General features: G+C 38.9%; 9 protein-coding genes across 28 annotated transcripts; 5 read left to right on the forward strand and 4 right to left on the reverse strand.

Annotated features, from left to right (window-relative positions):
* The first annotated feature begins 19,694 nt into the window (after positions 1–19,694).
* LOC137036031 (tripartite motif-containing protein 16-like) lies at positions 19,695–27,276 on the forward strand. The gene is made up of 6 exons (XM_067409951.1): positions 19,695–20,394; positions 23,060–23,155; positions 23,254–23,487; positions 24,979–25,135; positions 25,244–25,291; positions 25,431–27,276. Exons 1-6 carry the CDS (start codon positions 19,822–19,824, stop codon positions 25,949–25,951), a joined length of 1,629 nt encoding a protein of 542 aa, XP_067266052.1. The 5' UTR covers positions 19,695–19,821; the 3' UTR covers positions 25,952–27,276.
* Positions 27,277–28,880: 1,604 nt separating this feature from the next.
* wu:fc50b12 (uncharacterized protein LOC103911624 homolog) lies at positions 28,881–29,820 on the reverse strand. The gene is made up of 4 exons (XM_067408641.1): positions 29,794–29,820; positions 29,617–29,690; positions 29,363–29,526; positions 28,881–29,274 (listed from the first exon to the last, which is right to left on the reverse strand). Exons 2-4 carry the CDS (start codon positions 29,635–29,637, stop codon positions 29,040–29,042), a joined length of 420 nt encoding a protein of 139 aa, XP_067264742.1. The 5' UTR covers positions 29,638–29,690; positions 29,794–29,820; the 3' UTR covers positions 28,881–29,039.
* Positions 29,821–34,866: 5,046 nt separating this feature from the next.
* slain1a (SLAIN motif family, member 1a) lies at positions 34,867–47,712 on the reverse strand. Its single transcript, XM_067410316.1, has 4 exons — positions 47,652–47,712; positions 43,203–43,382; positions 42,830–43,106; positions 34,867–34,981 (listed from the first exon to the last, which is right to left on the reverse strand). The coding sequence occupies exons 1-4, from the start codon at positions 47,710–47,712 to the stop codon at positions 34,906–34,908; spliced, it is 594 nt and encodes a 197-aa protein (XP_067266417.1). The 3' UTR covers positions 34,867–34,905.
* Positions 47,713–58,332: 10,620 nt separating this feature from the next.
* Positions 58,333–73,488, reverse strand: scel (sciellin). Its single transcript, XM_067409956.1, has 38 exons — positions 73,352–73,488; positions 71,910–71,957; positions 71,287–71,401; positions 71,040–71,102; positions 70,858–70,944; positions 69,559–69,594; positions 69,312–69,359; positions 69,163–69,225; positions 68,931–69,011; positions 68,626–68,679; positions 68,493–68,522; positions 68,338–68,409; positions 68,185–68,256; positions 67,940–67,993; positions 66,677–66,706; positions 66,502–66,564; positions 66,318–66,371; positions 65,604–65,633; positions 65,430–65,492; positions 65,241–65,294; positions 64,528–64,557; positions 64,354–64,416; positions 64,165–64,218; positions 63,451–63,480; positions 63,277–63,339; positions 63,094–63,147; positions 60,909–60,938; positions 60,748–60,810; positions 60,568–60,621; positions 60,186–60,215; positions 60,025–60,096; positions 59,862–59,933; positions 59,578–59,634; positions 59,428–59,487; positions 59,275–59,343; positions 59,086–59,194; positions 58,696–58,798; positions 58,333–58,603 (listed from the first exon to the last, which is right to left on the reverse strand). The coding sequence occupies exons 2-38, from the start codon at positions 71,947–71,949 to the stop codon at positions 58,587–58,589; spliced, it is 2,139 nt and encodes a 712-aa protein (XP_067266057.1). The 5' UTR covers positions 71,950–71,957; positions 73,352–73,488; the 3' UTR covers positions 58,333–58,586.
* Positions 73,489–89,159: 15,671 nt separating this feature from the next.
* Positions 89,160–204,860, forward strand: mycbp2 (MYC binding protein 2). 19 transcript variants are annotated; one of them, XM_067408849.1, is made up of 86 exons: positions 89,160–89,952; positions 96,412–96,487; positions 105,553–105,768; positions 108,830–108,983; positions 109,074–109,270; positions 112,956–113,198; positions 114,316–114,387; positions 114,572–114,668; positions 114,911–114,984; positions 120,085–120,223; positions 120,346–120,422; positions 125,931–126,135; positions 126,229–126,393; positions 128,065–128,223; positions 128,899–129,103; positions 129,959–130,104; positions 131,409–131,519; positions 133,282–133,386; positions 135,024–135,143; positions 135,306–135,387; positions 135,832–135,949; positions 136,068–136,272; positions 136,364–136,517; positions 136,716–136,888; positions 138,131–138,256; positions 138,531–138,658; positions 138,747–138,838; positions 139,516–139,650; positions 139,742–139,825; positions 139,924–140,020; positions 141,589–141,781; positions 143,042–143,316; positions 145,284–145,505; positions 145,608–145,799; positions 147,424–147,630; positions 150,613–150,750; positions 150,831–151,009; positions 151,094–151,236; positions 152,178–152,278; positions 152,408–152,626; positions 154,807–155,029; positions 155,415–155,533; positions 158,463–158,550; positions 159,321–159,370; positions 159,464–159,636; positions 159,749–159,893; positions 159,966–160,172; positions 161,399–161,454; positions 161,552–161,667; positions 162,064–162,161; positions 164,794–164,910; positions 166,767–166,907; positions 169,667–169,741; positions 171,208–171,429; positions 174,220–174,352; positions 175,115–175,240; positions 178,224–178,388; positions 183,823–183,921; positions 184,440–186,059; positions 186,180–186,349; positions 186,460–186,704; positions 186,811–186,978; positions 187,121–187,278; positions 188,189–188,388; positions 188,730–188,879; positions 188,983–189,143; positions 189,288–189,444; positions 189,559–189,783; positions 190,272–190,337; positions 192,366–192,605; positions 192,797–192,886; positions 193,031–193,111; positions 194,604–194,870; positions 194,956–195,239; positions 195,525–195,621; positions 195,758–195,877; positions 196,338–196,439; positions 196,564–196,692; positions 197,016–197,148; positions 197,951–198,054; positions 198,154–198,342; positions 198,432–198,539; positions 200,363–200,572; positions 200,948–201,055; positions 203,282–203,447; positions 203,628–204,860. In XM_067408849.1, the coding sequence occupies exons 1-86, from the start codon at positions 89,678–89,680 to the stop codon at positions 203,741–203,743; spliced, it is 14,316 nt and encodes a 4,771-aa protein (XP_067264950.1). In that variant the 5' UTR covers positions 89,160–89,677; the 3' UTR covers positions 203,744–204,860. The 19 variants fall into 19 exon arrangements, with proteins under 19 accessions (XP_067264950.1, XP_067264955.1, XP_067264951.1 ...); XM_067408854.1 differs by having other exon boundaries at positions 171,208–171,321; XM_067408850.1 differs by having other exon boundaries at positions 131,433–131,519.
* Positions 204,861–207,380: 2,520 nt separating this feature from the next.
* Positions 207,381–215,278, forward strand: fbxl3a (F-box and leucine-rich repeat protein 3a). Its single transcript, XM_067410000.1, has 5 exons — positions 207,381–207,678; positions 208,144–208,522; positions 209,171–209,293; positions 209,384–209,555; positions 211,701–215,278. The coding sequence occupies exons 1-5, from the start codon at positions 207,659–207,661 to the stop codon at positions 212,339–212,341; spliced, it is 1,335 nt and encodes a 444-aa protein (XP_067266101.1). The 5' UTR covers positions 207,381–207,658; the 3' UTR covers positions 212,342–215,278.
* Positions 215,279–215,315: 37 nt separating this feature from the next.
* Positions 215,316–218,828, reverse strand: cln5 (CLN5 intracellular trafficking protein). The gene is made up of 4 exons (XM_067410001.1): positions 218,621–218,828; positions 217,735–217,909; positions 217,428–217,653; positions 215,316–215,948 (listed from the first exon to the last, which is right to left on the reverse strand). The coding sequence occupies exons 1-4, from the start codon at positions 218,722–218,724 to the stop codon at positions 215,464–215,466; spliced, it is 990 nt and encodes a 329-aa protein (XP_067266102.1). The 5' UTR covers positions 218,725–218,828; the 3' UTR covers positions 215,316–215,463.
* Positions 218,829–219,215: 387 nt separating this feature from the next.
* On the forward strand, positions 219,216–229,145 carry rsph1 (radial spoke head component 1). Of its 2 annotated transcripts, none has more exons than XM_067410408.1 (8): positions 219,216–219,345; positions 219,425–219,538; positions 219,620–219,725; positions 220,585–220,675; positions 220,856–220,991; positions 221,189–221,260; positions 222,993–223,110; positions 228,536–229,145. In XM_067410408.1, the coding sequence occupies exons 1-8, from the start codon at positions 219,295–219,297 to the stop codon at positions 228,556–228,558; spliced, it is 711 nt and encodes a 236-aa protein (XP_067266509.1). In that variant the 5' UTR covers positions 219,216–219,294; the 3' UTR covers positions 228,559–229,145. The 2 variants fall into 2 exon arrangements, with proteins under 2 accessions (XP_067266509.1, XP_067266510.1); XM_067410409.1 differs by having other exon boundaries at positions 222,996–223,110.
* Positions 229,146–234,051: 4,906 nt separating this feature from the next.
* On the forward strand, positions 234,052–235,106 carry stx19 (syntaxin 19). Its single transcript, XM_067410551.1, has one exon. It carries the CDS (start codon positions 234,091–234,093, stop codon positions 234,973–234,975), a length of 885 nt encoding a protein of 294 aa, XP_067266652.1. The 5' UTR covers positions 234,052–234,090; the 3' UTR covers positions 234,976–235,106.
* Positions 235,107–288,358: the final 53,252 nt, after the last annotated feature.

Genomic DNA, 288,358 nt, shown 5'->3' on the forward strand with positions numbered 1-288,358 from the left:
GCGGACTCGCCTGGACTCGCCGGTGGAAGAAAGCGCCGGCGCCCTCGCGGACTGCAGCTTCTAGCGCCGTCGCCGAGCCGCCGCCTCCCGCTTCCCGCTTCCGGCCGCTTCCTGTGCGTCCCCTGCCGCCATCCGGCGCGCCGCCTGAGAGCTTCATCCGCGGCTTAAACGCCGCTCTAAAAGAGCGATTTCCAGCGGTTTTCACCGCTTTAAGAGCTTCCGCGGCCCTCGCCGCTCTAAAAGAGCCACCCAATTGCCGTTTTCACGGCAGCGGCGTCTCACGATGCCCCGCCACTCATGTGGTACTTGCAGGGCCCCCTGCACGACGACGATGGACACAGCGAGTGTGTCGCTTGCCTGGGCAAGCCCCACGCAGACGGCGCGCTCGCTGGAGACTCATGCCCGCACTGCGAGTGTATGAGTCTCGCTTCCCTGCGCTCGCGGGTCGCCTTCTTCACTGAGGGCGATCTCGCCGCTCGCGCCCTCCCGTCTCCTTCCTCCCGCGGTCCGGCGAGGAAAAGACAGCGGGGTAGAGCGACTCAGCGCCAGGAGTTGAGCGAGCTCACGCCGGCCCAGCCCCCGCGTGCCTCGCCCTCTCCTCCCAGGGAACTCTCTCCAGTTCTGTTCTCTCGCCCTGAGCAGCGTCCCTCCGCAGAAGCGAGTGACCTCGTCTCATTCGGGGGAACAGACGACGAACAAGACGACTCCATGTCTCTTGCGGCTTCCGAAGCGGAAGGATGGGCTGGCGAGCCGGAAGACCCCGCTCCACCGCCTCCCTTGGAACCCATCGAGCATGGCCAGGGCATGGATGCCGAGCTCTTCCGCATCCTGTCTAGAGCCGTTGAAGAGCTGGACCTCGAGTGGGCCCCTCCAGAGGAGCCGTCTCGCAGCCGCCTGGACGAATGGTTTCTGCCAGGCCGCCGCCAAGCACCTCGCCAGCGTTCAGCGCCCTTCTTTCCTGAGGTCCACGAAGAGCTGACGAAGTCGTGGCGCGCTCCTTACTCTGCCCGCCTCCACACTACGCACCGCTCCGCCCTCACCGCCGTCGACGGCGCCGAGGAGAAGGGATACGAGCGCTTGCCACCCCTAGATGAAGCGGTGGCTGCTCACCTCTGTCCTCCCGCGGCTGTGGGTTGGAAGACGAAGAGGGCCCTTCCTTCCAAGCCCTGTCGGACCACCTCTACTCTGGCTGGACGGGCTTACACCTCGGCGGGCCAAGCTGCCTCTGCGCTCCACACCATGGCCATATTTCAAGCATTCCAGGCCAAACTCCTCCGCTCTCTGGATGAGTCTGGAATCGACGCGCCAGCCTTCAAAGATCTCCGCAGCGCCACGGATCTTGCCCTGCGAGCTACGAAGGCTACGGCCCAGGCCATCGGTCGTTCCATGGCCAGCCTGGTCGTGTTGGAGCGCCACCTGTGGCTCAACCTAACGGAGATCAAAGACCTAGACAAGACGGCCTTCTTAGACGCCCCGGTCTCGCCTTCTGGTCTCTTCGGGCCTGCAGTGGATGGCTTCACTGAGCGCTTTACTGCCGCGCAGAAATCGTCTCAGGCTATGAGGCATTTCTTGCCTAAGCGCTCCAGCTCCGCTTCTGCGTCTAGCCGCCCCAGGACTGCGCCGGCTCAGCAGAACAAACCAGCCCCACCTGCAACACAGGCAGCGCCGCCCCAGGAGCATCGCCAGCGCTCGCGCCCTGCGAAGCGCCCTCCCTTCCCGAGGCGCCAGGGACCCCGGCCCAGGATTGTGCTGGACCCGGTGCCTCCGAAGTCGTCCTGATTCGTCGGACAGGAAGAGGATGGGGGACCGTCCCGTTACGACCGGACCACCCCAAAAGCTCCCACGGGTAATTTCCCCTCCGCCTCGTTTATTTCCGGGCGTGGGAAACATGCTCCAAGTGACAGCTGGGCCCACACCTGTTGCGCCCACTCCAAACGCCGTTTTCACGGCGGACAAATTTTTACCTCATCACAAAAAGAGCAAATTTCCTCTTCCACCCCTCGCGGTGTACGACCCTCTCAACGGCGGTCTGTCACCCAACATTATTCAACCCCTAGCCACTCGGGCCGAGGCCTGGCAGGCCATCCCCGATGTGTCAGAATGGGTCATGGGGATCGTAAACCAGGGCTACTCGCTCCAGTTTGCACGACGGCCCCCCGCTTCGCCGGGGTGCTTCAAACATCGGTCAATCCGGACGACGCTCATGTCCTCCGGGCCGAAGTCATGTCGTTGCTGGAAAAAGGAGCTGTGGAAATGGTTCCTCCGTCAGAGAGCGAGACAGGCTTTTACAGCCGCTACTTTCTGGTCCCCAAAAAGGATGGCGGTCTCAGACCCATCCTAGACCTCAGGCTTTTGAATCACTCCCTCATGAGACGGAAGTTCAAAATGCTGACGCTGAAGCAGATCCTCGCGCACATTTGCCCCGAGGACTGGTTCTGCTCGCTGGACCTGAAGGATGCGTATTTTCACATCCAGATAGCCCCCCGTCACAGACGATTCTTGAGATTCGCATACGAAGGGGTGGCATACCAATATACGGTCCTGCCCTTCGGGCTGTCTCTGGCTCCCCGCACTTTCACCAAGTGCATGGACGCGGCGCTTTCCCCTCTGAGACAGATGGGAATCCGGGTTCTGAATTATCTCGACGACTGGCTCATCTTAGCCCGTTCGCGAGACGAGCTGGAACGCCACAGATCCGTGCTCCTCAGCCATCTACAATGCCTGGGTCTCAGGGTCAACTTAGCCAAGAGCTCGCTATGCCCCACTCAACGAATCTCGTTTCTGGGAGCAGTTTTCGACTCGGTCCGTATGACGGCAGTAGTCTCGCCAGAGCGCGCCCTGGCAATTCAGCAGCTCACGGCATCTGTCACGAACAAAGCCTATCTCCCTCTGAAGTTTTTCCAGAGGCTGCTAGGGCTGATGGCTTCCGCCTCCCCGGTGCTGCAGCTAGGCCTTCTTCGGATGCGGCCTCTTCAGTACTGGTTGAAGTTCCGGGTTCCTCCCAGCGCATGGCGGCACGGCCGCCTATGTCTCAAGGTCAATCGGGCCTGTCTTCTAGCCCTGAAACCTTGGATGGATCCAGTATGGTTCCAACGCGGAGTCCCTTTACAGGCGGTCTCACGGAGGACGGTGCTCTCAACAGACGCCTCCAACTTGGGCTGGGGCGCTGTGTGCGAGGGCAGACCGGCCTTCGGCTCGTGGAGCCACGAGGAAAGCCATCTACACATCAACTGTCTAGAGATGCTAGCAGTGATGAAAGCCCTTCAGTTCTTTCAGGCTTACTTGACGGGACGTCATGTTCTAGTTCGGTCAGACAGTATGACGGTGGTGTCATACCTGAACCACCAAGGCGGTCTTTCGTCCAGCCGCTTATGCGCTCTGGCGAAACGTCTGCTGGAATGGGCTCTTCCGAGGCTTCAGTCGCTCAGAGCGACTCATGTTCCTGGCAGGAACAATCTGGGTGCGGACATGTTGTCACGGAGCAACATCCCCTCCGACGAGTGGATGCTCCACCCCCAAGTGGTCCTCACGATCTGGGAGTTCTTCGGGAAGGCAGAGGTAGACCTCTTCGCCTCAGAAGACAACTCTCATTGCCCAACATTTTTCTCGAAGGAAGTAGATGCTCTGGCCCACACATGGCCCAGCACGCTCCTTTATGCTTTCCCTCCGATCGCACTGATCCCCCAGGTCATCAGGCGTATCAGAGAAGACCAGCACAGAGTCCTTCTGGTGGCCCCGCTCTGGAGGAACCAGGTTTGGTCCTCAGAGCTATTCAGGCTCTCTCTAAGAGCCCCGTGGCCGATTCCCCTGAGACGGGACCTCCTCTCTCAGGCAAACAGAACAATCTGGCACCCACAGCCGCAGCTCTGGGCTCTGCACCTCTGGTCCCTCGATGGGAGCCGACTAGCCTCCCCGAGGACGTCCTAAATACCATTTCTCAGGCTAGAGCCCCATCTACGAGGCGCCTCTACGACCAGAAGTGGTCAGTCTTTGTTGATTGGTGTTCAACACGCAACATAGACCCTGTGGAGAGTGACGTATCTTCCATACTGTCTTTCCTCCAAGAACGCTTGGAAATGGGGCGCTCCCCTTCCACGCTTAAGGTTTACGTAGCAGCCATTGCAGCGTTCCACGCTCCTATTGCTGGCCAATCGGTGGGACGAAACGGGCTCGTGATCCGTTTTTTGAGAGGTGCTAGGCGTTTGAATCCTCCTCGCCCTCTCACTATTCCCTCCTGGGACCTCTCGTTGGTCCTCAGGGCCTTGAAAGGAGCCCCATTTGAACCAATGGGTTCAGCCGACCTCAGGCCCCTAACGCTAAAAACCGCTCTGCTACTAGCACTAGCATCGGTAAAGCGTGTTGGCGATTTGCAGGCCCTCTCCGTGAACCCTGCGTGCCTCGAATTCGGGCCTGGTGACTCTAAGGTCGTTCTGAAACCTAGGCATGGCTACGTCCCTAAAGTGCTCTCAACTCCGTTTAGAGCTCAGGTCATCTCGCTCTCTGCTCTTCCTCCCTCGGCGGACGAACCAGAGCTGCAGCTACTCTGCCCAGTCAGGGCATTGAGGACCTACATAGACCGGTCACAGTCTTTCAGACAGTCAGATCAGCTCTTTGTTTGTTTTGGCGGCCGCACCAAAGGGTCTCCGGTCTCGAAACAACGCATTTCCCGTTGGATAGTGGATGCTATTAACCTGTGCTACTCCTCACTGGGCACTAATTGCCCCATAGGAGTCAGGGCCCACTCCACTAGAGGAATGGCTTCCTCGTGGGCTTGGTCCAACGGAGTTTCCATCCAAGACATCTGTGAGGCGGCCGGCTGGTCTTCGCCGTCCACCTTTGTCAGGTTCTATCACCTCGATGTCCCGACCTTACAAGCTCGGGTCCTGTCGGTGTGATTAGCGGCTTCCAACAGGTCCCGCTTCACGCCACCATAGGAAGTATCTTCCTTCAGTGTAACCATGGGTTCGGTTAGGCTTTGCCTCCGCCTGTCCTTTTTGCCCCCCTCTGGGTGGCCAAATGCAAGCTATATCGTTCCCAGCCGTGGCACGGCGTGGTTGAATTCGTTCCCCATACGCAGTACGAGTGAAGTATCGAAAGGGAACGTACTCGGTTACTAACGTAACCTCGGTTCCCTGAGATACGGAACGAGTACTGCGTCACTTGCCGTGCCACGAGGCTGCGGCTCAGGGTCGTCGCTTCAGTCGATTGACACTGAAATCCTATGGCGAAACACCTGCTTATATAGCCCTATACCCCGCCCATTTCGGCGGGAATATTCGCGCGCTTTGTCGCCATAGGCCGCGCAGCTATGCCGCGCCGCCATTGGTTCAACAACTTGTCTATGAGTGAACCAATGACGGTGCAGTTACACTGCGTTATTGAAAAAGGCTTCAGCAGCGGGGAAAAAGGGAGACCTTTCCCCATACGCAGTACTCGTTCCGTATCTCAGGGAACCGAGGTTACGTTAGTAACCGAGTACGTTTAGGCTATTCATCTTTTCACTTCCGACCAGCTGTCACCAGCGCCTGCATGAGACTCAGTCGACTTCACGTTCATCGAAGCACATTGAAGCTTTCATGTGAAACTCGCGCGAGAACTGCCGTCTCTGTTATTCTGTCTTGTTTGTTTCTCATTCTCACTATCTGTTATGCTGTGTATTTTGTTGTGAGCATTACTAAAATAATAATAATAATAATAAAAAAAACTGACCGCATCCAACATCTGCGTGAGTTTCTCGGCACGCCTACGTCACGCTTCAAGTTACGTCAAGCATGAACTCTCAACCCTCGCATGCACGCGCAGAAGACAGCTGGTCGAAAGTTTTAAAAATATTCAAATATTTGGTATTTTTCTTACAAATACGTATCGTTTCACTTCAGAAGACATCGATTCATCCATTAGGATCGTATGGATTACTGTAGTTATTACTGTTTGTGCTGTTTGATGCTTCGACTTTTAGGAACACGTGAGCTTGCATTATAAAGCGTTCCCAGATGATTTATTTTTTTCCTAAAATCCTTTTTGTGTTCATCTTAAGAAGGAAAGTCGTATACATCTCAGATGGCATGAGGGTAAAAGATGAGTAAACGGTGAGCACATTTCCGGGTGTTCTGTATTTTTTAAATACAGAATAGCAAATGGGATTCCCTCTTAAGTTTCATCAGTGGAAAGAAATAAAAAGAGGAACAAGAGGAGGAGGAGGAAGCCAAGCAAGAGAAAGAAATAAGAAGTGTTGTAACTTTAAATCTGTTTTGAAATAAGTTGTTTTTCAAATGAAGTTTTCCAAGTGATATGACTGTTTGCGTTTTTATTTATTTATTTTTATTAATTACTTACCCTGTAACTATGAAACAAGAGTGTAACAAGCTCCACTTTAATTTACGGCCCGTAATGTCATATTTACCCCTTAGTTATGTCATACGTACCCCTTAGTTATAAAATATTAAAAGTATAAATAATTTGTTATTTTTCCTGGTCGTTACCCCTTTATTCCCAATACTTCACATATTGTTCACCTATACTTACACATACTTACTGTATAGTTACACTATAATTATTGAAAGTTATGCTGTAAATGTTGTAATTACGCAGTACTTTCCGGGCTGTAATCTAAAGTGTTACCAAAATTCCTTTATATTACTATTATACATTGAGCCATATTTTTTCATAATTTTTAAGAGAGTAGAATAGATTCTTGAGCAGGGGTCTCCAGTTCTGCTTCTGGAGAGCTACTGTCCTGCAGAGTTCAGCTCCAGCCCCAAATAAACACAGCTGAATAAGCTAATCATTGGCTGCATCCGAAATTGCATACTTCCCTATTATATAGTAGGGAAAAGCAGTATGTGACAAAAGTAGTCCGACTTCACATAAAGAGTAGGCAAAAAGTGCTGACCTACTACTTCTGGTCATATTCTTAAAGGTCCCCTAGAACATGTTTTTAAAAGAGGTAATATAAGTCTAATGCCGAGTTCAGACTGCACGATTTTGAAAGTAGTCGGGTCACTGTTATTTTCACACTGCATGACTATCTTGGCCAGAATTCAGTCGCTGCTGTGTTCAAACTGCACGATGGATCGGCGACAGAAGGTTTCACACTGCTTGACTTTACAATAGGAAGAATCGCCGACAACTCTGTCTGGCACACAAACTACATTTCACAACCAAACACACACGAGACATGACAAGGAAACAACGCGATATCACGCGTGCAGGACCGGAGTTCTCACGTGAGACTGGCCCAGCGTCTCAATCAGCTCCCTAGGTCGTGAATCAGTATGTAATGAAAGTGAATGTGGCTGATACCCTGATCAGTGCCCTGACTACTGAACTAGGGAGCTGAATGAGACACACGGTGGGATTATTATTAAAACTAGTAGCCCGCAAGAAGCTTGAAATATGAATTGCCTGTGCGCTGATTTGCAGCGAAAACAACATAAAAGAAGAATATGGAGGAGGAAATGTTTGGGGAGAAGCGAATAACAAGAATTGTGTGTTCTGCAACGACAGTTGGAGCTAAATACATTACTTTTCAATGTGCTGCTGTTGCGGATGGTCAAGCAAATGTTTGTGCTTTGTTTCTGTGTGATATAATTGTAATGTTTATCTGAAACGAAGCCATGCTTGCTGATATTGTGGTCTATAACTCCTCCCCAAACTCCACACTGCTCTGTATCTTGCTCTCTCATTGGCTGTCGGTCATCGCCAATGTAATTTTCAGTCAGAACACTTTTCACACAGCAGGATTTTAAATCACCGACAGGTCCAGATATTTAGCATGCCAAATATCTCAAGGGCCTGGCAACTCGTCTGCGATTCTCTCAGATCGCGTCTTTGCTCATTCACATTGCGTGATTGTCATTCGCGTGAACGAGCACCGCTTTGCCTGTGATTTCAGGCATTTGTCGGCGATTTCTCAAAACCTTTCGGCGAGCCAAAATCGGGGCTAAAATCGTGCAGTCTGAACTCGGCTTAAGGTGTCTGTGAAGTTTGAGCTCAAAATACCCCTTAGATTTTTCAAAAAAAAATTTAACTGCCTATTTTGGGGCATCATTATAAACGCATTGATTTATGCTGCTGCCCCTTTAAATGCTGACGCTCTCCGCCCACAGAGCTTGCGCTTGCCTTAAACAGTGCCTGAACAAAGTTTACGCAGCTAATATAACCCTCAAATTAATCTTTACAAAGTGTTCGTCATGCATGCGGCATGCATGCGTCGGATTATTGTATACTTTTGTATTGTTTACATTTGATTTTGAATGAGTTTGAGGCTATGCTCCATGGCTAACGGCTAATGCTACATTGTTGGAGAGATTTATAAAGAATGAAGTTGTGTTTATGCATTATACAGACTGCAAGTCTTTAAAAACAAAAATAGCGATGACTCTTGTCTTCGTGAATACAGTAAGAAACGATGGTAACTTTAACCACATTTAACAGTACATTAGCAAAATGCTAACGAAACATTTAGAAAGACAGTTTACAAATATCACTAAAAATATCATGATATCATGGATCATGTCAGTTATTATCGCTCCATCTGCCATTTTTCGCTATTGTCCTTGCTTGCTTACCTAATCTGATGATTCGGCTGTGCAGCTCCAGACGTTACTGCCCGAGTGCCCGCCCTTGTCTAATGCCTTTAATAATGTTGGGAACAAGTGCTGGCATATGCAAATATTGGGGGCGTACACCCCGACTGTTACGTAACAGTCAGTGTTATGTTGAGATTTGCCTGTTCTTCTGAGGTCTTTTAAACAAATGAGATTTATATAAGAAAGAGGAAACAATGGAGTTTGAGACTCACTGTATGTAATTTCCATGTACTGAACTCTTGTTAGTACATGGAAGAGAGCCCCACTAAAGCCAGTGGTTTGTCTTCGGCTCGTAGCTGAGCATCCTCCTCTTGTTTACCACATAAAGCCGCTCGTTTACCGTCACAACCCACACACAAAGCTCTCTCACATTGGCAGTGAGCTGGACAAAGTTCTTCGCAATAAATGCTTGAGCTTTGCTCTTCAACTCCAGATTGTCAAAGGTGTCGGCAAACTTCAAAATCCCTGCACAGTTAGAAAGGTCCAGCCTTCTTGTCATGAAGTTAGCACAAGCTTGCCGAATATACTCCAGCTGCAGCATGTTTGCAGCTGCATAAAGCCTCTGCACGTTACCCTCAGTGATTGTCACTTTGCCAGTGTAACAATAGTCAATAATGACAGTCATTGAATCAGCGTCCACTTCGTGTATAGTGACATTTCTTTGAGTGCTCTCATACAGCCCTCCTGTAAACATGCTCTTAAAATAAGGGCTTGCAATGATCTCGAAATGATTTTCAGGACAAACGGTGATGTCGGCCCCGTTTAATTTTCATTTTGTTCGGCTTTTGATCTTGAAACATTGACGTTGCATGTCTCACTCAATCATGCTACCGCTGAGCTGTAACACAAAGCGCTGATTGGTCACATCGGCTGTGTTTCAAAGTATATCGAGCTGCCTACATAGACAGCGTGCGCCAGTGTTCTCAGTGTGATGCCAAAAATGTTGCCCAAGGCTATGAAACCCAACAATGCCTTCTCACTGGCAGCTCACTAGGATTTGAGACGAAGCCATTCTCAGTGGTCTGTATTAAGTTTGGCTGACCTGCTAAAGCTTTTTTCAAAATTATAGCCTCAACACTATCATATAAAAAATATGGATTTAGTTTCAAATATTAGATATGAAGAGTTTCGTTGCAAAACGAGATAAATCCATTTTTTTAATTTTTCAAAAATCTTGTTTTTTGGTTGTGCATTCCAATTAATATCAATTCAACTGCAGTTGGTTTGTTTTGATTTAAACCTTCATAACTTAAAAATACAGCTAAGTAGCACCATAAAACAAAATAATAACATGATAACATAATAATAAACATGTTTTGACAAAAATGTTAAAAACGGATTTATCTCGTTTTGCAACGAAACTCTTCATATGTGTTTTAAAAGATTAAAGTATAATTTATGACAATTGTTGAATAAAATTTTCAAATGTTTAGGCTATATATACAGTGGGTACGGAAAGTATTCAGACCCCCTTACATTTTTCACTCTTTGTTATATTGCAGCCATTTGCTAAAATCATTTGTTCATTTTTTTCCTCATTAATGTACACACAGCACCCCATATTGACAGAAAAACACAGAATTGTTGACATTTTTGCAGATTTATTAAAAATGAAAAACTGAAATATCACATGGTCCTAAGTATTCAGACCCTTTGCTCAGTATTTAGTAGAAGCACCCTTTTGATCTAATACAGCCATGAGTCTTTTTGGGAAAGATGTAACAAGTTTTTCACACCTGGATTTGGGGATCCTCTGCCATTCCTCCTTGCAGATCCTCTCCAGTTCTGTCAGGTTGGATGGTAAACGTTGGTGGACAGCCATTTTTAGGTCTCTCCAGAGATGCTTAATTGGGTTTAAGTCAGGGCTCTGGCTGGGCCATTCAAGAACAGTCACGGAGTTGTTGTGAAGCCACTCCTTCGTTATTTTAGCTGTGTGCTTAGGGTCATTGTCTTGTTGGAAGGTAAACCTTCGGCCCAGTCTGCGGTCCTGAGCACTCTGGAGAAGGTTTTCGTCCAGGATATCTCTGTACTTGGCCGCATTCATCTTTCCCTCGATTGCAACCAGTTGTCCTGTCCCTGCAGCTGAAAAACACCCCCACAGCATGATGCTGCCACCACCATGCTTCACTGTTGGGACTGTATTGGACAGGTGATGAGCAGTGCCTGGTTTTCTCCACACATACCACTTAGAATTAAGGGCAAAAAGTTCTATCTTGGTCTCATCAGACCAGAGAATCTTACTTCTCACCATCTTGGAGTACTTCAGGTGTTTTTTAGCAAACTCCATGCAGGCTTTCATGTGTCTTGCACTGAGGAGAGGCTTCCGTTGGGCCACTCTGCCATAAAGCCCCGACTGCTGGAGGGCTGCAGTGATGGTTGAGTTTCTACAACTTTCTCCCATCTCCCGACTGCATTTCTGGAGCTCAGTCACAGTGATCTTTGGGTTCTTCTTTACCTCTCTCACCAAGGCTCTTCTCCCCCGATAGCTCAGTTTGGCCAGACAGCCAGCTCTAGGAAGGGCCAGATCTGTGCCTTGCCACAATTCTGTCTCTGAGCTCTTCAGGTAGTTCCTTTTGACCTCATGATTCTCATTTGCTCTGACATGCACTGTGAGCTGTAAGGTCTTATATAGACAGGTGTGTGGCTTTCCTAATCAAGTCCAATCAGTATAATCAAACACAGCTGGACTCAAATGAAGGTGCAGAACCATCTCAAGGATGATCAGAAAAAATGGACAGCACCAGAGTTAAATATATGAGTGTCACAGCAAAGGGTCTGAATACTTAGGACCTTGTGATATTTCAGTTTTTCTTTTTTAATAAATCTGCAAAAATGTCAACAATTCTGTGTTTTTCTGTCAATATGGGGTGCTGTGTGTACATTAATGAGGAAAAAAATGAACTTAAATGATTTTAGCAAATGGCTGCAATATAACAAAGAGTGAAAAATGCAAGGGGGTTTGAATACTTTCCGTACCCACTGTATGTGTATGTATTTGTGTGTATATGTATGTATATATATATATATATATATATATATATATATATATATATATATATATATAAAATAAACACACACACATATACATATATATATATATATATATATATATATATATATATATATATATATATATATATATATACATATATATTGGGTAACATGTTACACTAACAGTACATGAATAATCATGAACTTATAACCGAATTAATGGTTACCTCAACATGAACTCATGATTAGATAAGATATGAACTAATCATGAACTAATGAAGAGTGATCCTTAAAGCAGAACTCAGTAAGATTTGCGAAGCTCCCCCTACAGGTTCCTTCAGTGAATCATACTGTCGTAAATACTCCAAGCGCAGCTCTGGACTACAACGATCACCAGCACAGTAGTTTTGCAAATACAGTACAATAAAAAAGGAGGTGGGTAATTTGCAAATACAGTACACTCGATGGAGGTGGGTAATTTTCGAAATTGTCTTATAAAGTCATAATATATACATTGTTTTTGAATTACCGTGAAGCATTTTGTCAATTCGCGTAAACGTGAACATGAGGCGAGATTGTGTCGGGTCGGTGCAGCTCAACTTGCAAGTGCTGTATTTTGGCGTAGACGTGCCAGAGGGTGTTAGTGCAAGACTCAAACACACCACTACAAGTCAATTAACCATCGTAAGGACTTAGAAAACTATTTATGAAGGTAAAAAAAAGGTACTTCTGCTTTAACTTCGACAGGAGTCATAAGGATTCATACATGAAAACAGAAGCCTTATGCGTTAATATGTTTGATAATTAATGCATTAATTAGCATTTAGGGGTAAACTAAATAAATCATGCTCCATAAGAGTAAACAAGAAGTACTCTGAATTTGAATTAAACGTGATTTAATACTGTCATAATTTACATTGTAATATCATAATCTGCCATCTGCAGCTTTGTGACAAATAATTGGAATGGCACATGATTATTTAGCCATTAATTACATAGATCTGTCTAATCAAATGTGGAAAATAGATTAACTACCACTAATAAATTTAATTAGATCTAAACCGTTTTCTGATTTTTACAGTTCATTTATATTTAGTCATAGCTAAATAGTCATAGTTTATTCCCGAAACTAAAGTAGGGTTTGTTTCTGGTGGGACACTCATTAGTGGCGCACGCTAGGTGTTCTCTTGGCTCGTTTGTTGTGTTGCTGGCATTTTAAACTAATAAATGTTGACTGCTTTGGTAAACCGAATTAATAATTAATAAAGACATATTTACATGTATATTTTTAATTGGGATTTTCAGGAGGTTATGTGCAGTTATTAACTGTATTTGTATTTTTGTCATTTAAATGTATATGCTTTGATTAGCATTAGCTTGTGGACGCGCCCGATATTACATGTAAATGTGCCATATGTGTGTCTTTACAGGTATGTTTATGGCTTGCTTTCAAGTCCATATATGTTTAATTATATAAATAAAAATAAAATACAAATACTTTTTATTTTTGTACCGGGGTGTAAAGGAATAAGAATAACACTCTTAGTGTTTATTCATATATTGGTTCATGATTTGTAAGTGCATTGTGTCATGACTTTACTTGAGGGGGCACAATCATAATTAACTCATTATTAACTAACCATATACTAACATCAACTAATGGCATGCATACTTATGTCATGACTTTACTTGAGGGGGCACATCATACTTAATTCATTATTAACTAAGCATATACTAACATCAACTAATAGCTTGTTAATGCATAATTATGTCATGACTTTACTTGAGGGGGCACATCATAATTAATTCACTGTTAACCAAATTCAGCTCATGATTTATCATTAACTTACTATCAAACACACATGTACTAACACAACTATATAAGTATTCAGCCCCGTTAAGTGATGTTGTGTGACTTTTCAAAAAGTCAGAGAATAGAGGTACAGTATGATCACGGCTGCGTCTGGATGGAGAGTGAACTTCTGAATCTGATCCCAGCAAACGCTCCCTGACCTTAGTTCATGTTTCCTGTTTGGTTATTTTTTTGGGAACCGATTCCTCAGGAACTGTTGTAAGTCACAGTAGTTTAGTTTGTTAGGAAAGAATGTCACAATACATATTAAGACCTTTTAAGATAAATTATTAGTGTATTTAGTATTTTATATGTTTGATAAGGAGGATCAGTGAAAATGACAAACTAATCCTGTGCCTTTCAGTAATGTTTATAATGAGGCTGCTGATGTCAGTAGTTTAAATTCTGACAATAATAAATTGTTTAAATTTATTTCAAAGTCCAAATATTTATTATTCCTTCTTATAGAGACTGTTTGATTTATACCCTAAATGTTAATTAATGCATTAATTATCAAACATATATTAACACTTAAGGCTTCTGTTTTCATGCATGAATCCTTATGACTCCTGTCGTAGTTAAGGATCACTCTTCATTAGTTCATGATTAGTTCATATCTTAACTAATCTTGAGTTCATGTTGAAGTAACTATTAATTCAGGTATTAGTTCATGGTTATTCATGTAGTCTTATTGTAAAGTGTTACCGCTTTCTGTCCCTCCATAGACAGCTACAGTATATGCAACTTCCACTTTGACGCTTCAAAAAGATCATAAAGAGATCGTAAAACTAATCCATATTAATTGAGCAGTTTAGTCCAAATTTTCTGAAGAGACACGATCACTTTATATGATAAACAGACTGAATTTAGGCTTTTATTCACGTATAAACATTCATCAACTCACACATCAGTTATGGTAAATGGAAGCTCAAGCATGCTTGCTTGATGTGCGAGAACTAATGAAGTTCATTCTCTTGTGTTACACAGCACGTTTGTGCTTCCACAAGAGGTTTGTTTTCTTGCATGTTTCTGTTTATGTTCGCTGATCAATGTTTATATGTGAATAAAAGCCTAAATCTGTGCATCATAGGAACTGACCGTGGAAAATTTAGATTAAACCACTCAATTCATATGAATTAGTTTTATGATCTCTTTATGAACTTTTTGAAGCGTCATAGTGATAGGTGCATAGCTGTCCATGGAGGGACAGAAAGCTCTCAGATTTCGTCAAAAAGATAATTTGTGTTCCAAAGATGAACGAAAGTCTTACGGGTTTGGAACAACATGAGGGTGAGTAAATGATGACAGAATTTTAATTGTTTTGTGAACTAACCCTTTAAACATTCTAAATGTAATTAAAGCTGCAAGCAGCGATGAAAGGGCCCTCGCACCCGGGCTCACCGCCACCCGTTGGCCTTAGGAAAACAGCGAACAGTGGGCGACATGCATGTGAGCAAGTAAATACAGGAGAATTATGGCAAAATCATGTAAAAGTGCCACATTTCCTGCTGCCAACTGGTGGCGCTATAGCTAACTGAATATAGTCATATAGATGTCTTTAGGCCAGGACTCTTATCACTCATGTGAAGTTTGGAGCAGATCAGACATAGTATGCCTGAGTTACAACAGCTTCCTCTTTCATGGCGAAACATCAGACTTTGTCAGTCCGCCACGGACACGTCCTTCAGCAAAAACTCAAGATCTTTGATATTTAACATCTCAAAGGCCTTAAGATAAGACTGGCCATATATTATGTGCTTCTGGTTTAATCTCTATGAGGAGTTGATCACAGTGTAAAACATGTAATTTCCTGTTGCCTCCAGGTGGCGCTATGACTGTAACTGAATATTGGGTAATGCTTTATTTTACAGTGCCGTAGTTACAAGTTACTACATGTTCTTACTATAGTAATAAAAGTAAATTATGCATAATTACAAGTAACTAACCCTAAACCAAACCCTAACCCTAACTGTAACTCTATAGTAAGTACATGTAGTTAATTAATATTACTCAGTACTTATTTGAGTAATTACAATGTAACTATGGCACTGTAAAATAAAGTGTAACCGAATATTGTCATATAAATGTCTTCAGGTCAGGACTCTTATAAAACATGGGAAGTTTGGGGCAGATCAGACATTGTATGCCCGAGTTACAACATCTTCCTGTTTCATGGCGAAACATCGAACTTTGCCAGGCCGCCATGGACACGCCCTTCAGCGAAAACTCTAGATCTTCGCAATTTAACGTCTCAAAGGCCTTTAGATTAGACTGACCAAATATGATGTTGATCTGATTAAAGCTCTAGGAGGAGTTCGTTAAAGTACAACGTCTGGAAATGGCAAAAACTGCACAAATTTTGCAAAGAAAATTCAAAATATCTCACTTCCTGTTGGTTTTCAGATTTCACTCCAAGAGACTTTTTTGTAGGTATTGGGCTGTTAAATGTGTGTACCAAATTTCATACCTGTACGTGAAACGTAGTGTCAGGGGCACTTCGTTGAAATTTTTTAGGTGGCGCTATCGAGCCATTTTGCCACACTTAATTCTGAAACCCATATCAGACATACATTTTCACCACTTCTGACGCATCTGCAAAGTTTCATGAATTTTCGAGTATGTTTCGGCCCTCAAAAAAGTGATTCACCTTACATGGCGAAACATCAGACTTTGTCGGTCACCACGGACACGCCCTTCAACGAAAACTCAAGATCTTTGCAATTTAACGTCTCAAAGGCCTTAAGATTAGACTGGCCATATATGATGTTGATCTGGTTTAATTTCTATGAGGAGTTGATCACAGTGTAAAACATGTCATTTCCTGTTGCCCCCAGGTGGCGCTATGACTGTAACTGAATATTGTCATATAGATGTCTTCAGGTCAGGACTCTAATAAAACATGGGAAGTTTGGGGCAGATCAGACATTGTATGCCCGAGTTACAACAACTTCCGGTTTCATGGCGAAACATCGAACTTTGCCAGGCCGCCACGGACACGCCCTTCAGCGAAAACTCTAGATCTTCGCAATTTAACGTCTCAAAGGCCTTTAGATTAGACTGACTAAATATGATGTTGATCTGATTAAAGCTCTAGGAGGAGTTCGTTAAAGTACAACATGTGGAAATGGCAAAAACTGCCAAATTTTTGCAGAGAAAATTCAAAATATCTCACTTCCTGTTGGGTTTACAAACTTTGCACCCAGGGGCTTTTTTGTAGGTATTTGGCTGTTACATCTGTCTACCGAATTTCATAACTGTAAGTGAAACGTAGCACGAAGGGCGCTTAATTTAAATTTTGTAGGTGGCGCTATCGAGCCATTTTGCCATTTTGCGATTCATTTTGGAGAAGAAGAATAATTGGCTGAGCAATTCCAATAGGGTCCTCACACCATCGGTGCTCGGGCCCTAAATATATAAATCATGCAGCGCTTTGGGTCTCTGAGCAGAGCAAACACTGCAAACGCTTCTCATTCTTCTGGTCCTAAATGCAAGGCTTGCTTGTGCTAGATTCATATCTAGAATAATGGGCTTTTGATGTCCCATTTTCATCACCTAAAGGAGCTTCAGTAGCCTTTCACCTCCTCATTCTTTGATATCTAACACAGTAATGCACACAACTTTGTTATAAGGGAAGAATGGACCATAAGAATAGAACAGGCTACTCTATCATTCAATGGCCAGTTGCAGCAACAGCAAAAATTAGGTGAACAGGATCTATTCGCTGCAGTTACTTTATTAAAGGAAAACTCAAAGAAACAAAACACTCAGAATACTCAGACAGGCAAAATGCAAACAGAACAACCGGTTTAATCATGCAAGATCAGACAAAGTATAGAACAAACTCAGGGCTATACACAAAAGCAAACTAATCAACGACACAAGGCACAGGTACATTGAAATTACTCAGAACCGAATTACCATGGAAATGAACTCAAAACACAGGAAACAGAACCAAGACATGTGCAAAAACCAACTCAAAACAAACACCGGCACAGATCACTCCTGACAAAACAAACATAAACACAGATAACTCATGACACTACGTGCCTGCTACATTACATTTTTATCAAGGTTTTTTTTGGTTTCTTTCACACCTTCTGCTTAAACAAAATGTCCACAAAGTATAAGGATAGAGGGGTCTCTGGAGGGCCACTAGCCTCAATACGCGTTCTTGTCTGTACTTGTGTTCTTGTGGACTTGTGAAACGTCATAATTCGCTGCCCAAGTACTGTTCCAATTCAAAGTTCGCATCTAGCCAAGTACAGTTCAAATCCCCGGATGTGTTCTTGATCCACCCCTTTTATCAAGGATGCATCGAGACTTGTGCGGACTTGAGACAGCCAGGTATCCCAGAATGCATCTCGCATTAACCAGCAAGCGTCAATGGTAAAGAGGAAAACCAGCGTAACTTAAACATATTACTGCTTTATGTCATGATATATTCTTTTAAGAGTTTTCAGACAAGAATGTACTGGTTTAACGCTTAAATCTGTGGTTTATTGATAAAGGTAACGTATTTGAAAATTTGATCTGACGTTGTCGGAGTTGTGAAATCCAGGCGATTACCGGCAACTCGGCGCTCATGTACCCAGCCAAGAACAGCCTTACCTCGGCTAGTTCTTCTGATGTTTGCCGCTGGCTCAGATGTCTCTGTAGTGGTTAAACATGACATAAGTCGTCTTTTGTATATCTAACGGGCGTTCTTTGGTCTCATGAATCTATAATTTGTTACGTGGCAAATTTTGGCTGAGGGCAAAGTGATGTTTCATAACTTTATTTAGGCTAAAGCGCTCATTTTGTACGCTTGACTGAATTGTTTGCTTTATTTCTTATAGTATATTCTTATACCTTTTATATGAATATTGATCATTAAAACATTTTAATAACATTTAACAAAAAGAGACAGGGTTGTGTTTTGTTCATTTTATTACAGTGAAGATAATCAGAGTAGGCTATGCACATATATTAATGTTTAATATTTTTGAAATGTAAATGAAAAGGGTTGTTTAATATTTCGTTTTGTTATAAATACTATATATGCAGACATTGAAGATAATCAATGAATGCATTGCCTGAACCACATTTGTGAGGCTATTAATATGTTTTTTTTTTTTTTTTTTTTAAAACGAAAAGAGGCAGAGTTGGTGTGTTTCGTTTTATTGTTGCCTAAAATATACATAGAGATAACCGGAGAAGCCAGAGCAAGCTGAGTGTAGTTATCAAGTATGCTGCTGTACCATTTGCAGAATCACTGGACTAGCGTCCTCTCATCCTCGGGAGTTTGTTCTCCTGAGTTGAACTTGCCAAGCCCTAACTAGTTGAAAATTAAACACACCTGAACCAGCTAATCAAGGTCTAAAGGCATACTAGAAACTTCCAGGCAGGTGTGTTGAGGAAAGTTGGAGCTTAACTCTGTGGGATAGTGACCCTCCAGGTCCGAGTTTGGAGACACCTGATATAGACGATGAAATGAAAATAGTCATGGGGCCTACAAATACAGTTAGTACAATGAAATTATGAATTAACAGTCCATGCCTATGAAATGTTCACTGCAAAGCCTTGAGATGCATATTAGTGAAGTTCCTAAATGTAATTTCGGGAGGAGTTGAACCTATCTAATCTTTCAATAAACATACAAGCAGTCCCTCACCTTGCTCCGGCATCAGCTGTTTTGGCATCCCTCCACCTCCCTAAATCCACCAACATAATTTAGGCACTTTGCTACCATACTCATCTTCCAATTATTGGTAGTCTCACTGGGGGGTATATCTTCTCGAGTTAAAGCTGCTTCCTCGAGCCCCTCCACTGCAGACAGCAAGCCACATACTTTTAACCTTAATAGCTTAAAGATTTTATGGGCAAACAAACTTGTGAAACTCTTTAATCCTGTCAGTTTTCTCAAACTTAGTCTTAATGGGCAGAATCTGATAAAGTGAAGCCCTCTGTTTTTGTCATTACTATTTTGACCACTATAGCACTGCACTGAAAATACAGACAATACCATTGAGCTCATGCTTCATTTGCTGCTAATTTCACGTGTGATCTTTGAGTTTCTTTCTGAGGCTGACATCTGTTATTATCTTTGACTTTACTGGCTTGCACACAAACTTGTTTTACACATGTCACTCACAGAAAACCAGAACCAGAAAACAATTTCAAGTCCTCTGTTGTGTTCATGCATGAATTATATTTTGACTACTATTTTGAAGTGTTGTGTGATGACGTAATGTATGTGAGAACGAAAGTGAAACAGTAAAGAAGATGGATGAATTTCGCTACTCCTGTCTTGTGTGTTTCTCTGCTGTATAATTCCTGACAGACCACAACCTAGTTTCAAGGAAGTATAGTTGAGCTGCTGTGTGTTTGTGTTTCAATTCATTCAGTAAAATGGCAGAAGCCAGAATTTTTCAGGAGGAGTTCCTCTGTCCAGTGTGTTTGGATTTACTGAAAGATCCAGTGACCATCCCCTGTGGACACAGTTACTGTAAGAGCTGTATTACAGGCTGCTGGAATCAGGAGGATCAGAAGAGAGTCTACAGCTGCCCTCAGTGCAGACAAACCTTCAGTCCAAGACCTGCTTTAGGTAAAAACACCATTCTGGCTGAAATGGTTGCGAAACTGAAGAAGACTAAACTTCCTGCTGCCTGTCAAGCTGAAGCTGGTGATGTGCAGTGTGACATCTGTACTGGAAGAAAATACAAAGCCGTCAAGTCTTGTGTGGTGTGTCTGAATTCTTACTGTCAAATTCATCTTGAACAACATGAGAATTTCTTTAAAGGAAATAAACACAACTTGATGGATGCCACTGGACGACTTCAGGAGATGATCTGCCATAAACATAATAAGCTTCTCGAGGTTTTCTGTCATACTGATAAAAAGTATATTTGTGTGCTATGTACTATGGATGAGCATAAAAACCATGACATTATATCGGCAGCAGCTTTGAGGACAGAGAAACAGGTATAAATATATGTCATTAATGAAATAATGCTGACACTTATGCTTCATGTTCATCTTATTTCAGGAAAACTATAAATCTGTGGTATGAACCTATAAATGTGCTATACTAGATCTCTAACCACTATAGACTCACCACCCCATTGAAATTGGATTTATATGAAAGTGAATATCACACTTGCAATGTTATGGCCGTATACCAGCACAGCTAATTAAAGCCATGCTCATATATGGCCATAACACACACTTGCTCATGAGATATTGTTTTTATGTGAAGTTCCTAAACGTAATTTAGGGAGGAGCGAGCCCATCTAATCTTCCAATCAACAGCCAGAGTATATAAGCAGCTGCTTACCTCTCTTCAGTCTCAGCTGTTTCAGCATCCCTCCACCTCCCCAAACTCCACCTTCATCTCAGGTACCTTGCCCTATGTAATCACATCCTATATTTATTCACTGGGGGGTGTATCAGAGCTCGAGTTGAAGATGCTTCATCGAGCCCCTCCTCAGTGGACAGCAAGCCAAATTAGCTAACCTAATACCCTAAAGATTATATGGGCAAACGAACTCGTTAAACAACAGTTCAACAGAACAAACCTGTCAATTGCACATCAGGAAGATCACAAAACTCGCATATATGCACTCTCCTTCCACCTGTCATTCTAAATTTGTTTAGCTTTTAGTATGAATATGTTAGCCTTAAGGTTCTAAAACAATGACAAAATTCGCATATAGTAGATATAAGCATTCAAAACTTACAGACTCTTCCGCTAAAATGGATCACAGATTTTCATGACATTACCATGGACTTCAGATTCTCATCAAATCTTCTGTCCAATCAAATGCTCTCTAGAATCTGAATTCCCGCCCCCTACACAATAAACAGACACTGAAGCTGCGCTTAAATCGGTTATTTGTTCACACATTTACTAGTTTCTATATTGTGAATGGCACATAGTGCTCTATATAGAGAACAGGGAACAATTCACACTGTGTAAATATGCTTTCCATTGAAATGAACGAAGTCCGTTTTCATGTTACCCCTGCAGTGTGAGCACTATGCTCTGGTCCAGGGACACGAGAGCAGATCATATACATGAGTCAGCACAGACCACAAAATGGTTGGATACATTTGAATTCTGCACAGAATGCTATATTTTAAAGCGATATAAAGGAGATTAGGGGGAGAAACGGTTAGAGATTTGAAGAAAAATAAAGCTTTACCGAGCTCAACGGTTCTGGCCGAGCTGTGATATAAGACTTCCTGTTTCAGTTGAACTTACGTCAACACAGTGAATAATGGTGAGCATTCCAAGACACTTCAATGGGCCTTTAAAGGTGCAGTGAGTAAATTTTAGTGGCATCTAGAGGTGAGGTTGCAAATTGCAGTCCACCGTTCACCCCTCCCAACATCCAAAGATGTTGTCGTCTGAAACAGTCAATCAAGCAATGAGGTTTCTTCTTACTTCTTAGAAAAAAGAAAACAAACGCACTACCGTCTGAGGTGCCAGTCAAAAGAGATGAATTCAAATGTGTATAAAAAAGGATATATGACTGCACACTCAACTTGCGAATAATTTATTAGCCAACGTTTCGGCAGAAGCCTTTGTCAAGGTATATTATTCTTCTTACTTCTCACAAAGAACGGTCGCTACTTCTAATAAACCAGATGACGACGCATGGCGATGCAAGCTGCTTCTAAAAACACCAACAAAGAAAAATAAGAACAACAACATAGTGACGAAACACGCTCAGAGCAGTTTGTCCATTTAGGGCTACTGTAGAAACTGCAGAGGATGTAGGGGAACTGCAGTGTATGTAGATACAAATGGCTCATTTTAAGGTAATAAAAAAATGCGGTTTATTATATAAGGTCTTTATACACCACTGAAAACATAGTTATGTATATCTCTGTCAATAGATCCTCCTAAATATTACACACTGGACCTTTAATAGGGGAAAAGCGATATATCTAAAATCACTGGCAGACCAACCCCATATCAAGCACCCCCCATTTTGGCAGGGGGTGCATAAATGACATACCCAAAATAAAACTACATATATAACAAAGTATCTTTAGAAAGTCCACCCACATTCTTTTCATCCCCAATATATTACCCCAAAAGTCTTTCTAGAAAACAAATCAAAACATTTTCTTATGACCTTACATGAATTCTTTTGACTAAATTCATCACAAAATATACAGTATGACACCTGGTAACAGCATTATTGCTATAATTTGCATCAAGCTACACATGGTAATTTATGAGATTAACACTATATTTTTTGTTCAAAACTCACTTTAAAACACCAGCGAGTGTTTGTAATAAATTCCAACTGTGATCTGATGTGGATTTTTATTGTATAATGAAGTAAAAATAGATTCTTTGCAATTTTCTACATTAAGGTAAATGCAACAACTTAGCATTTTCTCATTTCATTTATTAATAAAATATTTATTTATATTTTTTTTTTAAAAAAGACCCTGAATCGCGTGAAAAACACAAACCATATATTGTTGTAATCGTATATTTTTTGGTCATCTGTAGAAATTTTCTGTCTGTTGGATATGTATAATCAGAAGGCATAAGTTGATATGGGAAATTCTTTTTTGAAAGAATCGGATGAGTTTATGACATATAGTTTTACTGTTGATTCTGTTTCATCAGAGTCACTTGAAGGAAATGCAAAGAAAGTTCCAGCAGAGAATCCAGCAGAGAGAAAAATATCTCCAGAAGCTGAGAGATGCTGTGAAGTCTGTGAAGGTGACATAGTTTGGCTCTCCTGCAGTGCTGGAGCTCACTGTGGCTCACAGATGGTGTGAGGCCATTGCAAGAGCTGATTGTGATGTGTGTTTTAACAGTGCTCTGCAAACGCAGCAGTGAACAACAGTGAGAAGATCTTTACCGAGCTTATTCGCTCCATTGAGAGAAGTCGTGCTGAGGTCACACAACTGATCAGAGATCAGAAAAAGGCTGCATTGAGTCGAGCTGAAGGACTCTTGAAGCGACTGGAGCAGGAGATTGCTGATCTGTGGAGGAGAGACACTGAGCTGGAGCAGCTTTCATACACACCAGTTCACATTCACTTCCTCCAGGTAACAGAGATCTAGAAAAACAGGATAGTGGCCTTATGAACAAGATCCTGCTATGACATGAGAGCAGAAAGAGTAGCTGACTCAAACGATGTTGTCTGGAATACTGTCAGGTGATGCGAAGTGTTGTTATTATATATACATAAGTCAGACTCTCAACTGGACATCTTTATTCTAGAGAGACTGCAGTTATATTTATATTATAGTTATATATATATTTACTAGAAAAAAGTAACAACAAAATTCATGATTATAACTTTTGAACCATTTGGCCCAAAAAAATAATTCTTCAAATGTATCTTTTTTCTCCTGATTTCTTATGCTATGTAGTAACAAAGACTATAAAATAACAAAAAGGAAAGGGACTTTGGTAGTAATCAATGAAATTGGTACTATAACACTTTATTTCTTTAAGTAACTTTGAAACTACATGTCAGAAGATTTTTAAATAAATCTATTCATTTCCTTTTTGAGTAATGTTAACCAAATTTGGGTCAAATTTACTGTCATAACTGTTTGCCTGCAACTATATTTACTTTAATTACTGTACATGCAGAGGTTTTATTATCAGAAATAAAGAGTAAAGTGGCAAATTCAAGAATTTTCAGCTATAATGTAGCCGATACTGAGGTGAGTTATGCTGCCTTTCACGTGCTATCAGAAATGTCCTACTTCCCACTTCTGAAGTTGTGATTATGAGCTTGTCGCATTCAAATGCTTTGTTGTTGGAAAAAAAAGGAATATTGGAGGACACCAGGTTTATTCTTGCATATTTATTGGGAAAATCTTATTAATACCAAAATGATATTTAGAGTCCTATTCATTGACAACCATTTCTCTTATAAAGACTTCAGATGCACCTGTGAAGAGACGATGACATCTGGATCAACATGCACCATTCCAAGTTTGCAATTTTTTGCAAAAACTACGTGCTTTAGAAAAACACGTACTCTGCTTCCTTTACACCAGTGATCTCAAACTCAAATCCTGGAGGGCCACAGCTCTTCACAGTTTTGCTCCAACCCTAATCAAACACACCTGATCCAGCTAATCAAAGTCTTCAGGATTACTAGAAACTTCCAAGCAGGTGTGAGTTGGAGCTAAACTCTGCAGAGCTGTGGCCCTCCAGGAATTGAGTTTGAGACCACTGCTTTACACACATCACTTAATCCTAAAATAGGTTTTAGGCTGTCATAGAAAAAAATAATAAATAATACCAGTCACAGCAGCAATCATTCTTCTCTCTGACATGTTTAAAGTTTATGGCTCACCCATCTCGGGAACTCTGGTATCAAAATGATCTCCAAGCTTCCCAGTGGTAAATATGACTTTAGAGGACATTCCTGTCCAATTTTTAAGTAGGAAACTTGTATTTACAGTAATTCTGATAGCATGTGAAGGCAGTATTAAAGATAAGTCAAGTCAACAAGAGCTGCACAGATCTGAATGAATTTATTAGATGAAGTGATGAGTTTTTATTTATTTTTTCTGTAGAGTTTCCAGTCTCTCTCAGCACCTCCTGAACCTACAGCTGTACCCAGTATTCCCTTCAGCTTTCCAACTTTTGATGGTATAAGAGAATCTATTTGTCAGCTGAGAGACAAACTTGAGAATTTCTGCAAACAGGAGATCAAAAAGATATCTGACAGAGGTAAAATCCTGAAGCTTTATATGCTTTCAGAAACGAGTTCTCCATCATTTAATATCATCATGTCTCTTTACATAGAATTACACTCATAATGTCTATTGACTCCCACAGTCACATTCACCAACATTCTTACCAGGCCCAGAAACGACTTCCTACAATGTAAGTCACTAAAAGCAAAAACAATTTTATAGTTATTGCAAATGATGATTTGCATAGGACATCTGGTAAGCTGTACTGAAATGACTGCTTAACAAAGGCCATGACAAAGTCTGATTCTGATGCGTTTTATCTCCTTCAGATTCCCATCAGCTCACTCTGGATCTAAACACATTGAATAAATACCTTCGTCTGTCTGAGAACAGACTGATTACTTACATTGACACAGTCCAACCATATCCTGATCATCCAGACAGATTTGATGAATGTAATTATCAGGTGTTGTGTAGAGAGAGAGTGTGTGGACGCTGTTACTGGGAGGTTGAGTGGAGTGGGGGTTATGGTGTGTATATATCAGTGTCATATAAGAGCATCAGCAGGAAAGGAGGGGATAAAAAGTGTTTGTTTGGACATAATGATCAGTCCTGGAGTTTGTACTGCATTGACTCCAGATGTTCATTCATACACAATAACAAACAGACCCATCTCCCAGTGGTGTGCAGATCTTCTAGAATAGGAGTGTATGTGGATCTCACTGCAGGAACTCTGTCCTTCTACAATGTCTCTGACAAAATGAGCCTCATCCACACAGTCCAGACCACATTCACTCAGCCTCTCTATCCTGGGTTTTATGTTTGTTATGGCTCATCAGTGAAACTGTGAAAAGTTTCTGCCAGGACATTTTCTGTTAAGTTTATGACATTTCGCCACCTTGGAATTATAAGGTTCTATCTGCATTCTGAGCAGTTTTGAGAAATTGAGCTTCAAAATTTTTGCATTTCATACTAAGATGGAACTTTATAATTTCAAAGTGATGATTTCCTTTAACCCTAAAACGTAACACAATCCAATGCGTAGTTTAAAACAAAGGTCAGGATGGTGTTGGGTTTTGTTTTGATACCGAATATCTGATATTCAAACAAAACAGACAAAACAAATTAACAAAAATTAAGTCAAGTCTTCTTCATTTATATAAAGCTTTTCGCAATATTGTTTCAAAGCAGCCTCACAGTGACAATAGGAAAATTATTATCGAGCTAAAGTTGGTGTTTGATTGAATCACTTCCGTTGTAAAAATTGTTAATTAATACTTTAGGGGCTGCTTAAATGACACCTTTCCTACTGAAAACCGAATACCCTTTAATGCATTCTTGCTGTTCATTTACGTGTTTAGTCTATAGGTTTGCGTGTTTGAGTGTGTATGTGCACAAAAGCTTGGTCTTTTAAAAAAAAAAAAAAAAAAATTTGCCTCCTGGAATATCTTCTTTAAATAAATGCTGCAATTAGATCCATATATCTACTCCTTGTCTGCAAACTGAGACAGATACACTTTGTATATCAGGGGTGTACAATCCTGTTCCTGGAGGGCCACTGTCTTGCAAAGTTAACTCCAACCCCAATTAAACACACCTGAACCAGCTAATCAAGGTCTTAGGGGCTGTTTACAAGACATTGTTTTAAACTAAACTTCTTATGCATTTTGGCCATTCATTTACATGTCAACAGCGTTTTGGGGACCTGCTAAATTTTAAAGCTGAAGCTTTTAAAAACGATAGTGTTATCATCTCCATGTAACCTAAAAAACAAAAATTTGTGAAATCTGTAACCTCATGCGCATACGTATTACATGTTGATTCTATAGACGTGTAGTTTTTGGGGGGGGGTTTACAAAGTGACATCGCCAACTACTGGTCTGGCAGCATAACACAGCATTTTTAGTATTTTTTTGTGGATCTGTGTGAACGGGGATTGTTTTAACAATGTTGTTGTCAGTACATGAAAAGGACAAAGTTTTCTGTTTTTAGTACTACTTTGTCGTGTAAACATATACTGCATACTAGAAATTTGCAGGCAGGTGTGTTGAGGCAAGTTGCAGCTAAATTCTGCAGGACAGTGGCCCTTCAGGACAGAGTTTGGACACCCCTGGTGTATATGTATATAATGTATGTGTATGTCTAATGTGTACTGTATATGTATGTTTGTGTGTGTGTGTGTGTGTGTGTGTGTATATATATTTATATATATATATATATATATATATATATATATATATACACACACACACAATTGACCTTGCTGTAATGTTTTGTTCAAATCTTTATGTAGTGTATAGATTAAAAATTTATATTTGTTAAATGATTCAAATGAAAAATACTTATAAAATACAATAAAATTGTCTTCTGTGCTCAGACAGGATTTATTATCATTTTAAAATTGATATTAGGTTGAAGCATTGAAGCATACTGGAAAGTTGTGAATCATTTAACTGAAGTAGATTTAACTGCTTTTCAAGCAGATTAGGGTCAATAAAGCAGCACTGCAGTTTTTCCCTGAACGCATTAAGGGCTAGTGCTTACAACTATGACTGAGAAAGACAGTTATGACCTTTTTATTATCAAAACAACAACACGTGAGTAAAGGCAGTGTGCTTTTACCGTAAATGTAAATTTATTGTATGAGGGTTTAATTAAATGACAGAAGAGTGAATTGAATCGGTCTGATTCATGTAATTGGTAACAGGAAGAATAGTTTCATGAGGTATGTATTTAAAAAAAGCTCTAAATCATTAAAATTATATTGAATACCAGTGAATATGTAGAGTGGGGTCCAAAAGTCTGAGGCCACATTGAAAATTTGGAGCATTCTCAAATCGTGCTGGATAAAATGAGCTTAAAGGATTAGTCCACTTTTAAATAAACTTTCCCTGATAATTTACTCACCCCCATGTCATCCAAGTTGTCCATGTCTTTTTTTTTCAGTCGAAAAGAAATTACAGTTTTTGATGAAAACATTCCAGGAATTTTTTCCGTATAGTGGACTTCAATGGGCACCAAACAGTTGAAGGTCAAAATTAGTTTCACTGCAGCTTCAAATTGTTCTACACGATCCCAGACGAGAAATAAGGGTCTTATCTAGAAAAACAATTACTAATTTTCTAAAAAAAAAAAAAAAAAAAAAAGAATTTATACATTTTAACTAGAAATGTTCATCTTGAACTAGCTCTCTTCTTCTTCTCTATTTGAATTCCAGCAGTGTAGATACTGCTAAGTGTATTACTGCCCTCCACAGGTCAAAGTTTGAACTAATTTTTATATTCAATATGCTAGTTCAATAGTATATAACAATTAGTTCAAACTTTGACCTGAGGAGGGCAGTAATACACTTAGCAGCGTCTACACTGCTGGAATTCAAATAGAGAAGAAGAAGAGAGCTAGTTCAAGATGAGCATTTCTGGTTAAAATGTATAAAATTTAAATTTTTTTTTTTAGAAAATGAGTGATTGTTTCTCTAGATAAGACCCTTAATTCTCGTCTGGGATTATGTAGAATGCTTTGAAGCTGCAATGAAACTAATTTTGACCTTCAACTGTTTGGTGCCCATTGAAGTCCACTATATGGAGAAAAATCCTGGAATATTTTCATCAAAAACTTTAATTTCTTTTCGACTGAAGTAAGAAAGACATGGACATCTTGGATGACATGGGGGTGAGTAAATTATCAGGAAAAGTTTATTTAAAAGTGGACTAATTCTTTAAGGTGTTAAAGTTCATGCAGCTAGCTAGAGTGTGGCTGAGATCGAAGCAAAAGATAGACAAGCCAAATGACATTCTTTTTTAAAATAGTTGTCTGATAATAGCATTTACGATGAAAAACATTTAGTTAAATTAGAAAACAAAGTAGATCAAATTTTGAAGGGCATTTTCACTAGTAGTTTCAGACTTTTAGCTCACCTTCATTTCTTTTTTGCCATTTTAGTTATAACTGCGATTAAGCACATTTATCCTGCTCAAGGCGTCTTTGTTGTCTATGGTCTTGTGGACGGTAATGATGAAGGGGAAGGCAGAGGGCAGCTCGACTCTGCGGCTGAGCTTTTGGTGACCCCAGTGCAGGCAGCGCAGCCTCTCGGCCAGGTCACGACGGCCCGCCCGCTCAAGACCGTCTTGCAGCAGCCTGGTTTTGTTTGGTTTGTCCCAGGAACGCTCATACCTATCAAACATTAGAGGTACCACCACTTAATAGCACCACAACTTTAAGAATAAGAGCTCATTTAACAGTGTGTTGGATTAATACACACCATGATTCCAGCATTCTCTGAGCCTGAACCCTCTTTTCTTTGGATGTTGCATGAAACTGTCTGACTTCATTTCTGGTGAATCCAAGTTCAAATGCTAGAACGGTCCATTCAAACCCCAACTGCTTAGCAATCTCCTGCACGGATTTCATATTGATCACAGCATCCTAAAAGACAAAATACAGTATGCATGGACATGAGACATAATGGCGTAATAAAAAAATACTAATTTATAACAATATTGTAAGATGACTCACCTCTTGTGCTTTGTTTGGCATTTTTTTCCACTTACACAAAGATTCCAGTTGGTTCCGGAGGCAAGAAACAAGTGCTACAAAATGTGTCAGAACAGTACCATCTAATGTCTACTTTTTACTCAAATTAGTTATTAGTGAAATTCAAATACAAATTCAATTCACAATCCACATACTTACAAATGTGTGCTGTTGTTGCATATAGACGTCGATGCGATTGCAGTGGTCAGTGGTTGTCATAGGGAGTTTCCAACACAAATCTGCCTGGTTAAAAATTAAAACATCACATAGTCCTCTCAAGGTTTTACATGAAGAATTCATTTAGTGGAGTGAATGTAAAGTGAGTGTAAATTTGAAAAATATTTAAGAATTTCTTCTCAGTTTAGCATTTAAAGGATTAGTTCATTTTCAAATGAAAATTACCCCAAGCTTTACTCACCCTCAAGTCATCCTAGGTGTATATGACTTTCTTCTTTCTGATGAACACAATCAGAGTTATATTAATAAACATCCTGATGCATCCAAGCTTTATAATGGCAGTGAGCGGGATCAACGAGTATGAGCTGAAGAAACGGCATCCATCCACATCCATCTTAAACATACTCCACACGGCTCCAGGGGGTTAATAAAATCCTTCTGAAGTGAAGTGATGTGTTTGTGTAAAAAATTATATACATATTTAACAAGTTGTGAAGTAAAATATCTAGCTTCCGCCAGGCCGCCTTCCGTATTCAACTTACAAAGAAGTGAAAAGTATCTGTTCAAATATTAATGTATCTTTACAGCAAAGTCCATGTTTGATGAAACAGGTTATAGCAATACATGCTGGGGTCAAAAGGGACAACTGACTTCCATAGGAAATCACTCCTTCTTTCTGTTAGACTGAAAGAAAAGTAAAAAAAAATGTAAATTGTAGAAAACTGTAAAAATGTTATTGTTATATACCATAATGTTTTTATAACTGCTGTCATAAGAAAACTTCAAATGAATGTGTATCATCAGTCCAAAAGTATTGATCTTAAAGTAATATTTCCAGGTTGCAAATGAGCAAACCTGGTTGGGTAAAGAGTAGCTGCAATCCAGACCTCGTCCATTGTCCTGTCTGCACAGTCAAAAAGAACAACAACAAAGATGTACTTGGACAGTTGTGCATAAATATTTGGACAAGACTTTGAACAAGACTGATGTCAATATTGTTGAACAGTGCATGTTATTTAGGTTTTGGAATAAAAAGTTGGATTACCGTGTCAATTTAATGCTGTCACATGACCACTCTGGCCACGTTTCCCGTTGCGGTGCGCTCAAACAGCGCCATGTAGATGAAGAGAGTCAGAAACACAGAAGATCAGTATCAGAGATACATTTTTTGATGCATTCAAATAAAAAAAACACATTCTGATTTTACTCTATTAAAATTCGGGTAACTGAACTTACGGTGTTAATTTAATGTTGTCACATGACCCGCATGTAGCATTGTGGCGGCTCAAACAGAGGCATGTAGAGAGTCAAGCAGAGAAGACCAGTATTAGTGTGATATTTCAGAATCTATATTTCTATCTATCTTCAGATGTATAAATGACCTGTACTATATTAATGCCTTTCAGCACTCTAATGAAGTGTTTACATCTTGTGTTCAAGCAAACAGTCATAAACAGAGAAGACTAATATCAGAGATATTATTATATTTTTATTAGGATTTATTATTATTTTTCAGGGGGGGGGGGGGTCATGATGCACTTTAACACTTGAATACAATTTTCTGATTTTGTTATTAAAAAATTGGGTTACTGAACTTACCATGTTAAAGGGATAGTTCACCAAATGAATCCAAATGAAACCCTGCAGCTCGTGACTACACATTGATGTCCTAAGATACGAAACGATTGGTTTGTGCGAGAAACCGAACAGTATTTATATAATTTTTTACCTCTAATACACTACTATGTCCAACTGCTTTCAGGGTTCGTTTAGTGAGGTCTGATCGCGCTCTGACAGCGGAAGTGATGTCTCGCTCTCATTGAAGTATATGCGCGAGACATCACTGCCGTTGTCAGAGCGCGATCAGACCTCACTAAACGAACCCTGAACGCAGTTGGACATAGTGGTGTTTTAGAGGTAAAAAATTATATAAATACTGTTCAGTTTTTCGCACAAACCGATCGTTACAAGAAACAAAGTTACGAAGAAACAAAGTCACCTACATCTTGGATGCGCTGGGGGTAAGCAGATAAACATCAAATTTTCTTTTTTGGGTGAACTATCCCTTTAATTTAATGTTGTCACATGACCCACATGTACTATTGTGGTGGCTCGAACAGTGGCAGAGAGTCATGCAGAGACCAGTATTAGAGCAATATTTCAGAAATAAATGTTTATATGATATTCATTTCAACTTTTTGATTTATGTATATTTCTATAGATATGTGCCTAAAGAGATACATATCTACATCTAAAACAAGTCTATGTAGCCTGTGTATCTATCTACAGATGACCTGCACAATGCCAATTAAATGCCCTTAAAAGTTTAGTAGCAATTACCTTTTCTTTGTTTGCTCTCACATGACTCTTCTTCCACATTTACCATTGTGACGACTCAAACAGTGGCATGTAGATGGAGAGAGTCAAGAATAGTATAACTAGTATCAGTGATAATGTTTTTGTTTTTCAGATAAAAGATTCATGTTGCACTTTAACATGTTAATACTATTTTATTATGTTTTATTATGTAACATTCAAAACTTACCATGTTCATATATTGCTGTTCAGTGACCTTTTTTCTCACATTTGCCACTGCAGTGACTCAAACAGTAGCATGTAACGTTAGATGGAAAGAGTCATGAACAACAAATAATAGAGATCATCATTAGAGATGTTTCAGAAATATGTTTTTCTGATATAAACTGCAACATAAGTTGGTGATTACTTTATGTATTTGAAGTAAATTTTATTTGAATAAAATTTTATTTAAATTACTTTATGTATCAGATATTTACCTTCATGTTAAGACCTTGTTCTTCTTATTAGTCGTAAACAAGAACTAAAGACTAGAGCAGCAAAAGTTCCAGTTCCGTCATAATAACAGTAATAGAATGTTTAGGTACAAATATATAAACATAACTCCAGCTCGACGTGTCTATGATGGCGTCATTAGAACTGCTGTAAGAAAAAAAAAAAAAAAAAAAAAAAAAAAAAAAAATAGGAACTTTAAAAAGACATATAATTCTCTAATAATATTTTTTTTAAATGCCATTTGATTACTTTAACACACGATAAACAGGAGAAAAAAAAATCAAAAGGTTTTCTTATTTTCTTTGATAACACCAGTTAAAACAGTATCGGCTGTTTCTATCTTCTTTTTTTCACGTCAGCTTATTTCTTTTCTAAGCTAACAGCCTTCCTCTGTCATTCACATTGATATAAATGGCTGATCATTTTGAAATTCCTTCAATATTTTTTTCAGATTGTCCTGTATTTCACGTGTACAATGTATTGGGTATTGACTGGCATGAAGTTGGTTTGACGCTGGATGCTTAATATTCGCAAATTTAGGGACCGTCTCTAAAGATACATCCGACATTGATATGCACGTTTCTAACTTCAATAACATTTGAAGGGAATAATTTACAGCCATAAAATCAACTGTAAAGTGTTCATCTAGGTTTCAGCTATGATGCACACCTTTTATATTTTTGATATTTATTAAAATAAACTGTCAAATCGTATAAACTGTCAAAACGTGTATCGCTATTTTTCACTACTGTATATGGGCTCATACATAAATATGCCATTTAAAGCTCAATAACATATGAAGGGAATCATTTACAGCCATAAAACCAGCTGTAAAGTGTTCATCTAGGTGTCAGCTACACCTTTTACATTTTTGATATTTATTAAAATAAACTGAAATCACAGTAAAAAATTACTATTTTTCACTACTGTACTTACGCTATATATGATATGCAAATATCAGTCATAAAACCAACTGTAAACTGTTCATCTAGGTGTCAGCTATGATGCACACCTTTTACATCATTGATATTTACTGAAATATACTGTCAAATGATGTGTAAAAATAGTAATTTTTACATATAATTTCAGTTTATTTTAATAAATACCAAAAAATTTAAAGGTGTGCATCATAGCTGACACCTAGATGATCACTTTACAGTTGATTTTATGGCTGTAAATTATTCCCTTCAAATGTTATTGAAGTTAGAAATGTGCATATCAATGTCAGATGTAACTTTAGTGATGGTCCCTAAATATCAAACGTTCAACATTAAACCAACATTATGCCAGTAGTGTACTGTAATGTTTGAACATTGTTTACATGAAATAGGTTAATTTGCCATTATGGGCCAAACCCCAAAATACATCGGCACATATCTCCTAAATGATTAAATTAATGTTGAAAACTTTTTTTCAGATGTCTTTAAAAAATAAATAAATAAAAATAAAAAACTCAAAGATTCTCTTGAATATCATATTTCAGTTCCCTATCTCTGACATCCTCTGTTCCAGGTACAGTACAAACATTATATTTCAGTTTAAAAGCCTTTTATTCAACATTGGAAAAACAAACCATCCATTCCCTTCCATCATAAACCTATACTTTAAAAAAGAGAAACAAATATTACCGTTTGATGTGCAAATGTCTTATCCACAGTGCTCTGTTTCATGAGCATCATGTAAACATACAATCTGGAATGGCTGCCCTGTACTCTAGGCTGCATTTGTATTTCAACATTGCAGTATACAGTTTTTGACAGTACATTTAGTCTGCTTTTAGTCTGCATCAGATCACTTTAATACTTCTCTTGCCATATGTTGCAAAACAATTGACAACATTATAAAAAGGAATGCAACTTGCACAACAGAAAGCAATCTGGTACTACTCTGGCACTACTGGTTATCTAATGTAACAATGCAAGTTAACAGTAAAAGTGCTATTTGAGAGAGCAAATGACTTATGCTTATTAAATTATAACATCTACCAAAACCAATGTTGTCCTAAAGTTCATAATTAATGAATAATATCATTTGACAATTGGTTTCAGTGGTTAAAAAATTGTGCTGCAATTAGGCAAATTATTTGCACGTAAACACTTGTATGCATTATGCTCTGGGTTTCAGCCATCAGGCATATTGCAGTGGTGCTGTATTGCGTTTATTAACAGTATTTTTCAACTCTGAATCACTTGACGTTATTTTACTTCCACTTAAGGTCTAAAAGCAACAGTTGTGCCCAGCCAGCTGGGCCTGAAACATTTAAGGTCAGTGTGCAGAGCAGTTTTAATAGCAGCCGTCCCTCCAACTCCCGTCACGCAGGGCGCTCAGAGCAGATACACTCTTCGGCGGGGTCAGTAAACTGTAACGACAGTGACTAGAGTTAATGACAGCAATACTTCTGAGTATACATTATAGTGCATTTAACATTTTCTAATAAGGATCAGTCTGTTACCATCACAAACTAACAATGAACAACAATTTTTACAGCATGTACTATTTTTGGTTAATGTAATGTCATTTCTACACATTCTAATACATTTTAGCAATTTCAAGAATGACATGAATCTAAAAATATATATATATTCAGTTTTTAAAAGTCTCTTACACTCAGCAAGGCTGAATTTATTTTATCAAAAAATAGCACAGTAATATTATCATTTAAAATAACTGTTTTCTATTTAAGTACATTTTAAAATGTTATTTATTATTGTTATTTATGTTATTTATAATGGCAAAATTTTCAGCATCAGTTTCACATGATCCTTCAGAAATCATTCTATGCTGATTTTTGGCTCAAGAAACATTTCTTTTATGTTGAAAACGTCTCGGGTTACGAGTGTAACCCTTGTTCCCTGAGTAAGGGAACGAGACGCTACGTCGGATGACGTGATGGGAACCCTCTGTATTTTTGTGTTCGTGAAGCACCTCTGTATCCAACCAATGAAAAGACGCGACGTCAGAGGCGGGTGACGTCACGGATCAGGAAGCTATAAAGCACACCTGAACACAAAGCACGCCAGCTTCTGTAGGTTGTCTGAAGCAAGCGCACCAGGTATGCAGGAGATACGGCCACGTGACGTAGCGTCTCGTTCCCTTACTCAGGGAACAAGGGTTACACTCGTAACCCGAGACGTTCCCTTTCGTGGGAACTATCGACGCTACGTCGGATGACGTGATGGGAACGCAATCCCAACTACGCCGTCTCTCCAAGTGCCTGGCTGCTATCTTGTAGCACCCTGGCCCCCGGAGTGATATTAAGGTGAAGATTGTAAAATCTGATAAAGGTGTGCTGGGATGACCATCCAGCCGCACCACAAATGTCGTCCATAGAGACACCAGATAGAAGAGCTCTGGACGCGGCCATACCTCTCGTGGAGTGAGCCCGCACCATCAAAGGACACGGGCGCCCCACCGTCTCATATGCAAGTGAGATGGCCTCGACCACCCACTTGCTCATCCGCTGTTTAGATGCTGGGCCCCCCTTCTTAGGGGACCCATAACACACAAACAATTGTTCTGTTTTTCTCCACAGGGCAGCTCTGTGGACATACGCATCTAATGCTCTTACAGGGCAAAGCAGATTCTTCCTTTCCTGATCCAAGTTTGCAAAAGGAGGCGGGCAGAAAGCCTCAAGTACAATGGGGCCTGGGACCCTCGTCGGAACCTTTGGAACATAGCCCGGCCTGGTATGCAAAAAGGCTTTCACCATACCAGGCGCAAACTCAAGACAAGATGGAGCTATTGACAGCGCTTGTAAATCACCAATTCTCTTCAAAGAAGAGACGGCCAAGAGAAAGATAGTTTTGAGTGTCAGGAATTTGTCTGACACCTCCTCTATTGGCTCGAAGGGAGCCTCAGCCAGCCCTTGGAGCACAATAGTGAGGTCCCAGGTCGGGGTCTTTGTGCGCACCACAGGCCTCAACCTGAGTGCACCACGGAGGAAGCGTACTACTAGAGGGTCTCGACCCAGCGAGGAGCCCCCTACAGGAATATGATGAGCCGAAATAGCGGCCACATATACTTTCAGCGTGGAAGGGGTTAAACCTTCCGAGAACTTTTCCTGAAGGAACCGAAGCACGTCTGAGACTGAAGAATGGACCGGGTCCAAATTATGTTGTTCACACCACACAGAGAACAATTTCCATTTGTATAAGTACAACTTCCTCGTGGAGGGAGCTCTGGAATGAAGGATGGTCTCCACAACCTCAGTTGGGAGACCAGATCCTATGAGCCTTGCCCCCTCAGGGGCCAGGCCCACAGTTTCCACATTTCTGGGCGGGGATGGAGAATCGTGCCGCCCACTTGAGACAGGAGATCCTGCCTGAGGGGAAGCTCTAAGGGAGAGCCGTGCAGAAGAGACATTATGTCCGAAAACCATATTCTGGTCGGCCAGTAAGGGGCCACCAATATTAGGTCGACCTTCTCCTGGCGAACCTTTTCCAGAACTCCCGGGAGCATTGAGACTGGGGGAAATGCATACAGACGTAGCCTCGGCCACGTCTGTAGCATGGCATCCAGCCCTAGAGGTGCTGGGTGCTGAAGTGAGTACCACAGAGGACACTGAGCTGACTCCTCTGTGGCAAAAGATCGACTTGAGCTCGACCGAAAGTTTTCCATATTAACTCCACCACCTTGGTGTGGAGTTTCCATTCCCCGATCTCGCGCCCTGCCTCGACAGGGCGTCCGCTCCCACATTCAACCGCCCGGGGATGTAGGCTGCTCTCAGCGAGAGGAGCTTTCCCTGGGACCAGAGGAGGATGCGACTGGCCAACTTTGATAATGGGCGAGACCGCAAACCCCCCTGATGGTTGATATACGAGACCACTGTAGTGTTGTCCGTTCGGACCAGCACATGATGGTCTCTCAGGTCGGGGAGGAAGTGTTTCAGTGCAAGAAGCACCGCCATCATCTCCAGCCGATTTATGTGCCAGGAGAGCTGATGGTCCTCCCAAAGACCCTGAGCCGAGCGACCACTCATGATCGCCCCCCAGCCCGTGAGGGAAGCATCTGTCGTAAGCATTACACGACGACCAGAAGTCCCCAGCACGGGTCCCTGGGTTAGGAACCAAGGCTTCTTCCACATGAACAGAGCACGAAGGCATCGCCGCGTGACTTTGATCATGCGAAAAGGATTTCCCCTCGGGGAAAACCCCTTGGTCCTGAGCCACCACTGTAAGGGTCTCATGTGCAGGAGGCCAAAAGTAATGACGTTGGACGCAGCTGCCATCAGACCCAACAGTCTCTGACACTGTTTTACAGTGAGTGACTGGCCTAATTTCACCCCTTTCACGGCCCCGAGAATGGAACTCACACGAGCAGGGGACAACTGCGCCTGCATCGTGGTGGAATCCCAGATTACACCTAAATAGTTTGCAACCTGACTTGGGACCAGCACACTCTTTTTGGCGTTGAGCCTCAGCCCAAGCCTTTTCATGTGCGACAGAACAACATCTCGATGTTGAACTGCCAATTGTTCTGTTTGAGCTAGTATCAACCAATCGTCGATATAGTTCAGCACGCGGATGCCCTGGAGTCTCAGCGGAGCCAGCGCTGCATCCACGCACTTCGTGAACGTGCGGGGTGAGAGGGATAGGCCGAACGGAAGAACCCTGTATTGGTAAGCTTCGCCCCCGAAAGCAAACCTGAGGAACTTCCTGTGTGAAGGATGGATGGATACATGAAAGTATGCGTCTTTCAGATCTATCGCTACAAACCAGTCCTCGGACCTGATCTGAGGGATGATCTGTCTGAGTGTAAGCATTTTGAACTTCAACTTCCTTACTGATCGATTTAACACACGTAAATCTATGATCGGACGCAACCCTCCATCCTTCTTCGGAACAATGAAGTAGCGGCTGTAAAAGCCCGACATTTTGCTGGGAGGGGAAACCCTTTCTATAGCCCCTTTTTGCAAAAGCGTCGTTACTTCTTGCTCCATCACCAGAGACTGCTCTGGGGTTACCACCGTAGGAAGCACCCCATTGAACTTGGGCGGTTGTGAACCGAACTGAATTCTGTAGCCCTGTTCTACCATGAGCAGCACCCACTTCGAAACATTCGGGAGATTTTTCCACTCTTCCAAATATTCTACTAAGGGAACCAGTCTCTCGAGACTGGTCTCTGGTGTTTTTTGAGCACTTGGCTCGTCCATCTGACGCGGCGCACCGGCAGACAGGCGAATCACGTGCTGGCCAACCCTCCTCGGAGGATCGGCGGAGACCGCTGTGCCCTGACGCACGCTGGGTGGCAGGGTTGACAGGACGGTCCCCTGAGGGACCCGATATCCGAATCCCCCCGGAGGGGGCTGCCCTCGAGAGATCCTGCACTATAAAGGTCAGGACCTCTTCTTTGAAGCCTTCCGGGAGATAATGACGGTCCTCAGATCCGTCCTACCTCCGGAAGGCTTCGCCTGTGCCACCCGCCCCGGCCCCCCAAATCTTTGTGGGGGAGCGCGGGAGGCGACACTGGCTCTTTGTTGCACCCTGTGTGCTGAGGAGCTGGCTGTCGGCCGAGGCTGCTCCCGCCCAGCAGCCTCGGGGGGATGAGAGCGGCGGGGAATAATTTTAGAAAATGCCGCTGTCTGCTTTCGTGTCTCCTGAAACCTGTCGACGACAGTTGACACTGCGTCGCCGAACAGGCCATCAGGAGACAGCGGCGCGTCCATGATGTAGCAAATTAGCTCAAAATAAATATGAATAATTAATCATAACTAGTTATAATTAATTATTAATATTTTAATCAGTCAATAAAATTAACTTAATGTAATAAAATTAATATTACAATCAATTAACCTGTTGTTCAATGAACACACAGTGTTAATTGTTTATTAACTAAGAAATGTTCATTTCCAGGTTATAGGAAATAACAATCTTATTCTACTAAAAGCCTGTAGTCAGGACCGACATGAATAGGGACTCCCGTACATGAGCGCAAAACACGGACAACCTTACGTGTGACATGAACAAGACTTTATTAACTAGACTAAACACTTAAACTACTCTAACATTCACACACATACATGCATACAGTTTACCAAGAGAGAGAGAGAAAGCAGAGTACAGGAAGCAAGAAGTTACAGCATTGTTGGACATTCAGCAGATCAACAGCCTTGAGCAAACCATCAGTTTAGTTTTAACAGGCCCTTCTTTAAAAGGGGTAAGGATACTCAATGTATCCGATAATGAGACTAAGTTTGATACTTGCATGTCTCTCCAAGTTGAATTAAAACTGTCCTGATGCAATTTGTGGAGGCTCCTGTTGAATCTTTGCTGATATTTTCTTGACGAAAGAGAACCGGCTGGATTCAGAGGATCTTTGGTGAATGGAAGGTCTAGGCCGAGGCCTGGCACAAGCTTGGGGTTCCTTAGAAGCTTCTAGCTTCTTAAAGCATCATCTTGACGTCAGCATTCATCAGTAAAAGAGAAGAAGAGGAGGAAGAGCAGGAAGAGAAGCTTGATCTTGTGTTCAGTGAATATAAGAGGTGAAGATGTCACACCCTCTTAAGGTGTCTGAGCCAATAAGGAGTTTCCCCTCGGAGGGAAGTTTTACGAGTCTTTGTTCTATAGCAAGATATTAGCATAAGACACTGGATTGGATGAATGAGAAAAGAACCCTCTAAATTCTTATAATACTAATGTGTCACAGAGTTAGTAACATGTAACATAAATTACCAAATAGGAAATTAAAGTTGGAGTCCGTAGATACCAAACATGCTGCCAATGTGATCTCAGTCAACTATACATTTGCAACTATGGAACATTAATACCAAAATAGTTCAAAAGAGAGAATTAATACATAGAATAAAGCCTATAAAAGGAAAGTCGTGATATGGGAAAATTGGATACATGTTTATACATTTCCCAAGTGGTTATATAGAGAATACATAGGATTAAGAGAGTTTATTTGTCCCTCTCAGAAAGAATGAGTCACTGGTCTCTGCAAAATTGTTACTGATCGTAAAAGGTCCAAGTATCTGTAACAGGACACCTAGTTCTTCCTGTAGTTTAGCTAGTTTGGGATGCTAGTTGCAGTTTTAGGGGGATGGGTTCACAGAGCTTTGATAAAGTGAGTTCATAGGTAATTCATTAACTATATTGAATAATTTTGTGTGCCTGATTAGTCCAGACGCTACAATGAGAACATTTTTATCTCTCTCCTTGATGTCTGAGAGGTTGAGCCAGAGATGCCTCTCCGTGGCCACCAGGGCTGCCATAGAGCGGCCGATGGATTTGGCCGTCTCCTTGGTGGCCCGGAGAGCTAAATCTGTTGCCTTTCTGAGCTCATGAATAGCCTCAAAGGACGCTTCCCCAGTGTCATCAATTTCCCCCAGCAGGTCGGCTTGGTATGCCTGTAAGATAGACATGGTATGAAGGCATGCCGCCGCCTGACCTGCCGCCGAATAAGCCTTGCCCACCAAGCTGGAAGTTGTCTTTAGGGGCTTGGTGGGCAGCGTCGGGGTCTTAAGGGACGATGTGGGCTCGGGTGAGAGATGGCTCGCGAGCGTCTCCTCGACCCGAGGCATCGCCCCATAGCCGTGACGTTTCAGCCCAACTATATTGCTATATAGTGACGTCTGCGGGCTGTACAGTCTGTATTGTACTGGCCTCTTCCACGACCTCGACACCTCGGTGTGGAGGTCGGGACAAAACGGCAGACCCCGGCGCTGAGGTAGTGACCGCGCGGGAAGAAACCTTTCATCAAGCTTACTTTTTGGTTTATTTTCAGCTTTTTCCGCGGGCCAGTCGATTTTTAACTTTTCTACTGCCCTGGTCACTACCTCTAATAGCTCCTCATAAGCAGGGGATGAGGATGGCGGTTCCTCATCGACGCTCTCCACATCAACCTCCTCGGAGGAAGATATGTTAAGCATCGGTGCCTCTCTTCGGGGGGAAGAAACCGCTACGCGTGCTTCCGCCACCAAAGAAGAGACACTGGGTCTAGCAGGTAAGGGAAGCGATAGGGCAGTGCCCGTCTCTTCCCCCTCTGCTAGATCCATCTGTGAACCCCACGAGTGCAGCCTTCGCTGTGCCTCGGCAACAGCGGGACCAGACCCGCGGGGAACACTCGCCTCGGCGCCCTCCTCAAAGAGCGCCCGGCGAGATCGCAGCACTCTGAGGGTGAGCTGATCGCAGTGTACACAGACGGCTCCCTCGAGAGCCGCCTGTGCATGCTCAACCCCCAGGCATTTCACACACATGTCGTGTGAATCTCCTGTCACTATGTAGCGTGGACAAGGAGGAGTACACTTTTTAAACTGTTGCTGCTTTTCCGCCATAATGCTTTTTGTCTTATTTTTGTGCTTTGAAACTCTTGTCCTCGGACGAAGAGATCACTGTGTGAATATGTATATATATATATCAGACAGACAACAATAAATAAGACAGACAAGATACAGAGAACGCTTGCTGAAGACAACAGAAGCTGGCGTGCTTTGTGTTCAGGTGTGCTTTATAGCTTCCTGATCCGTGACGTCACCCGCCTCTGACGTCGCGTCTTTTCATTGGTTGGATACAGAGGTGCTTCACGAACACAAAAATACAGAGGGTTCCCATCACGTCATCCGACGTAGCGTCGATAGTTCCCACGAAAGGGAACAGCTTTGCTGCTTAATGTTTTTGTGAAAATGCCTTTTTCATGATTCATTGATGAATAGAAAGTTCAAAAGAATGTAAATGTCTTTACTGTCACTTTTGATCAATTTAATGCATTCTTGCTAATTAAAAAAAAATAATAATCATGACCCTAAACTTTAGGCTCACTACAGTAATGTAGATTAAATTGAAAATTGAACTTCTTACAAAAATATTAAATATTTTACTTTCACAACTGCATTTTAGCAAAGTGAATATTTCCACATGGGACTTCTAAGAATCAATAATTCCTGTCAGTATTTTAGATCTGTCAAGTGAGACATATTTTAGGCTAATTAATTAATTAATTAAAAAATTGGCATTTAATGCAATATTAATATTTGCTGAGAAAAGCCTCCCAATTAAGATCATTCATAGCCTTTACATTATTGTGACAGACAAATAAATCACTGAATTACAAAAAGTGACTTTATAAGTCAATATTTTGTTTATGTCTACATAATTAAAATAAGCTTATCACTAGTCTGCAGTCAACAGCAATCCATTTTGAAATTCTTAAGAATTCTAGCATTCTTAAACAGCGACATGAAGCCCACAAGCAAATTGTTAATGATTACCTGCGTACAGGCTGGGCAATTTTACTCCGTGTGGCCCCACTTGTCCCAACAAAGGAAGCAGGTCGAGGTAGAGCGCTGCGACTGGAGGGGGTGCTGGGTTTGCTGGGGAGGGGGATACTGCTGCTGGAGAGACAGTTGAGACTAACAGAGGAAGGCATTGTGGTAGAACTCTGTATCGTAGGGCTCACATACGCTGTGGCTTTCAGAGGTGGCCGTGTTGTCACGGAGAAGTTGCCCACACTCTGGACCCGCTGCTGTAACTGGCCAGGAGGGGGAACTGAAATTCAACAGAGAGCAAAACTTGTGTGATATAATCCACTACAAGACAATTATCATTATATTTAATAGGATGTTTTGACAGTGTTAGTCTTACTTGCAGACTGTATCTTGGTCAGAACATTGTGGGAATCAAAACTCTGACTGTTTCGGAGTAACGACAAAGATGAGGATGATGTAGCGATGTGACCAGTAGGAGCAGAAACATTAGGCACACCAATGACACTGGGAATGCTAGGGGCCCGAATTAGGTTTGGCATGCTTCTCCGTAGCTTATCTGAAAAAAGAAAGACATCACGTGATGAAACATGCAATCTAGTACAAAAGGTGTAATGTATAGTCTATAGTCTACATAAGTATAATCTATAGCAGTGGTTCTCAACCAGTAGGCCAGGACCCACAATGGGGCCCCAGCAAACCTTGAATAGGGCCTCAGGATGACTTAAAATTATTTAAAATAATATGATTATGATTATTATCGATACATTAAACAAAATAACTTAATTAAAATTAAAAAAACATGCACTAAAGATGTAAACTGGAATCAAACTTTCCCCCCTCCATAGCTTGTTTTTATTGAAGAACATTCAGTTCTTGAAACTTCTAAAATCACAAAATTAATTGTGGTTCATTCGTTTACATATATCGACACTCCCATTTTTAAAATATATTATAGCTTATTAATAATTATAATGATAATAATATGTTTCATTTATATAGCACCTTTCCATAGCTCAAGGATTTGGATACAATGTAGAACAATGTAGATACAATAAAAAAGGATAACAGCAATAGGGTAGAAAATAATAACAGAACAACAGTACAAGCGGAGGAGTAAAAAATTACAAAGCAGTATATTAGAGCAAAGATAAAAAAAGACAGTAAAAGGGGTAATACATGGACAAGGTAACACACAGCAATATAGATTCAAGCACAATAAAATACAGAACACAACATAAGAATGATAACATTTAAAAAACAAATGGGTTTTGAGTTGTGATTTGAATTCAGAAATACTACAAATGCAACAGAGTAACGGGGGAGAAAATTCCAGAGTTTAGGTGTGACAACTCGAAATGATCTACCCCACATAGAAGAGAGGCAATACCTAGAGACAAAGAGAGGGCCAAATTCAGAAGAACGAAGTAATCGAGACAGGATGTAGGAAAGGAGCAGATTACAAAGATAGTGGGGAGCCAAGCCATGAAAAGTTTTAAAACTGAGCAGTAGTATTTGCACCTGTAGCCAGTGGAGTTCAAACAGAATAGGTGTGATGTGGGCAGAACATTTGGGGTGGATGAGTATTCTTGCAGCAGAGTATTGAGTATATAGCAATCGGGTAATGGAGCTAGCAGGTAAGCCAATGAAAAGGGCATTACAGTAATCAATAAAGGATGAAACAAAAGCATGTATGACTGTTTCGCCATCTTCGACACTGTTGAAGGGACTGAGTTAGGCAATGCGTAAGTGAAAAAATGCAGTTTTGGTGATAGAGTTCATATGAGCCTCAAAGGTGAGAGAGGAATCAAAAATAACACCTAGATTTTTAACAATTCTGGATGGTTTGATGAGAGTACCAGCAAACTCACACATTAAGTCACATTTTGCTAGCAAGTGATGGGGTTCCAGTAATAATGATCTCAGTTTTGTCCATGTTTAGTTTCAGAAAGTTGGAGCCAAATACATCTTTTATTTCATTTACATAAGTAGAAATTTTATCAATTTGAGTGGATAGAGCAGGCTTACAGATAATGTATATTTGAATGTCATCAGCCAAGAAATGATAGTTAAAACCATGTCAATGTGAGATCTGACACGTAGACATGTAGAGATCTGAAATGTAGATGATGATTAATAATGGACCACGAACTGAACCCAGAGGGACACCTTGCTTCAGGGGGATAGTAGCAGATCAAAAATCCTGCACTGAAATGTAAAATTGTCTATCAGAGAGAGATGAGGAAAACCAAGAAAGAGCAACACCAGAAATACCCACATCAGAGAGGTGGGAAATAAGTAAATCATGACAGACAGTAGACAGTATCAAAGGCGGAGCTGAGGTCGAGTAGTAGAACTATAAAGAGAGAGCCAGAGTAACCAGAAAGTAGTAGGTCATTCACTACCTTTAAAGGGGCAGTTTCAGTACTATGAAGTGGGCAAAAACCAGATTGAAAGGGATCAACTGGGAAGCAATGGTACTTTCCAGCAATTTGGCAATAAATGGTAGATTTGAAATCTAATTCAATAATTAGATCGAACTGACGGGTCAAGGTTGGGTTTCATGAGAACTGGGGTAACTGTGGCAGTTTTAAGAGGCAAAGGGAAATAAGCAGAGGCAAGACATGTATTTATGAAGTGAGTAATAGGTGCAGAGATGACAGAATGGCAGAGTTTCAGAAGAGAAATAGAAGCAGGTTCAAGTCGACAGAATGGATAGTTGGATTTCAAGATTAACTCAGTGATACAAGATTGATTATTCAGAGAAAAGCTAGTCAAAGAACATTCTGTGCAAAGTATTCCATGTAAGACATTCCGTGGGATCAACTGCTTAGTCTGTGACAGAGAAACACCGCAGCGTACGCACTCGCATTCCACACTCTGGCCCCCCAAATAGTGTGGGTGGATGATACACTGAAACTGCTTTTCTGCAAAGGACTAAACCCTGAATTGCAATCCGAGCTCAGATGCCAGGATGAAGTGAGGAACCTGGATCAATTCATCAACTTGGCCATCCATTTAGACAATCTCATTCATTCTGGTCAACCACCTAGAGTTCCACCAGCACTGAATATATCAGTAACAGAGGAGCTGGAACCAATTTAAATTGGACACCCTCGACTCACCGCTGAGGAAAGTACTCAGAGAATCAAACACCAACTGTGGCCAGGACAGACACTTCCGGGCAACTTGTCTCATTCGGCCTCCCCAAGGAGACTCATCGGTGGTGAGTACATTCACTTCCTTGCATCAGTTGTGCCACCTCCAAACCTTTCAGACAACCCCCTGTGGGGCTGCTACACCCCTTCCCTACACCTCAACGACCATGGTCACACATTAACATCGACTTTGTCACTGACCTGCCCACTTCTTAAGGTAACACAACCATATTGACGGTAATTGATATATTCTCAAAGGCCTGACAACTAATCCCTCTACAGAAGCTCTGGACACAGCGAAACAACTCTTCCACTCTATCTTCTGATTCTACAGACTACCAGACGACATTGTCTCGGAATAAGAGAAACAATTTACCAGCTGTGTGTGGACAGCCTTCTTCCATTTGCTGAACGTGAATGTCAGTTTCACCTCAGGGTACCATCCCCAATCAAACAAATAGAAAATTTAAACTAAGAGATCACCTGTTTTCTCAGGACCTACTACCAGCACAACCAATCAGATTGGAGCCGATACCTACCATGGGCAGAATACGCACAAAATTCCATGCAGAAACCATCTACCGGTCACAACACATTTCAGTGCGTGTTGGGATGGGATTCCAACCTCCATGTTTTCCATGGTCAGGAGAACCCTCAGAGGTGCTATGGCCCAGAGGAACAATCTTGGGTCAAAACTGAGGACATCCTTGACCCAGCACTAACCTTGGATTTTCTTCAGAACCATCATGAGCGACCTACTCCGAGACCACGAGGTAGACCCCGAGGGTGGTTCTGTTACAAATGCGGACTCTTGAGGTGCCTACTGATGGCCACCAGAGTATTGACCACCTCTCCCAAGTATTGACTTCCCTTTCTCACTACATTTCCCACAATCCCACAACTGGACACCATCATTACAAAAGGAAAGGAAGGATTATACTACACAAAGGACAATGAAACTTTAATATTACTTAAATATTATGTAATCTTGCTTAAAATTGAGTTCTTACTTATTGAATTCCTAGTGTTATCAGTATATTTTCACTCTACACTTCATAAGACCTTGTTGTCTGACCTGTGTTGGCTCTGTAACTCTGGGGTTCTGCTGTACTGGAGTTGTGGTTGGGCATATGGAGCTGCTGGTAGGACAGGCTGTTGAGGTACTGAGGCGTGGAGGGGCTGCGCCGACAGTCTTTCATGCTGGAGAGGTTCTGTGAGTGGGACACGCTGCGCTGCATAGAGGCCGTACGGAAAAGTCGTGGCTGGGGAGCAGACAGCTGATCATACTCTTCCTCTTCCTCCAGCTCAGCCTCACTCCTCATGCTTCTGCGTGCACCTGTGTGTACTGAAAAACTGGCACTACGGCGTGTGGCCGTGGCAGCAGTGGTTGCGTACTCCTGACGTAGACCTAAACACAAACATGCATCAATGTGTTTCCATTAAACATCTTGACTACAAAATACTTTTTTCGGCCCCAAGACACACTTTTAGACTTCTGATGTAGCAAAATTTAATATAAATCAGTGCATGCTTGTTCCATGGAAAATATGGGTTTGGAATTACACAAGGAAATACTGACAATAGCATTTTTTTAATATTGTGACACTGAAATAAAGTCAAGAGTTTTGAATAACATCCTCCCGCTACATGACGTATTAAAGTTGACATACTCTCCTCCTGCAGTCGGGCCATGACCTCCACATCAGTCATGTCCTGAATCTTATAGCTCATAGAGATGGAGTCCTCCTCCAGCTCAGAGACACTGAGCTCACTGTCTATGGAAGACTGAGGACTGAGAGGCTGTTGCCGATGACTATTACCTGAAAAGGGGAAATTGAGAATTCAATCTCATATACAGTACATATACAATACCGTTCAAAATTTGCTGTCAGTAAGATTTTATTTTGAAAGTAACAAGTTTTATTTAGGAAGGATGCATTAAATTGATCAAAAGTGACAGTAAAGACTTTTATAATTATAGAAAATAAACTTTTTCAAATAAATCCTGTTCTTTTGAACTTTTTATTCTTCAAAGAATATTGAAAAAAAAATTATCATGTTGTTTCCACAAAAACATTAAGCAGCACAACTGTACATTGATAATAATGACAAAATGTTTCTTGAGCACCAAATCAGCATATTAGAATAATTTCTGAAGGATAATGTGACACTGAAGACACAGGAATAAATTAAATTAAATAAATTATGTTAAAAAATATTTAAATAGAAAACAGCTTTCTTGAAATGTAATAATATTTCACAATATAACTGTTTTTTACTATATTTTTGATTAAATAAATGCAGCCTTGGTCAGCGTAAGAGACTTTTTTCAAAAACCTTTAAAAAAATCCAAACTTATGGTAGTGTAAATACTGTACACACAAGACTCCTAATACAGCATTGGAGAAGTGGTGTGTATGATTTAGTAAAGCATGTTGTGTGATCTTGGTCATGCTTACTGTGTGTAGCCGTGTGATAGAGGAATGTGGGAGATCTTTCGGTTAGGCTTGAGCAGTTCCACCCCATGAGAGACTTCTGATGGTTTGGTGAAGGTGGATCTGGGTCAGAAGAAAGAAGATAAATCACTCAGAATATGGAGAGTAAAAACTACCTCCAAAAACCATGAAAATATGATCCAGACTATATTAAATGTAATTTTGTATGCTTAATAATTTTGGTACTGTGTTGGGTCGCCACTTGCTGACAAAAGTAAAATCTGTGTCTTGAAGAAAAACCATTTGACAATCTAATACATATAAATCTATACTTGTCTATATAAATCTATATCTTGTACAACCAGGACCATCTGCAGACCTTCTGCAACAAAGTATCTTTGTTTCATGGAACATATGCTGCAATGGTCGTTTCTAGACACCATGAGGTCATCACTACTGATCACTGATGTCTCACATTTCGCAAAGAAAAAATGCTGAGCTGACTGAAGGAAATGAAACATGACGCCTGAAAAAAATCATTATGTTCTTTCTCAGCTGTTCTTCTTTCATTTTTCTAGTGCTGTCAAACAATTAATCGTATCCAAAATAAATGTTTATGTTTATGTGTGTACTGTGTATATTTATTATGTATATATAAATACACACACATGCTTGTATATATTTAACAAAAATATTTTTTATTTAAATATAAACAAATTATATTTATATATAATATAAATTATATACATAAATATTTCTTAAATATATACATGTATGTGTGTGTAACTATATATATATATATATATATATATATATATATATATATATATATATATATATATATATATATATATATATATATATATATATAATATACACAGTACACACGCATATTATGTAAACACAAACATTTTTTTAGATGCGATTAATCGCATGACAGCACATTTTTCTTAACTAATTTACCAGTATATTTCAACAAAAATTAATAACAGTTATTTATCATACACATAACCTTGTGAAAAACTGTGCTTAACTGTATTGAATGTGGACTTGTAGTATACTTCAAAAGTATTTTTTTTAAAGTAGTGCATAATTGTGCTTGCAGATAATACATTAATGAAATAAAAGACCAATTAAGTGTACTTACAGAGAGTACACTTTTTACTTGAAAGTATATTTTAAATCATTATGTTTTTATTATCTTTTTTCATGCTTTAAAAAAAGGATGCTTGTTTTGCATACTAAAGCACCTGTACTTATAATTTTAACTGTGGTGTGTTTAAGTGTTACATTTCATTAATATATTGCAAATGTACTAAATTGCAACTTTATCATTTTTTTATTACATTAAAGTATATCTTAATTTACAGATGTATAAAGATGTACTTAAGTGGGTCAAAAAGCACTCTAAAGTTCAGTTAATTACATTTACTATAAATTTAAAATACATTTTCATTCAAAAGCAATTAACATGCAATTAAGTGTCCAAAAACCTTACGTTCAGTTCAAAATTATTCTTTTAGTATATTATTTCTGTAATAAGCATTCTTTTGAGGAAAAAAAAAAAAAAAAAAGTGTTCATAAGGGTACAATTCTCTCTATTAACTAACTATTAACTATGCCTTTTGCCTCAATAGGCAAGGCAAGGCAATTTTATTTGTATAGCAAATTTCATACACAATGGAATTCAAAGTGCTTTACATAAAGAAGAAGAATAAAAATAAAACATAAGGAATAGAAATAACAGTAAAAACAGAGAATTTTGCTATCTGGATAGAAGTGCTAGGAAGTCTTAGGGAGTTTTTTTGTTGTTGTTGTTGTCCATCAGAGTGGATCTAAACCTCACATGACAGGACCGCTGTCTAGCAACCTGTTAAGGTACTTCAAACTGATAAACAAAGTTTCAATCTCCCCTTTTGCCAAGACACCTTAAACTGTGTCACACAGCCCTAATCCCCCTTTCGGAGATATCTTATCTATGCAACACAGTTCAGATTTCCCCTCTGGAAAGTGTCCTGACTGTAATCCAGAGATATCTTAATATTCTCAATAAACTCCTACTTACTGTTTATTAATAGTTAGTAAGGTAGTTGTTAAGTTTAGGTATTGGGTAGGATTAAGGGATGTAGGTCATGCAGAATAAGACATTAATTTTTGCTTTATGAGTACTAATACACAGCCAATATATTGGTAATATGCATGCTAATAAGCAAATAGTTAATAGTGAGAATTGGACCCTAAACTAAAGTGTTACCAATAAAGTATGCTAAAGTATACTTCTTTTTCACAAGGGACTATATAATACACAGTACAATCTATGTGGTTTATCAGGCATACACTAGCAGTTAGAGAGAATGAGAGAAAGCATCAACAAATATTAATAAGGAGCCGTTTCCATCTGGAGTTAGAATGAGAGAGGCACAAGTGTTACCTGTTTGCTCAGTTAGTGCAGGTTTAGTAAAGGGTTTAGAACAGCTGCTTAAAGAAGAGATGCCATCTATAGGACTGTACAGAACGCTTGAAGACACACAGCCCGAGAGGACCCCTCTCCATCTTTTTGCTAACAGAAAAGGGGAAGTGCAATTAATAAAAAAACATCACACTCAACAACATTAATATATTAAAAGTATGGTTAGTGTAATATTTTAACTAAGGATAATGTCATTAAATGTTTTGATTGAAGCACTATATGTGTAAATTAATAAAATGTTTTTAAACTAAAGTTTAATGCTTTCCACTGAGGACATATTAAATATTAAAAAGTTTCTTAACTTTTTAATAAATCTCTATTTACCAAATTGGGTCCACATTGAGCATATTAAAAATAGGAGATTCTTTTCATTTAAGCCAAAAATAAACAGTAATGAAATTGAAGTCATTTCTGGCCATTTTGGGAAAAGGTAACAAGGACATCCTTCCAAATCTCTCCTTTTGTGTTCCTTGGAAGAAAGAAAGGTTTAGACCTTTCATTTTGGGACAAACTCTTCAGTAACACAGTACAATAAGGTTTCAATTGTTTCAAAACTTAGTTAACTACATGATTAACATGAACTAACAATAAACAATACATGGCAACACGTTATTTTACAGTGTCATTGTTACATATGTTACATGCAGATACTATAGTAATAACTATAAATTATGCATAATTACATGCAACTAAAACCCTAAACCAAACTCTAACCCTAACCCTGTAGTAAGTACATGAAGTTAATGATTATTACTCAGTACTTAAATGTTTAACAAAGACATCTTAAAATAAAGTGTAACCCAATACAGTATTTAATAATCTTTTAATAATACATTTTTAAAATCAAATGTTGTATCTGTTAACATTACGTAATGCACTGTGACCTAACATGAACAATGAACAATTGTATTTAGCATTAACAAAGATTATTAAATGCTGTAAAAAATAAATTGCTTATTATTAGTTCATGTTAGCTAATCCATTAAAGTAAAGTGTTACCAATTCTTCCTTTAAAAGATTGGAAATGAGTTGAATAAATTATTGGTAGTCAAGCGGACCACAGTACTTTTGCATACCTTAACAATTAGACTTTCCCAGATCGCATAAAAACAAGCATTCACGGCTACCCACAAAAACAAAGGTTTTCAGAGGCTGCTGGAACAAAGATGTATTCATGACCCCGTTTGCAGAGAGCCAAGCTTACTGAATCTGGCCTTTCAAAAGCCTTTCAGAGCACCCGCAACTCCACAACACACATCTCTGTATATTCACCTCATACATCATTTATGTATGGACTGATCCAAAGGAATAAATGATACAAAAACATTTCACAACATCTCCAGGACAAGCTCAAATACATCTGTGTTAGTTAGTGCTGATCTGACAGGCAGGTTTTATATAGGAATTGTTTCTATGGATACCATCCCCTCTAGCAGCTTAACTGAACTACAGAAGTACTGAAAACATAGATCTATTCACACTTCAGCCACACAAACACTGCATTGGAAATGTTATATCTGTCTTATTTAGGGTACTTTTAAAAACCTTGTTCTTTACTGAAGCTGTTTTAAGATGAACAACAGTAAACAATCCCCTGTCTTTCACTATTCATCAACAGATTTTGTGTACATCATGCAATTTTCTACCATTAAATTGTATACGTATCTGCATTAAATCGGCCATCTAGATTCCATTAAAAAGCTATGATAGTCAATCAATGTGTGTAACTAAAAATCTCAAGCTCATAAACAATTTATATACCACTGACATTTCAGAAATGACTTCATATTCATGGGAATGGTGGTACCTTGGTCCAGTTTGTAGCACAAGGAGCGTTTGGCTAACTCCACCTCTGGTCTGGGGTTGTCCAGCACATGTCTACACCACTGAAGAGGACTTAGGAGAGGATGAGGAAACAGCTTTGCTTTTGGAGACACGTACAACCTGGTGACATAAAAACTTGGTCAAAACATTCCAATCTGGACTATTGCAAACATTCGTTATTGTATTGTTTTCTAGATTCCCCATGGATTTTATCATTAACCTAATAATATTTGTATAAGTTCAGCTGATTAAAAGGTAGGAATATATGGCCACTCTGTTACATTTAAGTAAATATTAGTCACTTGTTTGAGAGGGACAATAAGTGATCACCCGAAAATGAATGAATATAGGTGAATATGAATAAATATAGGTCTAGATTTTGATTCAGGATGTGAATGTTTAATTGACTTGATAAATAAACACAATTCTGTGAATGTCCTGTTGATTATTATGGTTTGGTTTTCATGAAAATGTAACAGTGAATAAGAGTTCTAAAGTTTCTGTGTGAGAAGATGTTTCTTTTTTGTTGTAGTTGAATTTTTTTTTAAGTTAATACTAGTTGCGTCCCAAATGATGCACTATACACTTATAAACTATGTACTTATGCACTATGTACTCATCCATGTAGTGCGTGAATTGTATAAGGTTATTTTGTTATTTAACATCAGAGTCTGACAGCCCCTACCCCTCCGCTACATAATTAAAGCTGCGACGATTGAGTGCATGAAGTGTCCAACATTCCACACTTTGTTTTTTCCGTTAATTTAGTGCATCATCCGGGTATTTAAAGTGTACTTTTCCTTTTTGGAATTTTCAGTGTGAACGCACTACTTGCACTATTTATACTTAAAAACGTCATAGAATAGTGCATAAGTACGTGAATTGGGACGCACCTACTGTTTTTGTCATTACAAAATATCATAACTTGAAATTTATCAAATGAACAAAAAATGAATAAGAATTTCATAAGATTGTGTTGGCTTCATTATTTCAATGTTTAAGTTAAAGTTTTGACTCCTATATTTTTTATGTGATCTCAGATGTTTAATAGAGTTGCATTTAAAGGGTTAGTTCACCCAAAAATGAAATTCTGTCAATTACTCAACCTCATGTCGTTCCAAACCCGCAAGACATTCGTTCATTTTCGGAACACTAATTATTAAGATTTTAATGAAATCTGAGAGCATTCTGTCCCTCCATTGACAGCTGCGCAACTACCACTTTCAAGCCCCAGAAAGCTAGTAAAAGACATCATTAAAGGTGCCGTAGAACGTCTTTTCAAAAGATGTAATATAAGTCTTTTTTTTTTTTTTTTTATAAATTATTATAATTATTACTATTTTGGGGCATCATTAACTATGCACCGATCAGGCTGCGCAGCCCCTTTAAATCTCTCGCTCCCTGCCCTCCTGAGCTCTCGACTATAAGTGCAGTTATACAGTGCATAAACAAAGTTCACACAGTTAATATAACCCTCAAATGGATCTTTACAAGATGTTCATCATGCATGCATACATCGGATGATGTGAGTATAGTATTTATGTGGATGTTTACATTTGATTCTGAATGAGTTTGAGGCTGTGCTCTGTGGCTAACGGCTAATGCTACACTGTTGAAGAGATTTATAAAGAATGAAGTTGTGTTTATGAATTATACAGACTGAAAGTGTTTAAAAATGAAAATAGCGACGGCTCTTGTCTCCGTGAATACAGTAATAAACGATGGTAACTTTAACCACATTTAACAGTACAACATGCTAATGAAACCTTTAGAAAGACAATTTACCAATATCACTAAAAATATCATGATATCATGGATCATGTCAGTTATTATTGCTCCATCTGTCATTTTTCACTATTGTCCTTGTTTGCTTACCTAGTCTGATGATTCAGCTGTGCACAGATCCAGACGTTAATACTGGCTGCCCTGGTCTAATGCCTTGAACATGGGCTGGCATATGCAAATATCGGGGTCATACATATTAATGATCCCGACTGTTACGTAACAGTCGGTGTTGAGATTCGACTGTTTTCCGGAAGTCTTTTAAACAAATGAGATTTATATAAGAAGGAGGAAGCAATGGGGTTTGAAACTCAATGTATGTCTTTTCCATGTACTGAACTCTTGTTATTCAACTATGCCGAGGTAAATTCAGTTTTTGATTCTAGGGCACTGACTCCAGTGGTTTAACTTCAATTTTATGAAGTGACATGAGTGCTTTGTTTGCGTAAAAAAACATAATTTACCACTTTATTTACAAAATATTAATCTACAACAAGCGTTCACACAACGTCTGCTCTCAGGTCAACACAACACTCGTGCATCGTGGTGCTCTCATGAACATGCAGTGGAGATTAATATTTTGTAAATAAAGTGGTAAATTATGTTTGTTTGTTTTGTTGCGCAAACAAATCACTCAAGATTCTTCATAAAATTGAGGTTAAACGGAGTACTTTAAGATGTCTTTACTGCCTTTCTGGGGCTTGAAGGTGGTAGTTGCGTAGCTGTGTCAAAAAAGATCTTCATTTGTTTTCTGAAGATGAACAAAAGTATTATGGGTTTGGAACGACACAAGGGTGAGTAATTAATGACAGAACTTTCATTTTTGGGTGAACGAACCCTTTAAGACTAATGCCCCATCCTATCACAAAGAAAGATCAGATTTGGTCTGTTTATTCCTCTGTATAATGCACAGGCTTAAGTTAGACTACTTTTGACCATTTGGTATGAAATAATCAAACAAAACAGTCAAATATCCATGCATCTGTGCATTTCACATGCCTTACATTTAAAAGACAAATTATCTATCTAATCTTATATAAATATGGGAAATTTCCACATCACCAGATGCAAGGAACAGCAATTTCCTATTCTAATGAAAATATCCCCCATCAGTGCCCTGTGGGATATTTAAACACTCATCAGTCTAACAATGGACTTGGACACATATTCTACTTATGGTGACATTTCATGGGAACTGAATTTAAGGAATGACAAAGAGCATGCGACGCAGAAAATCAAATCGAATCCTTCAAGAAATAAACTAATGTTTACTTAGCAAATAATACAGCATCAGTACCAGCTATAATCGGAATCTCCATCGATGGGAAGAACACCCTGAAGGTCTAGTATTTCCACTTCATCCAGTACAGTAGCATCATCCTCATCAGCACCAGTCACTGACTGCGGATGAAAATACGGATAGTGCTCATTCGATAGTCCAAAAGACGGAGAATATGAAGGTGAAGCGCAGTAATTCCCGGTGTGGAATGGACCGGTGTCTGGGCCAGCCGGACAGGCCGATGCCGGAGCTGGTAACAGACGGGTGCTGGAGGTGCAGTTGTTCGCAGCGTTTGCTCTGGTCCTGAGCTGCTCGTTCTGCCTCTCCAGTTTTCTCACGAGCTCTTGAAGCTTTTTCACCTCCAGTTCTGCGTTCATAATTTTACTGTTGCCATTGACGTCCGCCATCATCTGCGGGTTGAACAATAGCCCGTCCATTGAAGAGAAAAGCATATAAACAGTAGTAAGATGGTGGCGGTGTTGTTTACCCTGTGTGCCCAGTCTCGCACTGCTTTCAGACGGGTTACATGCTTCATTCAGATGCTGATGTGCTGCTCATGCTTCTGTCTCCTCCCCCTCAGTTCAAAACACAACACACGACCACCACTTTACCAGGCAAAACACCAGTCACACTACCCCAGCTCTGTGCCATCCTTTCTTTTATTCAGATGACGAAAAGCAGGAAAATGGTTGCATTTAGAGTGTCATATTCTATTCTATTCTATTCTATTCTATTCTATTCTATTCTATTCTATTCTATTCATTTTCCTTACTTGAACTTGACTAATTAGTCTCACATTCCCATAATATTCATTAGGATATACTGTTCAAAAGCAATAAGGTCAGTAGACTATACCATTTTTAAAAAAAGTAATATAAGCTTTTATTGAGTAAGGATGCATTGAATCGATCGAAAGTGACACTAAAGACATTTAAAATACAAAAGATTTCTATTTCAAATAAATTATGAGCTTTGTATTAATCAAAGAATCCTGAAAAAGTATAAGTTTCCACAAAAATATTAAGCAGCATATTAAACTGTTTTCAACACCGTAAATGTTTATTTAGCAGCAAATCAGCATATTAGAATGATTTCTGAAGGATCATGTGAGACTGAAGACTGGAGTAATGATGCTGAAAATTCAGCTTTGATCACAGGAATAAAATACACTTTAAAAAATATTAAAATACAAAAATGTTATTTTAATAATATGTCATTATATTACTGTGTTTTCACTGTATTTTTGATAACATAAATGCAGCCTTGGGGAGCATAAGAGACTTCTTTCAAAAACATTTTAAAACATTTTACCATCCACAAACTTAGTGTAGGCCAGGGCTATGCCTTACTGTAATACATATTGAGATATTAATCTTCAATTTTAGTGTAGTAAATGTGTTTTCTCCCTGAACATAAGGGTGAGCTCATTCAAATTTAATTGCTTATAGGTTTGAACATTTCTATTAAAAAACTGGCAATTTGTTAAGAAACGTTCCAGGTGTTACTTCACTTTTTCCTTTCTCTAATTTAAATATTTCAAATAACATATTGTTTTAATTGGTAATCTGTGAATTATTTTCTTGCATGTGTCCTCAATATTATGGGGGGGCAGTCATGGCCTAATAGTTGGAGAGTCGGTCTTGTAACCCAAAGGTGGGTTTGAGTCTCAGTACTGGCAGGAATTGTTGGTGGGGGGAGTGAATAAACAGCGCTCTCTTCCACCCTTGAGCAAGGCACCGAACCCCCAAATGCTCCCCGGGCACCGCAGCAAAGATGGCCACCCACTGCTCTGGGTGTGTGTGTTCACGCTATGGTGTGTGTGTGTTCAATATTCACTGATGTGTGTGTGCACTTGGATGGGATAAATGCAGAGCACAAATTCCAAGTATGGGACACCATATTTGGCTACATGTCATGCCACTTTCACTTTCAATATCAATTTCAATCCTGTTACTTTTGAAAAACCCCTGAACTTCTTTAATGATGTCATCCTCCAAGAAGTGACATTTTTGGCACATGTAACTGATTTAAAGCATTCTGTGATGTTTTGATGTATAGTTAGCTCAAATTCCTGTAAAACATTTTAACCCTATTTGATTTAATAACAGATACATATTAACATTTTAAAAGATTGATTTTATTTAAGATTAAGCATTATCAAAATGAACTTCAAGTTGACCCTCTCATGTAAGCAAACTCTCTCAGTCTTTCACTGAGCAATGGCTAAGTTTAGCTCTTTATTTGTATTCTCATCCTGTCATAAGTTAGAAGCTGAAGTGTCTGATCTTGATCAGAGCATTTTTCTGAAAGTCGGCAAGTCTCTTGAATAGAAATACTTCCAACACAAGCATATTCATTATGACTATAGCAGTGAAAGGTACTGCATAACTATTCTCAGGAATGATGCTCAACCAGATCTGAACAATACAAACAATCAGATGAAAACAGGAGAAATAACAGATGGTTTCTTATCATCATAGATAATAATTCTTTAATAATATAACAATAGTGACAAAAAAGTAAAACAAAGCAAAATATTTATTATCATACGAGCATTTGATTATTGTTATTTTAAAATATTCTTTTTATATTGATAATTAGACAACAGGCTTGTCACATCATTAGGGAAGTATAGCAATCAATGCAATGAATAAAAACCCCAAAGTCTATTATCAGACAGAAGTCCACCACCAAAAACTATTTTATGCACTTCAAATGACCCAAGTCCAAATCAGAGCCATGGGAAAGTTTTGGTATAGGCTAGTACATTTGCCGTCTTCTTCATAACATCACTTCATGTATGGTAAGTGTAGTTTCAGCTGATCCATTTGCCTAAAATACATTTTTTGTTATTACACTATTTAGCAAGCATATTGATTGTATGTTTCAGAATACTGAAAAAAATATAGTAGAGTGTGTCTTACCCCTAGTGACACCAAAGCAGCTCTCACAGTGAATTTCTCGACGGTACACCCATAAGCTGTCACCGGCTTTCAGGTGTCCCAGAGATGAATTACACACCCCACACTAACAAAAGTAATAATAATAATAAAAATACTCTTTTAAAATTCTTTATCTTGAATAAAAACATTTTTTTCATTCTTTATACGTTTTTGAATTAAAAAAATAATTATGAAAACTATTTTAGTTGATAAGTAACATTATATTTTAATACATTTCATTATTAACATTAAAACTTTCACATATACATATCGTTTTCATAAATGCTGATATTTTAATATACTTGAACTACTGAACTTTTCAATTAAGGTAATTATAAAGTGTTATAACGAGTTTTTTTTAAAAAGACTCACCTTGAAACAACGTGCATGACAGTTTATATTCATGTCATCCAGGACAATCTTTTCATCGGTGTACATGTTTTTATGGCAGTATGTGCAAATATCCTTTGCACTCACCGTCCTGTAATAAAGTGGTAGGCATTTCACATGTGCGCTACACATGACATCAAACTCTGGCATAATTACGTTCCAGTTCCATACCTTTCTGGTGTTGTGTACACAGTTGTAGTAGTTTTTGATGTGAGGGAGTCCGACAGGTAATCAACAGGCCTGTGGACAAAATTACATGACTAAGTCTACAAACCTAATCAAATAGTGTTTATTTGACAAGACATCTGAGTATGGATGTTAAACCTGCTCTCTGTGTATGATGTTCTGGTGTAAGAAGGACTTGTGACAGTACTCCACTCATTTCTATGTATTTAAAAAGATAGAGAAGTGTAATAAACAACAAATAATGCATAAAACATATAAGAATACACTGAATAAGAAATAACATCCTACCTGTCATTTGTTGAATACACAGTTCTGATGGTTTTGGAGACCGATACATCCTCGTGACTGTATGAACGATAAAAATCCATGATAGAATATACACTGTGTGAAGCTAGAACTTGAGTGAAGCTCTAATTGAAGGTTGTGAGCTCTGAATAAGAGTCTAAATAGGAATGAGCGCCTGCTTTTGTGCTTTTAGCCTGACAGACTAGTTAAACTACTTAAAGGCCAAAGAAAATGTCAAACTCGCCACAAATGGGTTCACACCTTATAAATATGCAAATGCAACATACCTGCCGTCATGTTTTGTGTAGCTTGACGTGATTGATGTTGGCAAGAGAGTATCATACAGTTGATCCTCAGTGCTGTGGAAAAGCATTCAGTGATGTTTTTTGTCATACGATGAGTGAAAAGCATTTATAGGTGTTTACTCAGAATTATCTTTCAGGTTCTCACCTCTTTGTGGATCGGAGAGAATATGATGTTGTTTTAGTTGGTGAAACATCCTCCTCGGTGTAGGTTTTGATGCTAGGATTGAAATTAATAAGTGGTTAATAGAGCAGACTCATTATTGCAGGTTATTCAGCAAATTGTAAGCAAGGCTGTGGTTATTGTACCTTGTGGTGGTCTTGACAGGTGAAGTTGGTCTAGACAAAAAGAATTACAGGTTTCAGTTTAATACACATACAAAACACACACAAAAAAAAAAACACATCAGCAACTGAATTAGAGATTTTTTCTAATAGTTAGATTTTTTTTTTTCCACAAGGGATACACAGATATTTGGAGGAAATTGAGAATTTTGACAAAAAAATATAGGAAACTTTTCTCCTCCCTTTTAAAAGTTGATTTATTTTGCTATTCAGTCTAAGTGTGATTATGTGGTTAGCTGTATTTTATTATTTGCGCTTAGTATTGTTTTTTTCTCTGTTGTCAGTGACCCATCAGAATAGACATGCAAGACCCATCAGTCGAGCAGCACTGATCAATGACACTCACACATCAATGATTTCCTTTGATGACTTCACGGTAACCACCTCAGTCTTGTAGTCACTACAGAGACACATAACATGTGCAGTGAGCAACAATTCAGTCTCTAAATGAAATTTTACTTCATTGCACTGCCTTATTTTTTTGCAATAAATACAACAATTGTGATATGAACAAGCTTTTTTTCACCTCTTTGTGGAGTAGGACGATGTTTTAGTTGGTGAAACATCCTCCTTGGTGTAGGTTTTAATGCTGAAAATTATATTGTTAAAAGGTTAAGAGAGTAGCCACATTTTTCCAATTAGGTTTCAATCTGGATCCATATTTTTTGGGTTAGTCAGTTACTGTACCTTGTGGTGGTCTTGAGAGGTGAAGATGGCCTAGAGACAAAAAGAATTTCAGGTTTCAGTTATTGTATTGTAACTGTATTCAGAGATTGTTTTGAGTTGGTTAAATGTTACATTCTTCTACAGTAGTTTAGGACAAAATGTCATTAAAGTCAAATACTGAAGTTTACTATTTTTACCATAAACTGTATAGGCTAAACAGTATGCAAAAAAATAGTAAAATTACCTTTGTGAAAATAAGTGTGAATTATTGTATTGAATGTGCACCTGTTCTACACTTAAAAGCATATTTAAAAATAAAAAAGTACTTTCAGATCATATAAAATAAATGAAATAAAAGACCACTTTGATGTACTTTCATGACTAAGTTTCTTAACACACTTAAGTAGGCTTTTAAAAAGTGCACTTTGTAATAATATCAAATGAAAAGATTTACTTAAAGTGCATTTTAAATCATTCCCCGTTTTCACAGACAAGGCTTAAGTCTTGCCCCAGACTAAAATGCATGTTTGAGCTGTTTTAAAGGATTAGTCCACTTTTAAATAAACTTTTCCTGATAATTTACTCACCGCCATGTCATCCAAGATGTCCATGTCTTTCTTTCTTCAGTCGAAAAGAAATTACAGTTTTTGATGAAAACATTCCAGGATGTTTTTCCATATAGTGGACTTCAATGGGCACCAAACAGTTGAAGGTCAAAATTAGTTTCACTGCAGCTTCAAATTGTTCTACACTATCCCAGACGAGAAATAAGGGTCTTATCTAGAGAAACAATTACTCATTTTCTAAAAAAAAAAAAAAAAAAAATTGTTTATACATTTTAACTAGAAATGCTCATCTTGAACTAGCTCTCTTCTTCTTCTCTATTTGAATTCCAGCAGTGGAGATACTGCTAAGTGTATTACTGCCCTCCACAGGTCAAAGTTTGAACTAATTGTTATATTCAATATGCTAGTTCAATAGTATATAACAATTAGTTCAAACTTTGACCTGAGGAGGGCAGTAATACACTTAGCAGCGTCTACACTGCTGGAATTCAAATAGAGAAGAAGAAGAAGAAGAGAGCTAGTTCAAGATGAGCATTTCTGGTTAAAATGTTTAAAATTTAAAAATTTTCTAGAAAATGAGTGATTGTTTCTCTAGATAAGACCCTTATTTCTCGTCTGGGATTATGTAGAATGCTTTGAAACTGCACTGAAACTTATTTTGACTTTATTTTCAACTGTTTGGTGCCCATTGAAGTCCACTATATGGAGAAAAATCCTGGAATATTTTCATCAAAAACTTTCATTTCTTTTCGACTGAAGAAAGAAAGACATGGACATCTTGGATGACATGGGGGTGAGTAAAAAATCAGGAAAATTTATTTAAAAGTGGACTAATCCTTTAACTGAAAGCAACTTACAGTAACATATCTTAAATTATGTCAGTGCCATTGTTTTGTCTCCAGACGCACATCAGTAATGTTTTTTTTCTAAGGCACGTTTATAAAAGCTACTTAAATGTCCTAAATTGAACCTTGAAGGCCTAATCCTGGCTTAAACTATGCCCTGTTTGTGAAACCAGGCCATTATTTTTTAATAATCTTGTTATGGTTTAAAGAAGTACACTTAATAATTTGATGTGTTGACTAACATACTAAAGCACATGTTAAGTACTTGATTATAATTTTAACTGTAGCGTGTTATTTGATTACATTTAAAGATAATACATTGTAAATATACTAAATTGTAACTTCATCATTACAAAAGTGCAATTACAAATATATTTAAATACATGACATACAAAAACATTTGGCAGTACACCATATTTTAAAGTACATAAGATGTACTTAAGTCCTACTTGCATGGGTTCAAAAAATACTCTTAAGTTCAGCTAACTGCATTTAATATGAATGAAGTATAATGCATTTTCATTAAATTGCAATTAACATGCAACTAAGTGTAGGGAAAATTTTGAATTTTGACTAAAAATATAGGAAGCTTTACTTCTTCCTTTTAAAAGTTGATAAGGATATTAATTTTGCTATTCTATTTATGCATGATTATGTGGTTAGCAGCATTTTATTATGTGCATTTAGTATAGTTTTTTCTCTGTTGTCAGTGACCCATCAGAATAGACATGTAAGACATTTGTGGGTCATGACTCGTGACCCATCAGTCGAGAAGCACTGATCTATGACACTCACACATCAATGATTTCCTTTGATGACTTCACAGTAACCACCTCAGTCTTGTAGTCACTTCAGAGACACATAACAAGAGCAATGAGCAACATTTCAGTCTCTAAATGAAAGTTGACTTCATTGTACTGCATTATTTTTTGCAATAAATAGTGCAACTGTGATGTGAACAAGCTTTCACATTCTCACCTCTTTGTGGAGTAGGATGTTGTTTTAGTTGGTGAAACATCCTCCTTGGTGTAGGTTTTAATGCTGTAAATGAAATTGTTAAAAGGTTAAGAGAGTAGCCACATTTTTCAAATTAGGTTTCAATCTGGATCCATTTTTTTTTCTGGTTAGTCAGCAAGGTTGTTGATACTGTACCTTGTGGTGGTCTTGAGAGGTGAAGATGGTCTAAATAAAAAGTATAACAGATTTAATTTTAATATATACACAAAACACAACAAAAGGGTTTAGGACAAAATGTGCTTAAAATCAAACATCCAAGTTTATTACTTTACCACAAACTGTGTAGGCTAAACAATATGCAAAAACAGTAGCATCACCCTTGAGAAAAAGTAGTGTGCATTATTGAATGCACACTTATAGTGTACTTTCAGATAATATAAAATCAATTAAATAAAACAACACTTAGATGTATTTTCATGACTGTTTTTAACACACTTAAGTGCACTTTTAAAAAAAAAAGCATTTTGTAATCATGTAAAACAATAAGTCAATATTTATTAAACTTATGGTTTAAAGAAGTACACTTATTTTGATGTGTTAACATACTAAAACACATGTAAAGTGCTTGATTATAATTTAAACTGCAGTGTGTTATTTGATATTACATTTAAAAGTTAATATATACATAGATATCTGTATGAAAATTGAGAATGTTGACAAAAGATATAGGAAGATTTTTATATGAAGCCTATTTACTATGCATGATTATGTGGTTAGCAACATTTTATTATGTGCATTTAGTATAGTTTTTTCTCTGTTGTCAGTGACCCATCAGAATAGACATGTAAGACATTTGTGGGTCATGACTCGTGACCCATCAGTCGAGAAGCACTGATCTATGACACTCACACATCAATGATTTCCTTTGATGACTTCACAGTAACCACCTCAGTCTTGTAGTCACTACAGGAACACATAACATGTGCAGTGAGCAACATATGAGTCTCTAAACTAAAGTTCATTTCATTGCACGGCATTGTTTTTTTGCAATAAATACTACAATTGTGATGTGAAGAAGCATTCAAGAAGCATTCTCACCTCTTTGTGGAGTAGGATGTTGTTTTAGTTGGTGAAACATCCTCCTTGGTGTAGGTTTTAATGCTGTAAATGAAATTGTTAAAAGGTTAAGAGAGTAGCCACATTTTTCAAATTAGGTTTCAATCTGGATCCATTTTTTTTTCTGGTTAGTCAGCAAGGTTGTTGATACTGTACCTTGTGGTGGTCTTGAGAGGTGAAGATGGTCTAAATAAAAAGTATAACAGATTTAATTTTAATATATACACAAAACACAACAAAAGGGTTTAGGACAAAATGTGCTTAAAATCAAACATCCAAGTTTATTACTTTACCACAAACTGTATAGGCTAAACAATATGCAAAAACAGTAGCATCACCCTTGAGAAAAAGTAGTGTGCATTATTGAATGCACACTTATAGTGTACTTTCAGATAATATAAAATCAATTAAATAAAACAACACTTAGATGTATTTTCATGACTGTTTTTAACACACTTAAGTGCACTTTTAAAAAAAAAGCATTTTGTAATCATGTAAAACAATAAGTCAATATTTATTAAACTTATGGTTTAAAGAAGTACACTTATTTTGATGTGTTAACATACTAAAACACATGTAAAGTGCTTGATTATAATTTAAACTGCAGTGTGTTATTTGATATTACATTTAAAAGTTAATATATACATAGATATCTGTATGAAAATTGAGAATGTTGACAAAAGATATAGGAAGATTTTTATATGAAGCCTATTTACTATGCATGATTATGTGGTTAGCAACATTTTATTATGTGCATTTAGTATAGTTTTTTCTCTGTTGTCAGTGACCCATCAGAATAGACATGTAAGACATTTGTGGGTCATGACTCGTGACCCATCAGTCGAGAAGCACTGATCTATGACACTCACACATCAATGATTTCCTTTGATGACTTCACAGTAACCACCTCAGTCTTGTAGTCACTACAGGAACACATAACATGTGCAGTGAGCAACATATGAGTCTCTAAACTAAAGTTCATTTCATTGCACGGCATTGTTTTTTTGCAATAAATACTACAATTGTGATGTGAAGAAGCATTCAAGAAGCATTCTCACCTCTTTGTGGAGTAGGATGTTGTTTTAGTTGGTGAAACATCCTCCTTGGTGTAGGTTTTAATGCTGTAAATGAAATTGTTAAAAGGTTAAGAGAGTAGCCACATTTTTCAAATTAGGTTTCAATCTGGATCCATTTTTTTTTCTGGTTAGTCAGCAAGGTTGTTGATACTGTACCTTGTGGTGGTCTTGAGAGGTGAAGATGGTCTAAATAAAAAGTATAACAGATTTAATTTTAATATATACACAAAACACAACAAAAGGGTTTAGGACAAAATGTGCTTAAAATCAAACATCCAAGTTTATTACTTTACCACAAACTGTGTAGGCTAAACAATATGCAAAAACAGTAGCATCACCCTTGAGAAAAAGTAGTGTGCATTATTGAATGCACACTTATAGTGTACTTTCAGATAATATAAAATCAATTAAATAAAACAACACTTAGATGTATTTTCATGACTGTTTTTAACACACTTAAGTGCACTTTTAAAAAAAAAAGCATTTTGTAATCATGTAAAACAATAAGTCAATATTTATTAAACTTATGGTTTAAAGAAGTACACTTATTTTGATGTGTTAACATACTAAAACACATGTAAAGTGCTTGATTATAATTTAAACTGCAGTGTGTTATTTGATATTACATTTAAAAGTTAATATATACATAGATATCTGTATGAAAATTGAGAATGTTGACAAAAGATATAGGAAGATTTTTATATGAAGCCTATTTACTATGCATGATTATGTGGTTAGCAACATTTTATTATGTGCATTTAGTATAGTTTTTTCTCTGTTGTCAGTGACCCATCAGAATAGACATGTAAGACATTTGTGGGTCATGACTCGTGACCCATCAGTCGAGAAGCACTGATCTATGACACTCACACATCAATGATTTCCTTTGATGACTTCACAGTAACCACCTCAGTCTTGTAGTCACTACAGGAACACATAACATGTGCAGTGAGCAACATATGAGTCTCTAAACTAAAGTTCATTTCATTGTACTGCATTATTTTTTTGCAATAAATACTACAATTGTGATGTGAAGAAGCATTCAATTTCTCACCTCTTTGTGGAGTAGGATGTTGTTTTAGTTGGTGAAACATCCTCCTTGGTGTAGGTTTTAATGCTGAAAATGAAATTGTTAAAAGGTTAAGAGAGAAGCCACATTTATCCAGGTTAGTCAGTAGTCTGGATCCATACATTTTTCTGGTTAGTCAGCAAGGCTGTGGTTACTGTACCTTGTGGTTGTCTTGAGAGGTGAAGATGGTCTAATAAAGATAATTATAGGTTTAGTGTTAATATACACATAAAATAAAAAATAAACACACACACACAAAATGGAATTATGAGATCATATCAGATTACACAGATTTTACGACGCAGCATACCAAAATAGATTACTGTTCAACAGTACACAAAAATGTCCTTAAAGGGATAGTTCACCCAAAAATGAAAATTTGATGTTTATCTGCTTACCCCCAGGGCATCCAAGATGTAGATGACTTTTTTTCTTCAGTCGAACGCAAATTATGATTTTTAACTGCAACCGCTGCCGTCTGTCAGTCAAATAATAGCAGTGATTGGGAACTTGAACAATAAGAGTCGAAAAAACTTCCATAGACAAATCCAAATTAAACCCTGCGGCTCGTGACGGCACATTGATGTCCTAAGACACGAAACGATCGGTTTGTGTATCGGTTTTTTATGTAATCTTTTACCTCTAATACACCACTATGTCCAACTTCGTTCAGCTTCCAGCTAGTGAGGTCTGATCGCACTCTGACAACGGAAGTGATGTCTCGCGCTCATTGAAGTATATGGGCGAGACATCACTTCCGTCTTCACAACACGTTTTTTGACCTCACTAACAGGATGCTGAACGAAGTTGGACATAGTGGTGTATTAGAGGTAAAAATTATATAAATAATGTTCGGTTTCTCGCACAAACCGATCGTTTCATGTCTTAGGATATTAATGTGTCGTCACGAGCCGCAGGTTTTAATTTTGATTTGTCTAAGCAAGTTTTATTTACTGTTATAGTTGAAGTTCCCATCTACTGCTATTATTTGACTGACAGACGGCAGCGGTTGCAGTTAAAAATCATAATTTGCGTTCGACTGAAGAAAAAAAGTCACCTACATCTTGGATGCACTGGGGGTAAGCAGATAAACATCAAATTTTCATTTTTGGGTGAACTATCCCTTTAAAATCAAATACTGAAATGCATTATTTTTAATATGAACTGTATAGGCCCAACAATATGAAAAATGTATTAACATTACATAAGCTAAAAATTTTGGCATTTTGGGTTTTTTAAATGTAAACAACAATGTACGGGAAAAGTGTTTGCAATTTTATTTATGCTTTCCCTTGTGAACAAGAAGCACACTTTAGAATATAATTAAGTGTAAAGTGAATACAGTGTTTTCAGATACTTAAATGCATGTTAATTGAAATTAAATAAAAATGTATTTTTGTGTGTACTGATCTATGACACTCACACATCAATGATTTCCTTTGATGACTTCACAGTAACCACCTCAGTCTTGTAGTCACTACAGAGACACATAACATGTGCAGTGAGCAACATATGAGTGAGTCTCTACAGAGACAGACAACATGCATTATTTTCTGCAATAAACACTACAGAATCTTGTGGCATGCTGAAGTTGATATTCTGATTAAAATTAAATGAACAGGATGTTGTTTAAGTTGTTTCGTTTATAAATATGCAAATGCCACATACCTGCTCTCATGTTTTGTGTCTGATGACTTGATTGGCGTCGGTATGAGAGTATCAAACAATTGATCCTCAGTGCTGCGGAAAAGCATTCAGTGATGTTCTTTGTCTTACAATGAGTGAAACATATTTACAGGCAATTATCTTTCAGATTCTCACCTCTTTGTTGATCGGACAGAATATGATGTTGTTTTAGTTGGTGAAACATCCTCCTTGGTGTAGGTTTTGATGCTACAATTGAAAATGTTAAGAGGTTAAAGGAGCAGCCTCGTTATTTCAGGTTAAATCTGTAAGGAAGGCTGTGGTTTTTGTACCTTGTGGTGGTCTTGACAGGTGAAGTTGGTCTAGATAAAAAGTATTGTAGATTTAATTTTAATACACACAAAATATAAAGTAAAAAAGCTAAGATTAATTGATTATATTTACTATACATTCTATAACACTCACCCATCAACAGTGTCCTTTGTTGACTTCACAGTAATGACCTCAGTTTTGTAGTCACTTTAGGAACATATAACAAGTACAGTGAGACATACAAAAAGTATTAGGACACATTAATGTCTTAAAGTATTTGCACACTTAAAGCACAACTGAATATGAATTTTATTGAATTATATAGCATCGACTAATTTTATTTGTGAGAAAATCATGAATTTGAATATCAAAGTTGCTTTAATATTTTGTTATATTAAGAAATTAATTTTTAAATATTAAAAAACACTATTAAATGCATGTGGAACTGAGCTGATTACCCCGAACTCTTGGTATTTATATCTGCCAGGTCTTTATCGGTGATTGTTCCAGACTTGGTAGATGATTTGACCACATCCTGCCTGAGGACACGAAGACAACACAGTTTAGAATACTTAAAGCGCTTGTATGAACTGACCTTGTCATTCTTGACATGCCCTGTGACTGCAAATAAAGATGAATATAGGGTGACATAGTTATGACAGATCTGCCATTATCCTCTCAGTATCTTACTTGGTAGTGGTCACAGTTGTGTCGGTTATCTTTGCACCATCTTTGATTTTTGTTGTAGTAGTGCTGAAAGAGCAATCATCAGTTTTGTAAGAACCTAGCCTTCATTTATTCAACCAATCATTTAACAAGGTGTGTCTCAGAGGCATTACCTTGTCCTGGGCTCTGGTTTCACAGTTTTTTTCACAGTTCCTGTGGTTCTGTAGGGTTGGGTTGGAAAGATAATTGAGATCTTAAAATGTTTTAAATTCTCACCATTTTTGGCTTTTCACCACTCTTATGGACAGGTTTTAAAAACAGCAAACACTTATGACTAATCATATTGTAAATGTTAGTGATCAACATGAACAGTTGGGAGTTGTGATTTTGCAGCGCTAGAAAAGATTGTATATATTTTACCCGGTTGCAATCAGCTTGTTCTGGCTGCCACCAAATCTGCACATTGAAAACAGTCATGTAAGACTCTCTGATCTCCTATCACATATACACTTTTTTAAAAGAAACATGGAAGCCCATTTCTGCTTTTGTTAATTCATAATTATGACATTAAAGTTTTTTTGAAAATTATGACATAAAATTAATTATTAATTTATGAAAAGAGTTGAAATCATTAGAGCCTATGTCTTAAAAGGGTCATTGACGTGACCTGCATATTTTTGTGTTCAAGTGCATTATTTCCTTTTAAAATAATTTGAGAAATTCATGACATATATCACTTTATTCTATAAAACCTATTTAGTTTGAATTCATTTTTAGTACATTTAAATAATACATATTATTTTATGTTTTGCTATCTTAAACCACCAAAATGTCAGGTGGTGCAACTGTCCGAACAAAAGAACAGACTGAGACAACTACTGCTGTCTTAATAATAAACTTAAAATCAAAAATGAAATACTAAGGCATCATTTTAGGTTTAAAACCTTTCATATAAACCAAATTTTATAAATATCAGTAGTTTAAAAGCTCTTTTATTATGAATTGACAAGGTAATAACAATAAACATGATAATGTATCATCCAGAGGACCGCAGCTGATCCTCGTGTCAGAGTGAAAAGGTTTGTAGATCTCTCAAATACTGGTAAAAACTGCTCATTTCAAGTATGGGTAGGTTGGTACACTTTCCATATCTGGTGGTACAACTACAGTATGCATACATACAACTATGGTTGTACCACCTGACATAAAATGTCAGAAAATGAATTTAAACACTTGAAATGTTATTTAACAACTGAAACATGTTAAAACACATTGTTCATGACTCAAAAATATTTTGAAAAGATAAAAAAAAAAACTTTTTTAAAGCTTTATTTGTCAATGACCCAAAAACAGAAATTATGAGAGCCAATCGTAATTATGAGTTAAAAAGTATGTTTTCTTTTGTGAATTTTTGTTAAAACTATGGCTTTTTTATCTCATAATATTCACTTTTTGTCATAACTGACTTTTTATATCATAATGTCAACTTTTTAACTTGAATTTTTTTACTTTTTAGCTCATAATTATAACTTTTTTTATGTCAAAATTATGATTTACAAAAATATGATAGTTTTTTCTTATGTGGCGGAAATGGGCTTCCATAAGGGTGATTATTATGTAGTATTATGCTATGCACTGTGTAATTCTAATGCACGTTTGTAAACTTGGTAATGTGTTTTATGTCTGAAAGTGATAAGTGTGTCTTCAGCAGTGCATTACCTTTTAGAGAGAGCTTGGACAGAGGAACCTGGTGAAGTGGTGACAGTGGTGGTTTTGCTCTCGGTTTTGCTGGTTTTATCTTGAGGGCTTTGTGAAAAAAAGAAGGATTTCATATTCATTTTTTTATGGCAACATGTGGGATAAACACCCAAAAGTGTTAAGAGGTGGTTAAGATTAACTACCTGACAAGGTTTTCAGTGGACTTGTAATGGCCCAAAACAGTTTTGCCATAGTTTGTGTCGCTTCTGTTGGGAAACAGGAAACACAAATTCATTTTGTCAGCTGTTTAGTCTGTCAGGGACACATAAATCCCATTGACAAAAAGCATCTGAAATATTTACAACCGTATTACAGAGGCGAGATGTTAAACAAGTTGTATCTATCTACAGTAGTTTGCTGTTAATTGATGAATGTATGATGAAAACTCACTCTATTTGCTTGTCCTCATTCACATTTGACCTGATCCAGCTATTGTCCTTCAGCAGGGATGCTTTCTTTTTGCTTTCTTCCACTGCTTTCGTGGAACTAGTGCTTGAAGCCGTACCTGTTTTCAACAAAAAGGATTAGGCAAATAAAATGACTTGATTATTCTGCTGTACACAAAGGAAGAGATTTGGAAGAAGGTTTGTAACCAAACAGATCTCGCCCCTCACTGACTGCCAGAGTATTATTTTTTTCCTGCTATGGTAGTCAATGGGAGGTGAGATCTGCTTGATTACAAACATTCTTCCAAATATCTTCCTTTGTGTACAGCAGAACAAAGACATTTACACAGGTTTCGTGGGTGAGTAAATGATGACAGAATTTTCATTTTTGGGGGAACTATCCCTTAAGTTGACGTGTAGCTGCATAGTTAATTATAGTCAGTAGAATGTCTGTTTGGGGAGCATCAAAATAATGTGTTAACAGATATTAAACAGACAGTCTACTAATTCTCTAATGACTGCTATTTGACAAGTAGTTGCAAAGTTACCTATAATTAGTACAATGTATAAAATGGACAATCAAAATAAAGTGTTACTGAACAATGTAATTTTTTTGCATCTTCTCACCTGTTTGGACTTTACTGAATGATTTTCCAGTGAAAGACATGGTTTATGCTGTAAGATGGAATTGAAACACATTATTACGTTTGCAGTGGACACAGTGTCACTTCTGTATACTAAGTAGGCTACTATCCACAAGATGGTGTCACCAGACAAAACGTTATGAGTGTGTTAATTCCGCATCATGTGCATAAAATGCATAATTTCACAATTCACGGTTAGTACATTCCATTCCTAGTGTTGATGTAGCACTGTCCTTTAACTTCATACCTTCCTGGATACACCCAAAACTAGTCTGTCCTGATCCCTGTAAAGACACACCCTTCAAACACCTGCTACTGAATCCATAGCAACATAATCATGCTTTGAAACAAAAACGTCAGATTGCAATTCAAAGGAACATCGGCTAAGAGGTTTCGATGGATTTCATGTAGTGACGGTTATAATTGTAAAAAGTGGGGAGGGAAAGTCAATGAAAAATAAACTTTCACTTGCCGCTTTTCATATTTGGGTAGCTGACATTAAATATTACTTGTTTACATGCTAAACTCCACCTAAAAGTATTTCAAACAGCTCTTTACTAATTATTTTATTATTATTATTATTATTAATAATAATAATAAAATATATACACTATATATAAATTAATATCAACATATATATATATATATATATATATATATATATATACACATTTATACATTTAAAATAGATTTATAATTTATTTATAATAATAAAATATATACACTATATATAAATTAATATCAATATATATAAATATATATATATATATATATATATATATATATATATATATATATATATATATATATATATACACATTCATACATTTTTTAACAAATACATTTAAAATAGATTTATTTAAATGTATTATAAATTGATAAAAACGTGATATTAATTTAAAATGTCCATAGACACAGTATGCATCATCTACCTCATTTAAAACAGAATTCAAAATGTTTTGCAAAAATAACTGCCAAAAATATCAGTCCAGGAACTGCTACAATCCTGTGTAGATTTGTCTTCTAAAACCACTGTCCCACTTTTATGACAAAAAAAAAAAAAACCTTTCTCTTCTAATTTTATTTTGAAAAAGAAATAGCCAAAGACAATGTCATGTTCTTCAGTCTCACCTTGACATTGTACACTGTTTTAGTAACATGCCCTGCATAACTGTGAAATACTTAACATAACATTTAATTAACTGTACACATTGCGTACAGACAATAAATCCATATGACAAAAGAATCCATTTGAATGAACATGTTTTACTAAGATCACACTATGTTAACCTAAAAACCCTTTGATTTTAGAAACAAAAAGGATAAAAATATTAACCATGAAAATGCCTGACATATAATTAGAATAGAATCAAGAGAAATACATATAAAGCGTACAGATAAAAGTCTTTGTCTGTATGGTCATACCTTGGTATTTCAGGTGCGCGGGATGTGATAGAGGTCTGATGAGAATAATATACAGTTTACTGCTCTTTCTCTCTTACATATTTGACCTGGGTAGGGAAGGACCAGTGAAAGGTGTGGCTTCATATGACACACACTAGAGCAACTCAACCTGAACTGTCAGCACAGAAATGTCAATGCGGTTTACAGTAGGGGTGTGTCTTTATGAGGTCTTTCCCTTCAGCTGGGAATGATGAAAAGGCACTAATGAATGTCATTTGTACATAAGCAGCCAATTGTTTGTTCTAGGAAACTATGTGACAGCCGCCATAACAACCTTCACTGAGATATCAAGATAAGATGAGGGGAAACTGTTTTGGGTGTTGCTTTCAAGGTTTAAAAGTCCAAAAGTCTGTAATTCTAAATGTTTACTACTTGACATATTTCATTATTTTTCCAGCAATTAATGTAGTCTTCAGTAATAACAAATCATCATTTCCTCTTATTACAGGTAGCCTATACTAGAGAAGGTCGCGCCACAACATTTCTACTCTGGACGTCAAAGTTATGTTGTAAAGGCATTCTGTAGTGTTTAGCTAGTCTTTAAAATAAAGGTTCTTTATTGGCATTGATAGTTCCATGAAGAACATTTAGGCATGTAAGAATTTTCATGAAATTACTTTTTTGCCGGGAAAATGAAAAGGAATGTGAAGCTTACAATCACACATTAAATTAATGCTGTGTAGGCCTATACTGTTAATGATAATGCCGAAAGAGCCATTCTGTGGGCTACTGTGTCATGCAAAGAAAATTAAATAATTTAAACTATTTTCTCAAATATACTTTATATATCATAAGTGATCATAAGTGTAATTTTAATTACCTCATCTGATGCCAGAGCTTGTGCAAACATATCCGCATCCCTATGATCAGATGCTTTTTCTCACCGCTGTCATTTTTGTTTCATGTTTGTTTATTTTGTTATTGAGATGAAAGCGCACGACATATTGATCTAAATGTCGCTATCAGCAGCGTGGACGGCATTGGGATGTTCGGTAACAGTAGGCTACATCACTGCAAAAGTGTTTCCAACTACTTTTTTTTCGGAGAACAAGAACTGCGCCTTCAGTATATCGGGTACTTGAATCACGTGCAGTCTCTTGTCAACACTAGCATCACTAATTGATTGTGAGCACGAGTGTGAGCACGAGCAATAAGTTGCTGCCTGCAGTTCACTTAACGGCCACCGGTGTCGCTAATAACAATGGTTCCCATTCAGTCGGTCACGTTCGACGTACGTCGGACAGACCGACGAATAGGAATAAGAATCTCGCTAGAGAGGCCAATCTACTTCGAGTGTAACTAAAACGAGCCAATGCACATTGGCATGCAATCATATGCATCAGCTGCTCGCCTCGCAGCGCGGGTATATAATGAGCAGCAGGTGCGTTGCATCTTCAGCTTTTCGCTTCGGAGCCGAACGGTGTTTGTTCCTGTTCTCTGCAAGCGAGTGTCTGCTAGAAGACGAGTCAAGCTTTTTGGTTGAACTTCTCTTTTTTTCCGAGTGTGGGCGAACAGCACAGCAGCGGGGTCGAAGTCCTCTCTTTTTCTGTTTTTGTTTCGTTTGCCGTTTTTGAGCAAATAGCTGTTTGACAGCGTCATAAGGCTGTTCTCACGGCCGGTACGGTGCGCTTTTGAGCGCTGAAAAGCCGTTTTTACGGCTGGTAAGAGTGAGCGCCTTCAAAGAGAGAGAGCGCACATGACAGGCTGCACACAATCCCTGTCTGTGTTGCGGCGGCCGTTCCCCTGCGTGCTTCAGCACTTCTAAAAGAGTAAAGTCCCTGAAAGAGCTTACACAAGTAGATTCGTGTCTTTTTAAAGACGACATCCTACTTGTGTTTCTGGATGCGATCGTTCCTGTCCTCACTGACGGCCACGATCACCGTTTCGCATGTCTGGGCGCGTGCTGAAATGATGTTCATGGGTGTTCATGTTTTCATGAGAACATGATCACGTCGACACGCCGGTCGTGACTCTTCTTTCTCCGGGAAGCTTGAGTCCCCTCTGTTGTTGGCCAGCTGCCGCTTGTGTGTAAAAGCACAGCCGCGGGTCTGCCCGACACTCTGGGAGACCGTGGAGATCAACGAGAGCAAACCTCTCGCTCCTCTGCGTGTCGTGTGCCGTCGAGCTGCCGGGCTGCAGCGCGGGTTGTCACGGCAACCCAGCGCTCGCTCGGCGCTCTAGGGGCCAGTTGCACCAGCTGTGCGCAAGTTACAACGTAGACTAGTTTTCACGTAAATGGTCACTAAGTTACAACTTACGCACTACTAAATATTTTTGTGTTGCACCATTAATCTTAGTTGAAGCGTAACTCTACGTACACACTAAATATTTACGGAAGCCTCCTATCAGGAGTAACGGTTGGAATAAAATAGCAGACTGACTGAACTGCATCCATAAGCTCTTGTTTTACCTGACAGACTTCATTCTTTACACATATATGATGCTGCTGACATTTACACTCTCTTAAATTTAAAGAGAGAGAACATCATGTGAAAAGATTACTTTGTTAGACACTCTTCAACACGAACCCGTTAAACAGCGCACCGCTGTGTGCATCGGTCCTATCACTCCGTGTTGTGCATGTCAAATAAAATCAGTCATAATCAATAAATGTAATTTCTTATGTTTTTGTTGTTGTTTCAGTATTTATTTATTGATCCTTATTAATTTCGTTTCAAATACAGTTTCTGAATGTTATTTACATATAAAAACATTTATGATTAAGTAGTAGGCTATTATATTTAATGGAAACTTATTTTTACTGTTAGCTACGTGAGGCAAAATATGTCAGAATGAAGGATAAACTAAAATTCACGGAATTTCAACAACTTCTGCTCCTGTATTTGAAGGATAACTGAAGGTAAACGTCATATTATGCGACTACGCATTTCTTTACGGAGACCTTACGAGCTACTAGCTACGTTCTGCCTTAAGAACAAATGGTGCAACCGAATAAAGTACAGAGTTAGTTACAAACTAGCTAGTAGTTACTAAGCCACTAGTGAGGACTTTACGTTCCAATTTAAGAAAGAACTTACGAACGGCTGGTGCAACCCTACCTAGATGCGCGGTTCCCTTGCGTAATCTCCATTGTAGCGCCCTCTCTGGTGCACCAGAAGAGGTCTACTTTGCTGATATGGCTTGGGTGACATGAGGTTGAGGGGTTCCTTCGGGGAACCAACCCCCTGGGGCCCCTCCCTCTCTAGTGCATTGCAAGCTGTGCAGTTTCTGGATTGGATTGCTGGTCCTTTTCATAGGGGAACCTAGCATTTCATTCAGAGCTCCAGCTGAGGGACAGACGTCGATTGCAGCATCGGAGAGAGTGCTGTTATGCTCTGGAAATGAGGGTGACGCTGCCCACTGTAATGGTGTGTGCTTATGCTGACTCAGATTCAGAGTTTACAGCCATGCTTTCCTGGGTCTTCCAGATGTGCATGGAAAACTTGGCAGTATGGGGGTATATTGGTGCCATAAATATGGAATGCCAAAGGTGCCAGAATCTGCATAAGTTTTTCCTCTCTCACTACCCTCTTGGATGGGGTGGCTGTACACAGACCACACCCACCCTGCATGTGAGGCCAAGGCACTCTTTTTGCATGAGGGTAGTTCTGTGCTGGGGTTGAGCTGCGCTTGTTGACTAACCGTGATCAAAGTCACGGCGCAGGCCCTCAGCCAGACGATGTCCACCTCCGTGGTCCAGAAGTGCCCCCTGGCTTACCTTGTGAGGTGTGAGAGGTTGTCAAGCTAAATGCTTTCTCAATGCTCCCATCTTACGAGGTGGCCTTTCGGTGACACTGTCGAGGACTGAGCCCAGCGGTTCTCCTCAGTTAGTAGCGGATCGGGGAGTTTCCCATGACAAACCATTGAGTTCCTCTTTGGCCGCCCCTCAGTCTGCTCGTCGCCAAGGGTGTCGTCCCCTGCAAGAAACTCCGGCCCAGCAGGCTCTGCTGTATCCATTGCGGGGAGATGACGCCTCCCGTCTCTGCAGCTGTTTAACTGGTTGGTCAGAATCACCCCTGAGACGGGCGACCCAGAGATGGGTGGGGCTGCTCTTCCACCCCTGGAGGAGGGCCAGGTGGTAAATCCTTTATTGGGTTTGTTTCTGTTCCGCCACTGACCCAAGAGGCAGCGGTACCCAAATTTTAAAGAGCAGTTCCTCCATTTCCAGGTCTGAAGAGGGTTTGGAGAGCAGTGGGAGGAGAAAAACCTCACCACTCTCATCCCCCACCGGTGGTCCCTTTGGTCCTGCTTGTACGGTCTCTGCGAGCCGGGTTAGCGCTCCCCAGTCCGTCTCGCTGGCTCCTTCGGACCATCAGGGTCGGCTTTGCGATTCAGTTCGCCCGGCTTCCCCCCCCAAGTTCAGGGACGTCCTCTTCACTACAGTGAAAGATGCCGATGCCCCTGTCCTGCGTGCGGAGATCGCAGTCCTACTGGCGAAGGACGCGATAGAGCCGGTCCCTCCAGCCGATTGGAGGTCGGGGTTCTACAGCCCCTACTTCATTGTACCCAAGAAAAGCAGCGGGTTACGACCGATCTTAGACCTGCGAGTTTTGAATCGGAGCCTCCACAAGCTACCATTCAAAATGCTCACGCAGAAACACATTTTCGAGTGCATCCGTCCCCGAGATTGGTTTGCAGCGATTGACCTGAAGGACGCGTACTTCCATGTTTCAATTCTTCCGCGACACATGCCATTCCTGAGATTCGCGTTCGAAGGTCGAGCATATCAGTACAGAGTCCTACCCTTCGGGCTGGCCCTGTCTCCCCGCGTCTTCACGAAAGTCGTGGAGGGAGCCCTTGTTCCCATGAGAGAACAGGGTGTTCGCATTCTCAACTATCTCGACGACTGGCTCATTCTAGCACAGTCCCGGGATCAGTTGTGCAAACACAGGGATTTGGTGCTCAGACACCTCAGCCAGTTGGGGCTTCAGGTCAACTGGAAAAAGAGCAAACTCGCCCCGGTGCAGTGGATCTCTTTTCTCGGTATGGAGTTGGATTCGGTCGAGCAGATAGCACGCCTCACAGAGGAACGTGCTCGGTCGGTGTTGAACTGCCTGAATACATTCAATGGCAGGACAGCGGTCCCACTGAAGTTCTTTCAGAGGCTCCTGGGGCATATGGCGGCTGCTGCGGCTGTAACACCGCTCGGTCTGCTTCATATGAGACCGCTTCAGCACTGGCTTCACGGCCGAGTCCCGAGATGGGCGTGGCAGCGCGGCACGTTCCGGGTGCCAATCACTCAGGAGTGCCGCCGAACCTTCAGTCCGTGGTCGGACCCCTTGTTTCTTCGGGCAGGAGTGCCCCTAGAACAGGTGTCCCAGCATGCTGTGGTGTTCACAGATGCTTCTGCCACCGGCTGGGGTGCCACGTAATACGGGCATGCAGTTTCAGGGGTTTGGACGAGACCCCATCTGCATTGGCACATCAATTGCCTCGTGTTGCTGGCAGTACGCCTTGCTCTGAGCCGCCTCAAAGGCCTGCTTCAGGGCAAGCATGTACTGGTCCGTATGGACAACACTGCGACCGTTGCGTACATCAACCGTCAAGGTGGTCTACGCTCCCGTCGCATGTCGCAACTCGCCCGCCATCTCCTCCTGTGGAGTCGGAAGCATCTGAGGTCGCTTCGCGCCATTCATGTCTCCGGTGTGCTCAACCGTGTGGCCGACGAGCTATCACGAGCTGCGCTGCCAGGAGAGTGGCGACTCCACCCCCAGGTGGTTCAGCTGATCTGGAGAGAATTTGGAGAGGCTCAGGTAGACCTGTTTGCCTCACCAGAAACCTCCCACTGCCAGTTGTTTTACTCTCTGACCGAGGGGACACTCGGGACAGATGCACTGGCTCACAGCTGGCCCCGGGGCCTGCGCAAATATGCGTTTCCCCCAGTGAGCCTACTTGCACAGACCCTGTGCAAAGTCAGGGAGGACGAGGAGCAGGTCTTGTTAGTTGCGCCTTACTGGCCCAACCGGACCTGGTTCCCAGAACTCTCACTCCTCGCGACAGCCCCTCCCTGGCCCATCCCTCTGAGGAAAGACCTTCTTTCTCAGAGACGGGGCACTCTTTGGCACCCGCGTCCAGACCTCTGGAAACTCCATGTCTGGTCCCTTGGACGGGATGCGGAGGTTCTAGGTGACTTACCCCCTGAGGTACTTAACACCATCACTTCGGCACGTGCACTGTCTACGAGACGTGCTTACGCCGCAAAGTGGAACCTGTTCGTCGAGTGGTGCTCTTCTCGCCGGGAAGACCCCCGAAGATGCTCGATCAGAGTCGTGCTTTCCTTCTTGCAGTAGGGTTGGAGCGTAGGCTGTCCCCCCTCCACCCTCAAAGTCCATACTGCTGCTATATCCGCTTACCACGACCACTTGGATGGCAAATCTGTTGGTCAGCACGACCTGGTCATCAGGTTCCTTAGGGGGGCGAGACGGTTAAATCCTTCTCGTCCCCTCTCCATACCCTCTTGGGACCTCACTCTGGTGCTGAGAGCACTTCAGATTGCTCCCTTTGAGCCTTTGCTGTCAGTAGACTTAAAGATTCTGTCTATGAAGACTTTGCTGCTGGTGGCATTGGCCTCCATCAAGAGGGTAGGGGACCTGCAGTCATTTTCGGTCGACAAATCGTGCCTGGAGTTCGGGCCGGGTGATAGCCACGTGGTACTAAGACCCCGGCCTGGCTATGTGCCCAAGGTTCCTACCACTCCCTTCAGGGACCAGGTGGTGAGCCTGCAAGCGCTGCCCTCGGAGGAGGCAGACCCAGCCCTGGCTTTACTCTGTCCAGTCTGCGCTTTGCGACTGTACATAGACAGAACCTAAAGCCTCAGGACCTCAGACCAGCTCTTGTCTGTTATGGAGGCCAGCAGAAGGGAAAGGCTGTCTCCAAGCAGAGGATGGCCCACTGGATAGTGGATGCCATCGCCCTGGCTTACCAAGCTCAGGGCGTGCCCTGCCCGCTCAGGTTGCATGCTCACTCCACGAGAGGTGTCGCATCCTCCTGGGCGCTGGCTCGTGGCGCCTCGCTGACAGACATTTGTAGAGCTGCGGGCTGGGCGACACCTAACACGTTCGCTAGATACTATAGCCTTCGTGACGAGCCGGTCTCCTCCCATGTTCTCGCCACAGGTCAGAGGCACGGAGAGGCCACGGCTTAGTGTTGGCTTGCTGCGCTACATGCGCTTCTTTTCTCCAGAGAGTCCCTACAAGGCAGACCCTGTCGAGTCCTCCGATATCCCTTCGGCAGCCGACGTGGCGGAGCGTCTGGCGCCAGGCCTATACTCCGTTGTATCCTTGAGAACCGGGTTTAGGCTGGGTTCCATATGTGTGACCCTACGGGGATCCCATATGGTTGGTTCCACGGTTGCTCCTAAACGAAGCCCGTGTCTTTCCCTCTGGGAGAACCTACCCTTCATCGGGTTGGAGTCACCCCAGCTCTTCCATATGTAGCACAGCCCTACAGGGTTAGTCCATATGTACTTCTCCACATAACTCCTTCGGGGAAGGATGTGGCTTCCGCAGCGTTCCTTTCCCAGCGAAGGGTACGCTTTCCCAGCGTTATCCAATAGTCCCACTGAATGGGTTTTGGGGAACAGCAGTGATCGACTCTCTCTGTGTTAGCCCTGTCCCACCATCCTCAGGCAAGGGGGTTCAGGTGGCTTACAACAGAGCGCTGGAAGGGGGCAGCTCCTGTGGCGCTTTGGTAGTGATTCCTATTCGTCGGTCTGTCCGACGTACGTCGAACGTGACCGACTGAATGGGAACGCCTCGGTTACAAAGGTAACCCTCGTTCCCTGAAGGAGGGAACGGAGACGTACGTCCCGTTGCCACAGTCGCTGTACCCCGCTGATGCTGCCGCCTATCCGGTTCGGCTCCTCAGCGAAAACCTGAAGATGCAACGCACCTGCTGCTCATTATATACCCGCGCTGCGAGGCGAGCAGCTGATGCATATGATTGCATGCCAATGTGCATTGGCTCGTTTTAGTTACACTCGAAGTAGATTGGCCTCTCTAGCGAGATTCTTATTCCTATTCGTCGGTCTGTCCGACGTACGTCTCCATTCCCTCTTTCAGGGAACGAGGGTTACCTTTGTAACCGAGACGTTTCTGAATTCTAAATATAACCCTTTTAGCATCCACGGAACCTTTCCATTGCACAAAAGGTTCTTTATAGTGGACAAAGGTTCTTCAGATTATCAAAATGTTCTTCACACTAAGAAAAAATGGTTCTTAGCAAGACATTTGCCATTAAAACAATAAGTCTAAACCTAAAATAATATTGACAAACTATAAGCTTACAAATTGTTGTTTTCTGATTTTCAAGACAAATGACAGAGGAACATTAATTTATTAATTCGCAAAAACATTTTCAGGCATGTTCAGACATTTATTTTTTTTTAGAATAGGCCTAGCAATGAAAAATCTTTTGGTTTTTTTTGTATGTCGTTTATGTGTTTGTTAAAGGTTCAATTCAAACCAAATACTGCCATTCTGCCCATACTACCTCTGAATAGGATGTCAATTTCATAAAATGAACATTATTGAAATAAATGGTTTAGGTCACTCAAACCATAGGCTATATGGAAATGGAAGAGTCCTGTGGTCATCAATGGAGCCTGGATGGTATCTAGAAATGTTTGGTACTGCGCCCAAACAAAATCTTCCTGAAAGCTCAATTTTTGAGATATCAACCTAAAATTTGAAACACTTGGCAATTTATCAACCTAAAATTTGAACTTGATTAGATTTTACATTTTGGATTTGATTTTCTTGCAGTTTTAGAGTAAAACAGTTGTGTAAAATATATATTTTATATAAATTATAAGAAATCATATTTTTACATTTTCCTAAACTAACACTTCAATAACAATTTTTTTTTTTTCACTTTCATATTTTTCTTTGACTTCTAAAATAAACTGTCAAGTGTCCCCTTTATAAGGAGACCAAACTTAAAAGTATTCAAGATGTTCAAAAGTATTCAAGATGTAAAACACGTTAAGGGGTTACGAACTGTTCACTGAAAGGTTCTTTGGGGAACTAAAAATGGTTCTTCTATTGCATTGTTGCAAACCCCCATTTAGAAGCTTTATTTTTACGAGTGTACAGAGATATACATTTTTATTTTTTTGGTTGGTTGGCTGGTTCTAGATGAATGCTTTGTTGCTGAAGCATGTGGCTTGTTATGTTTATGCTTTATTGTGGGTGGATGAAGCTCTCTTTCTCCGTATACAGTATGTCTGACAGCAAATATGAAGAGCATGTCTGTGGGGTGTGGCACTGTGGTGAATGTTCGTCACACCCTTACTCAATAGTTTTAACGTATACTATGCAAAAGACAATACAAAAAAAAAACCTCTCATGAGGGAAAATCTGCTTCTTATGTTACACAAAACATTTTTCAGGCTATGCAGATACTAATATTTGCACATACAAGGTTTGGATGAGTGCTAACAATGATTGTATTTATTTAAGGAAACTTGGTGTTTGATCTAAAACAAGATAGGTACATTGAAAAAAAAATATGTTTGCTACTTGCTCCATTTACTTAATTAAAATGAGCTAAAGCAACACAATTGCTGAACATTTTATCACAACTTTATTTCATTGTGTTCAATCCACTCAAATATGTGAAATAATAATAAAAAAAATTATCTAAATGAGTTTTATTCAAATTAAACATATTATTCAACATCACTGTATCATTTTATACCAACAAACATTTTTATGGGTTAAATTTGTAGAATTAGTTCTTCAGTTGCAGGTTGCCTTTTTACAATGTACATTAATCATTTTTGTTGCATCAACTGAAACTGCATGGGTGGATTTTTACTTCCCAGCATGCTTTGCATAGGAATGAATTGAGAGTAAAGGTTAAAATTCAGTGTTATTTTATGCATTTTTTAATATAGACAAAGATCTGTAATGTTTAATGTTTACGTATGTTGGCCAATTAAGAGTTTCTGTTGTTGAAGGTTTTGTGGTTACCACTGTGATGAAGAGTAGAGCTTGTTGGTTGTGGGTGGTTTTATGCCCATGGTTACTTCATTAAATAATGCTAATGTCAGTGCAGTCACAAATTAAAAATTTCTAAAATTAAGAAAAAATATGCTTGTGTTAACACTTAAAACAATTAAGTGGATTGAAAAGCTTGTGCATATTCAGTTAGATAGTTTTACTTAAAGGTGCTAAAGAGGATCTTTTCGTCGACTGAGTTAGTGAGTTTTTGAAATGAGCGCATGCGTAAGAACAACCCCCCTCCTTCACAGCTCGTTTCGAGGGAACGCCTCCCAAAACTCGTGCACGAGTATTGGAACATGAGTGTTTACCACCGGCATTCGCTGTGTCGTGTTAGTGGATTCATTATGTCGGACTCACCACAGGTAACTCATAATCTGCAGTTGTTACTCCTGTCTCCTGACAAAAACATTGCATGCGGCGCCTGTGGAGTGTGGAAAGTTACTGGAGCGCGCAGCTGCGCACGTCTCTCACAAGGAACATAATGGCAGTGATTGACAAGCCAGAGGGCCAATCGCGTAAACGATTGGCTGATGTTTTTAAGGCCCTACCTTGTGCACAGATAATGTATATAAATATTATTCCTTTCAGTGCACCTAATAAATAGTCTTTTATCAGTTAGTAAAGACAGTTTCAAGTAATATTGCAAAAATGTATAAAACAAAACATCCTCTTTAGCACCTTTAACCTATGTTACGTCCCAGGACATTTATCGTTCATTGTTTTGTAATTTTGTGAATGTGTATGTGACACTGTTTCCCTGATGCCCAACAGCCTGCTGGGAAGTGTAGTTTTTCTCCCCTGTTTCCTCTGTTCCTCCCTGTCCTCTTGCAGGAGCCCAATTGATGCCACCTGTTCCTCGTTAGAGTATGGAGAGGAACTTGCATTTACACCGAGGGAGCTGTGGCCTGTCTTCCCTCCCAGAACTTTTGTTGTCTTTGCTGCTGTGAAAGCTATAGAAACCTATTGTATTTGCTGTTGTATCTGCTGTTGTGGCAGTGTGTAATTGCCCCATTATCAATGTTGCAGACGCAGTAGGGAGGTGGGTGCCCTTTTGATTTTACACTCTAAAAAATGCTGGGTTGTTTCAACCCAATTTTGGGTCAAATATGGACAAACCCAACCGTTGGGTTTAAAAATGCATTTAAAAATTTAACCCAATGGTTGGGTTTGTCCATTTTTGACCCAAAGTTGGGTTTAAACAACCCAGCATTTTTTAGAGTGTACTAACCCCAGTTTTCCCCTGTTTTTGGTAGTCCGGTAAGAGATTTGTTGTTTATTTGATGTTTTGTTTTGATAGGTTATTTAGACTCCCTTACTCCAGTTAGCTTACTCATTTAGTTTGTTATTTTGGCTTTAACCCCCTCCCAAAGCTAGAAGCATCTTGTTATCCTTATTGTTTTGCCTTATCCTTGATTTGTTATAAGAGACTTTACTTTAAATAAACTCTTCGAAAGTTATTGTGTTTGTGTGAGTTCTGGGAGTGCCGACAGAACCAACTCTCTCTCATTTTTGCCCTGTTTCTGAAGGGATATATCTTTATTCATTTTTATTTCTATATGTTACTCTCCCGCCATCCCTAGACAAAAGGGGGACGTAACACCTGTTTTTGTTTTTATTTTTTTATTTTTTCTGCAATGACATTCATTGACTGTGTTAAATTAACAATGTACTACTAGTGAAAAGGATGCTATTTAAAGTGGTTTTCACAAAACTGGATGGATGGATGGATGGATGGATGGATGGATGGATGGATGGATGGATGGATGGATGGATGGATGGATGGATGGATGGATGGATGGATATTCCTTTACCTTAGCACTGACTTTTCTCACCACTAGATGGGGCAAGAAATTAAAGAAAATGGTTTCAATTAAAATTCACCAATTTGTGTCATATTTGTATTCATGAATTTACTGCAGCGACATTTTAAGAACTTTTCTTTTTAAACACTGCATTAAAATTGCTTTATTTTTTAAGATTTTTATGCATATTGTGTTGTTAAAAGCAAATTTTCATCTAAATGTCATTTGATAAAAATCTTACCAATTATCCACGAAAATAAATTCATTTCACAGAACTAAACTCCCTGCACAGGTGAATATGTTCTCTCAGTCTCACATCTATTATCATTACTGAATGTAAGGGTGATTCATTGTAAGAGTAAATGACTTAACTGCTGCTGACTCTAACCAGTATCTGTCTGTGAGGGAAAATGTCATCTCTCAGTATTCGTGTTATGTCCCCAGTCAGAGGACATTCAGTGTTTCATTGACCTTATTACATCATGTGCAGTTCCTCTCACATTATCTTTTCTCACTTTCTCTCCTCCTGTTTCATGGACATCCACATATGCAGTCACTTTGTCTCACATATCACACTAGTGGTGCAGTTAAGATTTCAGTGTACACTAAAGCTATGTGTTCTTGCTTAGCTTGTCACTGGGGTATTATCTTAAGATACTAACATGCACCGTTAAATGGTAGGTAAGGTACAAAGATTCACTGCCACAGTGACACAGTGTTGTGTCCATAAAGGTACAATTTTTGCACCCACCAAGACACCTGGAAATTATTTTTCAACTGTGAGGAGAAATGTTACATCTCAAAGGAAATCAGTGCAGATACACAGAATTTATATCAAGGTGTAATGTCTTCTAGGGTTACAAAGAGACTATGTGGAAATTCTTACTTCGTCTAATGGAGTGTGTCTGGGATATTTTTCAGAGAGTCATGAGAAAATGCTATTTTGTGTTTTATTTTAAAGGCTTTGACAAAAATCTAATGTAATTTCTATTAACTAACTAGTTTAAGCAACCCTAAATTTTAATGCACACAATATGGTGATACCAGAGACAACAGCTCCATCTAGCATTGGGTTAGTGCATTTTCTGCAATAAAAAATAGGAAGTGGCTGATATAGTTATCGCTTGTTCACACAGTAGTATTAACTTGACTAATTTGATTAGTTAGGTTTATTTGTATGATCTTGCTAAGTAGTGATGCTACTCAGCAACATGGTATACCTCTAGTTTTCACCAGTCAAAACACTGCATTTCAGTGAGGAAATTACTAGTCAGCAGCGAGCTAAGCTAGTCTATTAGTGATTTCACTAGCTGTTGCTGAAAAATTTTTGTTTGTAAGTTCTTATATTTCCTTAAGCAGGGGAAGGGAATAGTTAGGTGAAATAAAAAAAAATAATAAAAAAAAAACATTTCTAAGCAGTTGTAAAATGTTCTTTAAATATTTAGTGGTACTTCAGCGAATGGCCAATTTCAAATGCATTTTGTGCATTTTCAAGATACAAAATACTGTATTTGAATTTTGATACATTTTTTATACATATTTTGTTATATTAAAGCTGAGGTATTTTTATTTCAAATATATTTTCATCTCTGAAGTGTGTTGCAGTTTTACAAGTAGGGCCTATCGGAGCATTCACTACCCTAAATATTGAGGAGGACCCCTGTGACGCATTAGCCTAGTTTTAAAAACAATATAGGCTCCTGATAACGGGAATGATGTAAAAGAGAGCAAATGTAAAGTTTTTGGACACTCAATTGACAACTGTGTAAACTGGCAGAATTTTCCAGCTTTCCATGTTTTTACTGTTATAGGATAGGGGCGCTATTGCAAATCTTCTGAAAGAGTAGATAAAGTCTCCAGAAGTGCAAGGTGTCAGGATCTCAGAGACTTAGGTCAGCTAAAGAATCCTAAAAAATGACCCGCACTTAATAAGAATCACAAGCTGAAGTGTTATAAAATACATAAAGACTGGGTTTTTATAGGCCTTATAGACAGACAGCTTGAGAGTCCAGCACCACATCCTCTTGTACCACTGTTTGAAGACTCAAATCTCTGTAATTCTCCAAGCTGTGATCCTTGGAGAGTCTTTGGCCACTCAAACTCTCCTCCTCACTTCACATTAGGATGATTAGGATGATAGAAGTTGATTGTAACTTCTCAATTATTGCCCTGATGGTGGAAATGGGGATTTTCAATGCTTTAGCTATCTTCTTACAGCCACTTTCTATATTGTGAAGCTCAACAATCTTTTGCTGCACATCAGAACTATATTCTTTGGTTTTACTCATTTTGATGACTGATTAAGGGAATTTGGCCTTTGTGTTTCCTCATGTTTATACTCCGGTGGAACAGGAGGTCATGGCTGGACAATTTCATGTTCATGATCACCTGGTGTGCTAAAAAAAATGTAAATATGAATGGGAATATACTTCTGAGATATTTTACTCATAAAAAATTCTAGGGGTGCCAATAATTGTGGCCAACATGTATTGGAGAAAAACATTTATTTCATAATGTGAATTTCCTCCCACTTTCAATTGGTATCCTTCAGTGGAAGGTTAGATTTTTGCTAATTTTATGAATTAAAGATCAAAAGGATAAATAATGCAGATTTATTTTTACAATCATCTTTGATCATATTTACCAAGGGTACCAATAATTCTGACCACAACTGATTAAAGTGTACTGCTGAATCAACTGACAATCAGCCTCTTTATGGTAAACTAATGTCATTTAAACTTGTATGCCTTGTATGTGATGTAATCAATTGTATCAGTTTACATATTAACTTTAAATATAATATCAGTTAAAATTTTAGAATCAAGTACTATATTATATTAGTATGTTAGTCAGAACATCAAAGTACAGCAAGTGTGCAGATTATTACAGTTAAGTGGCCTTTTATTTCATTAATATTAGTATCTACAAGCAGTTTTTTTTTTTTTTTTAAATATAGCCTAATTTTAAGATTTGAAGGACACTACAAGTGCACATTCAATAAAAAAAATAAATATGTGCATTTCATTTTCACAAGGAGACACTCCCACTATTCAGATTTGTGGGTTATATATAGTGGTTGATAAATGATTTTCAATTCCTACATGTTTTCCTGAACTCTCCATGGTTATATCCTTAGTTCTATAATAACAAGTCACTTGTAAGGGTGCTCCAGTGGTAATCCTATACCAGAAACAGTATGCCAGATACCATGCTGTAACATAATCCACAGAAACACATTTTGTCAACAAGAATAAGGTTTTGGTGTGAGCAAAATTATTTAACATGAAGGGGTTTATTTTTGTGTTAATGAAGCTGACTGTGCATTACCCTGATAGTTCACCCAAAAATGAAAGGTTTATTATCATGCCCTCGTGTCATTCCAAACCTGATCTTCTTTCTTCTGCTGAACATAAAAGAAGAATGTTGATATCCAAACAATTTTGGGTAAACTATAGGCTACCTGTAAGCATGACTGAATGAAATGAATAGGGCTAAATGAACATGACATAAAGGCCTAGTTAATGAGATTATTTTATTTTGTGAGAAAAGAATGCTGAGTCCTATGATGTTATTTGGACAATTAAATATACATTTTAGCGTATATTAATTAATTGTATAATATTACAGAATTAATATTACAGAATGCTGCTATTGACCAATCAGAATCAAGTATTACAAAGCAATATGTAAATACAATAACCGCCTATAAAATATCTTATAAAACAGGCCTAATATTACCAGACAGACAGAAATTCGTGGTATTGTCATGAAATAATAACGATACAAATTTAATGTAGGATTCACCATGCCCCCTATGAGTTAATAATCGCCCTGAATGTGTTTTCATTATCGTGCAGTAAATTCAAATTCTTCTGAGAGGAAACGAACGTTAAAGCATCTAAACCTGCGTTATACTCGCCCGCTCCATTACCACAGGGGTCGCGTTTCGAAACCTATCGAGTCCCCTAGCAAGAAAGCACTCTAGGCGCGTTTTAGAATCTTCGTTCGAACGCCCAATTAGTATCTAGGTAGTCCGCGCACTGCGTTTTGAATCACAGCCAGTGTGTGTGCTATGGATGGGAATGTATCCCAGCATGCTTGACAGTCAGCGACATGAACAGGGAAGGATGATGAAGCTAAGATGGCAGCGCTACTAGGGGTGCTGTCTTCACGGGGTCAAGAAAAACAGCAGGAATAAACGCAAAGCACGGACGTCAGCTCGCGCGTTTGACTCGTTTCACTTCGGGCGGTTGAACGCGGTTGGATAGTCTGCAATCGAGGAAATAACGGCTGGTTTTTGAAGCGTAATTCGCAGTCGCAGCAGAGCGGCTAACCGTAAACGTCGTTTTAATTGGAGATACTCGGATGTAATTCGCCGGGCGTTTTTGCGGGTTTGCAGAGCGGATATATGGGATGTGCTCGGGAATTTTAGCTCTGTTGATTGACATTGTAATCTAATATATGCGTTGTTCCCCTAAACGATGATGTGTGCTGCTGCGGCGGCAGCGGGTGCCGGTGGCAGCGGGATTCTGTCCTCATCCCACTCTATGGGGCTGGGTGTCAGGGTCATTCCCGGAGCTGGACACGATTTCGCATCGATCGGATCAGGGATGGGCTCCTGTCCCGTTGTGGGGCCCCGATCGGATTGTCGGAGCCGCTACCAGCTTCTTCTCTCAGGGCGAGCACTGGCGGAGCGCTACCGGAGGATTTACACCACCGCGATCAACGACAAAGAGCAGGGGCTAAACCTCGGCAGGTGAGTCTGATTTACCGGCTCGGTTCGGGATGAGAAATGGGCCACGATTCTGTGCGGATGAATGTGTTTGTAAACAAAACCCAGTGGGTTAAACATGAGCTCATTTGAGCCCAAACAGTAGCAACAGCGGCAGTATTAGCAGTTAGCATGCGGCTAACTTCCTTAGCGATAACACATTAGCGAGCGCAGCTAAAACACTCGTTTAATCTCATCACTGTCAACGGAAAAGCTCAGTTTGTTATGATTTTGATTTGTGCACTTTTTAAAAACGTCACCTCCGCGCTGTCACGGTTAGCAAAATTAATATCTCCTGCACAACCAAACTAATGTAGGAGTGCTAATAGGACGTAGTTGAATGAGTTTGAAATGTATGATATAATTTACCTGGCTTCGAATACAATGCATATTTGTATAGTGTTATGCAAATAAGTTAGAATAGAACCTTTCACCTTGAAATATGTGTACATTTAATTTTGAGTAGTGAAGTGTTGTCAGGCGTGTGTAACGTCTTACTGTCCCAGTTAATGTTGTGCAAATGATCCTTCTTCACTGAATTGCATGTTTAAGGGGATTATTGTTAATAAACAGCCACTTCATTTGTGTAATGTGACTTCTTGAACGACATTTAGTATATCGCATATACTTAGAGCAGCAGTTGTGCGAATGGTCTCGTTTATTCGAAGGGCTGGGTTCTGTTTTGCCTGACGTCACCCTGCTGTAGAGAGAGGCGCGCACACGCTATCTGACGTCTCTTATTAGTGATCTTCCTGCACAGAACATTGTTTCTGCTTATGTATTTATAATTTGACCTTGTCCATAGTCCATAGTCCATAAGCAGTTTCACAGTTACCAACAAATCTCAATAAATGACAAAGTAAAAATGACAGCACATTTCATTCCGTTTTGTTACCAAAAAAACTTCAAATTCATACACTCTAGGGGTGGGAATCGGAGGGTACCTCACGATACGATACTATCACGATAAATGGCTCACGATAACGATAATATCGCGAGTCAGCGATTCTACGATAATCGATATATCGCTAGACAATCCTATAATGATACATCGCGATATTGGTCTTAATATGAAAACAAAATGCACGTGAAAAGGTTAAGTGCAGGTTAACGGATAAATCTGATCTTATGTGTACATTTAATAGAGTTCACGTCACCGAAAGCAAGAAATATGAGGTGCATTTTATTGACCATCAGTTAATTTCGAAATCAAAGACTGTAATAGGAGAGAGCGGCAACAGCACTGGTATAAGGTCTCATTACTTTTAATGAAGATAACTGTGTGTTATGCGTCTGCGACTTACTTTCACTTTCATATGCGGCAGTTTGCGCGTCAGCTTGCTGAAGAGATCTGCGGCGATGTGTGATGCAGTAGCGTTGTCATATCTGACTCTCACATGTTTCAGTTTTAGTATTTTTGGGAGAAGTAAAATTTACATATGTAGTTTCAACAAAGCAGCATAGACAGTTTTGACTGGAATGCGTCCCAGACCATCTCCTGAAGTGGTTTGAGCGATCGGATTTAAATCCGTCTCAAATGCGTTTTTAGGCATTTAGACCTGGTCTTTTCACGATCAGATAGCTATCCGATCAGAGAAAATGCATGAAGTCACCAGGTGCAAACAGACCCCTTTGACAAATATCGATATTTGGTGCACAGATACGATTCTCGTATCGCACAGAGAAGCATGACGATATATCGCCATATCGATTTTTTGTCCCACCCCTAATACACTCCATTTATATTAAAGTCCTTCGCAAATAAAACAGTATTTTTTTTATTTTTTATTTATACTTAAAGGGTTAGTTCACCCAAAAATGAAAATAATGTCATTTATTACTCACCCTCATGCTGTTCCACACCCGTAAGACCTTCGTTAATCTTCTGAACGCAAATTGAGATATTTTTGTTGAAATCCAATGGCTCTTGTGAGGCCTTCATAGGGAGCAATGACATTTACTTTCTCAAGAACCATAAAGGTACTAAAAACATATTTAAATCAGTTCATGTGAGTACAGTACTTCAATATTAATATTATAAAGCGACAAGAATATTTTTTGTGCACCAAAAAAACCCAAAATAATGACTTATATAATGATGGCTGATTTCAAAACACTGCTTCATGAAGCTTTGGAGCGTTATGAATCTTTTGTGTCGAATCAGCGGTTCGGAGCACCAAAGTCACGTGATTTCGGCAGTTTGGTGGTTTGACACGTGATCCTAATCATGATTTGATACGCTGATTCATAACGCTCCGAAGCTTAATGAAGCAGTGTTTTGAAATCGGCCATCACTATGTAAGTTATTATTTTGGTTTCTTTGGCGCACCAAAAATATTCTTGTCGCTTTATAATATTAATATTGAACCACTGTACTCACATGAACTGATTTAAATATGTTTTTAGTACATTAATGGATCTTGAGAGAGGAAATGTCATTGCTGGCTGTGCAGGTCTCACGGAGCCATCGGATTTCAACAAAAATATCTTAATTTGTGTTCCGAAGGTGAACAAAGGTCTTACGGGTGTGGAACCCGTATGAGGGTTAGTAATAAATGACATTATTTTCATTTTTGGGTGAACTACCCCTTGAAGAGATTCAATAAATAAATAAAAAGCAATTTGGTAAATCTAAAACAATTGCTTTTTATGTTTATGAAATTTACCCCAAAAATGTTCAAAATTAAATTCTCACATACAACTCAAAAGAGTCAAAAGTAATAAGTGCTGGATGAAAAAACCTTTTTTTCCTTTAAGATATGTGAGATTAAAGAAAAAGTATGAATATTGTTATGCTTCTCTATGCAAAATTCTCTTTGAGGTTTAATAATCATTTACAAGTGGTTTTGTAGTGTACACTTGCTCCATCCACTTATGACGTCACCAGCATTGATAGCGTGTAAATTGCGCTGAACCGTTGAACGCCCCTCCCAACCTTCAGGCTCTTCATCACAAGCAGCCTCTGTGCTTTCACTTTTCACTGCATATAATCAGCTACTGTTGGTCCTATTGTTTACCGCCGTACACAAGCTCTAGCACTTCAACACAATTCCTACATAAGGTTCAACATAATAGCAGATTCAGATGGCTGTGTTGTTAAAAATGAAACCATGATCGCCCGCTATTGCTATTGCTGCAAGAGAGGTTTGGTTTTCTTGTGTTGGGTTTGCCACTAGGGTTTAGACCAGTGTTTCTTAAGCGTTGGGTCGCAAACCAAAAGTGGCTTGCGGAGTGTGTAGTCCAAGAAACAACACAAAAAATATAATTCTAAATGTTTTTTCTGATGTGAGACTTTTATTTTGACAGATGTGGTTTTCTCTTCTGTCAGATGCAGTTTAAGTAAAGAGCATTATTTTCAAAAATAACAAAAATAATGTTATTTTCTTTGTGTTGCTGAATAAAAAGTCTTTCACCTCAGGAAAATAAACTTTCTGTATGCACATAATTTCATTTTCTCTTTAGTATATCACTTCACTATAAAAAGCAAGATACTTGCGTGTGTGTCAGACATTTTTTGGAAATAAATTAGCCTGATTCAAATTCCTAAAAAACAGTTTAATGACCAAATGTAAATGTGGGTCCCATGGCCAGAGCAGTTGAGAACCACTGGCTTAGACTATTTGCAAGTTCTCTAGTTAGACATACAGTGTCATTTTACAGAGTATAAGCAATTTAAACAAATGCAAAAAAGACAAACTTCAATCAATTTGTTTTTGAACTGGGTCCTTGAACTGTGGGATATTGCTCTCAAAATCCATGCTCATTAAAAATGCATGTTAAAACAACACATTACAGGGATAACTACACGCTGACCTATTAAGATATATGTGATATATGACCTCTGGACCTTTTTACTAGTACATTGAATTGACACTAAAAACCTGATAAAATCAAAAATACAAAATAGGTTAGTAGTGTCAGCCTCAGACGCCTTACAATCAATTAACTGACTGCCTGGTTCATACTCGGGGATATGATTTCCATATTTTCTGACTGTAAAAGTATGACCCACATGAATTATGTAAATCCATGTAAAAAATGGTTGGTGGGTGGAGTGGGGGATTGGTTACTGTGTGATGATTGCAATTGCGAAATAGCCTTAAATGGTTAGTTCACTCAAAAATGAAAATTCGGTCATTATTTTCTCGCCTTCATGTCGTTCCAAACATGTAAGACCTTTGTTTATCTTTGGAACACAAATGAAGATCTTTTTGATGAAATCTGAGAACTACCTGTGCCATCTGTGAGACACCCTTAGCTAGGGTTCAAAGTGCCAAATGAGTGTAAAAATCACCATTGAAATGGTGTTATTGCCCGGTAACTTTTATGAATTTTGACAATGTTGTGACCTTTTGAGAATGAGATATGGCTTAATGCGATCATCAAATCGCAATGGATGGTTAGGTTGTAATTAAATAAATATATAGTCTGACGTGCTGCATGATACAGTGTAAAGTTTCGTTTACAGTTTTGATTCACAGTAAATGCTACTCTGCAAGCACTGTGCAAGATGCTGATAATTTGCTTATCACATGCCTGATATGGCACACAACCAAACATTTTTCAAAAACCAGCAGTTCCAAAGTGATTGACTTCCACACAGTTTCCTTCTATCAAGTTTCAAAGTCTAGAGAATAAAATTGCTTACAATGAATGTACTGACGCACAACTACACGTTTTTTTAAAATGTTTTTCCATGCGGGTGTTTTATTTTTATTGTCACTGTATCAGATAAATCCATCTTTAAACAGCATATAAAAACAAAACAAACTGTGTGGTCAATTTCCATGTGTTTAGGCCCATTCACATGCCAAGAACGATACTAACGATAACTACATTAGCATCCACACCAATACACGATAACAATCTGTTTATTATAAGCCCGTGCTACAGTTTTTTTCATCTGCCACTTTAAATGCTCAAGCTCTTTAAAGCAGGACAGCTTCTGATTGGCTGTCAGTGTTTTTATCATTAATCAGCTGGAAGAAAGTCATTGTGAAAATGACTCCAACGATATTGTTTCTCTGTGCCGCTATTGTTATAGTTGTGGTGTGGACTCTGCTATTCTTTGACAGAACGATTTTTAAAACATCTTTAGCGTTATTATTGTTATTGTTTCTAAACAAACTTCTTTTTAAGCAGGCAGTTCTTGGCTTATCACATCCTGAATATTTTTTTTTTACAAGATGTAATATAAGTCTAATGTGTCCCCTGAATGTGTGTGTGAAGTTTCAGCTCAAAATACCCCATAGATTTTTTTTTAATTCATTTTTTTAACTGCCTATTTTGGGGCATCATTAACTATACACCGATATATAGGTTGCGGCCCCTTTAAATCTCATGCTCCCTTGCCCCGGAGCTCGCGCTTGCCTTGAACAGCATAAACAAAGTTTACACGGCTAATATAACCCTCAAAATGGATCTTTACAAAGTATTCGTCATGCATACTGCATGCATGTGTCGGATTATGTGAGTATTGTATTTATTTGGATGTTTACATTTGATTCTGAATGATTTTGAAGTTTTGCTCTGTGGCTAAAGCTAACATTACACACTGTTGGAGAGATTTATAAAGAATGAAGTTGTAATTGTGCATTATACAGACTAGGGCTGCACGATTAATCGCATGAGATTGTCACGCGTGTCTCATCAGTAAAGCCGGTTCTGTGATTAGCGGTAAATGTCCATCACCTGCTTTCAAATGGAGCGGCACTTAATATACAGAGCCGTAGTTCGCAGACAAGCTACGCAATATCGTGTTCATAATCGAAGGCGATTCATCTGCGATTATGAACGCGATATTGCGTAGCTTGTCCGCGAACTCATTCATTTTTAAAGTGTTTAAAAATGAAAATAGCGACGGCTCTTGTCTCCATGAATACAGTAAGAAACAATGGTAACTTTAACCACATTTAACAGTACATTAGCAACATGTTAACGAAACATTTAGAAAGACAATTTACAAATATCACTAAAAATATCATGATATCATGGATCATGTCAGTTATTATTGCTCCATCTGCCATTTTTCGCTGTTGTCCTTGCTTGCTTACCGAGTCTGGCGATTCAGCTGTGCTCATCCAGACGTCCTGCCCTTGTCCAATGCTTTGAACATGAGCTGGCATATGCAAATATTGGGGGCGTACACCCCGACTGTTACATAACAGTCGGTGTTATGTTGAGATTCGCCTGTTCTTCGGAGGTCTTTTAAACAAATGAGATTTATATAAGAAGGAGGAAACAATGAAGTTTGACACTCACTGTATGTCATTTCCATGTACTGAACTCTTGTTATTCAACTATGCCAATATAAATTCAAATTTTAATTCTAGGGCACCTTTAATGCCATTTGTCTGTTATTATCTAGATAGACCTTTGTATTCATTTTTGATTAATGATAGCTGACACTGCAACCCAGATCTAACATGTGTCAATATTTTCCAGGGGAAAGAAAGCTTTGAGCAAGAAGAAACTAAAAAGGCGGCAAAAAGTCAAATCAAAAGTGAAAACAAGAACAAAGGTAAGATTTTGAATCTGTATTTGAGTACTCTAAGATTCATTGCTACACATTTGCTGCCTCATTCAGACATAGCCATTTTTGGTAGCATAATTTCCATATTCACATTTGAGTTTTGAAGACTTATGCTTCTTCCATAGACTTCTGCTGGATCTGTTTGTATTTCATTGTTAGTTTCTCACAGTGCATAATGATTCATGCCATCTCAAATTCTCTTTCTCATCAATATATCATCTTTAACATCAGAAAACAATGATTCTGTTACCAAATTTGTTTAAATCTTCAGGTCAGGATTTTCTGGTTTCTGGCCATTTTGATTAAGAGCATCAAGAAATTTGTATTTATAATAGTAGTTTTGACATTGATCACAACACAGCACATAAGAATACATATTTATACTTATTTTTCATGGTTTTAGTCATCACAGTTGAGAAGATACCAGTAAACACTTACACATGGTGGGAAATGCGGGAGTGGCGAGGTCACGATTGGCTGTTGCATGGCGACCCATGTGTTGCACGTTTCCATGGCAACAGCTTCCTCCATCTCCTGCAGTGAGCACCTATGGTGTGCCTGGCAGCAGGGTTTGTCTCGCTATGTCTACAGCGTTTACTAGCGCTCCGAAAGTAGGCTGATACCAAAATGTCCTGTATTGGATATTGTGTATTGTCTTCCCATTCCCCAAAGCATGTGTGGGGGTTAATGCTTGATTGTGTTTGGATATCCTTTCCCAGGCACTCTGTTTTCCCTAGTGGATTGGAGTGCTTCACAGGCAGGGGTAAGAGAGAATAATGTGATTGTAGATAGTGGAGAAGGGAATATGCAGTAATAATCCTCTCTAAAACCCTGCTGGCTAAGGAGTAAGAGCTCATTTAGATTTCTCCTTCTCTGCCACAGCCACCTTAAAGGAGCTCCTTGTCTTTGTTTGCTTACAAACAGATGGGTGGAGTTCCTCCAGCAGGGAGGGTTCGGCTTCAAGTGTCTGTCAGTGTTGAAGCACTTCCGTATGCTTTGTTTGACGAATCACAATGTGAATTTGTGAGTTTACTGCCCTGCTGGTTTGATTGAATATCTTGTCTGTGATATTACAAAATCCCAGACATCTTAGTGCTACTGTTGACTAAGAGTGGGCGATTGGCTCCTATAAGAAAAAAAAGAAAAATCAATTTATTAAAATTATTTTTTAGGTGCCACTTAACATTTTTTTTTTAAACATTTAACACTAGTTTAATTATACATTATTAAAATATACAGGCAGCCTCCTTGCCGTTTTATCCAAACACATTCATAATCATTACTTTTGCAAGCTGTATGTGTGCACTTTAGCACTTAATTTATGTTTAAAAGCTTATTATGATGGTTTAGTATTTCTCTGTAATGTAGAACAAATAATATTCTTTTTCAGCCCTGAAACTCAAACCATTTTCTGATGCCACCCCCCTAGTATATATTTAAAGCTGCAGTCTGTAAGTTTTGCCTCTTTGTCACCATCTCTGTTTGAAACCTGCAATTGCAGTTTGCGGAATTATCATCTTTACGTGGGTTGTGCCTTGGCTGTCACTCACCGCACCGGTGTGGATACTAGAGGTCGACCGATAGTGGATTTTACTGACACCGATAACTAGGTTTGGCCGTACTTGCTGATAACCGATTAATCAACCGATTGTTTTTAAAATGGATACTGAATAAAAAACAAACAAAACTTTCCAAATAAAACAATGCTGAACTGAAATGTGCAAAATGAAATAAATATATGAATATAAATATATTAAAGTGAGAAGTTCTACATGCTAGTTTGTGCATTAACTAAGGTTAACAGAAAAAATAAACATTAAAACTCAATTTAAAAATGTATGCATCCGCAAAAATGATGAATTGGTCGACGTCTAGTGGATACTGTACTTTGGAATCACAGACTGTGGTCTTGAAGTATGACCAAAGTAAGAATTTTTACCGGAAAATGTCATCTGAACAAGCAAGTAACATGTCTGCCACTTTTGTTCTGACCAACTGTTAAAAAAAAAGCATTACAATAAATCGCACTGCCAATGATGATTAAATCTAACGATCGCTTAGCTCATATCATGTTAAACCATGCATATTATTATTATTATTATTATTGTTATACTTTGCGTGACTGTGTATTTAGTGTGTATTAGCATTACGGGTAGATTTCAGTTTCTGTACAGACTAATCTCTAACGTTAATTTGTCATACCAAAAAATCCGCCATCCAAATGATAAGTTTAATTATTGCAGCTGCTGTGAGAAAAGGCTATAAATGATCCGCCTCACATGATATAGCCTACTAGCTGGGACTCGTTCTTTATGTAAACAGACTTGATGCAATGATGCAAAGACAAACGGCGACGTGCTTGAATTTCCTGTGAAAACCCACCAGTACCACCTGAATTATAAAACATTATTACAAGCTTATCGTTGTGAATCGGTAAGGTAATAGAAAAGGTAAGGAGATATTTTTGAACACTGGCTGGTTATGTACCTGCTCAAAAATTTATTTTGGGTCATTTTTGACCAAGAAAAGTTACGGACACCAGCTTTTAGTAATTAAATTAATTTCATAAACGTGTGACTGGTCGAATATTGGGTTAAATGAGTGACTACTAGTCGATTAGAAAAATCTTTAGTCAGGGGCAGCCCTGCTTTCACTTATATGAACCAGTGCATACTTGCAATATTGGCATACTTTTTTTTTAATTTACATATTTACAAAGTTTTTTAAATAAATGCCATGCGAGAATCATTCAATTCATTGAAACATTTTAACGGAATCATGGAGATATACTTAGCAATACTTTACATTGCCGTTTTATTACTTTTAATGATGTTGCTTAATTTTGTCATGAAAATACTGAGAATATTCAATAAATTATCCATCCCTAATCTATAATGAAACTTGGGACCATCATACACCCGGCGCCAGTGTTGGGTAAGTTATTTCAAAAAAGTAATTAATTACTAATTACATCATCAATGTTGTATTTAAAATACTTTTCTAATTACTCTGTCTGAAAAGTAATTTAACTACTCAATAAGTAATTCAACTCATTACTAATTACTTCTTAAAATCCCTATAAACCTTGACCAGATAGACAATAGAGAGGAGACTCTTTTAATAATTTAAATTCAATAATTTAAAGTCAAACATGGAATAGTTTAGCCTTTTATAGCTTTTTAAATCATTTAAGCTTTATTAAAACATGCTATAATAATTAAAATTTTTTAGTAACAAATAGGGATGTCACAATACCAAAACTCTAGTAGTCGGTACCGATACCACCAAAAATGCACAATACTTGATACCAAAGTCGATACCACAGTAAAAATCTTTAAAGATACAAATAAAACAATACTATATATTTTTTCAGGTAATAGTAGTAAGGAAAAATACCACAGAAATTGAATAATCAAATATAAAATAACTCTGCATAGTCATAACTGTAAAAATTAAACATAGATTAATCCTTATTAAGGCTTTTCTTTTGTTGTTTTCATCATGTTTTAAAGGTTGCTGTCACTAAGACCTAATGGACGGAGACAATATGCTGTTACACATGCTGTTCACATTCACATAACCAATGCGAATATACGGCAATACGGGCAATTTGAACGTTTATGTGTAATAAACCTCAAAAATCGGACACTCGTGAGAGGTCACATATGTGAAATCTCAATACACATATGTGTGTGTGCTTTGGTCGAGAGCACACTGACTGAAGACCGTCTCTCAGAGAGCGTGCGCAGTTTTTACTCCTTAGGACATAGCTTACATTTTACCATAATGTTCTTGCCTACCTGTGCCAAAAAAGTGAAGTAATTGGAATATTTTCCATTCTGCAAAACAGCCACTCGCTTCTGCCGACATCTTCAGACAGTGACTACGCAGCCAAATGGTGTGAAGTTGCGAACTCACGCGCAATGCGACACCAAGCGAGATTTAAGTGTTTTTGCTAGTTTCAGCCCAGCGCAGTTATAATTTTCTCATCTAGCACCACATTGTTTAAAGGTGCTCTAAGTGATTCTGGGTGGAATAACTTCCTGTTGACGTTCGAAGTGTTGTCAAAAAAAACTGAGGCTAGCTAGACCCTCCCTTCTCCTCCTCTCCCTCCCCTCCGTGCTTCCTGAAACCGTCATGAACATGCATTTAAAATCATTCTTGTCGGTTATTGGCTGGAGCATGTTTATTATGTTTTGTGGTCCAGGCTGCACCAGTTTGTTTTTATTGCCGTTTTCGGAGCTTGTGGCGACTACAGAGACCGCTTTTTTTACAGTGTGTTCAGGGGACAGGCAGCTAGCGGATAGTGAGGAGATGTTTGCTGTATGTGACACAAAATGTTTTGGCCTAAAAACGTGTGACATCACTTAGCACCTTTAAATAGCAAATGCCCTCGCGCCCATCTGTACGGCCATGGGCGTGCTGGTCTGAAAATGAGGTGTGTTCAGGCGCATTGTTCGCGCATTGCTATTTTGAGGCAACTGAAAACGACTGTGCCATTGACCAACAGAAACCTTGTCTAAAGTCAATGGCGCAGTATTTTTTTTAATTTAAAGAGCGCGTTAGTAATATGCGCCTATAGATTGGTGCACAACATGCGTACACTCTGCTTGTTACACACACAGGGATGGGCAGCAGCACACAAAACATTTTAAATGTTAAAAATAAAAGGATTCCTCTCTGGAGAAATGTTTAGTCTTTCCGCTTGCAAATTCTGCCATGTAAATAGCGAATCCACCATGGTACAAGCACAACTGGCTTTTAAAGGGAATGGGAGATGAAACTCTGATTGGTTTATTGCACGGTACACCCAAAACACACCCATGACTCATTAAGAGACTAGGTACAACCATTTTTGACCATGCGCCTGGCGCGCCGACCGTTTTTTCCATCGTTAAACTAGCAAAAGAGGATTAGCTATTCCCATTTCACCAGTATTTCTTGTAAGCTGATATTATTTAGCTCTTGACCTTTCAGGGCAACAGTGGTGGGACTTGTGGGTATATTGTATATAGTATGACTCATGTACCTTTGAACAGACTGGCTTTTCACATTCTAAATACAACCTTCAGGCCCCTCTGCGTTTTATTTAGCTAAGTTCTTGCACCATGGTCTGCTGCTTGTTCCAGCTGTAAGTTCCCAATTTTTGCCTGCAGAATGGAATAGTAGACACATCATTGTGTGTCCACATTGTGTTACATGCTATAATTAACAAAATCACAGTGAGATTAATAATTGTTACCCCCTTTACTATCATAGGGGCATTGCAGTATATTTCAATCAAATTTGCCACAGAAACAAATGAATATAAAATTTGCTTCATACCAGCTGGCTCAAGAACAGGTGTATTAGGTTTGGTGCTAAAGATGTTGAATTTTCAAGTGTTACAGAGCTGCAACTATGATTGGCTTACTTATAGTAATCTCTGTGCATTAAGTTTGTCCACCAAAACAATGTCTTTGATGAAATGTACTGTTCAAAGTATATTCATTTTCATTCTTGAGGTAACAGTTAACCACTACTGATGTGGTCAATAGAAACATCCCCTCCTCTTTCAGGCTCATTATACTAGATTTTATTGTCTGTTCTTTGGCTATTAGGTTTATATTCTGTATTCTCTCATTGCACAGCTACAAAGGAACATCTCCTTTCCTTACATTGCTCAATTATGGTTTTGTTAAAGGTTGTTCTTCCAAGTGCTTGTTATGTCCCTTGGTTACTTGCTCAGTATGTGGCTGATTGCATTGTTATCGAATGGAGAAATGTCAGTGGAGCCTGGGGGAAAAAACACAGAAGTCCTTTTTGGTGTGCACAGTTCTTCTGTTGCTATTTCTGAGGGCTGCTTTCGGAGGCTAGTGTTTTTAAACTGTTGCTGTCTGCGTTTCCTTTGCGGTCTAAAGAAACGTGAAGATTAGGCAAGTGACGTAGGACTGTGCGCGACTTTCCAGTTCCCGCTGGATTTCGTCCTCCACATAGGGATGGGCGATATGAGCTGAAATTCATATCACGATATTTTCCACTGTCCAGACAATATCGATATTATATTGCGATGAGAAAAAAGAAATTGGAATCGCATTTTAGTAGACCTTAGTGTTCAATATAATGTTTATGACCTACACAATTAATGCTGCACATGCATATTGCAGACTGTCGCACTGGTGCCAATACCAATTTGCCTAACTGATTAGCGATGCCTTTTCTGTTGCGTATGAAAAACATTAAATGGCAAAAGGCCCAAGAGCAGAGCGAAACAGAGCTGCTCGTATGAACCGCGCCATACGGACCATTTATTAGCTCGGCTCAAAACACACCACAGTGATCACACGACCACTAACAATGTGAGATCAAGTGAAGTGCGTTCGGTGCAGAGTTATACAAACCATACAAATAATGATTTAAACTAGTAAGGCAGATGAAACGTCATTGACTTTCTCAACAACACTAACGCAGAAAACAGGAGAAACATTGTACCACTATGATCCAGTTAGAAGGCTTTCGTTGAACATTTACAATGGATTTACTTTAGCAACACAAACTGTAACCATGATATTGTGATAGAAATGTGGGATATTCATATCAATTTTATTATATTAGTGTAGACAATAAATGTATTAAAGGAGTAATGTAATATATTTACAGTGTTTTTTGTTATTAATCTATAGCAATTTTTGTGCATTTGTATTATACTAAATGTCTTTAGGCTACTGTTTTTCATACCAAAAACTATAGAAACAATATAGTTACTTTTTACCATGCTGGTGAGGTGCAATATGTGGTTTTACCTGTGGTTAACATGATCAAAATACTATGGAAGACCAAATTTTCCCCTTTAAAGGGGTTCTTGATTATGATTTCACTTTTTTAACTTTAGTTAGTGTGTAATGTTGCTGTTTGAGCATAAACAACATCTGCAAAGTTACGACGTTTAAAGTTCAATGCAAAGGGAGATATTTTCTCTTAAAGAAATTGCTTTTTAAGGACTACAACAAATGGCTGGTAGTGATTAAGGTGCATTCACACCATATCGTAATTACTGTAACTACGAGATTCTGGCTCGTAAAAAGCGTTCACGTCCTCATAGAGCTCGTAATTACAGCTTGTAAGCTGGGAGTTGTCTGAAAGCTCCCACATGTACCATGTGGCCGCTGTACCACCTGACCACTGTATTATTCATAGAGGCATTGATAGTGCCATAGAAACGTATAATTCCCAGTCAAAGGACGTGAACAGCTCCGAATACAACGTCACGTGTTGTCATCTCAATATTCCAGTAAATACAAGGTGACGTGAACACAGCACTACCGCAAGCTTCTTCCCGCGTTGGTGACATCACAAACCCAAAATTAGTAGTTTGTGACGTAGCAAACGTAATCAGCGATTTCAAACCGTGTATTCAAACTGTTTTCAGATCACTGCAGTTTTAAAGAGAAAATACTGTGAAAATACTGAAAATACTATGAATTTGCATGTTTTGTCTTAAAGCATATTAAAAACACCACATAGACATATAAACAGCATTTAAAAACTTGATTTTCACCACGGGGGACTTTAAAATATGCAGCACTTCGATTTATTTAGTTAAATCATAGACTTTGAAGTTCGAAGTTTCTGTTCCTCCATCTCCAAATTTAATACCTAATTAAAATGTTTATTATACCATTTAAGATATTTAAGAGTTTTTATAACCTTACATTTCATAAAATGCCAGTGTCAAGCCCTGATTATTATATAATAAAAGATTGAACTCATTTGTTGTTTGCTGTCAAGCACAACTCGATAGAAAGACCATGTTATCTTCTCTTTATTTTGCTCCATTTTGTCTTTTTAGCTCATTACATTCAATTCACACTGGAAACTCACAACTTGGATAAAATATAATTTCCTTTGCCATGCCACTGTAGATTTGCTTCACCACTGTACTGTTTCAGGAAACTGGCTTCATTTACATAGTTTGAAGTGTAGGTTTTTCTAGGGCTCCTCAAATAACTAATACAATAAGAAAATGGAGGCAGAACAGTCTATCTTTACTGAACGTAAATCTTTTTGTCATTGAAGCTATAGGCCTACATGATTTACTTCAGTGAGCTTCACATTCATTTACTGCAAAAGTGGGGCATTGCAAATTTGGGACGTTGTATTTGAGAGCAAAGTCAGAGGCAGTCGGGTATACTGTCAGCCCTCCTCCATTCTCAGTCAGTGAGTGTGACACACCTACGACTTCTAAGGACAAGCAAAGAGACGTTAGTGGTGTAACACCTTAACCAAGCTCTTTTTGCTTTGCAGCACTGATAGCAAATCACAGGAAGTATTTTAAACTGCTAGCTAGGCATAGCTCATAGATGTGTGGCTTCCTAATGACTTGAGATGTCTGATGTCATTGTGCCAGACACAGAGGGGTAGATTTCTCTGTGGTGTCCGCCTAAAAATGAATGACCTTCTCTGCATTACATCATCCTTTATAATTGGCAGTTAGACAAATATAAAGACAAATTCATGAGTTAAGCCTATCAGGGGATAGATTGATGAATGAGACAATAAAACATTAGCTGTATTATTGGGATGGATGATATGATGGTATATACTTTAAAATTGTACTGTTCTATTTATACCACGGTAAATATATCTATGCGGTTATCAGTGGTCAGGACTGCTTTGTGTTTTTTACTGGTGATAGCAATGATAAAATATCTCAACATATATGATGTTATTCACTTGAAGAGAAAATTACATTGTCTGCTACAAATTGACGCACTAAAACAATATTCAACTGATATAAGGTTAGAATGTGTGTGTGTTTTGGCTTTTTTTTTTTAACTGTATTTTCAAACATATCTATCAGGGATTTGATAATTAATGTTTTTGTGTTTTTATTTTGTGTGTATTTAGACCTTCAAACAGTAGCAATTCTAGTTGCCTTATAAAAATCAATGAAGTACCATGTTCCCCAAGGCATGTGGTACTACATGCATTATAACCTACTGTCTCACAATATTTCTTCCTCCCTCCCCTTGTGCATTGCTCCTAATTCTTTTTGTATTTTTATCGTCTGGCAGACAGAGACTCTGGATGGGGCCTTTCCAGTGCCTGACATTAAACTCCACAGCAACCCCTCTGCGTTTAACGTCTACTGTAATGTACGGCACAGCGTGCTGGACTGGCAGCAGAAGGAAGCCGTTTTGGCCCTGGCCTCCCGGAGCTCTGTGCAGAGCGGCGACTCAGACAGTGAGGAAGAGGAGGAGTATCGCGAACCCGCCGTCAAACTGCCGAAGGTCAGTGGATGACATCAATGCATATACAAAGCCTAATTATGTGGTTAAGTCCTATCGTTGATGATTTAGTGTATTATTTTGTTGCACCTTTTTGTTTCTCTTTATGATAACTCCAGTGATATATTATAAACTGCAGTTATTTGAGATTCTTGGGTGGTCGTGATATCAAAACTTTAACATTAAATTAAATTAGTCTAGGCTTTTTTCCCTTTGCTCTAAATATGATTGTCTAAGCTGGGAAGGATACATGTAATACTACTTTTTTTTTTTTAATTTTGCAAGGTATCTTACACTATCTATATTGGGTGTGACATTGTCATGTCAGCATCTCGCTGTGCTGCAACAGCTCAAGTCTGCCTACACTGGACTTGTCAAAGTGAAATTTCCAGTTAATTTGTACTGATGTTGGAAGTAGCGCAGTCACATGGAGTACATCAGAAATAGCATCAATTTACTGCAACCAATGTAGACAGAATCACTGATTATTATAGGCTCTATTTGCTTTTGTTGCATCGTGCCACTTGCATCTAGTTTACATGTGGTGTTAGAAGACAGCATAATTTTGCTGCCTACCTTTGGATCAGGTTTTAAGCTTTCTTACTGTTGGGAGCTCACTCTTTAAAATGCTGTCTGGCTAGGTTCAACGTTTATTCGCCCAGAGGGCTAAAAAAATAATAATTTTAATGCTAAAAGACTGTAGAAATGTTTCTATATTTCTTTCAGGGGGTCCCCACTATTTCAACTGAGGGACACCCCCCATACCCCCCACCCCCGGAGTGCAATTTTAACCGAGGGGGAACCCATCCACTACCACCACCATGTTTATTGCATTATTTTAGTTTTTGTTATTTCTCTCAGGCCCTGTTTCCACCTGGTATTAAAGGGATAGTTCACCCAAAAATGAAAATGTGATGTTTATCTGCTTACGCCCAGCGCATCCAAGATGTAGGTGACTTTGTTTCTTCAGTCGAGCACAAATAATGATTTTTAACTGCAACCGTTGCCGTCTGTCAGTCTTATAATAAGAGTCTAAAACACTCCATAGACAAATCCAAATTAAACCCTGCGGCTCGTGATGACACATTGATGTCCTAAGACATGAAACGATCGGTTTGTGCGAGAAACCGAACAGTATTTATATAATTTTTTACCTCTAAAACACCACTATGTCCAACTGCGTTCAGGGTTCGTTTAATGTGGTCTGATCGCGCTCTGACAGCGGAAGTAATGTCTAGCACTCATTGAAGTATATGCGCGAGACATCACTGCTGTTGTCAGAGCGCGATCAGACCTCACTAAACGAACCCTGAACGCAGTTGGACATAGTGGTGTTTGAGAGGTAAAAAATGATACAAATACTGTTCGGTTTCTCGCACAAATCGATCGTTTCGTGTCTTAGGGCATCAATGTGTCGTCACGAGCCGCAGGGTTTAATTTGGATTTGTCTATGGAAGTGTTTTAGACTCTTATTGTCCGAGTTCCCGTCCACTCTTATTATAAGACTGACAGACGGCAATGGTTGCAGTTAAAAATCATCGTTTGTGTTCGACTGAAGAAACGAAGTCACCTACATCTTGGATGCACTGGGGGTAAGCAGATAAACATCACATTTTCATTTTTGGGTGAACTATCCCTTTAAGATGCGTTTTGGTCGATGGGATCACAAAACGTGGATGACGCTAAATACAGGTGTAAACCGAGTCTAAAACGTTTTGAGCTTTTCCTCTTTCGACAAGTACTCACTTCCAGAGGTAGTCAAATTCATTGAACCACATTGGTCATGTGATCGAATCAGCCACAAAAGGCCGTCAACTCTAAGCATACTGACCTAATGTGTAAACATAATGTGAAGTGCGCTAGCCAGACATGATTTAAACTTTGTTGGCTGAAGTTTGTTTTGAAGATAAAAAACATACCATGCACAATGTTCTCTCACTATTCCTGACTTCTAACACACACTCATAGTGTTCGGCTTGGTCTTGTAGCTGTCAGAGCAGAAACAAAAGCTGCTGCTCTTTGGGTGTTTTTCTGTTGTCTCTGAGCAAGTTCATATGTAAATTGCTTGAGCTTATTTCGTCCATTACATCAAAACATCTGAAAAAGCCCATACATTTATCAGGTGTAAACAGGCCCTCAGATGTCCTATGGACAAAGCAGAATTTCCTTTTTTAGATGATGACCTTGAAAGACGAACCAGTGCAGGCCTTTTGCTATGATAGCCTAACACAGTGTCTTATAACACAAAAAACTTCCCAAAGATTCCTTCATTGAAATATCCTGGTAGATGTTCACAGCTGTAATGCAGTTACTGAAGATATGCTACACAGCAAGATATCTTAACCACGTTTTTATAAAAGAGGCATAGTCAAATTTACTTACATCCTCATGTGATCCAAATTTTCTACATGCTAGTTCTCCCATAAACCCATTAGGTGAAACGGCAACACTGTATTAAAAGTCGGTTGATATTAACAAACACATGGATACCCAGTTATTTATTCTTTTTCAAAGTAAACCGCATATGTTCTTCACGGCACATCATTGATGCTGTAGTGATATATTTTTCCACAGTCCACATATGGCTTAAAAATAAATATTTTATCTTTTACTGGAATCAGTTTTACTTGACCAAATGTTCCTACAGAGTGAATGTGATGGATGACTTCTAAAAGTAAAAAAACTAGCGGTCAATCAATATTGATTTTTTTTTTTTTTTTTTTTTTTTTGCTCTCAGAGAGCAGGGTAGCTGATTTAAAAAAATAGCCTATTTATATAATATGAATCTTTAATTAAAAAATATTAAAAGCACATACATATTAATTGCTGAAGTTAAATTTATATTTAATTTACATCATATTTAATAAATTAGAAACAAATAATTATTCATATAAAATTAAATATGAAAAAAGGATTTATACTTTGGATGCAACTTGATCCTGTAATCCTATTATAGTATTTTCCACAAATAAAGAAATTGCTAAAAATATGAATGAAAATGAAATTAAGTAATCTCAGTAATCAGAAATCTGGTAATTCTTTGTTATGTTCTTCTGCTCCTCAGATCATTGGTATTGGGCTGTGTGGAGTGTTTGAGCTCATTAAGGAGACTCGTTTCTCGCACCCGTCACTGTGCTTACGGAGCCTTCAGGCCCTTCTAGATATGCTCCAGGGACAACAGCCGGAGAGCTTTCAGACCGAACCTCCAGATGTACTGGGTGAGATACTTTCTCCTCTTCGTATAAAATGGTAACTTATATAAGTGAATCTGTATATTTCAAATTATGACACCACTGTTGGACCTACAGAGTCTCTCTTCCACCTTCTGCTGGAGACAACGGTGCGGAGCACAGGGATGAACGATCCCACCGGTCAGACCCTCACTGCGTTATCCTGTGCCTGCCTCTTCAGCCTTGTGGTGGCCTGGGGAGACACTGGTAAAACCCTCCAGGCTGTGTCTGCCATCCTCACCAACAATGGCAGTCACGCATGCCAGACCATCCAGGTGAGTGAAAGTTTTGAGATTGCATTGAGCACCAAATCAACGTATTAGAATTTTTTTTTTTTTTTTTTCTGGCTGTGTATCACCTACTGCTCTGCATCCCTCCTTAAAGGGATAGTTCACCCAAAAATGAAAATTCTGTAATCATTTACTCACCTTCGAGTTGTTCCAAACTTGTATGAATTTCTTTCTTCTGCTGAAAATGCTATAGAAGTCAATGTGGCCCATCGACTGTTTGGGTATTCATATTCTACAAAATATCTTCTTTGTGTTCAGCAGAAGAAAGTAATTCATACAGGTTTGGAACATCGTACGGGTGAGTAAATGATGACAGAATTGATGTTTAATTTAACAATAACTATATCACAATATTTTTAACAGTATCACTGGTTATTACTTGATTCTGATTGGTTAGTTGCATCATCCAGTGGTATATAATCCCGCGATAACAACTGGTAAAAGCTAATAACACAGGCTCATTCGGTGCTTTATGCTTGCTAGGAACGTTTTTTCCTTCGTGGAAGTTTTGCATTTGGTGAGCTAATAAAATATTAAAACTCAAATCAGTATTTGCATACAGTTATTTAATTATGTCATCCGAGTGTCAGACTCTCTCTCTCGAAATTTCATGTCTAATTATTTACTTGTGTGGAATGTAATAGCTGTGTAATAAGTGGGATAATGTACACTCAGCTGGTTGTTATCACAGAATAAATCCTTTCAGGGTGATGCAAAACTCGTGTCGGGGTCCTAAACACTGTCGGGGTTTAATCTGCGATAGCAACCGGCTGGATGTACAATATCCCTTATTTATTTCGGTCTAGTGAATTTCTTGCTTGGTAAGTGAAGTTGAGATTTTAGACTGCATAAAAAGCTGCTGTTCATCTGAAGTCAGGATGACAGCACATTACCGCTCATCTCTCAGCATGCGATAGCCATAACTGCAACTGCATGTGGAGGTCAACAATTGAATTGCTGGAAAATGTCAAATCCCTCCGATTTCCCGTCTTTATTATATTACTGTGCCAGCGCAGAGTCCCTCAGCCAATTACTCCTCAGTCTCCTCAGTCTGCATGATATGCGGCTGTCATTTTTTTGCTTATTTAAATGTGTCTTAATGCTCTCTGACAATATCACACACTGATTTAGACATCAGAGAAACTCATTTGTTGTTGCCAAGGTAACTACAACCTAATTGGAGCATGAATAACTTGCATAGCTTGTGTAAAGTGTGATATTTGATCTGTCACTCTCTGTCGGTTTACAGTGCATAAGTCCAACTTGAAGTGATTCAGAATGTAACTGAAAAACAAGCAAAGGTTGTCGTGTATATTCTAATCAAGTGCTTTGTAGAGCTGGACTATATGTTTCACTCTTGATGACATGTGGTATATGTCTTCATATGTATTTTCTTTGAAATGGCTTTAAACACATTTTATTTAAAAAATATATCTATACATATTTATTTAAAAAATATAATTTAAAATAACAATACTTCATTTGAATGATTTTCGTTTATATATGCACCAATATAACATTACATAGTAGTAAACATCAATATTTACTTACAATTTTTTTTCTATATGAAAAAAGGTACACAGGGATTTCCATCAGTAGGTAGTTGAATCTGTGATTGGAATCAATTTACTGACATGGATAGTTTGAAAATAATTATGGAAATGTATGTATTCTATTTAGGGTAGCTGGCAATACCCTGTCCTAGTGTAAGACTTGAATCTTTGGTAAAGTGTATTAATTCTCTGGAGAGCTAGTGCAATAAAACTAATTGTCATTATTGACTGTAGAGTCATCTAAAGCAATAACATTGATGTTTTAGTATATCATTAAACCTCTCTGTCATGTATAGCGCCATTCATCACCTTACTGCCATCGGCTGAACTCTGTGGCAGGGTGAAGATGGACACAGTGGTTTATGTTTAAAAAAAGATCAACATGAATATTAAACGGAAAATCAAGTGTCCTGTGGATATTATGCGAGATAGCTAAAGGGGGGCCTACTGTTCTTGTGGTGAATGGACTGGTAAAGGTCAAGTGGTGCAGAGAGAGGTTTAGTAGGGTTGTAACTTGACATAATCATATGAACAACCAGTCAGTAAATACTTCTTTCATTTCAAAACATAACATCACTGAGTGAGTCATGTCAGTCTGATTCAGCCAGTGAGTGAGTCATTAGACTGATTCAAACCAATGTAAAAATTTTTTATCCATTCCAGGATTTTTCTTTTCACTTGAGCTAGAGGTTCAGATTTGTCCTTGCCCTGCCAAAATTTTCATATATTCCACCAAAAAAAAAGATTTTTTTGTTTTTGACCCATGTATTCTTGCATTCTAATAAGACTTTCATTTTAGATATGCTACCAGGGAAATTTCACAATTCTTGATTCCAATGTTGATACCACAGCAAAAACTAACTAGCCTAATATACATTTCAAATGTTATTAAAGAAACAACAGGTAGTTATAACAGTAGTGTAAGAAATATTTGCTATACAAATTAAATACAGGATAATACTTATTAAAGCTATACTAAAATTTTGTGTAATTCAAAAGCTACGAGTGATGATCTCTTTCCTCTCTTCTTTTTCCTGTCAATTGTCATGAATTTCTTTCATCAAAAAGAACTAATTGAACTGTGCTCATCACCAGTGTTGGGGGTAACGTGAGTTACGTTGTCAGATTACTTTTTCCATGTAACTAGTAAAGTAACGTGTTACTTTTAAATTGACAATAAAATATCTGAGTTACCTTTTTTAAAATAAGTAACGCAAGTTACTTTGTTTTCCCATTTATAGTCTGACACCTCTCCTGTCCCCATGTTGAGAGAAATCGGGAGTAGGTGCAGAGGTGTGCGCTGTGTGAACATGATGCTTATTGTAGTTCTAGACTAAAAGTGAACATGCATCTACTCCTCTCATGAGCACAAAAACAGATTCAGTATTACTCAAAATTAATAAAAACAGTGAAATGCAAACTCAGAATATTGCACAAACCTGCAGAAATTAAATGTTAAATTGCACAAATATACTTTATGTATTTTATCTCACTTTATTAACCAGTGTATTCTGCTGACCGATTATCCAATTCAACCATACCAGTAAGCAAAAATGACTTTAGATAAACATCACATTTGTGTTTCCTTATTTTTATTGCTGTAGAGTGTAGAGCTTTCTTCTTTTGTGTCCTATTCTTCTGCAATATGAAATGGTTTGTTTGAGCTGCGCCTTCTACTGTACAGCTGTGAATTTGCATTTCCTTCAGCCTGAGGCTTTTCGTTTCACTTTTGGTGTTAAAGAGCCTTCACATTTGCCAAAAATAGAACTTTTTTTATGTTATTAAAATGCAAACAAGCAAGCCCAGCCCATGTTAAAAGTAACTCAAAAGTAACATAACACATTATATAGTAATGCAATTAGTTACTTTTTTAGGGGAGTAGCATGATATTTTATAATCCATTACTTTTAAAAGTAACTTTCCCCAACACTGCTGGTCACGTTTGTTTTTGCATGTACTAGTGAGGAAAGCACAAAATAAAGATATGTTATTTTTTGTCTTTGTATTATTGAGTGCTACCTAGATTCTCCATGATCAAATCTATTCATACCTAAGTTTATACCTAAGAGTATTTTAGTACAGCATTCTGACCCGACTGTATTTTCTACAACAAAAAGGTTCCAACAATCCTGAACGCGCTACAAAGGAGTGTGCAGGCGGTGCTGGTGGGAAAGATCCAGATCCAGGACTGGTTCGGAAACGGCATTAAGCGGGCCGCGCTGATGAACAAATGGGTCCTGAAGGAGGTGAACATCGATGAAGATGAACACTGTCTTCTTCAAACAGATGGTTCCTTCCTCTACCTGCTCTGCAAGGATGGTCTCTACAAAGTGGGCTCAGGGTACAGCGGAACTGTGCGGGTGAGGACATCTTATGTTTACCTGATCTCCCAATGGAAATGAAGTTAATTTTGCTAAGCTAATTTTCTGACTAAATTACTGTTAAAGGGTTAATTCACCCAAAAATGAAAATTCTGTAATTTATTACTCACCCTCATGCCGTTCCACACCCGTAAGACCTTCGTTAATCTTTGGAATGCAAATTAAGATATTTTTGTTGAAATCCAATGGCTCCGTGAGGCCTGCATATGGAGCAATGACAATTCCTCTCTCAAGATCCATAAAGGTACTAAAACATTTAAATCAGTTCATGTGAGTACAGTGGTTCAATATTAATATTATAAAGCGACAAGAATATTTTTGGTGCGCCAAAAAAACCAAAATGACGACTTATATAGTGATGGCTGATTTCAAAACACTGCTTCAGGAAGCTTCGGCGCATTATGAATCAGCGTGTCGAATCAGCGTGATTTCAGCAGTTTGGCGGTTTGACTTTTGTTTTTTTCTCTCAACTCAATTTTATACGTGTAGTGTGTTTTTTTAACTAAGTTGCAAACGTTTTCAAAATATCTTAAAAATTACTTTAAAAATTACTTTTTAAACCATTTAACCAATAGTATTAGTCAGTCAAAATTCTTACTGTCGGTTAACCAGTTAATTGAGTATCCCTAGTTGTCAAGTATTCATGCATGAAGACTATAGACTGAACACGTAATACGCATGCGCATAACGTCACCATTTTCACAACTAGCACTTTGAAACCCATTTTCAAAAGTTTGCATTTTCATGCTCCTAAACCGCTTTTGTTGTGTATATGAGCAGCAAAACGCATACGTTTTTAGTTTAATAAACTTTATTTTAGGTTTCATTTTTCTGATAAGTGAAAATTTCGTTTTTTGGTGTTTGGGTGAAAAAATAATTTTGGTGCATCGCTAGTAATTAGTTAGGAATAAGTTATTATGTGTTGTTAGTATTCATTTACTTTCTATTGATATATATAAGAGAAATTGGGCAGTTTTTTTCTCCACACTCGGACAGTTCTGAGATTTGTGAAGTCGTAGTTCTGCTTTTGTGCTGATGCTGCAGGTTGTTTATCATTGTGTTTGTGTGGGTGCTAATAAGAGGCTATCGATTGCAGGGCCATGTGTACAACTCCACATCTCGCATCAGGAACCGTGAGGAGAAAAGGTCATGGCTGGGATTCGCCCAGGTATTGACCTCTTGTTTTATGAGTGCTTCTCCTGATTGTCTGCTGATAAAACATCAGTGTAATCAATGTATAGTTTTTAATACAGGTTTGAAAGCATGATCATAGCTCACATACGTGGTTATGACGTTTTCAACCTTGAACATCTGTGAACAATTTTTAAATCTTGTGGCGATTTGCTTTACAGGGTTTTTTGCTCTATCGAGACATGAACAGTCACAGCATGGCAGCCATTAAGATCAACCCAGAGACTCTGGAGCAGGAGGGCACCATCACAATGCCAGGTACAAACACCCCTCTCATGTGCTATTGATCACTAAGAGCGGGGAAAATTAATGGCTTGACGCGCACACTCATCTTCTCTGTGTTGACATGTTTCCTATTAAAGCAGGCCGTATCCAAGGGCTTGTCCTTATTTCACTGAATAGCCAGTAGCCTTCTATATGCCATCTATTTAGCCATAGATATTTGGACTGTAAAAAACTTTCACATTTTCTCTCTTTATATTTCACTCTCTCTTTCTCAGGTCTACAAGCAGATGGACAGAACATCGTATTCACCGATGGAGAATTTATCAACCAGATTGCAGCCTGCAAAGATGTAAGTTGTTTTATTCATTGCCGATATTGCTCTGTTCCAAAACCTAGAGAGTCAACAGCGAAAAGTAAATAATTAATGTATTTTTGGTCATTTAAAACTGAATTCACGGCTGAATAGAACAAACTCTTGGGTCTCCCGTGGGCAATCTTTGTTGATATTGAAGGGACTTTCACCGCATTAGAGTGACACTGTTTGTGTCACTGAAATAAACGAATCTGATTGCACGGTACGGTTTGGAGTTGACTCAAGGCGCGACAGTGGGCGGACTGACCAGACTGATATATCTTGTAGAAGATATATCAGTCTGGACTTGCCAGGCAATTTGTGTGATGCTTTATTCTGTAATAATTGTACTGTTCAGTAAAATTATTGATTAAAAATGGTTAAAAATAATAGAGTATAGTGTACGTTGAAAAGTTTTGGGTCAGTAAGATTTGTTTTTGAAAGATTATTTGATTCAGCAAGGATGACATTTTTAAGTAACAACATTTTTAATGCTGTTCCTTTTGAACTTTTTATTCATCAAAGAATCTTGAAAAATTGTTCATTTATGGTTTCCTCAGAAATATTAAACAGCATTACTGTTTTCAACATTGATGATAATAAGAAATGTTTCATGAGTAGCAAATCAGCATATTAGAATTATTTCAGAAGGATCATGTGACACGGGGACATGCGACTTTTGAACGGTAGTGTGTACACAACAATATTTACATGTGCTTTTATTCTTTTTCTCTACCTTTTAGAGTATCCTGCCATTAGCTTAGCAACATGCTCATGTTAAACTCTAGAATCAATCGTGTTTACTAGAAAACCGTTATTTGCAGGAGCTTTTATTGGTTGATTTTATTTTTCAGTGATTTGCCAAACTGCTAGGTGACAAACTGATATAGCCAACCAAGACGTGTTCAAATCGGTTGTTGGGCTATTTCACTCTCAGTGCAAGCTAAGAACCCCTAGAAATGATTCATCCAAAATTCCTGTTTTCTCCATGCTGCAGTCTTCATCAAACGATAACAGATTTCCCTGTTCATTCCCCTGCACATCATAAAACATGATCAGTGGCTTTTTCTCAAGTGGTGTGATTGTGGCTGTCAGCAGCACCTGATCTCCTTTGTTTCAGCCAATTTCAGCTCTGCTGTGTGTGTGTGTGTGTGTGTGTGTGTGTGTGTGTGTGTGTGTGTGTGTGTGTGTGTGTGTGTGTGTGTGTGTGTGTGTGTGTGTGTGTGTGTGTGTGTGTGTGTGTGTGTGTGTGTGTGTGTGTGTGTGTGTGTGTCTGTATGTGTGTGCATAATAGCTGTGTAGGCAGGGGAGGGGCTGCAGCACTGGACGTGGGCATATCACTGGCTGATCATGAGTGGGCAGCAGTACGGGGAAGGGGGATGTGATATTCATATCTGCTTTTGAAGATCTCTTTGTGCATACATTAATGAAGAGTGAGGGAAATCGTGAGGGTTAATGTTTTGAACTGCTATGGCACATATCTTGGAGGGAGGAAAGGGCATGTGCATTTCTTAGCAGTGTGGTTTTTGCCTGGAGCGTCTTTTTTTGAAAGCTCACTAGTATGCTTGTTAACAGCGGCAAATCAAAGAATACAGTGTGTTGTCTTCTTTTTATCACATGCACTTACTCATGCAAACCCTAGTTTCACCATAGCATACACTCCCTGAACTTAAGTGCGCGTGTTTCTGGATGAAACTGGCCCAGTATTTGTGAGGGTGCTACTTTGCATCTCCCATGTGCATGCTAACATAGTTAAATTCTCCCTCTGACTCTTTGTGCTTCCTCAGATGAGAGACTAAAGCCTGTTGTCAAAGCCTCTGAGATTGACTATTGTAGTGAGCTTTGGAACAAGCCCAGTCATCAGAAAAAAAGTTAATGGTTCAGTATTAAGATGCAGTCACAATAGATGTCAAGCATGCAGAATATCTTTGGGCATTGAAATGAACTGGATTATACAGGGCTTCTGTTTTTAATTTAAATAAGTAATAAAAAATAAAATTTAAATAAAAACAATAATTTAAGAATGTGAAAATACACTGTCAAAGCTAAAAGATGACTCTTGAGTCTTCTGGCAACTAATACATGCACAGATCTTTCACAGCCAGTGCATGAAGATAAATAACTAACTTAGTGGAAGCAACAGCCAGCAGAAAGACATATTTAAAGCTAGGGATGCACCAATACCATTTTTTTAAGGAACGAGTACGAGTACCGATACTTTTTTTCTAGTACTCCCCAATACCAATACCGATGCCTGTACATTTATTCATTTCTCTCTCTCTCTTTCTCTCTTTTCTTTTAATAATGTTGCAGTTTTCCAAGCACAACACAGTGAGACTAATGAATGTAGGACAGCTTCTTTATTGTTACTCTAATGAAAAAAGTAATAATTTTTATGTGCTTGTCACAAACTCAAAGAACAAAAATTTCACAGTGTCCAATAACCTTCAAAGGGCATAATTACCAATATATATATATATATATAATTGTTATATAAAAAGTAATTTACAAACAAATTACAAACAATACAACAAATAATATAGAGATACAAATTAAATAAACTTGTTTTTCAGATACAGTAGGTTTATTTACCATGTATACATTTATTTAACATATTTTGTTGTTTTATTAACATTAATGACAAATATAGGAATCCATGGGTACTGACACGTATCCTGTTTTCACCCAAATGTTTACGTCCACTTAAGCCATAACCGACTGTATTTACGTGAGATACTCCACACGATGGACATTTTGACAACTATGTGTGCATTTGACCATTCAGGCATGAGGAGAACTGAACGCGCACGCGCTTCTGGATCTCGCGATTCTGCCTATATCACTAATCGATAACAAATTGTGATTGAAAGCATGCAGATTGCAATGTGTGTGTTGTCATCATTAATTTTGAAGTATTTCCACACCTCTAAGGCTAACGTTGTTTATGCTGCTGCCGCCAGTTTCTCTGTGCACAGAAAATTCTGTCAGTTATGTCACTTGAGGTATCGGTCTTTGGTATCGGGGGTATTTTTATGAATATAAGTACAAGTACATGAGCTCGGTATCGGGCCCGATAACGATACTGGTACCGGTATCGGTGCATCCCTATTTAAAACTAATGAAGGTAGTGTAAAAGAGTAGTCTCTCATAGCCAACACCTTCAGACTGACGGCAAAAGGTCTGAACTCCAGAGCAGCTTTCATTGGCCAAGGACCAGAGGCCGTCTGGCCGACATGTAAGGCAACCAATCACAGTTTATTTTGTTCTGCGTTATGTTTAGGAGTGTGAAAATGTAACGTCGATGTCTCTACAATAACAGACCGGCGTGTAAAACTCTTGGATGTGTTTTAAAGAATTAATGCCGCAAACTTTACATACTTGACATACTTTTGAAAATCCAGCGTTTAGTTGGTCCTGGTAAGCGCTCATTGTCACAGTTGTAAACACAACGCCATTCTTCTTCCACAAGGGGGTTGTGCCTTATGCATAAGATTCATCAAACGGTCCGTGGGCATGACGTCTGAGGCTGAGACTAGTAAAAGAGTGACATTGCAGAGTCCCAAGAAGTCCATATGTGGCGACATGACAAAAGCATTCGCCACTGAAGACTGCCTTAAAAATTAAACACTGGACTGGGCGGTTTGGGTTGGCAACATATCAAGACTGCTTTTAGCAGCCAGAAGAAATGAAACAGAACTGGCCCCTGCTGCTACTGATAGTCCCGCCTCAATCTAACGCCATTGGTTGCTTTGTCAAACCAAAGTCACTGTGTCAATCTAATTGGGATGCTTAAACAAACAGAACCAAGAATTGAAAATGTCTAAGACATTCTAGCACAGGGGTATCCAGACCTGCTCCTGCAGGGCCACTGTCCTGCAGAGTTTAGCTTCAGCTTGCCTCAACACACCTGCCAGGAAGTTTCTGGTATACTTCATTAGACCTTGATTATAGCTGGTCCAGGTGTGTTTAATGGGGTTGGAGCTAAACTCTGCAGGACAGTGACTTTCCAGGAACAGGTTGAACACCCCTGCTCTAGCAGAATCAACCTACAAATGCTTACTTGTTGTGGAATTTGCATATTTAGATGGGATAAGATGTGCTTTAGCATTGAAAAGATGCTACACATCAACCCTGAAGAACCTCCTATTGCAGCTTAAAGGATTAGTTCACTTTCAAATAAAAATTTCCTGATAATTTACTCACCCCCATGTCATCCAAGATGTCCATGTCCTTCTTTCTTCAGTCGAAAAGAAATGAAGGTTTCTGATGAAAACATTCCAGGATTATTCTCCTTATAGTGGACTTCAATGGGCCCCAAATGGCTGAAGGTCAAAATTTCAGTTTCAGTGTAGCTTCAAAGGATACCAGTTGAGGAATAAGGGTCTTATCTAGCGAAACAATCGAGCATTTTTTAAAAAAATAAAATAAAAAATTATATACGTTTTAACCATAGACACTCGTCTTGAACTAGCTCTCTTCTTCTTCTTCCCTATTAGAATTCCGGCAGTGTAGACGCTGCCCTCCACAGGTCAAAGTTTGAACCAATTGTTATATACTTGCACTAGCTTTTTGTATATGGCAATTTAGTTCAAACTTTGACCTGTGGAGGGCAGCGTCTACACTGCTGGAATTCTAATAGAGAAGAAGAAGAAGAGAGCTAGTTCAAGACGAGCATCTATGGTTAAAACGTATATATTATTTTTTTTTTTTTTTTATAGAAAATGATCGATCGTTTCGCTCATCTGGTATCATTTAAAGCCCTTTGAAGCTGCTTTGAAACTAATTTTGACCTTCAACCGTTTGGGCTCCATTGAAGTCCACTATAAGGAGAAAAATCCTGTAATGTTTTCATTAAAAACCTTAATTTCTTTTCGACTGAAGAAAGAAGGACAAGGACATCTTGGATGACATGGGGGTGAGTAAATTATCAAGGAATTTTTATTTGAAAGTGAACTAATCCTTTAAGTGTTTAATTGTATATTTGTGCTTAAATGCTTACGCTAGCTGTACCAAACATTGATATTCCGTTGCGCAGATGTAGGCACACTAGAAAGAGGTAGTGATGATTAATGTTTTTGTGTGTTTTGGTTCATTTAGGATGGCTTTGTGGTGCGGATCTACGCCACCAGCTCAGACCCGGCACTACAGCAGGAACTGCAGCTCAAACTAGCCAGGAAGTGTCTTCATGCCTGTGGCATCTCACTCTTTGACCTGGAGAAAGACCTTCATATCATCAGTAAGACCAGTGCTTCAGTGCACACACATCTATGCATCCACTCAGTGTTTAGGAGGAAGTAAGTGTTAAAATGAACTAAACTGGTGTTGTCTCTCTTGTGGCATGTGTGTTTATTCCTTCAGGCACAGGGTTTGATGAGGAAGCGGCGTTGATTGGAGCTGGCAGAGAGTTTGCTTTGATGAAAACGGCATCTGGGAAGGTAGACACACCTCTCTATATTCCTCAGTGTCTCTACATTCGCATTTAACTGAATCTGTGTAACAGAAATGTTTGAGTCTTTTTCATGTGGTGGTGAAAGTATTTCTGTTTGCATAGCTACAGCATTGGATTAGAGGTAGAGATTAAGCAAATCATGATTGGGTAAATGGCAGTAAACCTGTGAAGAACATGTTTTGGGTTTTAGAAGTTATTTTTAGGAATTTAATTCTTCAGGATCATTACATTTTTCATGAAATCGAAATAGACCCAATTTATTTTCTTAATGCATGTTACTTATCTTATTGTGAACGTTTCTGTGTGTGTGTGTGTGTGTGTGTGTGTGCGTGCATGTATATGTGTGTATATATACAGCTATGGAAAAAATTAAGAGACCACTTAACAATGATTTCTGAACTGGTCTATTAATTTTTTCCATAGCTGTATATAATATATTATATATATATATATATATACACATACATATATGTATGTGTGTGTAGGGCTGGGCGATATATCGCATGTGATTGTCACGCGCATTTCGTCAGTAAAGCCGGTTCCCTGATTGCCGCTAAATCGCGATCACCTGCTTTCAAATTGAGCGGCATTTAATAGACAGAGCCGTAGATCACTGATAAGCCACGCAATATCGCGTTCATTATCGAAGGCGATACATCTGCGATATGAACACGATATTGCGTGGCTTATCAGTGAACTACGGCTCTGTCTATTAAATGCTGCTCCATTTGAAAGCAGGTGATGGCGATTTAGCGGTAATCAGGGAACCGGCTTTACTGACAAAATGCGCGTGACAATCGCATGCGATATATCGCCCAGCCCTATGTGTGTGTATATATATATGCATGTACATACATGCATATATATCTTTTTTTTTTTTTTTTTTTTTTTTTGCCTTTATTTAAAATCTTCCTGTCATATCTTCCTGTAATATAACTCTCTACGCTGATGTATGAAAAAATATTACAATATGGAAGTCGGGTGCAGCTTCCGCTTCCTGATGACATAATAATCTGCATTATGACGCATATTTATATATATATATATAATTAAATTGTACGTTTTGTATTTTTTTATTTTGTATTATTGTAAAATTGTGTTTATTGTGGTATTTTTTATTGTACTGCCTTTAATTTATGCAAATTTAAAAAATGTTTTACAATTTAATGAGAATCACCATTGTGTGTGTGTGTATATATATATATATATATATATATATATATATATATATATATATATATATATATATATATATATATATATATATATATATATATATATATAATATAAAATTTAAAAAATAACTTATATGAACACATTACGGTAATGAGAACTTTAAGAAAAAGTTTCTTTATGCACAATATTAGGGCTGTAACCTATATATTTTTATATATTTAAATTATATATAAATGTAAATATTTGTATAGAAATATAAGATATTTTTCTTAAATATATACATGTATGTGTGTGTATTTATATATACATAATAATTATAAACAAAACAAACTCACATATATTACGTAAACACAGACTCTTATTTTGTACATGATAACCACGGTTATAGTTGAAAAGCCCTACACAATATAATTTATTTTTCTTTCATTTTTATTGCTTTATTATCTTACATATATTACTTGTGCTTTTGTTACTATAAATCCAAACTAGAAGTAATACAAAAGCTTTCGCATGATTAGAGAAGACTGGGTCTGTAACAAGTCCTTAATAAATTCAGCTAGTGCACAATCATTTGGCTATTAAACATGTACATTTATTTTGTAATCCTCATAAATCTACCACAAGTGTAAGTTGTGTGAGTGAGTATGTGTGTGCCTGTTTGTTTTGGCAGTGTTTGAGGGTTCACACTAGCAGGCAGGGCTGATTGCAGTAATGGTGTCTCTGGTGTGAAAGAGACGGCAGCAGCAGAAAAGGCAGCCTGTAGAGCCGCACACATGCTTAAATAACTGGAAGTAATTTGATTATTCTACTCTTCCAGTTGAGTGCTGAGGCTCTTTGACACTCTGTGAGGCTGGAGCATTTGAGAGGCCAAAGAGAGCACAGCTTGTGTGTATTTACATGTGATCCTAGAGCAGTACAAATACAGGGGAGTGGACAGGCTCCAAAACTGACACAATAAGCACTAAATGCAAGTACAAATCGGCTTTGGCGGGTACATAAAACAATTTAACCAACTGTCAGGTAACTTCTTTTGGAATTGTAAAAAAAAGTGCCCTGTTAAGTAATGCCGGCAATAATTAATGGTCGGTTTATTATCTCGGTTGACCTGCCGTTGTCAGGTGTGGCAAAAAGTTCAATTTGGATACTGGGTGCGTCTCATTATTCTGTTGTGTTGGAGTGTGTTTTAGGGAGGTGCAGTGAGTGTGTGCTAGGCCTCAAGAGATATGAGAGCTGCTGTAGGTTTATCATCCTGTAAAACTAAACTCACTCTTTACCTTATCTGGAGATTATCCAGTCCAGTGAGCATAGCAATAAAAACAGGCCTGAATGAGGCATGGCTGGGCAACTTTCCCAATAAATGCTGTGGCCTATAATACAAGAGACGGTCATGTAGTTCTTCTCACGCATACAGTAATAGACTGCAAAAATGCTGACGTGTTTTCTGTTATGATTGATTGTAGTTGTTGTATTTTCCATTCCAGAAGTACAGTATTTATTTTATATATTTTAATTTATTTTTAATTTTTAATTAAGAATAAATGTTATATATATCAGCTTTAAATTAATACATGAAATATTTATTTAATAGTAATCAATTATGAATATTATATGAATAACATTTATTTAATTCATTTTATTTATTTAAATATTTACTATATATAATTTTAAATGAAGATTTTATTTTTTTCATTTATTTGTATAATATTATTTTTTTTAGTATTTTATTAATGTTATTTATATTTATATACTAATATTATATGTTTGTGTAACTGACCTACCAAATCTTTTTCACGTTTGTCTTCAAATACTAGACATGTCAAGACATGTCACGTCAGGTTTGTTGAATGATCCCAAGCGTCATTTGTCCTTGCCAGGCACATATTCAAATTGCACAAATGATATTTGAGAGCTAAAGGGCAATTTCAGAAACTTCAGAAGGCTTTGAATATAAAGTCATTTTAAGACTTTTATGGTACTACTTTGTCATGTTTGGAGCTTGACAGCACTTGGGATCTGTGATATGAAGAAATACAGGAATACAGGGGATATATAATATATATATATATAATTTTTTTTTTTTTTTTTTACACACTTCAGTTTTGTTCACACTTTTGTTCACAATTTCTCTTTACAGGAACTAACACAAACCTTTTTCAGTGACTGTAAAGTGAACAGTTTAAAATGTATATCTTTGCAAAGGGCACATTCCCTCAATTTTTGACCAATTCAGTATAAAATAATAATAATTGTGATTTTGTGATTATTATTAAATAATATATTTAAAAAAATAAGAAAAATATTGTAACTGTTGTACTGTAAAAAGTATATAAATATAAACAATTTTATTTTTTAGTACAAATATAAAATTACAATTCCAATATTTACATTTTAGTTTCTTTAAAATTTTAAACTTTAAATCATTGAGTTGCCATATGTATGTATATCTTCTGTGGAATTCCAAGAACCAAAAAATGCTTGTCCAGTCATTGCATTCGGTTCACTGTAGACACAGTCACTGAGCATTGCAAACAAACAGCAGCCATCTTTTACAGATCCTCCTGAACCAAAACAAGGAGCTCATGCTGCATTCATTCCATGTTGTAATTACCACAATTAAGAGATGGCAACCTGTGACGTGTTTATATTTATATGGCACTCAAGAATTGTTATACAGACACTAGTTAAAGGTGCCATCGAACGTTTTTTACAAGATGTAATATAAGTCTAAGGTGTCCCCTGAATGTGTCTGTGAAGCTTCAGCTCAAAATACTCCATAGATTTTTTTTAATGAATTTTTTTAACTGCCTATTTTGGGGCATCATTAAATATGAGCCAATTATGCTGTGCGGCCCCTTTAAATGCTGATGCTCCCCGCCCACGGAGCTCGCGCTTGCCTTAAACAGTGCATAAACAAAGTTTATTTGATTGAGTTTATTTGACGTCGGATTATGTGAGTATCGTATACTGTTATATTGTTTACATTGATTCTGAATGAATTTGAGGCTGTGCTCCGTGGCTAACGGCTAATGCTACACTGTTGGAGAGATTTATAAAGAATGAAGTTGTTTATGAATTATACAGACTGCAAGTGTTTAAAAATGAAAATAGGGACGGCTCTCTTGTCTCCGTGAATACAGTAAGAAACGATGGTAACTTTAACCACATTTAACAGTACATTAAGCAACATGCTAACAAAACCTTTAGAAAGACAGTTTACAAATATCACTAAAAATATCATGATATCATGGATCATGTCAATTATTATTGCTCCATCTGCCATTTTTCGCTATTGTCCTTGCTTGCTTACCTAATCTGATGATTCAGCTGTGCACAGATCCAGACGTTAATACTGCCTGCCCTTGTGTAATTCCTTTCATAATGTTGGGAACATAGGCTGGCATATGCAAATATTGGGGGCGTACACCCCGACTGTTACGTAACAGTCTGTGTTATGTTGAGATTCGCCTATTCTACGGAGGTCTTTTTATATAAGAAGGAGGAAACAATGGAGTTTGAGACTCACTGTATGTTATTTCCATGTACTGAGCTCTTGTTATTCAACTATGCCAAGATAAATTCAATTTTTCATTCGAGGCCACCTTTAACACATTCAAGTAGTGACAGGACAACTATTTTACTCCAGCCAATAATTGCGCCTGATTGGCCTATTAAAGGGATAAATGCGCCTGGTTGGCCTATTAAAGCTTGTTATTGTACTTTATGAAGTTTTAAATAAGGTTTTGTCTTACACAAATGCATCAATTTGCTTCAGAAGGTCTTTCTTAACCCCCAGAGCCCAGCGGAGTGCATTTTATGATTGATGGATGCACTTTTTGGGCTTCAAAATCTCATCCTACAATCACTCCCATTATAGAGCTTAGAAGAGCCAGAATATTTTTAATATAATTCTGATTGTATTTGGCTGAAAGAAGAAAGTCATATACTCCTAGGATGGCTTGAGGATGAGTAAATTATGGGGACATTTCCTTTTTTGGGGGGTGAACTATCCATTTAATCCTGCCTAATATCTCCATTTGTGGTCTAAGGAAGCAAAAAAAAATCATACAGGTTTAGAACGACTTGAAGGTGAATAAACAATGACAGCTATTGCATATTTGTGTGAACTATCCCTTTAATAGGCCAATCAGGCGCATTAGTTGTCCTGTCACTACTTGAATGACTTAACTAGTTTCTTGAGTGCCATTTCAGTGATTCATTTCTATTATCTGACAGAGATATTTGTTAGTGCAATTGCACACAGGATTGATAACACACAAGGGAGATGTTAACATGCTTGTCTTCCTCTCCACTGATACAGATCTACTATACTGGAAAGTATCAGAGCCTCGGTATCAAGCAGGGTGGCCCGTCGGCTGGGAAGTGGGTGGAGCTGCCAATCACCAAGTCGCCCAAGATTGTGCAGTTCTCAGTGGGCCATGACGGCTCCCACGCCCTGCTGGTGGCAGAGGATGGGAGCGTCTTCTTCACAGGCTCCGCCAGCAAAGGGGAGGACGGAGAGTCAAGTATGACAGGAATTCTTAAGCACATACTTGATCCTGAATAATGATGTTTTAGTAAACTGACAATCAACCTCTTATGATGGTGTCTGTATTTAGCAAAGAGCAGGAGACAGCCAAAGCCCTACAAACCCAAGAAGATGATCAAACTCGAGACCAAGACGGCCACCTACACGGCCTGCAACAATGGCAGTAGCAGCATTGTCACTAAAGATGGAGAGCTCTACATGTTTGGCAAGGATGCCATTTACAGCGACAGTACCTGTAAGTGCCTATTAAAGATGGCAGGAAAGAAATAATGGCCTATCATTGCTGTCTATAGAGCCATATATCTGTCAACTGTGGGAGAGATTATTTAGAAGCCAGTACATGATCCACATTCACAAAAAGGGGATATATTTAGAAAACTCTATATTTGGATGTTCAGACTATGTACATTTTTTTTCTTCTTTTTTTCTTTTCTTTTTTTCCCTCAAGATGGGATTTCTGCCAGCTTAACTTTGCTGATATAGCTAATTTTCCTCCAGTTGATTCTCTCCATACAGGATAATCAGTATCACAATTCATTTAGTCATATTTCTTTCTTTTTCTTTTTCTTTTTTTTTTTAAATCCTGAAGTAGAGTTTCAGGATATGCAAATATTGTCATCCACAATTGGTGCATAGTGATGTGCCTCTTGCTGCATATTCAAAAGCCAAACTGTGTGTAGCCCCTTTAAAGGGCCCTATGAGATCAGTTTTATTTTCCCAAATTGCTTTTTAATTTTAAACCTTTCCTTCTTAATTTTTAGTAATAAAAACACATGACTAAGTAATTGAGAATGAGACAACAATTAATTAAAAGTTGTAAAAAGTTATTAAAAAGTAAAAAATGTAATTTTTAGGGCAAAGCAACATCATGTGAGTGTAAACGCGATCGAGACAATAATACAAAACCTTTACCAGTTGACATATTTCTACTGGTTAAAGGGTTAGTTCACCCAAAAATGAAATTTCTGTCATTAATTACTCACTGTAGTAACACGGACTGTAGTCACATGGACTATTTTAATGATGTCTTTACTGCTTTTCTAGACATTAAATGGCTGTACCATTGCCTTCTATGGGGGAAAAAACCTCTTGGATTTCATAAAAAAATAACTTAATTTGTGTTCCGAACATGAACAAAGGTCTTACGGGTGTGGAATGACATGAGGGAGGGTAATTAATGACAGAAATTTCATTTTTTGGTGAACTAACCCTTTAATCATGTTTACCGCTATATCGCCCACCCCCCAAGATATGCCGATAGTTTTTTATCAAATGAAATGATGAAATGCTGCTGAAGTGTTTCTCAGAGCAGCTCTGGAGATGAAGTTCATGTCCTCATATAGTGCGATGACAGATGCTGAAGCGCCACTCGTTTGAGTATGTGTAGTAGATGAAATCGTTCCACTTATTCACACAGAACGTACAGAGTTCATATTTAAATAACAGTCTTTTTGTGCTTCAATATTCAGACACTTGTCCATATCACAATTTGACTAAGTGTACAACCGTACTTTTGATTTATTTATCCCAAATTTTACAAATTCTGTGACATTTCACATTGTATTGTAAATTCCATTTTCACAACTGGGTTCTGTGATTCTGTCTGGGGCCCTACATTTAGCAGCAAGTATTTGTGATAACAGACAGTTTAACAAAATGTACAGATTAAATGTTCTGCCATCTCATTATAATTACAGTTAATATAAAAAAAAAAAAAAAAATCATCCTTGACTTTAGAGGAATTTGCATGTTTAAATTTTGCTTTACTTTATTAAAAGTATTTCAACCTGGAAAATCATGGTTGAAATTTGAGTATCTCCTTTTCAAAGCTGCTTTGTTAAAATGTTTTGAGAGATTTATTAGCATGCATGATTCATTTTTTTCTCCCCTCCTGTTGTCATTGCAGGTCAGGTGTCAGATCTGAAGGGACACTTTGTAACTCAGGTAGCCATGGGAAAAGCTCACACTTGTGTCCTGACCAAAAGCGGGGAGGTGTGGACATTTGGAGTGAACAACAAGGGCCAGTGTGGTCGAGACACTGGAGCCATGAGCCAGGCAGGGAAAGGTGAGAACCACTTCATTAAATTCAGCAAATACACATTTTGATCAAGTCTTTGAATATCAAATAAACAAAATATGTTATAAATATATAATCTTTTTATCAAGCTATTAGTTAATTAATTAAGTAATTGTTTTTAGTAAATATTATGTAAAATAAATATAAATTACATTGCAGAAATTATGCATGTTACTCATGTTACTAACATTGAATAGTAATGTCATATAGGCATATATAACCCTGCTCTCTAAGATATCGACATTGGTCATCAAAAATATTTATCTACCCAAATTTAATTTAAATGGAAATCTGTTGGTATGAAATTGAATTTATGTGATTTATGTTATTTTAGAAATAATTTCACACTTAATTATATTGTTACAACTGTATTATATATGGTTAAAAACAAAATATGATTTACTCTAGTAGGCCAAAGAGTGGAAACATACTAAGCATAGTAGAAACGTCCAGGCAGGTGTTTTGAGGCTAGTGGGAGCTGAAGTCTGCATGGCAGTGGTCCTCCAGGACTGAGTTTGGACATCACTGATGTACATGAATGTTTTATAGACAGACAAAGAAATATTCATGCCTGACCGTAACTAACATTTTGAATCTGAACATTTTGTGTAGTCAGCTGCGTTTGGAAACATGTTTTTGATATTTGATGTTTTCCTGTTGTAGCGTTTGGTGTAGAGAACATGGCCACCGCCATGGATGAGGACTTGGAGGATGAGCTGGACGAGAAGGAGGAGAAATCTATGATGTGTCAGCCAGGCATGCACAAGTGGAAGCTGGACCAGTGTATGGTGTGCACCGTGTGCGGAGACTGCACTGGGTATGGTGCCAGCTGTGTGAGCAGTGGCCGACCTGACAGAGTGCCAGGAGGGTGAGACACACACACACACACACACACACACACACACACACACACACACACACACACACACACACACACACACACACACACTCACACTCACACTCACACTCACACTCACACTCACACTCACACACACTCTTTTGTGAAATGTGGGGACATTCCATAGGCGTAATGTTTTTTATACTGTACAAACCGTATTTTCTATCTCCCTACACTACCCCTACCCCTAAACCTACCCATCACAGTTTTCTCACAAAAACTCATTCTGTATGATTTATAAGCCTTTTGAAAAGTGGGGACATGGCTAATGTCCTCATAAATCACCCTCTCCTTGTAATACCTATGTCATACCCATGTCATTATACACATTTGTGTCCTGATATTTCACAAAAATATGCCCACACACACACACACACACAAATCACATTAATCCAGCTATTGACAGCATTTAAGAACAAGATATTACCATGAATACAGTAGTTTTCAGTAATTTTCAGCATTTTTGTAGTATTGAAATGGCACAACAGTGTTTAACTTTTGGGAAAAAAAGCCAACTTTTCAATTTCTTACAATTAATTTTCTTACAAATTTTACAAATGTTTCAGAACATTTAGGGCATATGCTTAGAACATTTAGGATTTTGTCTTTTTTGGACTTTTGTTGAAAAATAAATGTAGCAAAGTTGAATATTTTTAATCAACTCAAGTAAAAGAACCACAATTAAATTATACTAAAAATGATTCTACTTTTTAATTATTTAATTTTTCTGATAGTTATTATCACACTCTTCTACTGCTATAGCACTACTGCAGTTTAATGCATCAGTGATAGTCCTTATTCATTTATGTGTCTCTCCTTCTGCAGGATTTGTGGCTGTGGCTCTGGTGAGTCGGGCTGTTCGTCATGTGGCTGCTGTAAGGCTTGTGCCAGAGAGCTGGATGGACAGGAGGCAAGACAGAGAGGAATCTTTGATGCTGTGAAGGAAATGATACCGCTGGACCTGCTCTTAGGTACTGAGGCTTCATCCAATCACATTCAGTACAGCTCCATAGCCATCAAATCATATCCCTTTCCTGTCTGTGAGCCATTTTCATGTCAAATGTTGAACCATAATGTCTGCATGCACTACATACTCAGATTAGGGAAGGGCAGAATGAAAATTCAACACTTACAAATGAAACAAAATTTTTAAAATATCATTTAAAATCACCATGAAACGCAAGTTGCGATAGTGTTTTTCCTTATTGTGATATAAATGCGAGTGAAATGGCTTCTTGAACAAGAAAATATGTAGGGTGAGACTGTTCATTTTGAATTGATTGAATTGTTGGATGGTTGTTTTGCTGTTGTTGTGATGCCATGTTAGTGACAGGTTGTTCTGCCCTCGCACCAGGAAATACATTATCAGTGAAGTGAATTATTTTTATTAAAGTCCCCCTGTAGTCAATTAATTTGTCCCTTAAAACTCATCTTTTATCACCAAAATCACATATTAAAAAAAATTCTTCATGCCTTAAAAAAGCTAGAATGTAACTCTACACCCTTGCCTCACTTATAGTGATGAGAAATTTGTTGTTTGTATTGTGGATATTTAAGACAAAAAGCTTGCTTCGCTTCGAATATTCAATTTAATTTCGATTGGTTACAAGGTAGTCTGTGACGTTACAAACACCCACGATTTTCAAACCGCGGTATTTAGACTGTCTTTGGTTTACTGCAGTTTCAAGCATAAAATACTCAGCAATGGTGCTGACTTATGAATTTGCACATGGTTTGTCTTATAGCATATTAAAAACACTACATAAGCATATAAACAACATTAAAAACTTGATTTTCACCAAAGGGGGTCTTTACGGATAAATAATAATATTATAATAAATACTGCAATATTCCATAAAAATTTTGAATTGTCATTTTGATTTCATGGTGACCTCTTTACATTTTTTGTAAAGAGGTAAAATAAAATAAAATAATGATTAAAAATATCTGTTGTTGGACACACAAATAAAAAAATACATTGCAGCATTCATAAAAACTATATTTGGTCGATCTCTAATTTCTACAATCATGTGGTATACTGTCATACTGTCCAGTCCTAATGGAGATCATTGGTCATTGGCTGCTTTGGCAATGTTGTCTCTGTATATTTGCCTAGTGAAGCAGCACTGTGTGTGTGTGTTGTGTTGGGATCATGTCTCTGCTCTTGTCTCTCACTGTCTTGCATTGCATCTCATGCTCATCAATCACCTGCCTGTGTTGTTTCTCGTTTGTCTCCTCCTTTGGCCCCGCCTGTGCTGGACCTCTGTTATTTTAGCTGTGCCTGTCCCTCCTCCCCCAGGCGTCAATATAGAGGAGCACATCCAGATTCGACAGGAGGAGAAGAGACAGCGCATCAACCGCCGGCACCGGCTGGAGGAGGGTCGAGGTATGATGCCTACATGACCGGAACCCAGAATAAACCCAGACACCCCGCACGTGTGTGACGCACTGTGATGCAGCTTTTCAGATGTTCATAGATTTTACTGTGTAAAGCCAGTGCTGGGCGATATATAGAATATTCACAATATATTTGAAGGAATTTTGCCCACTACCGTTCAAAAGTTTGGGGTTGGTAAGATTATTTATGTTTTTGAAAGAAGTCTCTTATGCTCACCAAGGCAGCATTTATGTGATCAAAAATACAGTAAAAATAATATTGTTAAATCACAATTTAAAATGACCGTTTTCTATTGTAATACATTTGTGACCAATCACGGAAAGTAGGGACACAAGTCGGTTCTGGGGCATTTTGAGTAATTTACAGATTCTGAAAGTGTAGTCTCCAAGCTTTCCAACGATATGTAATACATGGAAATCTGATAATATTTGGAGAAGTTGTGGCCATTTGAAGGTAGGCACTCAAAAAAGCTCTAAAGAGAGAAAATGCCTCAAAAACTTGTGCAGTTCTCGCCTGTTCTCACCTGCTGTAAAGCTGCATGGTTGCATAGCAACGACAGACGCAACGGGAAAAATCATGCTATTAATAATAAAGGATAACATTTTTAAAATGTAATTTATTTGTAAGATGGCAAAGCAGCATTAATGAATGTCTTCAGTGTCACATGATCCTTCAGAAATCATTCTAATATTTTGATTTAGTACTCAAGAAACATTTCTTCTTATTATCAATGTTGAAAACAGTTGTGCTGCTTAATATTTTTGTGGAAACTGATACATTTTTTCAGGATTATTTGATAAATAGGATGTTCAATGAACAACATTTATTTGTACAGAAATCTTTTGTAACATTATAAATGTGTTTGTCACTTTTGATTAATTTAATGCATCCTTGCTTAATAAAAGTATACATTTCTTAAAAAAAAAAAAAAAACTTACTGACCCTAAACCTGTGAACTGAATATTGAGAACTTGAGTAGCGAAAATGGCTTTTGATTCATTTTTGTGAATCAGGTCCAATTGTGTGTTTCAGAAAAATGGATTGAAAGTTCTGATTCCTTTTCATCAGTGCTCAGAAATGTAAACACATTTTTCATGTATTAGAAGTCTTTAGTAAAAATATATATTGATAAATATTGCTGTTTAATGCTAAATGTTGGTCTCCCTGGTGTTCATATGTCTTGCGTATTTTAATCACTTTTTAGCTAATTCAGAGCAAATAAATAAACTTTGATACTTATATATATATATATATATATATATATATATATATATATATATATATATATATATATATATATATATATATATATATATATATATATATATAATATTTTAACATCAAAACTATTTTTTTGGACAATAATATAACATGAGAATGCCATAGACCGGCCACTGCGAATGTTACTAATTTTCCCTCCCAAAAAACATCTAATCATAATCCATTCTCCAGTTCACTCTGTCATATACAACCTTTGTTATGAGCACATCATACATTTTCCATACAAATTTCCTCTGGGTTCAAGGATGGAGTATTATTACCTACTCAATAATACTCCAAAGGGACTGATCACCCAAACTATCAGCCTTCTACCTTACGTGCGCTTGTCTCCTCTGGGAGTGGGTTGCTTGTGGAAATTCCCTTTTCGCTTGTGTTTCCATAATGTACCATGTGTTATATACCATGATTTATTTTCCATTTGTGAGATGCTTTTCCCCATGCATGTGAAAGTTTCTCTCTCCCCCCATAGGCCCCCTTGTTTTCCCTGGTCCCCTTTTTATGAACCAGCGTGAGCAGGTGCTAGCAAGAATAAGACCCCTTCAGGCCTTTAAGCTAATGCGGGAGAGACTCAAAGGTACTGCGGTCTTCACTACAGGCTCCACCTGGAGCCCCATAATGCCCTTCTTTCTCCCTTCCTTCAACAACCTGTACTCTTCCGCTTTCTTCGGAACCAATAACATCTCTTTCTTCCTTTTCCTCTCTGATGAAAGACCTAACTTACCAACCTCTTTTCTCTTTTAACATAATAGTCAATCAGCCATGCGTTGTATGCTGTGCTCAGTGCTTTAAACAGTCAGACCCTGCAGTAAGGTGAAAAATATCAATGCTAAGGTTTACGATTAAACCAGCCAGCTCATTTTTCTTAACTAGACTAGGAATAGAGAATTGTCACATTGTGGTGGTAATTATTGGGAAAACAGTGGCCAAATCAAAGTGTCTTCACTTAAAATAGCACAGGCATTCTGCAGGCTGGCTTTTAAGCTATCGTTGTTTTCATAAGGGCTTAAAATAAATCTCAGTGCATGGCCAATATAAAAAGAACATTATGCCTTGTAGTTATTTAAAGAACCATTAAAATAAAAGCTGTGCTGATTCACCTTTTGAATGAGTTTTATTTTTTGCCTAATCCAATATCTAGGTCAATATCCGATTTTTTATTTTTTTTTTATTATTGAAAGAAGTGCCCATATTCTGTGTTCCAAATATTTCTCTGAAAATATTCTGGTTGTATTTTTAAAATCTTAAAATCCATTCAGCATAATCTGAATATTGTTGAAAATATTTACATTTACATTTAAACCCGAACCTAAATAAATATTATCTGTTAGCAGAGTAAATAATAGTAAATAATCAATGATTAAGCAATGAAATGACAGCATTCAAAACTAAAAATTTTATTTTTATTTCTACCTTTCTACTGCCCCATGGAATTATTTATAAGATTTATTTATTAGTTATTATTTATTTATTATTATTATTATTATTTATTTAATATTTTTCAATTTATAACATTCACCTCTGTGGCTGTAAATACAGATATCTGACAGCTGCACGTCACTTACAGTGGCACGAACCCTGGATATATATTTTATACTATTTTATCAAATATTAGTGAACATGGATTGCACAAAATGGATGAATTCAATACAGCGGCATTTTGTTTCCCCTGTATTTTAAATATATGGGACATTTTTTTGCCAATTTTAGTGGCATTTTTGCTCTGAATCTTGACCTTCTGATCCTGGTCTAGAGGGTGAATCTGTTCCATAAAATGTGTATATTTTAGCATGCAGACATTCGTAGAACACAGATTTACACTAATTTTTACACTGTGTGGTGGCACATTTACTGGTCTACACTATCTCAATCAGTCTGGAGTGAAAGGAGCCCACTTATCTTGTTTTCCTTCGTTGGGTTTGTGCCACAAGTCAATGCCAAATCTATTTTATTAACCCCTGAGAGAGAGAATTTAAGGATGTGTACAATCACAACTTCCCGCTCAGTTTACCTCCTCGCCTCACTATTCCACCAGTGTCCACGCATGCCAATATTTCAATTCTTCTCTGTTTTTCTTCTTTCCTCTGAGGCACCAGATCATTTCTCTTCCCAGGTCGTTAACAGCCCCCGGCTTCACCTGCTGCTTTAAGACATCCATCTCATCTGTTGCTGTCCTTGTCTGCCCTTTACCTCACACTCTGTTTTGTGTTACAGATGGCAGCAGTGAACGTGGGGACAAAGATGCCAGTAAGATCACCACATATCCTCCCGGGGCCGTACGCTTCGACTGTGAGCTGCGAGCCGTGCAGGTCAGCTGCGGTTTTCACCACTCCGGTAAGTGAATGTCTCTTCTGACCTTGATAATCTCAAAGGAAGCCATTGTTCATGTTCTCCATCGTTATTTTGGATCAATATTTGATGTTCCTATTTTATGATATGGCAAGTATGAATTGAAGTACTATGTCCATTTGTAATGGTAAACCTGTTTTTTTGCAGTGGTATTAATGGAGAATGGAGATGTTTACACCTTCGGTTATGGACAACATGGACAACTTGGACATGGAGATGTTAATTCTAGGTAATGAGGTTTGAAACGGAATGCAGTTGTCCATACAAATTTGCAGTGACCTTGACTGTAATCTTAGAAAAAAAAAAAAAAAATATATATATATATCAATCAACAATCAACCTAAAAGTATCCTTAAAGTAGTTCAAAACTCGTAAACTTTCTCTCTATGGGTACAGCAAAATTAAGTAATTTTATTTTAATAATTTATTTATTGTAATTATGTATATACATTTTAAAAATGTATATACATATTTATTATTATTATTTTTTTTTAAATATTTAATGTTTAATTTTATTATATTATTTTAAATATTTTATTTTAATAAATTCATTTATTTTATTTGTTTTAATTACTCATTTACTTTTAATTATGTATTTATTTATTTTAATTGATTGCAAACACAATGGATCAACTTATGGTTGCATAACCTTTGATTTTATGCACACACACAGGGGGTCTCCCACTTTGGTGCAAGCTCTGCCTGGCCCCAGTACTCAGGTGACAGCAGGCAGTAACCACACTGCAGTGCTTCTCATGGATGGACAGGTCTTCACCTTCGGGAGTTTCTCAGTAAGTTAGCTGTTTCCCCCAACATCAGTCATCAAGTTCAGATTTTTCCATCTTTTTATATTTGCCTGATTTTATGTTGGTTGAGAACCTGAAGATATATCTTTTGTTGTCTCAACAGAAAGGACAGTTAGGACGACCCATCCTAGACATGCCCTACTGGAATGCCAAGCCCTCTCCAATGCCCAACATTGGTGCCAAGTACGGCCGAAAGGCGACGTGGATTGGTGCCAGTGGTGATCAGACCTTCCTTAGAATCGACGAGGCACTAATCAACTCCCACGTCCTGGCCACCTCAGAGATTTTCGCTAGCAAACACATCATCGGTATGCTCTCTTGCTTGATTCACTTGTGTGGTTTAAAGGGCTTATGTGTTGTGTCTCCTGTTAAAGTTGACTCCCATTCTGGTCTCTCTAGGTTTAGTTCCAACATCTGTATCTGAGCCTCCTCCCTTCAGATGCCTACTGATCAACAAACTGGATGGGAGCTGCCGCACCTTTAATGACTCAGAGCAGGAGGATCTCCAGGGTTTTGGCCTCTGTTTAGACCCTGTCTATGATGTCATCTGGAGGTGAGGTTCATAATGACTTCATAATATTGCCATTTAGGTTCCTAAAAACACTACTCAATTTCTTAAGGTTTCAGTTGTTTACATCTGTTCTACTGACAATCAATCATATTTTATGAAAAAATATTGATAAAAAATCTATAATATTAGCTGGTAACTGATATGGTACCAAGATATTATGTGCCCCCAATCTTCTTCCAGGTTCCTACCTGCCACACGTGAGATGTGCTGCTATAACGCCGTGATAGCAGATGCCCGTGTGCCCTCTGCTTCAGATATCCAGGCCCTCTGCAGCATCCTGAGTCCTGAACTGGCTTTGCCCTCGGGCTCCCATGCCAGCACCACCCGTTCCCATGGAGCGCTGCACATCCTGGGTATGACAACATCATTCTACCTCAGCTTTACTACTCTGTTTAATATGCAGTTCACAGCACTTTCTTGTCAAGCATGTTCTCTAAACCTGTCAGGAATGAAGTTACATGATGGCAGAACATTCACCGCTTGCTAGCTGTTTCTCAATGAGTTTAGCTGTACAGAGCTGTTTGACTGACATTGTCCAAGGAAGTGTGGCAGTCTTTTTGCTTTGTCTGACAAATCAAATTTTCTTTGGTCATTTGAGAATAAGAGACTATTTTACTATGAAAACACATTGTAACTTTCAGTTCTGCAATTTATAGTGGTGAATATATTTGAGCATGTGACCACATGTGACTACATCTACATGCCAACTACGCTATTGCTATTCAGTCATTGTGAGGTAGTTCAGAGAACAAATGGAAAGGGTAAATTGTGGTCAAAAAGGCGGTCAAACGTGCTGTTTCTGGATCTGTGTAGCACCAAATCCTTCAGCATTACAAATTAGCAGCTTAAATATCTTTTTATATATATATATATATATATATATATATATATATATATATATATATATATATATATATATATATATATATATATATATATATATATATATATATATACACACACAAATATTTTTTATCTTCTGTAACAGTGACATGAGAGCTGTGAAGTTTTTTTTTTTTTTTTTTTTTTTTAAACAAACAAGTGCTTTGTTATTGAAGAATTGAGCAGTTTAAAAGCTATATTAAACCTAACAGCAAAGCTCTGCCTGTGGAAACCAAACTAGCAGACTATGTAATTAAACTTTAACTTTCTAACCGTTTAATTCTAAGGGTAATAGAGAAGGTGAAAATGGTCAAAATAATTGATAATTGACTAAATTATCTTGGTGCAAAAAACATTTATTAACAATTACCCCGGTTTCACAGACAAGGCTTAACTGTTCCCAGACTAAAATGTTTGAGCTGTTTTATTCGAAAGCAACTTGCACTGACATATCTTAAAATATGTGCCATTGTTTTGTCTCAAGATGCACTTCAGTAATGTTTCTTTCTAAGGCACATTTATAAAAGCTACTTAAATGTCCTAATTGAGCTAAGGCCTAATCCTGGCTTAATCTAAGCCCGGTCTATGAAACCAGCCTGCAGGTCTATAAGTAGACCTCAGGGGGGTAAGTAATAATTATAAAAAATAAAACTCTTTCAGCCCTGTCTTGTAGTTGTAGTGTGTCAGTTGTCCTTTTCTCATTCTGTGTGCAGGTTGTCTCGACACACTGGCTGCGATGCAGGAGCTGAAGATGGGTGTGGCTAGTGCTGAGGAAGAGACTCAGGCTGTGATGAAGGTCTACTCTAAAGAGGACTACAGTGTGGTCAACCGCTTTGAGAGTGAGTTCATCCAAAATATATCATATATATATATATATATATATATGATGACACTATAGCTGTAACATTTTTAAATGCTATTTTAGACTGTTAAGGGGCATTCACATAAAGCAACTTGAGTGGAAAAACAGCCAGTAGTCAATCATTTTAATGAGTATTGGCGATTTTCATAGCATGAGCGATTTAACATTTTTAACATTGAGCATTTTAATTTTTCAATTAAAAGTAAAGATTAAAAAAATTGATTGTGTTGTTTTGCACACTGTTTTTCTAGGTCATGGAGGAGGCTGGGGTTACTCTGCTCACTCAGTGGAGGCCATCCGCTTCTGTGCCGATGCTGACATCTTGTTAGGGGGTTTAGGTCTTTTTGGTGGCCGAGGGGAGTACACTGCAAAGATCAAGGTCAGGTGCTATCTGAGTGTCTCCTTAGTTTTGACCCTCAGCCCACTGATATTTGATTTGTGATTGAAAGCTGTGATTGTGTTTGCAGCTGTTTGAGCTGGGTCCAGATGGAGGAGACCATGAAACTGATGGAGACCTACTGGCTGAGACGGATGTTCTGGCCTATGACTGCGCTGCTCGGTATGACTTTAAATAAGTACAATCCAAAACTATATCACTTCATTATTTCAAAAGTGCTGGTTGAGAAGTATATCTAGAGAGCAGGATATATGCTATATTTATGTATATCCCAAAGTAAATGTTATTTATAAGTGTTATTTTAGTATTATTTATACACTATTATAGTATTAATTATTATTTTAAATCAGATTTATTTCAGTTAACCAAAACAAGCAAAACATTGCATATAGGCTAGTTTTTAAATGATAGATATACTGTTTAAAATGAAGACACATAGTATTGTGATCATGATGAGAGTTAAAGGTGCAGTAAGTGATTTCCGAGAATCGCTGTTTAAAGTGGATCAGATCGAGTGCCACAACGCACATGTAGACAATCAGCAGTAGGGGGCATAAACACTCATGATGGGGGAGGAGAGAGAGTGAGCAAAAAAAGACTGTTACTAAAAAAGACAAAAGGTCAAAAAGAGAAAAGAGAGAAGAGAAAATGTCAGAGGAATATCAAGGGTTATGATCAGGCAAGTAATTGGATATTAATACTGTATTAGAAAATCTTGTTTCTCTGAAATTGCTTATTGCACCATTAATGTGATTAACTACATCTCTGCTGGGACTACATACATTGACTAAAAACATAAAAAATATAAATTAATTGAGATGGTTTCTTTATGTATGCAGGGAGAAGTATGCCATGATGTTTGATGAGCCTGTGCTGCTGCAGTTGGGCTGGTGGTATGTGGCATGGGCTCGTGTGTCCGGACCCAGCAGTGACTGCGGCTCCCACGGTCAGGCAACCATCACCACTGATGATGGGTACGAACACACTTATTATTGTGATTATGTGATTATTTTAGCATTATAATTCTAGAAGGCAAGGATTTTCATCATGAACTCTCTCCTGCAGTGTGGTGTTTCAGTTCAAGAGCTCGAAGAAATCAAACAATGGTACTGATGTGAATGCTGGACAAATACCTCAGCTGCTGTACAGGTACATGAGAAATTTTAGTTTAGTTTTAGTTAGCCCATTACTTTGGTGTATCAGGTGTATTATTTCTTTCACATACCCATTTTGTTCTGATTTTCCAGGTTGCCCTCTAATGATGGTAACACATCCAAAGGAAAGCAGCAGACCAGTGAGCCTGTTCACATCCTCAAGCGTTCTTTCGCCAGGACCGTGTCCGTGGTATGTGTATACAAATGATTGCTCATGGGCCAATGATGTAAAGCTTTTTTTTTTTTTTTTCAGATCTAATAATTTCTTTGAAAAAAACAATAAATGCCATTCATATGGAAAATACAGAGTGCAGGCTGTACATAAAATATTTTATTAGCAGGGTTTTTCCAGGGTCAACAATAGTTTTCGGTGGCTGTACTCTTGTGAAAACTACAGTTGTAATCAATGAAGCAGTCTATGCCGTGCAGTGAATCTCTTATTGACATTGTGTTTATACTTGGTTGGTTATAATGAAAGGATTTGCGAGTGTGCAGAACTCGCGCTGAACAAAAACTCATGTTGAGCAGACTCAGACTAACGTAAACACATCTGATTTGCCATTACATTCACACGCTCAACTGATATGTTTGTAATTGGCTACAAGGCTCAATGCTGCAACAATACATTGTAAATAGAAACCTTTGATGCTCTAAACAGAGTGCAAACACAAACACTCATGGGAGTGTTTTAAAGTGTTTTAAAGCCGCAGCTATCAGTGGTTATAGTACTACACATGTTGAATGGCAGAACGGCAGATATCTTCACTTTAAATGACCAAATAAATGTTTGGCAAGACAAAGATTCATTTTGGTGGCCGCCAAAATATTTTCAATGCAGGAAAAACCCTGATTACATTTTACATGATGGTTACACCAAGTTACTGAACCCAAGTTTTGTTGAAAATCGCTTTTCAAAAATGTATCAAACTGACAGATTTCTTAAAATTGACAGATTTAAAATGACTGGTGACTCAATTAAAATGAATGTCTAGGTGGTTTAACTGACTGTAAAAAGTTTTATTAAAGGCTGAAATTCTTTAAAAGCAGTGAAGCAGTTTTGTTTGAAATATTCAAATATTAAATTAAGATTCTGCCAAATCAATGTCGGTGTGGTATAACATAAATGTTTGAAGCCCCTTTTTAGGCAAATTGGAAATAATTTCATAGAGCCCTATGACCAGAGAGTAAAAAAACAAACAAACGAAGGCAGTTTGACAGTTTTTCGACATGGCAAGGTCAAATGGAATGAACGCAAAAATTTGTGAAATGGAAAAATATTAAAAATAATAACATTTTTACACCTATATACAGGGTGTACAGAAAATATTTTATTACTTTTTACTTGATGGTTACACCACTTACACAAAAACATAAGCTGTCATAAATACATTATTACTTACCACTAGATTATAAATAGATTTCTTTTTCACCATCTCTGGCATCCTTGTTTGTCTTTGATCCGTAAATGTGCTCATGCTGATAGTTTGACCTGCAATTTCCTGAAAAGGAGATGTAAGCAATACTAGCTTGTATTTTCATATAATATCCTTCTGTCTTAAAAGAAATTGGCAAGGTACAGATGTACAGAAGCCAATTCGGAAGGGTTTGTACTTCAGTGTATTTAAGGAAATCTCTTGACTATTGGCGCTTTTTTCCAGGCGGCCTATCCATTTGGTGCAGTCAAACGAACAAGTCAAGTTAATAATGGGTCAGATCCTTGGTTCATTTCCAAGTTGTGTGTGTTTGTTCTTGTCTCAGGACTGTTTTGAGTCTCTGCTGAGTATCCTTCACTGGAGCTGGACCACGCTGGTGTTGGGAGTGGAGGAACTGAGGGGACTAAAGGGTTTCCAGTTCACAGCCACCCTTCTGGATTTGGAGCGCCTGCGGTTTGTGGGCACCTGCTGCCTGCGACTGTTGCGTGTCTACATTTGCGAGATCTTCCCCATTTCTGGTATTATTCCTTCTCTGTTGTTTAAGGGATTGTTAAAGTGGCGTCCCACTAGCTGTTTGCCAGCTAACAACTGAAAATTGGCTGAAAAATTATCTAATGGGATGCTGAACTAAATTCCTAAAGATCTTAAATAGATGATATAACAAACATCTTAATTATCATTTTAAGAGGTCTTCTATTTGGGGATGGAAAAACGGGAATCGCGAAACAGCCTAATGTGAAAAGACTTCAACTTCAAAAGACTACGATTTCATTGAATGAAAACGAGCGCTGCACTTTTCAAAGTAAAAATGTGCGCTGTTACTCATTGTACAGGCGTGTGGTTTTTGAATACCGCAAATCTATGCCAACTTTTGATAATTCAGCAACAGTAGATCATTAACAATGACAATGTTAAACTTTATGGTGTTTATATTTTAATATGTTGTAGATGGTTGTAAGAGTGCATATTTTAGCTCCCTCATCTTTTTGAATGAGCAGCCAGCAATAGTAAAGCATAGACATTTCAAAATAAGAGTCCTGGCATATTTCAGGCTTGTTTATAATTAAAAGTCTGGCAATATGCTTGAAGCATTTTTTTCCCCTTTATTATTATTAGTAACTTGGTCACACAAACTGTATAAATAACATTTAACTCAAAGTAAACTATTGTAGCTTCGGTCTAGCCTGCCCCGTCACAGGAAGGAAAGACTAAGAACATTATATAACACAAACTATTCAATATATAGATTTTACTAGTATCTGTTTTTTACAGTTATATACAGTTTACACACTATAAAGTAGGTCCATAAATAAGTACTTAATTATTTAATACAGTTTGAAATAGAAATATTTAAAAACCCAGTGTACGTTTTGTATTCTAATAATTTCATTAATTTTGCTTGTAAATGTCTCCTTGTATCGTATTGTACTCCTTAAGAGCACATCTGCTCCTTGGGGAAAAAAGTAGGTATTAAGCTTTGTTAAATTGATTTTGAGCACTGCTGTGGCTCTCTGACACTGTACTACTAGATCTTGTCACCTGGTCTTATTGTTATAGACTAAATCTGTGCTGTCACTTCTTGCTGAGTCGTACAGTCGATGTCACAAGTGGAATTCCCTTGAGTTATCAAATGTAATCTACATTGATTGCCAGGGTCTCATGTCACACTAGTCCTTTAAGCACATATAATGAAGAGGAAAACTGCTTTAGGCCAAAGGCATAATCTTGAGCACCTTTAACTGACAGCATACTGTTTGGACTGTTTGTCTCTTACCTAGCCAGTACCAAAGCTGTTGTGGAGGAGTCCAGCAAGCTGGCGGAGTGTGTAGGAAAGACACGTAGTCTCCTGAAGAAGATCCTATCAGAGGGGATGGACAACTGCCTAACCAAGCTGGACAATGACCCGCAGGGATACCTGAGTCAGCCCCTCACGCTGCTTGAGGCCGTGCTGCAGGAGTGCCACAACACCTTCACTGCCTGCTTTCACTCCTTCTACCCCACCCCAGCCCTGCAGTGGGCCTGCCTCTGTGACCTGCTCAACTGCCTGGACCAGGTATCAAAATTGTTAAAGATTCTAGAGTTGTAGTTGGAAGTTGCTTTTTAAGGTAGGGACACACCAATCCCATGCCAAAGAACTAGCACTGATAAAAGCCTACTGTGTTGTCGCCTGCGTCAGGGCAAAAAAACTGCAAGAGAACTACAGCTGACTGTCAGTCAGCACGCACATTATGCGCCTGCGTGTAAAGAGTTTTTTCTTATATATTCGTCTATATTCATAATTCAGAAAGGGAGACTGTGACTGCAGGCTGCAGATACACAAACCGTAAACAAAGCAGCGTTTTGAATTTGAATATCATTAATGCTGATCACTTTCTATATTCTACTCGGCTCACGTTAATATTAAATATTTGCCTGGGAACACTCAGGTACATGATGTAAAATTAGAACAGCTTTCTGTCTGAACCTCTTTGAGTTGTTTGCTAACTGTTTTGCTATTATTCTTGCGCTTCGACTCGTTCACTAAACTAAAGAAAAGCCAATCAGAGTTCTCTCTCGTCCGGCGGTCCGACACCGATTCTACATGCTGAATCAGCCCAAAAAAACCCAACGGTATCTGATTAGAGCCAACGATGCAGAACACACCAGGAAAACTTAGTCGGCCGATGCTTAAAAACGGTCTGACGCTGCCCGATGGCTGATCTTTGGCTTGGTGTGTCCCGAGCTTTAAGGGATAATCCGCCCAAAGTTATAGACTTACCCTCATGTCGTTCCAAACATGTTTGACATTCTTTCGTCTGTGGAACACAAAAGGAGATATTTTGAAGAATGCTGGTAACTAAACAGTTTCGGGTTCCAGTGACTTCCACTGTATGTAAAACATACAGTGGAAGTCAGTTACCCCAAACTGTCTGGGCATCAAAATTCTTGAAAATGTTTTCTTTTATGTTCAGCAGAAGAAAGAAAGTGAGTAAATGATTTCAGAATTTTCATTTTTAGGTGGGCTATCCCTTTAAATTAGTAAACGGCTGATGTGGTCTCATTTTGGCCAGTCTATAAATCATATATGGATGAATATCATTAAACCCATCAAAAACATTTCCAGGTCATAGTTTCACTCAACATCAAAAGGGAGAAGGGAGAATTGAATTTGAGCCCTATTTTAGGACCATTATTTCTTTTGCATTGATATCTATCTATCTATCTATCTATCTATCTATCTATCTATCTATCTATCTATCTATCTATCTATCTATCTATCTATCTATCTATCTATCTATCTATCTATCTATCTATCTGTCTGTCTGTCTGTCTGTCTGTCTGTCTGTCTGTCTGTCTGTCTGTCTGTCTGTCTGTCTGTCTGTCTGTCTGTCTGTCTGTCTGTCTGTCTGTCTGTCTGTCTGTCTGTCTGTCTGTCTGTCTGTCTGTCTGTCTGTCTGTCTACATGACAAAAACACATTTCACGTCAAAATTAAAAGAAGCATATATGTATCTATATATTGTATGTATATGTGTGTGTGTATATAATATAACATAACATAACATAACATATAACATAACATAACATAACATAACAACATAACATAACATAACATAACATAACATAACATAACATAACATAAACATAACATAAACATAACATAACATAACATAAACATAACATAAACATAACATAAACATAACATAACATAATATAATTTGGAGGTGAAATGTGACCTAGATATGTTTTTGTGAGAATTACCTCTTTAACTGAGAGGCTTTTTCAGCTGAACCACTTTCAGTTCCCAGCTCTCTCTGCAAATGAGCCACTTGACAGATTTAGGCCTGATAAATTTGAGCTCTAAAATATCAGCAATGAAACTCTTAATCAGAAAGATTGTCTCCAAAAAACAGCCTCCATATATTTTCTTTTTTGAATTTCTGAGGAGTACAGTTGTTACTTTATTGGTATTGGACATATAGTCCGGTTAATTGCAACAAGGCTCTGCTAATCATGACATTGACCTTCATGTTGACCTCCAGGACATTCAAGAGGCAAACTTCCGCACGTCGAGCAGCCGTCTGCTGGCTGCGGTGATGTCAGCACTGTGTAACACATCAGTCAAGCTGACCTCCATCTTGCCCATCGCGTACGACGGTGAGGTGTTACTGCGCTCCCTCGTCAAGCAGGTCAGCACGGAGAATGACTCTGCCCTCGCTCACCGTTTCCCCCTGCTGGTGGCACACATGGAGAAACTCAGCCACGTGAGTACCATCTTCTGTTCAAACATTCTTAAAATTACAGCATTTTATTAATGCTCATCTGCCTCAGCAGTTACAAAATACTCTTTGTCATGTTTTGATCAGACGGAAGAGAATCTCATGGGCATGACGACTTTCCGGGAGGTTCTGGAGAAGATGCTCGTCATTGTGGTGCTTCCTGTGAGGAAGAGTCTGAGGAAGGAGGTTGAGCTCTTTTCTCCTCATCTGGTGTCCAACACCTGTGGCCTGCTGGCCAGTATTGTCAGTGAGCTGACCGCCTCTGCTCTCGGCTCTGAGGTTAGAAGGACAAATCTCCTACTTCTCTCTCATTCCTCTCTTCCTCACATACACACACTTGTCCTAGTGTCTTTGTCCGCAGAGCATTCGCCTGCTGCTCTAATTGCATTACAGCCACCAACTGGCCATAAAAAGCATTTAGTTGGAGGAAAAAATCACTGCGTTTCATGAGATCTTGATGTTCATGAATTTGTATCCCTAGAGCTCCACAGACAGCTCTGTGCGTCTGTTATTCTGAAAGTTCAAAAGATCCCTGTCCTATGTCCTTTATTTAAAAAAAATAAATAAATATATAGTTTATAAGGTAAAATTAATGTTTTTTTTACTCTTCACACATAAATAAACATAATAAGAAATAATAATAATAAAAAAACAAATATATAAATTAAAATATAAAATAAAAAAAAATATTATCGTATTAACGTAATTATTTATTTATTTGTTTATTAATATATATTTAAGCGTTTCCCCCAGGCCATAATTTTTATTCTGATTTGTGTATGTTTCTTTTAGATTGTATTTCTGTTATTCTTATGTTTTATTTATGAGTGTAAAGTAAAAAAAATTTTTGAATTTAAGTGTATATATTTTATATATAAAATATATATATAAAAAAAAGATATATATATATATATATATATATATATATATATATGTATATATATATATATATATGTATGTATATATGTATGTATATATGTATGTATGTATATATGTATATGTATATATGTGTGTGTATATATATATATATATATATATATATATATATATATATATATATATATATATATATATATATATAATACAATGGCATGTTACTTTCAGTTATAAATTAAGTTTGATTTGGTATTAGCATTGTTGTAGAAATGGTATGATCATTTTCAATTTAATTTAATTTTAGTACTGAAGTGCCTATATTTTTAATGACATATTTTGTAATCTAATCAATAAGAGTGTGCTACTCCAACTGTTTAAAACATTTTACCATTTTTAAAAGCATTCACTGCTGTAGATTTATTTCCCATCATCAGCATAAAAATGGAAAGTACACAGATTCAACCTCGCCTGCTCATGCGGGATTGTTCTAGTAGGAAGCTGAGTCATGAGCACAGGTGTGTCCTCCACAGGACCACAACAAGTCTACTGCAGTCCGTCTCTCTTTCTGACGACATTGGAAAAGACCGTTGGCTCATTGCCATGGTAACTGGCATGTCATGCTCTGTTCGTGTATGTTATGGAGACTGTTACAGCTGCTTTGCTTCTCTTTAACTCTGTTTATTACCAAAGGTGGAATATAAATCGTATGTGGTCTAGTAGAGTTACAAAAATGGCATCCAGTCTCTGCTGTTTGTAATAGCACAGGAAGAGCAGGGTTTTAGGTGTTGGTTGCCATGGAGGCTCCTGTTCAATAACAAAAAACATCCTCTGTTATTCTTTTCCTACTGCCACCTGCTGGAAGAACATGTGAGAGTTCATCTTAAAAGGATAGTTTTTATTTTCAAATGAACTATCCATTTAATGTGTTGCAACTCCAAAACAAATTTAAAATGTAAAAATGCCTCTACATTAAATGTAAATTCTGGTCTACACTTTCTGTCTAAATTTCTTGAATGTTGTTGTTCAGGTGGATGGGCTGAACTCTTTGCACTCAGTGAAGTCCACCCCCAACCGCTTCACTAAGACCAGCCAGGGACGTAGCTGGAACACAGGGAACGGCTCTCCTGATGCCATCTGCTTCACTGTGGACAAGCCAGGGGTGGTGCTGGTGGGTTTCTGTGTGTACGGAGGAGGAGGCATCCATGAGTATGAGCTGGAGGTGCTCGCTGATGATGTAAGTTCTTTTCTATTTTCATCACCTTGTGGCTCATGGGGATAGTTTACCCAAAACGTTTACCTAAAAAAAAATGTTCCCATAATTTACTCGCCCTCATGCCATCCTAGGTGTACGTGACTTTCTTCTTTCAGATAAACACAATCAGAGTTATATTAAAGCTGCAGTCTGTAACTTTTGGTGCTTTAGTGGTTAATAAACAAAACTGCATGCAACTTGTGGAAGAACATTGTAGCCAGAGCTACTTATCTCTGTTTATGTCTGATGAGTCACACAAGTACTGGGCTACTCTGCAGAGGTGGCAACCCGACTGGTCTAAAATAGTCTGAATATAAACACGTATTATAGGTGTACCGTAGTGATTCAGGATAAGACAAAATCATGGTTTGGAAAAAGGATTCATGATGTACTCGCTTATTATATAATTTTTGTCAATTTTGAACAAAAGTTACAAACTGCAGCTTTAAATAATATCCTGGCTTTCCCAAGCTCCCAAGTTTTGAAGCTCCAAAAAGCAAATCCATCCATCATAAAAGTAATCCATATAACTCCAGTGGGTTAATAAATATAGAAAATTATCCATATTTTAAAACTTATAAACAATAATCTATGAGGGCCTGTGAACGAGCGTACGAACGTTGCAGAAAGCCAGTGATTATAGTTTATAAAGTTTTAAATATGGATATTTTTCTGTATTTATTAACCCATTGGAGTCTTCTTGAACAAAAACAATTTACAGTGGGACTTGATTTTGAGCATCGAGAATTGATTGGATGGTTGTGGTGTACTATTGCTGTGATGTCATGTGAGTTACAGGTTATCCCGTCCTTGCTCCAGTAAACACATCATCAGAGAAGTACGGTGGCCCAGTAGTGCACAACACAACGAAATTAAAAAAGCAAACATAAGTTCACAACACAACAAAATCAAGCCACAACACAATTAAATCGAGCCACAACGCAACGAAATAAAGCCATAACACAACGGAATAAAGCCACAACGCAACGAAATAAAGCCACAACACAACGGAAATGCTCCCGACCACTAGGGGGCTCTCAGAGCTCGTTAATATTAGTATTCCTTGCCAATGTTCTTTAACGTCAACAGTCTTACAAAAATATCAATACCATGATTACTTTTAAGTATGTAAACGTTGTATATCGACGTTAAATATTAATTCAAAATCACTTAAATACACAATAGCTTCATGTTTATACTAGGGCTGCACGATTAATCGCATGCTATTCTCACGCGCATTTCGTCAGTAAAGCCAGTTCCCTGATTACCGCTAAATCGCCATCACCTGTTTTTAAACGGAGCGCCTTTTATTAGACAGAGCCGTAGTTCACAGACAAGCCACGCAATATCGCGTTCATTATCGCAGGCGATTCATCTGCGATATGAACGCGATATTGCGTGGCTTTTCAGTGATCTACGGCTCTGTCTATTAAATGCCGCTTCATTTGAAAGCAGGTGATGGCGATTTAGCGGTAATCAGGGAACCGGCTTTACTGACGAAATGCGCGTGAGAATAGCATGCGATTAATCGTGCAGCCCTAGTTTATACCTGTGAATGATTTGACGAAGGGAACGTCTGACAATTCCACCAAGTGGTTAAAACGTATAATTTGTATTCATTTCAATGACTTTGTTTAACATTTAAAAACATGTTCAAATTCCAAAGTTTGTTACTTCCTGTTGGTAAGACTGACAAGCTTTGTAATTTGAACACGTCTGTTTTTAAATGTTAAAAGTAATTTTAATGAATACAAATTATACGTTTTAACCACTTGGTGGAACTGTCAGACATTCCCTTCATCATTCCCCGTGGTAGCGTGTCATATCATTCACAGGTATAAATATGAAGCTATTGTGCACTCAAGTGATTTTGAATTATTATTTCATGTCGATATACAGTGGTTATATACTGTTGAAACTAATCGTGGTAATCATATTACTGCCGACTCTATAAAACATTGGCAAGGAATACTAACAATACCGAGCTCTGAGAGCCCCCTAGTGGTCGGGAGCATTTCCGTTGTGTTGTGGCTTGATTCTGTTGTGTTGTGGCTCAATTTTGTTGTGTTGTGGCTTTATTCTGTTGTGTTGTGAACTTATGTTTGCTTTTTTAATTTCATTGTGTTGTGCACTACTGTACCACCGTAGAGAAGAGATGAGATGTTGCTGCAAGAGGGAGGCATGTGAATTAAAAATAATAACAATGTGGTACAGATAAATCATTTATAATAACTACTGTAATATTCCATAAAACATGAATTATCCTTTTTGATTTCAGAGTGACTTTAATGAATGCGAATATAGGGAGGAAATTGAACAAAAGGAGGAAAAATAAACATTCACAGTAATTTGCATGTAAAAAGACAGAGGATGTGAGAAGAGAAACGAGATTCCATGTGTAGTCCAGTGGAATAGCTTGTTAAAATCATGGCAGCTCACAAAACAGAATACAAAGCCAACATATAGCTTAATCCAAATTTATGGGCTCACATTCCTCACATTCTGGCATGAATCAAAATGGTTCCCCGTGCTTTACTAATGTCCTAATATCCATGTAAAACAGCAACCTTCACATGAGTAGTAATGTGTTTGGTGTACCACCACAATTGTACAGAGCACAGCCCTGCTCTACAACAGACAGTCTAAATTGAGTCGTGTAACTTTGTTTGGTCAACTGTGTTTAATTTGATGATGAATAGGTTGCAGTGTAAAGTTAGAAAGGCTAGAACTGAAATGGTATGTGCATGTGCATGTTTGTGTGTGCTTCGCTTTGGAATATAAGTTTCAGCACGTTCCCAAATTATAAAAACGTGACTTATATCCTTATGGTGCCAGGTCGGTTTGGGTCGAACTTGTTGGGTGAACCATTCTTGTAAGTTAGAGCATGTGAATGAGTTCTCCCAATGTCTTACCCTGTTGTTTTTCTCTGTGTTCCTGTTCTGTCCATCTGTCCTGTTTTATCAGGCTCAGACGGAGCACCCTGGAGATTCCGCCCACTCCCACAGATGGACGTCTTTAGAACTGGTCAAAGGCACTTACAGCACTGATGACTCCCCCAGTGACATCGCTGAGATCCGTCTGGACAAAGCTGTTCCTCTGAAGGTGCGAATTTTACGCATTAATCGCGCAAAGTATAAACTTCTCTTCGGCACAAACTCACTTTTACCCTGTTGCTCTTGCAGGAGAATGTGAAATATGCTGTCCGTCTGCGTAACTATGGCAGCCGCACAGCCAATGGGGATGGAGGCATGACCACCGTACAATGCTCTGATGGAGTTGCCTTCACCTTCAGCACCTGCAGCCTGAGCAGCAATGGCACCAACCAGACCAGAGGCCAGATCCCTCAGATTCTCTATTATAGGTCCGTACTATATATTCTTTTATCTGCCTACAAAGGAATTTATAAAGGATGCAACATCTTCTTAACTGCTATTGTTTGTTGCAGGAGTGAATATGATGGTGACCTGCAATCACAGCTGTTAAGCAAAGCCAATGAAGAGGATAAGAATTGCAGCCGTGCTCTTTCTGTAGTCAGCGTGGTGGTTCGGGCGGCCAAAGACCTCCTCCACAGGGCCTTTGCTGTGGACGGTGAGGATCATTTCCTTAGATTTCGCAAATAGTTTCCCATTTGCTATAGGTTTCACAGAAACATAGTGCCAGCCCACCCTCACGCCATTTGTTGAGCTCATGGTATGATAGAAATAAGAAATAATATTTTGCAAAACACATGAACATTTTGCATTATAAGATTATTTTAACTTCATGATAATTAAGCATAACATTACCCTAATGAAAATTATTATCTCATTAGATTCATCATTGAGATAATGGGAATTAAAAGAAAAATCTAAAGTAAGCTGCATTACAGGAATGAAAATTGGGGGAAAATGTCATAAATACATAAAACACATAAAATTATGTAAAAATTTCTGTTTTGTTGTGTATCCTCATAAGCACAAAATCTATATTCTAGATTGATCTATATTCATTTTATATTTCAATTTTTATTTGCTTTTTTTTTTTTAAGAAATCAATACTTTTATTCAGCAAGGATGCATTAAATAGATCAAAAGTGACAGTGAAGACATTTGTAAAATTATTTCTTATTCAAATAAATGCTGTTCTTTCTGAAATTTCTGTTCATCAAAGAATCCTGAAAAATCACTATCACGCAAAAATATTAAGCATATTAAACTGTTTGATAATGTCAGTGATAATGATAAGAATGTTTCTTGAGCAGCAAATGAAATCAGCATATTAGAATGATTTCTGAAGGATCATGTGACACTGAAGACTGGAGTAATGATGCTGAAAATTCAGCTTTGCACATTTTAAAATATATTTAAATAGAAAATGGTTATTTTAAATTGTAATAATATTCCATTATATATACACAATTTATAGTTTTTCATTTGATTTTTGGATGACCTGGGTTGTTTTTGTGAGATTTACCCTTAGATCAGCATCATTAGTTATTTGCTATCAGTCTGTTCGATATACATTGATTGATATTATTGATGTCTCTACAGTCGAAGACATTCCTGAACTCCTAAGTTCCTCCAGTCTCTTTTCGATGCTCCTTCCACTTATTTTGGCGTACATCGGTCCTGTGGCTGCATCTGTTCCTAAGGTAAGGGAGTTTTTCTTTCTGCAATTGGCAACCTTGGGTCTTGATGTGATAATGATCAATCTCCTCCTCTGTTTAGTTTTCTCACGATACCTTCGCCTAACTGTTTTAAATTTCATCATTTTCTATTAGGCTGCAGTGGAGGTGTTTGGTTTGGTTCAGGAACTTCTTCCGGCTGTTTCTGCCCTGAACCAGAAATATGCACCACCTGCCTTCAATCCTAACCAATCCACAGACAGCACCACTGGGAACCAGCCAGAGCAGGGCCTATCAGCTTGCACCACCTCTAATCATTATGCTGTCATAGAGAGTGATCACCCCTACAAGCAGGCTGGTGTCACCCAGTACAAGGTACAAAATTAGTGTTCACTTCCTGATATTCAACAAAATATTCCATCTATGGGGTTTATTTTGTAATATGTGGTTTTATTGTTAATATTTTTTATGGTTATGATTGTCCTTGTGTGTGGTTTTTAAAAATGTAACCAATGGACTGTTGTTAGTGCTTAATAAACATATAAATACAAGTAGAAATTGTATTGTATTGTATAATTTCATAGTTTAATGTGTGTTTTTGCACTTTTGACTTCTGCATTTGTGACTTAAACCAGGGTTTTTCCTGCATAGAGAATTACGAGGCGGCTGTCTCCGTCAAATTTTGTGCCGCCTCCGGCTGTCGAGGGTTGACAACTCAGACAGGCAGTCACAAGCACAAATACCCCTTTACCACGGTTCCGTTGTGGCTTCCTGGCCTGTGTCCATTCTCGAACCGTTCCGCCCATCCCCACTGCAGAAAATGGGGTTCCGTGCCAAAAAGATCGCTTTCACTCTGGCCTTACAACTTGCTAGCCTCGAAGGGCATTCTCAATGACATTCTGCGAGAGTGCACGAAAGTGATGCGCGGATTGCAGTTATATCCGCATCAGATAATCCGCCGGGTTGGGCCGGCCAAGTACTACAAAATAACATTCCAAGTAATTGCGGGTGGATGAGAGATAAATCATTTATGTGTTGATTTTAATAAAGACACAGAACTCTCATTTGGTAAAATGCACGGGTTGTGCGTCACTCTTTTACTTTTGTTTTCAACGACAATGCATTTCTATTCAAGGAAAACAAATCAAGGAAAGCATATGCCTAGAGCACCTTCTAGTGGTCATTATATAAAACACAAAGGACTCCACATGAGATATTGCTTAACAGCTTTACCTAAAAATATACATAAGCTTAACAGAAATTATTAGTGTTTTTTTCAACAATGATGTAATGAAACAGTGACAATTTTAGTTTGAAGGGAGTAAAGCCTGTGTTTAGGCTATTAAGGAAATGTAATTTTGCCAAAGAAGAACTTTTATTTTAAATATTTACTTAAAGGGATAGTTCACCCAAAAATGAGAATTTGATGTTTATCTGCTTACCCCCAGTGCACCCAAGATGTAGGTGACTTTGTTTCTTCAGTAGAACACAAATGATGATTTTTAACTCCAACCGTTGCCGTCTGTCAGTCAAATAATGCTAGTGGATGGGAACTTCTACTATAAGAGTAAATAACGCACTATGACAGCGGCAGTGATGTCTTGCGCTGGGGGTAAGCAGATAAACATCAAATTTTCATTTTTGGGTGAACTATCCCTTTAAGTGTCATATGTTATTATATCATCATGCTTAACACTGAGAATTTGAATAATTATTTTGTGATGATCAGGTGCAGATACCTAAATCAGAGAATATTGTAGGTTTGGGAAGTTGGCGGGTGGATGATTTATTTTTAACAGCGGATTTGGGTGATGTTAGAGCTGATCTGCACATCTCTAGTACACAAGCCCTATAGAGTCCCCTTTAAAGTTGAAGTACAAGACTTTTTCTTTGTTCAATTTGCACGCTTAACATGGTTTGGAGCACTTAATTTTGAACTCTCAAAGTGCACCAGATTAATGAATTTATCTTTAAATTTATCTTTATCTATAGGGAAAGAGGTACAACCACCACCACCACATAAAACACAAAATCCTTCGGGAAACATTGTATATATAATAGTGTTCTCAAAATACAAATCTTATTCTCTTAATATTAAAATACCTAAAATATGTGCTTGTAAAAAATTTTTTTTTTTCTGCCGTGATCAGGATTTTACCATATCCGCCTGAAAAAACCCTGTTAAACTAAACCATCAGTTTTACTGTTGTAAAGGACACATACATTAAAAAAACGTAATGTTGAGCCCTTAGCATCATTTTATAACACACTATCAGCTGCCTAGCAACAACCCTGAAAACCTCCCAGAATACCCTAGCAACCACAAAGCTTTCAGTAGGTACTTCAAAATTTATTTTCAAACTGGCCAAGTATTCAAACAAAATAAGGTCTAAATAACTTTTTTTTTTTTTTTTTTTTTTCCTCCAACATTTTAAGTCTTTATCAAGCCAACATTCAGAGCTTGTCTTGACAAAAATTAATTTTCTTGTTACAAATTGAGATGCAGTATGACTAGTGTACCTACAAAATCACATTTCCATGCTCTGGATTTTCAGGTTTCCTTCCCAGACTGCGTTCGCTGGATGACCGTTGAGTTTGATCCTCAGTGTGGCACGGCACAGCCTGAAGATGTCCTCCGTCTCCTGATCCCCAGCCGATCGATGCACTTCTCTGGGCTCGGCTCCAAAGCTCTGGCTCACGAGACCATCAACAGCTGGACCGAGCTCAAGAAGTTCTCTGGCTCCACAGGCTGGCCCACCGCTGTCTTAGTGCTGCCAGGTAACGGTGATGTCCCCTTCCACCAAGCTTTATAAATATTTACTTTATGCCTTCATGCTGATTAAGGTGCTCCTGACGTGGGCTGCAGAAAGTGTTTGTTGATCTTTACTAATTAAAAAGAAGACATTAATTGAGATGTTTACTTAACACCACTTCCAGGAACTTGAGTGAGAATCTTTAAGCTGTCAACAGATAAATTTTTTATATGTGGTCCCAGAGAGGGATTATAAACACCATATCTCAACAGGAAGGTTGTGGGGTTGTTAAAAGAATATTATCTCCATGAGGACTGTGATTATATGGGCAGCTGCCCATCTTATTATTATTCAAAATGAGTTATGCTACACTGGCTCACTCGTTAACTCTTTCCATTTCCTAATGTAAGGTAACGAAGCCCAGTTCTCCTTGGAAACTGCATCAGATTACGTGAAAGATGAGAAAGCCTGTTTCTACGGATTCAAATGTGTTGCTGTCGGTTATGAGTTTAACCCTGGTGTTGATGAGGTATGAAATTTCTACTTGCAAAACAATATGGATGTGTCTTAAACCTGAGCTTGATGCATGAAATGTTTGAGGAGCCCATTTTACCTCACTTGTAAAAACAAGTGGCCCCGCACTGATAAATGACACATAATTTGCATGTCAACATTTATAGGAATGTTTAGATGAAACATGAACAGCTCTGTATGGCTAGGTTGAATTTATTGATTTCTCGATTTTAATCAGTTCTTATTTTTCTTAACCAATATCAATACCTAGTGAACGAAAGGAGCACAATCAATTACTCTGTGCTGTTTAAGTTAAAGTGTGAACCAAACTTCACTAAACATTATTTGTAGCGCACCTCCCTTCCAATAATCACGATAAGCTTTGTGCTCTGTTCTTTCATATTATGTACATTTTAATATGAAATTCAAACAATAAATACAGTTTTAGCACTATTTAATGTGGCGTGACAGATCGCTGTAGCGCCTCAGTTCAAGCAGTGCTGAGCGCACATGAAGTCATCAGTCAGTCAGCTCTTCCTCTTTATTACTAGTTAAAATGGTAAAATACTAGCATGAAATAAACATGAATGTACATCAGCAGGTATGATGAAAGACACAACTTACTGAAATGTATCATATCACAGCGTTTCAATTGCAGAAAGATGTCATAAAAACAGCTTGGTAAACACTGTGACACATAATGTTACCTTTACCTCAGGAAAGTTATTGAATGACCTGGGCTGGATTTCCCGAAACCTTCTTAACTCTTCGTCTTCTTAAATTATACCTTAAGCTGTACCTAAACGTTAATACTTGTTTCCCGAAACCTTCTTAATTAAGTATACGTTCGTAATTAATTAAGTCATTAGTTCGTAAGGTTGGTCTGGACCACTCTTAAGGCGCCACGTCTTTAAAATTTGAACGCATGTACGCACACCAGCGGCGGCATTCTGCGCCTGTCCGCAGCGCCCAGCTACGACTCAGGAAGTTGTTCAAAATCCTGCCGCGCCACAGAGCGCCATATACATTGTTTTACATTAAATTTATATTATATTTCTCTCAAATCGTCGTTAATGTACATACTGACTTCACCCTGTGCTGCAAAATACATACGTTTTACATTCTTAATTTAACAGCTTGAATAAAGTCTAAAAATGTATAATAAACATAGCCATTTCTTTCATTTTGCTCTGTTGTGCCATTTTTCCATGTTCACTAACCTTAGTGCGAAATATAAGCATAGGCATATGTAACGTTTCCCCGTCGACTTAAAACTCACCCATCGTGCAGCTCTTCTATCAGGAGACGATTCAAAATTTAGCTTGCGTGTATATAACATGTGAGTTACGAGACTCGGCGTGGCGCTGAGCTTCTCATCCGTTGTGCGACCCCCTTTAGCTATACCTAATCACTGTTGATGGTCTATACTAATAAAATTCTGAAGTTGTAATACACCCAGTGTTCAATTAGGATAATGACAAAGAATAAAATGCAAAGATTTGCTGCTAAATTCAAATGTGCTTTAGTACTGAGCCAGAGACTATTTAGTATTTTCAGTCAGGTTTATTTTAGGTTTCAGACATGTGAATACACATTTGAATGAAGTACTAGGCTATATAAAAAAGACATTTATAGTTTGTTAAAATCAAATTCCGTACACTGATGTCTATGCCGATTTTGTCACTAGATTTAGTGACTTCCCCACCCCTTTTGAGACTTTTTTTCAAAAGTTTAGGGACAAATCTAACAACTTCTTGGACAAACCTTTATCTAGATTTTTATTTTGCCCACTGATCTATATTAATATTTATATAGATCGATGAATTTGCCATTATGATGTCATCTAGTGACATTTAGCTTAACAAAACTTTTCGTAAATCCGATAATTAACACATTCTAAAATAATGTTCTAAAATAATGGTCACCTTAAACTCACTCTGGGGGCTCATCTAGAATATAGAGCCCTCAGAATATAGATGAATTGCAATATAGATTTAGTTTGCAATTTGGATTATTTTTATAAGATCACACGAGTCCTGATAAATGCAATTTCTACTTCTGAAGTGCTTCTTTTATAAAGATCACCCTTTCTCACATAACGCAGTGAAGCAGACCCTGCATAGAGTGAATTATCGATATCAATCAATTCAGCACCACCGCCATGTACAGCACCTAGTAACGTCACACTTAAGAGGGTGTATCTTAAGCAACCTCCTAAGGGATAGTTCGGAGAACACGCCTAGAAACAGTATATCTTCAGTTAAGGTCTACCTTTAGAGTCTTCAGAGCACACTAAGAGACGTTATCGTTAACGTTATCGGGAAATCATGCCCATAGCTCGGTGCTTAGCTAGAAAAATCAACACTAAAGGAAAGCATTTTGCTAAATATGTGCACTATTACATATTCATTATATTTTTTTTCTTAACCTGTTCTTCAATATTTAATGCATGTTTGAATAAATCTGTCATGAAAACAAGTTTTATGACAGCCACCATTTAAATGATTATATTTCAAAAAAACAGTTGAAGCATTGTCATTAAAAGAGATATTATTATAGCATTATTATAGAAACTGCTTTATGTGCAAAATAAATTAAATTTTACCATTAATATTATAGTAATATAACACCTGGCATGGTTCCCTGTATAGTTTACAGTATTAGTACTGTACCTGATATAAATCCAAATGAATCGGAATCAGGATTGAATTGAAAACTTGTGAATCAAAATTGAATCGAATCTTGAAATTTGTGTATGATTTTGTATAAGCATGTGTATTGAACTGTGAGTATGAACCATTTCAGCTTGGACATCCTAAATAAAAAAATATTTTGTGTCTACCACTGCTAGCATCTCTGTTAAGCATTGCTTTGGAGCAGAGAAAGGATTAGTGGTTCATACTGCACATGTATTTGAGACATTTGTCATGTGGCTGTGGTTTCAGGGAATTATTCAGCTGGAGAAGGAATTGGCGTATTTAGGAAGCATGTGTGCAGCTGCACTCATGAAAAAGGATCTTGCCCTACCCATAGGTAAGAATGACTGCTGCTTACTGGTGTTGGAGAAGATGCATAGAAACTGGTGCTCATAATGCTCATAATTTAAAGCAGTTGAAGCGGCTAACTAACACAATCTGTCCGTAACTACAGTTGGCAATATCTTTTAAATGCCTTTTTAAAACATACAATACCATTCCAAAGTTTGGAGTCGGTAAGAATTTTTTTTACGTTTTTACGTTGTTTTTGATGGAAAGAAATGCTTTTTTTCCCAGTAAGCTCATATTAATTGATCAAAAGTGACAGTAAAGACATGTATAATGTTTTCTGTAAGATTTCCATTTCAAATAAATGCTGTTCTTTTGAACATTCTATTCATCAAAGAATCTTGAAAAAAGTGCATCACCGTTTTTTACATTTTTTTTTTTCAACATTAATAATAATAATAAGAATTTTAATTTAACTAAATATTTTGCTAAAAAATAACTTTTTAGAAATCAGTTAATTTATGTGAACCTTCTGAATGAACTGATTCACTAGAATGAAACAAAATGTTTAAAGCTATTGCCTTCGCTTACTGTAAAGCATAATACAACTTGACATTTAAACAGTAATTTTGTGTTTTCTCATGATATACTGATACTAAAAAGTAGATTATTACTGGAAAAGCTGCACTGTTTGAAACATTTGAGCTGCTGTTACGCTGTTAATATTTCTTTTATTGGTGGCACTGATAAAATAATAAGCAAGAACTTCCTTCCTTGTCTTTTTTGATCTGATTGTATGGATTATTTACCATCCTACAGGGAATGAACTGGAGGAGGATTTGGAGATTTTAGAGGAAGCCTCACTCCAGGTACTAAATTAGAAATAGTTTTGTTGTGTGTGTTTGTTTTGAGTGCTGCACATCTTCAGAATGTGCTCCTAAGCGTGTGTTTGTGTTGAGCAGGTGTGTAAAGCCCACTCAGGGCTCCTGGGAAAGGGACTGGCCCTCTCTCACTCTCCCACAATCCTAGAGGCACTGGAGGGGAACCTGCCACTGCACTTGCAGACTAACGAACACTCCTTCCTAGAGGACTTCATTACCTGCGTGCAGAACTCCAGTGGTGGGCGGCTTGCCAGGTCTGTATCAAACATTTTACAGCTCCCTTTATTCACAAAGAATATGTACTTTATGGGTCTTTTGATAACTTAAAGCCCTCATCCAAGCATCTGTACCATTCTACTTTCCCAGGTGGCTTCAGCCAGACTCCTACGCAGACCCTCAGAAGACCTCACTCATTCTGAACAAAGATGACATCCGCTGTGGCTGGCCCACTACTGTTGTGGTGCAGACCAAAGACCAATATGGAGATGTTGTGCATGTGCCAAACATGAAGGTTAGCGTCTTTCTGAATCAAATGGTGTGTTATGAAAATGGCACATCTAATTGCCCTTGCTCTGTGTTGTAGGTTGAAGTCAAGGCTGTTCCTGTCTCTCAGAAGAAGTCTATCCAGCAGGAGAACATGAAGAAACAGCAGCGTTTGCCAGGCAGCTCCTCTAATTCTGCATCAGGAACTGATCTCACATTTGGTGGCCACCCAGCACCCAAACTGGAGGCGACATACGAACCTATGATCATCAAAGAAGCACGTTATATCGCCATCACCATGATGAAGGTTCCTCTCATCTATTGATTTGATAATTATAGTCTACTCAAACAAAATTTGGACTAGAGTTGCCCAATTCATCAAAATAAATCTGAAGTCTCAATATCCCCTCCATGCAGCCTTAATTTGTACACTTAAGTAACAAAGTGTAACGCGGTTCGTAGATGTGGGAAGAAGGAGGCGGGAACCGGCGAACATTTAACAAACTTTAATATATAAATAAACCAAAAACCAAAGGAAAGTAATGCGGGCAGACGTCCGTGAGGGCCACACAAACATAATAAAACATAACGTAAAGTCCAGGCCTGGTCCTCTCTCGTACTTCACTGTCATCGCTCCTCCTTTTATGCTTCCGGAGCTCCTCCGTGAGAGACTCAAGGCCAGTGCACCTCCCAGGTGAAGCTCATTAACTCTCGCCCCACTGGCCTTGCGCCGTTCCCTCACGGCTCTCGCCCGCCCTGTTCTCCACACAAAGTAACAGAAGTAGTGACAGATCTTCTTCCATATTGTTATATATGTCAGGAATATAATTCTATCAATCAGTTGTTAATTAGATTTTGAGAGATTATGTGAAAAAAATAAAATAAATAAAAAATGTGAATGCAAATTTCCATATTATTATAGATGGGCTGGACTTTGATGAAAATCATTTACTCACCCTCATGTTCAAACCAGTGTGAGTTTCTTTCTTCTGCTGAACACAAAAGAAGATATTTTAAAGAATGTTGGTAACCAGACAGTTGACGGTAGCCAGTGACTTCATAGTATTTTTTTTTCTCTTTCATATTATGGAAGTCAATGGGGCCCATCAACTGTTTGGTTACCAACATTCTTCAAAATATCTTCTTTTGTGTTCAGCAGAAGAAAGAAACTCATACAGACTTGGAACAACTTGAGGGTGAGTAAATGATGACAAAACTTCCATTTTTGGGTGAACTATCCCTTTAAGGGTTATAAATGATTGGAGAAGTCCTGTATACGCCACTAGAGAGAAGTTTGTCATTTCACTGGAGGATCCAGTTATGACATTTTGATTAAACATTACTAGATCAAAACATTTTTTTAAAAATATGCACGGATGAATCATTCACAGTAAGATCAATAAGATGCATTTACAAAATATATCATTTTAATTTTCATTGGATGATGACTTCAGAATGTGTAAATGTCATTGCATTACATGGTTTTACAAGTTTTTCTTACACTGTCACTTACTGTCTTTATTTTTTGTCCAGGCATATGAAAATTATTCGTTTGAAGAGCTTCGCTTTGCCTCACCGACCCCAAAGAGGTTCCAAGACTATCTTCCTACCTGACATATACATATTACAGTCAACATTCAAATGTAAGAACAGGTTTCAAGTTGGGTTTGTCTGCTTTTTACTCAGGCCCAGTGAGAACATGCTTATCCGGGCCAACACAGACGGCACATATAGCGCTAACTGGACCCCTGGTGCGGTTGGACTTTACACCATTCATGTGACCATTGATGGCATTGAGATCGGTAACTGCATTTCAGGTTTTATTAGCTTTGTATTAGAGCTGTTCATTATAGAAATATTTAAGGAAAATGTAAAAAATTGTGTTTACATGAAAAAATATGAGTATTGAGCCACTAAAGGGACATTGACATAAAAATGATTTCAATGCTTTTGTGTTCACTCGCAAATGTTTTACATTCTCCTGAGAAACTTTGCATTCGCTTGCTAAATGTTTTGTGAGAGAATGCAAAGGCATTGACATTTTTGTCATGTCCCTTTAGGGGCTCCTATACTATAGTCATGGTACATAAAGTCCTTGCTGTTTTGAAACAGTGTGGTTTGAGTTTAACTATTGATATTATAGAGCTCATTAGTCATGATTTTTTTTTTTTTTTTTGGACCAAATAATATTTGCTCAGATGCTGGTTTGGAGGTCGAAGTCAAAGACCCACCCAAAGGAATGATCCCTCCTGGCACACAGATGGTCAAACCCAAAGCTGAACCACAACCTAGCAAGGTGAGTTCCTGAGTTAAGCAGTTAAAAAAAGTGCTGAGATGACTACTCAATCAGATGTGTTAGGTCCAGCCACTTCATTCATTTTACACTCAAAATTTTGGGGTCGGTACAATATTTCTGAAAGAAGTCTCTTAAACTCACCAAAGCTGTATTTATTTGATCAAAAATACAGTAAAATGCTATATTATCCTTCAGAAATCAGTCTAATATGCCTCAAAAGTCATACAAATTTATTAGTAAACATGTCTATGAACATTTTATATTACTTGGGTCCAAACTACAGTACGCTTGCTTTATCAAACTGCAAGCCACATACCCTTGTTGCTAGGTAATGGCTATAAAGGGATAGAGATGCTCGCATCTTTTTTTAACCCTTTGGTTTTGCTTCCAAAGCCTCAGCACATAACGGGACTTGTGTCTGTCTGTTGCGAATGTAATGCAAAAATGTACCACAGAAATAAGATATTTATTCTCTCTGCTTGCAGTGTGTCAGTCACGCTTGTCAGGAAAGTGACACAAAGTTTTATTGAATCATACATCATCAATAGCGATTCACTTTTGCGATTTAGTACGATTGTGCACATATCAGCAGTGAACCATACCACAGACCACCCTCTTTAGGCGGACTCTGGTATGGTTCGTGGGTGCACACCTGAGATCTGAAAACAGTGTTCACATCATCCAGACGAACCTGGGTGTGCACGGTACTAATACACCCGAACTTTCCTTCAAAAAAAAAAAAAAAAAACTGGCCCCAAACTTTTGAATGGTAGTGTATAGGGTTGGGAGTCGTGAGAAATTCCGGTTCCGATTCCGGTTCTGCCTAACGATTCCGGTTCCATTAAAATAATTAAACAACTATTAAAAAAAAGTAGTAAGGGAAAAATGCACAATACTCGACTCAAACAGTCCTTTTTGTGTAAAATTAATTTAACAAACTCGCTAACACTTTACAATAAGGTTCATTAGTTAACTACATTAACATGAACTAATAATGAACTGCATTTCTACAGCATTTATAATCTTTGTTAATGTTAATTTCAACATTTACATTATTAAAATGAAGAGTTGTATTTGTTAACATTAGTTAATGCACTGTGAAGTAACATCTCTGAACGGCTGTATTTTTATTAACATTAACAAAGATTAACAAATACAGTAGCAAAGGTATTACTGATGGTTAGTTCATAAATGAACCTTATAAAGTGTTACAACAAATTAGATAAGATGCTTTAACAAACATGTAAGATTCAGACAGGTGAAACAGAATATTTTTGTAAGTTGGATACATAAAGACTTGTTTCTGACAGAATGATTCATTGATAGACACATTTTTAACAGTAAATTTGTTGCCACCTTGTGGCGTAACAATGCAATCGATACAGTCGTCACTTTCAGAACAGAAGGTAATTTATTATACATAAACATCAGCGTTTCTACCTGAATAATAAACTTTTGTATACTTCTGTTATAATTGGAATAGGCCTATTTGTCACACAGAAATAATGATAGCCTACTGTGCTTTTGAAAAGATTGTTTGTGAAGCTGTTTATACACATTACAACTCTCTTCAGATTAACAGCAGTGCAAACGCAGGTTTGAATGTCGCGATTTTACTTTTGTCAAAGGTTTAATATACAGGGGCAATCATGTGGGTGATGAAATCGAGAACGCGATCTTTTAAAGATTAATCGTGCAGGTTTGAGCACGTCTCTTTCTCTCTCTATTGAAATCTTGCGTATATGAGTAACGCCGCGCGAGGGCTTTTCAGTGCATTCATTGCTATAATATTCATGATGTGAGACATCTCTATGAAAGGATACGCTCCCCGTACTTCGACCACCCATTACACCAGAACCGTTTTCGGAACCGAAACTTAGAAATCTTGCACGGTTCCGGTTCTTTCCAAAAAACACTACCGGTTCCGGATGAGAACCGGTTCTCGGTTCCCAACCCTAGTAGTGTATATGTTCACTACTGGACTGTCATTCTCTGGAAATGGTGACCAAAATTTTTTTACTGTGAAGCAGATAGTATACGATTACTGCATTTATTTTATGAATATTATTTATGACGTTAAATACTTTCTGGAAGTTGACATCTTGCGGCTTGACAAGCTAAAATCAATCAAAAAGTCTTTAATTTATTATTTTATAATTATTTAATAAGTAAGTAGTCATGTTTTATAATTATTACACACAGCTTTTATGAGCTTATATTACTTGACGGACCACAGGGACTAAGTTAAATACTTTTTGTTTCTTTTTATTTATAATTAGACAGTTAGTGTGGAGACTAGAGACTAGACTGTTGGTGTAAAATAGCTGTGTGGTCTCTGAGCTGTTTATATTCGAGTGCAAATAGTGTCACTGTTTATTTCTACACTGTATTTTTTTTTACTGTGTATTAAACTGGGAAACAAGCAACACAACTGCGCAAAAATCAAATGTCTTTCCTGCTCTTTGCTGCTGAATGTCTCACAGCTCATTGGATGGACTGACGTTTCTCTTGTCTGACAGGATGTGCGGGTTCTGTTCTCTCTCTGCTGTGAATCCTTGCTCTCTGAATGCAGCTTCCTGTCATCTTCTCATCTGTCTCACTTTCTCTGTCTCTCCCCCTCTGCTTCTCTCAGGTGCGCAAATTTGTGGCCAAGGACAGCGCAGGGCTGCGTGTGCGTAGTCACCCTTCTCTGCAGAGCGAACAAATAGGCATAGTCCAAGTCAATGGCACCATCACATTCATTGACGAGGTAAAGCGCTCTAGAATAGGGCCAAAATGTTCTGTATTTAAGTCCTTTTCTGTTTTCTCTTCCTTTAATCAGTGAACATAATTATGAGTGATTAATGGATTATTTCTGTTTTAAAACAAAAGGCTTTTAAAACAATTTCTGCATCTTTCTGAGCTTTCAAATTTACTTTTCATTTGGTCAGAAGCATTTTTTTTTGCCTATCCTTTGCTTCATTTACATGCAGGAGACTTTGAGGCTGTAGTTAAAGCTCATATAAGAACTATCTTTCCCAGCACATCGTTGCATGCCAATCACTGATACTCCTATAAGATCCAACCTCACATCCTCAAAGCTGTCGGTTGCATTAAAGGCCCTTTCACATGAACCAGCAGTGCATTGAACTCTATAGAGAGAAGCGTCAGCGTTTCACTCACCCATTTGCCGTTGATCTTTCAAAGCTCACCTGATTGGAAAATTGCATGACGTTTGCATGGCAGGTCAAACTGGATATAAAAAAAACCCCTACCAGTCAAAATTTTGGACACACTTGACTTGAATTTGTTTAATTTCACGATTACTTTAATTTTAGATTACTATATTTATCTTTTTCATGTTTTAATTATATTATAGCTTAAAGGGACAGTTCACCCAAAAATGAAAATTCTGTCATCATTTACTCACCCTCAAGTTGTTCCAAACCTGTATGAGTTTCTTTCTTCTGTTGTACATAAACGAAGATATTTTGAAGAATGTTTGTAACCAAACGGTTGCTGGACGCGATTGATTTCTATAGTAGGAAAAAATTACTATGAAAGTCAATGGGACCAGAAAATTTTCCTACTATAGAAATCAATGGCATCCAGCAACTGTTTGGTTACAAACATTCTTCAAAATATCTTCCTTTATGTACAACAGAAGAAAGAAACTCATACAGGTTTGGAACAACTTGAGGGTGAGTAAATTTTTGGGTGAACTATCCCTTTAATATCGGTTATCTGTTATTTTTATATTACACTACCGTTTAAAGTTTGGCCCATAACATTTTCTTTGTTTATGAAAGAAGGCACACCAATGCTGGATTTATTTGATCAAAACTACAGTAAAAACAGCAATATATATAATATATCATTTTTTTTTTCCAAGACTTGGTAAATGTAAAGTAAAAAAAACTACATTTATTTGAAATAGAAATCTTTTATAACATTGTTATAAATGTTATTACTGTTCATTTTGATCAAATTAATATATTCTTAAAAGTATTTATTACAGCAAAATATCTTACTTGCACCAAAATTTTGAATGGTAGTGTATTATATATTAATTATTTATATAATGTAGTATAAAATCTAAAGAACTTTGTTTAATGCTTAAAATTAGTTTTGCTGATTAATACCTCTTTTTTTAATGGATGAGTTAGAGGGGATAGTAAATGAAAATTGGATAAAAAGTGGATATAGAATTGTATTTGATTTATTTAAATATTTGGACACACATATGTCCAAACTTTTGAGTGGTAGTGTTGACTTCCTGCTTTCTTGCTAACTGGCAAACCCGTAGAAATACCCTTCGATGACATGGCAACAGTCTTCACATGCTCAGAGTGGCGCGTAACGCTTGCGCTGAGCAGTGTCTTGAAGCCCCAACATAAGTTACGTGAAAGGGCCTGTTGTTCCCTGCTCTCAGGCCCTACATGCATATACAAATTCTGTAGATGATGCATCTCATTTTCTTGCAACACAACTGGACATCCACTGTAAATCCAACTGTTTGGTCCCGCTCATTTACGCAATTGGTTCTGCAGCCTCAGAGGCTCATGCGAGGGGCGTGTTAGCAGTTACAGGAGGGCATGGCTCCGCTCTGTTGCTTGTTTCCCATAGATCCACAATGATGATGGTGTCTGGCTCAGACTGAATGATGAAACAGTAAAGAAGTATGTTCCCAACATGAATGGGTACACTGAAGCCTGGTGCCTCTCTTTTAACCAGCATCTGGGCAGAAGCCTCCTGGTCCCCGTCGACGTAAGTAAAAGGCCTCCCCCTTCGTAGATTAGCTGGAGCCTCTACACTGCTCATTTGGGAACGGGATTTGTAACTGTCAGCTTAACTTCAGTCACGTTTTAGGATGATCATTTGATATACTTTAGTTTGGCTCTTTTTGCAGTGAATCATGGCCATCTAATTACCCACTCCCAAATGTCTTCAAGCATGCTGTGTTGATTACTTACAAAGGCCAACAAAATGTGTCCTTGCATGTGTTAGTGCTACTCTGTAGTTTAGTTTGGGCACGATCACTCAGAGACCAGGATGGAAATTGGTAAGCTGGGGGGGGTGCATGTTGCCAGTCCCTTGTCTTATTAACTCCTGGTTGAAAGACACTAACTCATGCATACTGTTTTTGTAGGGCTGCACCATTATGACATTGTTCATATTGTGTCGAATTTATCCTTTGGCATTTTTATTGCAGTTATTTATTCCAATTAATAGTGTTCGCTTTAAAATATTATGTTCCTTTTTTATAATACAATTTACTCCACATCTACACCTTGTTTATTATAAAGGCTGGAAGACACTAAAGGACTTTTTAAAATCTGAAAAGATTTTAAGACACTATGCATTACACACTTGCTGACTTTGTAAATGATTACAGACAAAAGCTGGGCATCATGTACTAAACGTTCTGAACACAAACTCACTCAAAAACATAAGTCTTGTTGTTAGGAGACACATGATAAATATGCATTATGCAATATGCATTTTAAGATTGGTTCGAAATATCAAACATGTTTGACATCCTCAAACTCAATGGAATTGTAGTGTGAAGCTAACATAAACTATATGATTTTCTGCGAAAACTACGAATGCCCTGACTTTCGACAACTAGCGTTGACTCTTCCAGACTGCAAGTCGAGGCAAAAACCTTTGCAAAAGTCAAGTAGTGTATTTCAGCCTTAACAGGAGTGTTCTAGTTTTGGCATGTCAACTTGTTCCGCTGTATGTTAGGTTTCACACCATCTACATCAGGGATGGGCAACTTCGGACCTGGAGAGCCACTGTCCTGCAGAGTTTAGCTCCAACCCTGAAAAAAAAAAAAAACAACTCACCTACCTGTTGCTTTCTTGACATTGATTAGCTTGTTCCGCTGTGATTGATTAGGGTTGGAGCTAAACTCTGCAGGACAGTGGCCCTCCAGGACCGAAGGTCCCCATCCCTGATCTACATTGAAATGTCTGGGACACAACAAGCCGACGTCAAAAGAACTAGCGGTGACGAAAGCTGTGTTGTTGAATCTCGTCGGATGCGTCTTGGCCAAAATGGCTTGAACACTCCAAAAGGACTACCGCGTCATTCAAAAAAGGAAAGTGAAACTAGGACAGCAGATTCACAAACCGTAAACAAAGTGATTGCTTACCATTTTGAATATCAACCATGCTGATCCCTTTTTTCATTCCAGTCGGCTCGTGTTGTTATAAAAATATTTGTGCATTCGAATGCTCTGGAACAATTATAACAGCATTGTTCGCTTTCATCAGCAAAATTGCAAAATGTATTCTCGTGCAGCCAATCAGAGTTCTTTCTCTTATCGATGGTCCTGATGCAGATCACACTGAATCGACCAATAAACCCCGACGTCGTCCGACTACAGCCAATGGTACAGAACACACCGAAAAAACTAAGCTGACCAATTCTCAAAAACTGCCTGACGGCTGACCGTCGGCTTGGTGTATCCCGGGTTAGCTGTTAGTTAGCAGTGCAACATGTCACAATGCTTTTCGCTTTGCTTCTACTGCTTTTTTGAGTGTCACGTGATATTTCTACAGCTTTCTTTTTCATTACTGAAATGAAACACAAAACACTGCTTAAAAATTTGCTCATTAGAACTGATTGCGATTACTAACAGGCCTATAGATTCTCCAATGCACAAACAAAGTGACAGAGATGCACCTAAAGCGAATGCTGTAATCGACAGTTCATGATTAGTTTGTTGCGTCAACCATTATCTTCATCTATTCAATTAATTGTGCAGCCCTACTGTGTTGTTATTCATCATATGTGGTGTGAAAAATAGCTCTTGTGTGATACTGAATATCAATGAACAAAGCTTTGCTGTTTCCTGGTCATGACAGTAAAGAAGTATGAGCTCCGTGAAAACCTCTTCATATTAGCCAATCTGTAAAGATAGATTCATAAACAGATGAAGATTAATTTGCTTAAATTTGCTCAATGGCCCTGAAACCTTTTCAACAATTTTAAAGTGGTTGATCTGTTTAAATTTTTAGCTGTCGGGGTCCCACAACTTTTAATGAGGTTCTGCCATGAAACAAGCTGTTGTCTGAACTCAAGGCCCGAAAGTGGGCCATGATTCTGAGAGCATAATTACCTCTGGTTGTGAAAATGTCATCAAGGCTCCTAGTATGAACAGCATGACACACCACCAATCTTTTTTGGAAGATTATGAATCTTCATATTTGTTATGTGATTTATTTTTCATTTGCTGTATTTTGATGTGATTTGACTTTTGTTGCAAAATTCGCAGTTATTATCTTCAGCAGATCCCAGAATTCTAGATTTAGGATTGTTTCATTTGTTAGACCTTCTTAACCTTTAAGTGCTTCTCTTACTGTATCATGAAGAAAATTCGAAAGAAATAAAATATACCCAAACAAACTGTCACTATATCAAACCCATCTCTTCCAAAAAAAGACAAACCATACCATCTGCGTTTCTGATTGAAGGTAATTCCCGACCGTGTTTTGACTTGCATATAATCTGTTGCTCAGAATATCTTTAGCGCTAGCCAAGGAGTCAGGGATATCGACTTTTTGTCTTGGACGACCTTATCTTGTTTTCCCCAGGTGAGTTGTCAGAAGATGAGGTGTGTTGTAGCTTGGCTGCTGCTTTGCTTTTCACCAGTGTTTCTCATGATTTCGAGACGTTTCAAATTGTGATTTGTACATGTATCATTGGAGCATCATCAGATTTGCATGTTTAATTGTGTAAATTGTGTGAGTGACACAAAAATATATTTTATTTTTTTCTTTGTATGCACAAAGTTTCCAGTAATACGTTTAAAGTGTTTTGTAACAACCAAATGCTCATTACATTGTTTGTTAACCTTGGTTAAAGCTTTTTGCGTTTTCCTTCTGTAGTTCACAATTGAAACAATTAAGTCTGTTGCATGATGATTTAAAGGAATAGTTTACTCAAAAATAAAAATGTTGTTTTCCATGGAACACAGAAGGTGAATTCTGAATTCTGCAATTCAGGAATCCGTCAAGCTCCAAAAATCATTCATGCAAAAATGTTGATGTTAAAGATGATATATAAAGAATCATATATAGAAAATAATCATATATAGAAAAGATTCTAAGAAATTCCCCTAATGTGTTCCATGGTTAAAAAAATAGCAATTCATAATCATAGTGACAGAATTTTCATTTTGGGTGATCTATTCCTTTAAAAAAAAAAAATAATAATAATAAAAAACAACAACAACAAAAAAACAATATGTGAATGCATGTTTTGGATTTGTTTTTTGTCACACAAAGGCAAAATGATTTATGTTCTTGAACAGCATGTCCATATAATATTGTCAGTAGTACCTGGCATCAGAACACACTGTTATGTGTTATAATTATCTTCATTCCTCAACCTAAAATTAGTGACATGTTACAATTAGGATAACATAATATTTGTAAAGATTTGTAAAATCTTATTTGTATGTAGAGGCACAATTGGTCTATGTATTGCTGATGTAAGCAGGTACTTCATCCTGGTAGCAAATGATGTTGAAAGGGTCAGTGATGTCACTTTTTTCCCCCTTTCAGATTAATTGTCTATTGTCTGCATGAATTTAGTTGTAAATGTATTTTTGAATAAATAATATTCAAAAATACATTAACAATGGCATGGATATGCTGCTTATATGAAAATTCCTTTAATTTTTTTAGGTATTATTGTGTAAAAAATAATGTCAAGGTTGTGTAACTGTCCTGCAATCATAATGATTCTCTTAAAAAAAAAAATCATAAAGGTTGAAATTCTTTAACAACAACAACAACAAAAGATGTTGATAATAGTATTATCTGTAATGTGGCCAGTTTTACTGCAGACATTTCTATGGACTGATAAGCTAGATTTTTGAAAGATTTTTCTTTGTCATCATATTGGACATCCTTATTTGTCATTGACCCTAAAATGAAGACTCATTGTCTTTTAATCTGAAGAAATTAGATTGAATAATATTTATTTTAAGGACATAATTTTACAAGGTAAGACTTGCTTTCAAACTTAAAGTAACTGGTGTCCTTTGGTTTTGCAGGAGGGCAGGTCAAATTTGGATGATTATGAAAAGGAGACCAGTGGCCACCCTTCTCATGACGCCACTGTACGTGACCTGGGCGCAGGCCAGGGTGGCGGACCGGGTCTTTATAAGGTAGTGAAGACCGGACCTTCGGGTCACAACATCAGAAGCTGCCCAAACCTTAGAGGTATCCCCATTGGAATGTTAGTTCTGGGGAACAAAGTCAAGGCGGTAGGCGAGGTATGGACTCCCAACTGTGTTACTGTGGCTGCCAATAAATGACTAATTAGCCAGATTTCTTGCTAGTTCTGCAGTTTCTGTAACACAAATTCTTCATTTTTCTTTAGACAATTAGAGAACCCTTTGAGTAACTTCTTTTGGTAGAGGCCATACATGCTATGGCTCTGGTGTGGGTGTGTTGTCATTCTGTACACATTATTAAATTCCCTTTCAAGAACCACCAAGCATGGCTTCAGCTTTTGCACAGTAACTGTACAGTGTAATATGGCATGCTCTGCAGGAAAATCTGTGTGATTAAATAATTAATAAATTACCTATTAACAGTGATGGCAGGAAGCATGTGAATTACAACAAAAACTGAAGTCATTTCATAATTTCCACTTTGTAAATGCCTGGGTTGAGCAAAATTCAGAATTAAGAATGGGTTCCCTTTCGATTTGTGAATGTGAATTTGAATTGAATTTACTGTGACCCACAGGATATAGAACTGGAATTGGAATGATAGGAAGAGGAATTTACTGAATTGTAATTCAAAGAAATTCAGCACAGTCACACAACTGAGGAGTTAAATGAGTCAAATAGGTTTTTAAACAAAACATATTTACTAAGGATGCACTGAATGAAAATCCAAGAACGATAACTATAAAGATAACTATATTTGCGTCCACACCAACGAACGATAATGGTCTGTTTGTTCTAAACTCATGCGTTGCGGTTTCAAAGTGTGTACAGCTGTTCTTGTTGCATTTACATGGCTTTAACCGGCAGATGTCCAATGCATGCTCTGAATCTAGCTAGTGTAATCGATCTAATCTAACAGTGAATTTAGCTGACTAAGTCAATAGTGGAATAAAATTATCTTTTTCACTGCAACTTCAAAGGAAGCAAGACAATGTTGTCGAAACTAGCACCGGATACCTGAGGTAATTTTATGTTACACTGTTTGCTAGCCTGGCATAATGATCTCATCGTTAATATATTCATTTATTCTGAAAGTATCACCGATTGTTTTCCATATATCCATTTTTTTTTTTAAATATCCTTGAAAAGGGTGTTTGAATTGTCAAACAATGGTGGCTTTTTCTGGTCCTTAGCGATTAAATTCTCTGCCATTTTAAATGCGCGAGCCCTTAAATTAGAATGGATTTTTGTGTTTTATCGTTCAAAAGCTGGAAAAATATCATTCTGAAAGTGATTCGAATAATGTAGAGAAACGATACACCATTTATTAATTTCAATATATCAATATGTTATTCTTCATTCAGTTCTATGCAACAGAATCAGATTTAAAAGATGTATTTTTTTGACCAATTACCAAAATAAAGTAAAGTCCTACAAGCTATTATCACAGCATGTGAGCAGATAGCAAGATAGCTGGTAAAATGACCAGATACCTGTTTTTTTACCAGATAGCTGGTAAAATGACACCACACTCTCATTAGTGAATGAGAGTGTAACGTCATTTTACCAGCATTGCCCAGCAAGGCTAAGCGGACTTTGATTTTCCGGTGATCGTGAGTGGCACATGAGTGGAGCTTTTGGGCCATGAGGGACTGAGCAGAACATTGAACCTATGGAAACGGAAACTTGCAAAGTTACAAAACATGCTGCTCGAGAGTGAAACCTGATCGCTGAAGATGGAGGGGCGGGGTAGCATATTTTCAGCTTATATTTTCCCAATGCCATTTATTCTTTTGAGTAGTTATGCCTATATATTCCATTTGGAAGACCTACATTTTTAAGGTGTATATTATATTATATTATATTATATTGTATTGTATTATATTATATTATATTATATTATATTATATTATATTATATTATATTATATTATATTATATTATATTATATTATATTATATTATATTATATTATATTATATTATATTATATTATATTATATTATATTATCAAAGTCCCTTTAAGACAAGTTATTTTACGCGGCGGCCAACTTTGAAACGCCTCTCAGGCATGCAAGTGCAGTTCCTGTATCTTTGAATGGGGAAACATCAAATTCTCCATCAAGTTGTTTGCCAAGCTTTCAATTAAATTTCATATTTGAAATCACCAATGAAATCACAACAATTTTAATTTAGAAGGAGGGACTTATTCCGCCATGTTGCGCGTTGCACTTTCTCTCATTTAAAACAATACGAGTGATGCATTTTCTGTAATTTTTTATCTTTGATTATATTATATCATATAATATGTTATGTTATTTGGTTGATAGCGTCTTTATGTGTAATTTATACTGACAAATTATTGTTAATTACTTATATGAAATCTCTATGAATTATATTGAGTTATAATTCTACTTCCTTCAATTCAGATTCGAATTACAATTCTGCATCCTGTTTACTGCCTCAATTCAAATTCAAGAATTGAATGGGAATTCTGAATTGCGCACAACCCTGGTAAACACCTGTCTTTTATGGCATTTGAATAGTCTCCATGTCTGATCATGGAAGGGCTGGACTTTGCCTCTTTCTTCTTTCGGTAGAGGTTGTGGTGTGTCATGCTGTCTTCAAATGCTCTCTTAAAGTTGTTGCCTATGAGCCTCCCAACTTGCACAAATACTGCTGTTCTGCTCACGAATGTCAAGTCAAATTTAAAACAGTGTCTTTGTTCAAACTGGTTTCATTTCATAAATCTTGAGAATTGAATGGTTTTCATGTTTCATGTTTTGCTTTATTTTATAACTGCCACTGAGTTTGTTTGCTAAACAGTCTTGCTCCTCTGGATTGATGTGGTGTGTATGAGAGAGGAGGTAAATAAAGCTGTGTCTGTATCAGGTGATTAACTCTGAGGGCACCTGGGTTCAGCTGGATAAGAACAGTGTGGTGGAGTTCTGTGAGAGCGATGAGGGTGAGGCCTGGTCTCTGACCCGAGACAGAGGGGGAAACCAGTACCTGCGCCATGAGGAAGGTAACACAATAATCCTCGTCCAAAGTGCTGCTTTTTTAAATGATTAAATACTGTCTTGTCAAGGTTGATGTTGTGGCTTTATATATGATCAGACTCTTGCACTTGTCATATTATTAACATTTTATCAAAAGCAAGCTCAAAGGGAGTTAGAAGGTTTTAAAGCAATGAATGTCAGATGTGTATTGTCAGTCATTGAAACAACCCCATGTGCAGCCCATTATGTTTTTATTACAGGTTATAAAGTTTATTGTAGCTATGTGGGGCAAAATCACATTTTATAAAAGATGAAGTAGCTATGACTCAACGACAAGACTAAGACACTGTTCTCTGCTCCTCAAATACATAAAATATTAGCCTTTGTATATGGATGGATCCAATGGGGTTACGAAGCTTAATCACAAGCTCTTTTTAATAAGTTTCATTGGTTATATATTTGCAAACCCACAGACAGATGTAAAGGGTAACCAATAGTAATAATTTATTTAAAAAATAAAAATGACAGCGACGATATAAAGATGTACTTCAGTCCTACAAAAGTGGCTCAAAAAAACTCTAAAGTTCTGCTAACTGCAAAACTAAAATACATTTTCATTAAATTGCAATTAACATGCAAATAAATGTCCGAAAACATTACATTCAGTTTGCACTTAAGTGTATTCTGTAAATCAATAATGTGCTGTACCAACAAGGCCGCACATGTAGTCCAGTAAATACAGGTGGCTTTTAGTTATTGATTTCAGTTATTAATACTTTTTGTTTCAGAGCAAGCAATTTTGGAGCATGGAGCCCAGACCCCTCCTCCCAGCCCATTCTCAGTTCAGGCGTTTAACAGGGGCATGGGCAGCTCAGGAGCTCAGGGCTTCGACTACGGCATCTCCAACAACAAAGGTGAGAGTAAAGATCTGGGAGAGATAGAAATAAAATGCAATTTATTATTATTACTACATCTCTGTTTATATGGTTACAGTCCATCTGCCAAATGAACATTTTTTTCATACCATGCTCCTGCTAAATATCTGTCATATTTAATCAGATATATCTTGGTAGTTTATTGCCATATACATTAAACTTTACTTCACAAAATTGATTTCAATACAACGGTGGTAGAATAGCTAGACATCCAGGATTTTTCTGTTAACTGTGATTCCTTTATGTTCCTTATATTTGAAATTGTCTTTTTCTTTAGGTGAAAACCTTTTGGCTTTAATAAATTAAAGCAGTAGTGTATTTTTCATACACTATCATTCAAAAGTTTGGGGTCGGTAATATGTTTTTGAAAGAAGTGTCTAATGTTCAAAAATGCAGAAAAACTATAATATTGTGAAATATTATTACTTCAGAACTCAGAAAGGAATTATTGCCTAGTATGTTTTCGCATACAAGGAATTTCGTTTTGGTGAGAATTTTCCTGTGCATAGAGACAACAACAGTACACAGGTAGTAAAATAATAAAAAAAAAGATATGTGAATATCAAAACAAATTACACAAATTTGTATGTACAGTTGTGCTATATACAAATAGAATATAATAAAAATAACAGGGAATGGATTAAGAAGAGGTAGGGTATAGGGATGGGCATTTTTGGCAGTTTTTTTCTTTAGAGTACTGGGTAGCAATTTGGGGTGAAGGGAGAAGTTATGTGTGTCATGATGATAATGAAACTTTTTTTAACATACTGTTGATGAAAATATGACAGGACTTTTCTTGTGCCTAGCTGTTCTTAAAATGATACTTAATATAATACTTAAAATTATTAGAATTTAAACTTACTGTTTTCCATTTTAATATATTTTAAAATGTAATTTTATCCTTCAGAAATCATTCTGATGTGCTGATTTGCTTCTCAAGAAACATTTCATATTATCAATGATGAAAACAGTTGTGCTGCTTAATATTGTGATACTTTTTTTCAGGATTCTTGATTGAATAGGATGTTCAAAAGAACAGCATTTATTTGAAACAGAAATGTTATGTAAGAGTATAAATGTCACTTTTGATCAATTTAATGTATCTTTGCTGAATAAAAGTATTAATTAAAAAAAAAAAAATAAATCTTACTGTTCCCAAACTTTTACGTGGTAGTGTATAATGCACATTAATATAGGAACTGTTTTCCTACTTTCAAAAATATTTAATCTGCTTAAAGTTGATCTTTGAGAGAAATCTGTAAATTAACTTTTAAATCCTTATCCAGTTATTACAAACAACAGCAAAAGTCATGGAAACATCATGGAGCCTTGGATATACTGGACATCAAACATTGTCTTTTATCTTTTTAAAGTGCTGTATGACCCCTTGTGCCTTGAACTGTGATGTTCTGAGTAATAATGTAGATATATGAAACATGCATCAAATGATTAATAAGCAAACACAATCATTTGTTCTTATTCAGCTCTGTAATCAGAGTAATTTTGTTCTGCATGCTGTGATTTGTGTCTTGGCTGTCGTCTGTGGCGTGTGAAGGCATCATTGTGTGCATGGGCAAGACTCTGTGTGCTGCAGCTGGGTCTTACCCATTTATTGTCCACTGGCTCTCACCATACTGTTCTCATGCACCACTGCTTAGTGGCATTACCCATAGACCGCTGTCTGATGGGTCCTTCATCACCTCTTATACTCATTAAAAATTAGTACATCTGAATAAAAAACCCTTGACTTAATTATAAAGCTTAACTAAATGCTTATTGACTAAAACTCAACTTGGAGTCAATATTAACCTTAATTAATTCATTTAATACTCATTCCTAGTCTTACTGCGCTTGATTCATCATTGCTCGATTTTCCAGAGAGGAAAAAGGTATTTCAATTTTTTCAGAATTTAATGACTTGCTCTTTTGGCCGATGTCACCTAAGATATCCAGTTATCTGTCTATAATTCTTCCAATATTTACAAATAATGTTAGTATAATACAATAAAGTATAACGCAATACTAACTATTAACAGAAAAAGTTAAAAAAAATTTTACCAAAAATACTTACATTGGGATACCCTAGCATTTTCTCAAGGGTGAATTTGACTTTAAACGGTCAAAGGACTGTCAGAATTCAAACTCTGATCATGTTCCATTCTCTGTGAAATTACAATTTTTTTGTGATCCAACCAGTTCCTGATAGATAAAATCAATTGCCATCCTGCTTTTTTTCTTCACCGAATATCCTGCCGGGTTTGCATCACAGAAATCTTTTAATGTTGACTTTAACAACTCAACTAAAATATTAGTTTTCAGAGATTGCATCTTTATGATATAATACTTGTTAGATTATTATTGGAAAATATGGGTTTTTACAGACAGGGTTTAGACTAATCCAGGTTTAAGCCTTAGTTCATTTAGTACATTTAAGTAGCTTTTATAAATGTACCCTAGAAAAAAAACATTACTGGTGTGCAACTTGAGACAAAACAATGGCACTGTCATATTTTAAGATATGTTAGTGCAAGTTGCTTTCAGTCAAAACAGCACAAACATGCATTTTAGTCTAGGACTAGCTTAAGCCTTGTCTGTGAGACTGGGGGGAAATGTTTAATACTTAAATAGGACAATTTGGAACAACAAAACCCCCACCCCCTCAAAAAAAAAAAAAAACAGAGTTGCACTATAAAAGGGATGAAAGCATAGCATTGGCTTTGTCTGCCAATGCTTTTATCTGTGACCTTGTAAATGTTCCAGATATGAGGTTTCATGAAAACCTGACCGACGGCTCCCCCGCCCATTCCTTATTCCCCTCACGTTGGTTCAGCTGACCCACTCACACACCCCATTACTTCCAGTGAGAGTGCTTGTGTGGGGCGTTAAACTGACTAGCGGGTTTGTATGGCTCCTTTTAAGGATCATATAAGCTACAGCACTCCCATTGTCTTCCGCATTGCAGGTGACCGGCTGAGTGCCATACTGAATTCCATTCAGTCTGGGCCTTTCCTCCCAACTCCTTCCGTATTTGAGCAAGCTGCCAAACCTCCCACTTCCCTTGTCCACAGTCCATTTGTGTTTGGACAATCCCTTTCCCAGCAGCCTCAACCGCATCCACAGCTTCCGAGTAAGTCTGTCCATCTATAAGGTAGTGGCGGTGCTTGCTTGCACAAGTGCTGCTTGTTCTTGTCTTAAGCGCTTAATTGTTTAGTATCCCTTAGGTTGTGATGAGTTCTGTTCAGGCTTATTTCCCCTGCTTTTCTGTCGGCGTCCACCTGCTTGCTTGCCATGTTTGAATTGGTGATTCTTTTCACATCTCATTTAAACTTTAGTGGCCAAATAACATTTAAATTCATCTTTTGTGTTTCCACTGTAGCTACTAACAGTATGTTTCATGTCAGATGTTTCTGTTGACTTGATTGCAGGTTAATTTGATTTGCTTGCTACATGTACAGTGATTAATTTGATTATTCATTTGCAAAACAATTACCAAGAGGTCCAGGAATCTGTCCACACAATCAAAACCATGAAGTGCTTTTGCCTTTAACAGTGTAATCCAAAATGCACTAATGTCTGCATAAGGAGAATGAAATTGGGGTTTTTTTGGGGATTTGAAAGTGTCTCAATATTTCCACAGCCAGAATACTCTTAATCTGCATTCCACATTCATTATAACTGCTCACTCAGCCATTTTATTCTGATTCTTCTGCCATCCTCCCTGCACTTGTTGATGCCCAATTTTATTTTAACCTCGTGCCTGCTTCTACCAGTCTCTGTCTCTCTCACAGTGTCTGTCCTTCTACTTGTTGCTTTTTCTCAATTCATATATCTTTCCAGTGCCTAAATGTCCCTCTGGCCTGGTTTACACCTAGTATTGACATCCATCTCTGGTGATCCGATCATCAATTACACAGTCGTGTAAACTGACCTTGTATTTGTGTGCCACACACACACAAAAAAAAGTTACGTTTTTTTCTCGATCCCTTTGGCTCAATTCTTGAATGAGAATTTTTTTCTCAAAGTTCAGATCTCTGAACAGTTAGTTTCTTGTTCACATCAGATTTGAATTTATTATTGATTTAAGCAATAATTGCATGCGTTTTGGCACAATAACTAAATGCACATGCCTTGTTGATCAAAACCAAGTTGATTCTCAGTGAAATTGTCAAACTCTTCACATTCAGTTATCAAAATCTGTCAGACATGCACGTATATTCCATAAATATCTGACATGGAATGTTTTTAATGTCTGCTAAATTGGCCTGCCATTATAATGAAATAGTAATCACAATGAACCAGTCAAGTTTGGAAGCATATACACTGCTCAAAAAAATTAAAGGAACACTTTGAAAAACACATCAGATCACAATGGGGAAAAATATCATGCTGGATATCTATACTGATATGGAGTGGGTAATGTATTAGGAATGAAAGGATGCCACATCGTTTGATGAAAATAAAAAATTATCAACCTACAGAGGACTGAATTCAAAGACACCCCAAAAATCAAATTGAAAAAATTATGCAGCAGTCTAGTTAATTTTTCTGAAATTTCATTGCAGCAACTCAAAATTGCCCACACGTGCTTGTATGCATGCCTGACAATGTTGGGGCATGTTCCTAATGAGTCGATGGATGGTGGTCCTGGGGTATTTTCTCCCAGATCTGGACCAGGGCATCACTGAGCTCCTGGACAGTCTGAGGTGCAACCTGGCGGGGTCGGATGGACCGAAACATAATGTCCCAGAGGTGTTCTATTGGATTTAGTTCAGGCAAGCGTGGGGGCCATTCAAGGGTATCAATTCTTTCATCCTCCAGGAACTGCCTGCATACTCTCACCACATAAGGCTGGGCATTGTCGTGCACCAGGAGGAACCCAGGACCCACTGCACCAGTGTAGGGTCTGACAATGGGTCCAAGAATTTCATCCCGATACCTAATGGCAGTCAGGGTGCCATTTTCTAGCCTGTAGAGGTATGTGTGTCCCTCCATGGATATGCCTCCCTAGACCATAACTGACCCACCACTAAACCGGTCATGCTGAACGATGTTACAGGCAGCATAATGTTCTCCACGGCTTCTTCAGATCCTTTCACATCTATCACATGCTCAGGGTGAACCTGCTCTTATCTGTGAAAAGCACAGGGTGCCATTGGCGGATCTGCCAATTCTGGTGTTCAGTGGCAAATGCCAGTCGAGCTCCACAGTGCCAGGCAGTCATGAAGCCTGTTTCTGATTGTTTGGTCGGAGACATTCACACCAGTGGCCTGCTGGAGGTCATTTTGTAGGGCTCTGGCAGTGCTCATCCTGTTCCTCCTTGCACAAAGGAGCAGATGCCGGTTCTGCTGATGGGTAAAGAACCTTCTACGGCCCTTTCCAGCTCTCCTAGAGTAACTGCCTGTCTCCTGGAATCTCCTCCATGCACTTGAGACTGTGCTGGGAGACACAGCAAACATTCTGGCAAAGGCACATATTGATGTGCCATCCTGGAGGAGTTGGACTGCCTGTGTAACCTCTGTAGGGTCCAGGTATCGTCTCATGCTACCAGTAGTGACACTGACCCTAGCCAAATGCAAAACTAGTGAAAAACAGTCAGAAAATGTGAGAAAGGAAAAAAAAATCTCAGTGGCCTCCACCTGTAAAACCATTCCTGTTTTGGAGGTCGCTTCATTGTTGCCCATCTAGTGCACATGTTGTTAATTTCATTAACACCAAAGCACCTGAAACTAATTAACAGCCCCCTCTGCTACTTAACTGACCAGATCAATATCCCAGGAGTTTAACTGACTTGATGCTATTCTCTGATTAAAAGGGGTTCCTTTAATTTTATTTTGAGCAGTGTATATGGAGTTTGCTCAACACAATCACTACCATTTTTGAACATGGAGGAACATCACAACCATAAGCAGCAACAGCTACAGCAGTACTGTATAAATATATTTGTCTTTATACAGTACATTCATTTTTGTAGAAATTTGTTATAGGGATGCTCACATTGACCGTTTAACCGTTAACCGAAAGTAAGAATTTTAACCGATTAATACTATCAGTTAAACGTTTTTTGCTGTTTGCTGTTTGCTGCATGGTAAAGAAAAACATGCTATATATACATATATGCTTATTTGTTAACTCGCGGGGCGTTTCACACGTGCCAGACATATTTCGCTAAGCAACAAGCAAAATGAAGCGAGCGAAAAGAAGTAACGTTACTGACCATTTCGATAGAAAGGGTCAGGCGCGCCGTTGGCATGGGGGACAGGGGGATCAGGACCCCCGCAGTTTTGAAAAGACAGAAATCGACCCCCGCACTTTTGATAAGGGCTGCTTCAATCAGTCACAATATATCATCTTTTAGCTTAGGATATTTTCTTTCAAATGAGACCAGTTTCACGTTTCTGAGAGCTTTCGTTCATAAATAATCAACTGTTTTGTCGCAGATGTGAAGAAGAGGAAATGCGCTCTCGAATAGAGAAACACGCGATCTCCAAGCAATCAATCACAGCGTGCTAACGTTTTAGGACAGGTCGATGGTATATAAATCGTGGCCGAACGTTAGCGTTTGTCAATCAAGCAAAACCGTCCATTCAGAAACCGAGAAATTTTACACTTTACACTTTAGGTAAGAGGCTGATCTCTCAGATTGACGTGCGAGCTGGCTTGACTGAAGTTTTCGTGAGGATTTGTAGTTTATGGACTGTTTTGAGTTCGGTAATTACATCTAGAAAGTTAAAAGCATTGATGGCATCTATAAAAGAGATATCTAAAAGCGAAACGAAAATTATTGCCTCGACCGGCGACACAGTGGGGAGGACGCACGAGAGGAGACCTGCGCGTTTAATTGGTATGTGTATAGCTACTGTACTACTGCATTTACAAAGCTTATCAGTGGCATGCACTTTGATCACGAACGTGAAAGTGCCTTTTGCGGTCGCATCGCGGTGCCCCCGCGTTCCCATTTCTCTCGATGTGAACCGTGAGCTCCGGTCCATTACAATTTAGAGCCCTGGTATACTTCATTTCCCGCATTCCGCTCAGTCTCGCGCGCGAGCCTTTCAAAGAAACTCCTTTGCCCATGAGCGCGGAAAGACTCGTTCGGTATGCACACGTGCACCGTCTGTGGTCATAACAATAACAATCCTTGAGGTAGGCCTGCTATTTTTATTTGACGGAAAAAATGTCTAAAATACCGGTTGTTCAAAGCTTCAATGGATTCACCGTGTTTTTGTTTTGTCATCTTAATTTGTTAAACATTTAAGTGAAAAATAGGCTATTTAGTGTAGGCCTATTCATTTTATGCCTTTTATTTAAAAAATGTTTTTCTGTTGTCAGAAACGCTGCAGGTGCGTGACAATTTGATAATGTGAATCCAGGTTCTGCTGTTTATCTGTTCTATGCTGCTGTTTGCATGTTAAAATAAACCAGTGGGAGACACAGACACTCATCAATTGTATTTTTTATTTAATGTCATATATATGTCATATTATCATCATATAGGCTATACAATATTATAATCTTATCAGTTAACAGTTAATAATCGGATAACGAGCATCGGTTGTCGGTCGAGAAATTTAACCGAAATGAGCATCCCTAATGTGTTACATATAATGTGTTACATTATTCTATTTTAAACCATGAAGGTAAGCCAGTGAATAACATACAAGCAATGTGCTAAATAGCTTTTGACATCTGACACTGAATTAACAGCTTAATTCTCTGGGACGATGAGAGCTGAATCTACTTCAACGTGCTGATAACGTTATATAACTGTCTAAATTTATTTCCTTAATTTTTCTCTTTGGACCCATACGTAGTGAAAAATGAGAAGAGAAGTATTTTGTGCTAAACAAGTTGTTTTTGAAATGAAGAGTAAGCTAATCCAACATATTTTATTATTCTCGGGAGCGTGTCAGTTATGCTGTGATGTGCTATGAAATTATTGCGGGGCAAATGAATTGTAATAATATGTAATAATAAAGTATCATAATAATAATAATATAACTAATATAATTAATTGGAAATGCCAAATACTCTTGATATGGCCAATAGCTGATGCTTTTGATGATACCTCTGGCTATCGTTGATACAAACCATCATCGTCTATTGGCGCAACCTGGGACGGGGCGTTATCGTGGGGCCCCCCGTAGTGCGTGCCTATCCGCTATGCCACTGGTGATATATTTATTGTGATGCTGCCATAGTATCTGCCTAGAACAATGATTCTTTGGAGCTTGTGTAAATAAGATGCATACTTTCTAGAATAGTCTTTACTTAAAATGTTGCGTCACCTGGTCACTGGGTTTCTGAACAGAGCAACTGGCGTAGTAAGGTAACAGATCCATTTGAGATGCATGTAAATACTAAGTGTAAACTCAAATATCTTTATTGGCTGTCCACTTGTGATTAGATCACCCAAAATAAATACTAATATCAGTTATAAACCGGGCCAGAGTCTTTTTCTCATTCCATCATTCATTGGCTCTCACTTTCTTTCTCATTTTCTGATTGTTTTCCTTGGTTCAAGCCTTGTTGCTTACTTTCCTTGCCACTGTTTTCCGCTGTAGATGCTTCATCACGCAGCCTTGCTTCACGTGAGCGTGTGCACAAAAGCAGTGCGACCGGCCCTGGCACCGCTCTATCATCTCTTGTTCTCAGACAAAAGGGTGGGTAATGCATGTCTTCTCCTGGGAGCACCCTGGAGACTCACTACAGGGATGGGTTTCATGTCATCCTCTCTACCACAGTCCATTTATTTCACCTCTTAGGCATGGCAACAGAGTATATAGTGCTTTGGAATATACTGTATATGGGGACCGTTTTATAGGTTTGACGAAACATTTCCCATGACCTGGGTGCTTTCCATTCGCATCAGTATTTATGCATCGTCCTACCTTAAAATCTTATAACTAAATGCTTGTGTAAAGAAATGTTAGTCATTAAATTCAAATTTAAGATAATTCTTGGATTTCAGTGGAGTAGATGTCATTTTTACATCTATTGTTTTACATTTAATTTCTTACGTTCCTTTTGTTATTTTTACCTTATATTTGTAGGAGCCGTATTTATTTTATTGTCTTGATTTATTTTCTTTCTTCCTACGTATGTGAAAAGGCCTGACAAGTCTTGTCCCATGCACAAATGAGTTGCTCATTGGTAACTGTTGGTGTGTTATGATATGCAGGTGACAGGGATAACATGGCGAGTCGGTCTATGTCTCCAGGCAGCAAGCATCGCCAAGAGAGTAGATCCTCCAAAACTGACAGTCACACTAGCCGTTCTGTTGACCAGATGAAGAGCAAGAACAATGACAGTCTGTCTGCCAGCGAGGCCCTCATTCTCAAATCAGACACTGGTAAACTGAGGTCTGACTCTCACAGCCGCTCCCATTCCCCCAACCACAACACCCTACAAGCTCTGAAAGCTGATGGCCGAACCTCAGGTCTTAGGGCTGAGTCTCCGAACCCTGGCTCCCGTTCCTCCTCACCAAAACAAAAGTCCTTCACTTCGGGCAGATCTAGCCCATCCAGCACCAGTTCCCCACGCTCATCCTCTCCTCATGATAAGAACCTGCCCTCTAAAGTTAGTCCTTCTTCTAAAGCTCATCTGGACCCTCCTCGTGAGAGATCCAAATCTGACTCCTATACGCTGGACCCTGACACTCTTAGAAAGAAGAAGGTTCCTCTCATGGAGCCTCTGAGGGGCAGGTCTACATCCCCCAAGCCAAAAGTCACACCCAAAGAAAGCAAAGGAGGAAGCAGCAATGCCGAAAACCGAGCCCCATCTCCCCATGTAGTTCAGGAAAACCTCCACAGTGAAGTGGTGGAGGTGTGTAGGTCCAGCGCCTTGCTATCCAATGATGAAGCCAATGATGAGAATGCAGAGTTGCACAATGCTGAAGAGGGCTCCTCCAAGGTCCACTTTAGTATTGGAAAAGCCCCAGTCAAGGAGGAACTCGAAAGTCGTTCTTCACCCAAAGTCAGCCGTAAAACCTCTAGCAGGCACGTGAGACCTAAAAAAGACAAATCCGGGCCACTCTTTAAAGGTGAAAACGTGCGTCCCACTGAACCCGCCAAGCAAGCCATGTCACCTTCTGTTGCGGAATGTTCTCGTGCTGTTTTTGCTGCCTTCCTGTGGCATGAAGGCATAGTACATGATGCCATGGCATGCTCTTCCTTCCTCAAGTTCAACCCTGAGCTGACCAAAGAACATGCACCAATTCGTAATTCTCTCAGCTGCCAGCAGGGTTTTGAAGAGAAGGAGAGCAAACTTAAGAACCGCCACTCTTTGGAGATCTCCTCGGCCCTTAACATGTTCAACATATCACCACATGGCCCAGACATTTCCAAGATGGGTAGCATCAACAAGAACAAGGTTCTGTCCATGCTGAAAGAGCCACCTTTACCTGAGAAGTGTGAGGATGGAAAAAATGAGGCAGTGTCTTATGAGATGACTAGCCACTCCTCCATGAGGTCTAAGTCCATCTTGCCTCTCACCCTCCAGCACCTAGTTGCTTTCTGGGAGGACATATCCATGGCTACCATAAAAGCGGCTACACAGAACATGATTTTCCCAAGTCCAGGATCCAGTGCTATCCTTAAAAAGAAGGAGAATGAAAAGGACAGCAAGAAGACCAAGAAAGAGAAGAAGAAGAAGGAGAAAGCCGAGGTACGCCCCAGGGGGAACCTCTTTGGGGAGATGGCACAGTTAGCTATGGGAGGCCCAGAAAAGGATACCATCTGTGAGCTGTGTGGAGAGTCTCACCCATACCCTGTTACGTACCACATGAGACAAGCTCACCCAGGTACAGTGCCATAAATTCTTTGGTCTTACGCCATTATATATTATTCAGAGCAGTTCCAAGGAAAGTTATAAAGACAGATGTACAGAGATCATTCATCAGTGTTCTTTATTGTTCTCTCAGGTTGTGGCCGGTATGCTGGAGGTCAGGGCTATAACAGTATTGGTCACTTCTGTGGAGGCTGGGCTGGTAATTGTGGAGACGGTGGAATCGGAGGAAGCACCTGGTACCTGGTGTGTGATCGTTGTAGAGAGAAGTACCTGAGAGAAAAACAAACGGCTGCCAGAGAAAAGGTATAGCTGTCATTACCAATGTATGGGAAATACATAATATTTGTAGATATTGCATGTCTAAAGCATTGTTTACGTCTTTATTGGGTTCAACTCTTTGGTTCTTGGATCAGGTTAAGCAGTCAAGAAAGAAACCTCTACAGGTGAAAACCCCACGGGCTCTGCCCACTATGGAGGCCCACCAGGTGATCCGTGCCAATGCACTGTTCCTGCTATCTCTGAGCAGCGCTGCTGAGCCTACCCTGCTTTGCCATCACCCACCCAAACCCTTCCACACACATCTTCCTGTCCTCAAGGAGGGAGTGTCTGAGGAACTACCCAACAAGATGGGCTGCCTCTATCTGCAAACCCTAGCCCGGTAAATACGTTGTTCACCTTGATCACCATCACCATGGGCAGTCTTGTAGTAATTCAGTGTATTGAGTCTGCATTGCATTGAGTCTTTCTCAATGTCCTTTTTGCAGTCAACACACTGAGAACTTTGGGGCGTATCAAGATGACAACCTGTTTCAGGATGAGATGCGTTACCTGCGTTCTACATCAGTCCCTGCTCCCTACATCTCAGTCACCCCAGATGCCTGCCCCAATGTTTTTGAAGAGCAAGGAAGTAACATGAAGTCCATGCCCCCAAGGTACTATAATGAGCTTCCCATCTTCAAAAGTGCTGTGTTCTAGTTTCTATGAACATTTTATGTTTCAGGTGGTATTATTATTTCTATCTTATTATTTCTGTCTCATCATTGGCTTTTTTTTTTTTTTACTTCGTTCCTTTAGTTTGGAGACAAGTCCAATCACAGACAGTGATACAGCCAAGCGGACAGTATTCCAGCGCTCATATTCAGTGGTTGCCTCTGAGTATGATAAGCAGCACTCAGCCTCCCCAGCACGGGTCAAAGCTGTGCCGAGACGCAGGGTACACAGCGGGGATGCAGGTACTGTTGTATCACTTTGTACAACACAATTACAAATGACTCTGTATTACCATAATGACAGCGACTGAAGTCTATGAGAATCACATCAGGTATGCTGTTGCCATATAGGACTGGGCTTTAGACAAAAAAAAAAAAAAATGTTTTTCCATCTTTTTCAGAGCAACTTATCAGTTCTCGCATTCCCTGGGATTCAAACCCATAAGTGTAATGTTGCTAGCGCTGTGTTTTACTGTGTAAGCTACAAGAATGCTGAAAATTGCTTATATGCGCCAATATAATGATACATAGCCATAAACTGCCATATTTACCTATACCTTTTAGCAATGTTTGAGTACTCAAATCATTTAAGCAGGGTTTGGAATCAATTAATTAAAACTGTCAGTTCAGGAAAAGCGATAGTTGACAAGAAACGTTAGATGCCACTTTTTTATTTAATTTGTAAATATTAAAGGGTTTGTTCACCCAAAAATTAAAATTCTGTGATCATTTACTCACCCTCATGTTGTTCCAAACCTGTAAGACTTTCATTCATCTTCGGAACACAAATGAAGTTTTTTTTAAAGAAATCTGAGCGATTTCTGTCCCTCCATTGACAGCTACTCAACTACCACTTTGACGCTTCAAAAAGTTCATAAAGAGATCGTAAAACTAATCCATATGAAATTTGGTTTACTCCAAATTTTCTGAAGGGATTCCATTGCTTTAAATGATGAACAATTTAATTTAGGCTTTTATTCACATATAAACATTGATCAGCAAACAAACAGAAGCTCAACTGAACCTGCTTGACACACGAGAGGAAACCTTTCGCGGAAGCTTAAACGTGCTACGTAACACACGAGAATGAACCTCTTGCAATACTCTAAGATAAAATATCTAAAATCTAAGTAAAATATGCTTGTTTCTACAGAAGTTGGGTCATCGCTGCTTCGTCACCCTTCTCCCGAGTTGTCTCGACTGATCTCAGCCCATGGCTCTCTCAGTAAAGGTGAAAGGAACTTCCAGTGGCCTGTGTTGGCATTTGTGATCCAGCATCATGACCTAGAGGGCCTGGAGGTGGCTATGAAGCATGCACTCCGCAAATCAGCATGCAGGGTGTTTGCCATGGAGGTCAGTGATATTCTTTCAGACATTCTTTAATTTCATTCCTCTTCTTCCTGTCCCAAATTGTTCAGTCATAGACAAACACTGTTGAATATTAACCATAAATTAGATTTCCTGGAAATATCAGGAAATTTTAAAATTGTAATTGTGTCTGGAAAAAACATAAATGAATAAAATCTGAAAATCATGAAACATTTTATAGTGAATAAAAACAGTACATTCTAAATTCTAGCTTTTTTCATCAGTTTGTCATTAAATGCTCTTTATGAGAGCAATCACTGTTAAAAGATGTATAAACTTCCTTATCTAGTTATTCTTAAACCTTTTGTTCTGCGTTTCCTTCTTAGGCATTTAATTGGCTGCTGTGTAATGTTACCCAGACCACCTCCCTCCATGATATCCTGTGGCACTTTGTGGCGTCTCTGACTCCGTCTCCCTTTGAGACGGAAGAAGAGGAGGATGAGGAGAACAAAGGAAACAAGGAGAACCTTGAGCAGGTGTGACCTGATGATTACATTGCTAATGGTTTATTAATAAATCATTGTTCACTTGAGATGAACAGAGGTTTCTGACACAGGGCAGTTTTCCTCTTTCTTTCAGGAGAAGGATTTAGGTGTCTGTGAGCACCCCCTGTCTGACATTCTCATCGCAGGAGAGGCGGCTCACCCGCTGCCCCACACATTCCACCGTCTGCTCCAAACCATCTCTGACCTTATGATGTCCCTTCCCAGTGGAAGCTCACTTCAACAGATGGCCCTGAGGTATCTTCTGCCTCCGCATAGAGACACCATTAGCAACCTATAACAGTCTAGCAACCTTATACAAACATGTTTAAAGAACTCATTACACAACTCATATTTTCTTAAAAAATATACAAATCTTGTCACTTTTTGCTGTTTCACCAGGTGTTGGAGCCTTAAATTCAAACAGTCAGATCATCAGTTCCTGCACCAGAGTAATGTATTTCACCACATCAACAACATCCTGTCCAAATCTGATGATGGGGACAGTGAGGAGAGTTTTAACATCAGTGTACAGTCGGGATACGAAGCAATCAGTCAGGTGGGAATATTTTCATCAACTTGATCACTTTTTTCCCCGTTGCATTTACATTTAGAATTTTTATCTAAATCACCTTATGTTGCATTCAAGGTTTGCATTTTCCATATATTGCAGGAACTTTGTGTGGTGACCTGTCTGAAAGATCTGACTAGCGTGGTGGACATTAAAACATCCAGCCGACCAGCCATGATTGGCAGCCTGACTGATGGCTCCACAGAGACGTTCTGGGAGTCTGGAGATGAAGATAAGAACAAAACAAAGAGCATCACGATAAGCTGTGTGAAAGGCATCAACGCTTCATATGTCTCTGTCCATGTAGACAACTCTCGTGACATTGGAGTGAGTTTGCAAGCTATTGTTCTTTCTGTTTGTCTGTCTGTTCTTTGTCAGTCAGTATATTCGCCCAAAAGTTCTATCATCATTTACTCATCCTCAAGTTGTTCGAAACCTCTATGAGTCTCTTTCTTCTGTTGAACACAAAAAAAGTTATTTTAAAGAATGTTGTCAACCAGACAGTTGACGGCACCCATTCATTTCCATATTAGGAAAAAAAAACTATGGAATTCAGTGGGTGCCGTCAACTGTCTGGTTAACAACATTCTTTAAAATATCTTCTTTTGTGTTCAACAGAAGAAAGAAACTCATACAGGTTTGGAACAGCTTGAGGGTGAGCAAGTAATGACAATTTTTTTATTTTTGGGTGAACTATCCCTTTAATAACACTCTATGTTAACCAGTTGTTCTGATGTTGAATATTGACCAATTCTATGCTAAAAGTGCATAATCACCTTGTTGATTTATATAACCTTTGCTCTATTTTCTGTCAGAATAAAGTCACATCAATGATATTCCTTTGTGGGAAGGCTGTGGAAGATCTCTGCAGGATCAAACAGGTAGCACTTTGAATTTTCACGCTGATATGAGTCTATACCTGATGCACTGCAAATAATTGAAACGTTAACAGGCCGGGTTGTAAAATTTTTTAGCTATCACACTTGATTTCACATAATTTAAATTAAGAAAGATTACCTAGTTCAGGGGTATCCAAAGTCCAGCCCGTGGATGAATTTCAAACGGCTCACAGCTTGTCTATTAAAATTTACAAATCATGCAGTTTAACAGTGTCAACACAAGGTGACAGCACACACGGACTATTTATTAGCTCTGTCCAAAAGACAGCGTAGAACAAGCTCAGGACAAGACTGCCCATGGTCCCGATCACGTGACCACTAAACAGTGAGAGAAGTGTTCGAGTTTTGTGTAGAGGTCTCCGATATAAACACAAATGTCTACACAATTTAAACTAGGCAGATGAAACCAGCGCTGACATTCTCAACAACACTGACAATGAAAACAGGAGAAACATTGCGACAACAATCCAGTTAGATTACTTTTCAATTCACAAATCACAAATATTTACCATGGATTTACTGTAGTAACACTAATTGTAAACATGGTTTTGTGGCAGAGATGTGGGATATTCATATTGAATTGTATTATATTGTTAATATAGATGCATTAAATATCAAAGGAGTAATGAAAAATAGGGCAAATTATAGAAACCAATAGTTTAATTTTCAATTCAGTTCAATTTTACGCTTTAAAAATTAGGTTGTTAAAATTTTACAGATGTTGCTGTTTGTGTTAATGGAAATAAGTTGACATCTGCATCCCAACTCCCAACTCAAGCTATTGTCAAATTATATTATATTATATTATATTATATTATATTATATTATATTATATTATATTATATTATATTATATTATATTATATTATATTATATTATATTATATTATATTATATTAAATTAAATTAAATTAAATTAAATTAAATTAAATTAAAGGAGAAGTATCCGGCCCCCAGGTGTGTCCACAACACTGAACCCTCTTTTCACACCCCTGACCTAGTTGCTCACCTTTTGTTGCACATATCAATAAATTCTTGGTTAACGAGCGCTAGTAATTACGTTAACATCCAGAGTAATTGTGCCTAAGGTAAATTTTCAGTTATGTAATGACTATTGATAAATGTAATATTATATTTTGAAATACATTTACAAATGCATTGTTTCAGCATTTATTACTGGGATAATGTTTTTAATGTTATCTTAGTCAAAATGAAATAGATTATCTATCAATGTTTTTACAATTTGGTAAAATGTATGTTACCACAACCTCCGGTATATACTTCTGCATGTTACATTAATTTATTTTTGAGTTGAAAAAGAGTTAAACTCAGGCCCCATCCACAAGGAGACGTGTTTTTGTGAATACGCACAATTTTGGTATTGGATAGGCGTTTCGTCCACACGGATCCAGCGTTTTCGAAAGGTGAAACCGCTATTTTTTTGAAACCGGGTCCCAGAGTAGATAAATCTGAAAACGCCGTCCTTGCGTTTTCATGTGGACAGCCTATCCGTATATTTTCTGAAACGATGATGTCATCACCCCACGTCGACCCTAGTCAGACAGTGCCAACAGCACAAAACGGCAACAGTAATAGCAGACACTAGATGCTTGTGTTCATGCTGCAGAAGCTACTGAGCCAAAATAAAGTGTTATTTCTAAACTTTATTATAGTTTGTATACAGCGTGCAAGGTTTATGCGCATGCTCCAAGTCTTGTTTGCTGCTTTAAGTGCATCTCTGTGGCAGAATTACAGCGCCACATAATGGTTTGGCATGTACATTACATCATTTTGAGTCGTTTCGTGTGTACGCAGATATTTTTTGAGACGAGGAAAAAAAAGATCGGTTTAGGGTAAGCTCCGGCTTCATGTGGACGTAGCCTCAGTCCTGAGGCAACAACCAAAATGCTTATCAAAGCATGTCTGCATGGAAATGTAGATCACCAGACCAGTGTCTGGGTCCCTTAGGGTCTTCTGGGGCATTTCACTGAATGGACTTTTTGTTGTCTCAGATTGACTTAGACTCAAGGCACATGGGCTGGGTGACCAGCGAGCTGCCTGGAGGGGACCACCATGTGATCAAGATCGAGCTTAAGGGTCCTGAGAACACACTTAGGGTTCGGCAGGTCAAAGTGCTTGGCTGGAAAGAGGGTGAGAGCATCAAGATTGCTGGGCAGATATCAGCCAGTGTAGCCCAGCAGAAAAACTGTGAGGCTGAGACGCTGCGTGTCTTCCGCCTCATTACATCACAGGTGAGCCCAACACCATCACAAACAGGTCACTAAGTCTGTTTTCACGCAAACCGCAGTATTTTACGTCATAAACGTTACCATACCAGAGACACTAATTGTACATCAAACACTTTTGAGTGAAAACACTAATTTCCAGGTATTGTTTAAGGCAAGGCAAATACTATAATAGTCATGTTGATGTGTTTGTGTAGGTATTCGGAAAACTAATTTGTGGGGATGCAGAACCAACACCAGAACAAGAAGAGAAGAACCTGCTCTCCTCACCCGAGGGTGAAGACAAGGTCGGTACCAGCATCTGTTGTGTTTGGTGGCTCCTTACAACCATTGCTTAATGCCATATCAAGTGCTGGCGCATAAGATGAAATAGTTTGATTCTATAAATGAAATATGAAATATAAATTCTGTTATAAATGTTTTGTCTTTAGGCTCCATCTGATGCAGACTTGAAAGAGCACATGGTTGGCATTATTTTCAGCAGGAGCAAACTGACCAACCTTCAGAAACAGGTAACACCATCAAAACTACTCTAGGGTCTCTATAAAAAACCGAGTGAGCTGCCTAAAAATTATAATTAAATACCGAACTTAGTTTCATCTAATAAAAAATGAATCATTTAGCCACAATTTTTTATTTATTAGAGTATTGCATTATTTGCTTAGCAACATGCTAAAGCCGCCTTTTTCACTGTCTCCGGCATTCAAGTAAAATTGGATTCGAATTCTGGATCAAGGCTCTATTTTCACAACAGAGGCTCAAGCATTACTTCTTGTTCTGGAAAATATTCAGAAGGGTCAAGAACGGGACTTTTTAATTGACTCAAGATCATGTCTTCAAGCACTTGATTCTCTAAAAACTGATCATCCCATAATTGTTGAAATCTTAACCAAATTTGATCTTTTAAAGAAGGATAACTTTAATATTATTTTTTGCTGGGTTCCAAGTCACATTAGACTTACTGGAAATGAGAGAGCGGATATGGCTGCCAGGGATGCACTTGACCTGGAAATATCTGATTGTCAAATACCACCTTCTGATTTTAAACCAGTAATTAATTTATATATAACTAATAAGTGGCAGAAAGAATGGGATGAAAATAAAAATAATAAGCTGTATGAAATAAACCCTAGTATAAAAAGAAGTACCTTCTATAATTTCAAATCAAGACATGATCAAGTTGTTGGTTTTCTATGGCCCTGCTTACACCTTACATTAAGATGTTTTGGTCGATCGGAGACGATGCAGACATATACCCGTTTACACCTGGTGTTTTAATCCGTCTCTTTTGTCCACTTTCAACCACTTCTGTCCTGATTTCTTTGAAGGGAGGGTCTATGGGCAGGTAAATGTTTGGGTTTTCAGATCTTTCGCTCTAATGGACAAAATAAGCATGTGCAATTCACACAGAAGATGACGGAAAAATACACAGAGAGCAGCAGCTTTCATTTCTGCTCTGACAGCTGCAAGACCACATAGAACCACGTGTTAGTAATCAGGAATGGTGAGGGAACATTGTGCTTGGTACAATTTTCATCTTCAAACCAAACTTTGGTCTTCAGCCGACAAAGTTTAAATCCCGTCTGGCTACCACGTTTACACCTATATTTAGCGTGGTCTACCTGTGATCTGATTGACCAAAACGCATACCAGGTGTAAACAGGGTCTAGGGCTAATCAATGAAAATAATTATTTAACAATTATATAATAATTATTTCTGACATAAATATTCATAACTGCCCATTTTAAAGAAGCAGTATTTAAAGATGATCCTTTAGTAGATGGTATTCTGATGATAGTTTGAATGTGTTTACCAGCCACAGCAAACATTTCCATGAAGTTCGCTTTGGTGAGCTATTTCCAACTCATAAAGTGAACTCCAAACAAACAGTTTTTTTTAGATTTTGTTCAAAATTATGTTACACCAGTTCATTCTTTGATTTCGCTTGAAGTATATCAGGAGCTCTAAAATGGCAGTTACTTCACACCTGTTTTCCTCCCCAGGTATGTGCCCATATCGTCCAGGCCATTCGTATGGAGGCCACCCGAGTGCGGGAGGAATGGGAGCACGCCATCTCCAGCAAAGAGAACGCAAACTCTCAGCCCAGCGATGATGATGCCTCCTCTGATGCTTACTGCTTTGAGCTGTTGTCTATGGTGCTGGCCTTAAGTGGATCTAACGTTGGCCGGCAGTATCTAGCCCAGCAGCTCACCCTACTGCAGGACCTCTTTTCCCTACTTCACACTGCCTCGCCACGTGTCCAGAGACAGGTTTGTGAATGCATCATGAACCGCTAGTCGTGAACTTGACTTCTAGTATCATGATCTGATATACAACACTCTACTTGCCATTCAGGTGACATCTCTGCTCAGACGCGTTCTTCCTGAGGTCACTCCCATGCGCTTGGCCAGCGTCATTGGCGTAAAGGCGCTACCACCAGCAGACATCAGTGACATCATTCACTCCACAGAGAAGGGTGATTGGACCAAGCTGGGCATATTAGATATGTTTCTGGGCTGCATCGCCAAGGCCCTCACTGTGCAGCTTAAGGCAAAGGGCACCACTATAGGTGGCACAGCTGGCATGGCTGCAGGCAAAGGAGTCACTACAGTCACTCTACCCATGATCTTCAACTCAAGGTCAGCTTGCTTGCAATTGGCCATTCTCAAATTTTAAGTGGGAGTAATCAGGGTGTGAATTTAAAAAGGTAGTTCACCCAAACTTCAAATAAAACTTATTATTTACCTCAGAATAAAAGCCTACGTTAAATTTGTCCATTATATAAGTCGTGTCTCTTCAGAAGGCTTGGTTTTAGTGCACTTAGATGATTCATATCTTCATTGTGCTATAAATGTTTCTTGCTGGCCAGAAATCTTTTTTTATGTATATTTAATAACCTTCTATTGGTCTTTGTGTTTGTGCAGCTACATACGGCGTGGATTGAGTCACTGGTGGATGAAAGGCTCCACTCCACCCCAGATCGCTGAGATTATCATTAAACTAGTCAAAGACATGGCTGCTGTGAGTAATGGTTCAGCTGCATGTTTATGAATAATATAATGTATAATCTTGCACTGCTTAACTTGATCTTCTGCAGATGTGTTTTAATGCTTTTGCAGAAATGGTCCTTCATCATTTAAGTGTCTTTTTACCCCAGGGGCACCTCTCGGATGCCTGGTCCAGGGTGACTAAGAATGCTATTGCTGAGACCATCATTGCTCTCACTAAGATGGAAGAGGAACATCGCTCTCCAGTGCGCTGCATTGCCACCACTCGGGTAAGACTCCACTGCACTCACTTCATCTGTCACAACTGAACATTTGCCAACTAGGTCAGTAAGAGGGATCAGAGGTGTTTGGTGGGCAGGGTATTCCAGTCACCTGATACAGACAGCAGCATGAAATGCAACATTCCTAAAAACAAATAATTACTTTTATTATATAGATGAATATGAGCAGGTCTACAGTCATGGAAAACCTGGAAACATGGAAGTTTTATTTCTATGCTTAAAAAAAAAAAAAAAAACTTACCTGAAAACCTTATACCAGCTGGAAATATAATGTGTATGTAACCATTTTATAAATATATTAAAATACATATAATCCTTATCCAGGACTGGACTGACTGGAAGTCACAGAAATTGACTGGGCAGTATGTGTAGGAACTTTGTATGAAAGACTTCCATATAAAAATTGTAATTGTATAATCATTCAAATTGTTCTACTTGCTCTCTTCAGCTGTGGCTCGCATTGGCCTCTCTCTGTGTGCTGGATCAGGACCACGTGGACCGACTGTCTTCAGGTCGCTGGATGGGCAAAGACGGGCAGCAGAAGCAGATGGTATGGCACATTGGGCTAAATAGGCCTCTGGGATGCTATAAAGCGCAATCAGTGAAATAGTACTTTACAGTTCTTCAGCTGAGAATGGGCTCTTTACCTCTTCACCCTGTCTTTTAATTTCCAGCCAATGTGTGATAACCATGACGATGGAGAGACAGCAGCCATCATTCTGTGTAATGCATGTGGAAACCTGTGCACTGACTGTGACCGCTTCCTCCATCTCCACCGGCGCACACGTTCCCACCAGAGACAGGTGAACCTCAGCCACTCACACAGATCTAATCAGCATCATTTGGATCAATTATGGTTCACAACTAGGATTGAGAGTCAAGAATTACTGGCTGGTTGTTCAAATGACATCATGTTAAAAATATACACTGGTTTATTATAAAAATGTATGTCTATTATAAAAAATAATGTACCAAAAGTAATATAGTATATAATAGTGATACAGTTGTAAGAAAAAAAGTATGTATGTGTTTGGTGCTTCTGTAAGAGTACTGCAAGAATTGAATAATTAGAATTGGAATGAGAAATCGGATCTTTAAGTTTCTCGTAACACAATGGCTCGTGCAGGTCTTTAAGGAGGAGGAGGAAGCCATTAAAGTGGACCTACATGAAGGCTGTGGTAGAACCAAACTCTTTTGGCTCATGGCATTGGCTGATTCCAAGACCATGAAGGCAATGGTGGAGTTCCGTGAGCACACAGGTGACTTTTCCTTATTTTGTAATAATGTTTAATAGGGGTGGGAATCACAGGGTACCTCACGATACGATACACGGCTCACAATACTGATAATATCATGATACAGCAATTCTGCGATAATCAGTATATTGCTAGACTATCCTATAATGATACATCACAATTTCTGTCTTACTATGAAAACAGAATGCCTGTGAAAAGGTTTTCCAGACTTTGGCTGTTACCTATAAAATGAAATCATACACAAAAGTAGTTGTAATGAATGCACAAGATATTATAACAATAAATATTCTGATCTATTTTAATAATTGGCTGGGCGCTATGTTCTGTTACACAGCTCTGTCTGAGGAGTTTGATATATTGACTGTTTCAAGCTTTTGGAGGAGGGGTTTTCATCATATTCAGTGATTTTGTAGCTGTTTTTATTTATTAATTTATATAATATGAATCACCTTATATTACCTGTACAGTCAAGAGCACTCACTTCTGAGACTGTAAATACAGACATCTCACTGCTACAGGTCACTACAGTGTCTACAGAGGCACTAAACATATCACGACATAAGCCTATAACAGAATATTAATTCATGTTAAATGTCAGATAACCGATAAAAACAGCAATTCGCTACAGAGGTGCTTTGCCTCCACAGTTTAAATATCTGGGGCATTTTTGTTTCTTTTGCATATTTTCTGACCCTGACTGCTAACCGTTAGGCCACAGCTGTGATGCATCCTATTTTCAGAATTCTTTTTTGGCTTTATTGTACAAATAGTTTTAGCTAAACTGAATCACTGTAATGTCTTTCAGGTAAACCAGCTTCCAGTAGTTCAGACGCCTGCCGCTTCTGTGGCACCAGGAATGGCACAGAGCTGTCTGCAGTTGGAAGTGTATGTTCAGACCAAGACTGTCAGGTATTTGCTCAAAATGTCAACATTTTTTTGGCAGAATGATATACTTTGTTTATATGGTTTTACTGGAATTAGGTGATCTTACAAACATAATGTCTGTAGGAGTACGCAAAACTGGCCTGCAGTAAGACTCATCCGTGCGGCCACCCATGTGGAGGGGTCAAAAATGAAGAGCTGTGTCTTCCCTGCCTACATGGTTGTTTCAAAACCGAAGCCTGTCTGAAACAGGATGCTGATGATATGTGCATGATTTGCTTCACTGAGGCTCTGTCTGCTGCCCCAGCAATCCAGGTACAACAGAATAATGCCATTGCAGGTGATGATATAAAGAGGATATAGAATTACATACAGTGTAATTATCTGCCCTGGCTTATTTTCAGCTGGACTGCAGTCACGTGTTCCATCTTAGGTGCACAAGAAGGGTTCTGGAGAACCGCTGGCTTGGGCCTAGGATAACCTTTGGGTTCATGTCTTGCCCTATTTGCAAGGTAAATAAGCTTGTCTGGACTCGCTTTAGGAGAGGTAAAGGTAGGGCTGAATGATTCATTGGAATAAAACTGAAATCGCAGCATGGCATAGTGCTGTTATAAAAATACAAAGACTGTGATTTAATGAAGTGTATACGGCATGCGTTTCAGAATACCTTCTTTTTTTTTTGTTGTTGTTTTTTTTACAGTGAAATATTATTACTACAATAGTAATGTTTCTTGCAGGGATGCACCGTTACCACTTCTTCCAAAAATGAGTCTGATACCGATACATTAATTTTTAGTACTTGCCACTACCAAGTACCTGTATTTTCATTGCATATGTAATTTTTTAATATAATTTAAATAAATAATTATTATATTATTTAAATGTATATTTTTTTAATATTAAATAAACCAAAAGAATATGAATCATATTAGTTGGCTTAATTCGTTTAGTTAATTCATTTCCTTCAGTTATTTTTAATGCGTAATTATGCTTGTTAAAATTTTTGTGCAAGCTTCTGTTACTGTTCTGCTCATTCTATTGTTGTATCATAATTCATCTACAGTGCACATTTTGCAGCGGCACAGTAATCACATGATGTTTTGCTGTAATAATGTAGTAATTTATGTGTTACATAAATCACGTAACAGTTCATGTTTTTACTTAGGCTACATATATACAATTTAGATTAAAAGGTGCAATGTGTACATTTTAGGAGGATCTATTGACAGAAATGCAGTATAACATACAGAACTATGTTTTCAGTGGTGTATAAAGACCTTACATAATGAACTGTTATGTTTTTATTACCTTAGAATGAGCCATTTCTACATACACCGCGGGACCCCTTGCATGTTAAATCAACATTTTGCAGCCGCATGTTTCTGCAGTAGCCCTAAACGGACAAAATGCTCTACAGAGTGTCGATTTTTTGGTATCGGAGCATTTTAAACAGTACAAGTTCACGAATGCAGTATTGGGCCCGATACTGATTTCAGTATCAGTGCATCCCTGGTTTCTTATTTATATTTTATTCGTCATAATAAAATAACAATATTGATTGTTATTATTAAAATTATAGTGGTATATAGTCACACTTTTTGGGCGCCACATTGTGCAGAAAACCTGGAGCTCTTAAAATATTGGAAAAATCTCAATTATACTTTAGTTTTGCTCTATCCTCTGTGCTTCCGCGTTCGTCATGCGCCGGGTCAGAGGTCACTCTTCCGCCGCAAATTGATGCATACGGCCATCTGCTGGAAGCCAGTTATTATAGTTAATAAAGTTTTAAATATAGATATTTTTCTTACGAAATCCCATCGCTTCACTTCAGAAGGCCTTTTATTAACCCACTGGAGCCATATGGATTATTTTTATAATGGATGGATGCATTTTTTGGGGGCTTCAAAATATCGACCCCCATTCACTACCATTATAAAGCTTGGAAGAGCCATGACATTTTTAAATATAACTAAAAATATATATATTTGTTTGGAAGAAGATAGTCATATACACCTGGTATTGCATGAGGGTGAGTAAATCATGTGGGGGGGGGGAATAATTTTTTTAGGTTGAACTATCCCTTTAATGGCAGTGGCATCAAAACCAACCAAATCTTGTATAAGATCATGTTTTCTGCAAGAACCAAAGCCAGTCTAAACTCTTATCAGCTAGATAACTCTTAATGGTATCCAACACGTGCCATTTATGTCTGTGAGTTTTTTAATTATATATATATATATATATATATATATATATATATATATATATATATATATATTTATATATATATATTTATTTATTTTTTTTTTTTTTTTTTTTTTTTTTTTTTTTTCAGAACAAAATAAACCACTCTGTCCTAAAAGACCTGCTGGACCCGATCAAAGAGCTGTATGAGGACGTGAGGAGAAAGGCTTTAATGAGACTGGAGTATGAAGGACTACACAAGAGTGAAGCCATCACAATGTCTGGAGCTCGATTCTACAACAACCCAGCTGGATTTGCCATGAACAGATATGCTTACTACGTTTGCTTCAAGTGCAAAAAGGTTAGCTCTTCATGTCACTCTGTCACTGTTTGTTTTCTGTTTTGTGTAGTGTTCACAAATCTAGTGGTTTTGAAGAATCTTCCTGCTATATAGTGGCCGAGGAAACCTTCAGAATGAAGGAAGCATTTCTCTTTCTCCAGAAAGAAAATAATTGGGTTTGAGTGAACTGTCCCTTTAAGGATGTCTCTGTTAACTTTGAATAGAATGGAAAAACAGCAGCTAACTCCTGTGGATAAAGAGCTATTTGTTTGTCACGTCGGCATGAAATGAGATTTCAAAGAACAAGCGTATCATAATTTGTTCAGATGGCATATTGCTGTAATGAAGCGGTTTCTCCAGCTGTTGTGCTAACAGTGTGACTTCTTACTCATCCAGGCCTATTTTGGGGGAGAAGCTCGCTGTGATGCCGAAGCAGGACAAGGCGATGATTATGATCCTCGTGAGCTCATCTGTGGAGCATGCTCAGATGTGTCCAGAGCACAGGTCAGTGGGACAACAGTGTGTTTGTCTGCCCGATTTTTTTTGTTTCTGTTTTTAACACAATAGAGTGCTGCAGGAATTAATCAAAAATAATAATAATAATAATAATAATAATACGTTTTTAACTTCTGGTTTTGTTGTCCCGAAGTCATGGGTTTTGGTTAAATGCTTGAAATAAGGTCTGTGTTAAATAAGCTCAAGATATTTTCACATTTTATTCTACGACATATAATAAATACATATAATAGCCTCTTGTGATTTTTTTTTTTTTTTAAGCTTTAAAATGTAAACATTTTTAATGCTTTAAAATGAAGAAAAACTGTGTTCATTTGTCAAGATTACATCAAAATGTAAGAATCACTTCTTTTGGTCACAGAGCTTTTTTTGTGTGTGCAAAAATCCAAGTGTCAATGGAAAAATCATGTTGGCTTTTTGTCAAGGGAGCCAGAATGATGCTAACCTCCAGGCTGGCCTACAAAAAAAGGCCCTGCAGCACTCTTATACATTGCTCAGGGATTGTTATTGTATTGCAACATTCATGAGGTCTGCACACCCAAATGATTTAGTTCTACGAATTTAAATATTTACTAAGGTGATCAGTGTGATACAATGGCTCAGTCATGACTGCCTTTCAGTTTATCAACGTAATGGTTTTTCAAAGTTCATGGGTGAATCTCATTAAACCATACCTGATGATAATCTCATGAAATACATGTTGTATATATATATATAATTTTTATTTATTTATTTTTTACTAGTAGGTACAGAACACTATAGTTCATTTATGTAAATGTGGATAGCAAAATAAAGTAAACTGTGACATATTATACCCAAAACTTCTTCATACAGTGGACTACCAGTAAGAGTGATAAATATTGGGACCAAAAATTATTCAGACACTTTAACCTGACCATGTTTTGCTTAAGTGTTATCTGACATAATTAAGATTATTTTTTTCTGACACAGTTTAACTCTGAGATCTTGTCATATTTTATTACTATTTTTTAAACTATAGTGAATAAACTGTAATAATATAAAATTTTGCTTATACAAGAAATTAAGTTATAACATTATTTTCATAACGCCCCCAAAATTTTCATCACTATTAGAGCACCACGATTCTGGATAAATTGAGAATCACAATTTTTTGGTTTCAAACTGAGATCATAATTCTCCCACAATTCTGAACAAGACAACTACACAAAATAACATGTAATTTACCAGAGGTTCTGACAAATGTAATTGCTGCAGTCTATTTAAAATGTTTAATGATTCCAAACATTTTTTTTTAAATTGGTTTGAATTAATGATTCAATGACTCAGTACTGGATGAATCAGTTTTGTTTTTTTTTAACAAATCTATTGAATTAATTATTCAATGACAAATACATTTAAGAGCCACTTGTTGTCACCTAATGGTGTAACAATGTAATCGATACAATTGTTATTTGAGCACCAAGTTATTTTCAAAAGGCGATTCACTCTGTTTGATCACTTCGTAAACATCAGTGTTTATATCCAAGATATAAACTTTTATCCCACTACTTCTGTGATTAATTTCAATTATTTTAACACAGAAATAACTAGGGCTGCACGATATATCGGTTTAGCATCGATATCATGATGTGCGCATCCACAATAGTCACATTGCAGGATGTGCGATGTCAAGTATATGGATTGTTAATCCATACAGACCAGAAAAAATACTTGATTCTCAAATTAATTGCAAAGTTTGACCATCATACAATGAAAGTTTATCATTTAAACGTGTTTTAGGTCCTGTCAGTTTAAACATTCAAGCAAATTAAAACCATTTGAGCACACGAAGAGCACACCAAATGCCATTCCCTCCCATCTATTTGTGCCTGAACGGACACATACATGCAAAAAAAAATTGGTGAACTAAACCATTGAGAAAGAAAACCGGATGTGTAACAGTATTTTGGATCCGCGCATTCAGTCTTAAAGCGACGGCAGCCTAATATTCCTGCTGCTTTTTTCCTTATCATTTAGGAATAATATTGTGTGGGAGTTTTAATCGAGACCTTTTAACGATTAATCGTGCAGCTGTAATCACTATAATGCTTTTTGCTTTACAAAAGTGATGCTTCAGTTTTGGTGTTTTCATGTGATTGACTGTTTGTAATGGCTAATCATAGCAAAACGGAGAAAGAAAGTGGTATGTGCTTATGTGGTATGAGTTTGTTTAGACCTTTCTTTTTGTTGCAGATGTGCTCTAAACATGGGACAGATTTCCTGGAGTACAAATGTCGTTACTGTTGCTCTGTGGCTGTGTTCTTCTGCTTTGGCACGACACATTTTTGCAACGCCTGTCATGATGATTTCCAGAGGATGACCAGTGTCCCTAAAGAAGAGCTGCCCCATTGTCCTGCTGGTAAAATGCTTAATAAATGTTTAAATAAAAACTTTTTGCTTTGTTCTGAAACGTGTATCATCCTTCTCTTGTTGAATTAAGCCTTTGTTCTGTTACAAGCTGTTTTTAGTTACTGAAGCTTTAGCCAACAAATTGGCAAGACAGCATGTTGACTTTCTTTCATTCCTCCCTCCCTCATAGGACCAAAAGGAAAACAGTTGGAAGGAAGTGAGTGTCCCCTGCATGTGGTACATCCTCCCACCGGAGAAGAGTTTGCGCTGGGCTGCGGTGTGTGTAGAAATGCCCATACCTTCTAAACGCCATGGTCCTGTAATGATCTCTCTCTATACATATATATATTCACCCTCCTGTGGCGGCTGACTCCCTCTTCAGCACAGCCTGAGAGCAGATACACACCGGATGTCCCATTCTGAAGACGCTGTGATTGGCCGCGGTGCTCCAGGGTGCATCCTCCCTCTCTTGAGACACTGAAGAATGGAAAAAAAGAACAAAAAAAAAAGAAACGTTGTGACGTGTTTGCATGCAGCCGTTGTAACCCTGCGGCTTGTATAAACGTTGCACACCTCCTGACCACTGAAGTGTAACAATGTACGGAGGATTTTGGAACTGAATCTGAGACCACCGTGGATGGGCCATGATTTCAGCTTCTCAAATACAAATTTAAGATTCTATTGTTGTATGTTAACTGACTATGTTTTCGTAATCCTGTACAGTATTCCTTCACTTTGGAGTGCATCATGGTTTGACGGCTAAAGATTCAAATGCTATAAGAGGACTTTAGAATGTTACGCTGGAGGAAAATAGTGTACGATTTATCTAATCTTGTATATAATGACAGTAGTAACCCTTCATATGTGTATTCCAATGTTGCTACTCTACACTTCAGTTTTCTTTGATATTCTGGGTTATGTTTTGAGCCAGAACTTTTAATGAAGTGCAATACTGGGTGTGCCTCCTCGCAGATGTAAACATATGGAATGTATGTCAATAAAGCCACTGTACATTTTTATACAGTGATACACAGGCTGTTGTGTTTTCCCCGGCAAGTACAAAATAATTTCTGTAGTCAGAACGTTATCGAGGGGCTTATTTGTCTGCGGTGTCTGCCCTTTTGTCTCAATGATGTGGTATAAAACCATTTTTTTCTGTTATTTTAAAAGCAAAAGGTGAGTATGTTCTGCTTTTGTATTGCAAGAACAAGACTCTTCGGGGCCAGTCTTCACACCAAATCGAAGGAACGTGAGGCAAAAAGAGATATATTTGAAGTTGTGGGTATTTAGTGGTTGTTTTGGAGGCATAGGAAGGAATGTTTGGGGGTGGGGGTGGGTGTGATAAACAGCTGCTGTAAAAGACAAAAAAATGCAACTTGTGAATCTGCTTTGTATTATTATCTGTGGATGGAGCTGAATGGTAATAATAAACCGGGTTCTCTGTTCAGCAAGGTACATTACAAAAGGAGTGTCGTGTGCTTTTCTTTCATCTCATTCATTCATTAAATATTTAAGTTCGAAAATGAAAGCATAAAGCCATCTTATCTGAAGAGACGACACAAATGGGCAGAGCTTGGCGACTCGAGCGTCGTTTCTAATAAGATTTTTATTTCCTGAAATAGGTGCAAGACTGCACAAGATGTGTGAATCTGAATTTAGTCATAAATATGCCGCGTCAGACACTACCGCTGTCACGTCCGTTTGCGTAACTTACATGAGCTATATGTGAAAAGGATGCAAGAAATACAATACCAATCAGAATGCAAATGGATGTGAGAAACAAAGCCAATCGGAATTTATACCAAAGTCATTTCACTTGGCGGCCATCTTTGAAACGCCTCTCGGGCATTCAAGTGCAGCTCTATGGAGTCAATGCCGCATATATACCCAAAAATAAAAATTAAAGTATTGAGGAAAATAAATGTGCTTTTTGCAAACAAATAAAAAGAATTGCAAAAAAAAAATCAAGTATTGGGAGAAAAAAAATGAAGTTTTGCAAACAAAAAGAATTGCAAAACATAAATGAAACGGCGCGAAAAGCATGGTAAATTCTTTAACTTGAGCAAACACCGCTAATACACATATACATTTGTTAATAAGGTTAATAAAACAAAAACGTGCATGTTTTAATGCTACTGAATAAAAAGAAGCGATCCACTCGCAAGCCTCGCTCATCAGTACCTGGATCAGTGAGCTCCAGGGAGGTATCTTGTACACACCCCCGTCCCATGAATCCACCCCCACGTCAAAACAGTGCCACAAAGCGAGACGAGCAGAAAAATTAAGCGCAAAGGGAAAACGGCATCGCAAGCTCAAATTAGACTGACAAAATATGTTTTGCAAAATCATTGCTTTTCATTTATGTTTTGCAATTCTTTATTTTTGTTTGCAAAACTTCATTTTTTTTTCTCCCAATACTTTATTTTCTTTTGCAATTCTTTATTTTTGTTTGCAAAAGCACATTTATTTTCCTCAATACTTTAATTTTCGTTTGCAAAACTTTATTTTTTTTGCGTATATATGCGGCATTATATTGACTCCATACTGCTCCTATCTCTTTGAAGGGGGAAACATCAAATTCTCTAAAGCTGTTGGCTAAGCTTTCGGTTAAATTTCATATTTGTAATCACCAATGAAATCTAACAACAACTGTCTCATAAATTTAGTTTTTTTTTTTTTTTTTTTTTTTTTTAATTTGAATCATGACAAAAATAGTATTTTTCATGCTGGATCAAGCTAATGCACATGCGCAATCCTAAATGCGCGTCTCTTGTGTCTCATTTAGGAGGCGCGTGTCTTTCTATAGGAACAGGTATCTAAAGCCAAACCGATCAGAATATGCGTGCTTTTGATCACCGTGTAAATATTAAAATGCCATTTTCATTACACCGTCAGGTATTAAGTTAACTTCACACGCCGCCACACGTTAAAATAACGCCACTCGCACGCGGATTCTGATCGGTTTGGCTTTAGATACCTGTTCCTATAGAAACAGTAAGACGCGCACCTCCGAAATGAGACACGAGAGACGCGCATTTAGGATTGCGCATGCGCATTAGCTTGATCCAGCCTGACGAATACATTTTTTGTCATGATTCGAGCATTTAAAAAACAAAATTTATGAGACCGTTGTTGTCAGATTTCATCAAATATGAAATTTAATCGAAAGCTTGGCAAACAGCTTTGGAGAATTTATTGTTTCCAAGATGGCGACTTTGACTTATTCCGCCACTTTCACTGTTCAGTGACACTGAACACAGGAGTATGAAAATTCAGCTTTGCATGACAATTTTTTTAAAAAAAATATATTACAATACAAAACTTATTTTGAATTGCAATAATATTTCACAATACTGTATTTTTTATTTTTGCATCTGTACTTTTCACCAAATAATTTCAGCCTTGATAAGCATAAAAAGTAAAATCAAATAAATAAAAATCTTACTGATCACAAACTATGTATGTATATATATATACACACACACACACACACACACACACACACACACACACACACACACATATACATACACACATGTCTTAGTGCGCATGCGCAGCTGAGAGTGCATCTAGTTACTATATATATATATATTGTAACTATTTTAAATTAAAGTTATTCTGTGTGTCCGGTATTGTCACGTGGTACGTGTTACATTTCTCTGCGGGTTTTTTCTGCGGCTCTACTACTTACTGTAGCCTGTTGTTATAGTTTGTTTTTAGAAATTGCTTGGACAAATGTATATTTATATGTCACTCAGATAATCATTGGAAAATAAAGTATAAATGGCTATAATAAGACAAAAAATGAATTCTGCTGTATGGGGTGTTCAGCTTTCTGAGCCGTCGTTCGCCCCCTGGAGGAAGACACAGTTTGAGTCGTTTGAGTCAGAAAATACAGCAGACAGCCGCCCAATGCTGCTCACTCACACTCCCCTGACTCGACAACAACAACATCGCCATTTTCAGCGCTGGGAGGGAGGCGGGGACGCTGAAATCTCCCGCGGTACAGAAGTAGGTCAACCAGCAATATAGCCGAGACATACGCACTCAGACTCCCGAAAAAACGAGAAATAACTACATAAATCTGCGCTCATTCGTTTCCAATGCGTACGCTTTGCTTTACTCTGATGCGTTCAGGTTCTGGTCCGGGTTGACATTCAGACAAGTTATCAGGATTTTGTTTGTTTTTCACTGTTTGTGAGCGAGCTGAACGGAGATAACATGAGTCACACGCAAAACAGGTAATTTGGAGATTCGCAGCAGCGCAATAAGGCTGTTGTTGTGAATAAATGTATGTGTGTGTGTTTTAGTGTTCTGATATGATTTTATTAATGCTCATACTCATTGAGACGTGGATTGAACACACTTTGAGCCGAAGAGGAATTTGTTTGCAATTTCGTTAAAACATTTTGTTTCCAGGAATGTTCAGAGCCATCTAAACACATGCATATATCTATGTTATCTATATACATAGATAAAAAATATATATATATATATAATATACATACATGCATAATAAACTCTCTCTCTCTCTTTTATATATATATATATATATATATATATATATATATATATATATATATAATAAAATATAAACCTTGAAAATAGTGTACGTTTTGGATGCATGTCATGTCCAAACATGCTTCTCTTCTCTCTGTGTGTATTTGCACTCGGCCTGTTTATACTTAATTTCTCATGCTTCACAGCTCTCTCAGGCCCCCAAGAATGAAAAGGAGGTTGAGCAGAGAGCGAGAGGACAGCACCTCATCCTGCGACGGGCCGACAGGCTCCTGCAAGAGGGTCAAACAGCCCGACGAGGACTCTGAAGATCAGATGTCTAACTGGGCTCGACTACCCCAGGAGATCCTGCTTCACATCTTTCAGTACCTGCCGCTCCTCGACCGTGCCTTCGCTTCACAGGTTTGCCGTGGCTGGAACCAGGCCTTCCATATGCCCGAGCTGTGGAGATGCTTTGAGTTTGAGCTCAATCAGCCTGCCAGCTCTTACCTGAAGGCCACACATCCTGACCTAATAAAGCAAATAATAAAGAGGCACTCCAATCATTTACAGTATGTCAGCTTCAAGGTGAGAGGCTCATGAGGAAGTTTAGGGTTACCGGCAGGCTTCCCATTACAGCTCAAAATTCATGCTGACCTTAAAGGGATCTAATTTAGACTTCTGTTCACATATAAATGTTAATCACTGCACATAGAGAACATCAAATATGGTAAATGGAATATGATAGATATGATATACTGGGTAGATATGACAAATATAGTAGATATGGCACATATGATATACTTGTCTTGGTAGATATGGCAAATATAGAAGATATGATATACTTGATATAGTAGATATGATATACTTTGTAGATATGGTAAATATGGTAGGCAGGGATTTAACTACTCGATTTATATCAGTTAATTTTACAATGTCTTTATGAACAATCAAAGTATTGCATCAAAGCATCAAAGTTTTGGTGGGATTGAATTTCAGTGAAGGGACAGAAATTTCTGAAGTACAATTAAAAATATCTTCATTTTTCTTTTTTGAACAAAAGTAATTTGGGTTTGTCATGAGGGCGAGTAATATTATAGATACATTGTATGTATGTAGACTTGCGTTAAAGAATTCGGTAGATTTGCACTCTTTTACAGTGGCTTTGAACATGGCACATCTAATCAAACATAAAACGCAATAGTTCAGTTGTTTGAGTTGATGCTGTTTCCACAGGTGGACAGCAGTACAGAATCAGCGGAGGCCGCGTGCGATATCCTGTCTCAGCTGGTCAACTGCTCTCTGAAGACTCTTGGGCTGATCTCCACTGCACGACCAAGCTTCATGGAGCTACCCAAGGTATCAGGACGTGTGTTATATGGCTGAGCTATGTGTTAGGATGATGGGGTGGATGTTTCCTGATGTTTGATGATTGTTTCCTCTTTTCAGTCCCACTTCATCTCTGCGCTCACCGTGGTGTTTGTCAACTCCAAGTCTCTTTCGTCTCTGAAAATTGATGATACGCCAGTGGATGATCCTTCGCTCAAGGTCCTGGTGGCCAACAACAGTGACACACTCAAGTTGTTGAAGATGAGCAGCTGCCCTCATGTTTCTCCTGCAGGTATGACATGTTGTTATTTGAGGGACTGTTATTCTAGCACAGGGGATCCACTTTCCTGCAGAGTTTATATTAAACCTTGATCAAACTCACCTGCTTGTAACGTTTTAATAATCCTGAAGACCTTGATTGGCTTGTTCGAGTGTGTTTGATTGGGTTTGGGGCTGAACTCTGCAGGAAAGTGGATCTCAAGGGCCAGAGTTGAGAATCTCTGTTCTAGCATGTTGGCAAGTTCATGAAATATTCTCATCACCAGTTTCAATAGCTTGAACACACTCTATTATTTGAAAAGTTAAATATTAATATCAGTGGTAACAAATAAATTAAAATATAGCGTGTAGTAAATATTCTCCAGTAAATTGAAATATTTTGCATGTTTTAATGAGTGAATAATGCCTAACACACACACTTTTTTTAATAAATTAATATTTTTATTTAGAAATTATGCATTTAATTGATCAAAAGTAACAGTAAAGACATTTGTAATGTTACAAAAGATTTGTATTTCAAATAAATACTGTTCTTTTGAACTTTGTTCATCATATATCATAGCTTTCCACAAAAATGTTAAACAGCACAACTGTTTTCAACATTATTATTAATAATAAATGTTTCTTGAGCAGCAAATCAGCATATTAGAATGATTTCTGAAGGATCATGTGACTGGAAAAATACCTTCTAAATTCCCATTACAGGATTACATTAAATTTTAAAATATATTCTTCTAAATCATAATAATATTTCACAATATTATTGTTTTTACTGCATTTTTTTATTAAAATAAGAGACTTCTTTCAAAAGCATAAAAAAGAAAATCTTGTCAACCCCAAACTTTTTTACGGTGGTGTAAATTATTGTATTTTAATATAAAAAATACATAAACTAAAAATACCGGCCATTCACACATGTATTTATGCAGGCTATTGTCACCTACAACAGGAAAGTCTGTGACTGTTGTTGTTCCATTAGTCACAAGCTGCTAATAAACAGGGCTTGTCCAGGCAGAGTATGATAACTTATGTTTATAGCTTATTGAAAATACCTACAAGACTGGCTGGCCAACTCTGTGGAAAAAACAAACAAAACCTTTCTGTTCCTCATGGAGACTACTGGGTTTAATAAAATAGGTGCACACCAATGTTTTCGCTCTTGCTGGCTTGACTGATGGTACTACCGGTAGTGTATAATGATTTCTTACAGACTTGTTGAGCTCCTATTGGAAAAAGATGTACATTTCATACACTTTATTATGATTATAAAAATAGAATTAAACAACACAAACTAATCTAGTCATGATGTTTGTTCTCATAAGTCCCCCTGTGGGTTTTAAAGGGATTGTTCACCCAAAAATTACAATTGTCATAATTCTCAGCCTCATTTCATTGCAAACCTACATGACTTTAGTCCTGTTCACACCAAGAATGATAACTATATTAGCGTCCACACCAGCAGACAATAACATTCTGTTTATTATAAGCGTGAGCTGTAATTTTGTCATCTGCTGCTTTAAATGCTCGAGCTCTTTAGAGCAGGATTGTTTCTGATTGGCTGTCAGTGTTTTTATCATTCATCAGCTAGAAAAAAATCATTCTGAAAGTGATTCCAATGATATTTTTCACTGTGCCGTTATCGTTATACTTGTGGTGTGGACTCTGCTGTTCTTTTATATTTAGAACTATTTTTAGAACTATATCTTATCGTTATAGTTATCGTCCTTGGCATGAGTAGTGGCCCTTTTCTCTCTCTCCTGTGGAAGCCAAAAATTTAAGTTGAAAGTATCCTAATTGCTTTTTTCCAATATGATAAAAGTTTTTTTCTTTCTTATATTTAAAGTCAGTAAACTCATTATTTAATAACATTTATCTCTGCATTTTTATTAAATTAACTCATATCATAAGTCCTTTTTAAAATAATGACCAATTTATAATAAATCAAAGCAATCGTATGTTGTTAAGAATTATTAACCATTGCGGTTATGTGGAACAAAAAACAAAGCTCCGGTTTTCTGAATGGTTGAAGAGAAATTGCAACGCATCTGAGAATCTTTTTTTTTTTTCTTTTTTTTTCCCATCCTAGACATTAGTTAGACTGTATTATTTGTAGTGTCTTGTGCAGATGAAACTCATCATCAGTCTTCTGTTGTTGCAGGTATTCTGTGTGTTGCTGATCAGTGTCATGGTCTGAGAGAACTGGCTCTGAACTATCACTTACTGAGCGACGAGCTCCTTCTGGCGCTTTCCTCAGAGAAACACGTGCACCTCGAGCATCTTCGCATAGATGTGGTAAGCGAGAACCCTGGTCAGCAGTTCCACACCATCAAGAAGAGCAGCTGGGACGCCATGGTGCGCCATTCACCCAAGTTCAGCCTGGTCATGTACTTCTTCCTGTACGAGGATGAGTTCGGGCCCTTTTTCCGCGACGAGATCCCTGTTACGCACCTCTACTTTGGCCGCTCGGTCAGCAAGGAGGTCCTCGGTCGCGTCGGCATGAACTGCCCCCGCCTGGTGGAGCTGGTGGTGTGTGCCAACGGTCTGCGGCCGCTAGACGAGGAGCTGATTCGTATCGCCGAGCGCTGCCAGCACCTGTCGGCCATCGGACTGGGCGAGTGCGAGGTCTCCTGCAGTGCTTTTGTGGAATTTGTGAAGATGTGTGGTCGCCGCCTCTCTCAGCTGTCTATCATGGAGGAGGTGCTCATCCCAGACCACAAATACAGCCTGGATGAGATCCACTGGGAAGTGTCCAAGCACCTGGGTCGTGTTTGGTTTCCAGATATGATGCCCACCTGGTGAAATGCACAACTATTGCATTCAAAAGACCATAAGAACTCCTAAGCCTTTGGTAATATGGGCTTTTAATGTGGTCTTCAGTTAATTCACAAGGTTTGTACATAGATTTGATTTGAGATGTATATTCCAGTGTGGACGGATAGTTCACCCAAAAATTCTGTCATCATTTACTCGCCCTTGATTCATTTCAAACCTGTGAGATCCTTTTCATTTGTGGGACATAAAAGAAGATATTTTGAAGAATGGTGGTAACCCAACAGTTTTAGTGACCATTGACTTTAATTTTTTTTTTTTTTTTTATATATATATATAATATCTATATAATATGTTCCACAGAATACACAGAAGTCATGCAGGTTTGGAATGACATGAGGGTATGTAAATGACAGAATTTTAATTTTTGTGGGATATATGCCTTTAATGGCATGTTGTGGCAAATCTACATTTAAATGAATCTTACAAACGTTTATTCAGGTCATATTTAACCCTAAAATTAAAAGGAAAAAAATATATTTGATTTATATTTTATATCAAAGAGAAATCAAGCCCATTTTAGGACCAATTAGGATTTTTGGCACAGTGACATTATTTAAACAATTAAGCATTTTCCCATTCTTCTCATAATGCATGTCTTTGAGTTATTATTTGTCTTTTTAATCCATTAGATCCTCATTACAGTAACACATTTTGACAGTTCTATTTTTGTTAAATCAGTGTAAAAAGGCAGTAAAACAAACTACTACTTCCATGATCTATAATTATTTTACAATTTCTTTCTCTCCTGTATTATGGTAATGACAATGTTAGGTATTGTTGGTCACAATACAAAAAATGTTAATGGTTCTTAAGAAAATTGAGCTTATTTGTGAAAGATAGTTTTATATTTCTTTCATTTGGGGGTGTAACATAACCTGGACATTTTGTAACATTTACTAAAATAGAGTATCGCTGTACACATCATACCATGTATATGTTTTACATTTTCAGATTATTTTGCAAAATGCGTTTGGGAGGAGAAAAAAAAACGTTTATTTAGAAAGGAAACTGAAAGCTGTTTTATCTAGATCAGCTTATCATATGCGGATTATTCATTGCCCATGATATGGGCTCTCTGTCTTTGTTGATGTTCTTAGCGGATGCTCATCCATTTCTCTACTTCACTTCTGCATAATTCACTTTGTCCTGCTGAGTATCTGTGCAGTTTTCAGTGGCTCAACATTGTGCTGTATTTTCAAACTGTAAAGGGTGGATCTCATGTTAAATCATTCTTCCATTAGAGCAGAGTGAGATTTAGTTATAAATGTTTAAGCTTGGAATTCATTTATCCAACCATCAATTTCCCAAACTGCTTGTCCAATGTAGGGTGACAGGAATGTTGGAGCCTATCCCAGCAGCTCAGGCCATAATCACATTTTGATTATATTGGCCAAATGGTTTGTGTAGTTAGTTGAATCATTTTCAGCCATAACACTTTAGTGAGAGCTGTTTTCTTTCACCAACTAGTGGCCTCTCACTAACCAGTTCACCAACACAAGTTCAAGGTTAAAAAGAAGTGCACAGCCATCGGGGTTGTAAACAACTAAACAAAGTGCTCACTTGAATGTGCTGATTTGGTTTATGTAGATAAAGAACTGTATTTTGTGTGATTTAAACATTTTGTATGAATAGACACATTTGGTATTATAGTGCTTTTGTACAAAATGTATAGTGAGTAATATGCACCTTATACTTACCAAGTGGAAATTATTCTTTCTGATGGTTTAGGCAAGTAGAAAAGTAGCAGTTGCTCATATTTTGGTGTAGCAGGGAAGAGGGTGCAGAACAATATGACAGCATATTTTCAAGGTCTTAGGTATGTTGGAGTTGGTCAGGGAAGATGGAAATGAAAGGATCAGTGTTTGGCTCACAGCACACTTGTGTCCTCAGATTTGAAAAAGACATAGTAAAAGAATTTTAGGGATACGATGAACCATTGATTGGTTTCTATTGGATTACATGAAGAATGTTGTGCAGTGACAAACTGAATGGGATACAACCAGAAAATGATTGGAATTATTATTATTTTTTTTTTTTTTCTGGATACGCTTCAAACATGGCTGCACTAACATGCGCCCCTTCGATTCAATATTGGAGTGAAGCAGTGAAAACATTTTCCTTTAAGAAGGAAGTCCCATGTGTCTGTATATAAAATGCTGTGTGTTTGATATAAATAGAAATACTTATATATACTTCTGTGGAGGTTCGAAGTGTTTCTGTGCTGATCTCTTTCAGATGAGTGGGAATTATTCCTTGATGGATCTTTGTACCCTTTGTGATTAGTTGATCATCTGTGTAATTTATTGATATGCTTTTTTTTTTTTTGCATTAATCTGTTTATACTGATAGTTTAACATTGAGTGAGATGCTCCATGTTGATTTATATTCATATTATATAATTTATAAAAAAGTCAATAGCATGTAAGTTTTCCTTTACCAGTTATCCAGAATTAAAGCTGTATTAGCTTTTGTAAATTGTAGCATCTAAATTAAGAAAAATATTTATTTCATCATTTGAAAGCAAAACATTCTTAAAAATTAACAGAAAAGGGAAGCTACAGCCTGGTAGTTAACATACAATTTAGTTATTTCATTAAAATAACAGAGCTAGGCTTTAGGCAGCGCATATCTTACCATTTTAACTCTATTTTAAAACAAAAAGCTTTTTGCTAGACATGACTTTTCGAAAGTGCATGCTGAAGAGCATTACATAAACTCGATACACGTACAAATAGCATCAAACCAAGCGCTCATGTATTTGATTTTTCTGAAGCAAGTGAGCATATTGCTTGTATTGCTAATATGAAAGCATCACATTTCTATTGTGTTGTAAAAACGCAATTATAACTGTCTTTTGTTGAAATAAATATGGGCAAATAAACATTTGTGCAGACATTGTGTGAATGTGTTAAACATCATTTACATGAAATGTAAGGTTTTTTTTTTTTTTAATGCATTAGTATAAATTAACACATCTGATAATTCTGACATCATCTGGAATGAAAGTAGAAAACTTAAAATGTAATTTTATTTAGTTGCAAAAAAAAATTGATGTAATTTAATATTGTTCGAGCAAAAAAATACAGTCATTATGGAAAAGGAATCTCCTCATAGGTTATTTGTAAGTAAGGATATTTCATCGGCAGCTTCCAATATTCAGAGTTGTAGTAGAAATAGAAAGTCTTCTCGAGGACCATCTTGTCATAAGCCTCCAACAGGCTCATAATCATTTCTATCACTGACTGGTGAGAGCGAAACGAGTGATAGAACTTCTTGATGTCTGTGGCAAGATCTTTCGTAGAAGACTGTAGAAAGATGGAGTCATCTCCCAAATAGAGCGGCTCTCCGCTGTACAGATAGATCTTTGTGTAACTGGTTGGAGTTTGGCTCAACAGTTGGGCACCCAGCTCCATTAATTTCTTATATGCACGGTGCACAAACTGAGAACAGTCGTAGGACTCGAACCATGTTGTGGCATTGGCACCAGGGTCTGACTTTACCGTCCAAGTCTCGTAATACACACCCGTTTCATTGTCCTCCTGAACCCACATAGCCAACTCATTAAACATCTCACCTAACAAAACAAAAAAAATATATGAGAGAAACAGCAGAAAATCCAGACGGAACAGAAAACACATGACGATGAGGATAGCCTGGGAATGGTGCGAGAGCTTCAGGCTGCTCCAATATATCCATTGTTTATGATATTTTCAATTTTAAATGTTGTTTATTATTCTGCTAATGAAAATATGACAATAATGTTCTCTAGGTAAATGACAAATGTAGTTTTGTCAGTAAAGTTTTATACCATTTGTCAGAAAAAGTGTTTTGTAATTCATATTTTGGGTGGTGGGGTTATTTGAATGATTTTTTTTTTTTTTTGCTCACTTGTTAAAAAAAAAAAAAAATGTTGTTTGGCCCAACTTGGCCATATGCAGAACCTTTAAAGGGACATTGATGGAAAACAAAATATGAGATGGGAGGAAAAATTGTCAATGCTTTTGCGTCCTCTTGCAAATGTTTTACGATCCCCTGAGAAACGTGAAACTTTGCATTCGCTTGCAAATCTTCGTTGTGGCAATGCTCAAGTTGCAAAAGCTGAATTATATTTTTTTTCCACCATGTCCCTTTAGGTAGGGGCTCTATAGAAATATATTGCTATGTCCCGAAATAAAAATAAACCTAATCATAAATTAAAACATTTTAGAACAGAAATATTTTTTTAATGTTTTAAAGAAGTCTCTTGTGCTCACCAATACTGCATTTATTTGATCCAAAATACAGCAAAAACAGTAGATATTGTGAAATATTTTAAAAATGTAAAATAACTATAAATATATTTTAAAATGCAATTTATTCCTGTGATGCAAAGCTGAGTTCTCAGCATCATTACTCCAGTCTTTAGTGTCACATGATCCTTCAGAAATCATTCTAATATGTTGACTCAAGAAACATTTCTTTATTATTATTATTAATGATGAAAACAGTTGTGCTGCTTAATATTTTTTTCAGGATTCCTTGATGAATAGAAAGTCCAAAATAACATTTATTTATTTAAAATTTTAATCTTTTGTAACATTATAAAGGTATTTACATTTTTGATCAAATTAATGCATCCTTGATGAATAAAAGTATTAATTTCTTTCCAAAAAAATTTAAAAAATCTTACTGACCCCAAACTTTTGAACGGTAGTGCATAATGTTACAAAAGTTTTCTATTTCAGATAAATTCTGTTCTTTTGAACTTTCTATTCATCAAAGAATCCAAAAAAAATGTACACAACTGTTTTCAACATTGATAATAATAATAAGAAATGTTTCTTGAGCAGCAAATCAGCACATTAGAATGATTTTTGAAGGATCATGTGACACTGAAGACTGGAATAATGATGCTGAAAATTCAGTTTTGATCACAGGAATAAATTACATTTGACTATATATTGAAATATAAAACCATTATTTTGAACTGTAATAATATTTCACAATATTATTGCCTTGGTGAGCATAAGAGGCTTGTATGTTTATATTATAAACTTAATAATTATAAACTTACCTGAAATCTCTCCTATTTTCTCCAAAGTCCCATTCTGCTTCCAGTGTATGTCGTCTATGCCCTCATAAAAGCAGGCGGCTCCCTGGTTACACCAGAATGGAGCACTCACATCCTCTCTTTCATGAGGAAAAGTGCAGTTCCCAAGCTGAAACAGCTCGTACCACTCCATCGTGAAGTTTCTCCCAGTTTTTGCGCTTCCAAAGCCAATGGCATCATGCATTATATGCTGAGGTGCAAAACTCTTGATTAGACTCAAAGGAACAAACTCTTAAAGAAAAGAGGCCTGCTATTCAATGAGTGCACTTACAAACTTTCCCAAGATGTCACCATATTTGAACTCCCACACAGGAGTCTGAAGTCTGAACACTGAGATGATGTCGTAGTATTCCATGACCGGTATCCTACCATATGGATCTCCAGTGGGGCAGAATGGGTATAAAGCCTGGCAGTAGGGATCTACATCTGGACGGCTGTTGAGTCGCCTAGAAATTGATATGACATTGCATTATGTCTGCTTTTCAGTGTGAACAGGTTTGGCCAACCTGTAGGATGTCACATAACATTAATACATAACACATAACATAATAATTAATATTCATGAGCATAAAAATTAAGTTTATTTTTATTCACTGTTGATACAGATGTATATATAACTAAGAAATCAGTTAAACATTCAAATATTGTGATTAATGTATGTATTAATAATGTCCTACCGGACCCCAGAGTCTCTTCATTGTACATATAACGTGACAATAATATAATCCTTTTATATACTTATTATCTTCCTCTGTGCATTCATTACTTTCATTTTCACATATCTGTATAGCACATCTAACACATATTCATACACTTCCATTTTGCACATACATAATTCTGTCTATTGTGTATTGCCTTTTTTATTATTGTGTTATTTTACTTTCATTGCCCTTTTCCTTGCCTTTCCTGCACTGGAAGCTCTTTTCTCCAAGACAAATCCCTTGTGTGTGTAACCTTAAACATGCTATGCAATAAAGCTCATTCTGATTCTGAAGAGAGTAAACCAATAAACCATTGAAGTAACTTGTACACAGTCGACTGAATACGAACCACTATAAACACAGATTTTAGTTTAGTTAGTTAGTACACATGGTCAGTAATAGTTAGTACTGACCATGTGACTGAGCTGAAGTGTACAGTAGGTGGCTGCAACTTACCTGTAAGGCACTGGCCAGACCTGCTTTCCACTGACCCTAGAAACGACCAACCCCACAATCCAACAGTGAAGCACCGCGTAAATGAAGTGAACGGAATACTTCATCTCAGCACAGGCTCGCAAACACACTAATGTGCTGTCTTTCTTGCAGCTCTATATATTGTTTTGTCTCACATCCTTGTTTTAGAGAACACTGATCACGTGACGGACTAAATTAAGTCAACTGGTCAGTCACGAGCTTTTTTGTTAAGGGCTACACTGATGTCAAAATAAAAGTCATGCAATAATGTATGTGGAATATATGTGGCTATACATATGTTTAGATAACAGTAATAGTTATAATGACTAACAATTCTACATTCTGAATACTACATTTTGTTTACAACAAAAAATAAAATGCTAAACATAGCTTTTTAAACAGCAATGAAAAAAGTTTAGTAAAAAAAGGTACAATTGTCTACAAATGTTGACGAATAACGCTAATATTAACATAAAAATACAATTTTATTCTGAAAAAGTGTTTTTAAACAAGCGTGAGCGTTCTTGAAGTGAAAGTCACTTTGCGCATGTGTTTGTCTCACGCGGTATTGCTATGGCAACAGTAAACATCCTTGAACTGAAGCTTTTCCTTTTGGGATTGTTCCCTTTTATCTGTTCATTAAACTCCAGTTTATCATGTCAGACGTTGGCTCTGAAGAGTTTGACGACGAGCATGGCTCTCTGGGGGTGAGTCACTGTCAAAGTTTCTGTTCAGTTCGCAGTGTGTTCACAGTAGAGAGATGACAGTAATACCTTTGTGTTGAAGGAGTATGAGGGAGACAGAAATGAAGCCGGAGAGAGACATGGACAGGGCAAAGCTGTCTTGCCTAATGGAGACACTTACCAAGGAGCATATGAAAACGGCAAGAGATCTGGCCAGGTCATTTTGCTCACAAAACACTTTGTTATTATGTAGTTTCTGTTCTCATAAACAATAAACCTTGTGTTGTCTGTATATTAGGGGACATATAAGTTCAAGAATGGGGCCAGATACATTGGAGAATGGTACATGAATTTAAAACACGGACAAGGCTTATTTTATTACCCAGATGGCTCCAAATATGAAGGTACATCTACATTGTCTATATTATCTCAAATACATCAGTATAGTGTGATTTAGGTCAAGATTAACATCATGAACTAACAATGATCCTTTACAGATAGTTCAGACTGAGTTGTTATTGTTAAAAAAACAATTAGAAACTAAAACTATTATTTTTTAAATTGAAATACAGCTGAAGTACTAAAATTAGCAACTAATAAAACTAAAATTGAACTAAAAATAAATAAACTATTTAGAAATATTTCAAAAATAAATTTTAATACTAAAATAACAGCTTTTACAGTACTTATAAATCTGTTAATGTTCATTACATACTAATATTTTTAACATTACAAGTTGTGTGCATGAACATAAGTTAATTTATTGTAAACAAACATGAATTAACAAAGAATATATTTTAGTGATGTCAAATCAATTAAAACTATTAAAACTACTGTAAATATATATATATATATATATATATATATATATATATATATATATATATATATATATATATATATGTGTGTGTGTGTGTGTGTGTGTCTGTTATTTATACATACACAAACACGCGTGTGTATATAAACACTGTATATTCACAAACTTTTATGTTAGATGCGATTAATCATGATTAATCGATTTGACAGTATTTTATTTAATTATAAACATTCTGAAATTAACATGAACTTTTCACGTTAATTGTTATGCATTTTGTAATATAAAAATATTGAATTCAAGTAGAAAAAAATCTAAATAAGCATTTTAACTAAATAGTCTGACTTTTTGACCCAGACTTTCCCACATGATTTATATATAGCATAGATTTATATATAGCATAGAGTGTAAACTAGTGTTCACATGTGATATTTCTTCCTCTTCCTCAGGAAGCTGGGTGGATGACCAGCGACAGGGTCATGGTGTTTACACATACCCCAATGGAGACACATATGATGGTGAATGGCTGCACCATCAAAGGTATTTCAAATACAGCTCATAATTTTAACTTTATTTTTCACTGATCTAATCAAGTAATCTCTATAATCTATTCATATTAGTTGTAATAGTATTCATAATGTCTTCAGTTCAATTAAAAATGAATGGCAAATCATGCTTATTAATAAATGTAAGTACCTGTCTGTCTTTTTTTTCTCTTAGACATGGGCAGGGTACATATACACATCATGACACAGGTTCTCAGTACATGGGCAGGTGGATCATGGGTAAAATGGAGTCAGCCGGGGAGCTTATCCATTTGAACCACAGATATAAGGGCAACTTTGTCAATAATAATGTAAGTAATACTCTACATTTGTGGTTCTGAGCTGGTGGATAGTAGAAAATGGTTTGTAGATATGTTCAAATTGGGTTGCGGACAGCGGGTATGGAACTGTGCTACGTACGATAATAAAATGCAACTATGTTGCTCTTCTCTTACACAGTGATCACTTATTTCTTACAAGTTATTGTCTTGTAATTGTTATTTTCTAGCCCTCTGGTACAGGGAAGTATGTGTTTGACATTGGGTGTGAGCAGCATGGAGAGTATCTCCAGATAGAGCAGGTATGTCTATTTTATGTTTTACAAGATGTTTTTAAATATCAATAAGATTGTATTTCAGGTAGCAAGATCACAAAAATATGCAGAAATTATATACAAAATGTTCCCTAGACTTTGTTCTCAGTTTTATATTGAATGAGAACTTGTAGTGTGCTTCCAATTTTTTGGTATTTAAAAAAAAACTGTACTTGCAGATAATGTAATATTAATGAAATAAGAGGACATTTAAGTGGACTTAAAGAAAGGTTTTTTTTTAATAAATAGTTACTATGCAAGCGCTAAAAATGTATGTTCTATACAGTATGAGAGTGTGTATGAATGTAATATGGATGTACTACATTCGCCATGTTGTCATTGTCATGTGACCTATGATGTCAGTTGCGTCACTTCACTGACATTCACAAATCCTCTCCCGTGGCCTCATCGGATAGTAAAGTGTCTGTTGTATGCACACAGATTACCTATTGCATCTTGCCAGAAGTAGTAGATCATCCTTTTTAGTAGGGTACTTTTTTTGCAATCTCTTCTGTGAATTCGGACATATTATTCGCTACTTTTTTTGTCACATACTGTTTTTTCGCATACTTATGTGATTTTGGATGCATGTTTCTTAACACAAAAAAGTGCACTTTGTAATAATGTCAAATTAAATATTTTATTTTAAAGTACATTTTAAATCATGTTTTAAAAATCTTTTGTCAAGAAGTACACTTATTTTGATTAGTTGACTATTAAAGCACATGTAAAGTACTTGATTTTAATTTGAACTGTAGTGTGTAATTTGATATTACATTTATATTTAATATGTACATACATGTACATGTAAATACATGATGTACAAGTTTCAATAGAAATGACATTAAAAGTATATTTTAGTTTACCATAAATACTTGTCAGTACATTCGGCAATACACTTTAATCATATTTCAAAGACAACAGAAGTAATTATAAATTACACATAAAGATGTACTTCATTTCTACTTAAGTGGGTTCAAAAAAGTTCAGCTAATTGCATTTAATATCAATTTCAGCTATAATACATTTTGACTTAATCTAAATTAACATGCAATTAAGTATCCTGATATTCAGTTTCAGTTTTCACTTTCCCTTAGACTGTAGTCAGTAGTGGAATGCCCTTAGAGCATCGAGTGGATGAAGCAGTTCACTGGAGTTTCAGAAGTTTTACAGCTTGGTATGCTATTAAAAATTGCCAACCACTTAGTTGATGAAAGTAAATAACATGAAATAAAACAGAATATGATTACTGAATATATAAAAGCAACCAAGACAATAAAAACATGATGTTTTGTGCAACAGCAAAAAAAAACTTTTTTTTTATATTCTCTCCCCAAAACACTAAACAACAAAAACCACCACAGTACTTTCCTAAACACCTGTTTATCTCTATGCAGTGTCAAACGATTTTATTCATGAGCTCATGGCATCCAGTGAATTATTCAAATTATTTAAAAAATGACTGAAATGATTTATATTTAAAATGTATGTTTTTAAACATTTATGCTTGTTATTTTAATAGTCCTTTTAACACAAATTATTTTGCTAAATAAGTGTTCAATTAAAAATATATATATATATATATATTTTTTATTTCTATACATTTTGGGAATTGGGATTATTCATTTTAGCTTTGTTGTACCCTACCTACAAAAATAAGTCTATCTTGAATGAATTTGTGTGAAGATTTGTGTGAAGCCATAATGACATTTTTTGACAGCAGGACAAAGGAGATACAGAGGAAGATGAACCTCCCATAACCACCACATTGAAGTGGAAACCCAAGGCTCTTACTGGGCTTTCTGTTCGGGCAAATGAGAAGGATTCTGCCACCTCAGGTACATCAATATCCAGTTAAAATATACTGATGTAGGACTGCATTTACACAGTAAAAGCCCATTCACAGAACGATAACTGCACTCACCAGCCACTTTATTAGGTACACCTGTTCAACTTCTCATTAATGTAATCTAATCAGCCAATTACATAGCAGCAACTGTGCATTTAGGCATGTAGACAGATCTATTGAAGTTTAAACTGAGCATCAGAATGGAGAAGAAAGATGATTAAAGTGACTTAGAATGTGGCATGATTGTTGGTGCCAGATGGGCTGGTCTGAGTATTTCAGAAACTGCTGATCTACAGGGATTTTCACACACAACCATCTCTAGGGTTTGCAGAGAACAGTCCGTAAAAGAGAAAATATCCGGGGTGAAAATGCCTTGTTGATGCCAGAGGTCAGAGGAGAATGACCGGTTCAGGCTGATAGAAAGGCAACAGTAACTCAGTTACAACCGAGGTCAGCAGAAGAGCATCTCTGAACACACAACACATCGATCCTTGAAGCAGATGGGCTACAGCAGCAGAAGATCACTCATGTCAGCTAAGAACAGGAAACTGAGGCTACAATTCGCACAGGCTCACCAAACTTGGACAATAGAAGATTGGAAAAACATTGCTGGTCTGAGTCTTGATTTCTGCTGCGACATTCAGATGGTAGGGTCAAAATTTGGTGCAAACATCATGAAAGCATGGATCCATCCTGCATTGGATCAATGGTTCAGGCTGCTGTTGGTGTAATGGTGTGAGGGATGTTTTCTTGGCACACTTTGGGCTCGTTAGTACCAATCGAGCATCATTTAAATGCCACAGCCTATGTGAGTATTGTTGCTGATCATGTCAGTCCATTTATGAACACAGTGTACCCATCTTCTGATAGCTACTTCAGGATAACGCATCATGTCACAAAGCTCAAATCATCTCAAACTGTTTTCTTGAACATGACAAGTTCACTATACTGAATTGACCTCTACAGTCACCAGACCTCAGTCCAATAGAGCACATGGAATGGAAGATTCGCATCATGGATGTGCAGCCGACAAATTTGAAGCAACTGCATGATGCTATCGTGACAATATGGACCAAAATTAAGGCAAAAGGGGGTCCATCCCAGTACTAGCAAGGTGTACCTAATAAAGTGGCTAGTCAGTGTAAATTAGTATCCACACCAATGTAATATTGATCTGTTTATTCTAAACGTGCTGCAGTTTTGTCATCTGGTGCTTTAAATGCTCAAACTCTTCAAAGCAGAATGGATTCTGATTAGCTGTCAATGTTTTTGTCATTCACAAGCTGGAAAAAATAATCATTCTGAAAGTGATTCCAACGATATATCTCTGTGCTTTTATCATTATAGTTGCAGTGTACACTCTGCCATTCTTTTATATTTAGAAAGATTTTTAGAACTTTACCTTTGTCATTGTAATTGACCTTGGTGTGAACAGGCCTTAACACTGTAATGTGTGTTATTATGAAGCAATTGTAGTCACCTTTAAGTTTTTTTTTTTTATATAATATATATATTATATAAAAAAAAAAACTTAAAGGTGAGATATAATATACAGGGAGTGCAGAATTATTAGGCAAGTTGATTTTCTGATCATATTTTTTTTCCAATAAGAATCACAAGCTGAAGTGTTATAAAGTACATGAAGACTGGGTTTTTATAGGCCTTATAGACAGACAGCTTGAGAGTGACTCCTGAAGGACCAGCACCACATCCTCTTGTACCACTGTTTGAAGAATTTATCTTCCAGAATCTGGCAGTAAGGTGTGGGAGTTCACTTTTAGTCCATCTCTTATCCTGAAATGTCCATCTTGCAGAGATGGACTAAATGATCTTCCAAAACTTACTGCCAGATTCTGGAAGATAAATTCTTCAAACAGTGGTACAAGAGGATGTGGTGCTGGTCCTTCAGGAGTCACTCTCAAGCTGTCTGTCTATAAGGCCTATAAAAAACCCAGTCTTCATGTACTTTATAACACTTCAGCTTGTGATACTTATTAAGAGCGGGTCATTTTTTAGGATTCTTCACCTAACCTAAGTCTCTGAGATCCTGACACCTCACACTTCTGAAGACTCCAGGTAGGTTTCAGTACTGGGAAATGGTGGCGCTGGAGACTAAAGGGTCCCTGATGGTTTCACACTTAATTCTTCACCTTAATTCTTAATTATTTTGCAGTTAACGTGTCTTTTCTTCTCCAGCTGTTTTTGTATGACCCAGCTGACCCAATGAGCATTTCACTGTCCAATGGTCATGCTTTAACTTTGCAATTTCTAGTATTACATTAGTATTGCGTCCTTCTCATGAGTATTTAATAATTTTTGACTTTTCAGTCTGAGTTAAATCTCTTTTTTGGCTCATTTTATCTGTAAAAGAAAACCTGCCTAATAATTCTGCACACCTGAATATAGGGCATTCTTCATTTCCAGCCTTCATGAACAATTATATATCACTTATAAATGATTAAAAACAATATTAATAGTAGTTATTAAGATTGATGTGGATTGGAATTGGTAAAATGTGCTTGGAAAAAAAATATGATCAGAAAATCAACTTGCCTAATAATTCTGCACTCCCTGTATATATATATTTATATATTATATATTATTGACCTATTATATTCACAAATAGGCACAGACTGATATATTTCAAATGTTTATTTATTTTAATTTTGATGATTAGAACTGACAACTTAGGAAAATCACAAATTCAGTATCTCAGAAAATTTGAATATTGTGAAAAGGTTCAATATTGAAGACACCTGGTGCCACACTCTAATCAGCTAATTAACTCAAAACACCTGCAAAGGCCTTTAACACTAGAAGTCCCAGAGAGCAGCCATTTGGCTTTTCTACCTATAAAACCCGCAGGACAGCCGATGGGCTGGAAGGCTTTAGGCTAATATCCTTAATCAGCTGTGAACAGTTGCTTTTGTTATGTAAACAATGTGGGGCCATGCTGAGCCACTTCAAGGAAACTTGTGTTTCACTTTGCCATCTTAGGGAGAAATCAACACCCATGTTTTTTTTTTCCTTTGTTGCTGAGATCTATTGATAAAAATAGTACAAAATAAAATAAAGAAACCAACCATTTGTACACATATTTACAAATAATATTAAAAAGTGAGTGAGTACATTCCAGCAATCACTCACAATCCTGGCACTGCCTGGTAATATATTATAAATACATTTTGTATATATTCATTATATATTAATCTTATATTTGAAATACATCATAAGTCCATTTTTAAAAGTGTTTGAAAGATGGGTTCAAGTGTACTACAAGTGGTAACTAAATACATTTTTCTATACAGAGATAGTATGTTAAAAGCACATTTTAGTTCAAATTCATGGTGCCTCAAAATAGCACAGTTGAGTACACTTAGATGTTCTTAAGATTATCTTAAGAAGTACTAAAGAAGAGCTTTTAGTATATTAAGTACAAAATAAGTGCACGGAAATAGAGCACTGTACATTATGGAAGTGTAAAAGTGTACTAAAATAAAGTGTATTTTACTGCACTTTTTTTTTCACCTGGGTAGATACTCCAACACTTTCCGTTTGCATTAAGATTATTTTTATTACCACACTGGCAGATATTGATCATTTTACTTAAGTAAAATGCACTTAATTTAGATCCCCCCAGGAAACAAGACTAAATATCATATATAATTTTCTCATATAGAAAATCCATCTTGATTTAAGATTTTTTTTTAAATTTACTTGAAATAGGATAAAAAAATACTTAGTATGAAAAGCATTTTTGCAGTGTGAATGAGTGAACTTTTTAAACATCACTTGCACTCCCTCATTTCAGGGTTAACATACTCAGAGTTTTCACTTAACCTCCTTTCTGAAACCGGCCCATGGTCAATCAAGTTCTCTGCTTTTAGCAGCCCTCCCTCCCCCACACATACAAACAAGCCACCAGCAACCATTCACACACACACCCCCAACCCCCCTGCAGATTGCTCAGGTAATGACCATATTTACACATGAATTGATGCTAATGATAGCCAAAAGACTAGCCAGTTAGCATCCACTTGGCTAAAGGGGGGTTACAAATCTCTGGGACTTCTAGTGTTAAATGGTCTCTCAGTCTAGTTCTGTAGGCTACATAATCATGGGGAAGACTGCTGTCTTGACAGTTGTCCAAAATACGACCATTGACACCTTGCACAAGGAGGGCAAGACACAAAAGGTCATTGCAAAAGAGGCTGGCTGTTCATAGAGCTCTGTGTCCAAGCACATTAATAGAGAGGCGAAGGGAAGGAATAGATGTGGTAGAAAAAAAGTGTACAAGCAATAGGGATAACCACACCTTGGAGAGAATTGTGAAACACAACCCATTCAAAAATGTGGGGGAAATTCACAAAGAGTGGACTGCAGCTGGAGTCAGTGCTTCAAGAACCACTACGCACAGACGTATGCAAGACATGGGTTTCAGCTGTTGCATTCCTTGTGTCAAGCCACTCTTGAACAACAGACAGCGTCAGAAGCATCTCGCCTGGGCTAAAGACAAAAAGGACTGGACTGCTGCTGAGTGGTCCAAAGTGGTTTTCTGATGAAAGTAAATTTTGCATTTCCTTTGGAAATCAGGGTCCCAGAGTCTGGAGGAAGAGAGGAGAGGCTTGAGGTCCAGTGTAAAGATTCCAGAGTCAGTGATTGTTTGGGTTGCCTTGTCATCTGCTGGTGTTGGTCCACTGTGTTTTCTGAGGTCCAAGGTCAACGCAGCTGTATACCAGGAAGTTTTAGAGCACTTCATGCTTCCTGCTGCTGACCAACTTTATGAAGTTGCAGATTTCATTTTTCAACAGGACTTGGCACCTGCATGGTACCATGGTATCCCTGTTCTTAATTGGCTAGCAAACTCGACTGACCTTAACCCCATAGAAAATCTATGGGGTATTGTGAAGAGGAAGATGCAATATGCCAGACCCCACAATGCAGAAGAGCTGAAGGCCATTATCAGAGCAATCTGGGCAGTGCCACAGACTAATCGACTCTGTGCCATGCCGCATTGCTGCAGTAATTCAGGCAAAAGGAGCCCCAACTAAGTATTGAGTGCTGTACATGCTCATACTTTTCATGTTCATACTTTTCAGTTGGCCAAGATGTCTAAAAATCCTTTCTTTGTATTGGTCTTAAGTAATATTCTAATTTTCTGAAATACTGAATTTGGGATTTTCCTTAGTTGTCAGTTATAATCATCAAAATTAAAAGAAATAAACATTTGAAATATATCAGTCTGTGTGTAATGAATGAATATAATATACAAGTTTCACTTTTTGAATGGAATTAGTGAAATAAATAAACTTTTTGATATTCTAATTATATGACCAGCACCTGTATATACTGCTATTCTACCATTTTTAGACATTTCAGCAATAAACTGAAGTGGCATTATCTGTCCATTGTAGATCAAGCTGTGGTGGAAGAGTGAGAAGGACAGACCTCCAAAAGATAAGAAGACAGATGACCTCTACATAATTATACCTGCACATATCTAAAAAAGTCACTTCTCATGTTTAGGGATAGTTAAAATACTGTTTAAAAAAAAATGTATTGCACATTGCTAGTTATTGTTAGAAAATGCATTAACCAACATTTAACAGGCCTTATTGAATAGTGTGACTGTAAGTGTACCTTATTTGGAGGCCATGGTAACTGAAAAGTGATGTAATTTTAAAAACAGCAGAGGGCGCAATAAACCAGCCCAAAATGAGCTGTAATTGAGACTAGTTTTTAAGAACAATTATGCTGATTTGTTATTCATTAAAACGCACTAAAGTGTACCTCTTAGCCCTTTATTATTATTATTATTTTTTAATTTAGCAAATTTGTATCTGTATCTAATCTGTTTTGAAGACTCAGATACTTGTACAGATACAGATACTTCCCAATTGAAAGCATGTTCAAAGAGCACCTAAATTCACATATTTCTTGGCAGTTTTAATCATCATATCATTACTTCTATCCCTGATAATTTGGCATCAGGCTGATAGACTGCCATTATTTGACTTTTCATATGGAAACCTGAAATCTGATTGTTTTTGCAAATCAGCATTTACATAAAAACCCTGCTCAAAATATATACCCTTGATTCTTTATACTGTCATTACCTGGATGATCCATGTTTGTTTGTTTTGGGATGGTTGTTCATGAGTCCATTGTTTGTCCTGAGCAGTTAAACTGCTCAACGTTCTTCAGAAAAATCCTCCAGGTCCTGCACATTCTTTGGTTTTCCAGCATCTTTTCCATATTTGAACCCTTTCCAGCAGTGAATGTATTTTGGATTTTGAGATCCATTTTTTCACACCGATGACAACTGAGGGACTCAATATGCACGTATTACAAAAGGTTCAAACATTCACTGATGCTCCAGAAGGAAACACAATAAATTAAGAGCCGGGGATGTACATTTTTTTTTTAATTTGAAGATCAAGGTAAATTGTACTTAATTTGTCTTCTGGGAGACATGCAAATATCTTCTGTTGTTTCCAAAGTGCAGTACTAAATGAAAAAATGTGATATTCAAACAAAATAAGAAAAATGTATGCATCTTCATCCTGTTCAAAAGTTGTAAAATTGTACACAGACTAGCCACTAGTAAGATGGCTATAATTACATGGAAAATTGAGAGGCCACAAAATTTTCATCACTGGATTTACAGAAATCATTTAACTTTTAAGGAGTTTTTTTCTCAACATTGTATTATTATATGTATATAATATGTATGCTATTTAAATTATCACTCAGGAAGTCATTTAACCATGTATTGCTATGTCTTTTGTCTTTTAAACATTTTTTATGATAATTTTTATTATTTTAAAATTGACCACAGAGAGTCAGAACCTTGGGTAAACGTCTCATCCGAAGGACTGTTTTTTACAGTATAGTGTCCCCACTGTATCACTATATTGGGGCGTTAGAACCCACATAGACCACAGGGTGAGCACCCCCTGCTGGCCTCACTAACACTTCTTCCAGCAGCAACCTAGTTTTCCCAGGAGATCTCTCATCCAGTACTGACCAGGCTCAACCCTGCTTAGCTTAATGGAATATATTTTCTTTCTCTTTGTATTTTTATATCAATATGGTACAATATTATCCTATTCAAATCAATTTGATAAACAAATTAGGTCAAAAGTAATATAAAAGTAATCAGATTACATTACCTGAAATGTGTAATGTAAAGGATTACATTACTAACAGATTTTTGTCATGTAATTTGCAAATCAGTAACGAACTACAATTTGTAATTTGTAAGTAATCTACCCAGCAACATCTTTCTCCAGGTGTTTTTCAGAGTCAATAGAAAGGTCTCTTTAGTGTCTGAAGTTATTGGAACTGTGACCTTAATTGTCTACCGCTTAACTGTTATTAGTGTCTTAAAGACTGTACCGGTGCATGTGCAATAATTGTTTATGGTTCATTGAACGAGCAAGAAAAAGCACTGTTTAAACCCTTTCCAAAAAAAGATCTGTAAAGATTATTTGGATTTTACATTTTTACATTTACAGGCTCGCTAATGTGCGTCACACTAATGTGTAGTTTCCTCTTTGCCGTTTCCTGCACCAGCCTGAGGCCGAACACAAAAGCATTATGTGAGTCATTCTATTGACCTGATCATGTATCAGTTCTGAAAAACATTTCTCTTAACCCAATTTAACTAATCACTCTGTCTTTACATGTTTAAATACATTTGTAAGCCCTATATATATCATTACTATATGTCTTTAAAACATTTAAATATTTACAAAACAGAAATAACTGTTATCTCACTGTTTGCTTTATAATGCTTTCCTTCAACACTTTCAGAGCTGGTTTGCCAAACCCATACATTAATTCTCCCTCTTATGCCAAAACATGATGTAACAACACCAGCCAATGACATTCTTTTTACTAACCCTGATTGTGCTAAAATTAATGGAAATGATTAGGAAATACAATACGAGAGCTTAAGAATAGGCACGTCTATGTAGCCCAGGATTTAAAAACTTTGTCAATAATAATTTAAGAAGCTTCCTGATCTCATTGTTGTGTTGTATACAATAGAGGGTGCTGAGGGTGAGGGCAATGCTTGGTCCACTGCATGTGTTCTTTCAATGCCTTTTTGAATCACGTCACCCACACTTCTGCCTAACAAGCTTCACCCTCCATTGGGCAAACAGACTTCTAACTGTGACTGGGGGTGTGGTTTTAAACTGGCTTGACCAGATTTCCCAGGAGTCTGTGTTTTTCCTTCGATAGACATAACTGACACCAGTGGAGCAGAGGGAAAACTCGCACTAGCACATATTTGTGTCCCTGGGAGCTGCTCTGATAAATTCCAAGGACTTCCTGAATGCTTCAACAGATCCGGCTTAGATCTTACAAGTCCGTGGCCAAATAAAGTGTTGACAAAAAAATCTGGGCAAATTAAAATGAAGCAGTATTCAACCTTCCAGGGATTAAAAGCAATAAGAGGTAATTTTTCTCTTTATGTTATCAGTTTAGAGGGCAGAAACCATGATATTGATATCCAGTATCCAGATAAGATATTCTTATATAAAATATTCAGCTCTCTTTATAATTATTAATTTCTCTATTCCATAGCTACACTGACATCTTCCATTGACCCAGAGAGAACTGAATATATATATATGTAATGTTATTGTATTCATTATAGTCTAAGTTCATATTAAATGCAATTAGTTGAATGTAAAAGTGTTTTCTGACCCACTTAAGTACATATTTATATGCAGTTTCTTAATTACTTGTATTGTCTTTGAAGTATGGATAAATTGTATTGCCAAAAGTTCTGACAAGCATTTATGGCATTTATAAACTGAAATATACTTTAATATCAGTTCTATTGGAATTTGAATGTCACATGTTTAAATATATTTGTAATTACACATTATGTTAATTATATTAACTTGCAATTTACATTTAAAATATATTAAATGTATGATTGAATAACACTACAATTAAAATTATAATCAAGTATTGTACATATGCTTTAGTAACACATAAAAAAAGTGTACAAAGCACAAAAGTCTTTAAAGCAAAACAAAACATTAACAAAACATGATTTAAAAGTGTACTTGGGGGTGAAAATACTTTTTAAAAGTGCACTTTTTAAATGTGTGTTAAGAAACAGTCATGAAAGTGACCTCTCTTTAGGTACACTTATTAATATTAAATTATCTACAAGTAGCTTTTTTTTAAATATCCTTTTAGCATTTGAAGTACACTACAAGTACATGCACTTCTTTTTCACGTGGGCAGTAACTGAATATTCTATTATTTGGTGTAAATGATACGCAAGGGAGACTAGAGTCCTATATCTCAGGATCTGTGTCTGTGTCTCCTGTATCTGTAATTGTGTCTTTTTCTTGGGAAATAAAGATGGAAATGTTCAATAGCTATGTCTATACAGCATTTGAATAAAAAAAAAATAAAAATAAGCTATTCCCTGGCCTGAGATATGTTACTGGAGTAAACAGTCTGACAACTAGTATGGTCTTTGTTATAGTATTCAGTATTGAAAAGGAGAGGTTAGACAAGGGTGGAATCTACATATGTTTGAATAACATAAACTGATGGTTCTTATAGAAAGCAAAGAGACTCTAGGAATAAAGAGGCATGTTTGATCCAATACAGCATATTCAGTAAACCAACGTGATCTGAAGACTGGATTAGAGAATGTTTTGTAATGCATTCGTAGGTTCTGAGCAGTAGAATTAATGTGTGACTTCCTCAGATATCCTGCAGAAAACAAAGGCCACTCTTATATTCATAAGCTTTCTCCCTAAGGAGCTTGGGTGGGCTGTTCTCACACACGCATGCAACTGCAGTCTGTCCTGTTTGAAATCCCTCTAGTAACCGGATAGTCCATGATTTGGAGTACTGTATTTTACTTTCCTCAGACAAGTTCGGTATACCCACCCCTTGGCGTTATGCTCACTTTCCAAAACCACAGTCCAGCAGCAAGGATAAAAAAAAATCAGCAGTCATGGATCTTACTTTCCGTAAAACAAGCCAGTCAGTGAGCTATTTAGAAGCAAACTCCAGTGAATGCTAATATATCATGTTCTGTACAGTGTCAGAACAGACATTATAAATTACAGTGATCGTGATGAATGTGCAGCAGTGATATGAGGACTGGGAATACTGCACAGGTTTTGAATCAATTTTAATCCTTCCTTCGACACAAGAGCTGCAGCTGAAGGCATAATGCATGGAAAAGCATCTGACAAAAATGTGACCTTTACTTATGGTTATTATAATCTGTTTTCAGGGCCAATAGGACATCTGATTTTACTAGAAAAACATGATTGCACAGCAGTGTTGTTATTAAACCTAAACTATTAAAAATGGCTTTCATTAATTGATATAAAGTTTAAATAAGATAAAATATAAATATTAAATCAAAACTTAAAAAGCGTAAATGAAAATTAGAAATTAAAACTGATATTGAAGTACTAAAATGTCAAATTAAAATTCTAAATATTAATAAATACTATAATAATATATAAATAATGCTAGTACTAATTAATACTAAGTTAACACTGTCACAAAGATATAACATTTCTATAAATATTTTTATAATTCAAAATGTAAAAACTGTTACTCATAAATAAAACCTGTTACATAAATATATTTTAAAAATGCAGCATTCAAAAATAGTTAACATATAAAAAAAAAAACTGAATGCTTGATGTATGAAACATAATATAAAAAATATACTTCTAACTTTAGAATTTGTTTATTAATGGGAACAAATCTTTGTTGTTTTTTCCCCCCAAGTACATTTTAAATCATGTTTTAATAATGTTTTGTTGTTTTTTGACAAGTGCGTTAACTCAGTATGCCTTCTGTGGTGATTTACAGGGTATGAGGAACAGAGGAAAATTTTACACACATTCAGCACTCAAATCTAAAAGAATATCTGACGTGCTCCCCATCAAGGTCTTCTGCCTCTGCCGTCATGAAGGACCGCATGGAGGAGCTGCGTCAGCGGATGAAGGCCAGCGATAAGATGGTGGACAACAACCCCTTCAACACGGAGGAGGACATGGACCCGTCCTCGCTGATAGGCCTGCAGGCTGTGATCTTTGAGGCGGAGCCTGTCCTGGAGAACTTCCTGAAGGAGGCACAGAACATTCGTGACAGCATTGAGGAGCTGAACTCGGAAGTCAATAAGTTCAGCCAGCAGCAGAGAAACTTTATGGCCACCATCAGGCGTCTCAGCATCATGAAAAAGGAGAGCAGCATGACACGAGACATCAAGTTGTTGGCAGAGAGCCTGAATAAAAGGCTAGATGCTCTTTCCAAGCAGGCTAAGCGAACTGAGGCTGAGCTGGGCCCAGACACCGCCACGTCCCGTATCCAGAAGGCCCAGCACGCGACCCTTTTCCGCCAGTTCCAGCAAGTAATGCGACAACACAATGACGCGATTCTGAGCAAGCAGGACAAATGCAAGCAGTTTATCATCCGGCAGCTGGAGGTTTCAGGCCGTGAGGTGTCCGAAGAGGAGGTGGATAACATGATAGAGCAAGGCAAGTGGGAGATCTTCAATGAGAACATCATAGTGGATGCAAAGATCACTCGTACGCAGCTCTCGGAGATAGAGCAACGCCACAAAGAGCTCCTAAACCTGGAAAGCAACATGAAGGACCTCAGAGATCTCTTTCTAGATGTGTTCATGCTGGTGGAAGAGCAAGGGCACCAGATAGAGAGCATACAAGCAAATGTGGAGAAGACACAAGACTATGTATCAGTCTCAAAGGAGAAGTTCAAAATGGCTGCCAGATACAAGAAGAAGAACCCTCTCAGAAGACTGTGCTGTTGTTGCTGTCCTTGGTTCAGATAGCAGGTCAAGACTGAGCAAATAAACGCAAGTTTCTCCTTTACTGTGCTCTCAAGGGAAGAACTGTGTCCGAATACAATGGCAAACATTGACCTCTGTCTGATGTGAATATAAAAATCAAAGGCACCAAGCACTTTTAGACAACATTTGTAGCAATTAAGACTTAGCTGGGTGTTGACATGCAATACAAGTGGTTATATAAAGAGTTATTATGTATTATGTATATATCGCATTATGTAAAGGGTAAATTTATTTTGTATTTTATTATTGTGAAAAAGCCACACTTTAGAAGTTAAATGACTTTCATTTTATTTGTTCCCTTCAGTATTATTGTTTATAGGTCATTTGTCTTAGCTAACATTATTAAGACTATACTGTATAAAAGTAGCAAATGTCCTATATTCTTCAAGCAATACTGAAAAATTTCTGCAAGCCCATTTGGAAAGGTGCGGTCACATTTTCCGTTGTTCGGTGAGCTAAATTAAGTAATTCCAATAGGAATATCCACGTGATCGGGAATATGATATTTCACGTGACGGCGAAAATTTCCTCATGCAGATTTTGCAGAAAGCTTGATTTGAAAGTGTAATATGATGTGGCAGCACCTTTTCTGGACACGCAATGCCCGCAATTTTTATTAAAACTATATTTCATTTAATTGATTACATGAAGTTGTTTAGATTTTATTTTGAGATAGTTCTTTGAGAATTAAGAATAAAATACAAGTTATCATTTTGAAATATCTATGTGATACCACGCATAGTCTAATATTTGCTCATAGTAAATAAGCCGTTACTCTGGAGCTGATTTGAATGAAACTGGTTGGGCTCCTGATGAGGTGAATAATGAAGACATGTTGGTGAGTCAACAGAGCAGGTATCAAGTGTAGGGACAATTTCTAGGATCTGGGTGTGTCTGTATTTTCAGAGGAAAAGGTGTTGCACAGAAATTGAAGAATATTATTTAAAAATGCAATTGAAGCAGAACAATGTCACTGTGTTTACTCAGATAATTGAGAGAAATATGAAAAGGTTCTCATTTCTTTTGACTAATGAATTTGCATTGCTTTTTCTCATAGAATTTTTGTTGAATGCACAAAGAGCTATTTCTAGCTGATGGAATATTACAGAACTGAACATGACTAGAAATATTTTTTATTGATTTAAAAAAAATCCCAGAAAGTTTTTGATGATTGTATATTTGATAATAAACAGTAAGTTTCAGGGCCCTATTCTCTATTCTGATATTCCAAATAAGTAAATAAATAAATAGTATGATACTAATACTTTTCAATACTTATACTTATGAACATATTTTCCCTTTTTAAAGAACATAATAGAACATCAGATCTAGTATCAAAGTCCTTTTACTAACTAAGCTTCCGAACATCACATTTGGTATGAGTGTGTGTGCAGTGAGCAGTGTTTTCAGTGGGAGTTGTTGGTGTGCATGGAAATGCAATGAGATGAGAAGCATTCACTGTCTTTCCATCACTAAGAATGTACCCACCCACCCCCAGTCTTTCGGAAACCATGAGAGGATCATGAAAGATTATGTGTATTTTCAGTCATCTTTAGTCAGATGCATTTATATTGTGACTCAGGGTGCTTTCACATTAGCACTTTTGGTGCACACACGGGTTCGATTGACGTCAGAGTTTGGTTTGTTTGGATGATGTAAACGCTGTCTTCGGAACTCGGGCGCGCATCTGCAAACCGTACCAGAGTTCTCTAAAAAAGGGTGGTCTGAGGAACGGTTCACTTCTGATATGAACGCAATTGACCCTTTGCAGGGAGTTTGATTGACAAGCGATCTAACCAATCAGAATGCCGAATCCGCCATTTTGTCCGACAAAGCAGTCAGGAGTTACAAGATTAACCTTGGTGGACTTACACATGAAAAATGGTGTGTATTTACATCTTTCCGCATCTGAAACAACATTCCTTCTCATGGTCATTCATGTTCATTTCATGCTATAAATTAACTAGTAGGAAGAGATGATTGGTTTAAGAGCCGCTGGAGCTGAGGCGCAGAGCAGGAATACAGCAGAGCGGGAATCAAGGCTTTGTCCGGACAGCATTCTCGCACAGAGAAGTGCAATTACACAACATTTAAAGATGAAGCTTTGAAAAAAAAGTATTAAAGTGAGGCGAGCACAATGTTATGTATTTTGCCACATTCTCCTGCACTGTCGTTACTAAGCAATGGGGTAAACAGCTGCTGCTTTGATGATGCAAACGCACTGGTTCGGACCCAAAAAATATAACATGAACACAGTCCAGCGGGGCAAGGGGAGGGAGGCGCAATCAAACTCGGGTATGGACCAGGCAAACTTGGTATGGGCAAGTGTGAAAGCACCCTCAGATGCAATCAATTCTTTCTGTGTCTGTAAGGGTGCGTTCACACTTGTCATGTTTGGTTCGATTAAAACGAACCCTGGCGCGGTTGCTCGGTTAGTGCGGTTCATTTGAACATATGTGAACGCTGCCATCCAAACCCTGGTGCGGACCAATCAAGCGGACCGAGACCGCTGAAAAGATGGGTCTTGGTCCGCTCCCAAACGAACTCTGGTGCGGTTCGAATGATATATGAATGCAACACGGACCAAAGACATGTAACTGAACCAAAAACAGCTGGAACTCGCGAGAACTCTTCACGAGTTCCCAACTGGCCAAAATACCATCACATGCAGGCTACGCCCCGCTACGCACACACAACGAGCGCATTTACCTCAGTAAACAGCATTGTTTTGGATGTTCGGTAAGTTCCATCTCAAAATAAGCAATACGTCATAAAATCCGACCAATCACGTTGTGAATGTATCCCTGTGCCTTTAGGTTCTTTTGGTTCGGTGATAAAATTGCCAATCTGAACGCTAACCGGACCAGGACTAAATGTTTTTTTTTTCTTCTTTGGTCCAGACCAAATGAACCAAACGAACCGAACTACAAGTATGAACACACCCTAAATGTGTGAATCAAATGGCCTATACAGACATATGGCCCATATAAACTGATTGGTGTGAATAACAAAGAAACAGATTTTCTCCTAATAGTTTTCTGTTGTTTGTAGCCCATTTGTCTTCATGCATAAAATTCTGTCCCACAGACAGAACTTTGGGTTAAGATTCTTGAGGGCTGACATGCTAACGTCGCTGCTGAAGAACTGTGTTTCTTACCTTCATCTGTTAGTTATAAATTAAGATAATCATGTTTGTGTTATATTTTGATATTCATAGCTAATGTCTGACTGAGTTATTGTGATAATCCTCCTACTGTGCTAATTCATTACTCTCCAGTCAGGTTAAGTCACCTTTGTTTATATAGCGTTTTTTACTGTCGTGTCGATGAGGCCTTCACATGGTCTAGTTGACACAATCTCTGCTGACACTTCAGGGATGCGTTGTAGTTGTGTCTAGGCACAGGTCATCCATCCGATCTGGATACGGCCCGGATCCAACTGACTACAGCAGACCTCGGGATAAACAGAGAGACTAATATTAGCATAGATGCCATTCTTCTTCTGATGTAACGAGTATACCAGTGTTATAGGAACTGTTCCCGGTTCCAGCTGACCTAATTTATGCAGCCTAACAATCCTTTAACAGATGTGAAAATATACATTTATAATGTGTTATGTGTATGCCAGGTTAAAGAGATGTGTTTTTAGTCTAGATTTAAACTTACAGAGTGTGTCTGCTTCCTGAACAATGATATGAAGATTGCATAGTTTATTTACCAAATAGGAGAAGGATCTACCACCTGCGGTTGATATTGATATTCCAGGTATTATCAACTGGCCAGAATTCTGCAATCGTAATAGACATTGAGGACTATAATGCGTTATAAGCTCGCTCAGGTACTGGGGAGCTAAACAATTTAGTTCTTTGTAAGTAATTAGCAAGATTAAAACTGGGTAACCACCCAGTAGATCATTTCAGTAAGCTTTGAGGTCATGAACGCATGACTGTTCCGCATTTGTCATTGAGAGCATATGTCATAGTTTATATTTTTAAGATGGAAGAATGCAGTTTTACAGATGCTAGAAATGTGGCTTTCAAAAGAAAGATTGATATCAAAGAGCACACCCAGGTTCCTAACGGACGACAAATACTTAACAGAGCAGCCATCAAGTGTTAGACAGTATTCCAGGTTATAACGTGCAGAGGTTTTTGGTCCAATAATTAGAATCTCAGATTTTTTTCAGAATTTAGTAGTAGGAAATTACTAGTCATCCATTTTTTTATAACAGCTATGCATTCCGCTATTTTTTGGAATTGGTATGTTTCATCAGAGCACAAAGAAATATAGAGCTGAGTATCATCAGCGTAACAGTGAAAACTAAGGCCATGCTTCCTAATGATATCTCCCAAGGGTACTACTCTCTGTGTATATTTACATGTTATGCATCTAATGCAAATATTATTTATCTATATCAGTGGTCACTAACCTTTCAAGCCCAAGATCCCTGACCTCGACCTTTATGAAAGACAAGATCTACCTATTGAATAATTGATAGAAAAAGATAGCACAGATTGTATTTAGTATTTTTTCATGGCAAATTCATATTCTGATTTAAGCAAATTGGCCAATTCCGATACTGGTTGCAGATATTTTTATTATTATTATTATTATTATTGTATTGTTTATTTGCTCTATAACAAGCAAACTGGCCTTAAAAAAATCTAGCCATTTCAAATTAGAGGTAACCATTGCATTTTAATTTAGATCCAAACAAAGATGCTACACACGTTGCATGAGCAGTTGTTTTTGATTTTAATTAGATTTAATTTCAAGATTTAAAGCAAAAACAGAACAGACTTTATCTTTCTGAAATAATATGCTACACAAAAAAAGCATGAAACAAAAACAGCAGACAGGCTGAATGAGAGACAAATTCACTCTCTGACAGCAGGTGGCGCTTATGAAAGAGCAGCAATACAGCATTTCCTTGGTGACTGCTGTAAACAAAGCAGTACTGTGCATATAAACAGTGCATATATGTGGATTATATTGTTTGAAACTTGGAATCTCTTGAGCAGTTATATTCAGAAAAATCTGTTACATGTATATTATTGCCAGTCAAATTTATTTACACGTGACACCACAGCAGTTTGTATGCTTCTGACTGTGTTAATAGTTCATTTCATCTGTTAATGTTTAGTTATTGAAATTTGTATGAATATTTTTTAATAATGCTGTTATTCATAATTGTTATTTGTTTGTTTTAGAACCACACATGTATATAAGTATATACATAGTCAAAGACTGTATGCCCATGCCTACTGCAACAGTTTATTAAACAACGTCAATTCAGTTATTGGTCTGGTTCCTGTGTTCTGACAGACACCCGGGAGTGATTGCCACACAACAGTAGATCCAGCAATAGATGTCAAATATAGTCCTTTTAAGACTCCCCAATATTTGTGGTCCTTTGAGCCGGATCTGTGCACTTTCTCTTTAGAAGATGGATGATAGTTTCAATCAGACCTAAGCGTCAGACTTATCCACCATGCCATTATGATGAGTATGAGATGGGATACGTACTGCCGCCACAATATTCGCCTGAAGCAAGGATCAGTAGGCATGAGCAAGAAGGAGTTATATTATCATGAGGAGGGAGCAGCCAAAATGACACCCTCCCCTTTGAGCGTCAATCAGATACTGAGAGATGCTGGCTATACAGAGGAAGATCCATATGCTGAAACAAGACCACACAGATATACAGACCTGGTCCCGAGAGTCAGCTAGCCGATCAGTACCTGAAGGGAACACATGTCGAGTGAAGTAGAGAACTAACTCCAAACATTTGGTTTACAATAGCGTGAAGTCTGCCTCCAGCCTCCCAAAAAGATCCTTTGCATAGCAGAGAAGTGTCACGGAAAAGAAGACTGGATACAAATGCAAGTTAATATCTCTTTAATAGAGCTTCACGCCAGGTAAATAGATGACAAACACACAGCAGCAACACAGACAGCAGGAGAGGGGTAACACAGGGACTTCGATGGGCGATGAAGGGTCCGTGATGAATGATGGTCCTGAATGGTGAGTCCGTGTGTCCGTGTGAGTATCCGTGCATGAAATCCAGAACGAGTAATCCAACGAGACAGACAGGTAACAGGGAACAGCGACGAGAATCCAATCCAGGAACAAGGAACACGAGAAACAACGGGACAACACCAGGACTACAACAAACGATCTGACAAACATGAGACGAAAGACAAGGCGTTATATAGGCAGGTGTAATGATCCACAGCTGCCGCTGATCAGCAATCAGCGGCGACGCCCACACAGAACAATCAAGTGACACATCCCAAAACCTACACACAGACAACAGTATGAGACAGGGGATTAGTGAACTGTGACAGTACCCTCCCTCCTAGGAACGCCTCACGGCGTTCCCAGAACTCCTTACCTGTTGATTGTAATCATCAATAAGGGAGTAATCCAGAATGTCCCTAGCAGGAACCCAACTTCTCTCCTCCGGACCGTAACCTTCCCAGTCCACCAAGTACTGGAATCCGCATCCCCTCCGCCTAGAGTCCAGAATACGATTAACCGAATAGGTTGGTTCCCCGTCTACGAGTCGCGGCGGAGGAGGAACCGGAGTAGGCGGATTAAGATGGAATTGGAAAACAGGTTTAATTTTGGACACATGAAAGGCGGGATGAATCCTCCTGTACGCCGGAGGCAATTTGAGGCGGACTGCCACTGGACTAATAATTTTAGTGACAGTAAACGGGCCAATGAATTTGGGAGCAAGCTTATTGGCAACGGAGCGGAGCGGAATGTTCTTAGTAGAAAGCCACACCTTTTGACCCACGACGTATACGGGAGGCTTCGACCGGTGGCTGTCGGTCTTAGCCTTGGTACGCGCCCTCACTTGCAGCAGAGTCTCGCGGGCTCTGTTCCAAGTGTGGCGGCACCTCTGGACGAAGGCGTGAGCGGAGGGGACCGCGACCTCGGACTCCAGACTGGGAAACACAGGTGGCTGGTAACCTAGACTACATTCAAATGGAGAAAGGCCCGTAGAAGACACTGGCAGTGAATTGTGAGCGTACTCAATCATAGAGAGTTGTTGACTCCAGGAGGAAGGATTCTTGGACGCCAAACATCGCAACATTCGCTCTAAATCTTGGTTGGCCCTCTCAGTCTGACCATTGGTCTGGGGATGGAACCCAGAGGAAAGACTAACCGTCGCCCCCAGTAACTTACAAAACTCCTGCCAGAATTTGGTCACAAATTGGGGACCCCTGTCAGAAACCACATCCACCGGGAGGCCATGTAACCGGAAGATGTGATCAATGACCGCAACCGCTGTCTCCTTAGCAGAGGGTAATTTGGCTAAGGGTATAAAATGGGTCGCCTTTGAGAATCGGTCCACCACGGTCAAAACAACCGTATACCCTTGGGAGGGTGGGAGGGCGGTAACAAAATCTAGTGCGATATGGGACCAGGGTCTCGAAGGGACAGACAGAGGTTGGAGTAACCCATCTGGAGGTCGGTTGGAAGTCTTACCAGTGGCACAAACTGAACAAGCCAAAACAAAACTGCGAATATCACGAGCCATAGCTGGCCACCAGAATCGTTGCTTGACTAAAAACCTAGTTCGATTAACCCCTGGATGGCAAGCCATGTTGGAACAATGACCCCACTTGATAACGCAGGACCTTAGCCCCTCCGGCACAAACAAACGGTTCGGTGGGCATCCGGGCGGAGGCGTTACCCCTTCTAAGGCCGCTAGGACCTTCGATTCGACCTCCCATGTAAGAGTGGAGACCACTAACGTCTCGGGAAGAATACACTCGGGAGTGGACGGGCGTTCGGAAGGGTCAAAAACACGAGAAAGAGAATCGGGCTTGATGTTTTTGGAGCCCGGGCGGTACGATAGAGTAAAGTCAAAACGTCCGAAAAAAAGTGCCCACCGAGCCTGCCTAGAGTTGAGCCTTTTAGCCGATCGTATATACTCTAAATTCTTGTGATCAGTCCAAACAATAAAGGGAACCCCCGATCCCTCTAACCAGTGACGCCATTCTTCCAACGCTAATTTGACTGCCAACAACTCTCTGTTACCAATGTCGTAATTGCGTTCGGCGGGAGATAAACGATGCAAAAAATACGCGCATGGATGCATCTTGTCGTCTGAGGGAGATCGCTGGGAAAGAACTGCACCTACCCCCACCTCTGACGCATCGACCTCCACCACGAACTGACGCGAAGGATCAGGGGCAATCAAAATAGGAGCCGAAACGAAGCGGCTCTTCAGTTTGGCAAATGCAGCGTGGGCTGCATCTGACCACCTGAAGGTCGTTCTGGGGGAGGTCAAGGCGGTCAGAGGCGCGGCTAGTTGGCTGAAGTTGCGAATAAAACGCCGGTAAAAATTAGCGAAACCCAGAAACCGCTGTAGGGCCTTACGGGAATCTGGGTTTGGCCAATCCACCACAGCCTTAACCTTGTCAGGATCCATGCGAATTCCCTCAGACGAGACGATGTACCCTAGAAAAGAAACAGACTGTGCATGAAATTCGCATTTCTCCGCCTTGACAAAAAGCCCATTCTCTAGCAGCCGCTGAAGCACTCATCTGACGTGTTGAACGTGCTCCTGGAGAGACGATGAAAAAATCAATATGTCGTCCAGGTAGACATATATGAACTGGTCAATCATGTCTCTCAACACGTCATTGACGAGTGCCTGGAAGACCGCAGGCGAGTTGGACAGCCCGAAGGGCATGACCAAGTATTCAAAGTGCCCTCTGGGGGTGTTAAAAGCGGTCTTCCACTCATCCCCCTTCCTGATGCGGACCAAATGATAAGCGTTCCTTAAGTCCAATTTAGTGAAAACGGACGCTCCTTGCAACCTCTCGAAGGCTGAAGACATCAACGGCAAAGGGTAGGTATTCTTTACCGTGATGTTGTTCAGCCCCCGGTAATCAATACAAGGTCGCAAAGATCCGTCCTTCTTTCCCACAAAAAAGATCCCCGCCCCTGCTGGAGATGAGGAAGGGCGGATGATCTTAGCCGCTAGAGAATCAGAAATATATTTCTCCATGGCCTCCCTCTCGGGAACAGACAGAGAGTAAAGTTTGCCTTTAGGCGGAGACTTACCGGGAACTAAATCTATCGCACAGTCATAGGGACGATGAGGAGGAAGAGAAGCAGCCCGGGACTTACTGAACACTTCCTTCAGATCGATGTACTCCATGGGCACGTTAGACAAATCCACCGCCTCCTCCTGCAAAACAGAAACAGACACCGTGGGACAAGCAGACAAAAGACAAGACTTGTGACACTGGGTGCTCCACTCAGTGATGGTTCCTTGTTGCCAGTCGATGCGGGGATTGTGTTTAGTGAGCCAGGGATGTCCAAGAACAACAGGTGCATGAGGTGAGTCCATGAGCAGAAATTGGGACTTGTCAATGTGATTACCAGATGTGACGAGGGTGATGAAGTCAGTAGTATGGGAAACACTGGGAAGAGACTGTCCATTGAGAGCGTTGACGGATATGGAGTGTGTCAGAGGTGATGTGGGTAAACCGTGTTGTCGTGCGAAAGAAATGTCCATGAAGTTGCCCTCCGCCCCAGTGTCCAGAAGTGCGTCGCAGGTGATGTTATGCGTTGCCCATCTCAGTCTTACCGGGAGGATGGTGGCTGGCGAGGACTTCTCGGCGGAGATCCCGCCCAATAGTAGCCTCGAATTTACTATCGGGCTTGGTCTTTTACCGGGCAGGTCCTGATGATATGTCCTGATGCCCCGCAGTACAGACAGAGACCCTGGGACCTCCGCCTCTCTCTCTCCTCCCGGGAAAGCCAAGCTCTCCCCACCTGCATGGGCTCAGGATCGGAAACAGGACCGACCGTATCCACCACGGAGGAAAAACGACTGCCGCCTCCGCCTTCTCTCCAGATTCGTCTAAAAGCTCTAACCTCTGTAAACGAGAGTCCACACGTAGAGCAAGTTCAACCAGTCCATTGAAGGTCTTAGGTAGGTCCAGTGCGTAGATTTCACGGTGGATACGATCGGCCAGCCCATGCAGGAACACATCCCACTGCGCCTCCTCGTTCCACCGGCACTCCGCCGCGAGGGTGCGGAACTGAATGGTATAGTCGGCGACCGTGCGGTTGCCCTGTTTCAGGGCGGTGAGTTGACGGGCGGCCTCCTTTCCTGCCACCGCACGGTCGAACACCCTCCTCATCTAGGCGGAGAGTGCCGGGAACGAGGAGCAGCATTGATCTTGATTTTCCCACACCGCCGTTCCCCAGAGTGCCGCCTTCCCGGTCAGGAGGGTTAGAACAAACGCTACCTTAGATTCTTCCTTCTCGAAGGTGCGTGGCTGCAGAGCAAAGTGAATAGAACACTTGTTAAGAAACGCTCGACAAAAATCTGGCTCACCAGCATAGCTCTGTGGGACGGGAAGGTGGGGCTCAGGTAGGTCTCTCTGCTCTGGTGATGGTGGGGGAACAGGCGGCGGGGCTGGCGCAGTGGGAGCGCGAAGTTGTTGCAGCTGCTGGGAGAGCTCGGACACCTGTGTTACCAACGCCTGAACAGCGCGTCCGGTGGAAGAGATGCTCTCCTGCTGCTGATCCATGCGAGCAATACTGTGGTTGATGAACTCCGTGATAGCTGCTGAACTTGCTGCATCCATAGTTGGTCAGATCGTTCTGTCACGGAAAAGAAGACTGGATACAAATGCAAGTTAATATCTCTTTAATAGAGCTTCACGCCAGGTAAATAGATGACAAACACACAGCAGCAACACAGACAGCAGGAGAGGGGTAACACAGGGACTTCGATGGGCGATGAAGGGTCCGTGATGAATGATGGTCCTGAATGGTGTGTCCGTGTGTCCGTGTGAGTATCCGTGCATGAAATCCAGAACGAGTAATCCAACGAGACAGACAGGTAACAGGGAACAGCGACGAGAATCCAATCCAGGAACAAGGAACACGAGAAACAACGGGACAACACCAGGACTACAACAAACGATCTGACAAACATGAGACGAAAGACAAGGCGTTATATAGGCAGGTGTAATGATCCCTAGCTGCCGCTGATCAGCAATCAGCGGCGACGCCCACACAGAACAATCAAGTGACACATCCCAAAACCTACACACAGACAACAGTATGAGACAGCGGATTAGTGAACCGTGACAAGAAGAGCAGTTGAGTGCCACCTTAGCAGAAATCTGAGAGGCTAGATCAGAGGTAAAGTCTTATACCTGTCCCTGGTTACTGAACTGAACATCTATTCAGTTACAAATGTGCTACACACATTTAGGGGCAGCTGTAAGAAAGGCACCGGAGATGACTGAATAATCATGTATGCACATCTCTGGCGCATATTGATGCACTCACCTACCACCTCACCTATACACGACGACCACAAGTCGTGTAATAGAGAGTTAATGTTATAGTAAATCTGCAGTTGGATGAAGCAGTGCCAAATGGTCTGACCATATCCACATCCACTTTCTCCCATGGTCCAACTGTCAGCAGCACCGGAAAGTCATAGTCAAATACAGTCCTTTTAAGTCTCCCCAACATATGTGGTCCTTCAAGCCGGATCTGTACACTTTCTCTTTAGAAGATGGATGATAGAGTGTCAATCAGACCCAAGCGTCAGACTTATCTGCCAAGTTATTATGAAGAGTATGAGATACGTGCTGACGCCACAATATTTGTCTGAAGCAAGGATCAGTAGGCATGGGACTAGATCAGAGTTAAAGTTACTAAAGCAGGATGCATCTGAGTCATTCGAGTCAACGATGAAGCCTTCATCCTCAGCCACCACCTAGAGCCAGTCTGGCTTATATGTCAGAGCAGTACAAGAGTTACCTTCAAGGTGAGCATGCAGCGACCTTGCAGCTATACCTACCGAGGAGGGCCCAGCTGGGTCCCCCAATTGATATTGAGCCCCATACCATCTCAAATGCCAAGGTCAAATGCCAATGATCCCCTATTTCAGTCACAGAGACCTCAGCGAGTTTGCGAGATTGAAGATAGCTTTGGAGAATCTACTGCCCCAAGATGGCATTAAGCTGTTTAAATGCCAAATCCTTGTAGATCTCTTGAAGGTGCACAGAGGTTGTAAAACTGACCAGAGACCAATTATCAGAGTGGATCCGTATCAACAGAAGGTGCTGGCGATGTGCTGGATCCCATCAAGCTGTGCAGTGCAACCTGCGGAAACCTTGCAACATTTGTCAAAGGAAATACTTACCAGTGCTGCACAAAGTTAATTCGAGGACATTTAAGAATGTGGTCAAGTCAATTAAAGAGAAGAGCTGTCTAGTGAATACACCCTCTGAAGTGCTGTTTGTTGACTGACCAGTGGATGACAGTTGTGTGCTATTAAAGATCATGAAAGTACTACTCCACCATGGCAAGCACACCCTGAGCACCTATGCCACCTTGGACGATGGCTCAAAACGGACTAAGCTTTTACTGGCTGCAGCAAACTGCAGAAACTGTGGCAAGTTGATGTACTTCCCTTCAGGAATGAGAAAGAGGTCACCAGGTCCCGACATGACCAAGAGGCCCTTCATATGCTCAAATCAAAGACCATCTGAGTTGAAATAGACACAGAGTTTTGAGTTACACCACCCCTATGCTTAGGTGCAAAGATATTCCTTATTTCCAAGCCCCAAAGGAAATGGTAATGCCCAGCCCATGCCCATTCTGAAACTGACCGAGGTAGGAACAGTCAAGAAGCTGAATTTGAACCTAAATGAGTGGCTGTTACCGCTTACCACATCAGGACCCTCACTCCTAGGTGTGCTGTTACGGTTCCAGGAACACACTGTAGTGGGGATGTGAAAGCTATGTGCCATCAGGTCCGCCTGCTTCCCAAAGATCGTCCCCTTCTGAGATTTGTCTGGCGAGACATGCAAGGAGACCTGCCAAATCTTTACCTGTGTTCAAAGCCATGTTAAAAGTCACATTTGTTAAACTCTGACTGTGAGTTTTAATGATGGAGTTTGATTTTTATTCTGTGTATGTTTTGCCTAAGTTTATGTTTGTTCATACCATTTTATTTGTTTTTTATTTAGCTTTTTGGGATTGTGAAGCATTTTGGACAACCTGTGTTATATAAGACTTTGCTATATAAATAAATAAAGAACCGAATTCCAACAGTGTTTGAGTGGCAAGTCCTGCCTTTTAGTACCATGTGTAGCCTGTGCTGTGCCACATTATCAGTCACAGCAAGCCAGAGGACGACGTGAGGTTTTCCGTTGAGAGATGCTTCGACGTCGATAATTGTCTGCAAAGCCTTTCTTCACCTGACCAATCCCGAACACTGGTATTTAAGCTAAGGGAGATTCTAGCCTCTGGTGGATTAGAACTCCGCCAATGGGCTAGCAATGAGTCAGAGGTCATCAGCCATCTACCCAAAGTTCATATAGCGGAAGTTCATATGCTTCTGACTGTTAATAGTTAATTTCACCTGTTGTTGTTTAGCTATTGGAAAGACTGTGTATGGATTGTTAATAATGCTGTTATTCATGATTATTTGTTTCAGAACCACACATGCATATAAGTATATCCATATTGAAAGACTGTATGCCCATACCTACAGCAACAGTTTATTAAACACCCTTAGTTTGGTTATTGGTCTGGTTCCTGTGTTCTGACCGTCACCCGGGAGTGATTACCAAACAACAGTAGATCCAGCAATAGAAGTTCAATACAGTCCTTTTAAGTCTCTCCAACAGCATCAGTGTCCATTTTGTGTTGTAGCCACGTAACCCTTCGGCAAACAGTCATTGGCACAGGAGAAGACAGCATAATAGACAGCCTTGTGCACATTTGACTGCCATAGTTGAGCTGAAAGGGTGAAGAACCAGCTGAAGCATGTGGAGTGGTACAGAACACCTGCAAAAGTCAGTTACCAAAGGTTTCCATGGCTAATGTTGCTGGATGACCATTTTACGTGTGTTTGAGCACATGGTTGAAGTTTTCTGCAGCACCATTAGCTGCTGGGTAACAGAAAGAGGAACAATGATTCCTTCCATCCTTCCTTCCTTTTGCTGTAATAGTCAGTTAATGTTATAGCAAACCTGCAGTTGGATGCAGCAGTGTCAAATGCCAAAGTGGACACTTTCTGCCATGGTCCATCTGCCAGCAGCACCGAGAGGAGAGGAGCAGGATGTGATTGTGATTGTCATTGAGTTGACACACATGGCAGGATTGTACAGCATCATGAACCTGATCATCCATCCCTGGCTACCAATAGAGATAATGAAAGGGTTGTTTGGTTCTAAACTTTCACTGAAGTACTTCACACACTATGAAGACCAGCACATATCGAAGAGCAACAGGTGCAATCAGCCATGAGCCTTGGAAAATGAAGTTGTCCTTAACAGACAGTTATTTTTTGAGACAAACAAGCTGCCAAATCATTGCCATGGATTAATAAACCGTACCCACAAATTTTTAATCTGTGCACGATTTGTAAACCATACCTTCAGTTTTTCAATCTGTAGCCACAAATAAACAATCCATGCTCACTCCTTAACAATCCGTTCCCAAAGTTCCCGCTGTTTCTTTGCATTTATTTTGGATTTATTGTATGTCAGTGTTTCCCATACATTGACTAGACTGTGGCGGCCCCATCGTTAAGTTCACGGTCAGAAACTCGTCTTCCCTCTGCTATAATTGTCAATCATTCAGCACTCAAACAGCGCGTCGCGTTCGGTAACAATACTCAGCACGTTAAAACTCTCCAATATGATATATTCCCATTATAATACTTGATATGTAGATAAAGGGCTGTGGATTTGCATAAAATGACTTTATCTTGCTGGAGTTTATTGCTGTTTCTGAACGATGTCATCATACTGGCTACAGCAGTGGTCTCAAACTCAATTCCTGGAGGGCCACAGCTCTGCACCGTTTAGCTCCAACCAGCTCCAACTCACACCTGCTTGGAAGTTTCTAGTAATCCTGAAGACCTTGATCAGCTGGATCAGGTGTGTTTGATTAGGGTTGGAGCAAAACTGTGCAGAGCTGTGGCCCTCCAGGAATTGAGTTTGAGAACACTGGGCTACAGGATGTCTGTTAGATCGCACAACACAAGGACTATGAATTGGCGTCACATGCACAAAACTGTAATTTAAAAAAAGTGAGAAGAAACATATGATTAATAAACTGTTGGATGCAGTCAGATACATACAGGGATTCTCTTTGTACCGTGAACTTTTCAATGCGCAGCGCAACTGCGCTCTCTGACTCGATATTACTTCAAGCACATCATTCTGCACCCGGGTTGTGCATTACCGTTTTTTTGCTGCTGTTTTTAAGCGTTTCATATTATCATGGTTTTGCACACTGAAAGATTATTAATAGCCTATTTTGTTTTGTCGTATCTATCATATCTTGTTGCCCCATTAAAAAGCTGCACAATACATTTAAAATAAGCGTCTTTTAATCTTACATTAATATAAATACATATAATTATTTACATATAAATCTGATATAAATCGTTATTTCATTTCATAAGAATACAAATTATATTTTAATTTTTTTTAATAAAAATTTGTATTTATAAAATTTCTGTGCAAAGTTTTTTTTTTTTTCAAGAATTAGGCTAGAATACTTTTTGCTGCTGAATTATAAACTCACCTAGTTTATTATTTATTTATTGGTCAGCTTATGATTATATATTTTTATTCATTTGTAATTTGTATCTATAATGAAGTGGTGTGTTTGCATTCTGGATTGGTTAACAAATCAAAGAGTGACCATTAGTTCCATAAATACAGATGCAGGCTCCCACTAATAACTTAATTCAACAAAGGTAAAATCTTTTGCTTCATATTTGTTGTGAATGGGAGGCTCAGGCAGGAGATCCAAGTGCAGCGTTTATTAAAGTAGAGTGGTCGTACAGGCAGGATCAAAACAGGAACAAACAGGAACAGTGAGGAACAGGCAGAATCGTAGTCAAGGGACAGGCAAAGATCAGGACAGGCAGCAATGGGTCAAAAAACAGGGAACAGGCAGTAACGGCAACAAGGAACAGGCAGACAGGGAATACAGGAAAACGCTCGGAATTGCAACAACAGTTAAACAATACTTCGCGGTGAGGTGGTGTGTTTGGAAGTCCTTTAAAGTCCTGTTAATGAGCTGCAGCTGGGTGTGGTAATCAGTGTGGTGTGCTAGGGTGGATGTGGCAACAGGTGATTGGTGTGAAGTGAACATGTGACTGACAGGGAGAATTGTGGGAAGTGTAGTCCGGGGAGTGACAGGAACAGACGGTGATCGTTACATAACGCCCCCCTCCCGGAAGGCGCGTCCTCGCGACGTAAAGGAACAACTAGGGAGGGGGGGTGGGTGCATTGGAGATCTAACAGCAGCCGGGAACGGGATCTCCAATGCAGCCCCAGGGACTCAGTCAGCCACGGTGGGTCAGGTGGCTCGGGCGGCCACGGCAGGTCAGGTGGCCTGGGCGGCCACGGCAGGTCGGGTGGTTCAGGCAACCACGGCAGGTCAGGTGGTTCGGACAGCCACGGCAGGTCAGGTGGCTCGGGCGGCCACGGCAGGTCAGGTGGTTCGGACAGCCACGGCAGGTCAGGTGGCTTGGACGGCCACGGCAGGACAGAGTCCATACATGGCCCTAGTGGCCTACAGTCCATGAATGGCCATAGTAGTTCAGAGGCCCTTAAAGGCCAAGGTTGAGCAGGGTCCCCACCCACAAGCTCCCCACCCCTAGGTATACTGCCCCCCCCCCAAAAAGTTCTTGGGGAAATCAACGGAGTATGTAGGGGGTTGATGGGCAAGGAGCTTGGAGGACGGTGGCAGGGCAAGGCGTTCGGGCAGCGCCGGCAGGGCGAGGCGCTCGGGCGGCGCCGGCAGGGCGAGGCGCTCGGGTGGCGCCGGCAGGGCGAGGCGTTTGGGCGGAGCAGGAGAGACCTCTGGAATGGTCCCCAGGCCCACAGCGGCCTCTTGAAGGGCATCGGCGTCTTGAGGAGAGGAGAACGCCTTCTTCCTCCTCCTCCTCCTCTTTTTCCGAGGGTGAGTCGATGATTCACCGGTTGGAGCGGGTTCAGGAGCAGACTCACTGGCTGAAGCGGATTCTGGAGCGGACTTAATGGCTGGAACGTCCCCTACCTCCGTGAGCACCGAAGGGGCGGCCATCTTGCCCGTAGGCACTGGCAAAGCAGCCATCTTGTCCATCGTGTCCAGGGCGTTGCAACAGGCGAGCTTGAGAGCATTGCAACAGGCGAGCTTGAGAGCGTTGCAACAGGCGAGCTTGAGAGCGTTGCACCAGGTGAGCTTGAGAGCGTTGCAACAGGCGAGCTTGAGAGCGTTGCAACAGGCGAGCTTGAGAGCGTTGCAACAGGCGAGCTTGAGAGCGTTGCAACCGGCGAGCTTGAGAGCGTAGCAACCGGCGAGCTTGAGAGCGTAGCAACCGGCGAGCTTGAGAGCGTAGCAACCGGCAGGCTTGAGAGGGAAGCGGCAGACTGGCTTGAGAGCGAAGCGGCAGACTGGCTTGAGAGCGAAGCGGCAGACTGGCTTGAGAGCGAAGCGGCCGGCTGGCTTGAGAGCGAAGCGACCGGCTGGCTTGAGAGCGAAGCGGCCGGCTGGCTTGAGAGCGAAGCGGCCGGCTGGCTTGAGTGCGAAGCGGCCGGCGGGCTTGAGTGCGAAGCGGTCGGCAGGCTTGAGTGCGAAGCGGCCAGCGGAGACTTGAGTGCGGAGAGCGAAGTGGCCACCGGGCTTGAGAGCGAAGCGGCCGACGGAGACTTGGGGATGCCAGCTGCTCGGACTGAAATCAACGGTGGATCGGTCACACTGGAACGCAACCCTCTCCGCTCCCGGACTGATCTAGAGACCTGACGTGACTCTGGGCGATCAGCGGCGACTTGACTTTGCTCTGGGCGATCAGCGAAGGCGTGACGTTGCTCTGGGCGATCAGCGAAGGCGTGACGTTGCTCTGGGCGATCAGCGAAGGCGTGACGTTGCTCTGGGCGATCAGCGAAGGCGTGACGTTGCTCTGGGCGATCAGCGAAGGCGTGACGTTGCTCTGGGCGATCAGCGGAGACTTGACGTTGCTCTGGGCGATCAGCGGAGACGTGACGTTGCTCTGGGCGATCAGCGGAGACGTGACGTTGCTCTAGGCGATCAGTGCTGACTTGACTTGGTGTTGTTATTGTGGTGACCACCATTTTGTGAGTGTTCTTTGATGCGGCGGCCATTACGTGATTAAGCATGGTGTCGCGTTCTTCTGCGACACCCACAGTAAAGGGAGATCCGCTCAGTAGTAAAGCCTGTTCAATATACTGTTCCAACGTCCCGTTTGGATCGTGTAGCGGCATGACAGAACTGAGCGGGTCAGATAGTCCACCGCGAAAAAATATCATTAGGCACTCCTCATTAAAACAGGTTCCCGGTGCCAGTTCAATAAAGTCCATGACATAGTTCTCAATGGATCTGTCCCCTTGACGGAGACCTATTAACTTGGCAGATGGGTTCATAATTGTTGAGACAGGAACACTCACGGTAGCTGCTGGATCTTGGTAGTGGCGAAGTATTCTGTTGTGAATGGTGATTGGTGTGAAGTGAACATGTGACTGACAGGGAGAATTGTGGGAAGTGTAGTCCGGGGAGTGACAGGAACAGACGGTGATCGTTACAATATTCTTAATGGTTTAAATGTGTACTCTACATGTTTGAATACTTATGAGCTATAATTTAGCCTACTATATGTTGTGTATGTGATGTGCCCTACCATCACCAATAAATAAATTACTATTAGAGCACAAAATTGTTTACAAGAGTACAAATTTCTTCATTGATCTAGTCACTTAATTTTGCTCTCAGAATGCACCAGATTTATGCATGTAAATTTAAAATGTACAAAACCGATGTCCACCCACCACAGTCTCACAAAATCCTGTGGGAAACACTGTGTAAGTACTGGGCATGCAGTTCACATGGGTAGGGTACTTTGTACGGTGTGGATGACCATATTCGTCCACCACCGAAGACCATTTTTGAACGAGGAAACACAATTATTATTATTATTTTAATACATTGCTATGTAAACATACTGCAAAAGCAGTCAGTGTAACCATTTGAGCCATAGTCGAATCAGTCAGCACATATTTCTAAAATGACAGATGGCCACAAATCTGTGAGTACAGTTCGCAAAATTGTGGGAATGTATTGTGAAAGCATGGATTTAATTTGGCACGGATTGAAAAACCGAAGGTCCGGTTTACAAATCGTAGTGCACATATTGGAAATTGGTGGGTATGGTTTATTAATCTGTGGGTACGATTTAATAAACTGTGGGAGAATAATTTAAGAATCTGTGACTACAATTCATAAACTGAGGGGACGACTTGCAAAACTGTGGTCTTGTTTTTTTCTCCTACATGTGACTTCCTGGGCTCTGTAGTAAGTGCCTACCCTACTTTTAAACAGCAAGTTTAAAGGGATAGTTCACCCAAAAATTAAAATTTGATGTTTATCTGCTTACCCCCAGCGCATCCAAGATGTAGGTGACTTTGTTTCTTCAGCAGAACACAAATGATGATTTTTAACTCCAACCGCTGCTGTCTGTCAGTCAAATAATGCTAGTGGATGGGAACTTCTACTATAAGAGTAAATAAAACTTGCATAGACAAGACCAAATTAAACCCTGCGGATCGTGGCGACACATGATGTCCTAAGACATGAAATGATCGGTTTGTAGGGGTGTAACGATACGCTCAAGTCACGATACGATACGTATCTCGATACGGAGTTCACGATACGATACGTATCACGATATTTTGAACAAAATGAAACTGAAATTCAAACAAGATTTATTAAAAAAAAACATTAACAAATTTCAATAGTTTCCCTTGTTGTACATAATAGGGGCCGTTCACATATCCCGTCTAAAAACGTGTGGAAGGCGCGGCCGCACCGCTTCTCCTTCTTTCCAAAGCGCTTGCTCTCCCGTGGCGTCGGTCGTTGCTATGCAACCATGAACTGAGCTCTCCAAGAGGATCAGGATGTTTCTGCAAAGGATAAATGATTTCTAGCCCTTGCATTAGTTTTACTACGAGATATATTGATGGAGATAAGATATAAAAACCACCATGTACAGCTATGATCAGCTGTTCGGCTGAGCTTTTGATGTTTTGTTATGGAAAGGCCATAGCTGATCGGTTGATTCTTGTCACACGATCTGCTGTGCGCTTGCGGCATTTGAGAATTGCATGCGCGCCGATCCCATTATGAGCGCGCCTGCCGCGCGGCTACATTTGAAAATAATAACTGACTTGCACGCGGAAAAGACGCAATATGTGAACGGCCCCACAGAACTTCTTAAAGCAAAGCATCGCAAGCGTCTTTTGCTTTTCTGTGAGCACAGCTGTTGCTGTGCACTGCGGGGAAAAAAAGCCACGATTTTTCTCACGCGACCATGCAAGAGACTGACATGAGAAACGTTTAAACCTGCTTGCAAGATTCAATGTGTGCCTGAAACACTTACTGAACTAGAGAGCTGATTGAGACACACCATCTACGATAAATCGTTACACCCCTAATACTTATAGTAATTTAAAAAATGTGGTAGCATTGGATCTGGACAGGAAGGATAACTCTGGGAGTTGGAAGGGGTGTGTCGCGATTCTGCCTTCTCACATCGCGATACAGGTTCGTGGACCTGCGTATCGTGATTTCGGTTTCATATCGCATATCGTTACAGCCCTATCGGTTTGTGCAAGAAACCGAACAGTATTTATATAATTTTTTACCTCTAAAACACCACTATGTCCAACAGCGTTCAGCATTCGCTTAGTAAGGTCTGATCGCGCTCTGACAGCGGCAGTGATGTCTAGCACTCATTGAAGTATATGCGCGAGACATCACTGCCCCTTCGAGTTAAGAGGTTTATGCTGCGTTCCAGGCAGGTTTTTGAGCCCGTAAGTCACGATTTCAAATCACGACTATGTAGCGTTCCAGGAAAGTCAGCCAAACTCCATAAAAGTGTAAACAAACCAACATGGCGGACCTATGGGGCTTATGCTCATTAATTATTTCTATCGCCAAAAGTGCTTACTCCTTGCTTATTTGAGGGAAATGGAGGAGGAAAACGGCGCATAAGGCAAGAGAAGCTGTTATACCTTTTATTTTACCATGCACTTGCATAAACATGGCATCCGTAGGGGCTGCCATTGTTGTTTCACGAGCTATGTGACGTCAGAACTCCTAACTGGGAGAACATCAATCTGGTACGAGTTCACGGTGGGAAGTCACGGCTTTGACTGCTGTTCCAGTGCACTTTCACGGGTAGAAGGTTGAAAAAACACGGGTTACGGGTTGCCTGGAACGCGGCATTAGTCACAAGATCTTTTTAGTACTTTTTTTTAATTGGTTAAATATTTCAAAACCCAGAGTAAAGGGTGACCTAATGATTTCTGAAGAAAAAAAAATGACATTACGAGAAACGAGATTTCTGCACGACTTCAACGATATGGATCAAAGTTTAGAATCTTTTAACAATAAATGTTTGTACTTATCTTTGCATGTCTTCTGCAATATTACTCTGAGACGATCGAAAGGTTTCTGGTTAAACACGATGATCTCATCATCATAAACGGTCTCGATTTGTGCGCTTTCATGAAGCAGTACATATCTAAATATATAACGTTATCCATCCAAATGATTTAAAGCATCGACTGATTGATATTTGCTTCATCGTTTTCAAATTCAAACGTGCAAATCTTACCTTTACATCCAACAGAAACTTTTCATTTTGACAAGCGTGTGGGAGAGAGGAACTGACCATGGAAAACTGCATTTAATCATTCTTTTAACTAACGTTAAATAAATAAAGTTGTAGTGTGATGAGATGTTTATTAAAATTAGTATTATCGCTTATTAAAATATTTCATGCATCTTTTTGGAAAATGACCGACTTTTTAATGGGTGGGCCCAGGCCACTGAATTGAAGGGGTGTCAATTGCTGTAAATTCATTAAATGATTGTACTCAATTAGCTTAAGGGCTATGATGAATAATTAGGCTTTGAAAATGAATAATTCCAGGATTTATAAAAACATGAATTTAAAGGTGAAATGTGTAGTTTCTGAGACACTAGTGCAGGGCCGGATTTATGCGTATTATGGGCATGCTCAGTTACAATGAGGAGAATTTTTATAATTTCTTGGACCTGCTTGAACCTGGAGATGAGGTCATGGCAGACGAGGGTTCAGCATCAATGATACGCTCTCCAGTGTTGGTGCTGGACGGATCATTCACAGGCCATCGCACGCCTCAGAGTTCCAAAGGGTCATTCCAAGGGTCGAGGAAAACCACATTTGGGATTGTGTTGTGCCACTCACATTAATCAAATCTGGCATAATTGCTATTGTATGGTTAATTATCAGGGACCAATGTTTCTTGAGCAGTCAATGTATTTGGACTACAGTACCGGTCAAAAGTCTGGAAACATTATATTTGTAATGGTTTTGAAAGAAGTCTCTTATGCTCATCAAGCCTGCATTTATTTGCTCAAAAATACAGAAAAACAGTTATATTGTGCAATATGAATACAATTTTAAATAATGGTTTTCTATTTTAAAATATTTTCAAATATAATTTATTTCTGTGATGCAAATCTGAATTTTCGTCAGCCATTACTCCAGTCTTCAGTGTCACATGATCCTTCAGAAACACTGTATAATAGCAAGTACAATATACTTAATGTTATAATATGAATAAATGTGTGTATAAGTATAATGTATCAAATGCAATGTAATATCTGTTACAAAAAAAAAAATCTAAAACAAAATATAATTATGCATTCACCATGGTATGTACAATAGCCATCCAGTATATGACTTTCTTTCAGACGAATACAATCAGAGTTGCAGTATATTAATAAATATCTCTAAAAAGCTTTATAATGGCAGTGCACGGAAACCACCAGTTTGAAACTCAAAAACATGCATCCATCCATCCATCCATCCATCCATCCATCCATCATAAACGTTCTCCACACGGCTCCGGAGGGTCAATAAAGGCCTTCTGAAGGGAAGCGTTGCATTTGTGGAAGAAAATACCCATATTTAACACATTATAAAGTAAAATAACTAGCTTCCGCCAGACCTCTTCCATATTCAACTTACAAAGTGTAACTGATGCGCTTTTATCGTTAGTTGAATACGGAAGGAATAGGATGTAACGTAAGCATTTTGAACTGCAAGAGGCACTACACTTTTTTCCGACATCGAATACGGAAGGCGGTCTGGTGGAAGCTAGATATTTTATTGTCACACTGAATTAAGTTTAGTTTGACAATAATAGATGGATTTTTTCTAGATGATAAAATTTCTGTCATGACAACTTTCAGTGTGTTTGTCATGGTAATGGATATATGACAATGTTGATATGTTCGGTCTTGGTGGAATAGATCTGCTGCTGTTATTGCTGCTGGAAAGCAAGTTTATATTCATAAATAAACAGACATTCAGTATTGCATTCATGAATTACCCATAGCAGATCTATACAGGTGGATCTTGGGAAGGTGGAGGGTTTCTGAAAGCGCGCTGCAACTACAGCAAATGCTATCAAAGTACTAGAAGGTTGAGCAAGCAAACTCACTGGCTACTGATAGAGCAGGAACCAATCAGCTGATGTGATTACAAGAAGACTGAGTTCAGGACCTATCAGCCATCTAGAGTTTCATGACAGAACCTTGTGTTTTTAGGTAACTATTCCTATAAGCTTCAAGATTGACCTAAATCTTTCTAATACAAGAATAGTGGATAGTGCACCAAATGATTATTATTATTGTCCATTTATAGTCTCATTTAGTGTATGGTAATGTTTTAGACAGGCTTCAATGCATTGAAGTTTGCAACCATGTAGCATTTATGCAACTAAAAACATTTATTCAAAGGGGTCATATAGAGATTTTATATACATATATACATAAACAGTCATAAACAGATTGGGTCACACATAAAGAACTATATAAATAAAGATGACTCGTCTTGACGTTTAAAAACAAAGCAAGCGCGTCTGTGATGACTTGATGATTCTCTCCAGTCTTGTTGTCTCTCAAGTTCTTCTCAGACGTGGACAGGCTCTGAGTCTCTGGTGCGGCGGCTCTGAGTTCCTGTCAGGTTGGGGTTGGACTTCAGGCTTCAGTCGAGTCTCGAGTTCGAACCCTCCACCGAGGACAGCAAGTCTGTTATTTCCTATCCAATACAAAGATTAAATGAGCAAGTCAACTCATGAATGTTTTAGAACTGATTTACAACAGAACTGAATTCTGTTTGCATCACTGATTCTGTTATTTCCCTGTTTATTAATGTGAAGAGCATTACAATGAAGACAAATTTGAAAATCTCACTAGAAACAATCCAGAATTGAAGGCAAATGATGATAATCTACTCTGTCTGTTACAGTTCCTCGCACCTGTAATCACTGATCCAGAGAATCTCCTGAACTTCTCCAATCTACATCATTTCTAATCCATTTGTGTTGTAACATCTGCTCTAACGTCGGCCGTTTAGTTGGATCCCGGGTCAGGCACTGGCTAATCAGATCTCTGCATTCTGTGCACATTTTAATAAGGAGAGAGCTGGTTAGTCATGACCATGTGACTTGGCATCTATGAAAACAGCACCTGAAACATGATTAAGGTAATTTAAAATGTTCCATACTTCACCTTTAACTGTGCAGAGCTTTTTGCTTTATGTGTGTGTTTAATGTTCTCAATATTATTTACTCACCTTTGGATAAGCTGGAGTTCTGGAATGTGACTTTGGCTCGTGTGATTTCCACTCTGTCCTGAAAAGGAGGACATGCGTTCACCATCTCATACAGCAACACACCTAGAGACCAGACATTCGCTGGGACGGCGTGGAATCGAGGGTCTGTCAAGGCTTCAGGTGGGCAGTAATCCAGCACTCCTGGAAGAAAGACATTTGGACATTGTTGAGCTTTTTTTTAAAGCATCAAGTAATCAGTAAGTTCACTACATTCACTTCCAAAACGCTCACCACGGTATGTGTCCCTCTCGTATCCATCGCTGCTAAACAGCTGACCGCAGCCAAAGTCTATCAGCTTGAGCTCTAACGTGTTTTTCTTCAACAGGAAGTTCTGCGCATGGACGTCATTATGAAAAACACCGTGCTCAATGCAGTGTTGTACTGCCAGCACAGCCTGTGGCATGATGACCCGCGCTGTTGTTTCGTCCAGTTGAGGATGATGAATGATGAAGTCCAGCAAGCTCTCGCAGGGTTCAGGGAACTCCATGACCAGAGTGAATTTTCGAGGATGTTCAAACCACTCGTATAGTTGTATGATGTAGGGGCTGATGGGTTCTTGCCTCATCATCAGCAGCAGCGCCACTTCTGTAACGAGAGGTTTGGGATGCCCAGGCTAGAGAAAAGTAGTAGACAGAAGGTTAGCTGGGCAAATATCTGAAGAAAACGTATAATTTTTAAATGTCCTTTTGTTTGATCTTTTCAGATGTGTTCAACAGAGTCTTTCTGGTCATTTGGTGTTTCTGGGCTTATTTGTCTGTTCCATTTACACCTAATCCTTCCTACAGGTGTATTAACTACAGTAATCTGCACTTAAACAAAGGTTTTGGCCAACTTACAATATCAAGGTAACGATTGTTGTCAGTCTTGCGAATCCGCTTGATGGCAACCTGAAAGAAAAAAATCAATAACACTAAAAGTATTCAAGCACAGACCTTGATCCAAGTATTAACCCTTTAACGCGTACGATCACACCGGTGTGATCAGTCTTGGCTGGCCCCAGAAGCGTACGATCACACCGGTGTGATTAGAACGTTCAGTGCATTACATGATCAACTGCCAAATTCAAATGTGCGTGCGCGCTTTAACTGACGCTAAACCAGAGACGGACGCGCGCAGCGCTTTTCATATCACATATATGCAGTGTTTTCAACCAAATAATGTTCATTTCAGGTTTCAGACATTTAAATGCACATGAGTACTAACAAAACAATATATTTAGAGTTTGTAAAATACACAATGATGTCTATAGAAGCGGAAATAACAACCCTTTCCATTATAACTTGACAACACGTTTAATTCATATCAGATATACATTGTGAAAGTAACTGAAAAGCTTACTCTAATCTTCCCCAGTTCACCGGCACACTTACTTTCATGTATTTCGGGAGAAGTGGATAAATTCACGGGTTGTAAATCCAACAGATCCGATTCTCTGCGCGGTGCAAACTAACATGGCGGCGCCCATCGCTCATATGGCTCAACTAACGCGATCGTTATGAAGGTGTTTAAACAGCAAAACACATCCACTTGCACATATTTGGCAATCGGAATATTAGATATTTCATGGTATAGTTAACAAATTTGTGAATATTTTGAATAAAATAGGAAAAATTAAATGAAAGCAGATCATCATTCATACAGTGCTGCGGTGTGTCACATAACAAGCAATGACGCGTCACCATGGAAACCATAAAGCGATACGTTCTAAATAACGGTCGCCTTAAAAAAACTCACGCTGGGGGGTCAGACAGAATATTTGAAACTTACGTGCGAAAGGGTTAAACCATCTATTAAATGTTTTAAATATGTTTTGATGCATGCAAGAGCAACACGTTTCTACGGTTCGGTAAGATTTACCTTTTTGGCGTCAAATTTGCGTGTTCCCTCGAACACCCTGCCAAATCCTCCAGATCCAATCATCTCTCCCGCGTTATAGAGAGACTCAAAGGGCTCTGAAAACAAACAGAAAAATATGAGCTTGATAGATCCTTTGTTTCATTTTAAAAGTATCAGCGCTGGTTGTGTCGAGAAAATAATATTAATATGAGAAAGTAACATTAATATTCCCTGAAAACAAACCTTAAGATATTTTTAGTGGAAAACAAGACGACATAACATTGGAGAAATAACGCCTGGCGATTTACCGTTATTTGTCTTGACGGCGGAGTGATCTGGAGCAGGTGACGGTTCAGGATCAGGCTCTGACTCCAGATCTGCTGGAAGGACAAAAGGCTCCACAACATCCACAGCACTACTGTGGAAACAGCAGCCAAAAGGACTCTTCATAGCCTTCCACAGCCTCCGGAAGAAAGAACCAAATCCTTTCCTCTTCCGACATTTTGTAGGTTTTTCTGAAATGAAGAAAAACAATTAGAAACATGTCTGACCTCAAATTAAACAATGATATAATGACATACCTTACATTTTACTGTTAAATTCTTATATCTGTAATGTTACAAATCAAAAGTAGGTCAATTTTGCTGAGCAACAGTAAATGTGACCGAACATTAACGTGTTAAAAACTTGAAGCAGTCTTATGCATGAAATAGCAGAATCTCTATCTGTACACTTTACACCGCCAGGCCTTATTTCAGTCTCACCTGTTGAGCTCTTGTTCACAGGTGAAGCCTCCTTCATGGCACCCTGAGCAGTTCGGCCATTTGAAGTCTCTGATGGGCCGACAGGAACTTGACCCGGCAGCGGAGGGCACATCCACTCCTCGAGGCTGTCGGACCTGGACAAACGGCGGTTGCCCTGTTGGTTTGGGCGATCTGATCCATCACCACTCCACCTCCATATGACGCTGTACGAGCCTCTGCTGCTGAGGCTCAACAAATCTCTGCATGACCGCCTCTCTACATTGTCCTCAGAGAGGGACAGACATGATGCAGACATGACGTCCGGTGAAGAATCTGTCTGAGTGGATCTGGAGCGGCCGGAGGCTGGAAGATTTCAAACATCAAAAACTGTTTTTTAATAATATCAATGATCAATGTCAGTGGTCAATACAATTTTTTTTTTTTTTTTAACTTTCAAAGATAAATAATTTATTAACTGAGCCATAACTCCTTTAACAAAAGCCTGTTCTGACCTCTGTCAGAGCATTTATCAAGTCTTTTAAATGGAGTGGATGGACGTCCATCATCTGGGCTCTGCTGGCTGCCGCTCTGCTGCTTCCTCCTCCACTGATCCTGACCTGTGGACACAAAAACAGAAAACTCTGACGGCAGAGGTGTTAAATATCCAGATATCTCCTGGCTCAGTGTCTGGGTCGGGTCTGGCAGCGGATCCTGATCGCGGTCATCAGAACCGGGTCTCCAAACCTCCTGACCAGCCGTCTGAGAGGAAGCAGCTCTCCTGGATCTGGAGCGGCCTGAGGCTGGAATATTTCAGACATCACATAGTTAAACATGTTTTATTAATAATCAATAATCAACATCAGTGTCTTGGTACTATGGTTACTCAAATTGAAGAGTTTACTTCACATGCAAGGAATCAAATAACAGTTACTTGTGATCACTTAGCTGGGAAAATCGGGGGATCAAATGGGTTCCCTCGCACAAGTTTCTTCACATTAATTTAGTAACTGTACAACATCATACCATAACACACCATGAACAAATGATAAACTAAAGCACTCACCTCCTCTTTCACCCCCGTGAGACATCGACATCCTCTTCAAAACTGCAATAAAAACAATAACTTACTAAATACAATACAAATAAAAAAGAATAAAATACAACTCTCCTCAGAAATAATCCTCAAAAAAAAGAAAGAAAGAAAAGAAAAGAAAAAAAAAAGCTAAAAAACAAAACAATAAAATAACTGAAACTCCAAACTCCTTCTAAAATGAAAAGAACAATAAATTAAAAGTGTCCTCAGAAATAATATGAATTCTTTGGAAATAAATAAAACTGTGTAACAGAAATCTCCTCCGCTATCCTTCTAGAATAAAAGTCTTCTCAGCAATCCTCCGAACAGCTTCAATCTCAAGAAATGCAAAAGTCTCTGAATTCGCTTCGCCTCTCAATCATCAACAGATGCGATCTGGTTCCAGTGTGTTTATATGAGACAGAATTCATAACATGCGTCGGCGTCGCTATAGCAACTAACATTTGAATCTCTCATATGCAAGCACACCTGAAGTCACGTGTGTGAGCGCGTGAGCGCACATCGAATCTAAACAATAATCAATTTATTGAATACTTTTACTAATAATTAATTAATAATAAAAGGCACTTATAGTCTAATATGGATCCTAGAGTCGTTGATTCGGACTGAAATACTGAACTTTATTATGTTAATAAAATGAAAACTCAAAATGACGTGATTGACTTGACTTTATGGACAGCAAAACACAGTAAATAAAATAAAACTCAACACAGTTACAAGTTACTTATTTAAACAAACAGTTGTGTATTATTTACCCTAATATTGTATTAAACAAAAAAAAAATAGCAGAGATCTCCCTCCAAACACTTCATTCACGATCTAGAAGCGTGTAGAGATGTTTGACTGACAGTTTGAAGAGCCAATGGAGTTACGAGGTTTAGTCACGAGATCTTTTAGTACTTTTTTATTGGTTAAATATTTCAAACCCCAGAGTAAAGGTTGACCTAATTATTTATGAAGAAAAAAACGACATTACTTCTTTTACTGTCTATGGACATTAGGAGAAAAGAGATTTCTGCACGACAGCAACGATATGGATCAAAGTTTAGAATCTTTTAACAATAAATGTTTGTACTTATCTTTGCATGTCTTCTGCAATATTACTCTGAGACGATCGAAAGGTTTCTGGTTAAACACGATGATCTCATCATCATAAACGATCTCTGCTTTTTGGGATTTGTGCGGTTTCATGCGGCAGTACATATCTAAATATATAACGTTATCCATCCAAATGAGGTATTTAAAGCATCGACTGATTGATATTTGCTTCATAGTTTTCAAATTCAAACGCGCAAATACCTTTACATCCGGGGCGGGAATAACAGAAACTTTTTATTTTGACAAGCGTGTGGGAGAGAGGAACTACTGACCATGGAAAACTGCATTTAATCATTCTTTTAACTAACGTTAAATAAATAAAGTTGTAGTGTGATGAGATGTTTATTAAAATTATTATTATCGCTTATTAAAATATTTCATGCATCTTTTTGGAAAATGACCGACTTTTTAATGGGTGGGCCCAGGCCACTGAATTGAAGGGGTGTCAATTGCTGTAAATTCATTAAATGATTGTACTCAATTAGCTTAAGGGCTATGATGAATAATTAGGCTTTGAAAATGAATAATTCCAGGATTTATAAAAACATGAATTTAAAGGTGAAATGTGTAGTTTCTGAGACACTAGTGCAGGGCCGGATTTATGCGTATTATGGGCATGCTCAGTTACAATGAGGAGAATTTTTATAATTTCTTGGACCTGCTTGAACCTGGAGATGAGGTCATGGCAGACGAGGGTTCAGCATCAATGATACGCTCTCCAGTGTTGGTGCTGGACGGACCATTCACAGGCCATCGCACGCCTCAGAGTTCCAAAGGGTCATTCCAAGGGTCGAGGAAAACCACATTTGGGATTGTGTTGTGCCACTCACATTAATCAAATCTGGCATAATTGCTATTGTATGGTTAATTATCAGGGACCAATGTTTCTTGAGCAGTGAATGTATATAGACTACAGTACCGGTCAAAAGTCTGGAAACATTATATTTGTAATGGTTTTGAAAGAAGTCTCTTATGCTCATCAAGCCTGCATTTATTTGCTCAAAAATACAGAAAAACAGTTATATTGTGCAATATGAATACAATTTTAAATAATGGTTTTCTATTTTAAAATATTTTCAAATATAATTTATTTCTGTGATGCAAATCTGAATTTTCGTCAGCCATTACTCCAGTCTTCAGTGTCACATGATCCTTCAGAAACACTGTATAATAGCAAGTACAATATACTTAATGTTATAATATGAATAAATGTGTGTATAATGTATCAAATGCAATGTAATATCTGTAAAAAAAAAATTAATAAAAAAATCTAAAACAAAATATAATTATGCATTCACCATGGTATGTACAATAGCCATCCAGTATATGACTTTCTTTCAGACGAATACAATCAGAGTTGCAGTATATTAATAAATATCTCTAAAAAGCTTTATAATGGCAGTGCACGGAAACCACCAGTTTGAAACTCAAAAACATGCATCCATCCATCCATCCATCCATCATAAACGTTCTCCACACGGCTCCGGGGGGGTCAATAAAGGCCTTCTGAAGGGAAGCGTTGCGTTTGTGGAAGAAAATACCCATATTTAACACATTATAAAGTAAAATAACTAGCTTCCGCCAGACCTCTTCCATATTCAACTTACAAACAAAGTGTAACTGATGCGCTTTTATCGTTAGTTGAATATGGAAGGCATAGGATGTAACGTAATCATTTTGAACTGCAAGAGGCACTACACTTTTTTCCGACATCGAATACGGAATGCGGTCTGGTGGAAGCTAGATATTTTATTGTCACACTGAATTAAGTTTAGTTTGACAATAATAGATGGATTTTTTCTAGATGATAAAATTTCTGTCATGACAACTTTCAGTGTGTTTGTCATGGTAATGGATATATGACAATGTTGATATGTTCGGTCTTGGTGGAATAGATCTGCTGCTGTTATTGCTGCTGGAAAGCAAGTTTATATTCATAAATAAACAGACATTCAGTATTGCATTCATGAATTACCCATAGCAGATCTATTCAGTTGGAGCTTGGGAAGGTGGAGGGTTTCTGAAAGCGCGCTGCAACTACAGCAAATGCTATCAAAGTACTAGAAGGTTGAGCAAGCAAACTCACTGGCTACTGATAGAGCAGGAACCAATCAGCTGATGTGATTACAAGAAGACTGAGTTCAGGACCTATCAGCCATCTAGAGTTTCATGACAGAACCTTGTGTTTTTAGGTAACTATTCCTATAAGCTTCAAGATTGACCTAAATCTTTCTAATACAAGAATAGTGGATAGTGCACCAAATGATTATTATTATTGTCCATTTATAGTCTCATTTAGTGTATGGTAATGTTTTAGACAGGCTTCAATGCATTGAAGTTTGCAACCATGTAGCATTTATGCAACTAAAAACATTTATTCAAAGGGGTCATATAGAGATTTTATATACATATATACATAAACAGTCATAAACAGATTGGGTCACACATATGTTACAGATCCCTTGTTTCCCTGGACTCCATTTCCCAGTATCCTCCTGTTCTCCACACCTGCACTCACTTCCCTCGTCAGCTCCTCATCGTCACTCATCACCTGCACCTGGACTCTATTGTCAGCACTCCCCATATATTGCACTCACTCCCTTCACTCCTCGTCCGTTCTCTGTTTTGTTAATGTGTATGTCTGGCGTTCCTTACCTTTGTTTATTAAAAAGCATCTATTATTGTGGAAATCCGTATCTGCCTCATCTCTGCACCAGCATATCATAACAGAAGAACGGACCATTAACGACCGGATTTTCCACAAAAAAAAAAATGGAGACTTCCACCAGCTCCCTGGCTCCTGCTCCTCCAGCGCCTCTCACTCTTCTAACAGCCAGCGAACGCATTATCGGGCTCCTGCAGGTAGGACGTTCGCTGGAGAGGTATGTGGAGGAGTTCGTTGAGCTTGCTTTCTTGTCTAACTGGCCCGACGCTCAGTTGATCTCCCTGTTTTTGGATGGATTGGATGACGACACTATCCGTTTTGATGAACCTGTTTTTTGTTTCTCCTTAAGCGAAACTATCAATTTAATTTTGTGGTTGAATGGCTCCAAATTCTTAGTGAAAGAGGTTCAGGATCAGTGTTGTCGTCCGGTCCATCCAGAAACACGGTTGGCCGGGCCAGTTGGTCAACCTCCGGCTTCCTCCGCATACCCCTCCAGCGAACTCCCTGCCTGCCCCAGGCTGGACCCATATTCCGCTACTGGGCCCAGTAAGCGGAGGAGGAGGAAGAAAGCGGCCCCAGTGTCTCCAGAGCCCGCTCCAGTGTCTCCAGAACCCGCTCCAGTATCTCCAGAGCCCGCTCCAGTATCTCCAGAGCCCGCTCCAGTATCTCCAGAGCCCGCTCCAGTATCTCCAGAGCCCGCTCCAGTATCTCCAGAGCCCGCTCCAGTATCTCCAGAGCCCGCTCCAGTATCTCCAGAGCCAGCTCCAGTATCTCCAGAGCCAGCTCCAGTATCTCCAGAGCCAGCTCCAGTATCTCCAGAGCCAGCTCCAGTATCTCCAGAGCCAGCTCCAGTATCTCCAGAGCCAGCTCCAGTATCTCCAGAGCCAGCTCCAGTATCTCCAGAGCCAGCTCCAGTATCTCCAGAGCCAGCTCCAGTCCCCACAGAGCCAGCTCCAGTGCCTGTGGGGATTTTAATTGTATTTGAGGGGATGAAATGGCCCTCAACCCCAGTCTCCTCCGAGCCAAGTTCTCCAGTCTCCTCCGAGCCAAGTTCTCCAGTCTCCTCCGAGCCAAGTTCTCCAGTCTCCTCCGAGCCAAGTTCTCCAGTCTCCTCCGAGCCAAGTTCTCCAGTCTCCTCCGAGCCAAGTTCTCCAGTCTCCTCCGAGCCAAGTTCTCCAGTCTCCTCCGAGCCAAGTTCTCCAGTCTCCTCCGAGCCAAGTTCTCCAGTCTCCGCCTCCGAGCCAAGTTCTCCAGTCTCCGCCGCCGAGCAAAGTTCTCCAGTCTCCGCCGCCGAGCAAAGTTCTCCAGTCTCCGCCGCCGAGCAAAGTTCTCCAGTCTCCGCCGCCGAGCAAAGTTCTCCAGTCTCCGCCGCCGAGCAAAGTTCTCCAGTCTCCGCCGCCGAGCAAAGTTCTCCAGTCTCCGCCGCCGAGCAAAGTTCTCCAGTCTCCGCCGCCGAGCAAAGTTCTCCAGTCTCCGCCGCCGAGCAAAGTTCTCCAGTCTCCGACGCCTACGAGCCCTCAGCTCCAGCCGCCGCCGCCAAGCCCTCAGCTCCAGCCGCCGCCGCCGAGCCAACGGCTCCTATGAACTGTGTTTTTGAACCCTCCAGCCCAAAGACTGTTTTCCCTCCCTGCCTCCCTCTCCCACCTCCATCCAGTTATGTTTGCACTGAACCTTCACCTCTAGCCCCCTCGCCCAGATCTCCACCTCGGACCTCTGGGCGATTACCTTCACCCCGGCTCCAACCTCCCTCTGCTCCACCGTTGTCCAGCAGTCCACCAGTGTCACCAGCCTCCATCCTGCCCCCGTTCACACCTTGTTCCTTCGTCGGCCTGCCCTCACTTCTGGACTGCACTCCTCCGTCTTCACTCTGTCACTCCGTCCCTCAGCTCCAGTTGGCCTCCTCACTCTCCCCAGTGTTCACTTTGTTGTATGTCGTCTGTCTTACACTGCGGCCTTCTGGAGCACCGGCTGCGCTTCGGTCGGCGGAGCCGCTGGTTCCGCCATCTCCCGCCGGTCCTTCAGCGCCGCCTGGGCACTACGGCATCAAGCCTTCGGTCCCTGACCCGCCATGGCGGCCTGCTGCACCTGACCCGCCATGTCTGCCCGCTGCACCTGACCCGCCATGTCTTCCCGCTGCATGTCTGCCCGCTGCACCTGACCCGCCATGGCTGCCCGCTGCACCTGACCCGCCATGGCTGCCTTCAGCCCCTGACCCGCCATGGCTGCCTTCAGCCCCTGACCCCCCATGGCTGCCCACGGCTCCTGACCCCCCATGGCTGCCCACGGCTCCTGACCCGCCATGGTTTTTGGACCTGCCCTGGAGACCTCCACTCCAGTTTACTCCTCCCCCTGCTCCGGTTTGAGGTCTCCAGGGCGCCCGCCCCCTCCCGGTTGTTACATCTACGGCGCGAGGACGCGCCTACCGGGAGGGGGAGGTACTGTTACAGATCCCTTGTTTCCCTGGACTCCATTTCCCAGTATCCTCCTGTTCTCCACACCTGCACTCACTTCCCTCGTCAGCTCCTCATCGTCACTCATCACCTGCACCTGGACTCTATTGTCAGCACTCCCCATATATTGCACTCACTCCCTTCACTCCTCGTCCGTTCTCTGTTTTGTTAATGTGTATGTCTGGCGTTCCTTACCTTTGTTTATTAAAAAGCATCTATTATTGTGGAAATCCGTATCTGCCTCATCTCTGCACCAGCATATCATAACAACATAAAGAACTATATAAATAAAGATGAATCGTCTTGACGTTTAAAAACAAAGCAAGCGCGTCTGTGATGACTTGATGATTCTCTCCAGTCTTGTCGTCTCTCAAGTTCTTCTCAGACGTGGACAGGCTCTGAGTCTCTGGTGCGGCGGCTCTGAGTTCCTGTCAGGTTGGGGTTGGACTTCAGGCTTCAGTCGAGTCTCGAGTTCGAACCCTCCACCGAGGACAGCAAGTCTGTTATTTCCTATCCAATACAAAGATTAAATGAGCAAGTCAACTCATGAATGTTTTAGAACTGATTTACAACAGAACTGAATTCTGTTTGCATCACTGATTCTGTTATTTCCCTGTTTATTAATGTGAAGAGCATTACAATGAAGACAAATTTGAAAATCTCACTAGAAACAATCCAGAATTGAAGGCAAATGATGATAATCTACTCTGTCTGTTACAGTTCCTCGCACCTGTAATCACTGATCCAGAGAATCTCCTGAACTTCTCCAATCTACATCATTTCTAATCCATTTGTGTTGTAACATCTGCTCTAACGTCGGCCGTTTAGTTGGATCCCGGGTCAGGCACTGGCTAATCAGATCTCTGCATTCTGTGCACATTTTAATAAGGAGAGAGCTGGTTAGTCATGACCATGTGACTTGGCATCTATGAAAACAGCACCTGAAACATGATTAAGGTAATGTAAAATGTTCCATACTTCACCTTTAACTGTGCAGAGCTTTTTGCTTTATGTGTGTGTTTAATGTTCTCAATATTATTTACTCACCTTTGGATAAGCTGGAGTTCTGGAATGTGACTTTGGCTCGTGTGATTTCCACTCTGTCCTGAAAAGGAGGACATGCGTTCACCATCTCATACAGCAACACTCCTAGAGACCAGACATTCGCTGGGACGGCGTGGAATCGAGGGTCTGTCAAGGCTTCAGGTGGGCAGTAATCCAGCACTCCTGGAAGAAAGACATTTGGACATTGTTGAGCTTTTTTTAAAGCATCAAGTAATCAGTAAGTTCACTACATTCACTTCCAAAACGCTCACCACGGTATGTGTCCCTCTCGTATCCATCGCTGCTAAACAGCTGACCGCAGCCAAAGTCTATCAGCTTGAGCTCTAACGTGTTTTTCTTCAACAGGAAGTTCTGCGCATGGACGTCATTATGAAAAACACCGTGCTCAATGCAGTGTTGTACTGCCAGCACAGCCTGTGGCATGATGACCCGCGCTGTTGTTTCGTCCAGTTGAGGATGATGAATGATGAAGTCCAGCAAGCTCTCGCAGGGTTCAGGGAACTCCATGACCAGAGTGAATTTTCGAGGATGTTCAAACCACTCGTATAGTTGTATGATGTAGGGGCTGATGGGTTCTTGCCTCATCATCAGCAGCAGCGCCACTTCTGTAACGAGAGGTTTGAGATGCCCAGGCTAGAGAAAAGTAGTAGACAGAAGGTTAGCTGGGCAAATATCTGAAGAAAACGTATAATTTTTAAATGTCCTTTTCTTTGATCTTTTCAGATGTGTTCAACAGAGTCTTTCTGGTCATTTGGTGTTTCTGGGCTTATTTGTCTGTTCCATTTACACCTAATGCTTCCTACAGGTGTATTAACTACAGTAATCTGCACTTAAACAAAGGTTTTGGCCAACTTACAATATCAAGGTAACGATTGTTGTCAGTCTTGCGAATCCGCTTGATGGCAACCTGAAAGAAAAAAATCAATAACACTAAAAGTATTCAAGCACAGACCTTGATCCAAGTATTAAACCATCTATTAAATGTTTTAAATATGTTTTGATGCATGCAAGAGCAACACGTTTCTACGGTTCGGTAAGATTTACCTTTTTGGCGTCAAATTTGCGTGTTCCCTCGAACACCCTGCCAAATCCTCCAGATCCAATCATCTCTCCCGCGTTATAGAGAGACTCAAAGGGCTCTGAAAACAAACAGAAAAATATGAGCTTGATAGATCCTTTGTTTCATTTTAAAAGTATCAGCGCTGGTTGTGTCGAGAAAATAATATTAATATGAGAAAGTAACATTAATATTCCCTGAAAACAAACCTTAAGATATTTTTAGTGGAAAACAAGACGACATAACATTGGAGAAATAACGCCTGGCGATTTACCGTTATTTGTCTTGACGGCGGAGTGATCTGGAGCAGGTGACGGTTCAGGATCAGGCTCTGACTCCAGATCTGCTGGAAGGACAAAAGGCTCCACAACATCCACAGCACTACTGTGGAAACAGCAGCCAAAAGGACTCTTCATAGCCTTCCACAGCCTCCGGAAGAAAGAACCAAATCCTTTCCTCTTCCGACATTTTGTAGGTTTTTCTGAAATGAAGAAAAACAATTAGAAACATGTCTGACCTCAAATTAAACAATGATATAATGACATACCTTACATTTTACTGTTAAATTCTTATATCTGTAATGTTACAAATCAAAAGTAGGTCAATTTTGCTGAGCAACAGTAAATGTGACCGAACATTAACGTGTTAAAAACTTGAAGCAGTCTTATGCATGAAATAGCAGAATCTCTATCTGTACACTTTACACCGCCAGGCCTTATTTCAGTCTCACCTGTTGAGCTCTTGTTCACAGGTGAAGCCTCCTTCATGGCACCCTGAGCAGTTCGGCCATTTGAAGTCTCTGATGGGCCGACAGGAACTTGACCCGGCAGCGGAGGGCACATCCACTCCTCGAGGCTGTCGGACCTGGACAAACGGCGGTTGCCCTGTTGGTTTGGGCGATCTGATCCATCACCACTCCACCTCCATATGACGCTGTACGAGCCTCTGCTGCTGAGGCTCAACGACTCTCTGCATGACCGCCTCTCTACATTGTCCTCAGAGAGGGACAGACATGATGCAGACATGACGTCCGGTGAAGAATCTGTCTGAGTGGATCTGGAGCGGCCGGAGGCTGGAAGATTTCAAACATCAAAAACTGTTTTTTAATAATATCAATGATCAATGTCAGTGGTCAATACAATTTTTTTTTTTTTTTTTTTAACTTTCAAAGATAAATAATTTATTAACTGAGCCATAACTCCTTTAACAAAAGCCTGTTCTGACCTCTGTCAGAGCGTTTATCAAGTCTTTTAAATGGAGTGGATGGACGTCCATCATCTGGGCTCTGCTGGCTGCCGCTCTGCTTCTTCCTCCTCCACTGATCCTGACCTGTGGACACAAAAACAGAAAACTCTGACGGCAGAGGTGTTAAATATCCAGATATCTCCTGGCTCAGTGTCTGGGACGGGTCTGGCAGCGGATCCTGATCGCGGTCATCAGAACCGGGTCTCCAAACCTCCTGACCAGCCGTCTGAGAGGAAGCAGCTCTCCTGTATCTGGAGCGGCCTGAGGCTGGAATATTTCAGACATCACATAGTTAAACATGTTTTATTAATAATCAATAATCAACATCAGTGTCTTGGTACTATGGTTACTCAAATTGAAGAGTTTACTTCACATGCAAGGAATCAAATAACAGTTACTTGTGATCACTTAGCTGGGAAAATCGGGGGATCAAATGGGTTCCCTCGCACAAGTTTCTTCACATTAATTTAGTAACTGTACAACATCATACCATAACACACCATGAACAAATGATAAACTAAAGCACTCACCTCCTCTTTCACCCCCGTGAGACATCGACATCCTCTTCAAAACTGCAATAAAAACAATAACTTACTAAATACAATACAAATAAAAAAGAATAAAATACAACTCTCCTCAGAAATAATCCTCAAAAAAAAGAAAGAAAGAAAAGAAAAGAAAAAAAAAGCTAAAAAACAAAACAATAAAATAACTGAAACTCCAAACTCCTTCTAAAATGAAAAGAACAATAAATTAAAAGTGTCCTCAGAAATAATATGAATTCTTTGGAAATAAATAAAACTGTGTAACAGAAATCTCCTCCGCTATCCTTCTAGAATAAAAGTCTTCTCAGCAATCCTCCGAACAGCTTCAATCTCAAGAAATGCAAAAGTCTCTGAATTCGCTTCGCCTCTCAATCATCAACAGATGCGATCTGGTTCCAGTGTGTTTATATGAGACAGAATTCATAACATGCGTCGGCGTCGCTATAGCAACTAACATTTGAATCTCTCATATGCAAGCACACCTGAAGTCACGTGTGTGAGCGCGTGAGCGCACATCGAATCTAAACAATAATCAATTTATTGAATACTTTTACTAATAATTAATTAATAATAAAAGGCACTTATAGTCTAATATGGATCCTAGAGTCGTTGATTCGGACTGAAATACTGAACTTTATTATGTTAATAAAATGAAAACTCAAAATGACGTGATTGACTTGACTTTATGGACAGCAAAACACAGTAAATAAAATAAAACTCAACACAGTTACAAGTTACTTATTTAAACAAACAGTTGTGTATTATTTACCCTAATATTGTATTAAACAAAAAAAAAATAGCAGAGATCTCCCTCCAAACACTTCATTCACGATCTAGAAGCGTGTAGAGATGTTTGACTGACAGTTTGAAGAGCCAATGGAGTTACGAGGTTTAGTCACGAGATCTTTTAGTACTTTTTTATTGGTTAAATATTTCAAACCCCAGAGTAAAGGTTGACCTAATTATTTATGAAGAAAAAAACGACATTACTTCTTTTACTGTCTATGGACATTAGGAGAAAAGAGATTTCTGCACGACAGCAACGATATGGATCAAAGTTTAGAATCTTTTAACAATAAATGTTTGTACTTATCTTTGCATGTCTTCTGCAATATTACTCTGAGACGATCGAAAGGTTTCTGGTTAAACACGATGATCTCATCATCATAAACGATCTCTGCTTTTTGGGATTTGTGCGGTTTCATGCGGCAGTACATATCTAAATATATAACGTTATCCATCCAAATGAGGTATTTAAAGCATCGACTGATTGATATTTGCTTCATAGTTTTCAAATTCAAACGCGCAAATACCTTTACATCCGGGGCGGGAATAACAGAAACTTTTTATTTTGACAAGCGTGTGGGAGAGAGGAACTACTGACCATGGAAAACTGCATTTAATCATTCTTTTAACTAACGTTAAATAAATAAAGTTGTAGTGTGATGAGATGTTTATTAAAATTATTATTATCGCTTATTAAAATATTTCATGCATCTTTTTGGAAAATGACCGACTTTTTAATGGGTGGGCCCAGGCCACTGAATTGAAGGGGTGTCAATTGCTGTAAATTCATTAAATGATTGTACTCAATTAGCTTAAGGGCTATGATGAATAATTAGGCTTTGAAAATGAATAATTCCAGGATTTATAAAAACATGAATTTAAAGGTGAAATGTGTAGTTTCTGAGACACTAGTGCAGGGCCGGATTTATGCGTATTATGGGCATGCTCAGTTACAATGAGGAGAATTTTTATAATTTCTTGGACCTGCTTGAACCTGGAGATGAGGTCATGGCAGACGAGGGTTCAGCATCAATGATACGCTCTCCAGTGTTGGTGCTGGACGGACCATTCACAGGCCATCGCACGCCTCAGAGTTCCAAAGGGTCATTCCAAGGGTCGAGGAAAACCACATTTGGGATTGTGTTGTGCCACTCACATTAATCAAATCTGGCATAATTGCTATTGTATGGTTAATTATCAGGGACCAATGTTTCTTGAGCAGTGAATGTATATAGACTACAGTACCGGTCAAAAGTCTGGAAACATTATATTTGTAATGGTTTTGAAAGAAGTCTCTTATGCTCATCAAGCCTGCATTTATTTGCTCAAAAATACAGAAAAACAGTTATATTGTGCAATATGAATACAATTTTAAATAATGGTTTTCTATTTTAAAATATTTTCAAATATAATTTATTTCTGTGATGCAAATCTGAATTTTCGTCAGCCATTACTCCAGTCTTCAGTGTCACATGATCCTTCAGAAACACTGTATAATAGCAAGTACAATATACTTAATGTTATAATATGAATAAATGTGTGTATAATGTATCAAATGCAATGTAATATCTGTAAAAAAAAAATTAATAAAAAAATCTAAAACAAAATATAATTATGCATTCACCATGGTATGTACAATAGCCATCCAGTATATGACTTTCTTTCAGACGAATACAATCAGAGTTGCAGTATATTAATAAATATCTCTAAAAAGCTTTATAATGGCAGTGCACGGAAACCACCAGTTTGAAACTCAAAAACATGCATCCATCCATCCATCCATCCATCATAAACGTTCTCCACACGGCTCCGGGGGGGTCAATAAAGGCCTTCTGAAGGGAAGCGTTGCGTTTGTGGAAGAAAATACCCATATTTAACACATTATAAAGTAAAATAACTAGCTTCCGCCAGACCTCTTCCATATTCAACTTACAAACAAAGTGTAACTGATGCGCTTTTATCGTTAGTTGAATATGGAAGGCATAGGATGTAACGTAATCATTTTGAACTGCAAGAGGCACTACACTTTTTTCCGACATCGAATACGGAATGCGGTCTGGTGGAAGCTAGATATTTTATTGTCACACTGAATTAAGTTTAGTTTGACAATAATAGATGGATTTTTTCTAGATGATAAAATTTCTGTCATGACAACTTTCAGTGTGTTTGTCATGGTAATGGATATATGACAATGTTGATATGTTCGGTCTTGGTGGAATAGATCTGCTGCTGTTATTGCTGCTGGAAAGCAAGTTTATATTCATAAATAAACAGACATTCAGTATTGCATTCATGAATTACCCATAGCAGATCTATTCAGTTGGAGCTTGGGAAGGTGGAGGGTTTCTGAAAGCGCGCTGCAACTACAGCAAATGCTATCAAAGTACTAGAAGGTTGAGCAAGCAAACTCACTGGCTACTGATAGAGCAGGAACCAATCAGCTGATGTGATTACAAGAAGACTGAGTTCAGGACCTATCAGCCATCTAGAGTTTCATGACAGAACCTTGTGTTTTTAGGTAACTATTCCTATAAGCTTCAAGATTGACCTAAATCTTTCTAATACAAGAATAGTGGATAGTGCACCAAATGATTATTATTATTGTCCATTTATAGTCTCATTTAGTGTATGGTAATGTTTTAGACAGGCTTCAATGCATTGAAGTTTGCAACCATGTAGCATTTATGCAACTAAAAACATTTATTCAAAGGGGTCATATAGAGATTTTATATACATATATACATAAACAGTCATAAACAGATTGGGTCACACATATGTTACAGATCCCTTGTTTCCCTGGACTCCATTTCCCAGTATCCTCCTGTTCTCCACACCTGCACTCACTTCCCTCGTCAGCTCCTCATCGTCACTCATCACCTGCACCTGGACTCTATTGTCAGCACTCCCCATATATTGCACTCACTCCCTTCACTCCTCGTCCGTTCTCTGTTTTGTTAATGTGTATGTCTGGCGTTCCTTACCTTTGTTTATTAAAAAGCATCTATTATTGTGGAAATCCGTATCTGCCTCATCTCTGCACCAGCATATCATAACAGAAGAACGGACCATTAACGACCGGATTTTCCACAAAAAAAAAAATGGAGACTTCCACCAGCTCCCTGGCTCCTGCTCCTCCAGCGCCTCTCACTCTTCTAACAGCCAGCGAACGCATTATCGGGCTCCTGCAGGTAGGACGTTCGCTGGAGAGGTATGTGGAGGAGTTCGTTGAGCTTGCTTTCTTGTCTAACTGGCCCGACGCTCAGTTGATCTCCCTGTTTTTGGATGGATTGGATGACGACACTATCCGTTTTGATGAACCTGTTTTTTGTTTCTCCTTAAGCGAAACTATCAATTTAATTTTGTGGTTGAATGGCTCCAAATTCTTAGTGAAAGAGGTTCAGGATCAGTGTTGTCGTCCGGTCCATCCAGAAACACGGTTGGCCGGGCCAGTTGGTCAACCTCCGGCTTCCTCCGCATACCCCTCCAGCGAACTCCCTGCCTGCCCCAGGCTGGACCCATATTCCGCTACTGGGCCCAGTAAGCGGAGGAGGAGGAAGAAAGCGGCCCCAGTGTCTCCAGAGCCCGCTCCAGTGTCTCCAGAACCCGCTCCAGTATCTCCAGAGCCCGCTCCAGTATCTCCAGAGCCCGCTCCAGTATCTCCAGAGCCCGCTCCAGTATCTCCAGAGCCCGCTCCAGTATCTCCAGAGCCCGCTCCAGTATCTCCAGAGCCCGCTCCAGTATCTCCAGAGCCAGCTCCAGTATCTCCAGAGCCAGCTCCAGTATCTCCAGAGCCAGCTCCAGTATCTCCAGAGCCAGCTCCAGTATCTCCAGAGCCAGCTCCAGTATCTCCAGAGCCAGCTCCAGTCCCCACAGAGCCAGCTCCAGTGCCTGTGGGGATTTTAATTGTGTTTGAGGGGATGAAATGGCCCTCAACCCCAGTCTCCTCCGAGCCAAGTTCTCCAGTCTCCTCCGAGCCAAGTTCTCCAGTCTCCTCCGAGCCAAGTTCTCCAGTCTCCTCCGAGCCAAGTTCTCCAGTCTCCTCCGAGCCAAGTTCTCCAGTCTCCGCCGCCGAGCCAAGTTCTCCAGTCTCCGCCGCCGAGCCAAGTTCTCCAGTCTCCGCCGCCGAGCCAAGTTCTCCAGTCTCCGCCGCCGAGCAAAGTTCTCCAGTCTCCGCCGCCGAGCAAAGTTCTCCAGTCTCCGCCGCCGAGCAAAGTTCTCCAGTCTCCGCCGCCGAGCAAAGTTCTCCAGTCTCCGCCGCCGAGCAAAGTTCTCCAGTCTCCGCCGCCGAGCAAAGTTCTCCAGTCTCCGCCGCCGAGCAAAGTTCTCCAGTCTCCGCCGCCGAGCAAAGTTCTCCAGTCTCCGCCGCCGAGCAAAGTTCTCCAGTCTCCGCCGCCGAGCAAAGTTCTCCAGTCTCCGCCGCCGAGCAAAGTTCTCCAGTCTCCGACGCCTACGAGCCCTCAGCTCCAGCCGCCGCCGCCAAGCCCTCAGCTCCAGCCGCCGCCGCCGAGCCAACGGCTCCTATGAACTGTGTTTTTGAACCCTCCAGCCCAAAGACTGTTTTCCCTCCCTGCCTCCCTCTCCCACCTCCATCCAGTTATGTTTGCACTGAACCTTCACCTCTAGCCCCCTCGCCCAGATCTCCACCTCGGACCTCTGGGCGATTACCTTCACCCCGGCTCCAACCTCCCTCTGCTCCACCGTTGTCCAGCAGTCCACCAGTGTCACCAGCCTCCATCCTGCCCCCGTTCACACCTTGTTCCTTCGTCGGCCTGCCCTCACTTCTGGACTGCACTCCTCCGTCTTCACTCTGTCACTCCGTCCCTCAGCTCCAGTTGGCCTCCTCACTCTCCCCAGTGTTCACTTTGTTGTATGTCGTCTGTCTTACACTGCGGCCTTCTGGAGCACCGGCTGCGCTTCGGTCGGCGGAGCCGCTGGTTCCGCCATCTCCCGCCGGTCCTTCAGCGCCGCCTGGGCACTACGGCATCAAGCCTTCGGTCCCTGACCCGCCATGGCGGCCTGCTGCACCTGACCCGCCATGTCTGCCCGCTGCACCTGACCCGCCATGTCTTCCCGCTGCATGTCTGCCCGCTGCACCTGACCCGCCATGGCTGCCCGCTGCACCTGACCCGCCATGGCTGCCTTCAGCCCCTGACCCGCCATGGCTGCCTTCAGCCCCTGACCCCCCATGGCTGCCCACGGCTCCTGACCCCCCATGGCTGCCCACGGCTCCTGACCCGCCATGGTTTTTGGACCTGCCCTGGAGACCTCCACTCCAGTTTACTCCTCCCCCTGCTCCGGTTTGAGGTCTCCAGGGCGCCCGCCCCCCTCCCGGTTGTTACATCTACGGCGCGAGGACGCGCCTACCGGGAGGGGGAGGTACTGTTACAGATCCCTTGTTTCCCTGGACTCCATTTCCCAGTATCCTCCTGTTCTCCACACCTGCACTCACTTCCCTCGTCAGCTCCTCATCGTCACTCATCACCTGCACCTGGACTCTATTGTCAGCACTCCCCATATATTGCACTCACTCCCTTCACTCCTCGTCCGTTCTCTGTTTTGTTAATGTGTATGTCTGGCGTTCCTTACCTTTGTTTATTAAAAAGCATCTATTATTGTGGAAATCCGTATCTGCCTCATCTCTGCACCAGCATATCATAACAACATAAAGAACTATATAAATAAAGATGAATCGTCTTGACGTTTAAAAACAAAGCAAGCGCGTCTGTGATGACTTGATGATTCTCTCCAGTCTTGTCGTCTCTCAAGTTCTTCTCAGACGTGGACAGGCTCTGAGTCTCTGGTGCGGCGGCTCTGAGTTCCTGTCAGGTTGGGGTTGGACTTCAGGCTTCAGTCGAGTCTCGAGTTCGAACCCTCCACCGAGGACAGCAAGTCTGTTATTTCCTATCCAATACAAAGATTAAATGAGCAAGTCAACTCATGAATGTTTTAGAACTGATTTACAACAGAACTGAATTCTGTTTGCATCACTGATTCTGTTATTTCCCTGTTTATTAATGTGAAGAGCATTACAATGAAGACAAATTTGAAAATCTCACTAGAAACAATCCAGAATTGAAGGCAAATGATGATAATCTACTCTGTCTGTTACAGTTCCTCGCACCTGTAATCACTGATCCAGAGAATCTCCTGAACTTCTCCAATCTACATCATTTCTAATCCATTTGTGTTGTAACATCTGCTCTAACGTCGGCCGTTTAGTTGGATCCCGGGTCAGGCACTGGCTAATCAGATCTCTGCATTCTGTGCACATTTTAATAAGGAGAGAGCTGGTTAGTCATGACCATGTGACTTGGCATCTATGAAAACAGCACCTGAAACATGATTAAGGTAATGTAAAATGTTCCATACTTCACCTTTAACTGTGCAGAGCTTTTTGCTTTATGTGTGTGTTTAATGTTCTCAATATTATTTACTCACCTTTGGATAAGCTGGAGTTCTGGAATGTGACTTTGGCTCGTGTGATTTCCACTCTGTCCTGAAAAGGAGGACATGCGTTCACCATCTCATACAGCAACACTCCTAGAGACCAGACATTCGCTGGGACGGCGTGGAATCGAGGGTCTGTCAAGGCTTCAGGTGGGCAGTAATCCAGCACTCCTGGAAGAAAGACATTTGGACATTGTTGAGCTTTTTTTTAAAGCATCAAGTAATCAGTAAGTTCACTACATTCACTTCCAAAACGCTCACCACGGTATGTGTCCCTCTCGTATCCATCGCTGCTAAACAGCTGACCGCAGCCAAAGTCTATCAGCTTGAGCTCTAACGTGTTTTTCTTCAACAGGAAGTTCTGCGCATGGACGTCATTATGAAAAACACCGTGCTCAATGCAGTGTTGTACTGCCAGCACAGCCTGTGGCATGATGACCCGCGCTGTTGTTTCGTCCAGTTGAGGATGATGAATGATGAAGTCCAGCAAGCTCTCGCAGGGTTCAGGGAACTCCATGACCAGAGTGAATTTTCGAGGATGTTCAAACCACTCGTATAGTTGTATGATGTAGGGGCTGATGGGTTCTTGCCTCATCATCAGCAGCAGCGCCACTTCTGTAACGAGAGGTTTGAGATGCCCAGGCTAGAGAAAAGTAGTAGACAGAAGGTTAGCTGGGCAAATATCTGAAGAAAACGTATAATTTTTAAATGTCCTTTTCTTTGATCTTTTCAGATGTGTTCAACAGAGTCTTTCTGGTCATTTGGTGTTTCTGGGCTTATTTGTCTGTTCCATTTACACCTAATGCTTCCTACAGGTGTATTAACTACAGTAATCTGCACTTAAACAAAGGTTTTGGCCAACTTACAATATCAAGGTAACGATTGTTGTCAGTCTTGCGAATCCGCTTGATGGCAACCTGAAAGAAAAAAATCAATAACACTAAAAGTATTCAAGCACAGACCTTGATCCAAGTATTAAACCATCTATTAAATGTTTTAAATATGTTTTGATGCATGCAAGAGCAACACGTTTCTACGGTTCGGTAAGATTTACCTTTTTGGCGTCAAATTTGCGTGTTCCCTCGAACACCCTGCCAAATCCTCCAGATCCAATCATCTCTCCCGCGTTATAGAGAGACTCAAAGGGCTCTGAAAACAAACAGAAAAATATGAGCTTGATAGATCCTTTGTTTCATTTTAAAAGTATCAGCGCTGGTTGTGTCGAGAAAATAATATTAATATGAGAAAGTAACATTAATATTCCCTGAAAACAAACCTTAAGATATTTTTAGTGGAAAACAAGACGACATAACATTGGAGAAATAACGCCTGGCGATTTACCGTTATTTGTCTTGACGGCGGAGTGATCTGGAGCAGGTGACGGTTCAGGATCAGGCTCTGACTCCAGATCTGCTGGAAGGACAAAAGGCTCCACAACATCCACAGCACTACTGTGGAAACAGCAGCCAAAAGGACTCTTCATAGCCTTCCACAGCCTCCGGAAGAAAGAACCAAATCCTTTCCTCTTCCGACATTTTGTAGGTTTTTCTGAAATGAAGAAAAACAATTAGAAACATGTCTGACCTCAAATTAAACAATGATATAATGACATACCTTACATTTTACTGTTAAATTCTTATATCTGTAATGTTACAAATCAAAAGTAGGTCAATTTTGCTGAGCAACAGTAAATGTGACCGAACATTAACGTGTTAAAAACTTGAAGCAGTCTTATGCATGAAATAGCAGAATCTCTATCTGTACACTTTACACCGCCAGGCCTTATTTCAGTCTCACCTGTTGAGCTCTTGTTCACAGGTGAAGCCTCCTTCATGGCACCCTGAGCAGTTCGGCCATTTGAAGTCTCTGATGGGCCGACAGGAACTTGACCCGGCAGCGGAGGGCACATCCACTCCTCGAGGCTGTCGGACCTGGACAAACGGCGGTTGCCCTGTTGGTTTGGGCGATCTGATCCATCACCACTCCACCTCCATATGACGCTGTACGAGCCTCTGCTGCTGAGGCTCAACGACTCTCTGCATGACCGCCTCTCTACATTGTCCTCAGAGAGGGACAGACATGATGCAGACATGACGTCCGGTGAAGAATCTGTCTGAGTGGATCTGGAGCGGCCGGAGGCTGGAAGATTTCAAACATCAAAAACTGTTTTTTAATAATATCAATGATCAATGTCAGTGGTCAATACAATTTTTTTTTTTTTTTTAACTTTCAAAGATAAATAATTTATTAACTGAGCCATAACTCCTTTAACAAAAGCCTGTTCTGACCTCTGTCAGAGCGTTTATCAAGTCTTTTAAATGGAGTGGATGGACGTCCATCATCTGGGCTCTGCTGGCTGCCGCTCTGCTTCTTCCTCCTCCACTGATCCTGACCTGTGGACACAAAAACAGAAAACTCTGACGGCAGAGGTGTTAAATATCCAGATATCTCCTGGCTCAGTGTCTGGGACGGGTCTGGCAGCGGATCCTGATCGCGGTCATCAGAACCGGGTCTCCAAACCTCCTGACCAGCCGTCTGAGAGGAAGCAGCTCTCCTGTATCTGGAGCGGCCTGAGGCTGGAATATTTCAGACATCACATAGTTAAACATGTTTTATTAATAATCAATAATCAACATCAGTGTCTTGGTACTATGGTTACTCAAATTGAAGAGTTTACTTCACATGCAAGGAATCAAATAACAGTTACTTGTGATCACTTAGCTGGGAAAATCGGGGGATCAAATGGGTTCCCTCGCACAAGTTTCTTCACATTAATTTAGTAACTGTACAACATCATACCATAACACACCATGAACAAATGATAAACTAAAGCACTCACCTCCTCTTTCACCCCCGTGAGACATCGACATCCTCTTCAAAACTGCAATAAAAACAATAACTTACTAAATACAATACAAATAAAAAAGAATAAAATACAACTCTCCTCAGAAATAATCCTCAAAAAAAAGAAAGAAAGAAAAGAAAAGAAAAAAAAAGCTAAAAAACAAAACAATAAAATAACTGAAACTCCAAACTCCTTCTAAAATGAAAAGAACAATAAATTAAAAGTGTCCTCAGAAATAATATGAATTCTTTGGAAATAAATAAAACTGTGTAACAGAAATCTCCTCCGCTATCCTTCTAGAATAAAAGTCTTCTCAGCAATCCTCCGAACAGCTTCAATCTCAAGAAATGCAAAAGTCTCTGAATTCGCTTCGCCTCTCAATCATCAACAGATGCGATCTGGTTCCAGTGTGTTTATATGAGACAGAATTCATAACATGCGTCGGCGTCGCTATAGCAACTAACATTTGAATCTCTCATATGCAAGCACACCTGAAGTCACGTGTGTGAGCGCGTGAGCGCACATCGAATCTAAACAATAATCAATTTATTGAATACTTTTACTAATAATTAATTAATAATAAAAGGCACTTATAGTCTAATATGGATCCTAGAGTCGTTGATTCGGACTGAAATACTGAACTTTATTATGTTAATAAAATGAAAACTCAAAATGACGTGATTGACTTGACTTTATGGACAGCAAAACACAGTAAATAAAATAAAACTCAACACAGTTACAAGTTACTTATTTAAACAAACAGTTGTGTATTATTTACCCTAATATTGTATTAAACAAAAAAAAATAGCAGAGATCTCCCTCCAAACACTTCATTCACGATCTAGAAGCGTGTAGAGATGTTTGACTGACAGTTTGAAGAGCCAATGGAGTTACGAGGTTTAGTCACGAGATCTTTTAGTACTTTTTTATTGGTTAAATATTTCAAACCCCAGAGTAAAGGTTGACCTAATTATTTATGAAGAAAAAAACGACATTACTTCTTTTACTGTCTATGGACATTAGGAGAAAAGAGATTTCTGCACGACAGCAACGATATGGATCAAAGTTTAGAATCTTTTAACAATAAATGTTTGTACTTATCTTTGCATGTCTTCTGCAATATTACTCTGAGACGATCGAAAGGTTTCTGGTTAAACACGATGATCTCATCATCATAAACGATCTCTGCTTTTTGGGATTTGTGCGGTTTCATGCGGCAGTACATATCTAAATATATAACGTTATCCATCCAAATGAGGTATTTAAAGCATCGACTGATTGATATTTGCTTCATAGTTTTCAAATTCAAACGCGCAAATACCTTTACATCCGGGGCGGGAATAACAGAAACTTTTTATTTTGACAAGCGTGTGGGAGAGAGGAACTACTGACCATGGAAAACTGCATTTAATCATTCTTTTAACTAACGTTAAATAAATAAAGTTGTAGTGTGATGAGATGTTTATTAAAATTATTATTATCGCTTATTAAAATATTTCATGCATCTTTTTGGAAAATGACCGACTTTTTAATGGGTGGGCCCAGGCCACTGAATTGAAGGGGTGTCAATTGCTGTAAATTCATTAAATGATTGTACTCAATTAGCTTAAGGGCTATGATGAATAATTAGGCTTTGAAAATGAATAATTCCAGGATTTATAAAAACATGAATTTAAAGGTGAAATGTGTAGTTTCTGAGACACTAGTGCAGGGCCGGATTTATGCGTATTATGGGCATGCTCAGTTACAATGAGGAGAATTTTTATAATTTCTTGGACCTGCTTGAACCTGGAGATGAGGTCATGGCAGACGAGGGTTCAGCATCAATGATACGCTCTCCAGTGTTGGTGCTGGACGGATCATTCACAGGCCATCGCACGCCTCAGAGTTCCAAAGGGTCATTCCAAGGGTCGAGGAAAACCACATTTGGGATTGTGTTGTGCCACTCACATTAATCAAATCTGGCATAATTGCTATTGTATGGTTAATTATCAGGGACCAATGTTTCTTGAGCAGTGAATGTATATAGACTACAGTACCGGTCAAAAGTCTGGAAACATTATATTTGTAATGGTTTTGAAAGAAGTCTCTTATGCTCATCAAGCCTGCATTTATTTGCTCAAAAATACAGAAAAACAGTTATATTGTGCAATATGAATACAATTTTAAATAATGGTTTTCTATTTTAAAATATTTTCAAATATAATTTATTTCTGTGATGCAAATCTGAATTTTCGTCAGCCATTACTCCAGTCTTCAGTGTCACATGATCCTTCAGAAACACTGTATAATAGCAAGTACAATATACTTAATGTTATAATATGAATAAATGTGTGTATAATGTATCAAATGCAATGTAATATCTGTAAAAAAAAAATTAATAAAAAAATCTAAAACAAAATATAATTATGCATTCACCATGGTATGTACAATAGCCATCCAGTATATGACTTTCTTTCAGACGAATACAATCAGAGTTGCAGTATATTAATAAATATCTCTAAAAAGCTTTATAATGGCAGTGCACGGAAACCACCAGTTTGAAACTCAAAAACATGCATCCATCCATCCATCCATCCATCCCCCCGTTCTCCACACGGCTCCGGGGGGGTCAATAAAGGCCTTCTGAAGGGAAGCGTTGCGTTTGTGGAAGAAAATACCCATATTTAACACATTATAAAGTAAAATAACTAGCTTCCGCCAGACCTCTTCCATATTCAACTTACAAACAAAGTGTAACTGATGCGCTTTTATCGTTAGTTGAATATGGAAGGCATAGGATGTAACGTAATCATTTTGAACTGCAAGAGGCACTACACTTTTTTCCGACATCGAATACGGAAGGCGGTCTGGTGGAAGCTAGATATTTTATTGTCACACTGAATTAAGTTTAGTTTGACAATAATAGATGGATTTTTTCTAGATGATAAAATTTCTGTCATGACAACTTTCAGTGTGTTTGTCATGGTAATGGATATATGACAATGTTGATATGTTCGGTCTTGGTGGAATAGATCTGCTGCTGTTATTGCTGCTGGAAAGCAAGTTTATATTCATAAATAAACAGACATTCAGTATTGCATTCATGAATTACCCATAGCAGATCTATTCAGTTGGAGCTTGGGAAGGTGGAGGGTTTCTGAAAGCGCGCTGCAACTACAGCAAATGCTATCAAAGTACTAGAAGGTTGAGCAAGCAAACTCACTGGCTACTGATAGAGCAGGAACCAATCAGCTGATGTGATTACAAGAAGACTGAGTTCAGGACCTATCAGCCATCTAGAGTTTCATGACAGAACCTTGTGTTTTTAGGTAACTATTCCTATAAGCTTCAAGATTGACCTAAATCTTTCTAATACAAGAATAGTGGATAGTGCACCAAATGATTATTATTATTGTCCATTTATAGTCTCATTTAGTGTATGGTAATGTTTTAGACAGGCTTCAATGCATTGAAGTTTGCAACCATGTAGCATTTATGCAACTAAAAACATTTATTCAAAGGGGTCATATAGAGATTTTATATACATATATACATAAACAGTCATAAACAGATTGGGTCACACATAAAGAACTATATAAATAAAGATGACTCGTCTTGACGTTTAAAAACAAAGCAAGCGCGTCTGTGATGACTTGATGATTCTCTCCAGTCTTGTCGTCTCTCAAGTTCTTCTCAGACGTGGACAGGCTCTGAGTCTCTGGTGCGGCGGCTCTGAGTTCCTGTCAGGTTGGGGTTGGACTTCAGGCTTCAGTCGAGTCTCGAGTTCGAACCCTCTACCGAGGACAGCAAGTCTGTTATTTCCTATCCAATACAAAGATTAAATGAGCAAGTCAACTCATGAATGTTTTAGAACTGATTTACAACAGAACTGAATTCTGTTTGCATCACTGATTCTGTTATTTCCCTGTTTATTAATGTGAAGAGCATTACAATGAAGACAAATTTGAAAATCTCACTAGAAACAATCCAGAATTGAAGGCAAATGATGATAATCTACTCTGTCTGTTACAGTTCCTCGCACCTGTAATCACTGATCCAGAGAATCTCCTGAACTTCTCCAATCTACATCATTTCTAATCCATTTGTGTTGTAACATCTGCTCTAACGTCGGCCGTTTAGTTGGATCCCGGGTCAGGCACTGGCTAATCAGATCTCTGCATTCTGTGCACATTTTAATAAGGAGAGAGCTGGTTAGTCATGACCATGTGACTTGGCATCTATGAAAACAGCACCTGAAACATGATTAAGGTAATGTAAAATGTTCCATACTTCACCTTTAACTGTGCAGAGCTTTTTGCTTTATGTGTGTGTTTAATGTTCTCAATATTATTTACTCACCTTTGGATAAGCTGGAGTTCTGGAATGTGACTTTGGCTCGTGTGATTTCCACTCTGTCCTGAAAAGGAGGACATGCGTTCACCATCTCATACAGCAACACTCCTAGAGACCAGACATTCGCTGGGACGGCGTGGAATCGAGGGTCTGTCAAGGCTTCAGGTGGGCAGTAATCCAGCACTCCTGGAAGAAAGACATTTGGACATTGTTGAGCTTTTTTTTAAAGCATCAAGTAATCAGTAAGTTCACTACATTCACTTCCAAAACGCTCACCACGGTATGTGTCCCTCTCGTATCCATCGCTGCTAAACAGCTGACCGCAGCCAAAGTCTATCAGCTTGAGCTCTAACGTGTTTTTCTTCAACAGGAAGTTCTGCGCATGGACGTCATTATGAAAAACACCGT

Source organism: Chanodichthys erythropterus, chromosome 14 (assembly GCF_024489055.1).
Source record: "Chanodichthys erythropterus isolate Z2021 chromosome 14, ASM2448905v1, whole genome shotgun sequence".
NCBI lineage: Eukaryota > Metazoa > Chordata > Actinopteri > Cypriniformes > Xenocyprididae > Chanodichthys > Chanodichthys erythropterus.

Bases quoted from the DNA above. Each gene is read 5' to 3' on its own strand.
- LOC137036031 (XM_067409951.1), top strand. From the start codon at position 19,822: ATGGCAGAAGCCAGAATTTTTCAGGAGGAGTTCCTCTGTCCAGTGTGT. The intron at 20,395-23,059 runs GTATAAATATAT...CTGTTTCATCAG, and splicing joins CTTTGAGGACAGAGAAACAG to AGTCACTTGAAGGAAATGCA. The intron at 23,156-23,253 runs GTGACATAGTTT...GTGTTTTAACAG, and splicing joins ATGCTGTGAAGTCTGTGAAG to TGCTCTGCAAACGCAGCAGT.
- wu:fc50b12 (XM_067408641.1), bottom strand. From the start codon at position 29,637: ATGCCAAACAAAGCACAAGAG. The intron at 29,527-29,616 runs GTGAGTCATCTT...TTTGTCTTTTAG, and splicing joins TGCCAAACAAAGCACAAGAG to GATGCTGTGATCAATATGAA. The intron at 29,275-29,362 runs GTGTGTATTAAT...AATGTTTGATAG, and splicing joins CAGAGAATGCTGGAATCATG to GTATGAGCGTTCCTGGGACA.
- slain1a (XM_067410316.1), bottom strand. From the start codon at position 47,712: ATGAGCTATAAGATTCAGGACATGACTGATGTGGAGGTCATGGCCCGA. The intron at 43,383-47,651 runs GTATGTCAACTT...TTCTTTTTTCAG, and splicing joins GGCCCGACTGCAGGAGGAGA to ATAAGCTACGGAGAAGCATG. The intron at 43,107-43,202 runs GTAAGACTAACA...GTTGAATTTCAG, and splicing joins GACCAAGATACAGTCTGCAA to TTCCCCCTCCTGGCCAGTTA.
- scel (XM_067409956.1), bottom strand. From the start codon at position 71,949: ATGTCTTTCACTGGAAAATCATTCAGTAAAGTCCAAACAG. The intron at 65,493-65,603 runs GTACAGTATCAA...TTTCATTTACAG, and splicing joins CCTCTCAAGACCACCACAAG to CATTAAAACCTACACCAAGG. The intron at 63,481-64,164 runs GTGAGTGTCATA...CTTTTTATTTAG, and splicing joins TCAAAGGAAATCATTGATGT to ACCATCTTCACCTCTCAAGA.
- mycbp2 (XM_067408849.1), top strand. From the start codon at position 89,678: ATGATGTGTGCTGCTGCGGCGGCAGCGGGTGCCGGTGGCAGCGGGATT. The intron at 105,769-108,829 runs GTCAGTGGATGA...TCTGCTCCTCAG, and splicing joins CCGCCGTCAAACTGCCGAAG to ATCATTGGTATTGGGCTGTG. The intron at 175,241-178,223 runs GTGAGAGTAAAG...TCCGCATTGCAG, and splicing joins CGGCATCTCCAACAACAAAG to GTGACCGGCTGAGTGCCATA.
- fbxl3a (XM_067410000.1), top strand. From the start codon at position 207,659: ATGAGTCACACGCAAAACAG. The intron at 207,679-208,143 runs GTAATTTGGAGA...CATGCTTCACAG, and splicing joins ATGAGTCACACGCAAAACAG to CTCTCTCAGGCCCCCAAGAA. The intron at 209,556-211,700 runs GTATGACATGTT...CTGTTGTTGCAG, and splicing joins CCCTCATGTTTCTCCTGCAG to GTATTCTGTGTGTTGCTGAT.
- cln5 (XM_067410001.1), bottom strand. From the start codon at position 218,724: ATGAAGTATTCCGTTCACTTCATTTACGCGGTGCTTCACTGTTGGATT. The intron at 217,910-218,620 runs GTAAGTTGCAGC...ATCAATTTCTAG, and splicing joins GTCTGGCCAGTGCCTTACAG to GCGACTCAACAGCCGTCCAG. The intron at 217,654-217,734 runs GTAAGTGCACTC...TTTGCACCTCAG, and splicing joins GTGACATCTTGGGAAAGTTT to CATATAATGCATGATGCCAT.
- rsph1 (XM_067410408.1), top strand. From the start codon at position 219,295: ATGTCAGACGTTGGCTCTGAAGAGTTTGACGACGAGCATGGCTCTCTG. The intron at 219,346-219,424 runs GTGAGTCACTGT...TTTGTGTTGAAG, and splicing joins ACGAGCATGGCTCTCTGGGG to GAGTATGAGGGAGACAGAAA. The intron at 219,539-219,619 runs GTCATTTTGCTC...TCTGTATATTAG, and splicing joins ACGGCAAGAGATCTGGCCAG to GGGACATATAAGTTCAAGAA.
- stx19 (XM_067410551.1), top strand. From the start codon at position 234,091: ATGAAGGACCGCATGGAGGAGCTGCGTCAGCGGATGAAGGCCAGCGAT.